The 288,358-nt window shown below is 40.8% G+C and overlaps 6 protein-coding genes across 10 annotated transcripts; 4 read left to right on the forward strand and 2 right to left on the reverse strand.

The window, feature by feature from the left end:
• Positions 1 to 12,702: 12,702 nt before the first annotated feature.
• Positions 12,703 to 45,771, reverse strand: hhip (hedgehog interacting protein). Its single transcript, XM_070828417.1, has 13 exons — positions 45,409 to 45,771; positions 41,268 to 41,460; positions 36,093 to 36,237; positions 34,359 to 34,560; positions 28,162 to 28,313; positions 26,464 to 26,637; positions 26,197 to 26,340; positions 25,844 to 25,962; positions 24,464 to 24,587; positions 23,472 to 23,617; positions 22,259 to 22,340; positions 15,543 to 15,691; positions 12,703 to 15,249 (listed from the first exon to the last, which is right to left on the reverse strand). Exons 1-13 carry the CDS (start codon positions 45,676 to 45,678, stop codon positions 15,053 to 15,055), a joined length of 2,097 nt encoding a protein of 698 aa, XP_070684518.1. The 5' UTR covers positions 45,679 to 45,771; the 3' UTR covers positions 12,703 to 15,052.
• Positions 45,772 to 82,765: 36,994 nt separating this feature from the next.
• Positions 82,766 to 101,275, forward strand: LOC139199212 (uncharacterized). Its single transcript, XM_070828246.1, has 10 exons — positions 82,766 to 82,860; positions 83,329 to 83,535; positions 83,702 to 83,779; positions 84,570 to 84,611; positions 84,747 to 84,826; positions 85,508 to 85,604; positions 85,701 to 85,790; positions 89,316 to 89,558; positions 90,017 to 90,111; positions 100,358 to 101,275. Exons 1-9 carry the CDS (start codon positions 82,827 to 82,829, stop codon positions 90,067 to 90,069), a joined length of 924 nt encoding a protein of 307 aa, XP_070684347.1. The 5' UTR covers positions 82,766 to 82,826; the 3' UTR covers positions 90,070 to 90,111; positions 100,358 to 101,275.
• A 5,787-nt stretch (positions 101,276 to 107,062) lies between these two features.
• On the forward strand, positions 107,063 to 137,074 carry frem3 (Fras1 related extracellular matrix 3). Its single transcript, XM_070828347.1, has 24 exons — positions 107,063 to 112,091; positions 113,189 to 113,278; positions 123,669 to 123,815; positions 124,723 to 124,953; positions 125,099 to 125,224; positions 125,646 to 125,897; positions 129,099 to 129,248; positions 129,339 to 129,548; positions 130,158 to 130,355; positions 130,445 to 130,609; positions 131,031 to 131,213; positions 131,338 to 131,468; positions 131,922 to 132,080; positions 132,194 to 132,497; positions 132,590 to 132,721; positions 132,988 to 133,319; positions 133,500 to 133,692; positions 133,791 to 133,895; positions 134,242 to 134,369; positions 134,455 to 134,589; positions 134,729 to 134,855; positions 134,970 to 135,157; positions 135,256 to 135,402; positions 135,495 to 137,074. The coding sequence occupies exons 1-24, from the start codon at positions 107,063 to 107,065 to the stop codon at positions 136,053 to 136,055; spliced, it is 9,423 nt and encodes a 3,140-aa protein (XP_070684448.1). The 3' UTR covers positions 136,056 to 137,074.
• A 40-nt stretch (positions 137,075 to 137,114) lies between these two features.
• Positions 137,115 to 146,105, reverse strand: smarca5 (SNF2 related chromatin remodeling ATPase 5). The gene is made up of 24 exons (XM_070855312.1): positions 145,856 to 146,105; positions 144,474 to 144,599; positions 144,215 to 144,381; positions 144,018 to 144,118; positions 143,813 to 143,913; positions 143,508 to 143,687; positions 142,864 to 143,019; positions 142,627 to 142,758; positions 142,466 to 142,534; positions 142,260 to 142,369; positions 141,919 to 142,145; positions 140,542 to 140,663; positions 140,270 to 140,422; positions 140,038 to 140,170; positions 139,801 to 139,949; positions 139,595 to 139,717; positions 139,389 to 139,496; positions 139,135 to 139,248; positions 138,897 to 139,019; positions 138,653 to 138,785; positions 138,429 to 138,547; positions 138,032 to 138,244; positions 137,810 to 137,920; positions 137,115 to 137,601 (listed from the first exon to the last, which is right to left on the reverse strand). Exons 1-24 carry the CDS (start codon positions 145,925 to 145,927, stop codon positions 137,536 to 137,538), a joined length of 3,108 nt encoding a protein of 1,035 aa, XP_070711413.1. The 5' UTR covers positions 145,928 to 146,105; the 3' UTR covers positions 137,115 to 137,535.
• Positions 145,451 to 157,156, forward strand: usp38 (ubiquitin specific peptidase 38). 2 transcript variants are annotated; one of them, XM_070855311.1, is made up of 11 exons: positions 145,451 to 145,477; positions 148,916 to 149,606; positions 150,774 to 150,909; positions 151,145 to 151,274; positions 151,519 to 151,620; positions 152,026 to 152,184; positions 152,296 to 152,489; positions 152,601 to 152,694; positions 152,857 to 152,963; positions 153,266 to 154,601; positions 155,274 to 157,156. In XM_070855311.1, the coding sequence occupies exons 2-11, from the start codon at positions 148,925 to 148,927 to the stop codon at positions 155,448 to 155,450; spliced, it is 3,117 nt and encodes a 1,038-aa protein (XP_070711412.1). In that variant the 5' UTR covers positions 145,451 to 145,477; positions 148,916 to 148,924; the 3' UTR covers positions 155,451 to 157,156. The 2 variants fall into 2 exon arrangements, with proteins under 2 accessions (XP_070711412.1, XP_070711410.1); XM_070855309.1 differs by lacking the exon at positions 145,451 to 145,477 and adding an exon at positions 147,185 to 147,322.
• A 2,170-nt stretch (positions 157,157 to 159,326) lies between these two features.
• On the forward strand, positions 159,327 to 212,954 carry gab1 (GRB2-associated binding protein 1). 4 transcript variants are annotated; one of them, XM_070856458.1, is made up of 14 exons: positions 159,327 to 159,373; positions 159,663 to 159,736; positions 159,844 to 159,998; positions 193,752 to 193,880; positions 194,467 to 194,632; positions 199,570 to 199,798; positions 200,530 to 201,215; positions 203,011 to 203,105; positions 204,195 to 204,495; positions 206,921 to 207,013; positions 208,099 to 208,192; positions 208,857 to 208,980; positions 210,842 to 210,970; positions 211,077 to 212,954. In XM_070856458.1, exons 3-14 carry the CDS (start codon positions 159,927 to 159,929, stop codon positions 211,233 to 211,235), a joined length of 2,277 nt encoding a protein of 758 aa, XP_070712559.1. In that variant the 5' UTR covers positions 159,327 to 159,373; positions 159,663 to 159,736; positions 159,844 to 159,926; the 3' UTR covers positions 211,236 to 212,954. The 4 variants fall into 4 exon arrangements, with proteins under 4 accessions (XP_070712559.1, XP_070712560.1, XP_070712562.1 ...); XM_070856460.1 differs by having other exon boundaries at positions 159,344 to 159,373; positions 159,693 to 159,736; XM_070856459.1 differs by having other exon boundaries at positions 159,330 to 159,707.
• The last annotated feature ends 75,404 nt before the right edge of the window (positions 212,955 to 288,358 follow it).

The following is a 288,358-nucleotide window of genomic DNA, read 5'->3' on the forward strand; positions in this document are numbered from 1 at the left end:
ACCCACTAATGACTTAATTTGGACTAATTGTCAGAGGTCTGCTTCCGAAATGAACACTTGTGGTTTCACCAGTGTATTTTTGCTCTTTTTGGTGTTTAATTTTTTTCACACACTGACTTGCCAAGACATATAAAGTTGTGAAAATAAGAGAAATATATGAAACGTTATACCAGCCATACAAAAGAAATTACTTTGAAAAGAAACCTACTGTGAAACTGACACATTTTTGGCCTAGTTATAGACTTTTCTATACAATTGGAAAAGAAATGGTAATATGTGGTTCACATGCCTTCTTAATGTTTTAATGATGACTTGGTGACTATGTCTGACATGGATAGCATGTTTCAAATTAGAAACTTGTCCTCTTTTCAAAACTCATCATGCTCTGCATTTCAGTGCCACGCTATTGAAACAAGGAAACGACAGAGAACAGAACTAGGAAAGTGCACTCAGTGACAAGCAGATCTCCGCAGGGCGATCCCTACTACACCTAACCATAACCTGACCTGAACCTAACCCAGCTGCGGAGGACACTGCTACAGAAAACCCCACCTGATGAGGGAACAGGATTCACAAAACACCTGTTAACACTGGCTCACTTACAGTCAAGATGGAGGTGAAGATAACAGAAAAAGAGATTAATTCATTTGTCTTTACTTCAGTGGATACTAACACATCAGGTTTGAAGTTAATCTGCAGATTCTCCAGTTCAAAACAAGACCAAACTTTTCTATGAATGTCAGTTTTAAGCCATAACAAAGGACAAAATGTGGCCTGTAGCAGACTAGTTTAAGGCTTGTTTTTAGCCGAGCTGATTGCTGGAAATTACTTTTGCTCTGAAAGTCCAAACTGAAGCAGTTATTGATCACTCGCAGCCCCGACCAGCCGGTTTAAAGGAGTGAGGAGTCAGCTGTCAGTGACGGACAGTCAATAAAATAGGTTTACTTCACGGTGGTTTAGAATCCCAAGGAAATTAACAACAAACAACAACAAAAAAAGAAGCTACATGTGTCAAATTTCTTTCAGACAAAAGCTGAGCTTGCTAATGATTTCATGATTTATAAGGCTTTGAAAATTTCTTTGGCGACTCCCTCTGGTTGTATTAAAAGATATATGTGGCTTAAAACACCACAAGACCAGCAGTTTTCACCAGAATGGTTTAATTTTTCTTCAAACGAAAACTTCATCAGAATAATTGGAAAGATGCTACAATCACAGACTACTTAAACACACAGTGAACATCATAACTTCCAAGGGAAACTTTCTAAAAGACTGCACTGGGTATTGAAACACAATGTATTTAAAAGTGCATTAAGCAATATGTTTATATGTACATTAAACTAGATTATTCAAATGATTGCTATCTTACACAACCAGTACTTTTGAGAATGAGCACCCACAGCTTTCTGTCACTTTCAGTTATCTAGACCAAACCAAAACAATGCGGCACCATATGAAACTGCGGGCAGCCGGCTGGCTTGATGTAAACTGGTAGACTGGTAGAGAAAGTTTTCTGCTATTTGACTCACAGCAAGAAATGTGCAGTATGCTGTATCTCTCATGGTATGCGTGATAAACACGCTATTCTGTATTCATGCATTCATATGCATGGTTTCAAGTGTACATGAAAAAGTATAAAAATACATCTGGTTCTAATACACATGCATGTTAACAGCATGAATGTATGTATGAGTGTACATGTAAAGCAGATAATGGCCTGTACATGTGCATCCATATATGTTTTTTTCTCTATTCCTGAGAGGAATATAGATTGAATGTTATCATAAATTATAGTCTTGTATATTTTACATCGTAGTCTTGTTTGTATCGTATGTATATCTGGTATATTGCTTATGTAAATAACAACTTGCATAACTATTTCAATATTTAAGTTCCCTGCAGGAAACATTAAAGTATGATCTAATGAATACAAATCAAAGCTGTGTATCAATTCAATTCAATTCAATTTATTTGTATAGCCCAATATCACAACAGAGTTGTCTCACAGTGATATCAACATCATCACAGTTTTCAGGGTGTTTCTCTGAGAGTGTGTGCAGAGAGCTTCATCGCCACCCAGTTATAATGGTGTTTTTGGTTAACGTTTTTACCAGGCAACACCAGGGTGATGGACAGTCTGGGGTCACAGTTCGAAGAGGGTATGCAAAGGAATCGCCCAGGTGTGAGAGGTTAAAGACTAAAGGTCAGGGATGAGATCAGCAGGCGGGACACCTGCGAGGGCCTGATGAGGACGGCTGTGGCAGGAGGACAATGTGACCGATTGGAGGGGAAAATGGTCTCACTCTATCTATCACCATGATGTTGATAAACCTTTTTTTCCCCCCTCACTCTTCCTCCAATCCCACTTGCGATTTGTCCTTCTTTCATGTGCAGGTGCATATACATGTTTACACACATTCATTCTGGCATACTGAAGAGGCATCTCAAGACTTGAGTATTGAGTCTTCTTGCTTGAGTCATCTCATTTTTCAATTTGTTGTTGATTGGGATTAATCCAAGTTGGTGAAATTATTTAAACAATCCCATCATAAATCCGTCTGTTTCAAGAAACTCCAGAAATCAAGTGATGCTGTGCCATGTGAGAAGTATTCATAACTAGAAAACCTTCAGACAAAACCAACCTGGAATCAGCTGAAATGAGTTCACTTCAGTTTGTGTAACTATAGTCAACATTTGCTGACCCCAGCTTCTCTTTATATTATTGTAAATTAAATAAGTGTAAGGTTTGAGCTGTTGGTCAGGCAACACAAACAAGGAAGGTGTCACCTTGGGCTGTTAGAAGTTTCAATGAGCATTTTTTCACTATTTTATGACAATTTCAGTGCTTGGTGATAGACAGGTGATTGAGGTCTACACCACCATGATTCAGAACACAAGAGACTGGAGCCTGCTAAATTGACTGACTGGTCCTTTATGAATCAGACTTAATGTTTGCTGATGCCCCAACAAGTTTGTTTACATCTGTTGTGTTTTTCAACACATCAGTAAAACAGGCTTGAATTTTACTTTATGATCAAACTTGTGTTTTATTTCAAAGTTCAAAGTCTCTACAATTATATATGAATATGCCCACAATAGTAGAAAATTGGAGACTTGGCATTTTATGCCTTCCTTCCTTCCCTCCTGTCTTCCTACCTTGTTTCCTTCCTTCCTTCCTAGTCTGTTTGTGTAACAACCTCTTCCTGTCACCACTTTGCCATGCTTGTTAGGCTATAGCTAAACTGGAAGCACACAGTGTACAGAGAGGCAGTGCAGCCATTAGACACAGAGCTTTGGGGAGATTAAGATGCACACAGTACACCACCACCACAGGCAGTCTCTGTACCAAAATGAGGATTAGGGCTTTGGCAATGGTAAGGCAGCACCACAGAAGAACACTTAGCCATGCAAAAGACACCAGAGCATCGCCAAAGAAAATTATTCACCATATGTGTTTTTACCTTATGTGGCAGGGATGAGAATGAATGGGCAATATTTTCTGAGAAGGATTGAGTAATATTTCTTATGCAGTTCAATATTTCACTGGGGAGAGGGGCATGTTTACTCTGTAATCCTCCATTTCTGGAATAACACTGACTTGATTTATTTATGATTCATTTTGTTGAGTGTGCTCTGATGCTGGAGTTGGAGTTATGGGGGTGCATTTGTATGATTGTGTGTGGGTTTGACTGAGAGGCCACGCACTGTTGCAATTTGTTGTGATAGCAGAGCCATAAAAAAAAAAAAAAATCAGGATTTTTTGGTCACCAAATCTTGCTCTGCCTTTTTTCATTCTACAGTAAATTTTGATCCATTAGACAAGTAAGAGAAGGTTTTTCTTTTTATCTTGATATTGACTTTTCATAATTAAGCTTCAAATTTTAAGGAAATAGTTCAACATTTTGGGAAATACACTTATTTGCTTCCTTGCAGAGAGTTTGTTCCTTGGCAGTGTTGTTACTGTACATTAAGTATAGAGCTAAAGCCAGGTGGCGATTAGCTTATCTTTGCAAGACTGGAGGCAGAGGGAAAAAAACCTAGCCTGGCTCTGTCTACTGTCATGTAAGCAGCTGAGTGACGCTGTACTGCGGCACAGAAGTGCTTTTAGCTCAATACTAAAGCCATTCTGCTAACATGCTCACAATAACAATGCTAGAATGCTCATATTCAGCAGACGTAATCAATGTTACCGTGTTCGTCGTCTTAGTTTAGCATTTTAGCACAGCCGAAGCTAATGGGAAAGTCAACTTGACAGTGTTGTCTCTATTGCATAAAGGTCAGAGGTCACTGAGAGCAACAAAGTCAAAGTCATTACAGTACATTGCTGTGGATAAATGAATGACAACATTTCACAGCAATCCATCCAATAGTCGCGGAGATATTTCACAGTAATTTTATAGTCATGTCGTCAAGATGAGGTCAACAAACTACTGTAACTACTACTACTACTACTGCAGGGTGGAGGGATATACTGTTGTTTGTTAGGAAAAAGTTACACTACATATATCACTTCCCCTGAAAACACAAATAGTAACTTTTACATTTCTGTTGGTGTACCGATGAAAGACTTGTAGAGATGTTGATAAGCATATTTTGAATGTTGGAGAGGGGCTAGCTGTTCCGTCGTGCCTCCAGGCTTTATGCTAAACTAGATTAACTCCTGGTTCAAGCTCTGTCTGCTTAAGACTCAGACATGAGAACAGTATCAGTGTTCTCATTTAACTCGCAGTAAGAATGCAAATAGCAGTAAGTGTATGTCCCAAAATGTTAAACAATTCCTGTAAATGATCAAGCAAGCAATACTGACCACTATTAATGTTTTTACAATACTTATACTCAGAATAATGATGGTGCTGAAGGAGCTGCATGTTTTAGTGTGCATTTATCTTCATGCATGTTGTGTACATACATCATTTTCTCTCTCTGGTGTGTGTAGGTGTGTGTGTGTGTGTGTGTGTGTGTGTGTGTTAGAACTTGTGCAAGACCCCAACCTCTTCGCTAGTGGTGTGATAAACTGTTTGGCCCACACAGCGCAGCAGAACGGGCCGTGCCTGTACAGATAACAAGGCGGCAGGCATCTGGCAGAGTTCACTGGCCTGGACACACAGACACGCGGACAGAGGGCTGATGCAAGCTATGGCCCCACTTCAGTCAGAGGAAACCACATCTTTGCAAGCACAAAAAAACAACTGTGCTTTACTTTCTTTTCCGTCCGCTGTTCCTATTTCTCTTTCTCGTAGGGCAGGAAAGTTCTGGAGGGAAGTCAGTGTTTAAAGAACAAATATGTACACGGATCAGAAAATACATATTGGTTACAAAGGGCTGAAAAATATTCTAGGCTGAGAGACACAGAATAGGACAGGTTTGCTCTGCTGCAGTGGTCAGGTGCCTGCGAACATCAGTGGACACTGAGAGGCAGCTTGCTGACCTTTTTTGGCTTTGCTCGGTCCCTTCGGTTGACATACACTCTGACAGAGACACACACAAATGCATACACACACTATTTGACCCTCGTGTTAGCTCTGGTGTTAGCAGTAAGGCTGCGGCGGATGTCCCTCTGTTGACACTGAATGATGTAAGCTCGAGATGAGCCCTGCAGATTAAGAGTGAAGGCAAACAAAGGGCCCTGCCAAGATGAGCCGCAGTGTATACAGATTAATATAACAATACAGCCACACGAGCGCTGCCGTAAACCATTTGCATAACTCTTTTTAATGTGTTTCGGAAAATTTCCATGCTTTGCTTTGAGGGGATACCCCCACATGGAAACTTATACCTAGGTGGTCCATTCCAGCCGACATCAGTTGTTTACCTAGCCCGGCTGAGGATCACAGGGAGGGGAAGCAGACAAAGAACGATGTGTTGTCTTTGACAGCCACACACACATTCATATGGATCATACACACACGCACAGAAATATGTGATATATGCAATGCTGCACGTGCTCTGCAAGGACCTTCATGCTACTGTACAGGAGCACATTTCACTCATGACTTTTCAAATTGGGCTGGATTTTTTTCCCCCTCAATCAGGAATGACACCACAAGAAGGAATGCTTTATGTCTCATGTGGTCACAATAAACAAACATGAGCGCTTTGCAGTTAGGAAGGATATAAAGATTGAGATTAGAGGGATTTATTCAGTAAGCAAAACTACGCAATAAGTACAAAATGAACAGATTTTGACAGGGAAGAAAAGAAAAACAGGTGATGCTCATCGAGCAAATCCAAAATATGAAGAAGCCTATCTTCCTCTGAAGTTTCAATGTCAATACAGCTGACAGACTTGATTCTTTTGTGTAATAATAGTCAAACTTTAGCAGAAGAACTCTGGGCCTTGACACCAGAAGCATAGGGCTCAGCAGCGGGGCATAACAGTGACGTTGACTGACATCATAGCAGCGAGATGAAACAGGTAGAAACAGTCATCCAGTGATTTAGCACTTCACTCCTTTAACACGGTCATACTTTTTTTTTAAAAAACGAGAATCAAAGCTGACACAGCATAAACTACAGATATCGTCGTTTTTACTCCAAACATCCTTCTTCCCTCTCAAAACCTGGTACTCACATTACCCACAATCCAACTCGACCATCAACAGATCGGTCAGATGTGTGGTTGTGCTATGCTAATCGTGGTCAGTGGCAACCTTCTCTCCAATATGCAGTAGTAACTCCCTCAGACTTATAAACAGACTTTTACAAAGTTCACCCTCAAATATTCTTCAGCTAAGATGATTATTGGGTGTATGAAATTACTGAGTAACGACTGTAAAGGCGGAGCTTTGCAGTGATGATAAAATGAAAATTGTCTTCTAGCTTCAAGTTGCTCTGAAAGCTTGTTTCGCGTTGTTTCATTTATCTGCAAGCCTGAAGCGTAATTGGTGAGATCGACCTCTGGAAGGCTGTGGAACGATGGTCACGCCAGAGGTTTATATCATCCCCAATGCATTACAGTTATGCATTTGATACATCCTTATTGGACAGCTTGGGCTGAAACTGCACAAGGTCAGGTTGTGTTTTTATTTTCCCTCTGCTCTCCAAGAGGCCTCTGTGAGACGTATGCTGAGTGAACGAGGGGAAGTGGAACTGCTAATGAATCGCAGCCTCAGTCTACTCATTAGATTTTTGCCTTTCACACTCATTTAATTGACTGAAAAATGTGTTCACATTTTTTCCAGGACCTCTGTGAGCAGAGTCATCAGGTTACTGTAAAACTTTCAGAGCTGTTCCTTTCTCTGCTGCTGTCAGCTGTCATTTCAGTGTCCCATTGATGCGACCGACCACCTCCACCCAGCGTCATCTCTCCTCTGAGCTCATCAGGAATCCCTCTACACATATCACCGATACAGATAATCGCCGTGTGGGTTCAACTTTTTCTACAGTACACATGAAATCATTTTGTTGAACTAATTAACCTTTAGAACCCGTCTTTCAAGAAAAGCCAGATCCACATGAATTCACAAATACCAGTGATAAAAATGAGGGTTTGGAGATGACATGTGAGTATTTGGAAACACAGTCACACATTTAAACACACAGCTGATGTTCTCCCTCAGAATCACCTCTTATCAGTGTTGTGTGGTATCATACATCGTGGTTACATTTTGCTTCCTCTGCAGTACAACACAACACATCACACTCCCCTCATTTTTTAACCACCACCCCTCACCCCCGTCAGTCTTACCTGTCGCCCAACACTCAGTGCTGCTCTCAGCCCTCTGTGGGGGTTTAGCATGTGTTAACATGACAGATTGAGCCCCAGTGGGAACCTTAATTGCATCATTTCATGGATGCGAGTCAGTGCTGTGGTCCGGGAGAGTAAACAAGCTCTGAATCCAGGAGCAGGAGAGGGAGGGGGAGAAGCAAGGGGAGAGGGGGAGTGATGGAATGAAGAGTGGATGGAGAGATGAGCGGAGAGGAACTGGTATAAAGAAGAGAAGAGGAAGTGCTTCAGGATGGGGGATTGGTGTAAACAACTGAGGTATTGCGATGAATTGAAGAAGTGTGAAATATGAGATAGTGGAGGTGTGAAGACGGTAAAAAAAACAAACTCTGGGCTGGTAACAAAAATGGGCAAAAATCAACAGTCTTGCATGAAACCACCCAAACCTCCATCAAGGTGGTCGGCGAGGGAGGTTTGTTTTGTTATGTGATAAGCCGAGATTTAAGTGAAGCAGAAGGAAAAGGCAGCAGCAGGCTGGTTGGAAAGTGCGTCTTCATTAGTAAGTGATCAGGGCCGGGGAATATGAGATTTCAGCTGCCTTGGCCGTAGTTCAGCAGTAGTGCTTACTGAGGCAGCCCAGAGTAAACACATGAGGTCACAGAATACACTACGCAATTAGGGGTGTGACAAAACCAGATATACAACCGGGGGATTGACATGCACACAGATGTAGACATGCACACAGAAAAAAAAAATGCAGGTACAGACTTGCTGCAACAACCACCACAAGTGTTTACACATGCCAGATCCAATATTCTCACATAAATCAATATGTTGGGATCCGGAGGGGCCGCAATTTATATTGGAAATTACAAGAGACCAGCGCCAATGTGGACAAACACAGATGTCAATGCACGACATTAATCAACGTTGCTCCCGGGCTAAGATCCTTCCCTGACAAGACATCATGACATCATCTATTAACACATGACATCAAACTCAAATGTACAACATATCTCACATGTAACCGTGACTTCCACCGCTTTGTGGCACGGTGCTGAAGTGGTAATGTACAGTTAGATCACAGTGGAAACTGTTATTCATGTGCAGGCAGAGACAAACAAGACTCGAAGGGATGTCACAATCATCGGGAGATGTTTCCAGAAAAGTGTCATGGGCGGACATGGGTGGTATCAGAAAAGTTGAGTCGTTGGAGTCAGTGGTTTGATAAAGGAGCAGTGCCAAATAAACTGGGAAGTTGAAGGGAAATTCATTCTATGGTTGGGTAGTTTCCTTGGGTACCTTAAAAGTTGATGGTCTACATTTAAAATAATGTAACTCTACCAGCTGCTGTGGAATCTAGATTATTTATATCATGTTTATAAAACTTTGAAAAGACTGTTGAGCTATTAGATCATTAAATCACATATTTAACACTGACTCCAGACTTTTCAAGTTTCCTTGTATGGTATGGTAGAATCATGTATGGCTTTTCCACTGCGTAAGCGTCCTCACTGTATCTGCACTGGCACTGCGTAATGTTTTACCTCCAGGTGCACACAGTAGTTTGTGCCTAAACCTTCACAGGGGCACCTAAATACTCACTTGATGCTTATTCTTAGAGAATGCTGCTGAGATTACAGACATGAAAAAAAGGGTGCTGATGATAATGACCAAACATGAACTAAGCAAGGTATAGTGAAAATGTAAAGTTATTGGTCATATTATGACCTCACAATCTTGCAAAAAAGATTTATATAAAAGGACCAGACATTAAAGGTTATGTTAGAATCTGTAGACACATCTGGTAAAGCTAATTTGACCACATCTTAGAATAGACACACAAAGTTTGGAGTATAAATGAGTCATTAAAGAAAATCTCCTGGTTGAATCATCAGTCCAAACGATATACAATTGAGTAGGAAAAACATCCATTTTGTAAAAAAGTAAAAAGTAAAGTAAAAATTTTTGCACAAAAACGTTTAGGTAAGAAAGATTATACTGTTGGGAAAACATGATAATACAACCGGCAGTTTAAATCAGTTAATTTGGTTTTTTCAGATTTTGGATCAATTTTAAATTATCAGATTGCAAAACCAAGGAGCTTCTCCCACTTTGCTGCTCCGTTTAGATAATCTGGCCAAAACGGAGCCTCGTCATGGAAATGATTGCACAGTCACATGTTCCACGCCACCAACCGATCTCTCACAACAGGAGCTCCATGTAAACATTTGGCTCTGCAAGACAAAGTTAAAACTTGGACATGAATGTCCAATCCGAGCTGTTGGTTTGGTTACAGCCTGCCTGATTGGCTGACAGCTCGTCTCTCTTGTCCCATCAGACATTGCTGTAGTGACGTTACAATGTTCTGAGATCTCAGTAATCAACCTGTAAAGTAAAACTGTATCATCACTGGTGGCTATGCCAAAACAACAAAAAAAAACAAGATCCAAGATTATAATAAACCTAAATTATCCTTTAAATGTTTAAAAGCCTGCTTTACAGTATGCATCCAGTATATTTGAGAAGTTAAACACTTTCATATTGGCAGACCAGACCTACACTTGTATGTATACAGTACAATAAATAGCCCATGCAACATTATATTGTTATTAACATATATATCATTTTGTATCGATTAGTTATTTCTGGCACAAGGCAGTGATGTTTCCCCAAAGAAGCTGCTATTGCATATCTCCCACAGGACGTAATAAATGACTACAGAGTAGAAACACAAGTAAACACAGCATAATGAATTGTTCACTTTTGTCTGGAGAAAAAGAATGACGTGTCTTTTTTTAATCACGAGTCTATTGTTGTTTCCTGTTTTTTTTTCTGTTTTTTCCTGTCTCCTCCTGTTACCCTATAAGTATTGCTTGTGCTGACTCTTTCACTCATGTATACAATATTATAGCATGCACTTCCAGCCATCTCAGTCCTACAAATATTTGGTATACAGGCTCCTCATGTTTATTCAAAGTACTGGGTTACACTGTTTGGGAAAGATAGCCAGACAAGGGCCCTTTGGGAAGGAAAAAGAAAGCTATTCCAAATGAAAAGTAATGATTCATGCCACAGATAGTGTATAAACTCAAATATACGCTGGACCTCGCAGCACTATTGGACAGTTCCACTTTATGCAATTTTGATTGGATCTGAACAGTGCATAGACAACTTAGTATTGCATTACTCTAAATATGGCAGTGTGAGCACTTGTGTGTATGTGTGAGTGAGACCAGAGTGAGGTGGGTGGTCTCCACTCGCTATCATTATACAACACAAAGCCTCATTGGTATTTTGAGAAGGAAATTAATATTGCCATCAGCAGTGGCTCTTGCGTGTGTGCCTCCATGCATGAACGTGTTTGTGTACTTCCGAAAAGCAGAGTGGAGAATTTCCACTTCAAATGAAGAATTTTCAGGCTGAACTTTGAGCGATGCCATGACGCTGCATGACAACATAGCAGCCATCTCGGCTCTCTCCTCACTGTCAGCTCCGCGGGCAGCTTTTCCATTCAAGCAGGAGGAAAGGGAAAACCCTGGGCCTGTGGCCACATTGGCCCCGGTTTAACTTAAACATTTTCTCAACATCCTTCTCTTTACTGTTTTTACCTGGCTGCAGGACAAACCGTCAGTGGAAATGTTGCAGCTGACTTACCAGAAATGAGACGATTCCCAGTGTGGAGCCATGACCAAGGACAGGGTTCTTATACATTAAATTACATCCTATAATAACAGATTATGACTACTCTAAAATCTTAGGTAACACTCCATTTTACAGGCCAATCATTTCTGAATAATTTCCTAATAGTTAACACTGAGCATTTCTTTCTCTTTCTCTCTAATATAGTGAGAGTATAGAGACAGACAGGAAACACAGAGAGAGAAATTAATCTATTCTACTGTGGAAAATAGTGGTTTTATTGTATGTGTCTTATGTGAAATACACTTTTCTTTTCTCTTTTTTGCTCTCTTGCTGAAAAGTTAGATGAGGAGATACCACTGTCATATCAGTATGATAAATATTAGCCTAGCAAAACAACTGGAAATGGCCTTTCTCTGTAAGTTTTAAAGGGTGTTACGCAATGGAAGATTTCCTCACTGGCAGCAACCGAAGTAAACAATCAAGATAAAACATGTTAATTAGCATTTTTTTAATTAACTATTGGACTGAGGATGTAGTTTCTCTGTTTTGTCTTTATCCTACGCTAAGCTGACTGACTCCTACCTGTAGATGTGATGGACAGAAAAGCAGAGCATTATCAATTTTGTCCTCAAACCCTCAACAAAGTGTTTCTCTCAAAATGGTGAACTATTCCTTTAAGGACTTACTGTTAATGTTAATCTAAAAGTAGAAACTGAAAATTAATCGTTTACCATGAAAACAGCAGTTTGGCAAAGCAAAGTGGCCACAAGCTTCACAAGTATCTTAGTATACTTATTCCAAAGCTTTCGATCATATTGCATGACCTTCCTCAGCAGATCTAGCCCAGCCATCATAAGCCAACATAGAAAGGTGCTTAAAATGGCTCAGATATATTGATGATATATTTGATGATATTTGTTTACAGACATCAGCTGAAACGTCATCTGGTCATCTGAATATCTGCTGGCTACACCGGAAGCCCAGAAACATCAGTCCTTCTCCCCAGAGGCTAAATCGTCATCAGAGGAGCTCTAGGATTCACATCCTGATAATTTGGAAGAAGTGATCTGGTAGGAATTGTGAAATTTGGTATCAATTAGAGGGGAAATGGATACAATTTATACACTTCCAAATACTGTAATTATTAGTGTAACCTGGAGGGACAATGCAACTGAACATGAAAAACAGCCAAGCTCACAATTCATCAAAGATATATGGAGAGTAACGATTGCAGGGATACGTGAATAATGAATAAATATTTTCTTAATTTTTTTTTCACGGAAATTTCAACTTTTTCAATATTAGTGTAGTACTGAATTACATAGGGAACTTGAATACCAAAAACGAAAGAGAGACAAATATTTCAGACATGCTATAAATTTTAATAGACATATTGATATTTCTGTAGAGAAACAAAGTTATCCCTAGTTTTATTTACAATACAGGAATAAAAAATGTCACATACAGTACAATGGTAAAAACAACATAGAGAACTTAAATAATTATTTTATTTGTGTAACTACTTAAATAATGAAAATGGTTATTCTATTCACACCACGCCGTCTCAGCAGCTACAATGCAACTTTCACATTAAGTGCTAAAAAAATTATAATTTTCCATTTTACAGCATGAATTCCATTTTGACCAGGTAGAGTTGATTTATTTCAGCAAACACAAGCGAGGCGGGAGATGAAGAACAGATACATCTTTACGGACACTGAACGCCAATCGACCGTGATACTTGGAGACTTGTTTTTCAAAATAAAAGCTGAGTAGTGAGCAAAACCGCGATTGTTTGCTTTCAAAACTGTTTAACACAATGACTGATGGTTCTGTCAAGACTCGTTTTATGGAACTGAAATGGCAAAAGATCAAATGTGGAGTTCCTAATAAGATAAGTTATTAGTTTAAGAGAATATGGGCATGCATGTGGGTGTGCTGCATCTGTGTGAACTTCAGTCTGGCACCTGAAAAGACACAACACATTAATGTGGCTCCAGACAATCCCAGTCTGTGTCGAACCGCTCTCCGACTACTTCTAAGAGTCAGATGCTCATTAGAGTGTAACGTTCAAACTTATCTCCATTAGACAGATCTTTAGGTTAATCTCAAGTCTGCTCTCCACAGATAAGATCTGCCTCTGACTGTGAACGGCTTCTACAGTGACTTGGTGGCCCGACAGGAACTTTGATCATTTCACAACAGAGGCGGACTTCTGACAGTGGTAATGAAACCACATGTCAGGGGAAAGACTTCGATGGACTCAGCCAACTGCTCTGGATTACTCCATGCAGGCACAGACATGCATTACGTTTACGCACCTCACGTGTCTTTCTTAACAGAGGAAAAAGCTGCATATGTATAAGTACAAGAACATGAAATGACATGAACTGACAAGCTTAGTGTAAAACTGCTTCCTATAAACACCATTCTCTCCCATATATTATTACGCTTAAAAAAATAAACCCTCCTCTATGATAATAGTAATGCTATAGTTTTTTTTTTTTTTTTTGCAATGCTAAGTAGTACTTAGGTAAGCTCTATTGGAAATATACATCGCTGCGCTATCTCTTCCCTTTGTAGTTTTGAGTTCAGTTTCAGTGTGTGACGCAATGAAAGGAGTTGAACCACACCTGTGATAGTATGTGTGAGTGTGTGTGTGTGTGTGTGTATGTGAAACTACTCTCATTGCGCTTCATGACAAATTCATTTTGAATAATAAAGTGAATGAAACAAAACATGAATACAGTGCATAGGAGCCAAAAACTCCGTTCAGATTGTGTGAAACTGGCTTTGACAAAATGTTCCCACTCCTTCGTTCCTGTTTCTGTGTCGGTGACAGTCCTCTGTTGTGGATCCATTCTGTGCACTGATGGCAAGAGAGTGTTGCAAAACAAAGTATACATACAGTACACTGTTATAGCTTTTTATGACAATGTACCCACAAACTAAATACGACATCATAAGCGAGACAACATGGTTCATCTCTCTTGTATTAGTGCCTTTAGAATAGTGTAGCACAAAGCAAACTGCGGTTTCTCTGTGACCCACATCGCTTATTGGCCTCTCAGCTTTTTTTATGACTGATGCAGAGGTGCAGGTGGTTCCTTCAAAGTCTGTGTGTGTGTAGACATTTATTTCTATGGGTTTTGAATGGACCATGAGAACAAAGTGGACCTTGAGCCAACGCCACTCCGTACAATTTTGAATCCTTAAAGAACCCCTGAACAATCATCTGTCTCCGGTGAAATGCCTCAAACTCCATTTTTTTTTGGGGGGGAGGGGTCTTAAGTAAGGCAACAGATCCAAAGTCTTGAGTTAATATGGTCTGATCCTGTGGAGTTCCTGTGCCTGTGGAGTCAGCTGTGTGCGAGCGTTTTCTGAACGACGGAGGAAATGTCTTTGTGGAACTTCCATAACTTGGCCATGCTAGTCAATCATCTCGCTGCTGTCTGCAGGTCTCTCTGAAACGTGAACACGGCTTGGATGCCAGGCCTGGTGCTCAAGAGCAAGTAGCTTATAGGCGAAAGAGGAAGAGTTCGGTATGGTGATGAGGATGAAAAGCAGTCTGACAGGGGTCCTGTGTGTATTTGCGTGTGTCTGTCTGAGAATGTGTGTAGGTGCCTGTGAGGGAGATTAAGAGGCCATATTAAGGACACCTCGTTAGAGTCTGCTGGTGGTGGTAGGTAGATTTGTGTCAAATGAGGATGACAGCGGGGAGCAGCCCCCCTCTGCTCACTCCTATACGATATAGCTGGTCAGGTCTAGGAGGTACGAGGTCATGTCAATGATGTGGTCCAGTATGCCGTCTTTCTCCTGGTCGTTGGGCATACCCCGCTCGCTCTTCTCACACTGGGCCCCAGAGTAGCCGCTCTTACACAGGCACTTGTTGGGCTCCATACACACTCCTCCGTTACGGCAGGCTGGTTCACATTTGGCTACGGCCACAGAGAGAAGATAACAAAACAGAGTGGTCAAAAGTCAAGTAAGAAAAAATGTAAGGACACATGAGCTGCTTTCAGTCAGACTTTAAGTCACAGAAGATCAAACTTTCTCTTTTTTTTTTTTATCATTTATAAGGCATACTGTGCATGTGCATTACTACACCTCATTTACACATCTGGAAAGGAGCAACGAATGGATGTCCACATCAGAATCAGAATCAGAATCAGAATTCTTATGATGATACTACTCTGACAGCAGCAGACACAAAAATCTAGGAGGCACTCACCAACTCGGCAGAAGGGGCCCTCCCAGCCGGGGCTGCAGCAGCACTTGCCAGTAGGAGTGCAGTGTCCATTCTTACAGTGTCTGGAACAAGCTGTCATCAGCAGCTCGGGAGGCTCCACCTGACGCTGGCACTCCTTAGGGGCATGAGGCCTGCAACAGTTGTTAGAAGGAGGGAAAGTCAATATGTGGGGGACACAAGCGACACATGGCATTACAGAAAGTAGGACTTAGTATTAATTTAATATTAAAGTGAATGTCTTAATAAAGTCACACCCTGATAAAGCAATGACACTATATAATTGTGACACAACAGCAATCACACAAATTGTTTAGAGAATATAGTTTGAAAACAATGGTTTTTGTATGTAATAGAGACATATTTTAACAAATAAATCCAACATTGAAGGCAGCAAATACAAAAAAAACTCTTTGCCTTTGAGGTCAAAAGGTTAAATCATGCCCTCATTATTTTAAATTAGGATAAACATCGTGCGTATCTTCAATAATAATGAGCCAAATTGGTTATTACCACAACCCCTGAAAAATCACAACTGTTTCTGCTGACATGTCTCAAACTCTATTTTTGGGGGGTCTTAAGTAAAGCAACAGAAACATTCACTAATAATGACTGTACTGGAAATACAGGCAAAGCTGTAAAGGTGTGTAATTATACTGTAACTTAATGATGATTTCATGTTATGAGACGAGATGTGTTTAAATTTTCAGAATCGTGCCTAGTAAGAGTACACGACTAATCAGCTCTGTATTTGTTCTGTGCTCAGCTGCTGTGCCAAGTGGAGGAAGTGGCACGGCTGTGTTACATCCAAAACAGAAATGACTTCACCAGGGTACACAGGTTGTTTGATTGGGACAGTAATGGATGGCTTCCTTCTTCTTACGCCTGCTTTTAGGCGCACTACATTAAATTAGCCTGTTTGGAGGTTTGAGCCTTTCAGTAAGAGGTCACACCCACCAACACACATCGGTTTTTATGTGCCAGATCACCACAGTTTCCACAAAGTTTCGTGCAAAATCCATTCATGACTTTTTAAAAATATCTCGCTAAACAGATAAACACAAATCAGGGACTGGGCAAAAACACTCCTGTTGGCTGGGATACACAGTAATACTATACTATGATTTGTGGCAGTGCTGCATGAAACGTGTTCTATTTAAACATCTAACTCTTCATTTTGATGTATTGCGATAGCTGTAGCCATTTGTTAACTGTAAAGCTATTTTTGAATGGAACAAGAAGGATCAACAAATCTGCCGTCAAATGTTGTGTCTATGATCTCAGATGATATTCAGACTATTTTTGTGAAGCACGTCAAGAAATTTCCTTGTCCAATGATTTTTCATTGATGTACTGGTAGCTTTTTTGTATACTGTCAATACATAGCGAGTCAGAATTTCCTGTCTAAGATGGATTTAAACTGCACAGCTGGGATAATACTCATGTCAAGTGTGGTGCTTTTATTGTTTTGACTCATGTTTTCCTTAAATACTCCCAACGTGAAAACCAAAACAACACAGAGGGTTAATGCAGGGCTCCCGCACATATAAACATGATTTGGAAAGTGCAGACACTCACAAACATCTCCACACCATATGCGTCAAGTCTCAACACCAAAGAAACATATTGTGATCATTCCATATTAAGACAAACATCCAGACACGCACATCAGCAAATGGGCTGAAACAGAATTATTTCATATCACGCTCTACAAATCTGGAAATAATACAGGGAGTGCGTAATCAAGTTCAAATGTGAAGCGTCTGTTACCGCCTGTTGCCCACTAGCCCACACATACACACATTTATCTGTGTGTGTGTTGTAAAAGACAGAGAGGGAGGAACATGGATGTGTAAACAGCTCTGTTCTGCTGAGCTAAAAAAGCTAATGAGGCATCGCAACTTGCTGGACACTGAAGGACACACACTCACACACAGGCACGGTAACTCCTGTGAGCTGATGCGTATAAGAGCACTAATAGCAGGAGTAGTGAGGTCAGTGTGTGTGAGGGTGTATACATGTAATGCTTAATCCGTGGCAGAACAGGGCTCATCAATCATGGCTAGAGAGCAAATGGTCAATCAGGAGTAGAAACCAAAACTAAATGGAGGTTATGACCAGCGTCATCATTTTGTATATCAAATCTGAAATCAGCAGTGCTTTAAACAGTATTCTACTGCGGGGAAACGTTGATCTGGTTTGTCGAGTCTCATCAGCTTTAAGTAAAAATGACTAACTGCGATGTTGTGTGATGATAATTGTATTTATTTGACTGTGCTCTGAGTGTTTACTTCCTAGTGGGAGAAATGTGTTGCAAATGTTCTGACAGACACACTGACTGATGGCAGTGCGCAGTGACAATACTGCCGCTGTGTGTGCGTTAAAGTTGCTTTAAAATTGGAGGATGGAGGGCGGGGGGGTTGATTCCCATGCTCCCATCAGCACCCAACTCCAGACTCCATCCGTGCTGGCTTTTGTTGTTGCAGGCTGCATGTAGTTAAAAAAAAGAGCGAAGGAGGGAAGCAAACAGAAAGAGAGTGAGGGAGAGAAAGAGTAAGAGTCCCTGGAGGATTGGGGGGTCTGTAGCTAACACTGTTAATAGCAGGCAGGGGTCAGCAGCGCTACTAAACAGTCTGTACGACTGCCAGGGTGGCTGTGAAAACAGCACCTGCTGGTAGCGCCACTTGACAAAGGCAGCTGGGTCAACAGCCACTGTGGGAATTTATCAACTTTGGGAGGGGTGGTGTATGTGTGAAAGCGAGGGAGTGGGAGAAAGGCGACAGTGCTCACACATGAGGTAGTTACATGGACAGAGAGGGATGATGGTGACGAGGAAAATCAGAAAGCTGCATAAAACGCAGATCACGTCATTATAAAACCGAAAGTAGTGTGGAAAGTGAGCAAAGCATGCTAGTTGTTGGAAGGATGTGGCAGAGAACGAGGAAGATTAATGCAGGTTACGACTGGCGTGTTGTGCTAAAACTGCCCTTCCTTCTGTCATTACATCAGGGGAAGCTGAACATTAACATATTTTAACACTGACATCCATTCAGGTCTGTGCCCTCACAGCGGTGTGGATGCTCTGCCTCAGATTTATTCCTGATCTGTTTGATTATTATGTTTGTCACTGTGTGCGTGTATCTATGTGTTTAGCTCGTTGGCTCGCAGGGCCTGTTTGATTGACATGAGGTATATGTGAGAAAAGGGCTGTGGAGTGGTGTACATTGTGCGCCCTAACAATGGCTTAATCAAACGGCCCAGTGTGGTCTCTTTTGCTGTTTTGTCATCCGACTCCATTGTTTGGGGGCTTCTTTTGTAGCTTCATTCCTTGTTTTAATTGTGCAAGAAATTTACTGTGTATTGTAGGAGCCAGGGCTATTCAGTGCGACTGGCAAGCAGCTTTGTCAAGAGGAGGACCACAGCAGAGATGTAGGAAGATTTAGGAGGGATAGGAAACTAAAGAAAAGGCTTCTTTCTGCAGCGTGCTGGGAGCCAGCGTACCACACGCTCACACAGGCTCACAGATGTGCATGTTCGCGTGTACCCACCACCCACACAGTTTATATCTGTACACACAAAACACAGAGACGCACACATGCAGATAAATATATCCACAAATGAGCACCTGCAGTCTGCTTCCCCTGTACATTCAGTGATTTGTGACTTCCATGGCTAATGCAGTTCATAAAGGAGGTCCCAGGACCCTTTTTGAAGTTCACTGTGTCTTTTTAAGGTCTCTGCTCACTGTAATTCAATCAGAAACCTGAACGTGTGAAAATTCTTGTATAATGCTGCTTTCCCTTCTTCTTAGTGGAGAGGGGCTGCAACAAACAGAAAGGCAAATTGCATTTTTACACCACACATAAGCGGGAGGCCTGGCTCTATATGTTACAATTAAGCTACTGCCAACGACCAACTGTAGGGCCGAGTCTGCCCAACTGCGAAGGATGGAGCGCAACATGTGCCTTTTGAAATATGATATATGATATGATGTATATACACGGAGGGGCTGAAACAAATCCCTGCCTTGTGCTGTATTATAATATCTTTGTTTGTTAGTATGTTTCTTCTCTCAAAAAGAAAGGGGTCTCTCTAGCATTATTTGTTCCTGGCATAAACATAATGCTCGCCCTGTATAAACAATTATGTTATCAAATGCAGACTCAGAGGGACTGAGAAGTAGCCAAACTTGCCCATGAATACCTCCCTACAGTACACGTGCAGAGTAAACCAAATTGAACCAAGCAACCAAATTAAAGTTTCACTCAGTTTGAGGGCTACAGCTTTGCTCAATTACTGTACGTTTAATGCCAATATAAGAGGAAAGCTTATTGAAAAGCAAAAGACAAGCATCGACAGACATAAAATCTTCAATATTATATTTTGTCTGAGGCGTGATGTCATTTACATATTTTACTCTTTTTAAATCCTATTTATATGCATCTTGTGTTTTATATCTTACCATGATGTTGATATATGCTGTACAAATAAACTTGCTTTAGATAAAATAAACATGCACGAATGCCCATTTTTAACCTCTGAGAATGATATATGGTGAACAGAATTTGAGCTTAAAGGTCTACTTACTAATGAAGAGCTTTTCACAGTCCACATAGAGACTATAGGATTGGAAATATTTCTATCCCACTGCTATACCACAAGCCCCGTCTTGCTCTGTCTCTCTCTCTCTCTCTCTGTCTCTCACTCACATACACATACACCCTCACACCACACACATTCAGCATGTTTCAAAATGCATGGTGGCCTATTTATTATTGGAGGGGTACTCCAACTGACAAACAAATACCTAGAAATGAAGTCATCTGGCCAGGACATGTTTACACAAACACTGCTGAGGGATTTTATGGCTGATGTTTCCTTGTAAGCCTTTACCGCTCTCCCTAACAGTTCCTCTTTCCCTCTCTATGTTCCCAAACACACAGTTGATCAAAACACAGCACTAGATGCTATACTGGACCACAAAAACCACCATACCCTAAAACAAACTTCTTTATGTGAGGGCTTTAAGGTCCAGATGTCCTCGCAGTATGGAAAAGAAAAAAAGGGGAGGACCACCAGACTTGATAACGTGCTGAGGTCAGACACGTTAGCTACTCCATTTACTCCCCCCTGTCACCCCCTCTCCATCCTCCCTGTAACAAGATCACAATAACGAAGCCAGAGTGTATTAGGAGTCAAGGCTCCAACACCGCAGGGTCCGCACAGACTAAACAAGTCCACTTGATGGTGGAAAGAATTGTTCTTTGGGAGAAATGCATCCAGCAGCCATGCCAGAAAACATAAATACAGAGCGAGCCACCAGGGCCCCTTTGAAACATCTGTGGTGTAATTAATTGCGCTAATGCCTGGGTGGCACTGTCGTCACCCAGGAATAATCAGCTGTGGATATGTTTCTATTGTGATTCTGAGGCATGCAAATTCTCTCTCTGTGAGTCTGTTTCGCTTGCTTTATCTGCCTCTCTTAATCAAATCTGACCCAGCCTAGAGTAATATTATTCGTTTGGGACTTTTTCTTGAGCATTCGGGATAGTCAAAGTTAGACACGACTCACTAACTGAACTAAACAGGTCAGCCTGAACCTGCAGGATCTCACTGTCTCAAGAAGATGGGTAAAGACGGTCGGTGGGCGTTCAGCTCGAAACTTGATATGTAATTGGTTTGAATTACAAAGTCTGCTTATGTTTGGAGTGATTTTCTTAGTGCCAGGGTAATATATCAGACGCAAATGCTTATACATCCCTCCTGTATCATGTGGGATAAATTCATGCTCTGTCTGCATATTTTCTCATCTTGAGTGACAAATGTTTTTCACATGTACTTAGCTTTGCACAAACAGTTTATAGATCCCTCACTATCAGAATGATTTCTAATACTGTGATGCATATGGTAGGGATTAGGAAGCAGTGACATGCACACAATTTGAATTATGAAGTTGCACTCATGCGCATGTTCCCCACACATTCCAGTTGTTTAACATCAACTAATTAAGCATTAGACGGCACGGAAAAAGACTAGATTGAACGACTCAAAGTAAAGTTCATGTGTGTGTGTGCTAGAGCGGTGCTGAACTCTGTCCACATAATGGTGAATAAAATGTGCTTGACAACAGGTGCCTTTGTGTTTTCCTTACTCTGAGTAGAATAAATCCTGCTGTCAAACGCTCTGAGAATAACCAGCAGGCAATAGTTACTAAGGTGAACACTGCCAGCTAGTCAGTGTTGCTGTTAGCAATACTTTACACTAACATTTTGAAATGCTGCGCATATTCTCCAGTTACTGCTCAGCATTTGTTTTGGCCAAGGCAGGTGGTCATGTGACAACTTGTCGAAGGGCATAAAAGGTCTGTTCACAGCGACATGTTAAGTGTGTGTGGAGTGGACATGTGTAAGTAGGGAGCACTCAAGGAGGAAAATGAGCTAGAAAAGACGTCACGGCAGTGAAATGTGCTGAACTATCGATCCATTTCATCAGTTGCATGAGTGTTGGATCTTTTATGATATATTGTATGCGGGATCATCTTAGCTGCTGGAGTCTCATTAGATGGTATTTACCCAGCTGTATGCTTCCCCAGTCTACAAACATATGATGGCTGCACGCATATGGCTCACTCAAAGCCCCTTTCCAAATGTGAAACAAACCACCCCACCTAAAAAAAAAGAAAATGTATAGCATGCTTGTACCTTTTGGGGTCTACCAGCTTGTAGAGTTTTCCACTGTGTGACTGCGCCATGCTTTTACTGCTTGCCAGTATGTAGACTTCACCTGCAAGGAAATAAAGAGGACGAAAGGAGAGGACATGAGAACGTAGCTAAAGCTTCTGCATTGCTGCACTTGCCCAAGGACTTTAAGAAAGGGTTTAATGGGACAATTGGATACTCATGACTGGGAACCAGGCGGATAATTTAATGAGGAGCAAGCCCGCAAGAAAATTCCATAAGGGGACAAATTGTAAACATGTGTCTGTGGAGCCCATACTTTGGGACACAAGCCCACCCTCTCCATGATTCTTGCACCACTTGCAAATCATGATCAAATGCAGGGGTCTTTAAATACCTCGTCAAATAATAACTCCAAGACCTGGCAAGAACTGTGATAAAACATTTCTGATGGCTGTGTGAGTGATCCACATCACGTCTTCATTTTAATCAGAAACACCAGAGCTGACAGCTAATAATTCTGTGAGTGTCTGGTCGGGGTCCAACTGGTAAAAATGTTCTGTATCATATTAGTCTGCTCACCTCAGCTCACCCTACCTTATCTTGATGCTGCAGTCCCCCAGGTAAACAGTAACACACCTATCTGCCCATGCAAAACATCACATTGTAGGTGGCCCATAAGGGCTGTGCATTAATTGCTATATGGACTATCGTTGCTATTTTATGGAAATGACAATTAATCCAGAAGGAAGTACACACTGTTTAATATCCTGTTGGGAATGTGCCATAGAGGTAGAGTAAGAGGGGTATTAGTTTCTCTGTAGTTTTTTAGTGTTACTCCTTGTTGGCTAGATGTCGCAATTTTCACAGATTTTCAATAGCGCTTTAATGCTTTACCCTGTGTTAGTGCAAAAACATTGCAAACATCTTTTAAGTAATCAAGTGGAAAATTCCACATCATGGTGTAAATATACCGTTGATAAATATACCACAAAATCACCCTAAGCCATGATTTTTCCATAGTTTTGACATCCGTCATTTGAAGTCAACAAGCCGTCAAGGGTTCATGTTGTAAAACCCCAAGGTGATTTCAGAAAATATGCTAACAAATGGCTGTCACGCATGTGGATATAGGGAGGAAGGAGGAAAGAAAAGTGAAAGAGAGCTAGATTAAAAATCTGAGAAGAGACAGAGAAGCTGCTTAACTGTGTAGTTTTCTTATCATTGCCCTACTAACCTAGTTCATCCTCTCCAAAACCCAAGATGTGTCCGACAAGCATTGAGCCACATGAACCAGCTGAGCCCAGACAAAGAGCTTTCTCCTGCCACTGTTCACCACTTGCTGATGTTGACAATGTTGACTTCTGGAGGATCCGCAGGTTACTGAGACAAAAAGAACACATAGAGTAGGTGAATGACTACAGTTAATCTCATGTAGACTGTTAGATAACACTGTGCACATTTCTTACACTTGAATATTCACTGTGCAAGTGAAAATCACAATGCAATTAATTTGCAGCAGTATCAAGAAAATTACAGTTGAGATCTGGAGACAGGGACAACTTTTACTTTTTCAAACATGGTTCATCGAACCATCTTCCATTTCCACCCTATGTCTCACATGGTGTTATTTAAGACCTCGGCTTTTAGTTTCAAAACAAACATCATGCCGGAGCCTTCGCTTAGCCACAACAATATGCCCTCAAATTGTAATGAGGCACAGAATTAAGCGACCACACATTGTTTTAAACACAGTGCCAACTCCTGATAGTGTACTCCCCCCCACTATTTACTTCCTTTGTTTACTCAAGCATCAATGTTTGACATCAGCAAAGTAGGATGAATTACAAACCAAAGAAAAGTGTGAACAGCACAGGGCAGGATGTCCAATCTCCATTTACACTGAATGGGCCGTGCCGTAGTGGTGACAGTAACATAAAACTTGTTTTCCCCCACGTGGATGGAACTTTGTGTTTACTTTGGCACATGCCGATGCCAGGAGAAAGATTTTCAGAGCTAGGACAGACTGAAGAGTCATGTTGATCTATAGAAGACTGACGATGTTTCTGATTAATCATAAATTAGGTGCACTTGAACGCCAATAGGATAAAGCCACTAAAATGTTTTTAAAATAGAGCTATCCATCATGAAGTATGCAGGGAGTCAATCAGCGTGCACAAGCTTGAGTTTCACAGTTTATTCATTCATTCAGCCATTTTTCAAACTTACCCGTTTTTATCTCCAAATACATAACTGCCATAAAGTCTTCTAGACTGGCAGCCCCTGTAGATGAAGCCCCCCACAGGTGGTGCTCCTCCGCTGGACTGCAAGTCATAGACTGAGGGCTCGTTTTCTAAGGAGGGAAAAATAAGGAAAAGGTCTGATTTAGGTGTTGCTGCCTGCTTGCATCACTGGTAGATAGTTTTCATCAAAGAGGCAATCAGCATCTTTCAATAGTTAGAATCTATTGATCTACTCAAGAAATGATTATATTGCTTGCCTATAATACTAATACATGCTATTTTGGTTGTGTTGGAAAAGATAACCATGTTTGCTTAATTTTGCCTATTAGATATAATATGATTGGTTCCTTTTAAGGAAACTCACTTCAATAGAAAAAAACAGCAAAGACAGAATCTTGATTTAAATTGGACAGCAACATACTTGACTTCTTCATCATAGACTTTAATATGTCTTTATCAAAACTGGAAGAGAATGTATTAATCTTTTATTCATAAGTATGATGTTGAGGCAATACGGCATGTTTTCTGGATTACAGTTGTCTTGGCAAAGGAAAACATGAATGGATTCGCTGCCTTTAAAAATTTATGATCCAAGACTTGGTGTGCTCATTTCCCAACTGCAATCACTTTAGAGTTTGGGTAACTGGCTAAATCAGGCATGAGGCCAGGTGAGAGGTGGTCTGTGACAAGAACTGGCACTTTGAATTTGAGTGAGAGATAAAAGGTTGAGGGATAATTTGAGGTTGCCAAAGCAACATTCACTGTGGCAAAGATAACAAGCCTAATGTAATTTGGACCAAATAAAAGTAATTTGTTTTTTGTGAGAAGAGGGCTAACCATTGTCAAGGCACTTCTGTTATTGATTACTTTCTCAATGTGAGAAAGACCCTTTTGGGTGTGTTTTCAACAATGCTAAACCATCATCTAGATGGTTACTGTTGTTGACAGCTTTAAATCTTACTTGTGGACACAATCTCACATTCCGTTGGCAAATCCACAATCCACAAGAGAGGAATCCTTCTAGATCGCATCATTTTTACGTTTAACCTTCACTGTCTCTGCACTCAACCCGGTGTGTTTTCTGAACTGGTTGCCAAAACACCATGCTCTTACAAAATGGAAGAAATTCGTAAAAACAGATGTCATTTCCAGCAGAATAAATATGAAAGGTTATCCAAGAGGTTAATGCATTTTCATTTCTTTCTCAAGACGTAATACCATCCAACAAAACTCTGGCAAAGGTTACACATTCAGTTATTTACATCATGAACGATAGTAACATTGCAAAATAATGAATTCCTCCCAAGCTTAAAATCAGTAAATATTATAAACATTTTTGGAAATTCTCATGGAAATTGTAACTCACCATAATCTTTCCCCTTAGTAATCTCCAGTATTCTTCCTGTTGATGTGTTTTTGCCACTGGCATCTGTACAGAGGATCAGGAGACTCCCATTGTCGGTCTGAAGCCGATCCACTGCACACCTTCAGTACAGAATACCAGGGATGAATACAGGAGAAACAGACACCTAAAAAACTACAATCTGGCATAAGAACAATCTATGTTTATGTAACTCTGTCCTAAAATCAGCACATCAGGATAACTGCCATGTAAGCTACTTCTTACAAAACTACGAAAAAAAACTGTGAAAGTTTGAATCAGCCTTAGTAGCTTGATTTTGATTGGTGGGTCTCTTTTGGGATCTGTCTTTCACTTACCTGCCTGGGTCATGTAATCCATGGGCAAAGATTTCAGGCGGCTGGTTGGTACTATTGAAGTATGGGTTGTTCCGCGGTATGGAATAAGGGGATGTGCAGCAGTCTGTGTCCACATCTACCCTCAGGACGGACCCTGTGAAATCACTGCATTCAAACACACAAACAAAATACACCTTCAAGATGGTAGGAGCTAGGAACGGATTCCATCTTGGGGCACACACCAGCATTTGATCATTTATGCCACAATTCTTAGACCTGTGATCTCACCTGAGTCCATCCATTTCCTCCATATCATCCAGGGTGATCATGCCATCTCCCAGAATGATGTGCAGCAGACCATCAGGGCTGAACAGAAGTTGTCCGCCTAGGTGCTTCCTGTGCAGCTCTGCCACTTCAATCAGCACCCGGACAGTCCGGGTGTCCACCTGGTTCGGGTTTTTCCTGAGAAGGAAAAATCCGTCATCGTCACTGGGTGTGAAAATGATGATTACTATACTGCAAAGTAACTAATATTTATCATGACCATGTAAAATATTTCTGTGGCTACAAGCTTCCATACATACAACATTCAAAAGAATACACTGTATTAGGGTGTTGGCACTTGGCTTTTCAATACTCCACCAGTTGGCTCTTTACTGGGGTGAAAGCCACTGAAGAAATGCTATTTGAAGTTTTGTTTTATGCAGCGCAAGACATCATTTCATAAACGATAACACACTCTGATTGCCTGATTACTTTAAAGAATAATTGTATTAGTGAGTAAAATGATACCAAGGCATGGGTAAGAAACGCTGACATGACTTACCCAACACAATCCAACATTAAATGAGCTTAAATGGTTTGTTGTCTCGAGACATTTAGTCTAAATCTAATGCATTGTCTCATTAAGGCAAAGACAGTGGGTGGAGATGTAACACAGGCTTCAAAATGTTGCACAATTTCAAGTGCAAAGTGAGGATTTGGCTTCACAGTATCAGCAACAAATATTTCATGATGTGTTATTTTGGGTAGTCCTGCAATTTAAAAAAAACAAAAAAAAACAGGTTGCCACAGAAAAAAGAGACACTTAAAACCACCATCAAATGCTTTAACTGTCATTTCTCTATTGGACCCTTAAATTAAGGACTATACACTGCAGTCACCAAGACTGCATGCCAAGACTATAATTAAGATTAGATCATTAAGTTAAACATACAACTGTGATTATGCAAATTAAAATATAACACTTAAACACATTCGTGAGAAAAGATTGTTGTCTTAATAACAGGTGATTAGGAGTGTTGCAAATGAACGCCCATCACATATTCAGCAAAGCACGCTGTGAGTTAGTTAGGTGGGACGTTTGACCTACATTCTAAATCCCCATAAGACAGAGATCCTTGATTTTTTTCCATTGCATCTTTAGAAAAATGACATTATATTCCTTTGAAGCTTCGGTATTTACTCTGGTTACCATAGTCTCTTGCATAAGTGTCAAGTCAAGGTTGTTGGATTGGAATAAGATACATTATACTGAATTCCTCCAGGGTTTTGTGATCAGGACTATTTCACAACATACAGTAGGTTTCAATGTTGTCCTGTTCTTATACGTATATCTCTTATCCCATTTAAAAAGGTTACATTTTTTTTACTAATTGGCCCGTGTGAATTATCAAGCAATAAACAGTAAAATGAGAGCGTTGGGGAGCAGATTGTGGGAATTTTCATCAAGCGTCATACATCACTACAAATTATGACTGGCCACATTGTAAACTGTCCTGTATTTTTCAGTAAGCATGCCATGAAATCTTTATAGTTAAATAAGTGGGCTTTGCATGAGGAAAAGCATGCCTATTAATCCTCAAAAGTTAATAGATAAGTCAGTTTAATGCTGTGTAGACTGTGAGGCAGCTGAGGTTTTGGTTTCTTTTCAGGCAGTGAGCAACCCATATTTAAGGTAGATTTGGCACACACTTCTCCCATTACCTCGAAACGGTGTATTCAACCACACGGAGAATGTGGTCGTGTGGTCCAATGGCCCAGCGCTCTTGGTTGGTGGTGTAGGAGACGTAGAGCTTGCCATTCTTCTTGTAATTGGGGTGGAATGCCAGGCTTAGCAGGCCCCTTTCATCTCCACCCTGCAGTCAGATGAGAAACACAAAAGATCCAGGAGTTAATTATGTCCCTCCTTGGCTTCTGCTCGGCTGTGTGGGGTTGGAATCACCCCCCTCGGTCATCTTCATCATCACCGAGACCACTACATGCAACCCCTACACACCCATCACCCCCCACCTCCTTTAATTCCTCAACCTCTCTAATCCCCCTTTTTTTTTTTATTTATCCATCACATTCCCTTTCACACCCCTGCTATTCTCCCATTCTCTTTTTTTCTACCCACGCCTGTTTCACTTCACACCTTCACCAACCTCCTTGAATATACCATTACCAACCATTATAAAGCATTTGACTCTAGATAGAGCTGCACCTCCTCTACAACCCCCCCCCGCCTTTGCCCAGTTCTCTCTGCAGCTTGGTTATGTGCGCTTGTCCACAGGGTCGGGGGCCCCTGTGACGCTGAGGCCCTCCCGGTGGCCTCCATTGTGCAGTGATTTGTGTGTGTAATCTTTGGGGGATATCCGTGAATGCTACGCTGAGTGGCTGAAAGAATTTATTAGCTCACTCACAGTTCATAGAGAGCACAAAAGTGCAGAGTGCTTCAGTCCGTGCTTTTTGCTCCCCGTCCCCTCGCTCTTTCCCGGTTTACACAAAATCCATGCAAAATTCGAGGCTTGGAGAGGGGGTGGGGGCGGGGGGCAGAGAGCTGCCAACTCCCACTGTCTTGGCAACATGTTTAGAAAACATCCAAATTGCTTGTGTAATATGTAAACCTTTGTCTCACCCCGGAGGCAGCTACATCAGTTGTCACTACCCTGGTGGTCCTCCCATCATAGTTAGCTGTAATAATCAGCTACAGCATTTCATTCCCCAGGCTAAGCAAGCCAGGTCGGCCCTTTTTTTTTTTTTTTTTTTTTTTTAACGTTGTACTCTCCCTCACTATTTCTTCTGGACAAAAGAATGAACAGAATGAACAGAATGCTAGGCTTAGGTGTGAAGAATGTTTATAAAGCGGTCCCTGTGTGATTGTATCCCTCCAAAACAGCTTGATGTCTTTTGCTTTCACTGAGAAAATTATAAGAAGCAAAAGTGAGCATCATGCGGAGAAGCCATCTTACTCATGGTTAACAAACAAGTATCACGTCTACGACTAACACAGCTGTCTCATCCTTAAGTTATCCCCTCTCAAAATAGTAAAAAAAGAAAGAGAATTGAGGAAAAAATATATCTTGGTTGGACATAAATGGCAGGCTCAGGATAGGTGCAGTGTATGTCACAAGCCAAGGAACACACATCATAAATTGGTATACTGGATATCATAGCTCTGTTTGGATTGCGCTAGACCCGGCCCAGTCAAACACAGCAGTGACACAGGCCACATGTGAATGCAAAAGAGATGACTCTTTGCAAAGGAATGTACTTGAAGTACCACTGAGCAACAACAGAAACCCACATAATAAGCCACAGGGGTTCTATCAATCTGAATATAAAGTGAAATGTTGTGAAAGTTGACAAATAAATCTCCACCCCAAAAGGCAGAGTTCCTCTGCAAAAAATTTATGAGTACTACTAAATGTCAGATTATTGAAGTCAAATAAAAAAGGAGTTATGTGGGAGTGGATGCAGCACACTATACAGCTGGATGTTAGTTGGAGCAGAAGCAACTGCACTTTGCCAAAGAATGTCAAAAAGTTTCATCTTGGGAAGAGAAATTCTCAACCCTTTACCTTGAAATGCTGGATCCATATGTTGGATTTAGGGATGCAGTGACCCACATCCTCAAAATAAACTCACCATAGGGAGTGGGTCAAAGACCACAATTCCAAAGAGGCCTAGATCCGGAGCCAAAGGGGGACCACCAAGATACACAGTGGTTAAATGGGCTGAAATATTAGCTCCCTTGCTAATGACTAGCTCCTTCAGCAGCAGGCGAGCTACAGAGCTGGCACTGGAGCCATATGAAACAAACACTGCATTACTGCAGAGCCAATCCAAGGAGATACCTTGATGAAAAGAAGACAGAGTGCAAAACCGTGGCTACTGAGCACTGATCATGGTAAAACTGCTGTCAGAGCGGCAGTACTGAGATATTCTTGGCACGGCTCAAAAAGCAATATACTGTACAAACAAGCTCATTTACAGAATGTACAAACGGCAGGTTTCACATATTGTCAGCTGCAAAATGAATTTTCAGGGGTTTAAGGTTCTACATTGTGGGTTTAAAAGCCGTAGTTAGATTTAGGGGTTTTGCTTTGCCTTGTGTAATAGTTACTAGTGTAATATTTTATCAACTTTCAGTAACGTGTACATTTTTACGCTAAATGCTTTTATGTGAATTGCTGTATTTTTGTGTCAATTCATCAATTTAGGGCTTTTGTTACCTACAGCACATACAAGTGAGGAGGAGGAATAATTTAGGGGTAAGCTGCAGGTTTCTCTTTTTTATTGCAAAAACCATTTAATTTACCTTCATAATTTCTTAACAACATATGTTCATCTTGCTAACTATAATGCTTGCCATCTCCAATAACCTTTCAGACTATATAAATGACTCTGCTGTGTCAACTTTAAACACATTCCCTCCATTTTTCCCCTGAACATCTTTGTGTTTTATGACTGCCATCATTCTTCCACAGCCAGACAGTGGGTTCTGATTGAATCTCTCATGAGGTATTATCTCTTCATTTTTCACAAACACCTGTCTCTGCATTCCTCTTTTCCCTCCAATTCTGTTCTCTGGGGCTCCGGCTTTGGCACTGTCAAAAGTGTTGGCGTCATTCCACAAAAAGCTGGGAAAGTGAGGTGCAGGGATGAAGAGCGGTTGTTCATCTCACATCTCACGGTGCATTACATGGAATGCTGGCCCTGTCTGAGTGGCGGAGGCAGCGTCACACACAACGTTACCATTTCCAATTCTGCAGGGGCAGCTGTCTTTGAGTCCTGGTGATGCACGTGTTGGCTCATGCATTGTTACCCTGAACCTTTTGATCATTTCTCACTGGCTCGTGGGCATTCCTCCACCAAAAGACATTCCACATTAGTTGATTGGAGCAAAACAATGTCTACGCCCTTCACTCAAAGACTACCTGAAACATCTACGCTCACACCTCCCTCACCTACAGACAATACACACACCTCCTATGTAGTACTCTCTTCTTTTCTCTCGTGCAATGAGAAGCAAATGGTCACTGCAACTCCTCCACCTGTTGATACATAAATCGTATGACAAGCAAAAAGCAATCCCACGAAACATTAATCCTCCTCTCAACCAAGAATAAGACACAACCCATCATCTAGGCCATAAAGTTTAGAGAATAGACAACTTTTGCCTAACTGATCTATTTGTTAACATTTCATCTTTCACGAACAGCCATCCCACTGTTTGAGGATAATTGTGAGATCAGTATGAGTTTGCCCCTGCCTTTGCTTCTAGTCTGAGTAAATAATGAAGATGAGGCCACTTATTTTAGTCTGTATGAGAGCAGCCCTGAGCCTCTGATGGCTGCTGGGAATGCAGAGCAGCTGTCAGCGGAGCAGGGACAGAAAGAATAACATGCTGTGACTTATTTGCTTTAACAGTGATATATTTTATTGCCGGCCCCCTTGCCACTGTTACAAGGGCTAATACATGTCAGTGAACTGTCAGCTCACAGATGGCTTCATTTTTAAAACTTGCTGTTACTATGACACATGCTACTCTCAAGTGTCTGCTGCCATTGTTTAAACACTGGCTGAAGCTTAGCATCAAAGTCTACAAATACAACCACCGGACACTGCAGACTGAAGTGAGGATTTATCAAACAGTATCGTTTTTGGCTTTGAGTGCATCTCCAAACAAAGCAACTTGTAAATCTTTTATGTTAGACTGCTACCCAATAATACATGTCAGCTATGAAGATAAAGTCGTGGTGCTATTGCGTCCTCAAACTCATGAGATCTGAATAACTCAAATGACCTTAATTGACTATTTACAGGCACAGACAAGAAAGCTTGATTTTGTTTCAAACTTGTCTGAAAATCATTTTGAATAATTTAATTTAGTACTGTACTAGGTACTTGTATACAGTATCTAGAATATTGAATGAATCAATGTCAATATTTTTATGAAAAATACGAACATCATCAGCTTTGTTTTGGCATTGCATTTTTTTAAGCCTCAGGAAAAAATATTGGTATTGGACTAAAAAAAAAAATGCAGCATCAGTCAGGTAAGAACGTTCAAAATCAGCTACATGCACCAGTTCTTAACCACATCCTGAAGCAGGTCTCTGTCCAATCAGGAGGCTTGTCCACAATTCACCATCATGTTAGAGGTGTGTGAATGTGAGCCAGTTGTGGAGAGACCACTGTGATGATGACATGGGTAGTGTGTGTGTATGTGGTGGGTGGTTGGTTAGTTGGGGGGGACTGGAGTATAGAGATTGAATTTCAGGAGAAGAACACCCACAGCGCAGCTAGGAGCCCACACTACCACAGCACAGTATTGTTTCTGTGCAGTTCAGCTTAATTGGCACCGGGGGGATCCATGGAAGGAGGGGGATAGGAGAGCAGAAGGAAACACAGAACATTACAATCAAAGCATGTGCATGGAGCTGATGATAAACCCGTTATCTGCCCTGTCTCCTGGGGGCCTGGGTTCCTCTCTCTGTATAAAGGCACTTCCATCCTGTTGATGCTGCCAGTAAACACCTTAGCCCTCCCCTGGTTCTGTTCACCCCGTGTGGCTGGGAGCCCGTTCTGGCAGCCAACATCACAGAATAGGACTCCTGGGGCCCGCGGGGGATCGAGCCACGTCTAATTGTCATAATGATCACTTTATCCACAACCAGTTTGGATTGAATGATGATAAGAGAGCACAGCAGAGCAGTGAGAGCATCCCGCAGGGGGCAGTTGCATATTCAATTGCAGTGCTCTGTTTGACTCCTTGTAAGCAATGGGTTTGTCAGTGGAGGAGCAGGAGGCCTGCGTGATAGATAAACTTCCTGTCTGGGAGTGTGCCCTCCAAACATCCCAGCTGCGATCTAAACAAGTTCTGAACAATTCTCAAATTCAAAATTTGAGATGCAGTAAGAATTACAGATAGAAAATGAATATCGAGGCATTCAAAATGAAGAATTGGAGTATCTTCGCAATTGAGATATCCATCAAGAATTCATAGACCTACAGTTTACGTCATATTAAAAACAATCTTTGTCTTTCTAAATCTTGCAAAATTTCTGATGTCACAAAGAAGATTTTTGAAGAACCAGCACCATATCACACACAATTCGGGTGAAAATACCTACCTACATACATAACATACACATTAAGGCTCAAAAAATATAAATGAAAAAAAGATAATTCACTGGCACCTTTATTTCTTTCTCACTGCCTTGCCTGAGTTTATTTTTCTCAGATGGGGCACAAAGCTATACATAAGTAGAACATGTTTACTTGCCCCTTCACACCAGCATATCCCTGTCATCTCTTTGTTGAAGAAAAAAAAAGGAGTGTGAACAAGGTTACAACCTGAGAGACAGTTTAACTCTCTCTCCAGTCACCATGTGGGGTACTGAGTAAATCACTATGTAAAGTATTGGGTAAGTCACCATGTGGGGATATTAGAACCCTTATAGGAACAATATGGGAGAGATTAAGAAAGCCATTAACCCATCTTGTGTGAATTAGCAGAAAATTAGCAGTGAGCACAATGTGTGCTGTATGTACAGTTAATTAGCAGATAATAGCGTAATGATTAGCTACAATCACATTTGATGAATGACTGCTTGTTTGGTGTGATTATATAATCAAATACTAATAGTGAGCAGACACTACTTTCAAGGGATTTGTCTTGGCTGGAGATGTTCCTCACACGTTTACATAGGTGCGAACAGTTGTGTCGTAAAGAATTGTGTTATGGCTCTGCCACATTACTTCCTTACTCTAGCAATGTATCAAACAATATTTCACACTTCATCAGCCAAGTTCCTTTCCTGTTTCCATCTGTGTTCAAATTACATCCATATTATTATACTGCCTCTGTAATTCCTCCAACACTGTTAACACTATGAAGGCAGGCTTGTTCCTACCTTGAGACCGTTCTGCACCAGCTTGTGGATGTCCAGGAAGGGCTCCTTGATTAGCTCGAGGTCATGGTTGAGTATCCTGACAATTCCCTCCCTCTCCAGGACAAAGAGCCGCTGGGATCCATCCCCGCAGTGCACCACGGCCACCGGCTGCCTCAGACCACTCAACACCTCCTGGACACAGTAGCAGTTGTGTTTGTGTTTCCTGGGTACAAAAGGAGATACGAAAGGTCAGAGGCCGATGGTGGCTGCATAGCAAAAATCCAGTTTATCACCATGTCTGCTTCCTGCCAACACCTCTTAGGTGTTAAAACCTTTGTGCTGTATGATTGCTTTTTGTTGTATGCATCCCTCTACAGCCATCTTAGGGCAGCAGGTGCACACTGATTTGATTCCACCTGCAGTCTCTAATCTGAGTGACAAAGTCTGACTTCATACCCCAGACACATCGGTTCTCTTAATCAAATCTTTTGCAACAAGCATGAGACTGTTGCAAACGTATGTGCTATATGTACATCTACCTGGACGCAGAATCCTACACTTATTTCTAGTTTCCTCTATGAAAGTCATCAGCAGTGTCGCAGATTACGATACCTTAAGGATGCATTGGACACAAATAATTTATTCAGAGCTGTAATATATCATACGACAATTAAATCTTCTTCCTCATCTCTACATCACTGAACTCCCTCAGAGACACCTGATGTCACCAGTCCTCTCTCTCCTTCTTTCCATCGTAATTCAAAAACACCAGCATATCAGCTCAACTGACCAAATTGCAAACATAGGGCTATGAACACTTGTGGCTTTCCTACTTGTGAACATGGCAACTTTGGTGCAGAAAGCACAGATTTTAAGTGGGATAAGAGAAGCTGGTATGGTTGGTTGCAACTGTTACTAATCTATGACCAACTAACACACCCACTGGTAATGTATAATGATGGACTACTTCTGTACCTGGCCTGTTTTCTATGTGCTCCCAGGGTGACCACCATGAAAATACCTCTGTGCTTTGTGCAAAGACATGAGCACTTGAGTTGCCTGCCTTAATTTCCAAAAGGAAAGGCCATAATGTTAGCCAATAACTGTGACTTAACTGTGGCATTCTCTCCCAGCTTGAGAGTCCTGCTCTCTGTCATTTAACCTGAGTATAACTTCTGGAGGATAAGGCAAAGACACGACAAATGAGGCCCTGACCCCAACGTTTGGAAGTTATTTGACTGAATGTTGGTTACTGCTATTCAGGTGTGCATACTGCTTGGCCTTCTTGCCTCAGGGGAAACAGAGATGAAAGGCATCCCCCCATGGACAAAAGGGCAAAGCCCTCTGTGATGTACAGACTTTTGCAATGAGGGAGGCAACCAGAATGACGCAGGATAAGCATTTTCATTATGTGAGCAAAGCTGAGCAAATGCAGTCTGGGCAAACTTTAGGATTAGAGGAAAGATGGCATAGCATTTCTGTCTGAGAGTATGGACCATGTCAAAATGGACCAGTGAATCCAGAACATGTGAGTGAGGCTGTGTCTGTTTTTATAAAAACATTAAAATCACGACTGAATATCATTAATCTGAACTCGTACGTACTGATGGAGCCTGAAAATAAAAGTTAACTTGGCTGAAACACATTTAATAAGTAGCCAAAGCTTATTCAAAATAAAAATATGTACATCTCCCATAATGTAACTCAATCCTCAGATGGAATAAAGCATGGTAAAAAAAAAATCAGGCTACAAACCTGCTGATATCTTCTATTTTCTCATCTCCCAAGTAGTTGGAATCCTGCCTTTGTGGTTGCTTTCGTTGAAAATCTGGAAAGCATAGACTGGCATCTCTCCTCCCATAGTATTGGCAGAACTCATCCACATCGGCTTGGAACAGTTCTAGCAAACACAACAGATACAGGCAAAGAAAGGGGGTCTTAGACTTACTGTAGATACTGCATGGTTAAATTACTTCCTACACTAGGCTCGTGTAGACAGTTAAACTGAGAAAATCTCAAGGATATTTTCCTAATGTTGTATCCAAGGCGCTTAACTTCTTTGTGCATTTGTCTATATTGTATGTAACTGTACTATATGTGTGTGCATGCACGAGTATGTACAAGACAGCACAAAAGAGTAGAGGAAGAGAGAAAGGATGTGATGTGCTTGTGTGATGAAGAGGGTTGGAGTTGTGCTTGATGAGCCAAACCAAATCCTGGCTAGTCTGGACTAAAATGAACAAGTGAAGAGAAACTTGGCCAAACCAAATGGATGGCAGATTAGACAGGGCTCTGCAGTGAACTATACCTCCTCCACAGAGCAAAAAAGATTGTCATCATTTTGATTCATGAAATTATGCTTATGAACCGGTCCTAACTAATTCCTATAGAAAAGATTCTTGAAACTGGCTTTCTTTGACATCCGTTCAGTAACGTGGTCAGTGTTCATAAACACTTTGAAAGACACCTATTGCAATATTAGGTGTGAATAGGGCTTTCACTTTAGGTCTTTGGCACAACAAGTATCATATATCTGCTGGCTTATGGTTCATTTGAGGGTTGGCTTGCTGTCTTGTTGTTTAGTGACATCCCAAAAGTAGTGTTCTTGAGATAAGATGCTATAGCCAGAGAAAAACAACATGTATGTTCACCCCACAATATAAGCAAGCAGTTTTAACATGATTCTGATGATGATGATGATGATGAAGATGCGAGGAAAGGAAAGCCTTGTAAATGATTGCTACAGGACTAAATTTACATTATGAAGAAACAGGCCTTTATGTTCTGCAACAAACTGCAGACAAAAAAAAACCCTAGTTGTGCAACCGTGTTGGATAAAACAAAAAAAATGTCAGCCAGTCTTGTTTCATCTGAATTAGCAACACATGCACAGAAAATAAAACTTCATATAAACAGTAACAATAAAATTTTACATCCATCTAAAATAAAGAGACACCTGTGACACACCATTGCAAAATTACAAAGCCCTGACCTTTCAACAAGTAAACTCATTCCCTCATCCAGCTGGTCTGCAGGCTCTGCGCACACAGCCTTAACACACACCAACACAAACCCAATCACACTACTAAAACACAAAACTGCATTGCACATGAGACACAGAAAGACAGAGGAACTCCCATATTTCCGTGAAGAAATCATAGCATGGAAACGATGGCAGCAAAATTTGTAGGACAGCATTTGTATTTAATTCTTGTTGTACAGACAACTTGAGAGGTACACCATGTCACAGCTCTCACTATGGCCTGTCAAAGCCAGCACATTCAATACATTTCTAAGACATAGCATTTCTTCCATTGGTTTCCCTGTTAAATGGGAGTTTTGGGGAGTTCTTCCTTAAATCGAGGGTCTAAAAAGTGTGTTCCATTTGAACTGGGAAGTAAGCATTTACAATAAGGACATTCCAACTGGAATACCCCCTGAAGTCGGATTTCCAGAAGAAGTCAGAAGACGTATTTAAGTTCCAGTATTTGTGTCTCTTAAATTAGTTGTAAAACCAGTAGTGTCCAACTTTTATCTGTGGACAAGTTGGTACCGTGTTTGCATGTGCAAAACAGCAAGTACAACATGGGTTTACCTGGAAGCTTCCATCTTGGTTTTCCAACAAACATGGTCAACTCAGGTATGACGTCGATCCCAGCTCTGACTTAGAGTTCCAAGGTAAATGCAACAGAGCATAAAGGTAAAGGATGTCATATGCTGTACAGATTGTGAAGCACCTTGAGGCAAATTTGAGATTTATGATATTTGGCTATACAAATAATATTAACCTGGCTTGACTTATTGATTGTATTCAATTAATTAGCATGTGAATTCAAAGTAAAACTGCCATGACATCATTCTATATTTCCATTTGGCCTGCTGATTTACCTTAAATGGTTCAGTGCTAGAGCAAAAAGTGATACGCATAAACATGGCAGTCACACACAGCTATGTCTCCAGCCTGTGCAGTTACAACATTATTCCCAGCATAAAGCAAAGTGTGCCGTGGGTCTCAGAAGCCCTCTGTGACCTAAAAACAATCTTGCAAATATTGTTTCCTTTAGTCAATCCCTCAGAGGACAGAGGAGAGCAAATACACCAGTGATAAAAACACAAACAGGACTCTCCCTGTCCCTCCTTTCATCTCCTTCTCCTGCCACACACCGACCGCAAGTTCTGACCGCACCAAATACTGGAGGTGATAGGATATCCCCTCAAACATCTAAACACAACATGAAGATCAAACACACACAGAAACACACACACAGCTCTGGCTATACCACCCACCCACTTGTGTCTGCAGTTATCTTAACCATGCTGGTTGGGGACCTCGGGTGCAGGGTGGGGGGATGAGTGAAGAGGGGAGGAAGATATGAGAGGAGTTCGGAGAAGGTGGGAGGCCTCCAGGCAGAAGTGAGAGTCAAGGCAGTAAATTTCTTTATGGAGAAATGGGGGCTAAGTACATGGCCTAATCAAGGGCCGGTAGGAAGTTTCATGGGAGCAGGACGACAGTTATGGATGCTGTAAAGGCTACTGTTTCATTTTAATACCTTGGGCCAGCAATTTTGAATTATCAAAAGTTAAGGACATATCATATTATCTGTTAATGTTTCTAGTGTTACTGCTTCGCATGATAAGATTTAGAGCCACAATCTAAAGTATATTTGTATTAAACATCTAAAAAGGCCAACATAATTGTTACGGCTTATGCAAACAATACATGTACCTTTTTGGGAGAGATTTCTCTCACCAATAGGATTCACTGAAACTAATCTACTTGTATTTAGTAGGGTGTGTATTTTTAAAGTTTATTGTAAGGTGTTGTAACTCCACAAGCTCTGACAATGTGTCCACCTTCATTGTACTGTGCTCAGTCACAGAAAAAAAGATTGGAAAAGAGTGTGAACCAAGTAAAAGTGAAGAGGAAGAGCAAGCAAAAAAACAGGACAGACAGAGAATGAAGAAGAGAATAAAGACAGAGAGAGAGACAGAGAGAGACAGAGAGAGAGGGAAAGACAGCACTCTGTCCATATCCCCGGCTCCCCAGCGCTAAAGTTATACTTCCATCTGGTTATCTTCCAAGGCAACCTGGGTGGCCCACCCAAAGTACTTGACATCTTGATGCACTTCAGCAGTTTTACATACACACAACCTTTGTAGAAAAATAAATGTGTCATTCGTCACCACATATGCTGATCTGCGGAGGACTGAGGAGGTGGGGTGAGTGGGGAGGAGCACGACGGTGAACGCAGGGAGGGGGGGGGGTTCTTCTCTGGATTCCTCTCTTGAGCTTTTTTGGTTTGACTCTCTGAGCCCACATGTCTGTCAGCTCGTGCGCAAGTAATGTAACTCCAGACTAGTCTTCTTCTTCTTCCCTCTTTCTGTGCTCTGTGGAGTCCCTCTAACTAACCTCAATTGTAGTTCAAGTGTTGTACAAGATATGCCAGCAGGCCATTAGATGCAGACGAGGAAGGACTCAGATGGAATGTATGTGTTTGATATTTGACTTGAGTTGCTGCATACCATGTGGGTGGGTTGCAGACAAGTGTGTTTGAAACTGTTCTCTGCTTGCAAATCTCAGCAGATCTAATCAGTTTGTGGCGACAGAGATTGGAAGAAGACTTGGCTGGAAGAGAAAAGACAGTCAAAAAGTGTTTGATCATGTTTGGTATGCACTCTGAAGGCACAGGTACCTGTGATCTTGCATCCCTTCAAAGGAAATTCTTCAGTAGACCAAATGCTTTCAGGGAGCAGATGGGTTCCTATCATTTAGCAGTACCGTATCCACAAGGAAAACTGTTGCATCAATGGGTTTTTTTTCCCCTGTTCTGTGGATTCTGCCATCTCATAGCGGAGCTCGTAGTCACAGATGACAGAGGCCAGTAAAGCAACACTTCAACTGTGTTTGGATTCATGTGAACTTACTACTTAAATGAAAACATACTGGTGGCAGAGCATGAGACACAGGTTTTGAAGTGACAGTTGATGTCTGAGGAAGGCAAGGTGCCGGGCAGTCATGTCTAGACCACAGCTAGGGTGCTTATGCATCCCGAATACAGAATCAACCCCAGGAGTTAAGTCTGGTGGGCAGTATCCTGGAACAGGTCATAAAATAGTTCATTTTTCTCCGGTCCAGTTTTCTGGTACACCAGTAATGCTGGGCTGGCTTTTGTCAGATTTTTTTTTCACATCCACCTTTGCAAATCAAATATTTTCCATTTGTGTCTCAGGAAATGCCTCAAATCTCTGTATTGTTACTACACTTGAGATCTTCAAAACTTTTTGCAAATTCATGCCGATTCAAATAAAATTGCATGATCTGAAGAAACCTAACACAGACAAGAGAACAAAACCCTCTGCACCTGGTACGATAAACATAACTAGACTGAATATTGGATATAAAAGACACAAATATTGCTCTTCTATTTGTTAGACTAAACGTGCTGGATCAGACTGCAGACTAATCAGCAAACTGGTGTTTTGTCTATGTAGGCAAGTGTGTGGCGAGTAATTTTACTGATGCATTAAAGTGCAACAGCAAAGCAAGGAGCGAGGCAGCAAGCAAGCAAACGGCTGAGACAAGCTCAGCAACAAATGGAGGTGAGGTCAGATGAGGTAAGAGCTGGATAAATAAATATTCACAGACCAGACTACTGACGCACCACTTCTTGCATAAGTCCAAAAATCTGCCAGTTCTACATGTGCAGGCTGAGTCTCAATGAGAAATGAGGCCTGCTATGAATTTTAATTCATCACAATCCCACGAGTCAGTTTCATTTCAAATGTACGCGACTGAAATGAGCAAACAGAACGTGTGCCTAGTCCAACTAAATCTATTCATGTGTATATGTTTGCTTGCACATCAGCAGGTAACCACATGGAGGCTATGATTCAAGTCGCATTCATGGTCATTATTATCTATGTAATTACCTGGTATGTGCCCCCTGCAGGTGTAATAGAACTCGCGGCAGAAGTCCTGGCAGAGCCGCGGCAGGTCTGGCTCCCTGTGTGGCATCTTATCCATGTCCAAGGAGTGGAACAACACCTGGGCATTGGGGGAGCAGCGAGCACACTTGATCTCCTCCAGGAGACGTCCACATTCGGTGTTGTTGGTGGAGAAAATCTGGAGACCACACGCAGCAAGGACCAATGATTAAAATGGTGGGTTGTTAACTTTTACTTCTTACTTCACTTTGAACAGGCAAGCCACAATATAATCTAGGAATAGCTGGACGTTCAGTGATAAAAATCATAAACATTACACCATGAAGAAGGAAAAGTTTAGATTGTGGGGTTTATTTTTACATCTTCGTTATCATAAATTCAGATACTGTTTGAGTATAGTATAGTATATAGTATATAGTTTGAGTATTTTAGTATAATTATACAAAGTAAAATGTTTCCAAATGATCCTGGTGAGTCCAAATGACCTTTTTAAGGCAAATATTAGCCCTTAAAACTTTTTCAGTGTTAGGTGTGTATGTCAGCCCATGTAATGCGTAAAATAAATGGTTTTGATTAAATGTTTAGATGGTTCCTACAATAAAAGTCAGAGAAGCCTAAGCACTTTCCAGACCTCACCAGACTTTCCCATTTAACAGCCCTAAATTAGCCCATCTCACCCCAGTTACCACACAGAGAGTCAGTGATCTCTACTTAAGTAAATGCTCTGAAGTAACAACACACTGAGATAACAGCTGTATTTTAACATCTTTCTTCCGCACGACACATGCAAAATGAGATACTCTGGCAACAAGGTGTGAGACAACACTAGAAGTCATAAACCCATTGCTCCACATGCCACATCATACATTAAACGTCAGTGTCATCGTCTAGCCTGTTTATATTCTACATGATCTGCTGCAGATCTGACATGTGGTTAGTTTGGATAGTTATGTTAGGACCGGTATTGTGCCGAGCAGTTTGCTCGCACAGCATCATCTGTAGAAAGAGGAACGAGGGAGACAGACACTTGCATAGTGTGAAAGTCTGCAGCATCTCTACTGCGATCTGCATGAACGTTCACACCATTCACACTGCAAAGACACTGAATTTTCACTGGTAATGATGGTATAGCCTCTTTTGTTGGTTTTTCCACAGAAATAATTTTTTTTAGTGTTTTTCCAATCTCATGTACACAAACTGGATTATTACAAAGCCCTCAAGTCACCTTTTAAAGCTGAAATACGGCAATGTTTTTGCATTCCTATCCTACCCTAACATTTTCTGTATTATCCAACGCTTTTTCTTTTGATACCAATTTGTTAAACACTGAGGCTGGAACACCCTGTCTGTTTGGAGAAATAAACACAGAAATCATCTCATTCACTGCCTACTTACCCAAGTTCATAAACAGTTAAAGTCAAATTACAATTCCCATGTCTGACAGATCTCAGAGCATGAAATGAATGAAGCCAAATAACAGCCTCAAAGCCTGACTTGGGGTCATTACGCAAAAGTACACAAAGAGTTAATCCAAAAGAAATTAGCAGGATTATTTACATAACAAATTAGCTGTAATAAAACAATGTAATCTGTTTTAGGTCAAGAGCAGCCCTGCTTGGGCAGCCAGGCAGGCAGGCTGGTAGTGCTTTGCTCTGTGTGAGGTCCATGTGTAAACACCAATTTAGAGATAGACAGGCACATCATTCCCACTCTGGTATCAACAAATTAGCAGTCTGTCGAAGTCAATTAGGCCAGCGGACCAAAGGCCAACATATGGATGCCTTGCACTCCGCTCTGACTGCAGAACAAACTGCAACTGAGGAAAAGACTTTCTGTTTAGAAGTTATTCAGAGCTTTGTTTACTCAACAGGTGGCAGACGCTGTGGCAAAACCTTGAGGGTCTACCTGAAAAATGTACTAACACAGTAAATCTCTCATCACAAGAGGCAGTAAAACAGACGAATTAAAGTGGGAAAATAAATTCCAGCCTAGCCTTTCCCACTATTTCCATAGCTGCACTCTAAATCCTGCTGTTGTTCTATATGTTATCTAATTGTTGACGTTTTCCTGAAAAAGGGAGCTCCAGGCTGGCTATGACCCTGTATGTGTGGTGTATTCCTCTGTCTCCGTGCCCTCTACACTCATGCCATGTAGTGTTGTGGGCATGCCTGCCCTCCTGCTCTAAATTGCCCATTGATTCTGTGTGCCATGGGCTGGCACAAGGTCCACAGAGAGTAGCATTTGTGTGCTCTCAACCATGCCCTGTGTCCATATGTTGCTGGGATGGGCTCCAATGTTGCCATCATCCAAACCAGAACAAGTGGACCTTTGTTTGTTGTCTTTTGCTGAATCTCAGCGAGTACGTTCCTCAAAAGCAGGGAGAAAATGGCAATGAGGCTCAGCTGTTGCACTTTTGCTGGGGACACGCTAAAGCAGGTCAAGAAAAGAGCCACAATCAAACAAACACAAAGCTATGATAGTGTAAGAAAATAAAATTGTCATTAGCGTATTTCCCAGGCTATTTCAGATGTTTACGTTACATTTTCTACAGCTGGCCTCACACCAAGCTGCAATGCATGGCTTCACGTGGGAGAACAGCTGTTATAGGATTACTCCTTTCTACGATAGCATCTGCACAATGGCTTTTGCCAATAAAATAGCCGGAACAAACATATTAATATACAATGCCACACTTGGAGAGAAATCACTTGTCTTTTGAGTGCAAAAAAATCAGCGAGGATCCACAAACCTCATATGGCCACAGAAATGGAGAGAGCACTGATGTAGGCAACACTAAGCTTTAACAAAACACTTGTCCTCAGGGAATAGGTGTAAGTTGGTTGGAAGGGGGATATAGTGAAGGACACACACCCTCTCAAAGGCATTAACACTTGGGACAGGGCCGATGACTGGGGGAGAGTGATGTTCTCCAGCTTCTCCCATTAGTGAAACCAACAAACACAATGGTGTTGTTGTTATTCTTTTGCCATAATCAGAAAGAGCTCCGTGTGTGGGCAGTGTAGTGGGGAGGAGGAGAAGTCGAGTTCGTCCTATTCAGTTTCCCCCCTCTTATTTGCATGACTTGAGCAAATTAAATGATGCAATATGGCTTTTTGTGGCAACACAAAGTAAGATACCACCCAGCCACTGAGTGATTCGAGGGGTGGTTTACATGAGAATGGCCCGGTGAGGATCCAACGGAATCCGCTACAAGTTTGGCGCATACAGTCGCCCCCCCCCCCCTTTCGCGGAAACTAAGCAGAGGTTCAAACCCGTAGCTTACTTGACATGTTAGCACTTATTTTATCGCCCGGTGCGTTTTATGGAAGTTTAACGTCAATGTTGGTACGTTAGGCAGACAACGTGAACGCAGAAAAACACGAATGGCTGTTAAAAGGAACGGCAAGAAAAAAAAAAGAAAATAAAATGTCGACGGGTGTGCTTTTTTAAAAAAAGGCTCCTACCTTTACGGGTAAACAGTTTAGCTAGTACCGTTACCCCTTTCTCCTGACAGTTGTAGCTAGCTAACGTAAATCGGCGAGTGATTGCCATGGTAACGCCGAAGCGTATTGGACAGATGAATTGGAGCTGAACCAGATTGTGTACAAGAAGAAAGCTGGTAAACAACATCAAAATGCGTCCTTCACGCCTGGAAATTGATTCAATTTCAGACAGGGTGGGCTCAAATGAACAGGTAAACCCTTACAGTAAAGATAAACGCTGCTATGAGAATATATAAAGACGTTAAAGGAGACTAGAAACAAAATAAAACAGTACAGACGCGCAGTACATGTCACAAATGTGGGTTTTACAAGGCGAAACTGTAGCTAATAGCTAAAAATAATAATAATAACACAGCGGTGTGGTAAGGCTACCTACCATTTTGCACCATAGACACGTTATATGTCTCTGTAGGAATGTTAAAATAAGACTTTTTCATCATCATTGCCCAGGGCAATTTCCCCCTCTGACCATCCCTAAATTCAGCTGTCGACAGGAACAGGCAGGATGACAATACACAAGGGCTGTAAATGCATCTCCTGGGGCGTTTTAGCCGTAAAAAAAAGAAGCCCCACAGTCTTTTAATTTAAAGAAAACGCATCGTGGTGGATGGACAGTAACTTACCCTGGCGTCCCTGCGGTGCAGGATCTGATAGGCGGCTCTCCTGGTGGGACAGCAGGACACACGGGGGTACAACCTGTGGCAAACCTCTCCGCTGCTGCTGCCGTCAAGCAGCACTTTTCGCTCCCTTTTCTTCAGCCGCTTGGGCAAGCTTCCGTCGTAACATCTTCTCCTCCTGGGGCTAATTTCTCCCCTCTCGCCGAATTTTGCGTCTCCACATTCCCACACGTTGACCGCGATGGCCAGGACGAGCACAAATTGCAAATGCTTCATAGTTTAAAAAATCATGAAATTAACAAAAAAAAAAAATGGTGAAAACACAACAAAACAAACCCTTTTGCTCCACCTTTTCTCAAAACAGTGGGGTTAACCTGCAATGTAATATATATATAGCCTATATATATATATGTATATATATATATATAAAAATATATATATATGTTGTTTTTTTTATTTGGGCTGTATTTCTCCAAGCAGCAGGAGCCAATTACTACAAGAAAAATGACAAATATGCTGTTTTGTCAGAGCAGGTGTCCTAAACTTGATTTCCTGCTATAAAGAAAGGAGTTTAAAAATAAATTATTGTTGCTTCTGCTTATATAGTACAACTCAGAAAAACAAAACAAAACATTAAAATAAACGCACACCAATAACACAGTTTATCCTGATGAATACAAAAAGTCAAAACCCAAAAACACCGTGAGCTGCAAAAGAGCCGTGACGTCCCCTCAGATGTAATTCCTTTAAAGCGCAGCACGGCGGATTGTGCATGCACGGGGTCAAAAAAAACATGTAAGACATAAAAGTTGTCTCTCACTAAAGTCCTCAGACCGCTCACATGTTTTCTCGTGCTCTTTCCTTCTTTTTAACCAGCGCGCGAGAAGAGGAGCGAGCACGATGACGTATGACTTCGCGGGTGCGCGCATGTGGCCACAGTCGCGTCCACGTCGAGGTAAACAGTTACCTGGTAGAGCGGAGGACGGAGGGTGGAGGCGGTGGGAGGCACACTGTCGGGCTCAATGGACCGAGAAAGTGAAGGAAATGATTGCTCAAGTCTCCTTCAGCCTGTAATATTGATGCATCGAAGTATGAGAGCTCATCTTCTAATTGGTAACTGGTAGAGGTTCAAGGGGAGCATTAACCTCTTATTATTATTCATGCAAACCTCATTCTCACAGTTGCTCAAAAACTCTACTTCACTAGCCTACATCTTTAAGGTGTTTGTACTATAGTGCTGGTTATTTCATGTTGCTTTATGCTTCTACTCCACCTCTTTATTTAAGACATTTCACACTACTCTATTATTTGACAGCTATTGTTACTCTGCAGATTCAGATTTTACAAAACACATGGTCAGATCATAAACTATGATGCCTTCTTATAGATTAAGAGTATATAAAGTAGTTAGAATTAGCTCTCAGAGAGCAAAAACATTTCTGTATTATAATAGAATGATATAATATATGATAATGTAACTCTTACACGTACCATTTGCATATTGAGTACTTTTATTTTTGATGCTTTCTGATAATATTTTTGTACTTATGTAAGATTTTGAATGCAGGACTTTTACGTGTAATGGAGTGTTTTTACATCGTGGTACTGGTACTTTTACAGGAGTAAGGAATCTGAGTACATCTCCCACTGCTATCCATATGTTGAAGTGACTTCCTGGCAATGTACATGAGCCAAGTCTTTAAAATATTTGAAAAATGATCCACACGTCTTTTTTTTTTTTTCTGTTCTCAAATAACTGAGCTTATGGGAGAGGCGTGGAGACCTCTGCGAGACACTGGCATTATGAAAATGGAGAATATTGCATTACATCACAAACTGTGTCATGGGTGTTTGACTTTGTTTCTAAATATGGTCTAAAAGGTTTATTCTGGTAGCCGCAGAAAGAAGAATTACATGTGTTAGGCAGTGGAAAATTGGCTACAATGTGAATCAATCACTATGACCCGATACCCAGCAATTTGTCGCCCTACTGTCAGGCATCTTAATTTGGCTCCTGATAAAACCGAACCAAATCCTCTTTCATTCCCCTCTTCAGAAAAGTCTCATGATAGCGATCGGAGAGGGAATGTCCAACCATGGCAATTACTGGTGAAAACAATAGCCTCCCCTTTTTTTTTTGGATACACAGAGAATCTGAAATCAGTTACATTAGTGGCACCTGTTCTTACTTGGGGGTCTCCGGCACTCACAAGAGCCCCAGCTCAGCTTATCTACAGGAATCTGGAGCGGGAGGAATCCAGGAGGGGTTGGTTTGATTGTGGGCAATTATGGAAATGACTGTGTGTGCTATGAAGCCGTGGCAGACCCTGCCAGATCTGACCCCCCACCCTCTACATTCTTTACGTTACCCAACTGGAGACATTTCAGGACCAAGTATAGCCAAAGTGCTACTGCAGTATTCTAGATGCAAAGGAGGGAAGGAACAAGACCATATGCAGAGAAGGAATCTGCGACCACCACCACCACCAATACCACCACCAACAACAACAACACTGAAGCTCCATGCAGAGAAGAAGAATATAACTGCATTGTAGAACAGCGTGGAAACATGTGGGATGCAGCTGTGGAGCAGAGAAGAGTACATCTGCTGGGAGAGATAGACCATTAGAGAGAATCACAGTTCGACAGACCGCAGCTCTAAGCTGACAGAGTCCTAGTGAGGAACAGGCTCAGAGTAGACACACACTCATGCATACACATGAAGCAATAACCAAACACCCATAGGAAGTAACTTCACTGCATTCCCTCCACATTATTCAAAAATAAATTGCTTTTATTACATTCATTGCATCACATTTCAGGTGTGGAGGATAAAATATTGACATGATATCTCTCTGATAAGATAGCACCTGCTTTGCCGTTTTATTTCTGCAAGGTCAGTGGGGAAATTCTCATGCACTCAGCGTCTGACCCTCTGAGGGGATATCCCAGAGGATGATGGTTAGGTTTGCGTGTGACCACATAAGGATCAACAACATCAGTCTGGAGCTCTGCAAGCTTTCATTGCCGCCTCCACTGTTTCCCAGACCGAGGAGATGTTGAAAGTTTCCTCTGTTCTGTCTGTCCATTCTGTTTCTGCATTGTTTGTTTCATAACTCAGTGTCGTAATCGTGAGCATACACAACAGGACTGATGACAGAACTCTGTTTGAGATTTTTCAGTTTTTCCATTCCAAGCAGGCGAAATCCACTACCTCACACCTCACAGTTCGTAAGTCCACCTAAAGCTGTACTCCAGTGTTGTCAGAGGTGGCCAACAATTCGTCTGTGGAGCTGCAAGAAAAGTAGAATTTTTATTTGACTTAATAATAATCTGTGAACACATTCAGAATAGAGAGTCTAAATTTTTTTCAGATTTCTAAATATGTCTGACGTTATCAGATTTTAACTGCTCAATTATCATGGCCCAAAGAATTCGCAATAGCAATATTTCTATGACATCTACAGAAAATTTGAAATAATATCAATAATGATACGAGTCAAAGTTATCTTTAACTGTGTTTATTGTGCATTTTGTTTCTTTTTTGGTGAATGAATTACTCTCAAAATGCAAGTGTAGGGAGGTGGAAAGACAAGTCTGTAAGCATAGTTGTATAAAAGTGCACAAAAATAGCATTTACTCTTTGAAACAACTGAAACAAAATCACTTGCGGGGAGCAGGGGACAGAGTTTGTGTGTGAGACTGTAGGCTGACAACGAACCACTCTGATATCCTGTGATTTAACGTCCACTGACCAAGTCCTTTCACACTTTTTTCCTTTTTCCATTTTTCACATTCTACATTTGTTTTTTGCTTAGTTTATCAGATTTCGAGCTGGAACAAAACACTGTCTTTGTTCATTTTTAAACATCATGATTATCATCAATACCGGTATATCATAACATCCCTAATCTCTTTGATAGACGGCCATGAAATTTGGTGCAGACATTCATGGTCATCAGAGGTTAAATCCTAATGACTTTTGTGATCTCTCGACCTTTCCTCTAGCACTGCCTGTAGGTTCACATTTGATTTACAACCTGACTTTTCATCTAGCGCCATCATCAGGCCAAAACGTACAAGTTGTTCAATACTTCAGTTTATGACTAACTGAAGAATTAATGGCATTACCATCAGCCTTGGGTGTACTTTGTGTTTAATGCTAATTAGCAAATGCTAGCATGCTAAATTAAGATGGTGAACAAGGACCTGCTTCATACTAGCATGTTAGCTTTGTCATTGACAGCATGTTGGCATGCTGATGGTAGCATTTAGCTAAAAGCACCACTGTGTCTAAAACATCATTACTAGATCAACTCTATAAATCTTTTGCAAACTTGCATTGATAAATATCACAAATGTGTTATCTGAAAGTGGTACTAGTGACAAGTACATCTGACAGTATGACTGTAGTATGTTCCTCTCTACCATACAATTTGATTACATACAATGCATACAGTGTACACACAATGTAGCATTGCAGGGTCAAAACATCCAAATTCCTCTAACACTGCAGGTCTACAGTGCTGAAATCACATTACATTACATTACCATTTTTCTCAACTCCACCACTAACATGAAATCATTAACGTCAGCCCACTGCTAACAGCCATTCAACCATGTGTGCACTTTTCTTTCATGGCTTCCATCCCTCACCTTGCAGCACACAGCAGCATTGTGTTACTCTCACACCTTATTTAATGGCCCAGCTTTGGCAATCACAAGCCCCGAGGCATACACAGCTCGGAAAGTGTTCACAATGTCATTAATAGTCCTGACAACAGCTTAATGAGCCTCTGCCATCTGTTTATGAAAGCTTCAGGGAAAAGCGAGAGAGAAACAAGAAAATCAGATCCAGTAGCGATTTCCAGCTGTGTGAGCGCGCCTGATTTCCACTTGAACATTTCTAAACACATGAGGACATTTTAAGTGTAGTGACTTATGCAGCGTCATCTACTGTGAGTCAGTGACTGAGCCTGGGCTGTCGGCCCGGTATCAACAGCCTCTAAATCACCGGCTTCAACCATCGGACCACACTACCTCGCCTTTAGCTTCCTTGCCCCTCCTTCCTCTTTACCACCCTGGAGTGTCCTTAGGCCTTGTTTGGCTAAAGTATACACATGGCATGAGTAACTGAAGCCACCCAGGACTCCCTGGCGTGGTGGCACAAGACACATTCCGGGTTGCACAAGTCAAGAAGACAAAGTGTCCTGTCATTGTTTATACGATACTCGATGCCTGATGCATACAAATACACACAAATACAATGACGCAGCTCAGGGGAGATTAATACAGCAGCACTGGGTTGCACTGCTCCATACAGGAATCAGATCAGTCATTTGCTTCGGATAGATGCCTTTCCAGATGTGTAAGCTCAGGCACTCTTTAGATTCCAACTCAGGCAGCTTAGAAGTGGTCATTCTACCTCTCAAGGGTCTCAAATCTCTCACTTCACTTTGATCATGTTTTTTCTAATCTTCAAGCCAAAGGAAGGCAGGGATTGAAGTGACCATAGCTCAGTCCTGTTAGTACTTGGCTAATTGCCTCTGTAGTCTGCTTTGAAAATGACTATTTCCATTTCCTCCCCTTTTCAGTTTCTTTGGTCCTTTCTGAACCCTATAATAGAGAATAGCACAGCCCCCCCAAAGGCAAGTAAGAGGTTAATGTGCAGATTGATGACTCTTTGTGGCCACTTGTTTGTAAATGCTTCCATCAGGGGTTAAAAGATCCCAAAGTAGTACCATGGTAGGCACTGTACATATGTGTGCAAATTGCAGATTCATTACAGTTGAGAATCACTGTGCTGCAAATGAATTTGTGGGATGAGATGGGGGCGGGCGGGTGGTCGAGTGGTGGTAAGTGTAGTCTAGTGTGGGCAGCAATGATGGTGGTCCCTGACTGTCGATGCTCTCTCCCTTCTTTCCCTCCCTTTACTCCCTCATTCCCAGTACCCCGCCGTCCTCAGCCCATCTGTTCCTGCTTGGCCTCTCAGGCTCTCCATCAGGTAGGCCTGAGCTATTGAGTGTTCCTCTCATCTCATGGCATCCAAATAAGCCAGGCAGAGGACTGTGTGTGTGCGTGTGTGTGTGTGCGTGCATGCATATGCGCACCTGCAAGCCTGTGTTTTCTTAAATGTACTGTCTTCAATGTTTGATAAATGAGCGGCCACCAATGTCGGCAGCTTGATATCAACTTGCCTTTGGGCAGATCAGCCCAAGTGAAAATATTTAGCGTAAAGAAGTACAGACAGGTAAGAAGAACAGGTGATATCCAATGGCACAATATGCTAATGGATTTTATTCTGTTGCAGATTTGCTCGTTAAGAAATTATTTTGACACTGTTTCAGATCAAAGCAGCGTCGCTCCCTTTCTAATGTCAGTAAGTTTATACCTCAAATTCTTGCCCGGTTGGTGGATATGGAAGGCATCAATTCTCACTCTAAACTTTAACATTTCATCTGAGGAGACTTGCCTGCAGTGTTGTTTTACTGCCACGTTGAACTTTTATCATTCAAACAGAAATGCAAGCAGACACACCAGCCAGATTAATCAATTCCACTCTTATTTAGATTAAGCAAATGGAAAGTATTTAATCCATTCCTTCCATTATTTGGAAAAGTAACTTTCAAGGTGGTCCTCAGCATGAGTTTGAAGGGATGATTGGTATGATAGTGCAGTGCTGGACAAATTCTCCCAGAAGTGGACATTATATGGTTTTCCCAGGACTTGTGGTCAATCGTGAAATCCCGGTTTACACAGTCTCTTTGCGTTGGGATCGTTTTACAACAGAAGGAAAATAGGCGAGTGGAACAGGCGCTCGCAAAAAGGCAGTTAGGTGTGGTGTGGAATCAGTTTTTAAGTTTTTTTCCTTTCATCGCCCCATACAAAGGTCACTGTTTGGGAACCCAGTGTGTTTTATTGTCCCAGGGAATTGTTTGAGGTCTCATTTCAGAGTAATATTTCCTCGTCTGGCCCCTTGTTCTTTTATATCAAAAAGCTGAAGTGAAAACTTCCCCTTTGTCTGGGATCTGGTTACAAAGCATGAGTCATTTTTATAATGTGCCAGCCTCTCCTGTCAGGATGTTTTTGTTCTAATCCCTTTCAGTTAGTCCAAGGTACGTCTGCTAGAAAACACTGCCCAGTTATTACAGTATACATTTTCATATTGCCACCCTAAATGTAACTCAAACTGTGGTCTCCTTTGTGTTTTGGTTCATGCTAGCCATGGAAGGTATTTGGTGGTAGCTTTGATGCAACAGCTTGAAAATTGTAATGTGCCAGATTCGCTACTGCTTTTGTTAGCCTCACTTGCTCTAAACTCACAGTGACATCAGCATGTTTTACAGATTATGTCCAGGTGTATTTCCACCTTGTCCCTGCTATTAATCTTTATGTTTCATCTAACACCTTAATAGCCACAAAGTTTCAGAATTGTTCAGCACAACTGCGTGTTAGTCAGACGGCTTTTGCCTCCTTGTGGCCTTAAGGTTCTCATTAGCCGCAGAATGAGCGCCGTGTCAGAAGGTGGTCTGCATGTTGGCTGTAGCAATGGCAGGTTTGAGTCAGTCATGCACAGGTTGCTGGGAAAAATCAAGTGAAATTAGGAAATCATGGAATGGGTTTATTGTGGGAATCTGTATTTTTTTTACTTGCAGTAATCAGATTTCTATCATACCTTCTACCACATTTTGTAGTAAAATATATTAAGTGTTATCAGTCAGTTATATGTGAGGCTTTATTGTAGGAGCATTTGGATTGATGGTGCAGGAGGAGAACATGTTCTGTAGTGAAAAGCATAAAAATGTTACTTGCTGTGCAAATGTACCAGAACTGTGTGATTACTCTGCACGTCTGTTTTAGAGTCAGTTTGTTCAGTTTTTTAAAATGTAATTATTTTGCATGCAAGGATGAACAGCTACTGCTAAGAATCTGTCTTTTCGAAGCTGCATGCTGTCACAGCAATTTGGCAGCCCTTGAAAGTTTTGTCTCTCCATTAACCCCATTACAGACTAATAAGTATAAAACTAAACAAGATTTCTTAAAGAAAGCGAAGTTAATGCAGAAATCTAACAATAACCCAGTCACAAAAATGCATGTAAACGCACTGTGTGTGATTGAGTGTTTGTGTTGTGGGCCTCGGACCTCTCTCTGCAGGGTTCATCTCAGACAGACGGGGTCACTGCCCTGTCTGCCACTGTATGCCCCCCTCCCATTCCTCAAACCCTCCATCACATTGACACTTGGACAGACAAGCTGACTCTCATATGGTCTGAAACCTGCAGATGTCCTCCTTACATGTGCGTGAACAACACACACACACACACACACACACACACTCCAGGCCTATTACCATTAAACACTCAAAAACATAAACACTGCCTCATTATGTCCATACTCCCCCCTCAGCCATTTAAAGCAGACAACAAATTAACGAAAGTCAGTGACCATAAACACAGGCTACATGTTTGTACTTTCTTGTGGGAAAGATCATTTTGTAAATAATTTTAGAAACAAAGGATAAATCAGGACAGTGTAAAACCCAAGTTTATCTTCAGCTAATTAAAGATACAGAACAGAACATTTAGGGTGCAGTCCCCACTGTGCTACTTTCCAGATGCTGATAGCAATATTGGACCACCAAGGGTTTTAAGTATACTTACATGACTTGAGATGTACAAAGACTCTGATAAAATGTTTCCCTCTGCTGCTTATTCATCCTCTCCTTGTCAGAGAAGCAGTGTTTTGTCTGTATGGTGGTGTAAACACATCTATAGGCAAAAGTTTGAATTCAATGCATGGCTATGGCCTGAAAGAGATGAATACTGCAGTCAAATAAAAAAAAAAAAACTTACTGTGTCAGTGCCCTGATACACAGAATAATCAACAGAGCTTGCTGTTAACAGCTTTCAGTGACACTGTGTCTTCAATAGAAATGAAAGAATGAACTTTTTTTCCCTTTTCTGGAAAGATCAAATTGTATGGTAGCGCTGTTGATATTTTTTTGAATATAAAATTTAGCCATGTATTGGTGAAGCTCTAGGGATTGTAATGTTCTGTTGTTAGGTTGGTCAATCCACTGAATTGGTCCAAACTTAAATATCTCAATAACCCTTGGATGGATTGCCATAAAATCTGGCCTGTCCACCGCAGGATGACCTGTAATAATTGAATTCCGTTCACCTCCTTTGCCTTGAGATGGTAAATCTTCAATACTGTCTCAAAACCTGAACAAAAAGTCCAAACTATGTCAATGGCTAGATACAGCAATAGTTAAGTTAGAAAATGTGTGGTTTTTTTTTGGTTTTGTAATTTTGGTGAACGGTCCAATTTCAGGGTCTGTTTTAAAATCCATCTGGTGCAAGCACTGTAAATAACTGGGAACCGCTATATTGTTAATGAAATGATGGCCTGCATGAGCAGGTGTTTGATGTGTTGGTGTTCAATGCTTTGTGCGAATTTGCCATAAAATGCTGACTTTTGTATTCAGCCTTTGGTAGGGGAGTATAAAGAAGGAATTGTGGTATCTTGCCAACATTAGGCCATAAATGGATTCAGTACTCCTTTGACAAAATGTCTTTGATTAGTAAGGTTGTACTGATTTTACTGGCCAAGACATCGAAGCCATACGGCATGTTTTTTATTAAGTTGCTAAATGAACTGAGCCTTTATGCTCTTGTGGTGCACTCCAGCCCACCAGAAGAGCTGTGTGAATTCTGATATCCAAGGGAGAGTTGACCAAACTCGACAAGTTCGACAATACTGGTGAGATAAACCAGCAAGGAAATTAGAGGACGGATTGATCATAAATCATTTGTGCGCCACAGTGCAACATTCAGATGCATTTCAACACTTGTTCTTCCTTGGGAAAGTGGATTTTTTCCTACTAGTCTTTCACAACCTGTGGCTTGCATGCTGTTTCAAGGAGAAGGAGACTGCCAAGTATCAGTGCGTACTCCAAATATTTGTGTGGTCAACTGGACAGTGCTGCGGTTGGATCCCATCGGTGATGTTTGAACACTCTTGAACTTGCTTCATGATTTACACTGCGCTGTTCAAGAGTTGTGCATTTATTTTGTTATCCAATGAATAATATGTGGCAGTTATACAAGGGAGGAGATGTCTTTCAGTTGCCTGTTGATTTCTGTTGTCCTGCTCTAACTGAGCAGCATGAGCATTTTGTTCACATTACAACACTTAAATAGTCAATACATTTGGATTCAATTGCTTCATAAATCTACGGATGTGCTGATCACTTTATGGATCAGTACCATTGGCGGATTGATTAGTTAAAAGCTGTAGAGATTTGGAGCTTTTAGAAGCCATCTTTTAGTGTATAATCTGTAGTGGGAAGGGAAAAATATTCCACACATGTAATTTCAGGAAGCTCCTTATTAATCCATCCCATTCATGAATTATTCTTTAGTTTTGTCATCTTATTTTCTGACGTTGTTAGACAGAGCTGCTGTACAGGTTTACGTAAGAAGAATTTATGTCTTCTGATGTGTTTGCTGTACTGGTTTCCGAACTAAATTTTTGTAAATTTTACATTCCTCATCATCCTTAAAATGATCAGTTTATTACAAAACCAATCTTTTCCTTTGTTTCACTCTAAATCTTGTGCTCACAATATATTGTCTATTTATTGATTCATATTCTGGTGACCAAAATAATATTTGGCACTGTGGGTATCCACACTCTCAGTATACACAGTATACTGTATACTAGAGCTATCATTGTCAGAACATAGCTCAGTTACTGTAAGCTGTTGATTCAACACTGCCATAGACCTCCGGTGTAGACGGAAATGTAACTTGAGAGTGTAATACAAACTTGGACATAAAAAAAACACAAAAAAAACGGAGGAAAATCATCACATTTATTGGAAATGGCATGGTCTCCAAGATCAACTGCAAAATGTTGGACACCCTTAAATCACTGTGCCTGCAGCCTCATTAGTAACCAGCAGAGGAGAGGAAGTCATATTTTAGCAAATGTTTGCATACCCAAGTGTGACAACTTCACCAGTGGCCAAACAGAGAGGTGTCATGTGTTTGTACCTGTCTTTGTTGAATGCTTAGCAACCAGCGGCTTAGTCATTTATGACTCTTGTAGATCCACATGATTAAATTATTTTCCATCATAGCACGCAGTCTGAAGGATCTCCTGCACAGTTTAAACTGCTGATGGATTGCAAAACACATTTTTTTTGTAAAGCTAGTGTGCAATCTTGGAGTAAAAAATGGTCTATTCCTGATTTTATGCCACAGTTTTGGCTAAATTATGCTTTTAAATCACCTACTTAGGTAGAGTTTCTTGTGCTGCAGCTGTGAATTATCACCGCTGCTGTGATGCGTCTCTGATGACCACTTGTCCAATGGAGCTGCTCGATGTTTCTGGCCTGGCTATCCACTTCTGTGACTGATGGTCTCATGCGCATTTGATTTGTTTTTCATGCAGAATTTTTGTTTTTGTGGTTCTATGCTGATAGTGACAGCAGAAACACACTAGAACCAGCCCAGATATTATTTATAGCACTGACTGTAAAGCTTGAAATGTATATTTTCTTTTTCTGTGGTGTCAGAATGATAGAATGATACACAGTTGGCTCAATTTGACATTTCAAGTTAACAAAATATCACACAGTGTTTTAAAGCCAAATACTATATTGACACATGGATACATAAAGGAGTCAGTGCAGTATACAGATTATGCCAATGATAATTGTTTAGCAGGTTGTTTGGACTGGCTGTGTGTCACAGTGTGGACTCCTGGCTAAATATTTACTGGGTGCTGGGGGGGTAAGAAGGCATACTTGGCCGAGCTTGAGTCTCTGGTTCAGGGGCAAGGAGACGGTGGGGGGGTGGGATGGTGAAGTCATCGCCATCGTCTGATGTCGTTAGTGAGCCAGTGACGTTCACTCCTGACCCTTTTACCATTTAGGGGGCCCTGGACTGATATGAGTGTTATTGACCCAGAGGCCATGCGTGGCATGTTTGGGGTCTGCAGAATATATCCCAAGCTTTAACCTATACAACGGAGCCAATTATAGCTGCGAAAGGCCAAACAATACAATCCATCAGTCAGGTTTCTTGGGTAAACAGGAATGGGCGGCCCATGTCGGGGTGTAAACTCTAAATCCCAGAGAAGCTAAGGGTCAGTGGAGCTGCTTGATTGTCTAATTGGGGGTTGGACACTGTGTGAGAATGTATGTGTCTGAGAAAAAGAGAGAATGAGAGATAAAAAAAAAAGACAGCATAAGGGAGACTGTGCATGTGTTTGTGTGTACATGTGTGTGTGCATCACTGCGCAAACACTATGGGTCTGGAGGCACCGAGACACCTAATGAATGCGTGTTTGTCCTTCAGACCCCACACACCTCTGTTTATTTGAACATGGGATAGTGTTCCTGAGCTGTTTTATCCTCCCTGTGTTTGCCACTTAACACGTGCACCGCAGGTTTGGCCTGTGCAGCAGTGAGCACCACTTTTTAAAAAAGAGGAAAATATCAGTCAGCCTGACAATAATGATAGACAAACAAACTGTATCTTGTAGTTTGTGGACACAGTGTGCCTCTTCATTATTGTTCTGTCTTCATTATGAAGCAGGGTGATAATCCAAACAGCTCCAGCGCAGACGGTGCCAAAGGCAATGGGCCAACGGAAGATTGGCGGTCGGTTTAGTGTCAATGATGTGGTGATGTGGGTCAGGGATAGCAGCAGCAGCGATCATTGCACAGTGGCTAAGAGCCCAGCCAGACCACCGGGGAGGAGGCCTTCACCTCTTTCCTCAGCCATCAATCACTCACATACATATAAGCAAAGATAGATACAAGCAAACACAACCAGACGCTCATCCCTACACCTCGCCATTATGTATAATTTACACTTACTTTCAGCCAGAATTACCTACAATGAAAAGATGTTGTAATTTACACTATGCTGTATATTATTCATGCCAGATCTTTGGCTCCCAGGCATTGATTGATGCAACATGTGTTATTCGTAAATGACCGATGTGTATATTTTTTTCAGTGTTCTCTTTATTTTTTTAAAGTGGACAGTCTTTTTGCTAACTTTTTCTCAAAATTGTCACGGAATGAGCCCTAAATGCCACGGTACACCCGAAACGCACTAGTTTTTGTGACATGTCAGAAGGCAAACGTGTAGGCTAACAACCACGCTCAAAGGCAAAGTGAAAGCCTGCTATCATGAAGACAGGCAATTATCTGTCAAATCGGGATAATTTGTATATACAAAAATTTGACAGGGAGTAATTCTGTGAAAAATTTAAAAGTTCAAGTCTTGCCTACTTTCTCATTTCCACACACTTATTGTCTCATAGCCAGCATCAGAAAGTTACAAAAATTTCAATGACAAAAAGTGAAAAATGAGGAGCAGGGGGTTTCAGATGCTTCCAACAAGTCCTTAAATCCTCAGGGTCAAAAAAGGCCTTAGTAAACACTGACCTTCAGTTTTACGCTCACAGATAAGGAGGTTTATGTCTCTTACAACAGGCCCGGCTCTCTCTAATGTTTGGTGCCATATCTGGCAAAATAGAGAATGATGGACACAGCTGGGCAAAGCAGAAAGTGGATGCACAATCTCTCCTGACACAAACTTAAAGTTTCGAATGCATGTTTTGATTAAAAGGACGCCTGACCAAAAAGATTAGTCTGTTTCTATACAATGCAGATTTTCTTGCTATTTTGGATTGCATGTTTAAGATATAATAAAGACTCAATCACAGTCAACTTTGGTCACAATGGCTCTATAATCTTTCTTTACAATGTTCCACTATCTTTAGAAAATATCAGGCCACAGTACAACAATAAAGTTGTATCAGACTTTTGTATCTTTGTCCCTGCTGTTTCATATTACTGTAAGGATTCTCTCAACACCAAACCTGCTCAGCATTATGTCAGGAACGGTGAAGTGTGTCTTTGACCTTTGAGACCTTGGTATATTTTCCGTGGAGGCCTGCTACTCATCTGATATTAGCTGTTTCATGCTGGTATCACAACTGACAGTTATTAACTTTTGTGGTTATCTGCATGAAATTCTTCCTGAAACTGTTGATGAGAGGAATAAGAGAAGTGTGTGAAGGTACTGAAAAATTGGTGAAATTTAAAATTTTTAGCATGGTGTCTAGCATGGTGATTCCTGATTCTAATGAGTTTTAGGATGAAAATTGACATAGGTTTGTAATAATTGCCTACGCCAAAGTTTTTAGTGTTTCTTAATTCATTTCACACACTCACACCACACACATATGGATATGCATGTACCACTACTACTTGTACTACTATTACAACTACAACTACCACACACGCACAGGCTGCCCCGACATAGCACCTCTTTAATTCACACCAGCACTTGCTATTCTTCGCTGGTGGTGTGATAGTATTCGCTGAGAGTCGTTCCTCCTGAGTCTTTCAGTTGTCTCAAACACTCTACTTCAGCGCAAGGCCTTATTGCCCACCCAAAGAGGTTATAGGGATTCTCGACTGCCCTCTCTCTCCCTAAGTGGGTGGTCCTCTGGGGTATGGCTGAGGCACAGGTGGAGCATTGTAGGGGTGCTCACAAAAATAACCCCCCTCACTCCTCACCAACATCCCCTCTCCCCACCCGTTTTTGCCCCGCCTGCTCCACGGAAAGGTGGACTAAATTTTGCAGAACCCTCCATTAGACCGTTGAGGCATTAAACACTGAAGGTGAAATGTTGACACACACAAACCTGTGTGTATATGTGTGTATCCCAGATATTCTGGGAAAAGCTGAGCAAATCAAACACTCATACACAATACAGCATTGTCTAGTCCTGTAGGAAAAAAGAGCTCTGATTTCAAACTAGCCAATGGCTTTGAAAGTGTCACCATAAGGATGTTAGTAAAAAATATAAGTCTTAATAAAGTCTTTAACGCAAAGGCTGGGGGTAACAAACTTGTGTTACATCAAAAAAATCCCCCCTCCCCAACTAAAAATATTCCCATGCTCTGGTTTTGTAAATAATTATAGTTCTGCTGAATGTGTTTTATAAAGTTTACATGGTAGGTTCAGTGCACCCTATCTGTTGTTTGGAACCCTGCAAACCACCAGCAAGATGTTGACATATGGCAGCTCTGGTGTAGTGCACAAGGCATGGATTACTTGGGACCATAATAAACAGGAGCATAAAGAGGGATCTGTGCACAGGGTTTTTCTTGAGAGGGGTGACTCTCCTCGGACCTCCTTGTCTTAATATCACTGTGTCTGTCTCCAGCTTTCTGACATACTTCAACCCTCTGGGTAGGTGGGGATGCTGGACGTAATCACATGCACTCTCATCCCATACAATCGGACCGTGTGACTTGGTTGGCAAGAGGCTGCCAGCCACCTGCTCATATGTGTTAACAGAGTGATTTATTGTTAAAGGATGATGAAGATAGACAAAAAACACATGTCTTGCTAACCTTACAAGCCCTGAAATGACAGGATATCAGCAATATAAAGGCAAGATAATGAATGAATTTTTTTCTTACCATGTCATGCAGTTGACACATAAACTCATAATAGACACATATTTGTGCAGGAATACAGCAGGTGCTCCCCACAGTGAAATTGCAATGCTGTGTGTGCACAAAGACTTGGCTGTGTGCTCCATACACCTGCACTTAGGTAAAGAGATGCCAGAATTTCTGATTCAATGAACCATTTATACCAGGTCGAGTAACATAGTAGTCTGCATGCTTTCCACCTGTACACCAATGCAGAGTGCCTTGTGCAACAAGAAAAGCTTGTTAATGTTTTGTTGAGCATCTTACGGCAGAAAAGCACTGTTAAGATTGCAAACTTTGGTCAGATTAGTAAACATGCGGTGGCAATGACGGGACAATGATGGGATTGCTGAAGAATCAGCCATGTGAGGCTGCATAACCATTATCAGAGTTCCTATCCTCTTACGTCACCCATAACTTCCTGCTCAGATCTTTGCGAGGGCCAGATGGTTACATTGGCCACTGGGGATAGCAAGAAGCCCAGAAAGACAAGTTTTACAACCTGCAATTACTGGACAGATAAACTAAACGCTCAACAAAGCAAGGCATTTCTAGATCCCTGGCTTCTAGACTTTGATAAGAAACGAGCTGCATTCCTTGGCCAATTTACTGTCTTCAAAATTGAAATACCAGTGCTAATGAACACTTCTGTAGCTTAAATGGGAGATTTTTGTCTCAGTGTAATGAAGGCAGAGCACTGTAGATATACTGTAAAGCATGCCTCAGTGATCCAACTGTGGAAGCATCAATGTGTGCTTAAAAAGCTTTGCAGAACACTGAAAGCTGTCTGATTTGTTTTGTGCTTGGTAACATGCCAATTGATGCTAAAGGGGATAGAGTTTCTCAACCAATGAGCAAGGCTTCACATATTGCTACACTCAAGAGTTCAGCCTGTTTTGTTCCACATTAACATTTCACAGAGAGATCAGGCGCCTGCCCTCTGTGCTTTACCCCAGGGAGCAAGAATCCCCCACAAACTGACACTGATACAATCTCCAGGTAATGGCTGCGTTCCTGCAAGCCAGAGGGTTTCTGAGGATATACTGTGTGTGTGTATGACTCGAGGAGTTACCCAGCACCACTGGTGTGGTCATAGGGCCAAAGTTCACTCAGAAATGTGTGGCCTGGGGTCGAGAGGTGCTATGGCCTCCGTTAACGGTGAGGGTAGAGTTTCAACCTCCGCCCTCGCCCTCTCCTCTTTCTCCAGGCTGCTCTGCCACTTACATTTCTCACCATGACACGCGTGACGACCCCCACCTTTTAGTCAGGTGACAAAGGCTCGATGGAGGTGAAGAAAGAGCAGACAACAGATTGGGACGGCAGGGTGTTAGAAACGGTATTAGTTAGGAATGGTTTGGTGGTTTGTACTTGTTGATGCGTTGAATTTAAGTTGGAGAAAGTTTGTACAAAACATCAAAGAGGATTGTTGGAAAGGTTTGTGAATGACTTTTATGCAGGAGTGGGTGTGTTGATGGTGCAATGGCGTACATACATGGTTCACGTATGTAATAACTAGTCTCTACGTTCGGAGCGAAGCAGTGGTGGAATCTAAATACAATGACTCAAATACTTTTCTAAGAATAATTATGAAGTACTTTACCCTTATACGACCATTTCATACTGCTTTGTATTTTACCCTTCACCCGACTGCTTTTATTTTATTTAACAGTTGTGGTTACCTGTTACTTTGCAGATCAAGAAAGAACATACAAAACCTGGGACCATCAGATAAAATATGCCATTGCTAAATCCCAAATTTTATTTTAGATTTGCTCAAATTTGCTCTCTCATGGCCAGCTGCATCATTGTAATGCTGCTTACATGTTAATGCATCATCAAGTGGCACTCTGCTGCTTAATGAGTTTGTTGTTACTACTTATTTAAACCTGCAGCAACTGATTTTGGCCACTTGAGCAGCACAACAAGTTGTAAACACGGCATTGGTAATTGTCACTAATGTGGGCTCGCAAACAGTTGCCTATTTCGACATCCATCAGATGCAAACACTCCTTTTAGCTCAGTTTTCTTCTCCACCAACTACTGAGGGAAATATCTGGCTCTTTAGCTAAATGCTCCACTATGTTCAATAGCTAGTCACAGATTTTTGGCTTGCCGAGTTTTTTTTTTCCTTTTCTGCCTGCTGCAACTGCAAAGCCGCAAATGGTGAGAGTGGACCAAACAGTAAAGTTGCGCACAACCACAACAGCCACAACAAGTGCCGTACAACCGAAACAATGACCTAAAAGAGGCTGAAATCCACAGATCTGAGGAGAACTGTCAAGTCAGGTGGCAACTATCTGTGGGTCTACTCTTTTCACATTAAACACAGCCATTTGATCCGTTGTTAATATAAAAACAATCATTAGTGTCGTTTTTAGTAAAAGATCTCAGAGCTCCTTCCTCCACCGCTGCAGCAAAGACATCCAGTGCTGTTGTTCTGGTGTACAAATTAACGTGGAAATGTTGCTCTGAAGTGTCCACAAACAAGACCTTTTCCCTCGCTAAAATCACAGTGACAGTTTTAGTAGTGATCTGTTCGAGTAATTTATGATATTAATTGATGCATCTCGCAAATACGGAGACACACACACACACACACACGTGCACACAACCACACACACATTCTCAGTCGGCCCTGTTTAAGTGTTCCCCAGACAGTATGTGATCCTCAGACAGGACAGTGCTTCCTCCTCTAGTAGTCAGGTCTTGTCTGAAGGATCAGTCTGGCGAGGTCATCCAGACAGAGACAGAGAGGGAGAGAGGTTCTCTCCCCTTTATGATGCTCCTGAGCCCGCTCAGAAATATGTTGTGTTATGTTTTTTCAGGCCGTCCGAACTGATGTTACTAGCAAATGTTGTTGACATCTTTTTCAGATTCTTCAGTGTTTTTTGTGCTTTCGCTCATGTTTTTTTCCCTCACTGTGCTCTGTTTCAGTCTGTCCCTTTCTGTCTGTTTAGCTATACCTGTATATCTTTCTTTTCTGTTTTATAAGATACAGACCCATTAATTCCCTGTTAATTTTACGCATTTTATTATCTCTGACATTATTTCCTGTTCTCTCTCTCAGGTTTTTTTTGTGCCTTTGCAGTTTTGCCTCCTTGCCTCTCTCTGTCTCGCTTCCTCTGTCTCTGTCTCACTGCTGGTGTTTTTCTGAAAAATAACAAGGTCTGGGGCTGTGCGTGTGCATGTGTTTTGCGCTGGCTGCATAGACTGGATGGGCTGGCTGCATTGGGCTGGCTTCTTGTGTGGTCCCCCGGCAAACTTTATGATTTATTCAGCTAAAGGCAGAGGAGCACGACCCCCAGTGACCACAGAGAGAGAGCTGCACGTGGGTTTAATGATTTCACCACAAAAATGTCTGCTATGGCTGGGCCTGCATGGAGCTCAGAGCCCCCCCACTGGCTGAATGGTGGGGTGGGAGGGGGGGGGCTTGAAAAGAGAGCTCGGCTGACTGGCCTGAGTCAATACAAACGCTTACCACTACACATCTACTTGGAGGGATTACGAGGGAAGAGGAGAACAGAAAGCTACATCCGACTGGCATGTTCCGAATGTTTTAAACAACAAATCTTCAACAAATACTGAACAATTCCTGTATGTCTGTTATTATTCTTTATCACGCATTCTGCTATTTTCCTTTCTCCACCCCAACCCCCCCTGAGTCTTATAGCCAGTGGGAGATTTCAGAGGCATTATTGAAATGTGGACACTGAGGATGATGTAACCAAGCTTTCAAGAACAGAGAGAGGGGCAGAAATAATAGGGTGGGGGGGTGGGGGGTGGACATGGTTGGGGTGGGGTGGTGGTTGGTGGGGGGAGGTATTTGGCATATTTTTCTCTGCTGGTGTCCAGGTCTGCTGGCTCAAGAGAGTGACTGCTGAGGGCTTGGATCTGGATGCTACGCTTGGTGCTGCTTCTCTCTCTGTCTGTTTGGCTACAACTCCCTAGAACGAGATGATGTCATTCACAGGGATTTGTGAACATTCTTGATAAAGAGACAAAATCACGGGGGTGAGCCTAATTACGCTGCCAGAGTGTGAACAGGTCAGGGAGCTATACCAATCCTCGTTTTGAAACAGGACAGGACTTGATTTGTCTTGCTTTTTCGATATTAAAAATTTCCTGGATCTTTTAAGGATAAGGAATCTATCAATCTGTGAACAGTAACATTTTGAGAATGCTGACTGTGCTACAAATGGGATTTATGAATGACCTTTGATAGACCTTTCCCATAGAAGACATTTTGACATACAAAAGTTGCATTAGGAAAAGCAAGGGCATAAATCGAATTAATGATGCATGCATGCATCCTAGCTAGCTACAAGGACAAATTAAAAAAACCTGCTGTGAAGGGCTCAAATAGTGATGTTGTTCAGTTCAAGTCAAAGAGTTACTGTTACTCACATACATCAAAATGGAGAGACCTTAAGGATTCAAAGTAAGTTCAGTCTGTTGCTGGCTTGAACAGTTTTGTTCAACAAAGGTGCTTATAGGGTCACTAGCTCAGCAACCATTTTCTGTCACCAATACGGGGAAACTCTGTGTCAAAACTGCATCAATTGTTTTTTGACTATTTGGGGCCAGAGGAACAATCTAAAAACACGACATCCGAAGCTTACAGTTGGTTCATCAGAGATGGTTTGCTGGAAACATGGTTAATGAGCACAAACCAAGACAATGAGCTAAAAAAGGCTAAAATAATCTCAAAAAAAGACCTGTTGTAAAGGCACATATCAGACACTACATATCAGACACCACAGACCACACAGTCAATTAGCTACAATAGCTTCCTCCATTCCTAATTCTCTGGCTCTCTGTTCCCTCAAAGTCGGTACTGTCAAGGTGAGTTTCCATTGATCAATGTCTTAACAGAATTTGCCTAAATTTGCTTTAAAGACTGCGTGTGCATGGAAGTGCTCCATTAAGTGCTTCCTGCTATGGACAGAAGCTCTCGCACGGTAGTATCACTTACATCACAGCAGGTTTTAGTCTGTGTTTGCATGGATGCCTCCAGAGCCTCTTGCATGTCTGTCAGAGGGTGAAGCCGTATCAAACTAGTCATCATTACAAGCTCATTCCGCAACCCCAGGAGGGATTACAAAACGGTCAGTGCATAGTGGGTGTGACACAGGCTTCTCCGTCAACCCCAGGCTCAGGGCTCACAGTGAGTAATGAGTCCACCCAGCAGAACCTCAGCACACGCCCAGGGCCCAAGGAAATGTATGTGCTCACCATGTCTGGTATGACAACCCCCCTCCTCGACTAGCCAGGAACAGAAACTCATATCTGCTGCTCCGTCTTTGATCCCTAACAATCCCTCCCACAAAACATATTATGTGGTTTTTGTATGGCGAGCTATGTAAGGTTTAGTGGCTTATGTCCAGTGGCATCTCATAGGTCTCCAGTAAACACACAAATGTACACATAGACACACACATACTTTGTCTCTGCCTGCCTGTCTCTCTCATTCTTCTTGATATATCTCTCTATTTTTCTATCACACACACAGTCACGCTACCAGGTCCAGACATAAATCAATATGACTCAAAATGCAAGGAAAACATTGACTCAAAACATACAGAGATGATGAAGGCATTTATTTGCTCAGCGGGGTCTGCGATGATATGTGAATGGACCATTTTGTTTGCTTAGAAAATGGAGGTGAATTAATTGATATGCAGGCAGTGTAATTTAATGTCCAGGGGTCTGTTGAACCCATTATAGTCAACTGGGGATTTCTCCTGGTGTAGCTCCTGGGGTAGCTGCTGAGCAGACCTCCATTAGTGTGTGCCATCAAGAGAAAATGCAGCAAAGGTAAGGAGGAAAGTAAGGAGTTCCACTTTTCAACTCTTTTCAATTATGAGTGGAAAATCCAGGGGAAAAAATGATGAGGGGACGAGAATCCATGCAATGAGACAGCTCTTGTTCATCCCTACTTTTTCTCTCTCACCTCTTGTCGCTCTGGTTTCCTCCTCCCTCCCTCTCGCTTCCTCTTGGTCCTTGGAAGGACTTGGTAATACTAATCGGTTCCAAGTGTGACATATCCTCACGCTCCTGCTCTCCGTCTCCCCCCTTCTTAACCCCCATCCCCTGCCACCCTGTCCTTCTTTAAGGAGCGTTTGTTTTGGGCCTTGTCACCACCATGCACTGTGTGGTTCCAGCCACGATGGTGGTGAACCGTCTCTTGCTAATTACCGCACTCCAGATGAGTCACAGAGGGAGAGAGACCGAGAGAGAGGCGTTCTCCGCTATTTTTGGCCCCTGACATCGGCCCCATAAGAGACTTTCCCCTCCGTGTCTGCCCCTCTCTGTCCCTCTGATCTCTGGACCTCCTCAACAGATGAAACGAGCACTTTGAGGAGGGCCTCAGTCACTGGACCCGCTCCTCTCGTTGCTGGCCTGGTGTGAACAGCTGCCTGTTTTGGTTTGTGTCATACACACAAACATTCATACACACAGTGTTTGGGTTTGAAGGCCTCTCTCGGCAGGTCCTCGGTGTCCTATGAATTATGACAAACGTTATTATGCTCCCTTTCACATTACTTTAGCACACGCTGCCAGAGTAGATCACCTTATTTTCCTGGAGCATGGGTCATTTGGCCACCATCCAGTGTTTGAACAGCTGTAATTACCACTCAACATTAATAATGTCACTTTGGAGAGAGAGAGATTGGCTATAGATGGAGTCTATGTTTGCGAAAAAGAATTTAGATGGTAACAGAAGATAATACATCTGAATATTCTTTGTGGTCAATTTGTTCCATTGCAGATGCTACTTTATGGAGGATATGTGGAATACTCAATTCTCAGTTCAATTTAAGTGTCATGTCAACATTAAGCTGTTGTTCACAGAATTAATTTATTGCTATAAAAAAAGTCAATATCCACAAGAAGTCATCTGACTGGTGGGAGTTCTCCATGTCTTAATGTTTATTGGTTGGAGAATAGAAAAATATCCTTAGGGAGAGAGTGCTAGCCATTACAAATTTCCATTTCTCACTGATGGAAATAAGCACATTTGTTTCATTTTTACAAAGGCACACAGGGAGTAGCAAAAACTGTACTCACACTGCTTTTAGGCCACCACAGCATGACCCAAATTAGACTTTATGTGCCACTTTGTAATTACTAGCTGCGGCCCCAATTTTACCCTTGACAAGATTTAAATGAGGACCCATTTGCTCTGGCATCGGTGGTGTAGGTAGCAAAGCAGCAGGCCGGCTGGCCGGACATGTGCTCTCAGCCAGAGCAATCTATCATTACCAGTGTAATAGGGGGAACTGACTTTTTTCTGTCTTACAATTGAGAACAAAATGAATGCTTCCATACAAAGTGATAATCACGAGTGCTTGCCAAAGGAGAGGTTTCCAGAAATCCACTACTGGTTTCTTTTTCTGTTTTTTATCCCAGTGGGTTAGGAGGGCTCATCGCTGGCTGATTCCTGTCTAATTTAGTGCTGACCTCGACAACTGCTGAGTCTCCCAAGGTCGCATAGCTGCTACTATATTTGCAGTTTTTAATGAGCATGTCAGGATGCAGTAAGCTTGTTCTGTTTCCTAATGGCTCCATTTATTTTTGTGGCTAAAATAATGTCACAACCAAGAGGAAAGCAAATGAGTTCTAGTGGTGCCAGTGGTGTGGCTCCAGGGATGTGGCTGTCGGCTAGTCGAACACTCGACCACTTTGGTCGTGACTGACTTGTTTGATTGAATTTGGTAGAGACATTATTGCTTCCAAACAGATCAGTCATAATACTTTCTAGCGCCACCATGATTTTGACATTTAGCATCTCAACAACTATTGGATGGGCGGCCATGAAATTTGGCAAATACATTCATGTTCCCCACAGGATGAACTGCTATAACTTCGCTAATTCCCTAAGTTTTCATCTGGCATCAACATACCTGCGAAACCTCCCTATGGCCCTCCCATCAGCCTCAGCTGTACTTTGTGGTAAGATCTAATTGTTGATGATGATGTTGTCATTGTGAGCATTTTAGCATGCTGTCATTAGCATTTAGCTCAACACATCACTGTGCCAAGCACAGCCTCACAGAGCCACATGCATAGCTGCAGATTTTCAATTTTGTTACTCGTATCACTTTGTTTCTCCCTCTCTCAAACCTGACTCACCTTTTTATCTTACCTGGTGTTTGGCATCCCAACCTGCCAACCAAGAGAAAGGAAAGATGTTACACTGTGTGCCACTGAATATTGTTCTTTTGAGGGGTATTGTTCAAGTAGGTTTTCACATTGACACTGGGTTTAGGTCAGCCGCTGTGTTGGAAACCACTCATTGTTGTGTGGTCTCTCTCCCATTTTCCATTGTGTGGTCAAGAGAATTGAGAGCGCCTCGTACAGTGCTCCATCCTGCCCAGTCAACAGAACAGGGGGGCCTCTCACAGCAACCAACAGTCGTTTGAAGATGAGGTTTGTGGCTAGTTTCCACCCACAACGCCAAGCTGTCTCTGATTAGACCTGGGATCTAATTTGAGAAGGGGGCTAAGAGTGGGTTCGGGGTGTGGGGGTCTGTGTGGCGCAGCCATCCTCTCCCAGAGGGCCCTCAGCTCAAGGGCTTGTGTGCTTGACTTTCTCTCAAGAAATACATCCTGATGGTAGGAATAAAAGCACAAGAAGAACATGCAGAAATAGAGATGAATGGGAGAAGCCCTACATCCTCTCTCTGCTTTCCTTTTTCCGACAAACTACAGAGGAACCCCCTGTCTTAAACTCCCAGCCATGATGTTGAGGACTATACCCCCCCACTCTGCATACATACACACACATACGCAGGCTGTCCTGGTCTCAGTAATCATGACGCTGGTCGACCCTCTGACCCAAGTGATGTATTTCTGTGCAGTGTGTCAGTTCCCTAAGTGTGTGTTCTGGCTCCAGTCTGGGTCATGCATTGTCGGGAATGTTGATGAAAAATGACAGGCCATTATTACATGCCATGGCTGTCCCCTCCTCTCCCCCCCTGCCTCACCACTGATATGGGGATACTTTTGAAGAATGCTCACTTCGAAAACCACAGTCGCTACTTAAAAAAAAAACCCCCCGCGACGTCCAACTGTTTGCTGTAAAGACCCATTTTTCAAGAATTTTACGGAATATAAATCTGACAAATTTTTGCATCCTTTTTTTTTTTTGCCCAGCTACCCTTCCTCTCAGCCTGCCTCCTTCATTTTACTCCATTAGTTTTTTATGGACTCAGGTTTCTCTGTAGAGGTCATTGTGGTGCTAATGTTCTGCAGGGTGGGGAACAAAGCGCAGGGCATGAAAAAGAAGCCCTGGTTCCTGAGGGAGGAGATCAGGCAGCTGCAGGCAGGGGGTGTAAAGGTTTAGGTTACCTGCTGGCTGCCTGAACATACTGACTCTTCTCCTCGCCGCTCAGGACCACCTGGGTAGCCGGCGCAGCACCGCGAGGAATTAGATAGTGTGGATACAAGCAGAAAGACACACACACACTCTGAAACACTAAATGACGATCACACACTGAGGTGATGAACACACACATCTCCAGCCTCCACTGACCCATATCCGCTGAGCACAACTCCCGGGGTCTCGGGTGGATGTCAAGAGGTGTGGTGGTTGTCAGTGACGGTTGACCCTGCACCAAGTTCTCTGATATCTCCTGTCACACATCACTGCCCAGGAAGCACTTTCCTTTCTCTTCTGGTCTCTACACACTTCATCATGCTGTCTGACTACAACAAGGCTCAAACCACAGACCGCTGACCCATGTGTATGCATGATCGCTTGTGCGTGTGTGTGTGTGATGAGCAGCGCTTCAGCCTTATTTGGATGTAAGGTTTGATTTTTTTCATAATGCTTATAGTTTGACATTAGTGTGTTTTACTTTGTGTGCTTAATTGCTGCAGCAGATGAAGAAAAAATTTTAGATTACGAGAAACACATGTATCAATTATACTGTACAGACACACAATAACTAACACTGAGGTTCAAAGTTCTTTCTTGCGCTTGGAAACACAAACTCCATGTGAGCCTTGACAACTGTTGTTTCCAAGGTCAAGAATGAACACAACTTTTAAGACAACAAGAGGGACCAGAAATCCTCAGTGCTCAGATGAAAGAAAAACTTTGAATATCCACCATTACCATTAAATGCAAACCTGTCTATATGCTGATGAAGATTCTGTAATATGATTGAAAGCTCCAGAACAGCTACTAAATGGACTTTTTTTGTCAACTAGATACATACATGTATGAGCAAATGTACAACTCATAAAGATATAACAAAGAAAATAACAAAGAAATATTATAGAAATAAAAGAAACCGCTTTAATTGATATTTTTGATAACATGACAATGTGAAAACATGTGGCAATGTTAACAGGTATTACTTGCATCTGCAGCTCCCCTCCAGTTAATGAACCTTTAAAGCAAGTTTCAGCTCATTGTTAAGCTGTCTGGCCCACAACTTTACTGTTTTGGTTCACTCTCACTGCTTTAATAGGATCATCTCTGGCCACAGCAGGCAGCTCTAAAAACCCACTGTACACTACCTGCTCAATGCCAAACAGCAGACAGGTACAATTAGTGACTAGCTGGTGAACATAATTGAGCATTTAGCAGCTGAAGAGCCAGATATTTCCTTTAAGTGTTAGTAGAGAACACAAAGAGTGCTAAAAGAGAGTAAATATTGAACTTTGATTCAGCTGGTGGCCAGAAACACAACTCCCATTGAATGGAAATGTTGCTCCATAATGCTAGATATTTAATACGCAACTATTTGCTTACAAGATCACAATATTACTAAAAAGTTGATAAAAATGCCAATGCTGTGTTTGCAACTCCTTCCTGCTGTCCCAAAAAAAAACAGTTATTTCAAGTTTAACAGCAGAAATATTCCTTGAAAAAGAACTACCTAGTGGTGTTCTAAAACTTAAGAAAAGGGAACTTTTTTGATACAGAGTTGTGTAATTATTTATTAGGTGGGGATGTGAATCATTTCTTTCCAACCAAATCATAATATTTAAAGTGTTTCTACACTGAGTAATGTTTCACATAATGAGCAGCTATGGCCACAATTGGTTGTAATTAAGAGGAGTACAGAAAATGAATGGAGTGGAACGCCACAGAGATGGTATCTATCCATACTGTAGTCCATATATAGCCCACGTGTACATATGAATTACTTTATTTCAGTCAGCCATAATTTCCACCCATTTAAAAGACGGAGTAGATTTTAAAAAAAGTCACAGCAAGCCGAGAATAGTACTTCTCTTAATATCTGGAAGCATTTAGATGTTGTTGTTTTTGCTCGGCAAACACTTTAAAGTGGAAAGAGTGCTGTGGTAGACCACAGGGGAATAAATATGGTTTCTGATCAGCTCGCTAATTACCTTCCACAGAGTAAATACGAGTCAAAAAAAGAGTAGGAAAAAAAACCATTGTGAGCCACCCTGGTGTAAGTGCTAGCTGTTACACACAAATGTGGTCTTCAGATGCTTTATAATCAGAAGTGGTGTGTTAGAGCACTTTATGCGGGTTACTACACTCTAGCGTTCATAATGCTGCTGCAGCTACATAACTCAGCAATATCATCACCACTCAGTCCTCCCCTCCTTGTTGACGAATGCCTTGTTTAACATAGTGAAGTTGATGCAGCCTTTTTTGGTGCTTTACACTGTATCTACATCACGGATCATGACAGCTTCTGTATGTGTGGATGTCTGTCATTGACGTTGGAGACATTCATCATTCCTACATGGTCTCGAGTTTTGTGTTTTGAGCTTAACTTTATGCTTCATGACACAACTAATGCAGCATTACATAAAGGAGGTGGTGAGAGTGTGACACTCACATAGACACTATCTATACTTCTCTGTTTGTCTGCTCACTGTCTCAGTTTCCTGCCAAACCCCTGCTAATGTTGCTCTTGACCGCAGTCCAGTTTGGAACATGTGGACTGTGGCTTGACGTGCACTTGCACACAGGTCAGGATCATGGGTCAGGATGATGATGTGCCTCTCAAGCACCTTCCTCTCTCTGTAATGTAGTGTAAACAACTTCAAGTGTATAACACTGCGCTGCTTCCTGCTGCTATGTGTGTGGCATGCTGCGTACGTCAGCTGATGAGACATAAAGTGTGTCTGTTTGCGCTGTTATAAATACATGGACTGTGAATGGAAGCAGCCAAATTACCAAGGACTGTTTTGATTTAACTGTCTCAGTGCAGTGTGGAAAATCTTTCAGAAATTGATTATGACACGAAGCTGACAATGATATGAAAATCATTTTTGGATAACTTATCATTTCTTTGAACATGGGCGCCAGGATTGAACATGTATGGCAACATGTTTCCTCTGCACATTGATTGAATCAACAAAGCACAAAAGTTCTGACAGGAAAAAAACAGTGGTTGTCAGATACAAATGAACTTCAAGCTTCGTTGGATTTCATCATTGCCTGTCACTTCTTTATATCTAAAGCATGAAAAGTTCAGTCAACTAAAAACAGTGGCCCACTTTGTTTCATGTCACGCACTAGTCTAAGTCTAAGTAAACACAATGAGTAGCAACACTTGCATTTTGCTCCTGTGTGTGGGACATTAAGCTATCGAACAAGCTAGCCCTAACAAACAAGCTCATATGTTGTCTTGACCTGGGATACTGGTATTATAAATATACAGGTGGGCTAGAAGTAAAAAAAAAAAAGTCAAATGTTTTAATAGTCCAAATTTGCGTGTAAGTTGTTAAGTTAAGTTGCACATTTTGTAAATATATTTATATCTCAAGCAATAGCAGTTTATTTAGCAATAGTAGTTTATATTTATATGTTTTTATATTTTATTCTATCCTCTTCTTTTTTCACTCTTTGGCATTCAGTGCGGATGGCAAAGTAAGATTTTCATTGGACAGGGAAACCCGTTTCTGCACTGTACACTTGACAATAAAGGCTTTGAATCTTTGAATCTTGAATCTTGAAGAAATATTTACATACAGGTAGATCAATTCTTGCATTCTTCTTGCACACCAAAGACTTAATTCCATGCGATTGGAAATACTGTCTCATTGTGCTGTTTCCTACTGAAACAGAAATGAGCATTCGAACAATAAGACCTGTGTCTGTTAAATGCCATTACGAAACTGAGGGCAAGCTTGTGAAATTGAGGCCATAGCAGGACTTTGGCATCACTTCTGCAGAGTTAACATTTGATTCTGTGAATGATCTGAATTTGATGAAAAAAATGAAAAAAGTAAAAATTAGTTCTGCTCACAACTCCTTCCAGCTGCAGATCCTGACATCATCCACAATGGCAGATGATAATTTAATGACATTGCTATAATACGACTAAGAATAAGACAACAGAAAAAACAGTATAATCAAATCTTTTTGATTTTTTTTCCTCAAATTCTTTTTCCTAAAATCTATTTTACTTCATCACATAACTTACAGATGATGTTAGAAACATGGTTCTGTTTTGAGCAAAACTCAAATTGGCACTACGTCCAACAGTATCTTTGATTTGGAGTCAGCAAAGCCTAAAAACTCACTGAAGTGTATCTGTGGCAAGACAAAGGCAAAGCAAAGAGAGAAAGTGGCAGAGAGCACGGTGCCATGACCTGGAGGTCATTGGCAGTAGATAATCTGGTATGAGAACAACTGATAGCCTGTCAGTAATGATGGGGCCTAATGCTGGAGAAGAAAAAGGAGGGGAGCCCTAGAAGAAAGAAAGAAACCGACTGAGAACTCCCCTATGTTTTTTGTCATCTGTGTGCCAAATTAGGGTGAGAGGGGAGAGGAAGGGGGGGGGGGGGGTGAGGAGAGCGAAAGAGAGAGTGCAGATGGACCACACCGGCTGACTGGTTGGACTAATGTGGACATTTTCTCTCCGGGGTCAGATATTTACTCCTAATTAGCTGGAGGAATGCGACGCATGAGAGCGGAACAGATACGTTACCGTTTTGGCCGGAATTTCCTCTCCTTCCGTGGCATGTGCTGCTTTAACCTGATTAGGTATGGCACTTATCAGAGGAGATGAAAGCACTCAGGGGATCGTGACGCATTGCTGGACACCCCTGCTTTGCTCCCACTTCACCCCCATTTCCACCACGACCCTCCCCGTGGTCCTTACTGATTGTGCTGTGTGTCGTGGTGCTAGGAAAACTGGGTACCTCATTTACAGTAAGACTGACACCGTGCCCTCAGCATGGCAATTGTTGTGGGACTGGATCAAAAGGAAGTTGTTGGGAATAAACAAGCAGGGAGACCTTCTATAAAAATGATTTTTATTGAAGGAAAATGAGATAAACAAGTTTTACAAGGTGGAGAGAGGGGCATGCTGTTGTCAGGAAGTGAGACAATTTCCAGTGTATGTGTATGCATGTGCATCAATGCAAGTACTGAACCTGGTGGCAGCAAGTCAAACCAGATTTCGTGGTTGCACTCCAGCGCAGAGTAAAGCTTGTTGCAGCGGCAGGCCTAAGTTCGTTTTAATGATGGATTAGAAGGCTTTAAATGGCAGATGAAGCTAGTTGGTATTGGCAGGCTTGGTGTGGCATAGCTTTAATCTGCTACATTTGTGGTTTTCATGAGAAAAGGGGCAATCCCGACTTTGGCACTGGGCAGGGATGTTGTTTTCCGCATTCATCGTGTCTGAAAGCCATTTGGTTTGAATTCACTCATAGGTGCTTCTCAGTGGAATACAAGCTACTGGCTTACCATGCAGATAGTTTTGGTTTTATTTTGCCAGGTTTTTAGATATTGGGCTTTATGGCACCACCCATAATTTGTTGGTGGTGTTCACAACTTGAAAAAAACAGTTTCTAAAAACTTTCAAAAAAAGCTTTCATTTTTGAAAGAAAAATAGTTCCATTGAAAACTGTTTGCAGTATTTTTTGGGGACCTGTCCGGAGTAACAGGGACACAGCTTCTGCAAACACACATTGTTGAGTTTTTAGCCATGCTAGCAGCATGGTTCTGCTTATTTGTCCATATTCTGCTTTGGTCCAGATTGAAATATTTCAATAACTACCAAGTGGATTACCTTGAAATTTAATATAGATATCTGCAGTACCCAGAACATGAATCATGACAACTTTTATGATCCTCTAACTTCATCTAGTGGCACTAGTACAGCACCAAACTTTCTACAGCTGTGTATTATGCCTGCAGCGGATGACCTAATCTAATTATTATACTTTTTGCAATGAGATTTTGAAAATAAGGAAATACTCTCACAAATAAAAAATGTTTTCAAATTAGCAAGTTTTTGACAAAAAACTAGCAAGTTTTTGACAAAAAACTTGCTAATAAAATGTATTTATTTATTTTTTTTCTACTTAAATCTCGTGAAGTAGTGGATACCACTAGTGGTGAGAAAATTGTTATTTGGTTGAACCAGTCCTTTAATGTGAGTACAGTTACTGTACTGAGTAGATATTCTTGTTTTGTAGAGAAGGCTTTTGTAGAGGCTCTTGAAACATCCATGTGGAGTGCTGAAATGTGTTACCCTTCATGTTGAGGAAGGAGCTGGTGGTCTTCCTACTGATGTGGTTCTGAATTCAGGCTAAACATATATTTTTTAGAAATCCCCAACACAAACAAAATCAATCACCAGCTGTCACACAAACCACCAGTGAAGTGGAACTCCATGATTACACACATTACTTATCAGTGTCCATACATAACCTCATTATTAAAAAAAAAAACAGAAAAAAAACAAAGGAAGATCATGAATATTCTTTCTACACTAAGTTGCGTTACAATCTGTCTTCTTTCTCCGGCAATATATTTCAGAATGGAAATGATGTCAGATTTCACTATTACTGCCATATGCCTTATGAGAGCTATCACTTCTGAATGCAAGACCTACCTCTGCTTGTAGCCAGCGGCACATCTGTGCACCTTCTGTGGTGGGCTGTGTCTGTGGTGGGCTTTGCTTTGTGTGTGTGAAGCAAGCAGATACGCATGATACACACACATATGCTCACAGACGGCCGCAGGTGGGCCCCCAATGTCATATCAAGAGCAAACGTCTTTTACTCTTTAACCAACAAACTCCATCCAGAGCATATTCCCAAACACTAATTACATGTGCCACACCTTCTGTATGTGATGTCCAAGCAGAGCCTGAGCATTATGGGTGCCTCAGAGCTGATGGCTGTGCTAATGACCTGGATGGATAAAGTGTAATGTATGTTACAGTAAATGACAATGAGGTCATACCCTCTAATTTTCATTTTGTACCCCACACAGAGCTCCCACCACTACTCTTTTTAACTCTCTCTCTCACTCACACACACACACACACACACACACACACTTGCTTGCTGATGGTCTGTATTTGCTCAGGAGTTACTGGAACAGGCCACAGTGAAGTCTGGAAGCAGAAGGACATCCAGCCTCACAGCCTCCAGGTCTCACGGTTCCACTGATTGACCTGATGAAGACCAAAGACTCCAATCACTAAGGCGATGTGTGTGTGTGTGTGTGTGTGTGTGTGTGTGTGTGTGTGTGCTCTCATACTGAGTATGTGTGTGGCCATGACTGTGTGTGTGAACATGCTTGTGTGTGTGTCAACACCTGACCACACACACTGTCTGGATGAACCGTTATCATTTGCACATTTGCACAGACTTTTGACAATACTCCAGAAATTCTGGGGCCAAAATCCGTCTTGTCCTTTCATTCTCCTTCCTGCTGTCTTCTTTTTTTAATCCCACACAAGAAGACCCACATCAATGGTATGCCTAGTGCATGTGTGTGTGTGCGTGTGTGTGTGTGTGAAGATAGATACCAGTTGGTTTTATCTGCTGGTGGCACAGTACAGATGATGGGATGCCGAAAGTGCCGGAGTCCTGTCGGTGTGCTTGTATATGAAAGCAGCTGGTTGGTAAATGTATAACGACAGTAAAAGTCTAAAATCTCCACACATCCTGCATCACTGACATTTGGGCTGCAAGTATTATTTTAATCATTTTATTCATTACTTTATTGTTCCATTTATAAAATATCAGAAAATAGTACAAAAACAAAAAATAATAATATAATAAATATAAGAGGCCATGGTAACATCTTCAATTTTTTTTGTCCAACTAAACATCTAAGGCTGCAAACTTGAACTTGATGTTTGCTATATCAACACAGTGTGATGTCTTCCAGCAAGGTGCTGCATTAGCTCATCAAATACATGCAAGCACTCACTCCTGGTAGATAACATGTGCACAGAATCTGCTCTCACAATCGTCTCTATTAAAGATAAAATTATTGCCACTGTGTTTACTTTGCAGACAGGCAAAATCCTTCTTCATAAAATGTTTTGCAGTGTTTTGGTTTCAAATTCACGGATCTATTACTCAAACTGGATTTATAAATAATTACCAGATTAATCAAGGAAATGATTAAAAGATTTAGTGGCAGTAAAAAATAATCATTGGTTGCACTAATCTCTGTATCTTCAGGCTGACACCACTGTTTACCTCCTATCTGTATCCCACGGCACTGCTGACTAACTGGAAGCCAAATTTAGACCTGTCCTTACTGCACACAAACACCTCCTCCTCTGCTCTTTATTTTTTACAGTACTGTACCAGCACTTTTCTTGGCATTTACATTGCAATTGTTGCCTGCAGGCAACACCTTTCCTCTCCTATTCCCATGCCTAATACCTATTTATATAAGAGTTTCTGATGTTTCTCCTTCCCATCAGACAAACAAGGTAATGATGCCAATACTGTAAGCCGCTTTCATTCATCAAGCACACTGGCATCAGCTGAGTGATAAATCCACTCAATAGTGTGTGGGTGGTATGGGCGGCGTTCTCTGGGTGGTCATATTTGGGAAATGTGAAGTCTAATAAAGGTGTATAATTTGGAGGGCATTTTCATCCAGTTTATACCAGATGTACGCAAAATATCCTGTGTTCAACACTAGATGCTCTATTTACAGGCATTGTATTCAGATTCCCTTTGGCAGGCAGGTTAAATTTAATGAATTTCGTTGGGAACAATTTGCAAATAAAGCTCAAAAGGTCTTCCAGTGAATTACCATTCGGAATAATATTCACTTTGTGTTACTTGAGTGCAGTAGGAAGTCAAGCTTGTGCCACAATGATTTTTGTCTTACTTGTACTCTTGTTGAAAACGCTTAGAAGACAACGCACTCATTGTTTTGCTGGAAGATTTCCTCAGGATATCAGCGTTGGTTTCACTGTACGTAACCAGCTTATGGATCAGAGAGACCCATTGAGAGGAGTGAGTGACAGAGGGCAGCAGGGAAGAAAGAAAGGAGCGAATGAGTGCTCTGGCTTCTTGACCTCTTAGCATAAGAAGTCTTCTGAGTTCAAACTCCAGTGATTACAAGCTGAGCTGGTATTTAAAGTGTCACCCCCCCACCCCCTTTGCTTCCCCTCCTCTTCTCCTCCCCCCAGCTTCACTGGAGACTCGTGTGAGCTGTGTGTGCATGTGTGACAATGTCTACGACTTCAATGTAAGAGTACATACCACATCAACCTGTGCGTGTGTGTGTATGTGTGTCTATGTAGGGGTTTAGTAGAGTAGGTGGGCAGGGTCAGGGGTTGCTTGGTGGGGTTCTGGAGCCAGTGGGCCTTCTCCATTGTTCAGGCTGGAGGAGCCAAAGGGGGGCAACGAGTATTGATGCAGAAGGTATTGCCTGCTTACGGTAGGGGGTTAGTAATAAGTGTGTGTGTATGTGTGTCCTTGTATGCGTGTATGTGGATCCTTGCTCCAGGAGGAACCCACGAGGGGCGGGAAAGGGAAAGTAATTACAGATGATATAGGACCAAAGGGAGGAAATTGATTAAAGAAAATGGGTGACCAGGAAGTAAGCAGGGATCTTTGTTTCCCCTTCAATTAAACTGAAATGTCTCAGTGGTCTCTCCCTTTGAGCTGCATATGGTGCAGCAGGACTGTGGGGAAAGAGAGCTGCGTGTGTGGGGGTTCTTTCTGGTGGTGGTGGTGGCGGGGTTTAGAGAGGTGATGTTGATGGATGGATGGACTTCCAACACTCTCTGTGGAGGCTGACACCCACGATAGCCTCCACACACTACTGTATTCACTGTATCCATCTCAATAAAGGACATTAGCTGTCTCCAGTGTGTACACTTGAGGAATTAAAGGATAGTTCCAGAGTATAACAGCTTATTTTCAAAGTTGTGTCCAACAATGAAACAATATGGTTCAAGCCTGACCTCCCATTCCTGCCATATTTGTGTGCACACATTGTTTTTCTCATTAATGCAGCATCTTTATTGTCATAATGTTCTCAGATCAGCAAATACTTTGGTGAGTACAGTGTTATCACAACAGCAATGATGCCCAAAACTAGAAATATAAGAAGTTAGTCCTAATGAGGGAAATATTTATCGCTTTATGTAAAATGTTACTCTGACATTTGCTAATTGATACATTTTTGTATGTCGCTCTACAGGACATAACATCTTAATGATAAGCTATGACAAAGTTATACATAGTTGAAACCAATTAGTGGTCTACACAGTAACAAACTAGACCAGTCTCTAAAATGCAGACTGTTAATATTGGCTGATGTGTTTTACTGTCTGTATTGTTTGTTTGGAGAGCAGTGTTGATACTGACTGGATAATCCTGATGAAATAAAGTGAACGGATTTCAGTTGAATAGAAAAAAATATATAAAATTCATGTAACATTTTAAATTTACTGTATCCTCATTCAGACTTTCAAGTTGTCTCTCTTCCTCATTGACTGTTGCTTCTCTGTTACTTTCTTGGCAAATGTGAGTATACAGTATGAATAGTTTTACAAGGCCAAGGGAGAAATAACAGTGAGGGGAGGTGGTGGTGGCGGTGGGGAGGGGGGGTGGTGGTGGTAAAGAAAGAGAAAACAGGTTGTCAGTGTGGTTGAACAGCAAAATAGCATTTTCTCCCTCGGGCTCAGCCTCCACAGATGTTTCATTCAGGCCCCATGGCAGGGCCACTCTAAAAAGTGCTCCAGTCCCGACACAATTCAGCCCCTTTGTGCGCTGAAGGAGAGAAGCTCAGCCCACTGTTTACTGCTCGTCCACCCCCCCATCCCCCCTTGTCTAACCCCCCTCCTCATGTTAGCAGGCGGAACAATTGGGGAGGGCCTTGCCCAGAGCTGGGGCGGTGTGGCAGGTCAACAGAATGGGCTGTGAATCCTGTGCCTCTGAATCCTCCGGGTGGGTGGTCCAGCTCTCTCCCCTCTCTGTGTCTCTCTCTCACACACACACACACACACACTTAGAAACACACTCTCTCCTCTCCTTTCCTCTCCTCTCCTCTTCTCTCAGTGATTAGCTCATCCACCGGACCAGGCCTGGTGCTGGTGCCTGGGCTCTGTGATGTGATGATAGGTGGCCCAGAGAGGAAGCCACCCGGGGGTCTTTCTTCAGGATTAGTGGACTCCCAGTTCCTCGTCATTGCGAGCGGGTCCCGGACAGACCCGGTAAGGCCGGTCGGCAGGAGGGGCCTGCGGTGGCCCACGTGGAGCCTGCCAGTGACTGGGTGGCAGTTAACACTAATCCTGCTGCTGATTACCACTGGCATGGGGAAATAAACAGTAATAAATGAACCTACAAGGCTGAGCACACATTCACCCTTACAGCAACTCCACCCACACAAGACAAGTAAAGCTGACACACTTGTACAACGACACACACAAACATTCAAAAAGTGTCAGCATTACAGCAACTCACACTTATATTTTCATTATACATTAATCTGCCAATGATTTTCATGATCAATCATTTCATCGTTTAGGGTTAGGGTCTATAGGGTCTATAAAATGGCAAAATGTAGTGACAAATACTTGTCATAATTTCCCAGTCCTATTCAAATGTTTTTTCTACTACAATCTAAAACTGAAAGATATTCATATATGACAAAGAAAACCATCAAATTCCCACGTCTGAGAAGCTGTAGCCAGTGAAAGTCTGGCATTTCTGCTCGATAAACGATTAATATCATTTATCTATTGGCTATGTTCTGTTGATTGACTAATCGACTCATCGTTGCTTTCTCAGTATCATCATATTGTCAATCTCTGCTTCCACACTGCAAAACAGACCATAACGTCCTCTTTGACAGTAATATAAGTGATCTTCATGATTTTTTTTTATATTTATATGTTGTTATACCCCTTGTTTTTGCATTACCTCTGTTACAGACTTTTCTGTCTCTTCTGTTGTTGTAACAAGTGAATTTCTCTGGAATGGGATAAATAAAGTCTCTCTTATCTTATCTTACCTTATTTTACAGTACACCAGACAGGAAATAAATTCAGGTACGGTTAATGTTTGTTCAACTTTCAGCAAGAAAAGAGAGCAACTGTCTTATTCCCATCTGGCGTCTTTCTCCTTAGTTACAGCGACATCTAGTGAGCATAAAATAGTACTGCCAACAACATAAACACTACCCCAAGCAATCTGTTTTGAAAGAACAACACACGACATACAACTAATAATTATAACTTAACAATTTTTAGCTGACAGGAAATAAATTGAAACTATAAACTTACAAACAAAACTCTAAGAGGTAAGGATTGGATAAAATATTTGCTCCCACAGGTGTTACAGCTGTCACTAAATGAATTAGAGAAGAGCTTTGTCAGGCATCTACTATCTCGTATTGTTCTGCAGCGAGAGGCGACTCTGAGGCAACGCGTGAGCAGCATGTTTCCTCTTACTTACAGCGTTTGAGCAACACTGTTCTTTGATGCATCCTGCTGTGGTCAGGCGTTGATCCTCTTTTTTGGTTCCTTTAGAGGCATGAAATGCTTTGAGGTGTTCAGAGAGAAAAAGCAACGTATGACAGCATCACCTTTGGGCAGAGAGATTTGATAAGACATAGTGTACATACAAGTTTTTGTAGCTTTTTCCACTTGTAGCTGCCATCAAACAAACTCAAAATGCTGTTGATTGGTCCTTCCTTCTTTATCCTGGGTAAGGCTCTTTACATTTTTATGTGTGTCATTGACATGCATCTAATTGCACTGTATTGTTGTCAGTATAAACATATTTTTTTCAGAACCTTATACTTCAAATGTTCAGTCTGAGTTCCGGTAATACACTGTAAATGATAAAAATGCAATGAAAATTCAATATAAATGATTAATTAAAACATTTTTGATTGCTAATAAACGCAAGCCTGAAGTCAGTCAAACAGGGCCACACCTTAACAGATATACTGTAAGTCGTGTAGTTTGAGGATGCAGTACTTCTTTGATTCACAGATCAGCAAATAGATTACTCTACAATGAAGTCTTTTGTGATTAGTTCTCAATTGCATATATACACAGATATAGAACAAAATAAAAACAGACAGAATAAAGTAAAAGCCTGTTAAATCTGAAAAGTTGCCATGATTTTATTTGGTCATTTTGAGTTCACCTATTGGAGCCTCTCCTGCAGGTTTGGTTTTGGCTTCTGTCACAGCACAGAACAGAACAACACAAAGCAGCCTTTCCACAACTTCAGAGGAATCTATTAACAGTACGAACCCCACTGAAACACCCTTCAGCACCTACACCAATATGACCGTCTCCACCAACATCACTAGTACCATGAGCAACATCGATACCAACAGCACCACCACACCCTCGCCAACAAAGCAGAAAGGTGAGAGCTATTATTTGAACTATTTGTTGCCTTAATGTAATGTAATAGACCCGAGTGTGTGTTGAATTCCCCAAAAACAGTTCGGTCAGAGATTTTGACCCTTGTATACTTCACTCATCGTCATACCTTCTTTGTTTATGATTTATTTATCTATATCATTGTTTAGGCAGACATACAGCTACCCCCACGCTTTCCAGAAGTACAGAACCTGCCACCGAAACTAACGACAACCTTAAGGACAAAAGTGAGTTGAGATTGTTAATGAATAAACCATATTCTACAATATTGTGTTATCTGATTAACTTGAAAATTTGATAATTTTACATTACCAAATATTGTGATACTGAGGTGGTTATTTCCTTTATACGTTTACAGTAAAATTCAAACTTCTGTGCCAGGCACATATGGTTGCATGGCCTGGAATAGGTATAACTGAAACAGAGAACCAGCTAATCATAGAAACAGAGTTCCTACCACCTGCTCTACATTTTCCTTTATTAAATCAAAAGACGGAGGAAATCTAAGAAGATCTAATCATTTTGATTTAAACTGGATCCAGTAATGAATATTATTGATAATACTTTAAAGCTGTATTAATCAATATTTTATGTAACAAATATGTTTGATAAAAAATGGATCAAAGGACTCCGTCGGTGATGTCAGACATGGTGACAGACCCACAGAGAATCATCACCAGTTCCTGCATTTTAGCATCTTTTAACTCATCATTTTTTGGTTTTACATCTTTGCTGTTTTGGTTCACTCTCGCGGCTCTCACCGACTTGTTACAGCTGTTTACTGCAGAATGCTCTGTTTGTGTTTTTCAGTTTGATTGTTGCTCCCTAGTAGTCAAAGAAATCTGTCAATGCAGCTAGTTTAATAAGTAACTGACAATGGCCCTGAGGCAGCTTTCCCTTCTGTTGTGAATAGAAGATGGCACCAGACAACTCATTAGCAGGTTTATACCGACATCCAGGGTCTTGTTCAGTGGCATTGTCTGATGTCAACTTTTTCTTATTTTGTATTTCTTACAGCCACCACCGCTAAGCCAAAGGTGCCAGAAAGCGACAACACTAGTGAGTTTAATTTAAATGTACAATGTAATTTTAAATTTTTTTGTATTTTTTAAGCATAAGCGATAGATTTTTGTAGACACTGCATAAGCACAAGCAAATGCCACCCTCTTTTTAAACATGTATCACCTCCTTCAGGCATTATCATCCTGATTGTGATCATCCTCGTGGCTGTTGGATTCGGAGTTGCCTGCTACTTGGCACGGAAGAGAGGAAGGGTAAGTGGAGTAGCCCTTTGCCTCCACTGCGGAAGAAAGAATAGTTCAATATTTGGGAATCCATGCTTATTGGCTTTTTTTTTGAAGAATCAGATGAGAAGACTGCTACCACTGTCAAGTCTGTTTTCTAAAAATGAAACTGCAGCCATTAGCCAATTGCATAGCTTAGCATAAAGAGTGGAAGCATACTCATTAACACATTATATCTTGTGTATTTAATCCATACAAAAACTAAAGTAAAGCTTGTATTTTACAGACACTTACATGCTGGACTACTACTACCACTACTACTGTTTTTACACTTATCAAACAAACAAAACTAAATGCATTCATTAGTAATTGGTGAGCTCCAGAGGTGCTGGTAGACAGATTTTGATTGATAGTGTACAAGTGGGAGACATCACAAAGTATTGCCCATTGTGTGGTGAGGTAAAGAGATAAATAACATATTGCACAGAGTGAGGTTGCTCTGAATAAATATATTGTACAGTTGGTGTCGATTATTAACTGCTGCTAACCGGCATATATGCTAACCAGCTGCTGGTGGTGGCTTCACGTTTAGCCTACAGACATGAAAAAGGCATCAACTGTCTTATTTCCCAAAATGTCAAAGCATCTCCTTAATGTTGTGGCATTAATATGTGTGTTTCCGTGTGTGTTCTGAATCCCCTCCTTCTACAGCGCTACTCGGTCGACTTCACTCCCAGACCGGATGAAGCCAACATCCCTCTCAGCAGTTTGGAGCCTGAGTTGCCTGTTGACGGTGTGTCTCAGAACGGTCGGTCCAACACACCCACATTGTACATCAGAAACAGTGTTAAGGAGAAGATGTCACATTAATAAAGAAATTCTGATCCATGTGTGCAATTTTCAGGTTTGCAAACCTTTGAAAGAACAGAACTTATCACAAGAACAGAGCCACAAGAACCAGAGGTGAAACCTGAAGTACAGGAGGAGCAGAAAGGTCAGAGCAAACTGTTTTATTGTGTTGTTGTATCAGCGGAGCTCAGACAAACAGAACAGGACATTTGTTTGAGTTGTAGCAAATCAAGTTATGAACTGAAAAGTGTTTTGGGGGCTAATTGTGTGACAATTTTCCTTCCTCTTTCTTAAGATGAGTTAGACCAAATAAAAGGAAGTATAGTTTGTGACAGATAGAAAAGGTGTTTTGCTCCACTACATGCAGTAATTTCTCAGCCTAACACAAATGTGAAATTAAAGACTGTTCACACCTCATATCCAGAAACGTCAAATATTTTATACAATTTCCATTGATTGACCAATCAATCAATCAATCTATCTATCTATCTATCTATCTATCTATCTATCTATCTATCTATCTATCTATCTATCTATCTATCTATCTATCTATCTATCTATCTATCTATCTAAAGCCACAACATGTTTACTATACACATAGTTGGTGTGAATTTTGCGCAGCAGCCTGACTCACACTTGAAAAACAACTTGTGCAAATGAATTCCGATCCGTTAAGGACATCCGAAGAAAATTTTGAAATGTCAGTGACGGAAAGTGCATGCGCAGCTGACACGTAGTGCCGCAGTACTCATATCTACCACTTGATGGAAATGGAAGCCAAGTTAACAAATGACAAACTTGTTAAGTTTGCCATAACTGCAGCTGATGCCTCATATCTCTGACAGTGGTTGCTAAGCATTTTATATGTAAAAAAATTGTGAGTGTTGTTCTGTATTATCAAAATTCTGACTAAAACATACCAAACATATATTAATGCAGCAAGTGGGAAAGTTTTAAAATCCAGATATCGGGCAACAAATTCAAGATTTTAACTTCATTGATTCACCTCATGATTTGTATATTCTGTGATATATTTTACTCAGACATTTGGTGCCACACTGTGCAATACATGCATCCTAAAAAAAAGCACAAGTGCTTATTCTTGTCGTCTTTTTTTTTTCATTTTCATTTGCCTAAGTATGAATGAAGTGTTCCTGTTTAACTCAAAGATGTCTTCCCAGGCTGAATTAGAAAGGTAAAAGGTACAGTTCATGTCTGGGCCTGCCACTCTGCCCTGGGCCACACTTTGTTTAAAAGGACAGTGCTGATGGCCACTTTGAAAAACAGATACCTTTCAAATGGTTCTCTTCCTCTCATGGGAAGGAAATAATGAAAGTTTGTCAGCAATCAGAGTCACTGGTCACTGCTCATCCAGTGCACTCAAACTCACCTGTTTTATCTAAAGTGTTCCACTTTGTGAAGTGAGCCCTGAAGAAATCAGTTAGACGTTTGGCTAATTGTGATCTCCACAGTTACAAAACCTCTGCGACAAGAATTTCCCTTTAAGCTTATCTTCTACAGGACCTACTGGAAATGTTCGAAATGTGAGATAAGACGTGAAATAGCCAGAGGTGTGTTTAATACATCAGCCATAGTGTCACCCATCTCATACCTTTGACCTCATGGAAACACTCACGCACACCCTTTGGTACACAAGTGTGACTTGTTTCCTTAAGTGACGTCAAGTATCTTTAGACTGCATAATGAGATAAGCATGAAAAGAGGTTTTATTGGAAAACAAAGAAACCGTGCAGATATTATATATAAGGTGATGTTTGGAAGCTGCACATAGTACAACATGGCTGGTCTGTGGCATTTTATGTCAGTTAGTCAACCTTTATCAGAAATGAGTACTACTTTCGAATATTTCACCAGCAGTGAGATTTGTCACTTCCTGTCACTTACTTCTTCTTTCATTTACTTTATTTAACCAGGCTCCTAGTCTGTTTGAGACAAGGGGCAACATAAAATACAAGTATTGGCATATTCAAAAACAGTCCAAATAAAAAACGTCATGTGGGTAAATACAGCAAATGTATGGTAAAGCCTCACTTTGACAGTAGGGTGATGAGATGGATGTAGTTTTGGAAAACAGCCTCAATGAAACCATTGTAGTAAAGGAATAATTCATAAATTTGAGAAAGTCATTTTGAGGCCTCGAATTAAGCATTTTCAAAATTGCTGTTTGGTTCTGGAGCCAAGTGACGCACGAGTCCCCCGCCTTTGATTGCTTAGTTCTTTTTGCAGCCAGTGGAGTCGCCCTCCACTGGCCATTAGAAAGAATGCTGGTTTAAGGCTTTTTTGCATTGGCTCCCACGTAAAAGCTATGCCCTCTTCTTTTATACAGTCCCACACAGCATCAAGAAATGTTTGGTGGATTTGGTGCGCTGGGCCTTTAAATATAAATAAGAGCACTAGAGAATAAACAAGACTACTATTGAAAAAAAACACTATAAAAACCTATGAATATAAATGTATAGCCTAGCTTATGACTGGAAGCAGAGGGAAAGCCAGCCAGCCTTGGTCTCTCCATAGTTAGAGAAATACATCTACCAACAACTGTGAAGCTCAATTAATCGATTGTGTTGTTGTTGAGATATTTTAGAGAAAGTTAAGTGGTGCAACTATTTCTTGACGTCTCAATAACAGCGAGACTCTGGGTAATAACGTCATCCAAGCTGGTGTTCAGCAAGTCTTAATTAGTAAGGGGTGCTGGTGCGCAATTTTTTTGAACTTTGGAGAGAGCCCAGCTAGCAGTTTCCCCTGCTTCGAGTCTTTGAGCTAAGGTAAAGGTCGTCTGGCTTTATCTCAGTACATAATGCACAGACATGAGAGTGGTATTAATCTTGTGCTGTAACCCTTTGAATGAAAATTATACTATTTCTTTCTAAAACACAAGTACCAACTATGGATCACATCTCTAGTCTCAGTAAACTAAAGGAGAATGCTGAGCTGACAGTCAGGTCAAGAGTCCACCTGTGATAAACGGTCTAGTCATCTGCCATAAACCAGACAGACATGATGATTCTCTGAAGATTGGAATGATGCCTGAGGAGCCATCTTACTCAGGGCAGAGTTATGTGTAGAACAACGGTCACCTTCCTCTCCCCTTCATCTCCGCTTTCCCTCCACCTCACCCTGGGTCAGATAATGATGGGGCCGCCCTACTTTCCCACAGCCTCCAACAGCTGCATGGCTGTGGCTCATTAGGAACTGGTCAGTAATCAGCCGCCTCATTACCAACATGGTGGCCCCCTCAAATGCCTTCGCCCAAGAGAGAGAAATCCCCCCCCAAGACAGTCAGAGAGGGCAAAACCACTTCAGGCTATATGAGTAGAAATACTGTTATTAAGTGGCTGCTAAATACAGAACTCAGTCTGCATTCTGCATTGTCATAGAAGTTAAAATAATGGTGAAATGTCTCAACAACATTACAAAATAAATTTATTGCAATAGTTTAACTTCCTATTAAAACTGCATGACATTAGTGTGGGGTTTTTCCACTATGTTCCAACATCACTCAACCTGTATGTTGTTTCACAGTGATTCATCCACCTATTGTTTGCACTTACAGTATATACGTCTTGCTGGATTAGAACTTGAATAGAAAAACAGTGTCAATGTTCTTTAAACCGCTGAAAAAACAATGTGCTTTTGTTGTCCTTCACAGCTGAGGCTGATAAACCTGTTGTTGATCCCAGCGCTGAGTCTGCAGCTCCGGCGCCATCCCCAGACAGCGCTGAGGACAAACCCAAAGAGGACGTCGTTGAGCAGAGTCCTCCTGCACCTGTGGAGCCGAGTGTGGAGGAGAAAACTGATGACGAAGGCGTCGTCTCCAACAAGACTTCAGTGGAATCGCTGAAGGAGACAAACGAGAACAACAGCAACAATGCTGACTTCAGTCAGATGAGAGGTTGGTATTTAAAGTTTTTGCCCTACAAAGGGTCATTCCCTGGACTATCTGAGATGTTAACTATTTCACAAACCTTTCACATAGGATGAATAGTGAGAGAGTTACTGCTTTGCTATGTTCGTATCTCAGTTCTTCCAGCAACATGTCATTTCAGCACATTTTCGGCTAAAAAAGAGATCTTACAACTAGGCAGTCATTCACTTTATATTATTATATATTATTATTATTATATTATATTCCAGGTATATTGTGTATAACGTCTTCAGTGTACTTGGAAATTCTTTGCAAAAGCACACTCTAAAGGTCAGCTTCGATTTTAGCAGTTTCAGTGGCAGAAAATTGATAGTTAATGGCATCAATGGAGTCAAATTACAGCAACTGGTTCTGGAGTTTAACATCAGGATTCACATCTCCAAGCCACCCACTGTAAACCACTTATTTCCTTTTCTTTTAAACAGATTTAAAGCCAAGCAACATCTTTTGGGACATTCCCCTCGATTGTCCGGTGTGAGACACATTGCCTCTCTGTCCCATGTCGTCCTTCAGGAACTCGGTAAGACCACAGTGGACGGGCGCTCTGCTGGAGCCGCTTCCCTGCTTCCCTTTGTCAGCAAAGGGAAAACCTGCGCTGTGTTACAGCTTCCTGTCCTGAAATAAGATATTAAAAACAGAAGACTCATTAGATCTAAAACAGATCCTGAATCATTCAATCTAAATTTATTTTATTTTTCTTTTGCTTTTGATTGCTTTTCCGATTGGTTCTTTGTAATGGAATTTCTTGTGTTAACAAAATTCTATTAATATTGTCTCCAGGTCCATTTATTTCCCAAACTAGTAATTTAGGGTGTCATTATCATTATGACTTAACCAAAAATCCACACTTGGATGACAACTGAGCAAACTCAATCTACTGATGAACACCAACAGAGAAGCTCAGTTAAGTCAAACAACTATTTCAAGGGTCAAACATAAAATTTCCTCATTGCTCATCTGTAGGTCTATATGCTCTAAATAATTGTGAAAAAAACAGTTACTCCTTCCTTTATCAAAGCAAAACAACCTCTTTTCTACCAGAATCTCTGACTATTTCTTCTGTAAACCACACTTGGCTTCATTCCTTCTCCTTCGGGTACCTTCTGCCCTATCTTCCACTGATGGATGAGATTCTTCTCCCACAAGTACTAACACGGGCCCTCTCAGTCTAATCATCATGTGCTTCAGGATGTAGGGCCCACACCTGCACCTGCGCTCCCTCTCTCTCTCCCAATCTGCCCAGAAACACTCAGGGCCGAAGCCTGAGGCCCGAGGAATTCACACTGCTCTTAACAGCTGATGATAAGCTCACATCTGAGAAGCTAACCGCTCAGATGCTTCTGTGTTAGCGGTCACGGATCATCTCCGTCCGCACAACAACACCAGCTTCAGAAATCCCAAGCATCTCCATTTCAGAAAAGGCACTCAGTTTTGGTTCTTTATCTCTAAATACCTGCTCACATAGTGGGTGAATCTTTAAAATAACTAAAAATAAAGGATGCAATAAATCTAATGAGACGTGTTCAGATTATAGTTATATTTGTTATAATATTGACTTGTCATGGTAGGGAAAGCACGGGTATTGATAAGTGTCTTATTAGGACTCGACAGAGTGGCAGTGACTCAGTATACACAACACCAGCACCCTGAAATTGAAGCAGCTAAATGGAATTCAGCCATCATTCATTTGATCATTTAAACCTGTGCTTTTCTCACTGTCAGTTTTTTTTTTTTTTTTTGCATCTAAAAAATGTGTAACATCAAACACAAGTATACTGCTCTATTGACTTCTAGCTAGTGATAATTTATGTTCTACTTGGATGCAAACCTCCTTTGGCTATCTCCAAGTCTCCAAGAGCTTCATTGTGCTTTGCTGGCAGTATACTCACATTCTAAAATTAACACTATTATTTTAGGACATAAAGTAAGTAAACATCACGAGTTTGCTTTGTTAACATTTAACCTAAACCAAGATCCTTTACTTAACCCTCACTGTGGTGCTTTTGTTGTCAAAGCCTCACCACACAAAGAAGGATGGGAACCTAATTTGTGAGCCCACCATAAACTCCAACCAACTTCGTCTACTGTGCAGTACAAAAATGTAGCACTTCATTCACTCTAAACAGCAATGTCTGTGAACGTAGTCCAGGCAGCAACCACATTTCTACTTGGGGAAAATAACAACAGCCTACTACAAAAACATAATTCATTGGCGACAGGCTTGCCGCGAGTTACTCTTGCAATTGTTACCTTGAGCTAATTTTTTTCGATGGATGGCATCTAGCCGTATTTATGTCTCATGGTATCATGTTTACTAAAGTTGGAAGAAAATCAGTGGCCTTTTCCACAAACAAATATTCAAAAGCTGAACTTTGGGGTGTGCAGAAAGGCCTTTGTTCATTTTAGTATAGTTGTTTTGGAAAGATTGATCCAAAATATGGATATGGATAATGACAAACAATGGTATTGGTTGTATGAGGTAAAAATAAAAATATATATCACAAAACATGATCTAAGGTTATGGAAAACAATATTATCTTCACCCTTTTTTTCAGTGATTTATGGTCTCTAATAATCCCTGTACTTGACAGCATGTAACATAATAGTTGTGCAAGACCTGCTGGAAAGCTGTCAAACATGCTTTAGATATGGTTTCTTTTTCAAAACAACTGTGAAAGTGAAGATGGATCATGTGTGAACGCATATTTTTTTCTGTGGAAATAACACATAGAACACATTTATACACATACATCTTTAAACACTCACCTGAGTAATTTGTCTTCTGTGAAAATGTACAACTAGTTTTACATGGTGCTCGTTGGAAATATTTGGACATATTTCAAAAAGCGGAAAATCTATTTATCTGGATTTTTTTTAGACTGAGATTTATTTGTCTGTTGTCCAGAGGTGGTGATTAAACTCACTTCCCAGACAACTGAATCATGTCCGCAGCAGTCTGTGAGAAACTGAGACATTTTGTGACTGGCAATTTGAAAAAGGGGCGAGAGGAGGAAAAAGTGAACTCTTCACTCTTTCCCACCTGGTCTGGGAAGTGACGAACAAGCTGGAAACTGAAGTTGAAAGACTGTAGCTCACCATTCTGCAGTCGTAGATAATGGATATGAGCTGACAGGTCATAAACTAAACCAGCATAATTAGACCTTGGACTTCACTGTGTTATTTTCCAGTCAGGGCTCCGCTTTTATGTTTGATGGCTAATGTTGGAGAAAACTCGCCATATCGCCCAGGATGAGCATTTCACAGCAAGGGGGAGGCAAGCGAAAGAGAGTGACAGACTGAGATTAAACTGTGTGAGACGGGGCTAATAGTTAGCTAGAAGAGGCTTGTTTTATTTGCATAGGCTCTTTTTGGAAGGGTCTGCTGGTGCTGGTTCAGAGACAGGTCATGGAGACGAAGAGGAAGCCGAAGACTGTATTTTTGTTCTTTGTGTGTGGCTGTAGGATCATAAATGAGTCCGTATACTGAGTGATTTTTCAGTGCACAGACTGAAGATATCAAAATATGATTTGACTCTTTTGCCTTCTTTTCAGGCTTCATAGTAATAGCAAAAGCCAGACTTGTCTTCGGCAATATTGCAGGTGGAAACGCAGATTTATGGTTGGCTGGATGACAATGCTGCATGTGGTGAATACAGGATCTTTATCTCAGTAATAACAGTGACGGGAAGCTTCCTGCTTGTGAGGTTTGATGTGGTTCAGATCGGCAGGTCGGCCATTACACCTGGGCAGCTTTACAGCAGGGAGGGACTGTCGGAAAACGCAGACTGACACTCCCTGAACACAACCAGAAGAAAACAGCTGGCGGAGGCTGGTCCTCCCTTTTCCTCTCTTCACTTCCTTCCACAAACCATCAAATTTTGGTCAAAAATGATGAAAACTCGCAATTGTGAAGTCGCAAAGATAGTTATTAGGCTCGCACTGTTAAAGGGCTGTGTCTGAGGTATATGCTGTACATGCAGTTTTTTTGAGGTTGAGTGTTGTGTGTCATCACTTTTTTTCTTGTGAAGATTTTGATGGCTTTCATGTCTTAACAGAAACTGTTAATCCATTATAGATGGAGAAAAATAAAGATTTTTCTTACCTACAAAGTAGAAGTACACCCAAGGTGCTGATATAGGTGCACAAGACATGTACAAGTAGTTTAAGGTGAAGAGACGCTCTTTGAAAGCACCTGGATAGTAAACAACACTACATTTGTTTCATTCAGCATTAGGAGAAAAGGATTCACAAAGGTCAAAGGTCACAGAGCAGTGGACATTGTTTTCTTGTGCAGTATTCTTCTGTATATATAAGTTAATGACGACCCTGTATTCTTTTGAAAGTAAATAAGAAGGAATTTTCAATAATTGGATAATCACTAGTGTCATATAACAAGACAAAAAGCATCACCACGTAGACGCTTGGTTCATTCTCGTCTGTGTTTTGGGATATACAGTGATACCCAGACACACCTTCTTCCAGACAAACAGTAATTCATAAAAAGATGAATTTGGTTTGGTTTATCTGTGCCAACCTACAAAGCTTTGTCAGCTGATACACATACTACTGTCTGTGCAGACTATTCAGCTCATTTTCAAGCATTTTGTGAATTAACTGTTTTTTGGGGGGAATGGCTAAATATGGCAGCAAGGTTAAATCTACATTCAGGCCACTTAAAGACTTGATTAATTCAATTAAAATTCTCATCATAGCTTATTATTCTGTCATGCATATTTTAGAAACACAACAGCAAAGACTTTGTGTGAGGATTTCCTTGGTGCGAACAGACCTAGGGGAAGTAAAAATCTGATCCAGACATACAAGTCACAGCTCTGTAAAAGTATGACGGAAATAAGGAATTCATAGATTAGAGACTTTTCATGTGCTCTCATCTACTGAAAAGTGAATTGTATGTGTGAAAGTAATAGATGATGTTAAAGCTCTTACAGAAACAGTTTCATAGTTTGAAAAAATATTCATTCTGGCTTTTTAGGAAATTAGGTTGAATCCCTGAAAATCTTTGGCAGAAACAAATCTGTTAGCAGTGCAACTTCCACATCCTGTTTGACAGATCAGTTTTACTTATTAAAGCTCAAAAATATAAGTGGAAAATGTTCACAAGTCATTCCAGGCATACAAGTGAGCATTATGGGACAAAATAAATCTGTCAGTGATGTCTGGTCTTTGACTTCTGAGGTTGCCGGTCCCTTTAACATCGTGTCAACACATTAGAAACTGTGCAACAAGCAAAATAGGGCAAGGAGATGAGCTGATTGTTTTAACAGTTTCGGTGATTTTGCTTTGAAACTGAACACTTTATGTGGTCATAATGTGCTTATGTAACCAAAGATATAAAATAAAACTCAAAACTCAATGACTCAAGCCATGCTGTGAGTCTGACAATATAAATTAGGTCAACGTGATTGTCTTTAAACTGAAACCGATGCAGAACGTTTCAGCTTGATGTCACTACACATGTGCATCAGGTTAATACTTCCCTTTGGTGTGTGTGTGTGCTTACTGTATGTGAAGCTCACGTTAGTGTCATGAATCTTCATCAAAACCAAAGGGTGTGTCCTCTTCCTCCTTCGTTTCCCTGACCTGCCGAGGTTGGTGCTGGGTTGAAGTCTTTTCCAAAGGTCGTAGGTCAGACAATCCTAATTAAAGGGTACACAGTGACTGCAGGAGAATAATGTGGCCTCAATGTCAGAGTCAACTGGCTCACATTCTTTGGCTGTCACTGAGCAAGTCCCTGCAGAATTGGAGGTCCAGCGGCTGCTGTGATGTGTAGCCCAAACCAGGTTGTATTTCAACAAAGACCGCTGCACATGACAGATCTGAAAAAAATGAAAACAACATTTGTGAGAAGCATAGAGGGAGACTTATCAGTTGGCCTAAATGTCACCTTAAAGTACAGTTTTCTGTCTCCACCATTCACCCTATTTTTTATTATGCAGCATCTAAGCATGCACTCTAAATTCAGGCTGATTTCTTCAGGTGTCAGATGTTTAGAAGGAAGGGAAAAGTGTCTTAAAATCTCACTTCAACTTTCTCTGACGCCCCGAACTGTATCATTTTATTTTAAGAGATGTCAAAGTATGCCAGGCTTCGACCTTCACTATTTACACCGTAGACATTTTACAACCACGGTGTCACATTTTCTAGATTCTTCCTTTGTACTGCAGGTCATGCTTTGGCGAGTGGCCCGCAAAAAATTTATAGGACTTAATTTAGTAGAGCATGTTTCGCTTCTTTACACCATGCTGCACGCCTCTCAACAAAGGAAAAAGAGGAGGAGGGTTACACTGTGCAAACAATTTGTAGAGAATCCAGAAATAGAGTCATGCGATATGGAGCCACATTGGGTTAGTTCAACACTTTGTGATCCACTGACCGTGTTTCAGTTCTTTCTTCTTTTTGTTTCACTTCACCCTCTGTAAAGATGAAGCTGCTGTCTAGTTGATGTTGAAGTAATGTCAACTTAGTGTAGTATAGAAATTTGTCATGATCCTCAGGCTTAGACTGATACTATGGCAGGTATTTAAACCAAATTATTGGACAAATTGATTCTGACTGAAAGATGATAAATTCATTATGATTCCATGTCTAAGCTCCAGCAGATGTAAAGCTATTTCATTAAATAAGTAAAAACTCCGACCTGCTGGTGGCATTAGAGTAAAATCAGCTCACCAGATCATTAAATCTTACCCTCTACAGACCTTAAATAAACAAGTAGAGGTGGTAGACCGACCCACTGATCAACAATGCTGTTCCTAGAGCCAGGCCGCTGCTGTGGCTGAGCACAGCATGAAAATACAACCGCTTTCATGTCTACGATGCCAGACCCCAATACAGCTGACTCTTTCAATGGCCTCCGACACCCCCAGAATGCAAACCCCATGAGGTCCACAGTTGCAGGGACAGTTTCCTCTCCTCTCCTCTCCTCTCCTCTCCTCTCCTCTCCTGCTGTCCTCTCCTGGCAGGTTTAAACATTCCTGGCCTGGCTTTGTGCAGTTGGCAGGGCTGCTGTGATCAGGAGGCTTGCTGACAGACGGATGTTCATTCACCTGCCGGTATCGCCCCCGGCATCGGCTCCACATTCCTCAGGCAGTGTCAAGCTGTCAGACTCACACCATGGCTTTATTACATCTCTGTCTCTCATCATTCACACACAGTTTACAGTGAGCTCAGGTGGAATCTCAGATGATGCTCATCGAAAGTTCCTAAAAATGTTAAACCTTTAGCTCCCTTTCATGTGAAGAGAGTTGGCGTGTGGACATATTTGATGTTGACACACTCATGTGGAAACAATGAAGAATTGTAATGAAATCTGGACCTCAATCCTGATGAGTATATTCCACTTTATTACACCAGCAGGCATTAATGAGTACAAGGTAACAGGGAGCACTGTGAAAGAATAATCCAATGCTGTTGCTCTAAATTTGCTTTTTTGGTTTTTTGCATGATGGCTGTAAAGGTTTTGCGACATAGTGACTACTCACAGGGCCAACTGCTGCTTTTTTGTTCTCCTGCTTGAAAATCATTTTATACAATAAAGAGTCACTGAAGAGGAGAAAAAGCTCTCCAAGGTTGCAAGTTTGCTAAATTAGCTTGACTGATAACGGGACCATAAGTTCACAGAGTTCATTCGAAATACATATTTGTACCATTGACTCCTATCTCATAACTTTCTGCTAGCCAGTTCTCTTTTTATACTCCAGCAGAGGAGGGTTGGATTAAAGTAGCTACGATAGCCTCCTCCATTTTGGACTCCCTGGCTCTCTGTTCCCTCAGAGGTCAGTCGTGTCAAGGCGTCATGCTGTTGGTTAATGGTGCGACAGTGCATTTGAACTTGACACATAGATTTTCTTTGTCCCTGCAAGTGAATCAATTGACCATTACGACTTCATGAGAATTAATTGATTTTGTTTCTATTTTAAATGCTGGTGTGACTGGGCCTTGACCCTGACATTAGCCCACACCAAATTAAATTTGACCTTGAACATACAGTGCTGTGAAAAAGTATTTGCCCCCTTACAGATTTCTTCTGTTTTTGCTTTTTTGTCACACTTACATGTTTCAGATCATCAAACAAGTTTTAATATCACACAAAGATGACCTGAGTAAATGCAAAAAGCAGTTTTTAAATGATGATTTGGACAAAAGCTATCCAAACCAGCCTGGCCCTATGTGAAAAAGTAATTGCCCCCTAAACCTAATAACTGGTTGTGCCACCCTTGGTGGCAACAACTGCAATCAAGCGTTTGTAATAACTGGCGATGAGTCTTTCACATCGCTGTGGGGGAATTTTGGCCCACTCAGAATTGTCTTAATTCAGCCACATTGGAGGGTTTTCGAGCATGAATAGCCTGTTTAAGGTCATGCCACAGCATCTCAATCGGATTTAAGTCCGGACTTTGACTAGGTCACTCCAAAACCTTTATTATGTTTTTTTTTAGCTATTCTGAGGTGGACTTGCTGGTGTGCTTCAGATCATTGTCCTGCTGCATAACCCAAGTGCGCTTGAGCACTACCACCACCATGTTTGACTGTCGGTATGATGTTCTTTTTCCCAAATGCTGTATTAGTTTTACGGCAGATGTAACGGGACGCACACCTTCCAAAAAGTTCCACTTTTGTCTCGTCAGTCCACAGAATATTTTCCCAAAAGTGTGGGGGGTCATCAAGATGTTTTTTGGCAAGTGTGAGATGTGCCTTTGTGTTCTTTTTGGTCAGCAGTGGTTTTCTCCTTGGAACTCTCCCATGGAGGCCATTTTTGCCCAGTGTCTTTCTTATTGTTGAATCATGGACACTGACCTTAACTGAGGCAAGTGAGGCCTGCAGTGCTTTAGATGTTGTTCGGGGTTCTTTTGTGACCTCCTGGATGAGTCGTTGATGCGCTCTTGGAGTCATTTTGGTAGGCCGGTAGTCCTGGGAAGGTTCACCACTGTTCCATGTTATCTCCATTCGTGGATAATGGCTCTCACTGTTGTTCTCTGGAGTCCCAAAGCCTTAGAAATGGCTTTTTAACCCTTTCCAGACTGATAGATGTCAATGGCTATGTTTCTTGTCTGTTCTTGAATTGCTTTAGATCGGGGCATGATGTGTTGCATTTTGAGATCTTTCAGCCTACTTCATATTGTCTATTTAAGTGATTTCTTGATTCTATAGCTCTGGCAGTAATCAGGCCTGGGTGTGGCTAGTGAAGTTGAACTCAGCTTACAAAAACGTGGTTAATCACAGTTAATTCATGATTTAACAAGGGGGGGCAATTACTTTTTCACATAGGGCCAGGTTGGTTTGGATAGCTTTTTTCCCTTAATAAATGAAATCATCATTTAAAAACTGCTTTTTGTATTTACTCAGGTTATCTTTGTGTGATATTAAAATTTGTTTGATGATCTGAAACATGTAAGTGTGACAATAAAGCAAAAACAGAAGAAATCTGTAAGGGGGCAAATACTTTTTCACAGCACTGTATTTATTAGATTTAGTTTCCTATTTCTTATTTCCTATATTTCCATGCAAGCATTTGAACCAACATTCAGATTATTTACAGCTGAGCGATGAATCTAGTTCTGCTGTGAACAACATCCCTCCACATTGTGGTTCAGGAAACATAACCTTGGAGTGATCAATCCATCAGGTTTGAAGCATTTTATTGCTCCAGTTGTTCCGACTTCTGTTTTTGTGCCCCTTGTTTGTGTCAGTAGCACCAGTAAAGACATTTGTCATACATACACAAGTTCAGTTCAGTGACCGGTAATGTAATCTTTGTCAAATGTGTGTTGTATTTCACTATCAGCAAGTGGAGATTTAAGTTAAATTAAGATTTTCACTTCAAACGCGTATTTGTTTTATCCGACAAAGGAGTTCTCGAAACTTCTTGTTCGCTTCAGATGTCAAATGAAGTAGAAGAATAAACAAAATAACTTACTTAACCTCAAAAATGGTTTTCACAAAGTGTCATTGTTTTGCCTGAATGGCATTTGTGGGTTTTCTATTTGTGGGTGACTGAGAAGGATGAACATCCTTGCATGGGATTCAGTTGAGCATTTTCTTCCACACTACTAAATCCCCCTTGGAATGCCCAGTCTTTCAGCAGCCAGGTTTCACTATAGTGGCTAACTGGTCTCCACAGATCCCTATCTATCCCTGTGGCTCAACTCAGCATAGACTAAGATCAATGTGAAGCCTTACCTGAAACCTGAGCCTCCGTAGTCACATTACTGGTCTAAAACCAAACTCCTTTATATTGGATGCAGTTCAGCTTAACTCAGGACTGAAACTGTGGGGTTTGTGGGAACAAAATACCACTTTGGATTGGAATTGAATGATTGTCAAGTAGTCCAATAGAACATTTGAAAGTAGAGGGAATTGTATTTAGGTGAAGGCTGTAATGATTAAAAAGCACAATAACAGAAAAAGCTAATTAAGAATACGTACAATACAAATATTTGGATAAATCTAAAGATTAACCCTCCCTGCCTTGCTGTCACATCGGCCTCAGGGGCAGCACTGTTTTCTGTAGCTGCTTAATGGTTAAGCATAAATCACATCAATAGATTTGGAGTAGGATTATGTCAGTTATCCTTTCCTTCAAACAGATGTTTCTCCAAAGAGGTCAAAGGTCATGGCAAAGGGCGCATAAACTTGGCCAAAGCAGAAGTTACAAGAGGAAAAAGCAGGTGATTGGAGGACACGTGACTGTGGGACAGGATACATTGTTTTCATTGTTTTCTGCCTTTTTTTTCTCCTCTCTTTCAGATTGAGGAAAAACTCATAAACTCAAGTGACCGCAGTGGAAAAGGACACTTCTCTTCATACTGTGTGAGGAATCTAGTTCACTGTTGCGTCCTTGTTGGAAACAGATTTCTTGTAACACAGCAGCTTTTTCAAAGTTAAACGTCAGCTGAGCTCAACTTTTCAAGTATTTTACTGTTAACTGAATTTGTGTGCATTACAAACATCACAATTTACTGGATTTAAAGACCAAATGTTTTTTGGTAACGTTTATTTAGCATTTTTGAGCAGTACATTCAATAAATAGTTTAGAACATACTATAATTTAGATGTAAGCTGAAGTGTTAATGTATTTTTAAACAGCTATAACTCCCCCTGTGGACACCCATAAGTGGAGGCCGCTGTATACACAGATAATGAATAGCAATACAGTAAAACACGGCTGTAATATTATAAAACGTGTCTTCATAGGATATAATTGTTGACAAATATTCTTTTCATTAATTCTATTCATGAAAAGACACTTAAAATGTCCTTATAGCTTCTTACAATACTTTATAGTGTGTTATAATCAATGAATTAACTGTGTATATACTACTTATAATTACTGAATAGGGGAAGTTACATATGGTACAAGGTTTAAGTTTGTTATTAATTATCTTGTCAATGGTTGATAAGTAATGTAAATAAATAAATACTGTTATAAAGCAGCATAAGTGTAAATACAAGCACATAAGTACATTTCTAGTGTTTTAGGAATGCATTTGTAAAATATAATAAGAATAAGAATAATATATAAATGAACAAGACAATATGGGATTGTCAGATTTGAATCAGTATTCTTGTATCAATTTAGGATGCTATTTTATTTCTGTAGCTGCATTTTGCTTTTCCATGCTGTTTTCATTCAGCAGTATTAAAGTTTCTGTTGGAAAATTGTAATGATGTGACTGAATGTTATTTGAATGTATTAAAGAAAAGTATTCTAACTTTGTTTTAAAAGGCAGTTATTTAAAGTTTGTGTGGCGCATCATCCTTAACCTGAAAGTTAAGACTGAGGAGGTTATCAAACCAAAAACATGATACTTGTTCCCTTGAAAGCAAAGAACATCCTATAACAAGCTACAATCTTCACCAATGTAAGTGCTGTAGCTTTATCCATAAACTTTATCTCCAAACGTATGAAATAAAGAGTACATGCTGGCACGATAGCGACATAATTTACAGGTTTCATTTGACCTGAGAAAATCATTACTGGGTCAATTAACATTTGTTAAGTCCACTGTACTGTATCTCTGCTGCTGCCCTGCTGACTTTCACCAACTGTTCTTTTAGATCACCCCGACTCGTTTTACTGTAAGTGCAAACATGAGCTCCAGGTGCAAACACATTTAGTTCAAAGTGACAGTGTTAAAAGATCTGAGAGGTGCCCACATTCCTGGGTCAGTAGCTGCTTTCTGATTTTGGAACCACTGTTGTCTAGAAATAGACGCGTAGTAAAGTCATTATTGGTGCTAATTAAACCCATTTATCATCTAAACAGAGGTTTAGATGATAAATGAGTCATATTTTTATGATGCTATTGGTCATACGATTTTATTTAATTCACTGTGGTTAAGATAAAACAATTATCTGTTGTTATACACACGATGAAGCACAATTAACAGCTGTGTGATGGTGGGGCTCCTCGCTGAAGCACTTGCCTAAATATATGGATCTAGATTCCTGTTTAATTTCATGAGCCACATAATATTTTTATAATTTCCATCTACAGTGATGTGTTGCCCAGTGTTTGGGTCTGTTCCAGCGACTATATCCAGCCTGTTTCCATGGGCTCTCCTTTAAAGACAAGTGATAGCACCGGCCTATATCAATCTGCCCGCAGGATGCTTTAATCCGCCATTAAGCAGATGAAATGTTGCACTGAGCCTGCGGTGCAGCAGTGATGGCAGGAGCGGATCTAAAATTTGTGCGCGCGCCCCTCAAACCTGACCGCAGTCATGGACACCCTGCACCAAATCATCCACTGCAGCAGAACACAAACCTCTTCCTCCTCGGAAATGGATCCAAATGTCTCAGGTCTCAGTGTCCTCTATTTATACGCTGTGTATATTTACAACAGGCCAGATGATTAGGATGCTAGCGCGTAGTGACTAGAATGTGGGGGCAATCTTCTTCGGCTATTCTAAGGAGACAAGGAGTTTATCAGGGGTGAGCCACCTCTCTGATGTCATAACTTGTTTTCAAAGAATCTGTCAGAGCTACTTTCCTGAGCTGTTCATCCTTTAGAGACATTTTATTTTATAACCATTGTACGATCAGGTGAAGAAGATAAGCAGCAATATGCGTCATGTATACAATCAATGCACAAGCACCATCAGATCAATCATAAATATCCCCACATCTGTCTGTAATTGAAAATATCTTTATACCTATGTGATACAAAGTAGTGGAAAGCTTTCAAAATCAGTACTTAGCTGTGGGGTATCTGAGCTCAGCCTGTGCAGACATCTAGCCCAGTGAACAATAGTTTTAAAATTGAGAAAAAATGTAAGATACTGCCTATGTTTCAAGAGGCACTAAATGTAAAGTATAATGTATAGTTGTCTTCCTGTTGCTTATGCACTTTGTACTTACTTGATGATGTTTGAAGTTTGAAAGTGTGTGAGATCTGAATTCATGTAAAGCTCACTCATGTATCTGTTTTCATTCATTGGTACTATGGATTAGCAGTTATTTCATGTGTACAGGATAACGTAAGTGAGCTGGTAACTTTGCATCGGGGTCCTGAGTCGCCCTGCAGGGGTTTTCCAAGGAATAATAACCAAATCAATATATATCATGCTGGTTATTACACAGCTGCCTACTAAAGAAATCAATGATAAGACACAAACTATTGATTTAAAAATGATTTTACTGCTTCTCCTATTAGAACTGCGCCAGAATTAACTGACCGTAGAATGGGACTAATCCAACTGACCAATCAGAATCAAGTATTCAACAAAGCCACCCAACACGGACCCCGACAGAAAGCCACCCACCTCTGAGCCTGGTTCTGTTCAAGGTTTCTTCCTGTTGAAGGGGAGTTTTTCCTGCCACTGTTGCCTAATAGAAAACCTGATGCTAGCTCATGTGGGGATTCTTGAATCCTTAATTTTGAATTCGTGAAAGATTTGGCGCTATATAGATAAAGATTGACTGACTTGCTAGATAAATAGTTGAACAATTTGCTAATAGAAGTTTGACTATATCACCTGTTCGGTTGATATGGCTTACTTGTTAGGAAACAGTTGCTTATTTACAGCAGTCCTGCACAGACATTATCATTCACTCCAAGTTGTGTTTGTATCTCCCTGATGAACCGATATTCCCTCTCTTATAGCTCTGATGTTGGTTTCTATCTGAGGTAAGTGTTCTCCAGCTAGTCGCTAATTTTGTCATCTGTTTGACGCTGAGCAGATAGCGTACAGTTGATTTTTTTACAACTTTCTCACCAAAAATGACACCATGAGAGCAGTAAGAAGGACCCTAAAACTGTGGGACAAACAGGTAAACAATGAGCTGAAAGATTCAGATGATATTTCGTCAAATCGTTTTCACACTGTCAGCTGTTACAGTGTTATTATGAAAATACTGGATAACCAACGTTCTCAAGAATCATCCCGCGGGGAACATGAGTGCCTGTACTAAATCTGATCACAATTAATCCAGAAGTTGCTGAGATATTTCAGTCAAGACCAAAATGGACGACTGACTGACCAACAACGGCATCCTTAGAGCATGGCTGAAAAGACATGCAGCCACATTACTGATGCGATGAAAACATGAAACATTAGCACAAATGTGTCATTAAAAAAGAAAAAGAAAAAAACATGTTTACTTAAGTACTTTATTTAAGTATAATATATCTTATATCTTCCTAAAAAAATCACTAAACTATGAAAATCTTCTCCCTGTGTGGCTGTTACGGATACAGAGATGGGATCCACTTTGGCTTTGTTTTCCATCTATCATGAGGTCATTACTGTCTGCTGTCATCATTAGCTACCCCCTGGATGAAGAGTTGATCCTTTGCAGCAGGGTCTGGCGTCCAACCAAGTTCTCTCTCTGTTTACCTTAGCCGCTCATCAAAGGCATGTCATGACTTCAATGTCTAAATTGCACAAAGGCAAAGTAACGGCTTAATAAATGCTATGCTGCAGCTTGAGAACAGGTGCATTAAGTAGCTGGTTTCCTCTCCTTACCAAATCATCACCTAAAGCTGGAGAAGTAGTTTAATTTCTCATGTGGTCCAGGAATTAGTATTAGCATTTACTCTATTAAAAGAGTTTTTGGATCCATGACCCAGATCTGACTTTGTGCTCCATGGTTCTTGATATTTCGCAGTGCACTTCTTCACCATGGGAAGAATGCGAGTGAAATCCAGGAGTATAAAAAGCCTGGTGTGTTTGTTTCTATAGTTACACCCTATGGTGTGTCTCCCCTTTTTATTCTTGGCTTGTCAAGTGAGGAGGGCAAGATTTATTTAGAGGATGCAATGAAAAGTGTGATGCAGAATGCCTGGATGCGTATGGCATCTCTACTATTTGTCCCACACTCAGGGGGAGGCTGCTGAGTGGTTCACAGAGTTGTCCTAAAAGCATTATCATGTTCAATAAACAGAGGAACTTTTACAGAATAACAATTTAAATTGTTATAGTTACAGCATCATAATAGACTTCATCTATTAATTTCTCAAATAAATCCTTCTAAATATTTTCTCTCAACAGATTTTCAGTCTTTGCATTCTTGTACTTTGAGAGATTGGTTGATCAAAAGCACTTTTTTCATCCCCTGACTTGATGACTTTACACCTGTATTTATCCGTGTATTAAAAATGTAACTACATATAAAATTTTTCGTGCTGTACAGTCATCTGTCAAACCTGACCGACGTCAGTGACGGAAAAAACTCTCAAAAGTTACAAATATGTTAACCACTGCAATAGAAAGAACTGTGTGAAAATGTTTGAGCAATGCACACGTATCACTTCATCGAGTGTCAGGCTCGACTCAAAAGATGATCCATAAAAGGCTACTAGGTATTTTTATCTTAACATGACCTTGTGCACCATACTGAGTACACATTCTCACATTCTCCCTGCATCCAGTGTGACCGCTTGATTTCTCCATGCTGTGCGTTGTCAGTACCACTGCAGAAAAAGCCTGTTCAGTGTATTTTCTACATAAATTTGACCTTTTCTTGCTTAAATGAAATTTCTTGTGTCACTAGAGCTATGTTTTATATTGCACACCTTTTCTTGGCAAAGAAAAGAGATATAATATTATTTCCAAGATTTGATGCTACGGGATTTATATCTCATATTAAGCGACTGCCTTTCTGCCAGTGACCAATGTGGAGTATTAAGAACCTCTACATAGGGATCTGTAGGTTTCTGAGTGCTTTCTTAAGCTTTGTTGTGCTTTTGTGTGTGTGTGTGTGTCTGTGTGTGAGACCAAACAGTGTCTATACACCTGTCCTGCCAGCTGATGTCATGTTATTGTCCCTCAGTGTGGGACTTATGGCCACTCCGGTGCCGAGGTGTCCCTCTGCCATGACCTCAGAGGCACTCTGCTCCAAGGGCAGAACACAAAAGATATTGCAGGATCATTTCACACAGGTCTGTCTATTGTCCTGTTATGCTGATGTGGATAATACACCTGCCATTTTTTTTGTCATATATAGCAAAGAGGAAAAAATAATCAATTCAACTAAAGTGCATACATTGAGAGGTGAAAGAGGTTGAGTTGTGCATTGCGGAATGATTATGCAGGGCTAGTGCCTGATTTGACCCTGACATGGAGACTTTAAGTAAGTACTGATTGCTTAATTCATTCAAATAGTTCCCAACCTTTGAGCAGTTAATCCCCTCTGAGGTAAAGTGTGACATCACACAGGTCATTGGTGACACCTCAGAGTATATAGCTGACTTCAAACTGACTTTTAACCTACTTTTCATTAGTAGAAATGCAAAGAATCCATAGTGTATCCATAAGAATTACAGTTTATTTATTTCTTTATTCAACGTAAATGCACAACATTTAAACATTAGAGGGCACCAGCTCTATGCACTAAAAAAATAATCCATCATAAAGCTTCTGTGTTGTTAAAAAGTTATGCATTAATTTTCCAAAGTAAACCTTTAATGAAATAATCATTAGAATTTTTTTATACTATACGAATACACCACTTAAACATAGCTAAATCTAAGAAACATAAGCATAAGCTGTCAGATTTGTTAAAACATTATAGAGACAGTGACAATTTATGTAATCACACAGACGTTTAGGTAAGGTTAATTTGTGCACATGGATTTTATCCTGCACTTTTTTTCAGTGAGAGAAGTGAAGAAGGGTGGGTGTTGGTTGGGGGAGCACTTTCACAGTCTTGTCCAATGGTTTTTCTTAAATTAGCCATGGGGGCAGGAGGCTCCCTCCCTGCACTGACAGAAGGAGGAGCCTGTGCCTATCACTGTCTACTGTTTCATTATTACCTGCACAGCCCAGCAGCATTCACCACACTTGTGTCTCTGTGTGGCCACATAGAGACAGAAAGAGACACAGGGACACACTCCAGGGCCCACACTATTGCAGAGAGAATTCTTTTTTGATGCTTTTTCCCCGCTCGGGACAGGAATCTGACTGCTACTGCTGACTTGTAAAATAAACTGCAAGGCAACTAGCAGTCGATATGGCTGGTCGTCTGCAAAGTTCCCCACTTTGTCAAAAGTGGGCACTTTTGAGATGCCTGCTTGTGACATTTGCTCTCAGCCTCTGTTTTGCTTCAGTAGACGCTGAGCCGTATGACCCAGCTCACCTCTATCATCACAGATCTGGACCTAACGAAGACAACATCATCATTGCTAACAATGGGATCAGGGTGCCTTTTGGGAGGTCTGTGTTTCTGGACCCTGTGAATGACCTGGTAACAGAAGCGCAGCCTGGTGACCGCTGCCACATCACAGTTTTGGACAATGACCCGCTGGCCCAGAAACCTGGAATGTTGAGCCCTAAAAAGTTCCCCTGTTCGTTTGGACCAGATGAAGTGAAATACACTCATTTTGGATCTCGGAGCCCCAGCAAAGATCGTGTGAAGCTGCAGCTTCGTTATGACTCCCAGACGGACACAGTTATCATCCCTTTCATGCTGGAAGTGGAGGTGGTTTTTCAGCAGCTTGAGATCCTCACCAGGAATATGCCCCTTAATGTTGAAAAGCTCAGTGGTGACAGCAACCCTATTGACAAAAAGGCTCTGGAGTTCTCCTTTGAGGACGGAGTCACACAGTGTAAGATCGCCACTCTGGTTGGCACTGGAGGTCTTCCCAGGTATGGCACTCTTTTGAATAACCCCTCAAATGGCCAAATGGTTGACTGTGATGAGTTTGTGAAACAGGGCATTCGCTACAAGCACACAGCTAAAACCGACTCGCCAAACAGAGACTATATTCCAATGATGGTAGAGCTGCAGGATAACGAAGGCAACACCATAATGCAAGAGCATTTCCAAATGATGGTTAGAATCAGAGAGGGTGCAGAGAATACCGCTCCTAAACCCAGCTTTGTAGCCATGATGATGATGGAGGTTGATCAGTTTGTGATGACAGCCTTAACAAGTGACATGCTGGCTGCTGAAGATGTTGAATCTGACCCAGATGATTTAATCTTCAACATTACTTCACCACTGAGCCCTCAGCAGGGATACATCATCAGCACAGATGATCAGAATCTGCCTATCACCTCTTTCTATCAGAGAGACATCAAAGATCTTAAAATAGCTTATAAGCCACCCTCAGAGGACTCAGAAGTAGAGAGGATTTTCCAGCTAGAGCTTGAAATTGTAGACACCGACGGTGCTGTGTCTGATACATTTGCTTTTATGATTGTGGTGAAGCCTATGAATACCTTGGCTCCTGTAGCGACCAAAAATACAGGGCAGCTATTGTTTGAAGGGCAGTCCCGAGCGCTCTCCAGCTCCCAGAATTTGGAGATTAGTGATGAGGATAACCTGGAAGATGTGAGAATAACTGTTGTTGATGGCTTAAAGCATGGAGACCTGACCATGCTCGGCGCTCGCAGGAAATTCTTTACACCTGCCGACCTAGACGCCGGCATTGTGGTGTACCAGCATGATGGCAGCGATACTTATAGCGACAATATTATTTTTAGAATGACTGATGGCACCAATGAAGTGGAGTTTTTGTTCCCCATCACTATTGCTCCTACTGATGATGAGCCACCTATTATCAATGCTAATACTGGCCTGGTGCTATTTAAGAATGAGGTCATGCAGATCTCTCCCTTCATCCTGAGCGCCACAGATATTGATTCAGAAGATTCCACCATTAAGTTCATCTTGGAAGCGCCCTACTCCACCGTAGGAGAACTCCTGCTCAGGCAAGTAGAGCTTCCTTCTGACCCGTCTCTCTGGAAGTTCAGCGAGACAGATGAGATGTTTGAGCAGGTGGTGACTGAATGGTTTCAGCAGGATATTTTTGATGGAAAGCTGTTCTATCGTCACATTGGACCCCACAGCACCACCACTGTTATTGATCAGTTTGTGTTCCGGGTCCAAGATGATAATGATCCCCCAAATCAATCAGGCGAACACATGTTCACCATCAAAATCCATCCTGTCGATGATCTTCCCCCAGAGCTTTTTCCGGGCACCACCCTTCACATGACAGTCCAGGAGTATGAGCTGACATACTTCAAGAAGAAATTCTTGTGTTATACTGATCTAGATTCAGATGACAGAGACCTGAAGTACACCATCATTAAGACCCCAACTGACACAGACGAGAACAATCCAGGCCCCTTAGGTGAAATCGTACTGACTGACAGGCCTGACACTATAATTACAGAGTTCACACAGGCCCAGGTTAATCACCACAAAGTAGCTTACAAGCCTCCAGACCAGGAGCTGGGCATCACTCCAAAAGTGGCTCAGTTCACATTCATTGTGGAAGACACTGCTGGTAACACAGCAGATGGTCTATTCACCATTTTCCTGCAGCCAGTTGACAACAAACCCCCATTTATTACCAACACAGGGTTCACTCTTATGGAAAGAAGTACATATGTTATAACTAAGAAAGAGCTGCATGCCACAGACACAGATACAGATGATGAAAATATCATCTTCACCGTGACCCAGATTCCTACATATGGGCAGCTGCAGTACTTGGGCATCGACATGTCAAAAGGCGAAACGTTCTTACTTGAAGACATCGCAAATGGTCGGCTGACTTACATCCATGGTGGAGAGGAATCCCTCAGTGATGTTATAAAGGTTGATGTCAGTGACGGTTTCCATGAGGTACCCATCAGCATTAAGATCACCATCGAGCCAGTTGATGACGAGATCCCGACAATCATGCTCCCAGCCGGTCTGCTCGGAGCTGCCATCGACGTCCTGGAGAACGGAGCAACGGAGATTACAAGCAATGTCATTCAGGGCCGTGATGAAGACACAGATGACCTCATGCTCACTTTCATTGTTGAAGAGCCTCCCCGACTTGGTGAAATCCTGGTTAATGGTGCTCCCTCTGAGAGATTCACCCAGGAGGACATCATTAATGGGGCCGTGGTGTACGCTCACACATCCGGTGAAATCGGACCGGTCAAAGCACACGACTCCTTCAACCTTACTCTGTCTGATATGTCAGAACAGTGGGTTGTTGGTGGCAACAAGGTCCAAGCTGTGACAGTTCACGTCACCATCCTTCCTGTTGACAGCATCCCACCTGTTGTCAGTGTTGGAGAGCAGTTTGTTGTAGTGGAAGGGGAGAAGAATGTCATTACTCTGGACCACATCCAAGCAGAGGATATCGACACTGACAATGACGATATCCTGTGCACTATCATCGTACAACCAACATCTGGTTATGTGGAGAACATCTCTCCAGCTGCGGGCTCTGAGAAATCCAGAGCAGGCACAGCCATCACTGCCTTTAGCATTAAAGACATTGCCCTTGGTCACATCTACTATGTCCAAAGCATCCACAAAGGCGTTGAACCTGTGGAAGATCGTTTCACCTTCCGCTGCTCAGATGGTATTAACTTCTCTGAACGCCACTTCTTCCCCATAGTCATCCTTCCAGCAAATGACGAGAAGCCTGAAATTTTCATCCGTGAGTTTGTGGTAATGGAGGGCATGAGTCTGGTCATTGACACACCAATTCTGAACGCAGCTGATGCTGACATCCCTGGGGATGAGCTGCACTTTGAGATCATCAAAAACCCCAAGCATGGTACAATAGTTCAGCAGCTCAGCACTGGTACCATCCCCGTTGAAAATTTTAATTTGGAACAGATCAAAGAGGCATCCAACATTGTCTATGAACACGATGACTCAGAGACCAAAGAAGACAGCTTTGAAATCAGGCTTTCAGATGGGAAACACAAAGTGGAAAAGACCGTTCTTATCATGGTTATTCCTGTTGACGATGAGACACCGAGGATGGCAATAAATGATGGCCTTGATGTTGAGATTGGAGAGACAAAAGTCATCAGCAACAGGGTTTTGAAGGCCACAGATCTTGACTCTGAAGACAAAGAGCTGACATATGTTGTGCGTTACGGCCCAGGCCAAGGCTACCTTCAGCGTATCAGCAAGTTTGGTGATGTGTTAGGTAATATTACACTTGGGATGAACTTCACACAGGAAGAAATTGACAAACAGTTAATCCAGTATGTACACACAGGCCAGGAGGGGATCCGTGACCTGCTGAAGTTTGACGTCACAGATGGCATTAATCCCCTCATTGACCGTTACTTTTACATCAACATTGGAAGCATTGACATGGTTTTTCCAGATGTTATCAACAAAGGTGTGACTCTAAAAGAGGGAGGGAAAGTAACTCTTACCACTGACCTCCTCAGCACTTCTGACATTAACAGTCCTGATGAATACCTAAGCTTTAGCATCACAAGAGCACCTAGCAGAGGCCACTTAGAGATGACTGACCACCCAGGTGTTCCCATTTCCACCTTCACCCAACTGCAGCTTGCTGGCAACAAGATCTACTACATTCACACCTCCGATGATGAGATGAAAATGGACAGCTTCGAGTTTGAGGTGACAGACGGTTACAATCCTGTCTTCCGTACGTTCAGAGTGTCCATCACTGATGTGGATAATAAGAAGCCTGTCTTGACCATAAACAAGCTGGTTTTGGAGGAGGGAGAAACCAAGCTCATCACACCATTTGAGTTGACAGCTGAGGATCGGGACACCCCAGACGGCCTGTTGCGATTCATAGTCACCCAGGTGCCAGTGCACGGACAGCTGCTTTTCAACAATACCAAACCAATCACTACCTTTTCCAAGCAGGACCTAAATGAGAACCTTATCAGCTACAAGCATGATAGCACTGAGACTAACGAAGACAGCTTTTCCTTCACAGTCACAGATGGCACTCATACTGATTTTTATGTCTTTCCTGACACCGTGTATGAGACACGCAAGCCCCAGATGATGATCATTCACATCAACACCGTGGACAATGGAGTGCCCCAGATTGTGGTTAATAAAGCTGCTGACTCACTGAAAGTCCTCCAAACAGGCCACCTCGGCTTCCTGATCACCAGCAAGGCCCTTCGATCAGAGGACCGAGACAGTGCCCAGAAAGTCCTGAAATACACTGTGTCTGAGGCTCCTCTGCACGGCTTCATCATTAACACTGCCCTGGGCAACGACAGCATCAAAACTTTCACACAAGGTAAGCCGATGTCATTCCATTTAATGTCTTTAAAAACATTAAGCTTCACTAATAAATATTTCTATTTAAATATTCTGATGTAAAAGGCAAGAGGTCAGTTATCACGCAACTCTAAAGTTCCTCTCAGTTCAAAAAAAGCATTTTAGTATTTTTCACTTGTTTTAGTTTCATGGTCGGCAACTTTACTGTTTTGGCTCATTTATACCTCTCTCCTCTCCCAGCAGGCAGCTATTTTCAGTCAAAAAGCTGTAATAAAGCTTTGATAAACCCCCTGTATGTGACCTGCTCAGCACCAAATAGCAAGCAGACAAAGATAGGAACTAGCTGGGAGACATAGTGGAACATTTAGCAGCTAAAGAGCCCGATATTTCCCCCAGGAGTTGGCAGTGTCCAACACAGAGCTACAAGGAGAGTGAATATTGGATTTAAATTGTCAGCTGTCCAGAGACATGACTCCAAATGAATGCTAATGTTGCTTTGTTTGGACGTGAAAGTAGATAACTGCTTCCTAAAATGTACCATTTCAGCTTTATTAGGTGATAATGTCAATGTTGTGTTCGCCGCAACTGGCCAAAATACATAATCATTTCTGTTTAAGGTTTATTATCACACTGACATGGAGAAAAAATGTGTCTGTCATAATAGAAGAATATGATTTATTGATTAATAAAGCAAGGTCTTTCTAATAAGCATACATGAAAGATGATAAATGTAGTCTAATAATTAGTTGTGGGTGTATATGATAAAGCAAAGATACTGTAATAAGATTCCATGCAAATATAATGAAATAATAATGGATTGTATGAATATATTAATAATATTAATAATAATGATACTAATACGACTGATATTAATAATAAGCATCATCATAGTGACAACTGAAGATTATATTTCAGTAATGGACATTTCTTACTGATGAAATACCACTTGAAACAATCCTGAATGCTTCAAGACACATGTCTCCTGTGGCCCATATCACTGTAATTGCAGCCGAAGGGTTGTAACTAAAACCTTGTAAAAGAGGCTTAGTCGTCACAGTTATCTTACCCAACGTTTTCAGCTAACACTCTATCTCTCTATATTTGTCATTCCAACAGCTGATATAGATGACATGAAGATCTGCTACGTGCTGTTGGATGGGAGCAACGCCACAAGTGACATCTTCTACTTCACAATTGAAGACAACGGTAGGAATTCTTTAATATCTCTTACCACCAAACTGGGGGCCATCACTATGGAATCATTTGCCCAAAGGCAGTCCTCAGACTTCATCCGAGTCTTTTAATGGCTGCTTAAAAATGAAACATCCTGCTCTCCGTCAATCTCCCAAGTGTTTGCATCACAAAGACTTAAGGCAGTTGGCCATGACTGACACCCAGTATAGAGCGGCCATCTCTTTTCGCCCCCACTGGAAAGAGTAGCAGGGGTCAAAGGGGACATAAGCCAAACACTGACTGTGGGTTGGTAAAAGTGAAAGAGGTGAAACTACCTCATGCTCTCAACTTTATTGTTAAGGAACAATAGGATCCTTTCCCTCAGGGTGCTTTTCTGAGTTTTCAAATGGCCCCTTTCGTCCTGTGTTTGATGTGATACTGAAATGCGTGTCACAAACACTATGTTTCAGTTTGGCCTGCAAGTGTGTCCATGGAGTCAAATACTTAAAAAGGAACAGCATTTTGTGAATTTGTATGATTGTGAGAATAATCAGAATTTCTTAATAACACATGAAATGCATTCAGTGGGATTCAGATGAGAAGATTCTGTTTGCTAGTCTCTATTTTCTATTTTAATTTACATTTCAAATTACAGCCATTCCTTTTTGTCTTTCTCATGTTCTCATTCACTCATACGTTTTGGTTTTCAGTATCCCCAAATATTTCCTTACAGTCCCCTGTCATAAGAGCCCCACTTTTAAAATATCATTAATATCTATAGGTGTAATGAAAATCCGGTGATCTTCTCATTTGAAAAGATCAGTGAACAGGTTCTTATCCCGTTCATGCTGAAGAATTCTCTTAAATGACCAGCCACGCATGGTACAGACATGATGATATACTGTATAAGCTCTGTGGCCTGTCACCTCTCACTCTTAGGTAGATTTACTCTAACAGCATCATAAATATAGCAAATGCAAAGCAACAAAATGCAACAGGTGGCCTTTGCTATTTTTGTTTCAGCTATAAAATACAAAACAAGATTTGGAAATGCAATCAATGCCGAAGGGAAAGTTTAGTCTATAATTACGCTGGATTGAGGTCCGTGTTGGCAATGATACTTCCGTCAGGACCATTGAGATGGCACGACTGGGAGGATGTGTCTTTTTGTCAGCAAAGTGAAGCCTCTTATTAGCCTCAACTGGATCCCAGTAATTAACTTTTTCCTCAGACTGTATATGAAGCAGGTGGTAATTTATTTTTAATGAGGGTCAGAAGTTCTGATTAAAACAGATAACACAGCTATAATTATTCTCTAATCTATACTGCTCACCAGTATTGTTATTAATACTTTCTTACCCTACATGTGTACATTCACTTACCTATTAATCTTCCTGAAGCAAAGGTGGTTGGTTTTTTCCGTCTTTAAGTGGAGGTTTAACCACAGGAAGCGAATGCAAGGGCTTCAATTAGCTCAACAGTCCCTTTTCTGTTTGCTTTTGTACATTGTTTAAGCTTCCAGCCAAGTCAGCTGAACCAGGTGCAGTGGTGCAAGCTGGGACATAAAACAAAACTGTGTTTCTGCATAACCACGGTTCACATGTAAAGGCCACAGACAGTGCTTCCTTTAGCTCACGCCACAACATACATGTAATTAATAGCATACACGTGTATTATTCCTCATAACAGATAAACTAGTTAAGATATGCTCACCTGCACACTCACCACGTGTACATACACACACACACACACACAAACAAATACACAGGCACATCCGGAAAAAGATCACAGAACAGATAAAAGCCATTTAAGCCAACTGGTGAATCACTAATGTGAAGTGTTGAAGAGGCGACTCCTCGGGGAAGTGGCTTTATCCTGGACATGCTGGGACTTGCAGGCTGATGGTCAGCCTATCTGCTCATAAATCTAAGTAGGTGAGCTGTTTGTGCGGGAAGAAAAACTCTGGGTCATTAGAGATTTGAACCCAAGATTAGCCCCTGAAACTGGTCTCCACCAGCACACGTTTTCCTAATCTTCAAAAGTGAATTAAATGAGTGGAATTTACTTAATTTTGAAGTTAAATGAAATATTTTGCTCGAGCACCATAAAAATGATTACAGTATTGTAGCTTTGAATTAATCCAAATAGTGGCTAATTCTTTGTCGTTCAGGATCTTTTTGGAAACGTACTCAGACTTAAATTTCATAAAGACAGAGACAAAAAAAATGAACTTAACCCCGAGTTGAGTTTAATCATTCTGTTTCCTATACTTGGCATATTTAAACCTCTTTAGCTGAGTAAGTTCTCATGTCTAACACAGCTTGAGTGTGACCTCGCTCGAGGAAATACCCCCCATTTGCACTGATATGGGCAGCTGCTTAAGGGTCTTAGCAGTCTGTAAAAGGTACCTGCCACTACATGCACTGCACTGATGCTTCTTCACAAGTCAAGAATACACACACACAAATACACACACACATTATGAAGATATGCTCAAGGAGTAGTATAACACACCTTGGCCCTACCGTATAAGGCACAAATGTTGCATGTTACATGTATATTTCTGCGACTAGATGATCTTAATCAGAGTACAGAAAGTGCTGTGTGTGTGTGTATGCGTGTGTGTGTGTGTGTGTGTGTGTGTGTGTGTGGCCAGGCACAGCTGAAGTGTGTCTCAGTAAGAGGTCAGGAGTGGACATTCAGTTTCACACCAAAAGTCTCAGTGTGGACCTGCTGGTCAGCGGTTAAATTCCAGCCTCTGAGGAGAAAGTTATTGCTGCTTTATCAAGTCAGGACACATCAAGAGGGCCTTTTTTTTTTGCTTATGATCCCTTTGCAGAAATGTGTTGGTGGTGCATAAATCATTCACATGACAGAAGGAGAAAAATGATGAATGAACCTGAGGAAGCTGCAATGTGGAATGTGTTGTTTGCTCGTACATTTGTGGGCTGTGTACAACTATATAAATTAAATCAAACACACAGTCCAACTATGCACTGGAATATTTGACTCTGTATTGATAGAAAACTTTTGCATTTAGGAAACTATTGAAATCCCCTGCTCACTATTTCATGTCATTAAATATTTAGAAAACATTACTTTAGCAGATTTTTTATCACTTATAACACTACCTCCCAGGTATTTACATCATTTTAGCAGCATTATATAATTTCTTAAAAGTCTTATACATGTGTCCCTTGTTGATCTGATGACCCACCAAGACTATTAATTCAGGAGCCAACAGTTGTGCTGTGAGGGCTGCAGAGAGAAATGAAGAAACGTTGATTAATGAGCTGAACTTGAGAACTGTTTTGCTTTTTTTTTTTTCCTGACATCTTGTCTGTGGTCATCTACTTTATCATCCAGGATGAGTGTTGGATTTTTCACTCATTAGTTAGAAAAACAAACTTAACAGTGTTATTGCGGTGTGGCAGTGACCTAAAACACAAACTGGAGTTCAACTTGAACTTCATTCTGTCGACTGGGAATTTCTATTGGAAAAGCAATAACCTGCCTGCAAGTGACCAGAAGTGGTCAGAAACTCCCTACAGCCGCTCAAAATGTAGGATACTGAGGCAATAAATTCTTGTTTTTACTTGTAGATACACAGCTCGCGTATATCTTTGTCCATCAGGCATTAGCCACAGGCAAAGAGAAGAAACCTTTGCTTACCTTTGTTGAGACGGTTTCAGGTTTCTGTTAATTTCTTAGTCTTAAGGCTAGGGTTATATATTTCTGTCACATGTTTGGAGACATTGGAGTGTATTGATCCTCAGAAACACTTACTTCCTTAGTGCAAGATAGCGTCAGATTTCACAGCAGCACTAATCAAACTCTACTGATTAACAGATGAGAAGAAAGGGAGAACAGTGCCTGTACATTCAGATGAGTGGACTTGGTCGCTATGCTTTTTCCAGTAGCAACAATATAGTCTTCCTGCTCTGGAGAGGGATCATAGACTCCAGTGGGTGAGTGTTATGTGATCATTCAGAGTTGGGAGAGGAATGCACTTCCTTGGAGACTCCAGACTCCAGAGCCACAGACAGAGCAGGGCCTGGAAGTGAAGTGGCATCCCGAGCAGACAGGTGTGTACGTGAGAGGGAATGCTCAAGGGGGATCCCCTTTCAAAGACCTTCGTCACCCCACTCCCAGCTCCGCAGACATCCTACCCAATCTCAGATAGCCCGATAACCTGCAGACTTCCAGTGCCGAGGTGCCTGCTCTGGAGGGGCACTTCCCAAGAGGGTGTAGGAATACCCAGAACCTCAATCTTAGTGTCATTGCAAATTACAGAAAAGAGTGAGAAAATGCGTATCTATAGTGAGACTCTTCTATAGTATAGTGAGTGTACTCAGCGGTACAGTGGGACTGCGTCCTGACTGACACGGCTATGTTACACCCCCACTTCCTAACTGTGTTTTGGGATCTTACATGTCACTAGTGTCAACAGTCACCAGGAGATTTACTGGCTAATGGTGCCACAGTCAGGGCCCCCTGTGACTAGAAGAAGCCGAGGCCTCTCAGTCCCCCTCCACCACACCCAATTCGTTTCTCGCTCTCCCTTCACGGTATTACTATTCTTTTTCTGTGGTGTATCAATCTTTTTTTTTTACCTCTTCTCCATTTCTTCCCCTGCTCTTTCCTCTCAGGGCTTTCCCCTACCCCTTTCAATGAACCATGGTATCACCTAGCACTCTGTCTTTCTCTCTCTTTTTGTCCTTTCTCTTCGGCCTTTGATTTATGGTGGTTGGAGGGCTGCAGGGGTGGGGAGTTATGATGTATGGCTACAGTGGTTATTCTTATCTGCTCTCATATGGCAAAGCTCTTGCTGCCCATAGCCAAGATGTCATTGAGTTACTTGCACTCCTTTCCTTGTCTTTTTCTTTTTAGCCACGGTAGCAGTGTGGCTTTAGGGATGGCAACGTTGTCCTGTTGAATTGTCCACCATTTTGGTCCAGACTGAAATATCTCAGCAACTTTTGCATGGATTTCTATTAGATCTGGTAGAGACATTCATGGTGATCCTACTGATTTTGGTGATTAAAAGACCACCACTTGTATCACCATAATGTTCACAGTTGTGGTTTTTACTGGAAAAACAGACATTCATGCCCCCCCCCCCCCCCCCCCCATCATAAAGTCATTACTTCCAGTAATATGTTTTATGGCCAAATGAGAAGAAAATGAAAGGCATTTCCATCAACATCAGCTCTTTTTCGTGTTAATTGGTGATCAGCAGATCCAAGCCTGCTTACACGCTAAACTAAGATGATGAAAATGGTGAAAATGTATACCAGCTAACATCTGCATGTCAGTGGGAGCATGTTAGCACCCTGATGTTTAGCTCAAAGCATCGCTGTGGCAAAGTACAGACGTGCCCTGTTTGGTTTAGATATTTTGTCAGATAACTATAACTTGTGCAGAGGCTGCATGATTTGACATGAGAATGTGCTGCCACGGTAAAAGATTGAACAGTGTGTGTGAAAATCCCTAGCCTTTTTGCTTCTTGCATCCTTATTCTTCACTCTATTCATACAGTAGTAGTTTAACAAAAGACAAAAGATCCGCAGTGTCACATTTGTTATGTTAATTAAGTGTTGCAAGCATATGTGTGTCACCCTGCCAAGTGTTGTAACTGAGGGTCAAAGAAGACATGGCTCCCAGGCCCTGTCAAATTATGATTTGCAACATCCTGCGGAGATCACTTCACTGTGATGTGTCGATTTACAGCATATGCTGCCGCTGTCCGGAAGGAATTATTATGGAGGGTTATTAATACATTTAATCATGCAGCATTCCTGACATGAATTCTTTAGAGCCCAGAGAGGAAGTTATAGCTTTCACTATTTGAAAAATCTCTTTCCACACTTGAAAAATCAATATAAAGAAAAAAAAGTTAGCATTCTCCTGTTTACATCTTTTCATCATTTGACATCTCCGTGATTTAATGGACCTTACTTTAAAAAAAAGAAGTGATATTTAGATACCAAGCATAACCGGCTGGAGTCAATACCCAGTATTTATATCAACAGGATGATTAATGAGGAAATGCAATAATGGCGATGCTTGTCACTTGATGAGGATATTCTTAGCAGGTTGCTCTTCCTTGCATCATGCTGGCGAACGTCACAACCTCACATTGACCTTCTTCTGCGATGATATCTCCGGCCTGACCCACTATCCCACTGCATCTATGTATGGTGCAGGCAGCGGCACTGTGTAAATATGAGCTGATGAAGAATGTGCTGTTAAAGTATGCTGATGCAGAGAGAATCTCAGGCTATAAAGTCCTACGTATGTATGTTTTGCTGAGACAGGACATTAGATACTTGAAATTCTATCAGCAGCTCTTTTGCTGAGTCATTCTGCCAGTTTTCACAGCTTTGTGTTTTCTGACATCGATGTTTTTTTGTTACATACTGCACTAAAACACCTACATATGCCGCTTTGTAGTAGGCAGCTGTGTTATTTACTACACCAAATTAAATCAAGCAGCTTTTAACAAAGGTCTAGGAGGCATCCAGTAGGTCTCGCTCACGTCCTAAAACAGGAAAACATTAACTTACGACTTTAATATTCATTGCCGGCCCTTGTCAGTGATTATCATCAATCACGTTGACGCTAATGCATTAAATGGCTGCTAACAGGGACGTTCAGGAACACGCGTGGCCAATAAAACATTTCATCCCAGCATTACTTATGATTGTCAGTTTGAAAAGCTAATGGAAATGTGAGCTGGGCCACACAGTAACTGTATGTATTGGATTTGATAGCCTGTCTAATATAATACGCCTGTCATGAAAATTGTAATACATTTATCCATTAATCATGTTTAAAATCATGTCAGAGCTGCTATTTTGACTTTATGTTTGCAGTAATTTTCCTCATGGGTCTTTAATTTGTCATTTTCTATTTTCAGCATAGTTCAGCCATTTTCTATTTGAAGCTCTCAGTTTATGTTACCCTGGGAAGTCTGGCATCTTGTTTATTTCTTGATTTGTTGAGATTCGCGCCAGCTCCATCCTCAGTGTCTGACAACACGTACGATAGACACAGGGAAGAGGAGAAAGGGAGATTCCCCTCTAGTACACTGGTGTGAACAATGTGGAGGCAGGGAGGGAGGCATGCCATGGAGGTAGATCTGGCCCACCCAGACTGTGGCCTGCTGTCCCTCTCAGTTGTCCTTCCCCTCAGCGAACAAAGCCGACACAGGGAGGAAGGGGCACATGGAGGGGGGAGGAGGTTTGTCAAGTACAGCTGTCACTCTGCTCCACATAATCTGGGAGTCTGGCGGGAAGGAAGGTTTCCCGGGACAAAGAAGGACAAAGACAGAGAGAGAGAGAGATCTTCACTTTGACACTCTTGAGCTCAACTCTTTTCTACTTCTCATTCCTCCCTCTGACTTTTTGTTTATTCGCTGGGATGGCAGAGGAATGGCAAGGGAATAAAAAGACATATATGAAACAATAAACACTGACAGTCATTCTTTTGGACAAAAGTAACCACCTTGTACAGCAAAGAAACAGCACCTGTTGACCACACAGTGTAATAAACCCACTGAGTGGACAGGTCAAGGAAAATGGCAGATGTTAGTTATTCACTGGTCTGCTCAGTCCTGTTGACTAAAATGTGGCATTCAATCAATTCTGAAGGTTATTTGCTTATAAATGAAAAAATGAAACATAAGGATTATCGTTGACCTTGGAAATAACTTGTTTTTCAAACAAAAAAGAAATGTCATGTTGACAATAAGTAAATTCATCACAAATAAACGATTAAATAACAGTTTTTTAACAGTTCATTGCCAGGGAGAATTTGTCACATGATGGCCATTTCTCACTACGTCATTTCACATATCATGTTACACCAGAGCCTCCAGCTCATATCTACATGTGTACTTTTTCTGTTTTGAACATATTGCAAGTCAGCGTCACTGTCTCAGTCAATCTGATCATGTTCATATATTCTTGACAATCTTTTTTGACTTTTACAATATTCTAACAATAGTTATGAATCTAATTTTGTATATGGGCACAAAATTAAATTAAAAACTATGACAAACAAGTGCTGCAGTATGGCATTTATCAGTCAGTCCGAGTCAGCTGAAATCCACTGTTTGTGTGTGCAGTATAGGTGCAGCTTATTCAGCACAATGCAGTCTAACAGTCTATGAAATACGAGCTGCGTTCTTGTCTCATTCATAAAAACTCCATTGTTTTACTCCTTGTAGCGATGCAGAAACCCAAAGCTGCCTGATTGCTCGACGCCAAAACAGAGGCAGCATTTTGTCTCTGCCGTGTTCATTTGATAATCCTCGATGATAGGCACTGACTAAGCTTCTCCTCATATCAGCTCCAAATAGGGCCGCCTGCCAGGGCACACTTTCTCCAGCACAAAAACGATCTGACAACTGAAGTCTGTCAAAGACTTTGTACTGTACCAGGCCTCAACAAGGAGTTTTCTGGTTTAGACGAGGGTTTGATTCCCTCTTTGTTTTACAGGTTTTCCATTTATGACAAGTAAAACAGTGTGGACTGAACAAAAGTCTTATCAGTCAAGAGTTTATATACATTTACCAGAACACAGTCACAGTTTACAAGTGTTCCTGCACAGAATGATAATATTCAATGTTTTCTAAATTTATCGTTTTATGTATCTGCTGTATAAACACCTTAAGAATTTGGGGCGAGCAAAAACAGACATGATACATGTTTCCTGTATTTTTAGCCGTGACTGTTGGAAACCTGAGCATGGAGCATGGTCTAGGGTGGCTGTGCCCACTGCGCTCCACTGCTCCATGTTGCCTGTTTAACCAATCATAGGCTGCAGTGGTGGAGATTGTGTGTCCGTCTGTGTGTGGAAGATGGTTTGACTTATTTCTCATTTTGCGGGTAATTGTGTGATGGAGTGCCATCACTGTCCCGGAAAATCCACTTGTTGCTATCAGCTCCATCTGGACATGCTCCTGCATCTTGGTGAGTGTGGTTTGCCCCTGTTGTGACGAGGCCTAGTTTGGCTTCAGTGTTGACATGTGGGTTTGAGGAAGTGGCCCCCTTCCCATACTGAATACTCACACTCAACCCCCCAGTGTTTTCATTCTCCCCAGTCACATAGCAGAAAGACTGCAGCCTCTTTCTTCCTCACTGAGGCAAAACTGAGCTCAATGCTGGTTTATTGTGTGGACAGGCATTGTTCTCTGTACGCTTTATCTAATCTACTTTGACAGGTACGATGTTCTGTTCATTTCTGAGAGAAATATCACACCAAATACAGAAATATTAGTTTTTAAAAATGTAATACTGTCTTAACAAACTGCTGGATGTTTCTCCTGACCCAATGAAGTTCCCTCGCTCCTTTAAGCAGACTTAGGTCAACAGGGCCATTGTCAGTGTGATCAGCCATGCAAGACTAAAGAGAAACAGTCCTCTCGTACGTCTCTGAGCCAGAGAAGCCCACAGGGTTTGACCCATTTCACATCAAAAGTCACCAGGCTCATCTCACTGAAGGATAAGACATTGGGGCCTTTCACTGCTGAAATTCTGATTATGTAGCAGAACCCATAACCTTAAATATCTCTGAAGCAGCCAGTATCAAATCAATGACCAAAGCTGAGCTGACAGTTTGAGGGATTACATGAGTCATGAGATAGTGTGGATTAAGGAGAGGATTGGGTCTAAAGTTGTGGATCAGTGGCAGGTGACTCTGAGCTTTAGATGATTTGTGTAAAGTGTTTGCTTCAGATGTGTGTTTCATGAGCACGGCCTGCTTCACGGATGATGAAGAGATACTAAATCAAGGCCATAAAGAGTTGAAAGTCCAAATATAAATGATTCAAGACCAATAATATGTACTGAATATGAGTTTTATAGGGATATTAGTTTAAAGAGGTTTAGCGTTTGTTTGCCAAAAACCTGACATGTGTCTTTGAGGCCACTAATGGAGCAAAGTAAAGCCTCACGACTCTGTCTGCCCTGAAAACACCCTTCTCACACTTAAAACTTCACCTCTTGCAATGAGAGAGTGGCCAAGCGTGGGCATGAGTGGGTGAGACAGATTTATAAGAGGCTATCTCATTAAAGAGCTTAGACTATGACAGAATTTTTCCATGAACAGGCCGTGTATGTTTGTACGAGCCTTATTGAGGGTTGAGAAAATGAAAGAGCGTTAGGTAGAGGAGGCAACTCTTCTTTAGGCCCAGTGAAGTGAGGTTTAGGGAAGCCCTGGTATTAAGTTATCATGTTTCCTTCCCATAATTAAAATGCCCCTTTCATTCCTTTTATCCTTGAGCCCAGAGCAGATTGCAGTTTATATGCCTCAGTGGTTCCTAACATGAACATAATAGATTGTTTCCGTATTGTGCTTTGCAAGGGAGGAGGACTCTCAAATAAAGTACTGCTGCAATAAGCTTTTTTCTGTCTTTTAGGTGGAAACAAACTAAAGCCTCAGCCATTCCGACTCAACTGGGCCTGGATCTCACTGGAGAGGGAATACTATTTAGTGGATGAGGACGCCAAGTTCCTGGAGGTGATGCTCAAACGCAGAGGCTACCTGGGGGAAACTTCCTTCGTCAGTGAGTGTTGACAGTCATTGGTTTAGCAGACGTGCTTCTCTTTGGATTTTAAACTTAATGGGTTAATTTTATGTTTTATAACTTGATATTTAATAACTACATTTATATTTTATACTATATATATCTATTTTTGGATTGTCTTTAGCGACTTTAGCCAAAGTCAGAGAGATAAAATAGATTCATTTTTGACATTTTTTCTCAGCATCAGAATTCCTGTCGAGTTTCTGTTACCTCGATATGAACTTAGATGACGATGCTGTACAACATGCCCTTATTAAAATGACAATTCAACAAAGAATTATTGCCCCTCTAACTGTTTCTTCCCACTGTATTATGTTATTTATGTGCCAATTCAAAGGCCAGCCCTGCTATAAAACATCCGCGTAACCCTTTCACTTGAAACGTGTGCAGATTTTTGTTGAGCTGTAGAATGTCTTCAGTTCATCCCAGTTGAAGTTGAAGTAAAGAAAACTTAAAATCAACATGACACCAATAAGCATGTTGTGCCCTCAGAGGCGCAAATCTGCTGTGTTCTTGTTTGAGGGGCGTCTTTCCACTCTTGTCTTCAAGACGTCTGATTGAGAGCACATACAACCTTTCCAAGTAAAGGTCACAAAGAAATGTCAACATGCAAGTGTCTGTCTCAGAGACTTATAAACAGATTTATAATAACACATTTTATCATGTACCCTTCAGTCCCTGAAGATGCAAGAGGGTTGGAAAGGAACAAGCCCGCCTATAAATAATCTTACAGATTCAGATTTTATCCTGGAATAAAGCCAAGAAATATGTTGGGGGGGGGAAAAATACGTGTTGAGCTTGAATACTGAAACATCTTTAGATCGCTGGCTTAAAATAGTGCTCTCACAACTCTCACAAATTTGAGCTGTATTTCCCTCTCCCTCAGGCATCGCCACCAAGGATGGAACAGCTGAGAAGGACAAAGATTTCCGTGGAAAATCCCAGAAGCAGGTCCAGTTCAACCCCGGCCAGACTACGGCAACCTGGAAGGTGAAGATCTTCACAGACCAGGAGTTTGAGACCTCAGAGACCTTTGAGATCCAGCTGTCAGACCCAGTCATGGCTGTGCTGGAGTTTCCTGACACCGCAACGGTCGAGATTGTGGATCCTGGAGATGGTATGAGTCTAATAATCAAGTTGTTTGAACAAAGCCTTTATGCCATAATGGCAGCTTTTTGAATTCAAGGACTTAAATGCACTTATTATTGATTGCATTTCTTATACGTTATGAATCATCATATGTGTTTTTCCTCCCAAAACAGAATCGACTGTCTTCATTCCTCAAGCAGAGTTTAAGATTGAGGAGGACATTGGAGAGCTGTTAGTACCGGTGCGGCGCTCCGGAGATGCCAGTCAGGAACTCATGGTTGTTTGTTACACTCAGCAAGGTGAGATGAACCTGTTTGTAATTACCGCCTTTTAAAAGAAGAGGTGGCAACTTTATTTACGGAAAAAGTAGCTGAATGCCAATGTTGACGAAAGGAGTGCAAAATTTCAAGATTACATGTGAATAATGAAACTTTAAATGCATGGTAATTGTGATGTAAGTAAGCACCAAGTCCATTTTTACTGTTGTCTATTTATTTCAATGTACTGAAACAGTCGCACAATTATACTTACTTCCATTTATTATTAGTTTCATCTTCTAATTTTTGCTATTTTCATCTATTACGCTACAGTAACATGCTCTCTCTGTTCCCTTTTGAGTCCTATAACATCGTGCTGGTAGCATCCCTCGCCACAGGGATAACAAAAGCTTCAACACAAAGTTTGATCTCCTCTCCTCACTCTGTTCCCATAATTCCTCAGGCACGGCCACTGGCACCATACCCAGCACTGTGCTGTCCTACTCTGACTACATCACCCGACCTGAGGACCACACCAGCGTGCTTCGTTTTGACAAGGATGAGCGAGAGAAACTCTGTCGCATCATCATCATTGATGACTCCCTGTATGAGGAGGAGGAGAGCTTCAACGTCAGCCTCAGCATGCCCATGGGCGGCCAGGTGGGCGCCAACTTCCCAGCCGCCAGGGTCACCATCTTGGCAGACAGTGATGACGGTGAGTAGAGTATTTTTTTTTATATGTTAAACTCACTAATCATTGATCACCAATCTTGTTAACTGAGCTGGGTTTGATAGATAGAGAGGAATGTTTACTGATAACAGCATTTCTGTGCAACATCTCATGCAATTTAAGAGAAGAGCTTTTATATTTGCAAAATAGTATTTTTACTTACTGACTTCTTTGACTCTGAATATTAGTGTTGCTGCACAGGTTTGGGTGTGAGCCTGATTCATAGCCTACTGCCTAAAGACAGGTGAAAAACCTGCGTTTTATTTGTAATTTTTTCTATTTTGTCTTCCTCTTTAAGTATTTTTGTTGATTTAGCCATTAGAAGCTTTGAAAAGTACCATATTGTCATTTTTCTACAAGCAAGGAGGCCAATTTCTCCAATTTCTTCCTGAAGCTGTTTCTTTCTTTGGCCATTGACTTTGATTCATCGGTTATTTATGAAAATATGAGGTCAAGGAAGAATGGCATCATGCACTGTGGTTAGAGTGGCAGGTGTGGGTGATCCTGTTACTCAGAGCCCCTTTGATGCCCCTCTTTGCCATTTTGGTATCTTCACACCATTAAGCCACCAAAGGTGCTCAGACGGCATAATGACGACAGTCGCCAAAACAAAAGCCCTGGATACTGTACTTGCCTTAATGGCTTTACAGTATTTTCAAGTCCATTACCCTTCCTGTGCCTCGGTCTAACTGCTTTGCTTACACGCTCGGCTTCATTTATCCACAATACTTTGTCTGCCTGGTTCTGTCTGTCTGGCTGCTTGAAACAAGATAACAATAGACAGGTGTTGAGAGGGAGAATGGCGGCCTCAGTGGATGTTATGCTACACTGTAGCCTGTCAGACAGATAAAAGGGCTTTAAACCTCACTGCGACCCCCGTCCTCATTGGCATTCAGGAGAGCTCAGGGGAAACAGAGGGCATCCCTTTGTCTGCAGGGACCAAAAGGCAGGTGGTGGAGAGAGAGGGACTATTGTGCAGGGAATCCAAATGAGTGGCATGTTTTCACTCTTTCCCCTGTTTGATGGTATTCAGAGCTATGTTGCCTGTATTTGTTGAACATATTAAATTTACTAGATTTAAAAGGAATGCACCTTATTTTCAAAAGCTATGAATCACAAATTTGTAATTGGTTTGATTTCATCCATCTAAGAAAATGTCTTAATTTGACGAATCATTCTCAAAAATTCGTAAAAGACCTTCTCGTCTTGTTTTACAACCAGAAATACTAGAATAATTTTGTCCTCCTCACATTCCTCCTCTATAGCTCCAACCTTTCATTTCCTGGACTTGCTCGTCGTAGTAACAGACCTGCACACGGAGCAAGCATCCCTCCCAACCAATTTGGAACAGAAGTACAATTGAACTTTATGTATAAATAATCAGCGTGCATTCCCAGACATGTGCAGAGACAAGAGAAGACTCCTCAGTGTAAACCTCTATTGTGGTTCTACTTCTTGGTGGGTCCTGAAGTACCACCCCACCATAAATCTGGTTCAGTGTGTGTGTGTGTGTGTGTGTAAAACCATCTGCCTGCCCAAGTAAACTTGTGGTTTGGACTCTCGCCCACATCGAGCCTCCATTGTTATTGTATTTGTCTGGCTCTTCCTCCCACTGATCTTTAAGGTTGCCATGTTGGCACTCATTCCCCCCCATGCAACCCCCCTTCTCATGGTACTAAATAGCTGGTTTGGAGGCTGAAAGACATTGAAAGTGTGCCAGGAATCCTTCCTTCAGCATCAGGTGTCTGTTGCGGCACCAGACAAATTCCAAATAAACCCAAGATTTGCCAAGTCTGCTCGAGCACCAATAATTGAGAGCTTCTTTATTGTGAAAACTGATGTTTTTTAGCCTATGGTCCTCAACACGTTCATCAAACACCACTAACACAAAATTAATAGACAGAATGAAATAAGTATATTTGTTCAATTGATCACATTAGCCACAATTAGCTACTGGTTGTCATACCAGACCAAATAAGGCTGTAAATTTTGAAAGGGCGCGTTTTATTGTTTATGAATTCAACTTTTTATTTATAAGAGGATGATTCCTCTTTCAAACATTACATAGTTTCACAGGTTGTTGTCACTTCTACAAGAGATGCTGATGTTTCCACCTTCAGGGCTGCACCCCTGGCAGCTTCTTTACAAACTATTTAGAAGTCATAAGTGATTTGCCAAGTGCGTATCCCACACAGTTTTAGCGTGTTAATTTATCAGGATTCATCAGGATGGATCATTGCAAACACCTTTTACTAATAACGGTCTTATTGTAACTGTGGATTTGATTGCTTATTAGAGATGACAAACTGTTGAAGGCTTATAGCTGATCCATAAAGCATTAGTAAATAATGTACTAAGCATTAATAAAGTTACTTTTACTAAATACTATGTACGCACCCTTTATAAAGGATGCTCTATTTGAACTTGAAATCATGATTTACAGTGGAGATTTCTCCATCTTTACCTTTTCTATTTTTTACCTCACAGTCGTTTATAGTCCTAAAAAGCTTTAGGCCTGAATTTGCACCTCTATCAGTTGATCTCTGAGAGCATTGGCTGGACAGAGTGTGATGAAAACACGCTTTATACAGAAGCGAGGAGAGATGAATTGACAAAGTGTTCCAGCGGTCTGAATTCTTGCCCTCTGCCTTTGCAAAGTGGATGGTTGCCTCTCTGTCTGTGCCAAACCGTCACCATACTGCTTATCAGCCGCTCTATCATCAGAAACTGGCAACATCCTTTTACTAGTGCAACACTCTGTGTGCACACACAAGCACATGCCTTATTCTTCAGGTGTATCCTCAGCCCTTTGGCGTAGAGTTCAGACAGAGCTGTCTGGATTTAGATAAGTGGGAGAGGAAGGTTGAAGGAGACAGGATAAGAGGGATGACAGCTCTCTTCCTGTGCTGAGTCAAAAATGAGGGTCAGCTATTCCTGCCAATTTGTCCATGAACCTGATTGTAAAGCTGCAAACTACGTTGTCTTGATATGCTCAGAAATTAACAACAAACGTCCAAATGTCTCAACAGACAGAACAATTCATGAAAAACAACATCCAGCTAACCAGTACAAATTGTTATGATGATAAATGTGCAGTTTTGTGTTATTATTTCAATAAAAAAAAGCACTGACCTTCAGGAATTTTGAACAGTAACACGTCTTAATTGTTCTCCTATTATTCCACAGAGCCCTCGCTGTATTTTGGGGAACCTGAGTACACTGTAGACGAGAGCTCAGGCTACGTTGAGGTGAAGGTCTGGAGGACAGGGACCGACCTGTCCAAGACGGCTACCGTCACCGTCCGCTCCAGGAAGAGCGATCCTGTCTCTGCAGAAGGTAAAACCAGCGGTTTGACAGAATCAACAGCATTAAGCGTTTAAATTTCACATCCCAGTGTGAGTTCATGGTTTCCTCTCTGTCTGGCAGCTGGACTAGACTACGTTGGCATTAGCCGCAACCTAGACTTTGCTCCTGGGGTGACGATGCAGACGTTTAGAGTGACTATCCTGGATGACCTGGGTCAGCCGGAGCTGGAGGGGCCTGAGACCTTTGACCTCGTGTTGCGGATGCCCATGAATGCTGTGCTGGGAGAGCCAAGCAAGACCACCATCACTATCAATGATACAGTCACTGACGGTGAGTGTGAAGCACACACACAAAACCTAATTATGTACAGTATGTCTAAACCTATATTAACTTTACTGTGTACTCTGTGTGAGATCATTTTTTTAAGTGAACACTGAATTATAATGATTCAGTTCTCAGAAAACACTTTATTTTTATACCCCTATTTAGTAATTTAGGCTGTTGTTAGAGGATATAAGGATGGGAATTTTCTATTGATGTATTATAATCAACATTTGTGACTATACAAAGAAACAATTATTATCAGGGTAGGTCTAAAGTATTCCAGTTAATGTCCTGGTATGGATCTTAAGTTACTTTTGTAAATGTATGAATGACAGATTAGATTTTATAGTATTTATATTATGGCTTATAGCAATTTAAGTGTATTAAACATGTATTAAGTGTTTATACAGTATGTATCTGGAAAATACAGTACATTATTAAGCACTTAAAAACGTCATTACATCTGTTTATGTGATATAGTGATATGAACCATTTAATTGTTTGTGTGCTTCACCAAGTGTTTAGTGTGTATAGTGTGTAGAACAAACTGCAGTCAGCAGTGTCACTCAAATGCAGTGAGACTCTCTTATAACAAGCTGATTACTGTCTTAACAGTGCCGAAGGTCCAGTTTAAGGAAGGAAGCTACAAGGTGGATGAGTCCGACGGGGAGGTAACAGCAATAGTGTACCGCAGTGGAGACATCAACCTCAGGTCCACGGTGCGCTGCTACACTCGCCAAGGCTCTGCACAGGTCATGATGGACTACAGTGAAAGACCCAATACTGATGCATCAGTCATCACTTTCCTACCAGGTGGGACCTCCCTCTCACTCTGTCTCCTTGTGTTCCTCCTTTGCGTATCCTGCAGCGTTAATCTGAGTGTGTTAACCATTTTCCTCCAGGTGAAACGGAGAAGCCGTGCGTGGTGAGCCTCATGGACGACTCCATCCATGAGGAGGATGAGGAGTTTCGTATCGTGCTGGGAACTCCTAAGAGCAAGTCTCCATATGGAGCCTCTATCGGGGAGCAGAAAGAAGCGCTGGTCACGGTCACAGATGAGAAAGACAGTACGTGCCATACCAACATAAAAATTATGATGTGAAATATTGAAATACTAAAAGACAAAATGTTCCCAATAATCTAAAGCATATCGATAAAACCAGTAGGATTAAAAAATGTGGAGGGTGGAAAATTAAATTGATCTTACTGCACTTAATAACTACTGCTGAGCAAAGCAATTCACTCCTAACTACCGCAGCTGAACCAGTAAGTGGAGTGTTTTCTACAACCTACAAATATAAAGCACTATGTTGCAAATAACTGCAAGTTAATTTTACGTGTATACGTGTATAAAGAAGTATTTTACTGCATCTGAAAATGTCCACAGGTAACAAAATTAATATAATAATATGTTTCCTGTTTTTGTGAAGTACTGGTGATCTATGATGCTCTGACTTATGTGTAATTCTAATTTTCTTCCTGTTTTAGAGCCCATCATCCGTTTCTCTGAGATCAAGTACAGTGTGCGTGAACCTCAGGTCAAAGGTGACTTGGCTATAGTGAAGATTCCTATCCTGCGCGTTGGAGACACCTCAAAGGTCTCAGTGGTGAGAGTGCACACCAAGGACGGCTCTGCAACCTCAGGAGAGGACTACAACCCCCTGTCAGAGGGTAAGAACCCGGTTCTGCGGCTGCACAGCGACACAGTAGCTCGCACAATGCCTCTCGATATGAACATATGTTGGAGATATTTATGTTTTTGATCATTGCTCACTTCACTGTCTCTGTGTCTAAGATGTTGTGTTCAAGGAGGGCGAGAAGGAGCACTTTGTGGAGATTGAGATCCTGTATGACGGTCAGAGGGAGATGAGAGAGGCCTTCACAGTACACATGAAGCCTGATGACAACATGGTGGCTGAAATACAGGTGACACAAAGGCCAAACAAAAAAATGTAAATCGGTGGCGAGTCCTATATGTGCACATGTACAGTGCTGCAGATCTACACACGTGAGCATGCGCCCTGTCATGTCAGCCTGTGTTAAAATAGCCAGGCAGCAGCTGGCATTGCTGTCAGCACGCCTGAACCACAGAGTCTTATAAAAAGCTTTTCCCTCTGGAATGAGATGCTGAGAGGAATATCCCAGCAGAGCCAAACAGTAGACAAACCTATAAACAGAACGGTGACATTCTGCCCATATACTCCACATCAGACATGTAACACTCATGTGACTAATTCAAAACGGTACGTACCAAAATTTGAGGAAGGTAGATTTAAATCTATTGGAGGACACTGATAGTTTATTTCTTTAATCTTTATTTTTTTTTGTCAGTTTTTAAAGTTGACAACCAGCTAACAGTGCCTTTCCTCTTCTTGCTAGATGAACAAGGCCATTGTGTACATTGAGGAAATGGACAGCGTGGCAGATGTCACCTTCCCTGCTGTGCCCCAGGTGGTCTCCCTGCTCATGTATGATGACACGGCTAAAACCAAAGACAAGCCCCACCCGCCCAACGGATACTCTGTTGTGTGTGTGACGGTGAGTATACTCCCTCTGTTGCTTTTGGGAGCCATACACACACACACACTCACACACACACCTCAGAATTTCTTACATTTTTCTGCTGCCATCTGTCTTGTCATGTGTCGCAGGCCTGCAACCCCAAGTACCACGATTTCGACAAAACCGGCTCCATCTGCTCTGCGGAGAACATCAACGACACTCTCACTCAGTATCGCTGGCTCGTCAGTGCCCCCACCGGGTCGGATGGAGTGACCAGTCCCATGAGGGAGGTCGACACTAATACTTTCTTCACCAACACGAAGTCCATCACTTTGGATTCGATCTACTTCCAGGCTGGCTCAAGGGTTCAATGTGCAGCGAGAGCGTTCAATGCCAATGGAGATGCTGGCCTGGAGCTGTCCAGCCCCATTGCTGTGATCAGCAAGGAGGAGGGTGAGTGAGGGACCTACAGGAGATGGGGGATGGATGCAAATTTATGCTTGGCATAGAGTTTGTCGCTTGAGGTGACTTTCAACTCTTTGCAGGAATGTGCCAGCCCCGTATCGCAGGCACTGTTGGAGCTGAACCGTTCTCCGCTAAGATCCGCTACACCGGCCCAGATGACCCAGACTTCCCCAACCTCATTAAACTGACTGTCACCATGCCTCACATGGATGGTAAGTAGTAAACATTTGTCGCAACCATTGTTATATAGTCATTACTGTTAAAGACATACAACATTCAGAACTTTAATACAGCATTAATAAGCTATTTTCTATGTAAAGATACAGTGGAGTAATGGTGAACTGAGAGAATGAAGTCACACTCACTCTGTGTGTGTTGTCCGAGCGGGGGAATATGGAAGATGGGGGGTTTTGGTCTGAGATCCTGCGGTAATCTAAATTAAGACCCAGAAAATGAGCAAGCTTTTCATTCTCAACAGGCATGTTGCCAGTGATCTCCACAAGACCGCTGTCCAACTTCGAGCTCACCCTGAGCCCGGACGGCACGCGCGTGGGCAACCATCGCTGCTCCAACTTGCTGGACTTCAATGAGATCCAAACGGGCCACGGCTTCATCACCGATGCAACAAAGAACCCTGAAATCATTGGCGAGACTTCACCCTACCAGTATAGCACAGTCATGCGCTCAGCCAACTCGCTGCGCTTCTATAGGAACCTCAACTTAGAGGCCTGCCTCTGGGAGTTCACCAGCTATTACGACATGTCAGAGCTGCTGAATGAATGTGGAGGCTCCATAGGCACCGACGGGCAGGTAGGACACACATAAAAAACTACAGAGAATCAAACGTTGTCAAGGCTCAGTCACACCAGCATTTACGGATCAGTGGATTCGCGCTCAGGCTTCCACTTTCTGGTGTGAGCAGGCCTTTAAACTCATACAGAGAAACTTCCTACATTATCCTTTACAATGTCTGATTTATCTACTCTTCAGGTGCTGAATCTGGTCCAGTCCTACGTCACCCTGCGTGTTCCTCTGTTTGTGTCCTACGTCTTCCACTCTCCAGTGGCTGTGGGAGGCTGGCAGCACTTTGACCTGCAGTCAGAGCTAAAACTCACCTTTGTGTACGACACAGCTATTCTGTGGCAGGACGGCATTGGCAGCCCTCCTGAGGCTGAACTACAAGGTGGGCTCTTAGAGCAGGGCTGCTCCCTGCTGGTGCTTACAGGGAAAAAAAAGGTTCATTGGTGAAGCACTGTGAAACTTTATCTTCTGTTCTCTCAGGTGCCATGTACCCAACCAGTATGCGTATAAATGAGGAGGGACGTCTGGTGGTCAACTTCAAGACAGAGGCTCGCTTCAGGGGACAGTTTGTTATGTCTCATCCAGGTGAGAGAGTGGCAACAACCCCCCCCCCCCCCCCCCCCGCCACACACACACACACACACACACACACACACACACACACACACACACACATCCCCTAAACCCACCCAATGCGGCCATTCTATACAACGACCTCCTATTGGATTGCCCTGTGGTTCACATCCTCTCTCCATCTATTTCTGGAGTTCCAAATTAAGGGGTCCTTCCTGTGTGAAAGTGCCAGAGGTCATTCCACCAAATGTCAAAATGACCCTGCAGCATTTACAGTGGCACAAACAATGTCGTAGGTCGCTCTGTAAATAAAAAGATAGACAGAAAGATTTACGCCTGCGCACACATTTGTTTTCAGGGACCAGCGTGTCATCCATGGTGATGTGTGCGGACCACCCTGGGCTGACGTTCACTCTGGCCCTGGTCAGGACTGAGCCTACTTACAACCAGCCCATGCAGCAGTGGAGTTTTGTCTCAGACTTTGCAGTGAGTCGACATGCAATCAAAACTTGCTAGGTGATCGTAAACTTCATAGATAACCCTAACGTTGTTTCCATAATGTTTCCATTAGGTGCGAGACTACTCTGGGACCTACACAGTGAAGATGATCCCCTGCATTGCATCACCCAACGGGGAGTTCAGCATCCCTCCTGTCTGCCACCCAAGAGAGCCGCTCACGTTTGACATGGACATTCGCTTCCAGCAGGTAAGCCTGGAAATCCTGACAAAGATCTCGGTATTAGGCTCTGGTTTACACGATCTCACCCTAATGGTAGATTCTCAGTGTTATTGTCGTAAAGATGGGTGTCTGTTCTGTGTATAGTAACCTTTGCTCTGTGCTCCAGGTGAGTGACCCAGTTGCGGCCGAGTTTAGCCTCAACACTCAGATGTTCCTGCTGTCCAAGAAGGAGCTTTGGTTGTCTGATGGCTCCATGGGCTTCGGAGAAGGGACTGATGCTGCTTTTTCAGACGGTACTGCACCACTGCCATCTAATGGATTTAACTAAGCATTACAGCTGAGGACCATTAACCCGTTCAAAGTCCCATGTATTCCCTCTTACCATTTCCTCTGTTTTTTTGCTTCAGGCGCTATGATTTATGGTCGTGTGATGGTGGACCCAGTGCAGAACCTGGGTGACTCCTTCTCCTGCAGCATCGAGAAAGTCTTCCTCTGCACCGGAGCAGATGGCTACGTGCCCAAATACAACCCTACTAACAAGGAGTATGGCTGCCTGGCAGATGCTCCCTCTCTGCTATACAGATTCAAGATCCTGGTAAGATGCGAAGAACCCATGGGGACGGTGTTTTAGGGTGTTGTAGACGCCAAAAGAAGTAGAGGTCAGTTCTGATTTCTGTGTCTGTTGTTCTACAGGACAAAGCCCAGCCAGAGACTCAAGCTGCAGCATTTGGTGATGTTGCTTTTAAGGCCACTTTGGCTCAAGACACACCTGGAGGTCTGCCGTTGGTCAGACAACCAGGATCAGATGGCTTCTCACTCTCCTCATCTCCACTTTTCCAGGTCTGTAGAATTACAAAAACACAGATATTCATGCACTGTACAAACACTTATATGAATATGGAACAGACTCCAACATGGTGTTTCTTCTGCAGGTGGCTGCTGGTCGAGAATGGTTCATCCACACTATTTACACAGTCCGCTCCCGAGAAAATGCCAACAGAAACATTGGCAAGCGCAGTGTGGAGTACTTGCATCACAGCATTTCCTCTGTTGAGCAGCCCGAGACCTCCAACATGGCCTCCCACCGCCACCGCCGTGCTGCCCCTGCTTTCTCCACCCCTGCTCTGACCCAGGACATCGGTATTGAAAACAACCGGGGCACCAACATCCAGCACATCGCTCTGGACCGAACAGACCGCATGGTGGTCAGCCAGCGCCAGCCGTGGTCTCCTAACCGTGAACCCATCCTGGAGCGCCCCCTGCTGGAGAGTTCTGGCAGAGAGGCAGCTGACACCTCCACCCTGCCCATGTTGGTGGGGCTCGCAGCTCTGGTCCTCCTCATCTGCCTCATCGCCACCATTGTCATTCTGCTGCTGCGGCGCAAGAAGAGAGAAAAGAAGACCCAGTTCCCTCCTTACACCACCTCCTCTTCCTCTGCCTACAGCCACGGCCCAGCGGGCATGTGGAGCAGCTCAGACAGCTCTGAGGTCTAGAGGTGGACGCCCCCCTCCACCTCAAACACCTGCCCCCTATCAAAAAGACTATGATAGTCTCCTCCATCATTGTGCCTTCAACACCCAACTCTTGTAGCACTGAATAGAGCCCAGTACAACCTGTGGACAGCACGATATGTCAGTGTTTGGGGCCTACACGCAGAGAATGCACCATAGATTTCGGAGCCTTATTGATCTCTGATAATGGTTAGTTCTTGCTATAATGTACTGTAGGTTTTCACCTATTTGCAGCCTGCTTTGAATCATGGATGTAAGTAGAAGCCACTCAAAATAATTCACCACCAAGTATTCCGCTTTATCCAATATTTGCAAATGCATGAAAATCCCCATTTAGTAAATGCAATTATTTCACAAGTAAAAGGCAACCCAGTTGTGAAAGAAAATAATTTTCTATGTTCCTCCTTAAAAAGTAATTAGTTTATTAAGTTTTTTTTATTACTGTATTTCACTGTGTTCATTGTTTTCTTTTGTGGAGAGTAAAATCGACTGAATGTTAGCTGACCTTAATGAATGACAATGTGATAAATGATTTTTAATATTGATATTTCACTGTCGTGCTTTAAAAAGCCGGCAGTATACCTGCCCACTGCTGAGTAACAAAACCAAAATGGTGTCACTGAAAGGGATTGTAAATGTCATTTTAAGCCTTTTGAGAATGCAGAAATTGACTTTTTTTTTAATCCTTTTGGTCAATTTGGTTGAATTCAGATGCAAAACCTTCTGTGTACATATTAATGTAGGACTAAGAAAAAAAGGTATTATTACACCCTGGTGAAACTTGAAAAATATGAACTTCACGTCTTTCTGGTTTGTTGATCAAGTCCTGAAAAAACAAAAAAAAAAAAACAAGTGCAGTTCTGATTATTCTTCTACAGGTGACAGTATATTTTAATGTGTCAATTGTTAGTAGACTTTTATGGCTTATTAATTTTATGTCAATTTCAAGAGTTTGGATGTATGTACACTTCAACTGCCAAATATAAATGTCCTTTTTTGAATCAGTGTCTTATTTACAAGTGCACACGCATTTTCTTTTTTAAAAAAGGGGGATGTTTATTTGTGACGTCCAAAAAGAAATTTTCTACTTCACATAGGAAGATAAAACAACAAACGTTTCCTTAAAAATAAAAAGAGTACATATTGTTTCGAGCAATGGAATGTGATACAACAAACAGGCATAAATACATTTATTTCAATTTAGTTCTAGTAAAAAATGGACTAGCAAACGAAAAACTAAACCAGCACAGCTGCAGTGTTTAGGTAAGTGACAACAAGGCAGGCTTGTAAAGGCGCACTCCCTAAAACCTAATATGACGAGATCAGTCCATCGGAGGGTGTTACACAGTACATTATCACAATCTGCAAAACAAACACAGACACTAGGACTAACGATACCGGAGCTGGCTGCCGCTCTCGAATTCTGACACTAGGTGCAGTGGATTCAGCGATGGTAACCTCTTCACAACTTGAGCTTTTTCCTGCGTCCACGACCGTCTGGGGTTCCCTCTGACTTCCGTTTCTGGGCCTGGAGGAGAAAATTATTAGGAAAGACGTCCCAAGCAGCGACATAAAACTAAATGTAGACATCAGACAAAGACCGAGCTGGGTAGCACAGAGTATCAGAGTATAAACAATACTTAACTTTAGACCATTAGAGACCATTTAGAATCTGACCAACTCAAGTAAACAAGTGCTTCCTTCCTGTCATGTAACGAGACGGATTTGTAACTTACTGAGCCGGTCTTTGGGCCCCGTTTCTTCTTCTCTGCCTTCTCCCTTTCCTCCAGCTCCATGTTCTCTCTCTCTATCAGCGTAATCAGGGTGTTACACCGCCTCTGGAGCTCCTACGCACACGCAACCAAAAAACAATTTTGATTCTTAGCCATCATTTTTAAATCATCATGCAAAGACCCCAAAAAGTACAGGAGAATTAGTGCAAAGAAGCCAGTTTTCACCATGGCGGTCCTGGATTTGAGGAACCAGTCGAAGCGGAACTGGGGTGAGTTGCGGATGCACTGACGCAGCTCGTCGTACACGCTCTCCTTGTCGAAGCCCAGCTTGTGGAGCATACAGATAAGGAAGCGGTCCTCCTCCTCTGTGTAGTTCTTGCCCTTGTTGGTGCCATAGGAGATACGGAGCTGATGGAAGGGAGCCTTGTAGCGGCCAATCTGGGCAAGGAGACAAATTGATGGAACATTCATTAATTAATCAGGAAGAGCAGAAAACGTGATGAAGAGATCATTAGAGGATCAGGGCAAGCTTTTGAATTTAAGTGTTTAACACAAGGCCTAATGAGATAACGTTAATTAGGTAGTTTAAACCAGAAATGAATAGCCAAATGGTTGACAGTACCTTTGAGTCCAGTGCTTTTTTAATGCTAATCCTTCTCTGGATCCTGGCCTCTCCTCTCTCTATCTGGGCCATGATCTTCTCGATATCCTGCAGCTCATTGCAGCGCTCCCAGAACACAGCTGGGGTGGGGGGGGCAAACACCAACAGGATTTCAGTAAACATGCAAAGAAGTCAAAAGTTTGGGTTTGCCAGCGGAATAGAGGGTTGAAAAAAAGAGGTGTTACCAGAATATTCCATGACTTCCTCTGGAGTTTTTCCCTCAACCTCTCTGGCAATGTTCTCGATATCATCTCTTCCCCACTTCTCGTTGGCTTTGATGAACTGGTTGAAGTCTCGTTTGTTCCAAATAGTAAATCCCTGCAAATAAAGTACGGTGGATCAAAAAGTGCATCGAGAAACAAAACATTTAATTCTGACTTGCAGCAGGTTAGCCATTAGTTGACTGTATTGAGCAAGAATAATCAGTACCTGCTGCAGCAGGTTCTCCTTCTCCTCCAGTTCCTCCTCTGTGAGGGCCTCGGCCTCATCGATCTTACCCTGCTCTTCTTTCTGCACCTGGGCCGAATTTGGCATGTCTGGATTACGGGGAACCTGAAGCGACACAGCCACACAAACTGAGTTAGAGACATTTCTATAACTTTGAGTTTATCAAACCAAATGTGGACAGTAAGAAAATCCACTGCTCATCTGAAAAACATCTCTGTACCTTGTATCCTATAGTCTTTCTGTAGAACAGAATTTCCTTTTCTAGAAGCTCAAACAGACGTGGAGGAAAGAACTGGAAGTCCTGCACATTTGGCTGCTTGGGAGGACGAGGAGCCTGGGAGATGGAAGCACACAAACAAATGTCATGCCATAAAGAGGATAATGTGCCATCCATCGTAAGAACGTTGTAATTACACATTCTGCTGTGTTAATGCCTGATATCCTTTGGGTGTTTGTAGAGTGATCCGTCCTTACCTTGGGTGCTTTGGGCTCACTGACTCGCAGAGCCTCTCTGAAGTAGGCATCCACAGCGTAATTGGCTTTCCTTTCTCTCTTGGGTGGCTCGATCCAGTTGGTAATGACCTGTGTGAAGACGGGACACAGGGAAAAGTTCAAGTTGTTGGAATAAGGCAATTAAAGACTGAATACTGATTGTTGTTGGTGTTTTTTTTCTTTTTTACCTTTTTCTTCTCTCTATAATCTTCTCCTTCGAATGTGTACACACTGTTGTTCTCTGTGTCCATGGTGAAGTTCCTCAGAGAGCTCTCTCCCAGTGAAGACAGCTTCTCTTTCATCTCCAAAGTCTAGCATATGACACGGCCGGTGTTAATGTTACAGCAAATCTTAAAACCTGATTGAAAAAAGCATCGTCCGTTGATTTTCTCACCTTCCTTTCACCTCTCTCCAGGATTGAATTGATGTCGTCATCTGTGATCTCGCTCTCTTTGGAAGCAAACACGTGTGTGGCGCCGTGGCGGATGATGGACAGCATCTCATCCTTGCCCAGCTTGTTCGCGCTCGGGTCCACAAGTCTTCCTGTTAAAGAAACAGAGAACGACTTAGTGGCTTGCTCAAATCTCTCATCTCCTGCTCCTCTGAGATCCACCCTGTATAAATAATATACCCTGCTGGATGACGATGGAGTCCAGGCGCAGTTTAATCTCGGCCCTCTCCACAATCCTCTCCTCTACTGTGTTTTCAGTGATGAAACGAAAGACGCGCACTTGCTTCTGCTGACCAATCCTGTGAGCTCGGTCCTGAGATGAAAACATAAAAATGGTCAAGTCCCCTGAATCTGAAGTTATAAAGCATCCACTCCCAAAGAAACGAAGGAGTGGGTACATCAGTGTACTAACCATGGCCTGAAGGTCGACTTGAGGGTTCCAGTCTGAGTCGTACAGGATCACCACATCTGCTGTAGCCAGGTTGATACCCAGTCCTCCGGCCCTGGTGCTCAACATGAAGATGAACTTAGAGCTGTTGGGCTCGTTGTATGTGTTGATGGAGATCTGAAAACACACAAAGACATTTTTCTTTTCCTGAACTCATCTCATGGTTTCCTGCGGAAAAACAGATTGTAATCAAACTCTCAAACGAAATGTTCTTATACAAGATAAGAGCACAACACCTGTCTCTCCTCGTGCGGCGTCTTGCCATCCAGGCGACAGTAGCCGTAGTTCCTCCACATGCAGTAGTCCTCCAAGATGTCCAGCATCCTGGTCATCTGACTGAAGATGAGCACACGAGAGCCTGGAGAGAAAAAGGGAAAGACGTTAGCATCAGTCAAAGAAATGTAGAAACAACCAATCCTTTCACACAGGACTTTTGAAATAACCAATTTTATATAGAGATTTTGTTTTCTGCTTGGTGAGTTGGTCGATATGCTTTTGTTCGACCAAATTCTCATTGGTTGGACAATCGCTGGTGTTTCATTAAGGAGAAAAAACCTTCTACATATATCATTTTCATGTATCTATAACACTGTGATGCTCTGATTCACCACTACTGGAGGACTGGCGCTGGATTTAAAAGAGAGCTAAAGAGGAACCGAGCAGAAGAAGAAAACGTGCGGTTCTCTTCTTAGCGTTGCAGTGGAATCATTGTCTGCGGCCCTCCCATAGATCAATCGATTGGTGGAAGAGTAGGTAGAATATCAACTGACCAGGATTTTCTTTCATTGCCTACAGCCCTGAGTACATGAATGTACTGTAGATACTACACATTACTTTCTGTCTGATTTAAACTATGGAAAAGATCATCCGAACACTCGTGTGTTTGGTTGCCATTGGGTGAATGACAGTGGACAGTACATTTACTAGAGTACCACGCTTAAGTACAATTTTAAAAAGGCTACTTGTACTTAACATAATTTTTTTCCATTTCATACTCTTCTTCCACTACATTTCAGAAGTACATAATGTACTTTTTACTCCATTACATTTGACAGCCACACAATCACATTAAGATTTTACAAAACACACGTACATATACTGAGCATGAAAAATACTGTTATAGATTCAGCCTGTGGTTCCCACCCTTTTTTGCCTTGTGACAAAAATAATAAAAATAAATGTGTGCCTATTTGGGGGCCTCCTATCACTTTATAGATGTCTATGGGTTGTATACAAGCCCATCAAATACTAATTTCCCCTCTAAGTAAAGTGCTGTGTACACATTAATGCATCAGTATTATCAATCTAATAATATACAGTAGGACTCATGGGTACCATTTTACTGTAAAACTAGAACTTTTACTTTGATACTTTAAGTACACTTACACTACACCAATGTACTTTTACATTAGTAAGACATGTACATGTAATGGAGTATTTTGAGATTGTTATCTCGGTAGTTTTACTTAGTAAGTAGGTAACCTGGGTAATTTTTCTACCACTTGAATGAATGACAAACAATGACGCTGTTCTGCAAGACAGTGTCTTAATATTCTTAATTGTACATAAATACATAAATGACTCCTGAAATGACAGCATGGCCATCTACATACCCTGGTCCTTCATCTTGGGTAGCAGCTTGTCCAGCACCGCCATCTTGCCACTGTTCACCACCAGGTGGAGGTCAGTTGTGTAGGGGGGACCCGGCTCGGCCCCGTCGAACAGGTACGGGTGGTTGCAGCATTTTCTCAGCTGCATGAGAACGTTCAGTAGACGCATTTTGTCCATCTTACCCGCCGAGTTCAGAATGTCAATGTCCTTCATTAAAATCTTTGTGTACCTGACAGGTTGAGAACATAATGTGATATCACATATTAGGGTGCAACAATTTCACGTCAGTATCCAGGTTATTTCAGGCTGTGCAGAGAAAAGAAGCTAAACCGAGGATGCTTACCACTCTCGCTGCATCTTACTCAGGCCCACGTACATCTTGATCTCTTTTTTCGGGAGCAGAGTCTTCTCTACGTCAGCTTTGATACGACGAAGCAAGAAAGGACGCAGAACCTAGACCAAAATAATGGCAGGTCAAAAGAGTGCTTTAACCCGAGTAAGCGTGGCTCACTTAGTTGGAAGTTGACACGAGGAGTATTCAGTACATACAGTGTGAAGACGTTCAACCAACTTCTGATCACCCAAGCAGTTGTTTGTGTCAAACCAGGCATCAAAGTCCTTTGGGAGAAAAAAAAATTAGTTATTAGTATTTAGCACGAGAATATAGAAGACTAGAGCCACAGTCTTGTGTCTTTCTATGGGATTCTAACCTCTGATGAGTTAAAGACGTCAGGCAGGAGGAAGTTCAGCAGAGCCCACAGTTCGTGAAGGTTGTTTTGCAGGGGAGTTCCAGTCAGCAGCAAACGGTTGGTGGTTTTAAATTCTCGCACAATTTCTGACAGCTACGGGAAAATAAAAAGGCATTTTTGCTTCATTACGCAATCTTGAAAAGTGCTAAGTGGTTACAGCATATGTAACTATCCATTTTAATTCACTGGCTGTCTGACCTTTGATTTCTCATTTTTGATCCTGTGGGCTTCGTCAATGACCAGGTATCTCCAGTTGAACTTCTTGAACACTGCCTTTTCGATGATGAGCATCTCGTAGGAAGTGACACACACATCCCACTCTCCGGGCAGCAGCACGTCTCTGATCAGGGCAGTCTGAAATTGAAGCAAAACCATTTGGCTTTTTTGTTTAGTTTTTTTCCAACCAGGAACACATAGCGTAATTTCGGTCTGAAGAGCAACCGCACAGGAAACTTGCTCAATATTTTTCTACTTCAACATTAACCTTGTGCATGCAACTATAGTGTCCTCTTGATCAATATTCCCCTTTCCTTTCCTTTTTTTTTTTTTTTTTTTAAATACAGTTTTGCTGAGATGTATATTAAATACATCCAATACTCTCTGTAACCCACAAATGTACCTAAAACTGACATCAGTTGTGTTGTCCATATCATTACACCCAAATCAGAATCGAAGTAGAAGAAGTGTAGCCAGATTGCTGGTCTTTCAACTGCATTACTCTGCTAATATGTTGTAAGGTAAGCAAATAGAAAGGATTACAGAGTGAAATATCAAATTACAGTAAATATTTCGGTTCAGTTACGTTACGTTTCAGAAAATCATAATATTCTGACACAGCCTACCCTCTCATTTCTGTCTCCGATCAGGCAGACTGCACGGAGTGAGGGCACCCATCTCTTGAACTCATTCATCCAGTTGTAGAGGGTGGACTTGGGCACCAGCACCATGTGTGGACCAGGGATGTTTCTGTAGTGCTTCATGTAACCCAGCAGGGAAATAGTCTGCAGGGTCTTCCCCAAACCCTGAGAAGCAGCAGAGTGCGTAACACATAGAGCAGTACATGTGAGTACAACAATATTGTAAGAAAATATCTGAATCTCCCCTTTAAATAAACAGGTACTAGTTCTGACTTTGAGAAAGTACAAACCATTTCATCAGCGAGAATGCCGTTGATGCCATTTTCATACAAAGAAATTAGCCAGTTCAGACCACGGACCTGATAGTCTCTCATTTTTCCTGTTTTGACATCTAGATGGGAGGAAAGAAAATTCATAATCAACTCTGCTCATCACATATATATATTTGCTATATGCTTTCCTCTCAAGCCTAAATAAAAACGGGCCATTGCTTACAGGAGGGAGAATCATCGAAGCGTGTGCAGACATTTGTAGTCTTGGCGCTCTCATTTAGAAGCTCTTCGTCTTCCTCTTGTTCTGTGCGCCGATGGCGGTTGCTGTCAAACGCAGAAAAGAAACAACATGTCATAATTACAATGGGAGTTAACTTCCAAAAAACGAAATGAATCTGAATTGTGAGGACGTGTACTCACTCTCCGGCAGACAGAAGGTTCTGTTTCTCATCTTTCTTGATGCGAGGACGTCCTGGCTTCATCTTCAGGGGAGAGGTGGGGGTCTTCTGTGCGGCTGGTTGGATGAAATGAGCAAACAACTCTGTTTGCTTCAACAGGTACTCAAATCTGTTGGTCCGGTCTGTTTGCTACAAACACAGGTGGACAGTCTTGTTAACTTATTTAACCAAGGACAGAGCACTGAGTCATGTAACGTAAGCTATAGAAATAGTGTCCTTACCACTTTCTCCTCATACCCCGGAGTGGAGTCTTTAGTTTTGGATGAGGAGGGGGAGGATGCATCTTGTCCATCAGGTCCGGCATCTGAAGAGGACTCTTTTCCAGCATCTGAAGAATCAGACTTCTCCTGAGCAGAGAGAAAATAAACAGAAAACAGTTTGTTTACAGGTTCTGAGGACGTCATTGAGGAAGTGTGAGAAAGAGAAGGACGCAGGATCATGCGCTACATCTCCCAAACTCCTCTACATGAAACCTTAAGCACACTGGGCAGCTCCTGCAGCCTGCGATAAGGAGCATTATCACACGTCTTTTGTCCCTGCTGCTATCACTACCATTCTTATTGGACCAAAACTACTGGATTGCAGATCATTCACATTACCAAACTTTCTCATGGCTGCCGTATTTGCATTATTTGACACACATCTTGTTCTTGCTGCGTTTCACGCCGTTAACACAGCTGTTTGCAGAGATAAGGCACTTCATCCACAACAATTCTATTCTTGTATTAAATGTATTTTTTGCCAATGCTTTTAACTCGTTATTGTTTTGTATGTAAGCATGTACTACATTTAGTGTCCTTCTTGCTGTTTTTCCATATGATCGTTTGTGAATAGTAGATGCTCTTAATGTAAGCATTTCAGCTTTTTAAGATTACTTATGGTTATCATTAAATTATTCGTGTATTTCTGCTGCTGCGACCTTTCAACCACCCAGTGTGGAATCAATTTGTTACATGTGATCTTGTTTTAACTGTTGACCTGCACACCTGAAAAACTTTTCAATCCAAATCAACTGCAGGCAGCGCAGCAGCAACATCATCATCATCATCATCATCATCATCATCCCTCCTCGGTTACAGAAGCCATTGCTGCACTGTCCCACTGACAACAAAAGACGCGGATGGGACAGCTGAGCGGGGTGCTGCGCTTCAATTGCTCTCACCAGGTTTTCCCAAAAAGCCGGATCTCTGTTCGAAGCTACTCGCTGAGTAAATCTGGCCTGGGGGTAAATAACACCACGCTGGGACTTTTAATGTGATGATCGATAGGTGGCTAGCGGGGCTAAGCTAGTAGTCTGAGCGCTTATGAAACAGGCTGGCCTTGTCGCTGCTCTGTGCTGTAACGCTAGCTTCAGTCCCGAGTGGATGAGACCGAGCTGCTGCTGCTGTTGTTGTCGTGTGCTAATGATAGCGCCGCCGCGGCTAGCTAACTAGCATAAACAGCCCGCATTAAACACCGACAAAGTAAAAGTTTAACAGCGCTGTTTAAGGGTGAGGTAGGTAAGTGGCGGGGGGAGTTTCAGAGTTTCGGACCCGTCCGGCGGCTCTGTGGTAGATGTACGCGGTACTGACAGCAGACAAAGCCCATTTTAAACCCATCTTACCTCCGCTCCTCCGGCTTCTTCAAGTTCAGTCTGCTCTTCCCGCTGTTCCACGCAGTTTGCGCTTTCGGACATTTTTTTAACCGAATTTCCTCTTCGATTCAGCAATATCCTCCGTTATTCGGTGGCTAATGTGATCCCGTACAGGAGCCGTAGAAGATTTTCCGAACTTTCTCGCCGTAAATGAGGACTATCCTGTTGTTTATAATGAAAGACACACCGGTTGGTCGCAGGCAGCACGTTCGCGCTAGGAAGATTGTTCTCGGGCAGCCGCGTTCACGGCGCTAACGTTACCGGTTTGTCTGAACTATCGCGAGATTTGGCTGCGCTGCCTTAAGGGGCTGTCTGAAAATTTAGAAAGCTGGTAAGAATAGATTTTCTCTTCGATTTCTTTGGTTGATTTCTGATTTATTGAGCTGATTTTAGTATAACCCTGGACCTTGATATAAATGAGAACATAAATATTGATATATAAATAACAACGTCATCACTTAAATATCGGATGGAAGGAAGGACAATGCAGGAATAGCAAAATAATCAAATATATCAATAACACAATAACATAATATCATAACAACATCCTGTCTGTAAGCCAACTGAACATCTGAGCAAGTTTTGTTACATTTTTATTCACTTTTTATATTTGCATTTCAAAGATATCTTTTCTGTACATCCACATTACAGCAGCATGGTCTCCTCATTCGTTTCCTCATAGAACAGATGTAAAAAAAAAAAAACACTGCTTTGATTATTCAAAGATGTCCCTCAATCCTCTCTACATATTCTGTAAAAACCTTTTTGGGCATTGCCCCAATGTGAATGGATTATGAATACCAAATTTGTGATTGATAGGCTGAGATTTAAATTGCCTTTACAGTGGAGGGTTATCCAGCATGGCTTTCGTAAAAAATCTGAGATAAACTTGGCCAAATAAAATATCTTGTCCATTTATACACTTATTTACATGTATACATTCATATATTAACACCCCTGGCCCACTGTACACAATGCATATTCTGCATCCATTGATGATATAAAAGCTCAGGGGACATCAAAAGAAATAGTAGTTCATTTGATAGCCAGCTTCTCCTGGTAGCTTTAAAGTGCAGATGAACGAGGAGTATTTGAATGCAGCACATCAACTGCACGTAAATGACCGAGAAGTGATCAAACATTTTAATGAGAATTTCACTACATTTAAATGTGGCGATTAAAAACGGTCAAAAACACAAATTTTAATACTCAAAATTTCAACAACTGCAAAACAGGCAATGTGAAGACGAAAGTTGTGTCTCACGCGGGTCCTACCGATACCCTTGTCCATGAGGATGACGTCGGCGGAGGGTTAATCAGCTGATTTTGAGCGAAACAAATGAACCAAAATAACACGTTTTATCTTCCAAAAGACTTTAAACATCCACCGACAACTAAGAATATTCTGGCCGGAGACGGTTGACATGCTTTATTTGGGTAAGCACAGCTCGTAAAGCGTCCGTACAGCCGCAATTCATGGCGTTATTTATGCTAAGTCAGGCAGCCCAGTGTTTCTCAGCTAACGTCGGGCCCGTTTTGGTCGCTTTGTTCGTTTTTTCGAGGTAGAGTGACGTTTGTTGCAACCGTCGCCATGGAGCCGGAGAACGGGTTCCAACGGTTCAGGTGTTCTTGGCGTTCGAACCACGTTTTCACTTCCGGACGCGAAGAGAAATCCGTTAAATTAGCGGAACAGTTAGCGTTAACAAGCTAGCCGCATGTAGCCACACAACAAGCACAGAGAGCGGTTGGTGGCTGCTGTCATGGCGAGGAACTAAATCTAAATAAATAAAACTAAATCAGGTGTAAAGAAGAATTAAATACTTATAACGCAAAGATACGTTCTTTACGGTAGATCGCCGTAGTGTTAGATTAATCAGTATGTTTGTTTGAGGAAAATAAAGGTAAAAAATACAAAAACAACACGTCACAGTTCATAATTACGTTGTTATTCATCATAGTACCATTAAAAAAAAACTCCATCAAGAAAGTAATAGATGGCGGAAATGGACTCAAATCACTTTAATATCACATCTATTTTTAGAGCTCAGATACTTGGGAAAGTAAGACGTTTTTCAAATAAATAAATAAATAAACATCTGTGTCACTTAACTTCAATGGGGCTCAGTCTATAGAAAAGTGATTACTGAGCAATAAATATACTTTGCTGTACAGCAAAGTATATTTTTACATTCGTACATTTAATTTGTCACAGTAATATTTTAAAATGTTCAGCGTGCGCAGGTTCCAGCCTCAGAAATGTCAGGATTTGCAGTTATTCAGTATTTTAAATCATTGTGAATTTATTCTAATTTGGTTGTGGATTTTCTTTACATTTTTAGTGAAATCGATTCAAATCTTTTAAGTACTGATGAAAATGATCGGTTAGCTTGCGTAGTTCCTAATTTAAGTTTAGTAATCGAAAGTTGGTGTGTTCCATCATGGTGCCCAGCATCCTATAAAAACCATGTTTTTTTTGTCTTGTGTACTGCACAGCTGCACCTAAAAACTGTAATTATGTTTGTGGAATTCAGTCGTTAAACTGTGTAAAAAGGAACTTTTTCATCTCAACAGTCACATCACAGTAAAGTCTATAAGCTTTACACTCCAGTTGCACATGTTCCATCTTTGAATGTTGAGAGCCTGTGCGCTCAATGCGTGCGGAAAGTAACTGGAATCTGATTACTGTGGCAAAAAAGACTCATGGACATAATGACTTGTCACAGTAGGGGAAGCACAGGTGTTACTAAAGACATTGACGACGACTCTTTTCTATTCAGATATTCCACTAAGTCATGAGAGTGTGACAATGAACCGACATGCACCAGGACACTGAAACAACAAAATGGAATTCAGCCATTGTTATTTTATTGTTGTATACATATGTGCTTTTCTGACTGTGACATGTTAAAATGTGTAAAAAGGTCCATCAAGAATTGGACCAGACTCTTCTTTAATTGAATTGTGCAGGCCACATTTATTATACACATTTTTTTGGTAATATGTAATTATTTCCTGAATTGCCTTCTACAGACTGTCATCATGGACAAGATTTTGGAGGGCCTCGTGAGCTCCGATCACACAGTTCCAGTGAAGAGGGCCATTGTGAAGAAGGTAGTGGAGGCAGCAGAGAAAGAGGTGACTGAGGAGCAGTGTCAGTCGCTGTTTACTCTCACCACCCGCCTCATCTTGCTGGGTGAAGATGCCTTTCAGAGGCAGATCGGCCTCCAGGTGTTGGACGCCTATGCACGTTACCACCGCCCAGAGTTTGAGCGTTTCTTCAGCAAAGACTTCGTCCTCAGTCTTCTCCAGCAGGGCTATGGCCAGCTGGACCGCAAAGACCCAGCCATTATAGACTACATTCACTGCTGCCTGCGGCTGCTCATCAGCTGCCCCACGGTGCTGGAGATCTTCGGCGTGATCCAGGTGGAGGTGTTAAGGATGGTGTGTGAACGCCCAGAGCCGGCTCTCTGCGCCCGCCTGAACACTCTGCTGTCAGACTTTGTGCAGTGCATCCCGAGGGATAAGTCTGGCATTTTGTTCTGCCAGCAGCTGGTGAGGACCATCAGTTACTTCCACTGCTTTGCCAGCCAAGAGCGGGAGCTGAGAGAGTATGTAGGTCAGGTGACGAAGGTTAGCACACTGCTGCAAAACATCTGGAAGGCTGACCCAGCTACCCTGCTTCCCTCGCTGCAGGAAGTCTTTGCCATTATCTCCTCCACAGGTGAGACTCCCTCTTTCCGGCTTTATTTCCGTCCTATGATTGAAGTTTTGAGGAATAAAAAAAAAAGTATCTTATTTAATACCTATTAGACCTGCCATTAGAGTTCATTTTGGGGACATCTGGAAAGTTATCAATACCATAAAGATTTGGGGTTTATTAATAGATTTATAGACGTCTTTCTACCAGTAATGAAAAAAGATTATTTGCCTTTGGCATCCTGCACCCATGACTTACACCCCTCACTCAACAAATGTTGGCATTAATGCCAGGGATTTTACTGCATGATTTAACAACCGGGAACTGTTACCTTGTTTCATTTTGGTTTTTCAGGGCCCTGCCAATAGCTGACTTTGATCCCTTGGCTTAGTTTTCTCATTTGTATAGGTTGGATGTTCATCCAACAATGTTCAGCATTATTAGCACACTGACTATTTTCAATTTGGAGACTGTGGATTTTATACTCTTGCTGTAGCATGGAGTAATTACCTTCAAATCCCCGTATATCACAGTACATTTTCCTCAAGGGCAAACATAGAAAGGTATTTGCTGAGAACATGTAGCTGAATTCATATTTCAGCTGAAGGCAAAGCTGCACAGTCTTTTGTTGATGGTAAATGTTAGGGATGTCCTGAGCCTGCTGTGCAGTGTTGCAAATGACTGAACAGTGAAGCGGCACAAAATAAACAAACAGCACGCAGCAGTTTCAATTGAATAGCCACTCTGATAGCATGCATCAGTGAGCGATGCGAGCAGAGACGCTTTGGGGTAAAAGGTCACTCTGCCTCTATTTCAGTGGCATTTTTCAGGTGAGCTGCGCTTCTAAAGTGCTGCTGTTGAAGTTGATTTAGACATCCCAGGTGAAAGAGTTTTCAAATACCCTGACAGGAGACAGACAAAACCACAGGGTCAACTTAAAGTATAATGTAACTAAACAGAAAACTTTTTGTTTTGTGAAACTTAGACTATTTTATATCAACAGTGCCGTCTAGGTTTTGAGGCCTAAGTTTGTGGTGGTGTTGCTCTGTATTTTATCACAAGGTGTTCTAAAATATTCACAACTGTAAAATTTGACTGGAAAGCAACACATGCACCCACTTCCTTGATACAAAAAGAAAAGGTGTGCTTGTGCAATTATTTACCTTTTCTACTCTGATCAATTATTTGCAGACCCTTCCTTTGACCCATCCATTGCTCTGGCCAGCCTGGTCCAGCACATCCCCGTCCAGATGATCACTGTGCTCATCAAGAGTCTCACCACGGACCATAATGTCAAAGACGCAAGCATGACTAAAGCACTCTGCAGGTAACCTCACACATCTAGTCACCCGACATGGATGTCTTTGAATTATTTGTAATGTATACAAATTATGATACACATATTTTACATAAATATGCTTATTCAACGCAAGTTCCCTGCATCGATACAATATATTCGCTGAGAAAATGCCTCATATTTTGGCAGTTTTTGTTACGGTAATGTTATCACATTATTTACACCCCATTTATTCTTTCTATTCTCTTCTTTCTCTCTTATTTAGGATGATTGACTGGCTTTCTTGGCCTCTGGCCCAACACGTTGATACCTGGGTCATTGCTCTACTGAAAGGACTGGCTGCAGTTCAGAAGTTCACGATCCTCATAGACGTTACTCTGCTTAAAATCGAACTGGTTTGTAGTGAGAACTCCTCGTCGCGATTTATTATGGACCTCAGGCAGACGCTAGACAGAAATTGTATGCATCTTTTAAAGCTACACAGATGTTAAACTGCGGCAATAATGAAGCTAGATTGCAGCAATTTCTTCTCAAGATATTTTACCTGGGGCAGGCGAAAAGACTCACTTGAATTATTAAAGCAATTACCCAGTTTATATAAATGTATTCATGACATAAAGATTTTTTTTAAACCCATAGGTATTCAGTCGCCTGTGGTACCCCATTGTGCGGCAGGGGGCGCTAGCTGTGCTCTCCCATATGCTGCTGAGTTTCCAGCACTCTCCTGAGGCCTTCCATTTGGTAAGTGTTCTCCTTCATCCACACAGCCCATTTCCCTCTCATACAGCCACTTTATTGGTTTTCTCATTTTCTTCTCTTCTGCCTTAAATTACTTCAAAGCTGCATAGACCTCTTTTCCCAGAACCCCAGGCTCGGCACCGCTCTCCCACTAATGATGTGTGAAGCACTTAAATGCCGAGCAATGGCCCTTGAGTTGGCCAATTTCATTAGTATCTAAAAACATGAATAGTCTCAGAAATGCTCAGTAAATGAGACCGAAACCTCTGTGGGGTTCCTGATGTGCAAGTGCCCTCTGGCTGACCGTGCTGCAGATTTGTATGATTAATATTTGCCGCACCTTCTAACGTTTTCAGCAGCACCGCGTCCTCAACATTTTTCTTTTATCTTCATCCCTCACCGTCCCAGGTTGTTCCACACGTGGTGCACCTAGTCCAATCTTTGAGGACAGATGGTCTCCCCACCAGTAAAGCTTTCTTGCTGCAGTTCACTGAGCTCATACACTGCATGATGTACCAGTACTCCGGCTTCCCTGACCTCTATGACCACATACTAGAGGCCATCAAGGTAAAAGACTGGGAGAGGCACCTCATACATAAATATTTATTCAATTTAACTTAATTTTATTTTCTAAACCTTTCAAATGTGTGCTTTATCTAATAACTTAAATCTTCACAGGATCTTCCAAAACCAGGAGAGGAGAAGATCAAGTTGGTGTTGAATCAAAGTGCCTGGACATCCCAGTCCAACTCCTTTGCCTCGGGTCTTCTGAGGCAAGCTGGGAAGTCTGAGACAGGCAAGACTGGCCTGGTCAACCTGGGGAACACCTGCTACATGAACAGCATCATCCAGACCCTCTTCATGGCCACAGAGTGAGTTATGTGTGAAATTATGCACATGCATGTCGTTTATACATATTTGCACACTGAAACATAAAAATGTCCAGTCTGAGTGTAGTTAACTGTTTGGTTTTTTTTCCTCAGTTTCAGGCGGCATGTTTTATCATTACATCTGAATGGTTCCAACACACTAATGAAAAAGCTCCAGCTGGTCTTTGCTTTCCTTGCACACACTCAGGTTAGTGTTGTCCTGTGTAATAGATATTGAAGAATATAATTACTGATGACGGCAACCATTGACTCTGTGTTGCTGTGTCTGTGTGTGTGTGTGTGTCTGTCTCTGTGTGTGTGTGTGTGTGTGTGTGTGTGTGTGTGCGTGGTGCATGTCTGTGCCCTGCAGAGGGCGGCATATGCTCCCAGAAACTTCTTGGACGTGTCTCGGCCACCATGGTTCAATGCCGGCTCTCAGCAGGACTGTTCTGAGTACCTCAGATTTCTTCTCGACAGGTACAGTCGCACTCCAAACTTATTAGATGAACCAATAGAAATGTGGTTGTGTCAGTTTAAATGATGTTGTTTTCACCCTATTTGCCAAATTAATCAAGTCAGGCAAGATGATACATTTTTGCATGGTGTGTGTGTGTGTGTTGCTGAATGCAAATTTGAATAAATGTTTTTAAAAAAACTGTACTATCAAGAACACAATACACAAAGTGTTGTCAGCAATGAGTGTGCTTGACTGGGGCTTACCAATGTCACTTGAGCTTTCTCTTTTCTAATGCGGAATTTCCCCGTCTCCTGATCTCAAGGCTACATGAAGAGGAGAAAACACTTCAGGTCCTGGAATCAGCTACGCCAAAGTTTGCCTCCCCTGTTGACAAAACCAGCAAAGACCCATCAGGTCAGACCTCTCCAGAGGAGTGTGACGCAGCGGAAACCAAACCTGAAGATGACAGTAGGACTTTGATAGAAAGGATGTTTGGTGGGAATCTGATCACAGGTATTCGCTGTATGCAGTGTAACTATATCTCTGAGAAAGAGGAGCCTTTTACAGACCTCTCTTTGGCCTTCTGTCCTTCTGCCACCTCCCAGAAGAGCCCTCCTCAACCTGAGGGACCCTCAGAGGAGCCCAAGGTTCTCTGTCAGGGATCTGTCAATGGCGGCAGCGAAATTCCTGACCCAGGCTTGGCCAAAGCCACGGCTAGTAATGTCCCTTTTGTGCAAGTAACAAATGAGACTCCCTTCTCTGTGCCTGACCTGGTGAACTATTTCCTGGCTCCAGAGATCCTGGATGAAGAGAATGCCTATTTCTGTGAGAAGTGTAGCTCCCTGCAGCGGGCAGAGAGGACCATGAAAGTGGTATCAGCACCCGAATACTTAATCCTCACCCTGCTGCGATTCTCATATGATGCCAAATGCCACGTCAGGAGGAAGATTCTGGACAATGTCACCATCCCGCCACTCATGAGACTTCCTGTGCATGCGCCTTCGATGCCTACACGGTGCTCCTCTTCTACCTCTTCTCCTCTTCAAGTGGATTCCCCTGAGAGCAGCGAGAACCTGGCCAAGAAGCTTAAACCATCTCAAAACGATGAGGAGGAAGAGGAGAAGGAGAGGATAGATGGAGTGGAGCAGATAAACACAGGAGGAGAGACATCGGTGCAGTCGGTGCCCTATGTCCTCAGCTCAGTGGTGATGCATTCTGGTATATCGTCCGAGAGCGGCCACTACTACTCTTATGGTCATAACATTAATGGCGCAGATGGAACACAGCATCAAGCCAATCGCTTTGCCCTCAAGGAGGACTTGGGAAATGGCCAAAGTGAGTGTAGCCTCTCCACTTGCTCAGCTCTCTCAGTTCCTCCCGAACAAGGAGACACACCACCTAATAGTGGCCAGGAGGCAAAGGATTGGCTGCTGTTCAATGATAGCAGAGTGACATTCTCATCCTTCCAATCGGTGCAAAACATAACTAATCGCTTCCCCAAGGACACGGCTTATGTGCTCATGTACAGAAAACAGGAGCTACCAGGGCAGCGCATAAATGGGGGACTGGTGGCAAATGGAATGAGACTGAATGCCGAGCCTCCCCTGCAGAAAGAACTACTCGATGCTATTATCAAGGACAACAAGCTGTATTTACAGGTATGTGTGGGTGACTGAAAAACATACATCTCCCACATACAGGCATTACGCTACCCATTTAAACCACCAGTCTCTATAAATTATACCAATAAACGCAAGCCGAGTGTGAAGTGATTAGCATTAGAGCAAGTGTTTAATCCGCTGCTAAGAGGTTCAGTGGATATTTTGCCTGAAACACTGGGTTTATTTTTACGCTTTGCATGCATTTGACATATAGCATAATTCCCACTAACCCCTCTGTATGTGAGGTTATTATGAAGGTGAAGAGCTGTTGAGGATTCTCTCAGGTGGAAAGAGGCTGAGGGAAAACAGACTGTGCTTATACAGATAACTAAGAGCCTGCAAAATGTAGCAGGTTTTTTTTTTTTTTTTTTTTTTTTGCTGAACTTGAAGCCAAATATGAACTGTCCTGTTATAAGACTTGAGGTGTAATTTCACGAGTCATTGAACTGTGCTGTGTTGAGTTGACTTTCCAGCGCACTTGTATAAGAGGCTGAAGTAAATCACCTCTAGAGGGTGCTGTAATAATACTAAGTGACAGCACTGATGCACCGTCGGCCACGTAGAGCTACACCAATGCTAAATGAACTCTGTGATATATCCTAGGTGTACGTGTACTCTTAAAAATAACCTAACTTGGAAGCATTTATCTCTCCTCCATGCTTCCCACAGGAACAGGAGCTCAATGCTCGGACCCAGGCTCTCCAGGCCCCTTCATCCTCCTGCTCATTCAGGCCCAACGGTTCAGATGACAATAACCCACCAGGGAGCTGTGGCCCATCTGGTGGAGGAGGAGGAGGAGGAGGAGGGGGAGGGGGCTTCAATACCATTAGTAGACTGGTCTTCTGAACAGAAAAAATGCAGCAGAAAACTTAGATGAACTGGCACAAAGGGAGTCCTGAACTGATCGTACAGGAGCCTGAACTGTCATACCATAGATATGCATATAAACTCATAAAAACAGCACTGAAATTATCTAAAACACACACACACACACACACACACAAACAAACAACACACACATCAAACATCTGCGCTGATTCAGTACTTAGCTTTGATTTTGTCAAAGTCTCACAGTTTTGACTAAAATAATCTTTATACCACTTTTTCTGTCATGATTTTGTAGTTTTTAATTTACTTAGATTGCTCTTTGGTGATTTCAGCATTGTAATCTCCCTTAAATGAAAGAAATGTGGCTAAATATAATTAGAAGTAACTTCAATAACCATCAACTTTTACATACATTGATAAATATGTAAAGAGGGTTCAGTCTAGAACATATTTATATTATCTGACTTGTCAGAGTGTTCATTATATTACCTCATTACACACTAACACATACAAACATATGCAAATACATGCATGTGCAGCACACAGTACAAAAAGCATTTGACTGTAAGATAAACTTTTTGGATTTGTTACAGTTGTGAACACACAGCTCACAACCTTTGTTTACTCTTCTGATTTGCATGCAGCTTTTCTTCACAAGCTGTGGAGTTTGATTTTCAAGATATTTGAATCTTTTCTTTTGATGTGTGCTTTTGGTGTTTTATAGGTTTCATATCTCATGCAATAAATGTACATATGACTCAAAATATCACTCTAAATAGTCATGGAATACAAAACTATATGTTGAAAATTGAATACTATATATGGGGAATTTTCAAGAAAAAGGCATTTTTTCAATATGAATATTCAAAGCTGTTCTCCCACTAATGAGTAGTGTGATTGACAGAGATCTAAATTACAAACAGCTTATTGAACATTTGACAACAGTGAACTGTTTGGCATATGTTAATGTATTCCTCTGATTTCATTAGTCAGGGAGACTTGTATTCATGCTGATTTTATGTGCCTTTTGATATTTAATGCAGATTTTTAAAGATGAAATTGACATGATAAACACGTCAGCTGTGCTGTGTCAATATTCATAATGGCTTTCCCTACAGTGAAAACAAATCGGTATTTGTTGTATTGTCTTGCTTAACCAGGCAGTTTATTTAGGGTAAAGCTATTTAAAATTAGTAGGTGAGGTGATACAAATGTTAAAACAATAATTAAGCATTAATTAAAGATAAATAGCTTGATACTCAATTAAGCGATGGCAAGACGAAGCAGCAGTTTGTTTCTAGAAACCTGAAATTAATTTCTGTGGAAATGAGCCAAACGCCAAAGTTGTAAGTGTGTTGACATGCTCAAGCGTACCTCAATGTCTGCTTCACCTTACTTGTCACATTTCCATAATTCTATGTTTCTGCTGCAGAGAATATTTTGACCACTAGGAGGCATCTCTAGTACTACATCTGGACTTGATCACCCACTGTACATAATTTATATTCATTCTTGCAGTGTACACAGACCTTGTTGTCAGCAGTGCCAGTTTTCTTCTGGGAGCCAGATCCAAGTTTGGCATTTTTCAATCAATTAAATGCTTCCAAATGAAAATGGTTAAATCTTCAATTCAGTACATTGTTGATACTGCAAACCTCAAGAATTCCACTCAAAAACAGGCTGATTTTTAGTATGTCAAAGACTTTGTTGATTAAAAAAAAATACAGAACTGTACATTGTTGTGTAATTCATCAAAACACGCACATATATCACCCTCACTCCTTTTTTTCCCCCCATTGATTGCAAAATATTTTTGCACAAATGGAAGTGAGTATAGACAAATATGGGACTGAAAACAGGAACTGGAAAATTACGTGCAATCATGTACTATTCCCACAAGCATGGGAGAAATTATAGTTTCAATGTAGCAATAGCGAATTATTTGAAAAGGTGCCATTTACTACTAATTAGCAATTGATACAGTAAAAACATTGCAGTCACACTAAAGCTTTCAAAGGGCATTTGGCGGAAAAAAAAAATCAATGACTCTCAATTATTAATCAACCAAACCATTACACTTTTCTCCTTGAGGAGAAATGTCATCTCTTGGGAATGGTGTGATATATCTCCATGTTAAATGTAATGTCCCGTTATTAATATTTACACGAGTTTTAGGTTGTTGTAGATGCATGCGCGTTAATTCTGCATGGACTGGAATTAAAGGTCTGGTCTGTTCATATAGTGGGTACAACTAAGTTATGCACTGCAACAACATTAAAGACATTTTCACAGACATAAAAGCACAGCCTCATATACCAGACATACCAATTAAATGAAACCTGAGCATCAAGAACTTGATGCACAAGCTATTTGAAGTTGTAACAATTACAGTGTAATGCTAAATATATGTTATGGAAAATAATTCATTAAGTGGGAATGGTGTATTGTGTCTACAGCCTTTAATTGCTCTCCGTTTCTTCATCAATACCGGGACTGAAAGAGCTAATGTGCCCGTACACAGGCAAAGTCATTAATCACAGACTAACATGGAACATCCTTTGGGGGAAGTGTTTACCATTACAATAGCATTCCAATAAGATTCCTCAGATACCACTGCAAATCCAGGGGAAACGCGTCTTTACCAGTGGATTAGACCAGTTATAGATGTTCTGTTGAGTCCAGTATATTGATCAGATATAGTAAACCAGATCAATATTAGACTATAAAACTACAACTGCAGTGTTGTAGTATAGTCTATATAACACTAGTGATCAATCTAGCTTAGAATAAAGTTAGAATGAACTACATAATCATTTGATGACCAAACCTTTCTAATGTATGAGTTTATAGTTTGCAACAAAGTAATTAATACACAGGATATTTGACATTATAAACACAGGGCACTCTATGCACAACTCCCTTTAAATGATGATGATGATTTATTATTACCATAGAAGATAAATGATGAAAAATAGAAATAGATATTATATAAGATATAGATATTATAGATATAATAGAAAAGTGAGTGCACAGTTCTTACTATACTGCTGATATTGCATGATTTTTATGGCGATAAATCATGGCTTGTGGATAGTGTAGTTTGGAGGTGCAATCATTTCTTGGGACCTTTCTCGTCACACTGAGGTGGGTCGTTTCTTTGTCTTTTCTACAACTGCCTGGGGCCACTTTTTGCATTCGCCCAAACGTGCATGCAGCTCTATTATATCACGTATCATCTACCAAACCGCCCCCCAGTCATTTGTTGTTTTTTTGGGGACGGAACACAAACGATTTTTGAACTACACGTCCCATGGTTGGAGCTCCACAGTTTTCCCTGCACGCCACCGCCTCCCAATTCCGTCCTCTCGGTCAGTATCAAAGCGAGCGGCGATGCAGGAATGTAACATCCGGTAGTAACTTTCAAAACAAATGCCCCGATTACAAACATTACTTTGATAGAACATGGTGGAGGCATGTGTTATACCTCGTAAACACGAATCATTACCTTGAAGAGAGATTATTTAATCCAGGAATGAAAATACATACAAACGCCGCCTCATCAATTAGCATAACTTCAGCTAACCATATTTCTGTACGTTTAAAGACATGAGCATCGATATGGTAGGACAACAAATTATTAATCAATGGCGAACGACTAAAGGATTTTGCAATTTCTTAACTTAAAATGTCCGTTTGGTTGTTAACATTGGTGCTTTAAAATGTATTTGTTACCCGTCTGACTAACTTTCAAACTTTTACTTTGAAAGCAGGGTCTCCAAACTTCCGGCGTCTTGTCCGTTAGGCCTGCTAGCTTGACGCCGCCATGTTCCAGAGGAGGGTGAGTTGAGGGAAAGACGGAGCCACCCTGTCAATCATAATTAAGGAACCATGGGAGTAAACTGGTAGGGAAGCTCGGCGGAACCACTGCGTTTACGGTGAAGGTTGGTTTAATTTGCGCAGAAACGACAACTATGCACCGGTACACTGTGGGACATTTACGTCTGGTCTCGCCAACTGGGAATCGCTCCACTTTGACGGGAATTAGCATGAAGCGTTACATATAACAACAAAAACTTAGCGACTTTCAGTTGCCTGCGCCTGTTTTTTTTTTTTTTTGCGTTCCAGTTTGAACAAAATACACAAGTCACCGTTGATATTTGTACAAAAGGCGGTGCCGCGTTGGCTTATATTAACTCCAAGCTCAGGATATACCCATTTGTTTGACTACAGCTCGTGGAAAATCTGGTCTGTGCATTTCAGAGAACTGCCGTGTCGGTGAGTCGACTTTCGAAGAAGGAGTGACGGTATTTATCGCTCTCAAAAACACAAAAATACTACAGCCCAACTTTTTATATTTCAGCTGCACCGTTTTGAGCTTTGTGGCGACGCTTTCCCCCCCTTTTCTTTTCAGGTACGAGAAGACACTCCCAAAAACAAACGAAGCCAAACAGAAATCTCCGCTCAAACTCCAGGGAGAGCGAGAAAGGAGCAGATATGAGTGGGGGAGATGTGGTGTGCTCAGGGTGGCTGAGAAAGTCTCCTCCTGAAAAAAAGTTGAGACGTTACGTAAGTGCATTTTATATCCTATCTGTTACACTGTAATAAAGTAACCTGTTACACAAAATGTGCCATCTTTCCCCCCCTGGACACTTTTCGTGTGCACGGCTGGGCGCATTTACAGGCATGCGTAGGCCTCAGCTTGTGTGCATTTCTGCACATAGGCTTTGCCTTCTTCTGAACCTGTGTGACTTCTCTGAGGGTGGCTTTAATATGAGTTAGCAGGCAGGAGGCTAATGTTTTGCTCAAGAGTACTTCAGTGGGCCACATTACTGTTGTTTTGAGTCAAACCTGAGAGCTTTTTCATTATGATAGAGCCTCCTCAGTTAGGTTAGTTTATGCCACCTCACAGCATTACCTCTGAGGATTTGCTTTTCTTTGACCAATAGCACAATATACTGATTATCCTGGGAAGTAATGTGCAGTTACAGTCAGTACTCCCTTTGTCAAAGGTGGCAAATGGTCACGCCAAGGGTTAAATGATTTACAGAACAACTGTGGAATAGATCATTCCTGAGAAAAATCCGACAGTGTTTGTAGAAAGTTGTTAAATGTCCATGATGAAGTGTTGGAGTAGTAGTTTGTCAGAGCGAATGCTACGATTATTCAGGCACAGACTTTCATGTTTATGCTACTCAGTCGCATCATGAGGACAAAACACGTCTCTTTCTCTGTTATTAATTTTCACACTAGCAGTAGATTGTCACAGTCTCATGTATGATTTGCTGTGTTGTTGGAAAAATGTTTTAAAGCAGACAACAGCGCTGATGCAAATGCAAATAACTTCAGCAGCACAAGTTAGCTGTCAAGTCTGCATGTCCCCCTTGTGGATCACTGGATATCTCTGTTATTGATATTTGAATTACAAGGCCCGCAACTTGAGAGGGGGGATGTTTTCGCAGAAACCACAGGTCCAATGAAGTGTTTGTTTTTTTTTTTTTTCTAGAAGCAATAAACCTCAAATCTAGACACAAAGGCAAGATTTTTCACAAGGCTTTATCACATTCATAACAGAATAGTGTCTGATTTGATGAGGAGGAAGTAAAAATCCTAGTTCACTACCTAAGTGTGAGTATTTGTCTTGTGTTAATGCATGTCTGCATGAGTGGTAATCACATGCAGTTTCGCAACACTGACCAGAGATTGCATCCTATTTACCATATTGTAGGAAGAATTAACCATTTATAGTGTCAGACGTCACCCTGATGTACGATATGTGGTGCTAAGAACTTAATGTTCCCATGTAACGATGTCCTCACTTATGGATCACTTGAGATTATCTCTGAAATTTAAGTGTTACAGTGCTATTATGACCCAGAATTGCTCTTTCGTAATAGAATAAACAGCAGGCCGGCGGAGGACTTAATTGTACAACAAGGGATGTGGCAACTAGCTGTACTAACTGTTTTTTGGACACAGTAGCAAAGAATAGCCAGGAGCCAATCTCACAGTATGTTATGAGGAGCACGGTGCTCTGATACTGTTTTGGTTTTTTTTTAAAGAAGGTTTTGACAGCTAACCAGCAAGCAACAATACTGTTTGTTTTTGTCTCAGGGTCTGTTATTTGAATGACCTTTTATTTCTGAGAAATTTTACACTGTGAATTAAGAGTCAGGCATTAAAGGCCAGTAAATTGAACATAGGGGCCCACATCACCACCACCCCATTACCTTTTCTGATTAGATTTTTTATTAAGTTCATCATTATTATCAGCTCACAGCATTTAGAAAATACATTTGGGTGCCATAACAAAATGTTTTATTTATGTGTAAAGAAAATTGATAATGACTGATACATCATTGACAGATTTTAAAACTCTAAAATGTCAACATCAGTGTTGGCCTGATTAATACTGTACTGGCTGGCTATTCTCTACAGCTGGCAACTACAGCTTTCTGTATCACTATTATTCGTTCTTCCATTATGAAAAGTAGAGCTAAGTTTGCCTGGTAGACACATGTTGAACGTTTATTTGTTTGAACCTTTAGTAGCTTGCCAAGAGGAGTGAATATGTAAAATATGTTATCAAATTTCCAAAAATTGTTTCCAATAAGCTATCCAGCATTTAATGAAATCTTAAAACACTGATCAACAAAAAAGTGGGTAGCTTCCAGTAAAGGGTCATAGTGGTTGATCACATGAGGCTGTGCAATTCATGGAAGTGCTGACTATCCTTTTTTTTTTTTGGCAGATGACAAATTGTTCAACTGTTGGCTATCTGGGAACATACCACCAGCTGTTTGAGTTGATGCCCAAAATAAATAAAGAAGTAGATTCTTCTCTAAAATAGAAATCATGCAACTGGTTGTGAAACATTGTGGGTTCAGGCTGGCATGGATGAGTGGCATCATTTTAGGCCTGAATCTAGGAATTGTTTTGTTATTTGAATAATCTGGTGGCTTTTTACATTCAGTGAAATCAATTTTTTTGTTATTTTAAAAAGAACATTGTCAATACATTGTTAAGAGGATGCACTTGATTTAAGTTTTAAGTTTCTTTTAACTTTACTACCGTAGATGACTCAACTTTTAATGTTGTTGGCACAATGGCTAGCTTACTTAGCCACACTGCTAACAACCCACAGCCTTTAATATAGAAGTATACACTAAAATGTTTTTGTGTTAAGCCAACATATTGTTTGGAAATTTTTGATATCAGTACCATGTATGGGCTTGAATAACAAAATCTATGTTTTTCTATACATGTAAATATCTGAGGTTGTGTGCATATCAAGTTGGGTGTGAATGCGTGTCGTGTTTGGCAATCATATGGCGGGGTCTTTAGGCAAAGTTAGGATGGCGTGTGATTACTGCTTTGATCAGCTGTAGTAAGTTGTGGTTCTGTCAGGTGATGTGCTGTCCTCAAGTCACTCGTACATAGACTGAATCAGTGGCTCACAGTAACTTCTCTTGAGACCGAGACAATTTTAGTTTACTATCTGATGAGTAAGATATCACAGACATTTTATATCAGCGCAGGACCTGATGAGAAAATGAATACGATGCTCCAGCAGCCATGGCAAGGATCTTAAGGGCACACAGTCTCCTCACACTGTTTTTCTCTCTCTCTCCATTATTTAAGTGGATTTTAGATGTATTAGAGACAAGTTAAAACTAAAGTCATTTGAACGGGCACATCAGTGTTGTTATAATATTGTCTCATTCCTGCTTTGAAGACAGGCAATAGTGGTCACAATTCTGCTAGCATTTTCTAAATTGCCATTTCACTTGTTTGTTCTACTTGATTTCTCTCTATTGAGGGTCTGTCCAAGTCATTGCATTTATTCTGAAACAAGCCGAGCACTCTGCGTTGTTAAAGTAAACTGAAATTAAAAAACAAATACAATAGAATATAACACACTACAGTAGCATGTGAACATGCCACCACCTTCAGCCCTCTTTTATCAGCCCCGTCTCCAAACTGAGCAGCGGTAGACTACAAGCCGGGGCCCCTGCTTTACCCGATTAACCACTCAGGGCAAAGTTTGCCTTGAGCCTCTGCTGCTGATTGGTGGAGCTCAAAGGTGAAAGCAGTGCATCAGACCTGTCTGTGTCTGAGAATCCCCAACAGTCATGGGCTTGAAAATGTTAATGTTGCCCCTCAATTCATTGCCAGTGAGGTAAGAGTGAGGAGACAATATTCAAAATCTCCAAATTTTGGTCACTTTAATCAGAGGTTGACCAATCAGGTGAGATTTTATTGTGATATAGTCCTACTGCTCAGCCATTATTATCTCACCTCTCTCAACCTCTAAATTACGCCACCAAATATCTCACGGTCCAAAACCCAAACATATTCAATTTACAATGGTATAAAACAGAGTGAGGCATCAAATCCTCACATTTAAGGAGCTTAAACCAGATACTTTTTTGGCATTTCCGCTAGTAAATGATCAATTGATTTCCAATTACTTTTCTGTCGCTCAGCTAATCAATTAATCAACTAATTGTTTCACCTCTAATCAACTCGTAATAAACAGAACATATGCAGTATTTGTACTATAGACTTAGTGGATAAATTCATTGTTGTAGTCTTAGTTCTCTGAGAAAGAGTCAACACTTCCTGGCCATTAATGTCTCATTGAGGGGCAGCATTAAGGTATCTAACCACAATTGCTTTTGTAAGGCTTTTCCCAGCCAGAGTTTGTCATAACTGTATCCTCTGTGGTTTTCCATTTCATTGACACTGCATTTTCCATCTGGTTCCCCTTTTCCTATTTCATTTCTCTTACCTTTCAGTCTGTGAATTTCTGTCAATTTCTGTCTACTTGTAAAAACCTTCTTCAAAGGAACAGCTCTCAGACTGGTATCTTCACAACATCGCAGTGTGTTATTAGAGGGACCAAAGGAGATGCAGGGGTGAAGATGCAGGCTGTACCCAGCACCACTATCAGAGATAATTTGCATGTCACAATACATTTCCAGATGATATCATTATGTATAGAAAGAGATCATTTGTCACTTAGAGGAAAACTGAAACAGGACTAACAGTGGCTAAGGTTGCCGGTATGTCTGTTATGGACAACAAAATTTACACTGCTGTTGAGTATTGAATATTTTTCATGATGACTTGCTCTAACAGCAAACAATTTAATTTTGTTACATCACAAAACCCACTAATTTCACAAAACCAACATATCTCATTAAAGCAAACTTTTAGTTGATATGTTGTTTCAACTAGAAGTGTACATATGTTGTTGATAAAAGTAAAATCTCCATCATCAAAGAGATGCTGTCGCCTAGAGTAATCATACTGTATAACTGAAGACATGTGGCAGAGGGTTTTGATATATTATGACAGTGTGCTGCTCTCGTTTTGTTTGTGTGCCTTTGTGTAATCATTGTCTATGGATTTAGTATCAGTGACTGTCTTTGACTCGGCCATGACTTTGGACTGGTCTGTGCAGTGTTGGAATACCGTACCACAGATGAGAGAAAGTATCTGACAACAACAGATGCCTCCCACCCTCCCACTGCCACCTCCCAACAGTGCCAGCACCAAAGCAAAGTGTCCCTACCTCTGTCTGAGACCTGTCTATCCTCACTGACCACATACTGTAGGCTGTATGCCTGCAGCTCTGCACAGGATAAGCAGCATAGATACGGCTTACATGTGGGGAGCGGTGGGCTTGGGACACACTAATGGATGGATGGTACATCCAATACACCTTAATCAAACCATACAAACCAGTCACTGTAGTCATTTTCTAGTCAATGTGGGTTCATTCTTTGTCCTCTTTTTAAGAACATACCAGCACATCAAGTCATGACAAGATGGGTTGGTTTTGTGAAAAAGTTTTATGATATGGCGAAAGTTTTCTTGAAAAGCAGAATCATCTGTTACCTAGCAAAATCACGAAAATATGCTGTACCTTGTTATAATGTGAAAAGGATCGTGTAAAAAGAAACTGAAGATTATGAACCACAGACTCATCAACACTGTCATTAGGGTTGCCCCACCAACCCAATTTTGTTCTGCAATACCCATTCGTTATAATAATATGCTTCTGTTTCATCCGACATTTACTCACCATCTTAATTCATTACAAAGAAGCATGTTAACACAATGAGTACAAATGCTTATGTTTGAATAGCTATATATGTAAAACATAGCCTAATCTTTCAGTTGATCATATTATCCACTGGCTTTTTAAATAATCTTCAGTTTATCGTCACTGTGGTAAGTATGTAAAATTACAGTGATACTGATCTTTCATTATATTGCGCAGCCCTAGTCTGGCTCAGTTCTCATCGTGTATAGCTATATGGATCATTCTAATCTGTTCAGTCCATTGGCATGTACCCACTGGGGGCAGATGAGGATTTGGTTATAAACTTCATTCAGCCCTTAATAGGGCCTCAGTGTTGGAGCTCAAGGCTTCTGGGTAGAGCGGAAGAAGGAAAATATTGAACCCTGAAGGTCCTCTCTGATGGCTGTAAAGGGAGACTGAGGCCCTACATACTCTATGCTGGTCTTGAGTCCTCTCAGCTGGGGGAAATGCATTCACAGTATACACCACTGTGGCCATAAGCCATTACTTATGTCTGTGGCTGACTGGAAACCGTTGTCATTTGCAAAGCAAATAGAAATGTGTACGCAACAAATGTGACAGCGCGGTCAAACGAAAACAAAGGCATAGCTCTTTGATTAAGTAGAGGATTCGTTAAATCTGCTTAGCAAGTGGAACAGAGAACAAATACTCACTTTCTGCTAAACCCCCTTCCCACATGCTTGAAGAAACAAACAAACAAGCAACCCGAACAGGATGCAACAGAGGGGTACTTGTGCAGCATTAGCCTCTTAGGCTAACAAAGAAATGAGTGGACCATGTCCTGGCTGCCACAACGACACAGCTCTCCATGTGGAGCGAGCAGACTACTGTTGTGTGATCTGCCACAGCTTGAAAATGGATTGCATGTGGCATTAATAATTTAATGTCCATTACAAACAAATAACCATTAAATATTAATATCTATGCTACTACAATAGTTATCCTTACAGGCCCACTTTTGTCCAGACGCAGACTATTGTCATTGTGTTATACATAGGGGTATCAGTAACATTGCAGCCAAATTGGTAACCAGAATGGTTTCAAAGTTAGGCTGTGAAGACTCACAAACATATGGTACATATCAGATTTCTCTCATTTTTCTTACTGTCTTATTCTCAAAGTGGTAATTTTTTCAGAAGAGCTTTGATTTAATGCACTCAGTTTTTTCAGTTGTTGAAATCTTTTATGATCCAAACTGGTGCTTAAGCCTTTGTTTCAAAAGACAATAGAAGTGAACATCGTCTCCATTTTCTTCTGGATATTTATAGTGCGTAGTAAGCCTGAAATTATGTCATTGCATCACAAAGGAAAACACAGCCACAAAAACAAAACAGCCAGCAGGAGCAAAGGCCTCTGAAAGTTGGCAGTACGTAGCATTTTTGTGATACATGGTAAATATCTCGCCAGTCTTTTGCAGCCTCACACAAGTGAGATTGTATTTCAAATGTTAAGTGAACACATCTCTATTTTATTCAGTTTTCTTCATTACATGTTTGTGTTAGCAACATAGTTGTTGTCATGTGGTCACCAGTTTGCTGGCACAATCTGGTTGTCTGCACCAGAACAGTACAAATTGTTTGGATAGAACAAAAGTATATCAAACTAACCTCGAGTCAAAGCCATGGCTTTTGCCTCAACGTTGCCTCACAGCAGTCACACATACTGTTTCTTTCACAGTAGATCATCTTGTGTTTGTCATGTAAACTAGATACTTTCATGCATAAGCACAGTAAACCGTTGTTTATACCAGCACACAAGCATTTACAGTTGGCTGAAACATATTTGCATGCATACTGGTACATCATAATGACACTAAAATCATATAAAATTGTTTTAGCACAGCACAAGATAATTAAATAGTGTGCTGTTGTCTATATGTGCACTTTATTCTCAATTCCCACCAATATGTTATTGAATGAATCATGTTTTTGTATCCTTCTTTAAACGTACTCTGTTGCCGTAGTGGATCACTGAGATTGTTTGGTTGAATCGGTAGGTCAAGGCTGACATGGGGCATTTTGTAAACAGATGTGTCCCTTTTTGCCTGCTGCAGCTGTTTACTGTCCTATGTGCCAAGTCCACTAGCAGCTCATGGAATAACTGTGGAGAACTGGTTCTCATAGACTTGGTTTTCCTGTTTCAAATGTTGAGAAACAGATTCTGTGTGGTGCTTTCTGTGGGAATATGAGTTGTAAAATGGTCCTTTTGTGCTATTTGTTACTGTGCCAAGTCGAACATTTTCAAGTGCAGCTATTATTAAATGCAGATGACTGAAACCTTTCAAGTATTTGGTAAAGCTAATTCTAAGCATCATTATGTGTTATTTCCATCTCTCATGATTAATCAGGACAGTTGCCATATACATTGATGTGCCATACAGTAGATTTAATTTAAAGACAGTGTTTTCTTAAATCAAAAGTTGCACATGCTTGCCTTACATTGTTTCTCATGTTTCAACTGTTCAACTAATGACACCAGGCAGTGAAGATAGTATGTGTCATAAGGTTGCCTTCTATTTCCAGAGTGTAGTTGTAGTTTTCTCTGGACATATAACGGGGCTAGTGAGACAACGTGTTTGGCTAAAGATGGTTTATATTAACCAGACAAAAAGGCTGTAGGGGTCTCAGTTCCCATCTGATTGGTGTGTATGTTGGAGGGCAAAGAAAGGACAACAGAAGTAGGACCAAATTTATGATAATGCACATACCGCGAATTCTTTCACAGCTGGGGAAACTACCTAATAAATATGTAAGCAGTGACACGCAGGCTGGGATATACCACAATGGCAATCAATAACTTTGTCATCGTTGCAGAGGAGAGTGAAGAGAGAGCAAATGGGATGAGAAAGACTAGAATGCTTCTCAAAGCAACACCATTAGGCAGCCTCCAGTGAGAGCAGCTCTCTGTTCTCTCCGTCTTTCTTTCCGTTCCCAGTGCTTCTTGGCAGACGCAGGCATCAGGAATGTGAGGTTGCTCTGTGCCGGTCTGCTGGGGTGTGAGCGCCTGGTCCTGGGCTGCTGCTGCTGCTGCTGCTGCTGCTGGCCATTCAGCTCAGGCTAGGATGGGCTGAACTGCACTGCAATGCAATGCACTGGTCGATTGTTGTTTCTGCAGCACGGGGAGGGAAGAGTAGCTGCTCCCTGGCGCCCCAGCAAGGCATGGCCGCCCCTTCCTGTGTGAGATGCTGATGGCTACCAGATGGCGGGTGAAAGAGGGGAGGAGGGGTCCCATACTCTCTCCCTCTTTTTCTCTATCTACCCTTTCTGACTTTTATCTTGTTATTTTTCTTCTTGTATTTCCTATTTTTCTCTTGCAAATCATATTTCTCATCTCTGTCTTTATCTATGCGTCTTTTACTCCTACAGCTAATTGCTCCCTTAATAAAAGAGGATATAAAGGAAAGTGATGGTGAACCTGGTTTTGCTGGCATCCAGGCTATGTACAATACTGAGTTTCTCAAGGTGTTACATACCCTGAGACACAAAAGATGCCACTATGACTCACTTGTGATCAATGACTCACTTAAGAATTGTATACTTCATGACGCACACTCTCTTATTGAAAGCCCATAAGTAACATTTTGACATTAAAAGGATGCTTAACCAATTTTCAACCAGCCTTATATCATGTGGGTGGTATATGCAAATGAACAGTGCTTAACTTTCCTTCATGTTACCTGCACCGAGAGCCCCCAGCTCAATTTTCTTTGCTCTAAGCCTGGTGGATGACGCAGATTTTTGCCTGCTTGAGGGTTGTTGTTCAAACTACAGATTGTACTTTCACGTTTTTTGTATGTCCGCCGTAGGAAAACGATTTCAGTAGTTTAGTGCCGGAATCATATACTCACGGCTACCTATATGAGCCAGGACACAGTTCAGAGGAATTGCGGCGTTTGGAGGAGGAATAGGTCGCCACAGCGGAGAGTCAAGCACCGCCAGCACATGAGAATAGTGGTGCAGTGCATTCTAGTTGTAGGTTTTCCAGCCTCTGAGCATAAGGGAATACCACAGCCCCTTTTCTCTGCTTTCTCTGGTTCAAAAATATTTGCATATACCTTTCTACTGCATATACAGCCAAGAGCAGAGGTCTTCATGTGATGCTTGATAAGCTCAAGTAAGAACTCACGAGAACTAATCTGGATGACCAGTTGACTCACTCTGAAAGCCTGCTCCTCACCAACAGGAGGCTCTCTAAACTCACTCCACATACACTCATGTGACCACTTCTTTAGCTGAGTCCCCAGGGCACGTATATGGTCACAGATGACTTAGCACACCTGCTTGATGAAATTAGCCCCATAACCTTGTTTGGAGGTTGACCTGTTGTTCTTTTGTGCAGCCTCTAATTCAACTAGTATTAAAGAGACATTAGATACGTTTCATATTAAATAGCATTTTTTGGCCAGAAGATTAACATGCTGCATTTAATCATCTTATCTCATAAAAGGATGTGGGGAGGTTGGGCCTACAGATGGAAAATAAAGCAGTTTCTTGTCACTCTAAAAATACCAGCTGCTTGTTAACGCAGGCTTACTAAGTAAGCAGGATAGCTGAATACATGTTTTCCAAGTTTTGTTCAGTAAAGTTATGGCGATAAGAAATGCCCTTAATCATTATTTCACTATCGACTGATCTGATTATTGTCCCACCAGCAGTCCCAAAACCAGAAGTTCATTATCATGGATAAGAGAGCTAGGAAATATTGACATTTGAAACAAAAATGTGAAGCTGTAGCCAATGAATGTTTGGCATTTTTGCTTAAAATTAACTTGAGCAATCAATTATCAGCATAGTTGACGATTCTTATAATAGACTATTTGATTAATGGACCACTAGCTTCAGCTCTAAAATGTCGTGTAGTGTTACCCTGTGGATTAAAAGACCTGTCAATCCGTTTGAAAGTAAATAGCTAATTGCAATTCATTGTGTTGAATTTTTGTGGTGGTGTCTTACGTCTTATTTACGTGTGGATCACAGATTGCATCTCTAAAGCCTCATTAGATTGTTCAGAATTTTAGATCACCAGTGACACTTCACGTCACAAGCTACATCCTAATTTGATGTTATCAGTGTAACCTTTCCTCAGGGCTCAGGACAAATCATGGACTCAAAAAATATTGGCTAATGTGATGTAAATGATCAAGTTGGTCTGACAAAGAGAAGCTTTTGCTGCCAGGCATCTTGTGACCTAGACCTTTAAAAACTTCCTCTTTGTGGGTTAGTCTGCTTTTCAGATGGGATTTTTTTTTCGCAGATGTCAACGGATATCAACAAGAAATGTTCCACTGTGTCAAAACTCTAGTTGTGCGCCTAAGAATGAAATAATAGATGCTAGATGTAGGGTACCAAATAATTCCCAGAGGATTGTGCGCATAATTGGACATATGTTGTGTGTTTGCAGATTCTCCAGACTAGTTTTCCAAAGAAACTTTCCCAGTGAGTATTTGCTGTATTTCCCTTCTTAGCTTGTGGCCTTGGAGAAGTTCAGTGCTTGAAAATGTTGGATGATTAGAGCGATCAGTTTTGATGGCTGCTTTTGAAGGTAGAAATATGTGGGACTGTATCTGTTCACATTTAACTCCAAAGGTTCACCTGTTACACACACACACACACACACACACACAGATGCAGCTGGCACTTAAGTTATGTGGTGCTGTGTGATCTGACCCTAGCCGCTGTGTCTGCAGCCCCTTAATATAGCCCACTGCTGTCATGGTAGTTTTCCCCCTCTTCCCTTGCTCTTTGCTGTGTGTGCACCGATCAGTGTGCATGTTTGTCCCGGCCTGAGCACAGCCTGACTTAGACAGGGGGGTGTTGGGGTGTCAGCATGGAGACTAGATGCGAAATATTGCTACTGACCTGTGTAATTTCCCAAGTTACTGTGACTCAGACAGGCCCTCAATAAAATAGATGCTGTCTGCATCTAATCATTATTTATTTCTCTTTTTATTAGGTTTTCAGACTTCTTTTAAATCAGTTTCTTTGTTTGTTTTAGAGTGGGAATCCTCAGAAGAAACAGAAATGGCCAGAGAAAGATGGATGGCTCTTTGCTGTTCACCACTGGTCCTGTTGTGGCCACTGTCCCTGATTGCATTAGAGTTACTATGGTGCTGCCTGATATCTTTGGCCTGGCCTTAAGCCAGAGGCCGTGGTTAAACTTGCACACATGTACACACACAGACACGCACACACACACGCAATGAGAGAGAGACGCACAGAGATGCAGCAGAGACCCCTGCTCTCAGAGAGCATTCGTTTCCAGCCTGATTGGAAGCTGTGAGTCTGGAGGACCTCCTCCCCTTGTCCACCTACTTTTTTGGCATTTCTCTGAACTTTCCTTGGCACTCTGCTCTTCTTTTTATGCTTATTGCGGCTGCATCTTAGAAGCCTGTGGAATACCTTGACCATCTTGGTCTCAGCTCTAAGCCCATGGCATTTGGATAACCTACTAAATCCAGTCAAAGCTCAAGGTTGGTATTTATTTCTTGACTTTAAAATAACAATTTGCAAATATTGTAAGTTAAAAGATTCTCTTTGGTTAAGAATACAGGCACCTAGTCATGTTGGTAAATGCAAGAGAAAATATAAATATAAATAATTGTAGAAAATGTGTAAATAATCCTCTGGTGTGATGTTGTGATGCATTTCTGCCTAACATCATACATAAGTTGTAAAGAGACTTTTCAAACACAAGCCTTGAATGATCAACAGGCTTATCACATTTGCAATTTTGCCTCAAGAATAGTACCTTCCTCAACATCTGTGTTACATATAGCTTAGTAATTGGTACTAGTTGTTCTCTAGTGCTGTTGAAATGCGAAAATATGCTTTTTTATTAAACTGTTCCAGTCTCAGAGACTTAAATTAGACCTTGGGCTTCTTGGTCAGTTTTTAAAACCTAGTGTTTCTTGCATGTGATTTGGTATGTGCTATGAACTTAAACTCAACTGAAACTATACATTTATATGCAACAGTCTATGTTCAAGTGTGGCTGTTTTTTTTCCCCCCTCTGAACTGTTATGTACACATTTGGCCGGATTGAGCTGTTGGACTGCGCACTTGCCAATAGGGGCTGAAAGGAGAATTGTTTAAGCCCCTCTCGTCAGCGGTCAAGGAACAGCGTGATCATGTGAACCAAGTCTGCCATGCCAAAGGAATGTGTTGAATTCTAACGATGCAGCTTTGACAAGTGCATGTGACTGTGTGCAAGAGCTTAGATTGGTGAGGGCAGAAGAAGCAAAGGCAGATATGATGGAAACCGATAGAGCAGGTGATCAAAAGAAAGAGGGCAAAGGAAAAAAAGTGTAACAGTTGTGGAGGAGCAAAGCCTGCAACATTTTTGACTGCTTGCTTATGTGGGAAAAAATATTAAAACTAAAAGACCAAACAACCAGCAGATACCGTGGGAATGTGATAAACTTGTGTTTTGGGGAGTAACACATCGTGAAGTCAGATGAGCCGGTCTTTATCTCTAGTACAGCTTTGGTTCTCATGGCTGAGAGTGGGCTGCCATCTGCACTCACAAATCGTCCTCAGAGTATGCAGATTGAATAGGGCACTGTATGAACAAGGGTAATTAAGTACATTGAGTCTGGGAATCATTTCCAGCAAAGATTCCCATTGGTTATATAAAGGGGCCATAGTAATTATGAGGTTAATGGATAAGTAAATAAAATAGGGAGTAACACTGAGTTTCTGGCAGTACGTTTCTTTTTTAGAGGAGTGGTTGAACATAAAGACAGTCAGATACTTGCTGCCTTGCAGCTGGTGCCATTTGACCATTTTTGTGACAGGAATTTCATTTGATCTTCCGGTGAAGTGGGCATTTTTTAAGCTTTTATCAATGTGTTTACAAAATGTATAGTGACTGGACAGGAGGCTTTAAGCACAATGCACACAATGGATCCACAACCCCCATTTATCCAGGCCCTAAGCTTAATGCTGTTTGCTACTCTGTAGGGTAATAGGTAATGGTTGGTGACCTGGATTTTGCCCTTGCCACCACAAGCCAATGTGAGTGCATTTTCACTGTGGTGGAGGAGCAATGACTAGGAATTACAGGAATGTGAGAAAGATGCTGAAGGAAAAGAGCTTTATTTGTGCTCTGGTGATCTTCTTTCTGATCTGTGGTGAACCTGTATTTTATTGTCTTGCTGTAGATTTGCAATCCTCATCACCAGCAGGGTTTATAGAGAGTCTTTTATTCCCCTAATAATCAGATTAAAAATCCTGTTGGATTAGAATTAGAATACCAAATTTGTTTTGAATACAAAATACCACCCTTTTCACCCCTAATGAGTGTGCAACCTGGATATACAGACCTTGTAAAGAATGAACTGGATCATTTGGAAACAAATATCAATATATGTGAAGGCATGAAATGAACCATTAATACGTAGTAGAAAAAAGTTTATCATGTTGCTGCTCACTGTGATTATTCCTTTTTTTTTTAGATTATATAGTCTTTCTTTGCATTATTGAACTCTTGAGTGAAGCTGAATGTTGTAGCTCTAGGTTTACATAGCACTTTTGTGGTTTGTAATTGACTTTTCATCACCAGTGGCTATTTTCTTGGTGGTGTGTCTTTCTCTTGCTTTGTTTGAGTGATGTTTACAAATTTTATAGCCTCTTACTTTTCTTAATCTTGGGTTACTGCAGAGAGGATATGTTCTGATAAAAGGGATGCTGACCAAGCACTCAAGATTTTCAGTTTCATTCATCCTGCTTTCTTACTTTGTAACCTGCAAACAAGACACCTCATACAATCATTTGATTTAGAATAATTGGCCTGAAATCATCAGTCAGATTGATTTCATTGATTCAGAAAAATGGCCTTATGATCGCAGCCAGTGTTACACACGGAGCATTGCACATTAATTCACATTATAGTTACTCAAACTGCTGCTGTGACACCGCAGTCTATTTCTGTGTCTTGCTGTTAGCAGAGAAAATATGAGGGACATGGCTCAAAACAAGTGGCTGAGTATTAGCTTTTTGTCTATTTCATTAAAATCATCACAAAAAACATATATTATGGAACTCCAGTTGTGTGTGTGTGTGTGTATCATTGTAGATGTCATTATTACAAAGGAAGGCTCATTTTGTGCAGTTTTGAGCTTTGTGATATAAAACAGAGGGATGTGGATAATGGTTAAAACGGTGGTAACTGTGGATCAAACTTACCCGTTGGCCTCTCTGCAGGCAACAGTACATACATTTTTCAATTAAAATTGACAAAAATTTGTTCATTGGCATTACAGCATAGACTGAAAAGGTTAGGAAATTAAACCTGTTTAGAGAAGCTGTGTGCGCGAGAGATGGTGAGTGCAGGTGAGCTGAGTACTAGTGAGTGCAAGCGGAACAAATCTCCAGGCATGCAAGCACCCACACCCACAGAAGCCAACCCACAGCTAAAGAGAGAGGAACACTTTTTAAAAACGCTGACATTGTTTTGTAATGGTCGTTGGAAAAATACTTTGCATTGTTACCTTTGCTGCCTGTATTGGTGGCTCAAAATGAATGTGTACGAGAGATTCCACACATTCTTCACCAAACATGAATCACTGTATGGGAATCACATGAACACACATGCAGCACACAACCTCTGAGGTATGCGTTCACACCACGCACATTCCCTTTCAACTGAAAGTGAAGCAGTATCATCTGAATGTGACAACAGAGAGTGGAGGTGTCTACCAGTTTCAGATGAGTAGCTGAAGAAGGAGGTGTGTCTTTAACTTAACAAGCCTCTGCATGCTCAAAAGCTCAGCTCGTAGAACAGGACGCAAAACGTGATTAATGCAAGTACTAAGAATAAGTGTATTTCTCCAGCAACTGTATTCACAGCAGCATTCATTAATTCCCTCTCTTTTGACATTCCTATTAATAGAATCATTTCAAATGTTCATGGACCGGAATAACCCGGAACCCAAATTGCACTTGAATCTTATTTCATCTCCAGTTTTGCTGAGTAACCAGGCGCCACTTTTTTGAATGCAACACCACTGGTAACACAGAAGTGAAGTGTGTGTCAGAGTCCATTTCCTTATCTCAGTGCGGCATCTCAAGCCATTTCCTAGTGGACGGAGTCAAGCAAGAGAGGGGCTAATTAGATCATGTCTAAGGCAACCTCTCACTGGCCACTAAATGTGATTTGGAATAATTTTCATTGGACTGATTGGATTAGACTGCTTCTGCTCACTGCATGGATAAGGATTAGGGCAGTCCCACACACAAAGAGTGGACTAACACAGTATTAACAAGGTACCCATTATACAGCCTTCTTTTTGTCTTACTGAATCGTAACCAAAAAGCCTTAAAATATGGAAACTACACTTTTTGTTGCTTCATCGGTGTATACTACATATGAAGAAAATTAATTTGAAGATGGCCTCATTGAACAAATAAGCCAAACACTCACACATAAACATACATGCGCCCACACAATCACCTCACAGATGCTTTTCAGGCCTGACTATGGAGAAGTCATCCATCTCACCAAGCAGTGGTCCCCCTACAGGAAGCAGTGGGACCGTCATGAGTCTGCCACTCAACCCACAACCTGCTGTAGTGTGAAACCCTCTGCTTCACTGAGAGCTGCAAGGCTGTGCCACTCCGGCTCTTATTGAAACATTAATAGTAAAAATATCTCAGAGGGACCACAATATGAATCTATATAGATTGACATTTTTGCACTGGCTGCATGTGCAGGAGTGAATCAAAAGCCGGTGCACGTTTTGGCATGTGGGCACGACTTGTTGAATAGTAGCTGATATTTTTGGTTCTGCCCACCTATCTTGGGCTGGTGCATTGTAGGTGTGCTGTAGTGTAGAAGCGCTGTGCAATGGGGGTTGCGGTGGGCAGTTGTTGCCAGGGGAGGTGGTGTGTTATTTTCAGTCCATTGTGTCTACTTCCTGCGGGTCAGGGGTTATTGGAGCAGGGTGTTGCAGACTTTACGGAGTAAAGAGGAGGGGAGGGAAGTCAGCAGGATAGGCAGGAAAGTGGTCAGACTCACTCGACAACAGTGGCTGGTCAGCAGCTTGCTTACCTTGCTTCTCTCGAAATGTTTCTCTTTTTTATCAGCGCAAAGCTTGGACTCTTCAGAACCAGGTAATGAGCCATGGATTGCATTTTAATAACCAGCGAGCTTGTCGTTTAGCATTCTGTTTTTCTATTTAGTCATTTGAATACTGTTGTTAAGAGCATTTTACAAACATCGTTGGCTTGTTTCTGTCAGCAGAGCGTTTGAGACAGACTTACCTATGAAATGATTATTCTTCAACATCAGCATGGAGATGTTTGTTTGGTGCGATGTCACACCAAAAATATGGAAGACAGGAAGTGGGTGGAAGCATGATGACTTTTGCATAACCCAAACTCCAATTTAATGCTGGTGTTGTTTTGGGCATCGGTTTGTCAAGAGCATCAATAGCTGCACCTTGATTTAGTGTTACAACACGATTAATCCTTTAGTGAATCATTGAGAAACAACTGCGATCATAAAATAACAGCCTTAAACGGAATGGATACAATGGAGTGTATGAATGACTATCCATCACAATAACAAGTGCTCCAAAGGATAGTCAGGTTTTTACAAGTATACAAAATATTTGCAATATTGCATTTAAATAAAAAAAAAAGTCACATTTGCTTGAAAGAGCAAAATTAATTCTCTGAGCATAATAACTTTTTATTCTCTCAAAACTTTTATTATGCAATCATGTCACTTTATTTTGATGGAAAGCACCAGCCTCAGTGCTGGGTTGTTGTGCCCGTATATTTTTTGGTTATTGCAATGTTCCTGCACCTGACTGTGTGCAGGTATATATTATTTCTTTATTGTCTCTCCCAAAGCCCTTTATGAGCTAGTCTACAGCTCTTATATCAGTCATATGAGTGCCACAAAATTTCCTCCACTGTGTTGCATAAAATATAAATATTACAAAATTAGAAATGTTTTAAAACTTTTATGGCCAGTGGCTGCTGTTTTCCCTCAAATTATTATTAGTAGCAGATAGCACACAGGAGGATACAGTTTTTATGGCCTATATATCACAAAATATTGTCATGGCGCACAGGTGAGGCAGGGGCAGAACAGTTGCCCATCATTGCAGACTATCACAGCTTATTCATTCTGGCAAACAGGGACAGATGTTGCCAAGGATATTTAACTGCTGTTTTAGTGCAGCTAGAATAATGCTGCTGCATCTACACTGGATATATGCAGCAGGCTTCATAGTATCATGTCAGACTAAAGAGGACCAGTCTTTCACTCACAACTTAACATCAAATAGGGATTACGACCTCCAACACAGGTCAACCATTCTGCAGAATCCCTCTCTGCTTTGTCCACTTGAAGTAAAGATGGTAACTGTTTCAGCTGAGCATTTATAGGATCCCCCTCAGTCAATTCTGAGTGTCCAAAGACAAGCTATCGCTGTCAAGTTACCCTGTTTGGGGGTCTGAATTCTGGACAACTTTTGAGACATTAGCTGTTGCAGCATTAGGTAAATGCTAATATAGAAGAGGTTCTAAAGTTAGCTCCCGACCGACCCCCAAACACAACCACAGTGACAAAAGGAGGCAAAACAGGAAATCTTTTTGCCCAGAGTGTGTGTTAGGAACAGATGACCAGGAAGATAAAAAGCGCTAACAAAGTGGAAACTTCCACTAAGGGATGTTATTTTGCCTTGTGTGTGTTTTTTCTCTCCTTTTCTCTGTTTCACAAAGCCCCATGTTTCCTGGAAAACATAGTAAGAGGTAGTTGGTTAAGTTTTGATGAAAAAGCTAATACTGTGAGCGCTGCACAGTTTCCTACATTATACGCAACTCCTGACGCTCCTGTGCTCCCTCAGTCACACATGATGTGAAGTTGTGTTAATGTTTAAACCTCCTCCTGGGAGTTAATGCTTTACCTCGTGAGCACGGTTTAAGTCTGAACCTAACCTGTCTGAAAGCTGTGTAGTAAGGCCAGGGGGTAGGTGTGTTTTTGGGAGAGGGGCTTATTGTTATTGGAGGTGGCAAATGTCAAATGTGGTTGGTGGAAAATTGTCTTTTGAAAACCAACAAGACCCACCGCAGTCAGCCACAGCGTACAACAACTGATCGGTCCTTCACTTCCTCACGCACACGTCTGTTACATCTTCCCCACCTTCTCTCTCTCTCTCCGTCTCTATGTCTTACCCTCCCTCTGTCTGTGGATACTCTAATGAATGATATGGAATGATTACTTGACTGAGAGTTCCTGTCCCCGCCCTACGAGGAAGAGTTAGTAAAACAACGACAGCACAGTTGCCTATCCAAGACACTGGAGTAAAAGCAGAACAGTGGTCCTGGGCTTTATGGAATAAGTACAAAGGACCATAGAACTGGTGGAGAATATAATACCTGCTATTGAAATCTTCGGTAAGCATCACCAGTTCCTCTGCAGATATTATTTAGTCTTTTGTGGAAAATCTGATAAACTTTTAAAAGTTTAACCCTGTTTAATTTATGTAGAATGTGCTCTGTGTATTAGATCTAATGACTGGGAGGTTGTGGTTTCTGATCTCAGCCAGAATATTTAGTTTTTGATGTAAAATAGACTGAAAGATTCTGACATTGTCTTGTTATTAGGTCACCTGTGAAAGCCCATAAATGAAGAACACCTGTTTTACGTTCAGACGGTCTGTCATGAGAATGTTGGTCTTTGTGTGCGCTGTTTGCAAAGATAGCAGTATGACTACCAAGGTCTGTGTTCTTTGGATGGTTACCGTAGATTGTTAGGGCTGGGGTCAGATGGCGCCTGGCTGGGTGAGAATTTCACAGCTGCACATGAAAGGAGCGACTGTGGGATGGTAAACTGAGGGAGAGAGTGAGCGATTGTGTAGATGATGATGAAGGGAGAGAACTGGCTTGTTTTGATCATGAGTGCTGCTTATGGATCAATACAATGCTGATGAGCATGCATATAGGATGTGAGCATGTTGATGCATCCTACACTCTCAGGAGAAGCTCTTAATGTAGACACAGCTGCCGAGCGTTGGTGTTCGAAAAAGTTTCCCTCAATTTCTGACTTAAGCATTTTGTAATATCAGAGTGTTAACACAACTGGGCATGAAGTGGACTATATTTATCGCGCACAAACAACAGGCACACTAGTACACTGTCTTTACATTACACAGCAGATGTCAGCTCACCAGTTTATTTCTAGCAGAGTAGGAATGCACAAGTGCTACCTTCATAATATATACCCAGCTGCATAAAACAACTGCTCTGCTTTTTGGTATTTGGAGCGCATTTTTTGGCCTTGTAGCCTGTACAAAGGGTGGTGGTGGCTCGCACTGCTACACCAGTATCTAGGGTTGGGTTGGTTTCTGGTTTTGCAGGTCTGGTGTAAGCTTCACCTGGATTTTATGTGGACCAACTGAACCAGCGTTTGTCATTATGAGACTTTCTGACAAATAAAAAAGTAGCCTACATCAGCAACCTTTCACAACGGCGCTGAACTAGCTCAAGAGGATTTTACCGGATAAACAAACTAACAAACAAGAAGACAAACCGACAGGATGACACTTCCTACAAGGGTTTTATCCAATAAATCCCCCCTTGTTTTATCCAATAAATCCTCTGTTGTTACCTGAATAGACTTTATATGCTGTGTACACATGACAGACGCTAACGTCTGCCCTGTTGCGTTAGCCTCTGAGGCAACCGATCAGCTGGGTGGACCAGACACCAGCTGCCTACTTCCCTTCTCTTCATGGCCCTGCTGATTGCCTCCTGTGGGCCTGACTCCTAGTTCTTTCTAAAGTTCAGCATCATTTTTTTTTGTGTGGCAAACTTTGGTGTGAAAGAAGAAAGGTTAAGTTGAATGGTTGTCAGTTGCCCTAATTGTATGGCAGCTACACTCTCATCGTAGTGAACCACTCCAGTCCGATCTTAGGCTTAACATGAAACTGGTTTGAAAATGTTTACGTCAGCCCAATCCTACCAGTGTCTGCACTGAAACCCATTAACTGGCTATCTAGTTTTGGAATAATTCAGTAATTCATTTACATTTATGTAGTTTGATATAATCATATCTTTAGGAAATTTCTGACATTGTGGTTCATACCTCTCATGAGTTAGTCTTGTGAAGAAAATACATTATTATATTAAAAAAATCATAGAATTATGATCTTGTAAAATACTAAAAAGCCATTTGACTCCATGGACATGAGTACGTTTCACCTGGTACCGTCCGTTATCTACATCAAGATAATTCTGATAATTATTGCTATATTAATTTTGTCCATGTTGTCCACCCATTCTGCGCTATGATTCAACTAGATCCAAGTAGAGCCATGAATTATGCGCAAAACTGTTTCAGGACTGAAATGACCCCAATAACACTGACAGCCACAGAACGAAGCATCATTTTCTTCAAAAATTGCTGACAGTCCTTTAAAATCCTTAACTACCTGTGTGTTTGTGCTTTCCTCATGATTCGGGTGATAATGTTTGCAAAACATACACTCAAAACATCGATAAATAAGAGCACATACAGCATTTAAGGCCTTGGAGTGTTAATGTAAGGTTAATCTTTTGCAGCCCATTAAAATGGATGTCTAGTTTCTGAGGAATTCTGTATCCTGAGCTTTGGTTCTTCTGGAAGAATTGAGACTTGAGATTCTCGCTGTTGTGTTTCTGACCTGTGTGGGAAGATGGGGCGCTTGCACACAAAGCAAGGATGTGATGTTTCAGTTTAACAAAGATTTGTTCTTGTTTTCTCTTGGAGAGGAGTGAAATGAAGAGGTTGACTGTCGCATGGGAGCAGCGCTGTGCTGTGGACACGGATGATAATTGATAAGTTCAGAACCAGCTGGGAGTCACAATTTCTGTTGTGGGTGTGTCTAAGATGGACATGTAAGGGTTCAATAGGACACACACAGGGACACCTAAGCCAGTGCTGCTGTTACTTCAGTTTTTTGCCTATCTTGGTGGTCCTATCTTTAGCTTGTTCTCACCCTATTTCTCTGTGATAATTTCCTCTGCTGTCTTCATCCACAATCCTATTATGGGTGGAAGGAGACTTTTATATTTCCTACTAAATGGTTTATCTGGACAATCTTTGTCAGTTGTTTTCCTGGATTCAGTATAACCATATACTTTAATAATGGTTTGCTGTTTCCCCACTTGTGATAAATCATTATTGGAGCATTATATTTGAATTAAACTTTAAATTAGATGTTCAAATCATGGCTGATTTGACTCGTTGATTTTATAGAATAACTGCTAATCTACACCTCTGTTGTTTAGAGCTCATGACTGATGTTTATCAGGGTTAAAAAGTAGTTAAAAGTAGTTCTGTTTATGCAGAATGGTGCAGACTGCAAAGCTCTCATGCATGTCTTAGTTTCCTTAGGGCGATGTTTTTTTTGCTGAAGAGTGTGCATTGTGTTATTACAGAACAACATAATGAAAAGCACATCAGTACCTCCACCATGTAGTTGATAAGTCACTGAAATGTTGAAATGAGTACGTCAAACCTGCAGGCTAAGATAGAATACAAAGCAGAGGACTGGATTGCAAAGTAGTGCCTCTGTATTGGGTGGAAATCTGGGTAAGAGCTTTACATTTTTACACGCACTCTGTAAGCCCTTCTTATCTCTTGACTTAAAAGCCCTCCAGTCACTGACTAGCTATCTCTGCAGCATTAGCAGAAGTGTCTGGGGTCAGTGGGCTGCCAAGGGAGAGCTTTTGTGAAACAGGCATGTAGAGGAAGCTGTCCATGCTGTGGCATCTCTGACCTTTTTTTATTGAGAGTGCAGATGGGGAACAGAATCATTAAGTCTCCACAGGAAGCAGAGGGAGGTTCACATCCAGGGAAGAGGATGGAGGCTTCAGATGCAACCCTAGAAAGAGAAATACAAGGAGAGTGATTATGAGCTCTGCACAGACCTTCGATTAGAAATGGAATTTTAGAAAGGAACATTTCACTGCAATTTAGAAAGGCAGCCCTGTCCCCTGCTAACCTGGGGACAGGGCTGCCTAAAACCATTAAGACAAGCAGCGTGAGTGTTAAGAAGAGAGTGGTTTAAGGCCCCCCTGAAATTCTGTCTTTGCATCCTTAATGTGATGTATTTCCTCTTGAAACAGGATTTCGACAAGGGCATAACACAGTGAAAGATCATTCTAAATCAATGTTATTTAGGGAGAGAAAGGCAGTTGTCAGACAGTCCAGGTAATCATTTGATGTTTATCTTGCAACAGTAATCGAGGGTCTAAGAATAGAGGGTATTATATGCTGTGCAGATTGTGAAGCCCTTTGAGAAAGATTTGGGCTATCCCTCATGTTGATCCATGCTCTTCAGTCTAAGAGCTGAGTCAGGCAGAGCCACAGCATCTCATCATTTTCTTGGTAAAACAAATCATTCCACTGTTATATACGGGGTTGCACTCCCACTTCATTTTTGTACACTTAACGCACGGCTTCTAGTCTGCACCTAGTCACACCCCCTCTGCTTTAGCAGTGGCAGTTAAGAGGGTCTGGGACGCCCTGATTACATACAACAGGAAGTAAGAGGAGGGAGAGGTCACAACCTACAGACCCTCACACACACTGCAGCACATGATAAAGCCAGAAGGGGCAAATAACAACAAAAACAACACACTTGCTTTCTCAGAAATAAGACAAGACATAGAATGAAAACGGCACCTATGGATGTACAACTTGCAAGGTAGGCTCACTGTTTTTCACCGGAGCTCTGAAAAAACTTTATCAACATTTATGGTAATATTGAATGGTCTCTTTTTTTTAAAAAATCATGTTGAGCTTTGTGGTGCATTGTCTCAGTCTTGGTGATGATGGTTGGTGTTTGAAAAAGAAAGTTGGCCATGCAAGATAACTGGAAAACTTTTACCTGAAAATCACATGCGTGTTTGTGTCTGTCTTTGGAACATTTTTACACCAGATAGGAATAATCATCATTGCAAATGTTTACTAGTTCACCAAAATCTGTTTATCAATTCTCATTTGATTTTGGTTCCAATTTCTTGACTTTAATGAAAGCAGGACATTGTATCTTTAAAAAGTCAACTCAATTTACACTGCTTAGGTTTAGTATACTTTAACTTTAAATGTGAACTAACAGGATTATTGTATGCAACAAGGAAAACTAGTACACAGTGCCTAATGTCTGAAATGGACTGAATGGAGATATTTTACGGCAGAATAAGTAGGATGAAGGTTGAAGTTGCAACTCATACAGGAAGTCTTTTGGTGAGACTGCAAATTTCTCGCAAGAGTTTGAGAGACAGCTGGAAGCTACTAGTGTTTGCCGTTTACTTCTCTTTGGAGAGTGCATACCCTGCTCACCCCAGTGTCACTTCAAATTTGAAATATTACAAAGATAAGATCACGGGTTATGTAACCTATACCTCGCCATCTTGACAAAACTAGCAGGTTATCCAGTCTTTTCACGACCCAACAAGCAGTGATTCTCTCTCCTTTGATCCCAGATTTATACTGGCAGTGCATTCTTGTTAGATGTTGTCGAGGTTCACCCTTGCGTTGGAAATTGGTGAGCATAAAAATGTTTGAAATCATTACATTATTGAGGGGTGGGGGAAACGATCATACCCCAGGTGGATGGAGAGGAGGGGCTATTCACAGACAGGTGATCATGATTACAGTGATCACTATGATGGATCAAAGGCTTAGGACAAAATCTCTGCCATGCAAATGCTGTTTAAATGATTTATTTACAGTTATCGAGCAGTTTGCTCACAGTCTTCATTTTGGCTCTTTTCATAATGACAACATATTGGAAAACATTAAATTGTACTTGTTTTTTTTACTTTACTCCCATGATGTTTGCCTCATCGTAACCCGTCTGCCTCCAGCTGGTTACCCAAAGCTGGTGCCGCGTGCACCGCTTATGACTAACCGCCTAAAATTGCAGCAATGGATCAGCATGTTTGTTAAGGTGGTGTTAATGAAAAACAGAATATTGCGCTTCCCACCTACCACGGATGTTCCTGACAGGTGGAGCACTGCTTTGCTTTATCTAACAGGACGCCATCATGCGTAACAGTGATTTCAACTGAACGGAGTGTTTACCCTGAGGTCAGAACGTGGTGGTAGAATTGGCTGACTATTAACCACTGTCCAGGATGCTGGACCTCAGGCATGTACATCTTTCATGGAAGTCCCCTCTCCTCCCAGTAGGCGGAGGGCTGATGACGTTTGCCGAACAGCCTCACTTAGCCAAAGGCCATGCACTCTTACTTGGACGTTAACTGCCCTCTCTGGCGCTCAAGGATGTAAAAATAGCTGTTTAGCAAGAATCCCAGTCATGTCTCGCTAACAAAGACTGATTTATACAAGTTGCGGCACTAAGCATAGAGGAGCTTTTGTCCCGCCGCTCCTTCTCCTTCTGCAGACCTCGTCACCAAGGCCATGAGCGCCAAAACCTCTGACGCTCTTGACACTCCTTTCTTAGAACAGCCTTTGTTCAGCATAGTCCTAGGGTCCCGATAGTGAAGCTTAGGGAAGCACTGTGGTCCACAAGATTGCGTATTTGTTTACTGCATTTGTGTCAGATTGCAGTGTCATGGAAATATTTTGTAGGTTTGTTGCCCTTCTGCGTCAGTGAATGCAAGTATTTAATATTCAGGTATTTGCTCAAATTATTCAAAATGTTACATGCACTCTGTCAAATTCATTCCTTGATTTTTGTCTCCCCCAAACCATCTGTATGTCCAAACTTGAGACATGACTGCCAGCATTCGGCAGCACAAAGGAAAAGATGGGGTGAATTTGTTTCTAGGCCTCATAAAAATTTCCATATCCTTTTATCCATATTGACATTTGAAGAAGCATTTGTTCAGGTACATGACATTCCTAAATGTTTACAACTGAAGCCAGTCTACAATTGTGAACTGAAGAAATTGCCATTATATAGCACTAAGTAATGAACTTCATGCATATTTTCCCACATGAACGCTGAGTAAGATTACAGCACCTGATGCTTCATTTACATTTTTGTCACCTCGCTTCAAGTGTCCTTATTCCCTCTAATGAGACTGCCCTGAAGAGTGCACACATAGATACTGACACGCTGGTGACTGTTATACGTTTAATTTCCTGCTTGAGCGAGATAAACTGAGTATGAAGCCGATGCAAGAGAGATTTTTTTTGTTTAACGCCATATCAGCTTGCCATAAAAGGTGCTCTGTTTTGTGTGTGTCCATAAACTGTAATATGATGGTGATTTCTGGCAAATTAAACAATAGCACATACTAATTTGTTCTGTTATCACCAAAATGTTGACCTTCTCTCCCCCGTCTTCACCCTGTGCTCATTCTGTGCCCTGTCTCTCCCTCGCTCCATCTCTTGCACTGTGTTTTTGTGAGGAACAAACAGAGAAGCTGTCCTAGTCAGGATGAGTCAGTGCAGCTGGGGTGCAGGTCATTTACCCACAGCCCACTCAGATAGGACAGATGGCCCGGCCACTCTCATGCTGCTAAGTGCTAACTATGCATCTAGAGTCCGTGAGCTAAGCTAAAGCTAACACTTAATGGGTGAACTGGAGAAAGCTCAGCTAATGCTACCAAGACAGAGATTTACTTTGGATGAGATGAATAAGGCACCAGGTAAAATTGTTGTATTTACATCCACCACGTTGTTGGGATGTTTGTTATCCTTTTGTAATGTTGCTGTTTGAGTGCCTTGTGATGCTGATTCCTCTTGAGAGTGCACAATAATGATACTTACCCCTTTCCAATCAGTTTTTGTGCTAACTAGGCAAGTCAAGTTAGCACTTAAAATGACTTTCAAGACACATAGCCAAGTCTAATACATCATGTACTTGCACTGATACACAGCACAGGCCCTTACACAGTGCTCCCTAATGTGCTACACATTTTCCTACATAAGCATTTAGCCTTGTATTGTGTGATTTGAGTGTCTTTTGTCTTCTCCCGCCTGGCAACTGCAATGCTGACAGTCACACACAGATTCTCCACCCAGAGTGTGCCAAAGTTTTAGTTTCATGTTATGGTATATACAATTTTTAGTTATTTAACTGTTTTATTGAGACATGTTGAATACACAACATGTATATGAATACACAACTTTTGGCACGGTATGGTATGCATAGAATATGGAGAATAGTTGACATTGGTCCAACACACACACATATGATAGATAATGTCCTTTTGAAATATAATATAAAGTGTGGTTGGACTCATGATGCCACACACTTAAAGCCACGCATATGTGGTTGTTTTTTTATGATTTTGAGGACTAAAACTGCACAAGACCCTCCAAACTTGGTGGATAGTCAGTTGATGAGTGGAGCGTTACTCAAAGGCAGGACAGTAGATTGGAAGTGTGTTTGCATTTTTCGGTCCAGATTTCTTGATTGTGTGCCCATTTAGCACATACCAGAGACACTGCGATCTACAAAGTCATAGGTCATAGGGTTGAGTGTAGCTTTGCCAATGCAGTACATTTGAAGCACTAAACCTTTGCTGTTTCACAGTGAGAGTGAGTCTGAGAGTTAAGATAAAGTGTTGGCAATCTATGTAATGTCCTTACAAACTGCTCCATTGAGTTTTATGTGCAAAGCAGGTGTGTGTTGGGCCTGCATTAACACCTGCTGGCACACATGAACCAGTTAAAGCACAAATGACAACACTGGTGGCAAAAGAACAGCTCACCTGTGCATGTCCTCAAGGGACAGTCTTGTGTAATGTCTCAACCGCTGCTGCTGCTGCTGCTGCAGAAATATAGAAATCCAGAGGCCCGTCTTGGTATCATTTCCTTTTAGAGATATGGAGGATGAGTTTAAGTACGCAGTTTAACAGCCTGTGATGACAGTACATTCACATTAGCAATTAGTGCACTTAAAGGCTTTTTAGGCTGCATTACGCTATCTAAACCATGAAGCACAATTAGCCTTTTAAGCGCAGTAAAAGTTGGGGAAGCTTGAGCAGCACTGGCAGGAGGGTTCACTAGCAACTAGTTTCACATATCCAGACTAATAAATTAGATCAAACTCTTGTAATAGGAGACTGATTTGGCCACACACTTTTATTTTTAGCAGCTGCAGGCTAAAGCGTAGAGCTCATTTCCGCTGCCTATTTGTTCATATCTTACTGCATTTGGGAGCCATGTCATGTCTTTCATCAACACACAGTGGTGCCGTATAGTCTCATTCATTTCTCCTCTTCTCCTAGAATGGATTTTGGCCTGGCATGGTACCAAGACAAGACTTTTCCCAGTCTGATTTGGGAATTTGCTGTGGCTCATTTCATTCTTCATAACTGGCAACAGGAACAAAACACTGAAATGTTTCACAAGCAAAAGCTACGGAGCTGTAATAGATGAGATTTGTCGAAGAATAGACAGATGGCTTTGAGGATAATATCTCTATTGATGTCGGTGTCTAAAAGAAATAATGCAACAACTATTCTAATTCACATTCACTGTACTTCTCTGTATTAGTGAAGAGATTGATAAATTTGGCAAGAAACTGACATTTTTGAGGGGTTATGTGCAGGACTATTTCTGGGCTTGCTGCTGGCTGAAGACTGCTCAGCATCCTTTATTTAAGCAAGTTAATAAGCATATTTCCCAAAAATGTCGAACTATTACTAGACATTTTGAAAGTGATTGTTTTCTGTGGATGTACTGTGTTGGAAAAAGTGACAGAACAACTGATTTTCTCTTATAATTCTTTCCTCCATAAAACTTAATATTAGCAGTGTCATTCTGGACTAAACTTTCTTCTGAGACTGTTATTGCATCTCTGTTTAATGGCCCTGTGCTTCTGATATTGTGCAGGCCTTCTGGATTGTGATCAGACATGTTTGATATGTTTATTTGTGCCCATCTATTGTGAGAACTTAGTGGCCAACCTTAAGACAGAAATTAAGCTGGATAAAATGAGACGTGCTCTGGCTGCACAGTGTATTGGTTCATTACTAGTGGGGGACTGGCGGTAAGTAAGCTTGAGTAAAAAAAGTACCAGAAGCTTTGATGATAACTTGCAACAAAACCACTGTACTTGAGGGCTTTTGAACTGGTTTGCATTAGATTCCACTGCGGTACATATGGTTGTCTCCACCCCCTGTAGATGCAGAGGTTGGTGTTGGACAATGCAGCTGATCCGTCTTCTGTCGTGTCCTTACTCCATTATTTATCACTGAAACGACATTAAACCGTCCCTCTTTGCGTTTTTCTTCTCCCTCGTTGCGCACTTTACCTACTTCTCTCCCTCACCTTTGCCTTTGTCATGCTCTAGTGATGTAGGGTCAGGAGGCCTCTGACGGCAGCGTGACTCCACTCAGTTGGCATCTCCTCTCAACCCTCCCACCCTCCCTTCCCCTGATCATCGTCTTAGTCAGACCCTCAATGCCCTCTCTGTCTGGCCCCCATGGGCTGTAGGACCTGGGTGGGCGAATAGAGGGTGTCTTCCTGTGTCCCACCCTATCAGAAGACACCACTACATTAAGAAAAAGGGGGGAGGGGGACAGAGAAGGGCTGTTGGGGACAGCTGCCATGCTAGGGGGGCCCTCCCCATTCTAGTCCAGTACCGTCCCATGCCGTCCCATTCCCAACCCTGGGGCAGTGAACACTAGACTCCAGCAAGCTGAAGTGGGCTCTGATTGTTGACTGAGCTGAATCTTTTAGAGTCTGTTGCCGTTTTAACAAAGACTGGAATGGATGCATATGTATCCTGCTGTCATTCAGTACTGCAATCTGGCTCGGACAAGTTGGGATCTAGCCATTAATTCAACGCAATACTGGCTACAATGGAATATACAAAACAAAAAGCAGGACTAGAGGCCTCATCATGTTCTTCATGAGCCTTGAGAAGAGGTATGTAAATGCTGGGCAACTACTCAGTATTTGGTAAAGGTAATCTAGTCACACTGCTCCAGTGTGTGTTTTGGCATTGGCTTCAGAGTACTCTGAAGATGAAATGACATAACTCAGACCAGACCAGCATGTTTACTCACACTTAATGGGATGTGTAGACTTTTTTTGTGATGCATCATATGTCAAATGATTCTGCTGGCATATGTTTTTAATTGTGGAAAGTAAGAGAGTGTAAGTTGGTACAGTTGATGTGTTTCTTTCAGCCCATTCATTCTCAGAGATGTTGGGTCTTGTAAGGCCATGTAAACAATTCACCAAGTTCACAATGAGAAACCCTGAAGCCTGAGAAGCCTGATTTCTTGGCCACATAAGCAGGTTTCAAACAAATCTGACACATTGGCGCACATGCATGACACTTTTCTCTAAGTGAAAATATTGCTGTGATAGCAAAAAAGAGGGATTAAAAGATTCAAAGATTCAAGAATTCAAGGAACTTTATTGTCATACCATCACACATTTACACAAGATGGTACGACGTTTCGCACTCAGGTCCCGGTTATAATCCACAATAAATAAATAATAAATAAATAAAATATAAGTACTTAAAAAAGAGCAGTATAAACATCTTAAGAAAACAAAATATAAACCACTAACTTGACACAATAAATAAAGAAACAAGCAGCCAAATTTAGCTTAGCTAAATGCGGGTGCAGAAGATGATTGATAACTTGTAGCAGTGCATCCTTGTATCCAAGATAACTAAATCCAAAGTCCAACTAAAAGTGAAACAAACATTAAAATAGATTATTCTATATAAGTCAGTGCCCTCAGGTTAACTGTAGAGTTTTAAATTCATACACATTCACACATTAGGAACCAGCTGTGTGTCTGTGTGTTCTCCAGCTGCACTGTCACTCCAAATTCTCTAACAAAAAAAAAAAGAACACTTCAGGCTGCACTGCATACCACTAATACACTTTGCCTGCATTGATTCAAAAATATGACGGGTGTTAGAGGGGAAATCCGATTACTGAACAGTTACATGTAAATGTGGGTTTTACAGTGAATTGGGTATTGCTGTGCATTTAAATATGTTCTCTAACTATGTGTCTTAACCTGATTCCTCCCACTTTGCTGATGTCTTGTGTGCATTTAAATGTAAAGTATCTGTAAGAATGTTAATGAAAAGACACCACTTACATTAGGTGAGACTAGCTGTGTCAGCCTGCCCGTCGGGGAACTAAAGAATTTTGTTACACTGCTTCTTACTCTGGGTATGTCTTTATATAGTTGTTTATTTTTATGCACGTGTCTGGTGCTGAATGGGTAGAACAATCAGCAGTACAAAACGGCACAAGTGTATATAATTGTGCATGTGGAAAGCTGTGTGAAAGCCCACAGATGGAGGAGAGATGCTCAAGCTACCGCACAGCTTGTCGTCCTAGAACTACTACTGCCTGTAACCATGCTAACATGGCTGTGCAGAAACGGTGGGTGCAGATTCTCCTCAGAGCTGCTCCTCTTTGAATGGCAAACCACTGCTTTTAAGTGTGATTGACACTGACATAGCATCCTCTCACTGTGGGATTTTGAATTTTAACTCTTGTTTGTGAGTTTCTACATTTTCAATAATTCTTATCATATTATTTATTCTCAAATATTCTGTGGTGAATACATTCTGACTGTCCCAGCAGTAAACAGCTAGTGACACATCCTCTTTTCTCTGATCTCTTTGATCATTTCCTTGATGTTCTAATTTTGGCCCATTACATATTTTGTACTTGTACTTTTTTGTGGTAGGTCATTTTATATATTTATCTTTTTTCTTCATTTTTGTTGGCTATACTTATCTTTTCTTTGTAGTATTCTTGATGAGAACTCTATCTTTTCTGTTTAATTCATGTGATTTGTACTTGACTGAATTTTTTTACATTGTACCAAATTCAGTATGTTTTTCATACAGTGTTTTTTCCATTGTAGCCCCCTTTATAGTGGCACATTTTTATGACCTCAGTATCTGACCTCTGGGTATCAGTGCCATCAAGTGCTGATCTTGGAGCAGTTTGGTTTTCAGTTGTGCAGAAACCTGCATGATGCATGTTTGAATACTGTATATATCACCTGGCAGGCTCTGTGATAATATACTCAACGAAATCAATGAAGATCTCTGAAATCAAAGCATTATAATTCCACATTGATTGGGAGGTATCAGAACCGTGTGTCTTGTGTCTGATTTCTGTCTCCAGTTTGAGTGTTTCATCCAACACCTGTGAAAGCTTTGCTCTCTGCTCTGTCTTTTTTATCTCTTAGCTGTAAGTGACCTGTTTTTTTTTTTCTTCCTCATGAATTTTAAAAGGAACTCCTACTCCATGACTGTTGAGCAGTTTTATTAAACAGGTCTCACTTTAATCAGGACACACTCACGCCTCTTTCTTCAGCAAGTACAACTTACCCAGTTGTCAACACTCTCACCCTGGGCGGGCCTGGCCTCACTGTAACCTAAGCTCTTGGTCCTTCTGTTCCCCACAGGGTAACTTGACCCAAGATTGCTTTGTCATGTGCCAGAGAGAGAGGTTCCCTCTCCACACCCACTGCCTTTGTCCGACCAACACAACGCAGACACATCAGTGTTGTTTTTGCACATTTGCTTTAGCGTTAACAGTCAAATTTGGTATTTAAGTGGGCCTGCCTCAAAGGATGTTAGGTTTAATAGGTTTAAGCCTCATTTGGACTACGTGGGTGTGTTTGTGATTATATAATGCAGTCCTTTTGAATTACATTGTGTTAAACGTGCTGCATTTGTGAGTGCAATATGTCAGTGTGGGCTGTAACTAGTATTTTGTTTTTGCGTGTTTCTCAGTGTTGTAGTGTTTTGTCCATGTGTTTCCTGCATGTCCGAGTGCCTGAAAATCCAGGGGCTTTTCAGGTCTGCTTATTTCTTCATTCTGTTTGTGGAGGGAAAGGTCTGATGCTCTTCATGCTGTCTCAGTGTGGGGCTTGGCCGGCTAACAAAGGACACCCTGTAGATGGAAAAACAGCTAGGGGATGAAAAACCCCAAGCCCTCAGCATCATTAATACGGTCAAAATCTTCCCCCAAAACAACAACAACAAAGCTTTAGTTTGCATTCCTGACACTCTGTTGGTATGCTTCCTGAACTGTCTCATCTCAGTGGTGGTTGTTTGTCTTCTGGGCCTTATCTACCTTTTCAAACTCACATTTTAACAGCACTGGGAAAGTTTCTGGTACTCAGTTTATCATCACATTTCCCCCCTCCCTTTTTTTTTTTTTTTTTTTTACTACAACACTATTTGTTTAGTGAAACGTGTACAAAGTGTCCATACACACTTGCCTTTGCTAAAGCAATGAAAGGAAGTAAATTGTATTTGGATAAATCCCTCATCTTATGGTAAAATCCAGCTATTGCTCAGACAAATCTTGCAAGAGAGATTATTTTGAGCCCTAAAACAAAACAGCCTAACTGCCATGACTCAGCAAAATCAAGAGTTCACGACCTCCATGAATCTACATTTAAATGAAACACAGCTACACACTGCTGGATGTGTTCTCTAAATAAAACTGCAAACACCATTAGGAACGGCACAGTGCCAGTGTAGTGCCAAAATTGTTCAGCCTCTGGCCTTGTATTTGTTTTTAAGGCCAGAAGGGGCATTTCTCTCTCACTGACCTCTTATCTCTTAAATAGCAACTCATGATATGACTTTTATGCATGAATCTGTATGGTTTGTTTTTACTCTGCCAGTAAAATAGCTCTGTACTTTGAGTTATGATGGCACAGGGGGATTTTGATAATGTTCCTTCAGCATGGCCACAGTAACAAATTAACTAATGTATTACATTAGCCTATATAAGAATAAGATATGTAATTTTTTTACTGAACTGTCCTTTTTATCTATGTGTACCAAGTGAAGTCATAAATCCACTTACATCTCTTTTTTTCTCTGTCCTGTCTTCTATGCTTGGCTCTTCTGTCTGCGCTGTGGTGCCTTTTTCTCACAAACAATGAAACACTTTTTAAAGAAAAGACCTAATTGCCTGTTTCTCTTTATAGATTTAGTTATTCATCCCAATCAGGGTGCTAGACCAAACTATGTGGCTTTTGTTCTGGTTTTCCCAGACACACATATTTCTGGTTGCGGGCCTCTTCCCTCTGGCTCTGAGTATTCTTCAGTGAGGGCAGTGCAGCTGGTGGAGAATGAACACACAGACACGAGCTATGCTAGGACACATCGGCTAAACTGGAAAAATAAAGCATTTGGCTAGCCTGCGGTCAGTTAGGAATGGAGCAGCCATTGTGAGAATACACATATAACCTTTGGCATCATTTCTGTGCTCACCCTGCAGGCATGGAAGAAGCGGTGGTTTGTTCTTCGCAGTGGCCGTCTGACAGGCGACCCAGACGTGTTGGAGTACTACAAGAATGACCATGCCAAGAAGCCTATCCGCGTGATTGATCTCAACTTATGTGAGCAGGTACGATTCCTCATAACTATTAACCTTGTATTGAGCTTTTGATTTTGATAATAGTAATCAAAATCATTTTTTTCCCTCCATCCCTACCTATGTGCACAGTTGTAGTGCAACTGTACTGACTGAACTGAACTACTGAAATGAAAAGTTGTCCTTGGCTCCTATAGTGGCTGATGGCTGTTTAACATACTTGGACGTAATTTCACTTTGATTAAGTGGTTTGGTTCATAAAATGTCAGAAAATAGTGAAAATGCCAGTCACGATTTTCTAAAGCCAACGTCTTTAGATAGCTCGCTAGCTTGGCCTGTGGTCCTCTGCTGCGTACCATCTCCCTCTCTCACACCTGTATTTCCCTTCACTCTTAAGCTGTCCTATCTAATGAAAAGTTAACTAATATATAATGTAGAGGATTTAATAAACTCTCACAATTGAGAAGGGAATGTTTTGCTTGAAAAATCACCTAAATGATGAATCACTTAATCAAAACTGCACGTTTTCTTCCAGTCATCTAATTGGTCAGTCAACTAATTATTTCAGCTCTACTAAACATTCATTCATGTAACCAAGACTTGTTTGTTGCCCCTTCAGGTGGACGCTGGGCTGACGTTTAACAAGAAGGACTTGGAGCACAGCTTCATATTCGACATCAAGACCATTGACCGTGTCTTCTACCTGGTGGCTGACTCCGAAGAGGAGATGAATAAGTGGGTTCGCTGCATCTGTGACATCTGTGGTTTTAACCCCACTGATGACGGTAAGGACTGGCATTTTACAGTTAAAGACACCATCAGTATTGCTTCAACCTGTTAAGGCCCAGTTTAGATCACAGGGATGGAAGTTTTACTTCACCAGGACAAATTCCTCACTCACATACCCTGCATTTTACATGTGCTATTTTACAACATATCTCAGAAAAAACTGTTTCATGCGTAAAGGATGTTATTTTATAGAACAAACCCAAATTGAGGTCAGTAGTAGTGTTAGACGTAGTGGCATACATGTGAAGACAAACAGCTTTGAAAACGTTATTCTGTTACCTTTTTCCCTGAGACTGAAGTCTCCAGACTGGAGGATATGGAAGGAGGTGACATCCATTCTCTGACAACCTCAGAGAAATCTGTCCACTGATATCACCTCCTGCTATACTGTTAGTTGAAATATTTTACATTTAGGCATTATGATGTTACCAGCACTGTGTAGCAGTTCAACTGAATTTACAGACGAACCAAAAAATACAATATTATAGACCATATTTGGCACTGTAGAGCAGTGACTGTGTACTACTACTGCTAACACAGTAGAACTGATTCTCTCGTGCACCAATGGTCTTTATTAAAAACTTTCTATAACACATGCACACAAATGAAGGAAAAGCTGAACTCAGCCACTTGAAATCAGGATGTATTTCGCACCAGCAGTGAGCAAATGTACTGCAAGAGTTGAACAATACAATATTAGCTCACAAGCCAATTACTGAACATTTGATTGGTCTCTCTTTTGATGCCACTGTTGTGCCTCTCAAATATCTGCCTCTGTTTTCTGAGAGTGAGGTGAACCAGCTGAATGTGCCAAAAGGTCTCTATTCAGCATAGTTCTCAGCAGAGGTCTAATGATCCATGTGTTGATCCATGTGTTGTGTTGAGGCTCACGTTACTCTTGTTCCCAGTACTGGATAATCAAAGCATTGTGTGCCTCTCGGTCTCACTGCCCCTCTTTTACTCTTTCCCTCTTATCTGGTTCTCATTCTCTCTCTCTCTCTCTCTCTCTCTGTGTCTCTCTCTTTCTCGTTTGCATACTCTTGTTTTCCTCTCTGTCTTTGAGCCTAATTTCAGGCTTCACTATTTGCACCTCAGTCTCAGCCTTCTATAGTTTCTCCCCATCCAAAAATTTATCAGCACTGCAGTGTGATGAGAACTGGCCTAAAAGTTGCACTAATTCATTGTCTGACATATCACGCCACTAAGACTCTTCTATGAGAAGAATATACTTTTCAAACCTGGCAACTGAGTCACTGATTATGCAGCTCCAAGGTCGTCCTCTCAGCAGTATTGTGACTTTGCCTCCACCTCTACTACATAGCTAGTGTTGCAGGGCAACCCTGATAACAACATTCATGGCACCTCCTCAACAGAATTACTGGAACTGGCTGTTAAAAACCCTGATCTGCAAGCAAACAGTAAGCCTATTCAAGGAGAAACTGGGTCTAAAAACAAAAATCCTTACAGATAGCCTTCTTCACAGTTCTTATTACAAAAGAATGTCCCTGGCTCCGTTTTGCACTCGCTCGTACTTCTCTGCATGTGAGACCCAACTCCCACTCTTCTGTCGTGTGTGGCCACGCTGGAGTGCTTCATGGCTGGGCAGATATTAGAGGAGGGAACATTAGGGCTAGGGAAGGAAGGCTTTCAGAGGTAGTGTAGGAAGTGTACATGAGTATGAGCAGAGGGGATTTTCCCTTTTCCTGTATGAATCAGCACTAAAAGCCTCAATAAATAAACGAGAAAAAGGGAAACGAAAGATAGCAAAGGAGGAGAGAGGAGCATATGATGTACTGGAAAGATAGAAATGTACTTTTAGCAGAAGAGAAAGGGGGGACCTTGTGTTAAATAAAACCATATCAGTTATAGAAGAGAGTGGGAGGAGAACTGTGAAAAGGGAGAAAAAAAAGCAGAAAGATGTGGAATGGAAACATGGATATATTTCACCAAACATACGCATCAGCCATCTTGGCCATCAGCGTAGTGCAACAATCAGCTTGAGCAGAAGGGTTTGAAAAGGACTCTGATATTTGAAAACTCAGTGTGACAAAGCAGAGACCTTGAGGAAATGCTGTCTGAGAAGGAGTGTGTGGGTTTCTGAAGGCAAACACCGTATTCAGACTCTTAGTAAACAAAGTAAGCTTTTAAATGGGTTTCATGTGCGCACGTATGTGAGCATATGAAAAGGATGAAAATACTAACTCGCAGCAATGACTGTACTGTGCTTTAACTTGACATTTGACGACGATGACGTGTTAAGGGTTGTCTTGTCACACATGTACCACACATTGCACATATATCAAATTCTTCCCTCAATCTGGACGGTGTACTGTATTTGAGAAGTATTATTTCCCCCAGGAAATCCACTGAAGTAGGAATTAAGGTTACAGGTTTGTTGGATCTGTTTTTTGTAGTTTTTTTCTTCAGAGCGAGCCTACACACATCAGCTGTTTAAGTTCGGACAGTATAGAGACGTGAAGTTGAGTCAGTGTCAGTCAAAATGCAGCTGGTGATTATGGACTGCTATACTGGAATTGGGTTGCTAGGAAACAGCTTGGGTTCAAGTTTACTCTGCCAGAGTTGACATTGGCAAACACAGCTTGCTATTTACTCTCTGTATAATATCATTAGTCGCTAACATCACCTATACTCTCAATGGGCTTTACATGTCCACAATAGGAGCAGTTCTGGCAATAGGTCCAGTAGAATGAGTCTATTATGTCCACCAGATTCAATAGAATGCATCCAGAGTAACAAGTCCAGCTGAAGAGAATAAAGGAACTGATGCTCTCCTCAGCTGGTGAATATGTACTCTGAAACCAACATTAACCTGATGCTTTACACAAAGTGAATGTCTGGCTGGCGATGACCTGATGTCAAGTCAGTTTTATTTACAGTTAAGCCAGAAATTATTCATACCCCTGGCAAATTTTGACTTAAAGTTACTTTTATTCAACCAGCAAGTTTTTTATTGATTGGAAATGACACAGGCGCCTCCCAGAAGATAATAAGACGATGTACAAGAGGCATCATTGTGGAAAAAAAATATTTCTCAGCTTTTATTTACATTTGAACAAAAAGTGGCATGTCCAAAATTATTCATACCCTTTGCAAACTGTCACAGTCAATGGGAAAATCCAAAGTTCTATACCATTCCAAATAGTCCAAGCTGTTCTAAAGCATCCTAATTACCCTGATTCATTGGGAACAGCAGCAGCGGGAACAGTTTTAATCAACTCAACAGGTGAAAAACAGCAGCTCTCTGCAGTTGGTTTGTGGACAGTCATGGCTAAGACAAAGGAGCTCACTGAGGACCTGCGGCTGCGCATTGTGGCTGCACACAAGTCAGGAAAGGCCTATAAGGCCATATCTAACTGTTTTCAAATTCCAGTGGCTACAGTGCAAAGGATTATTAAAAAATACAAGACGTTCCGCACTGTGGAAAATCTCAGAGGACGTGGTCAGAAGCCAAAAGTGACACCTGTGCTGGCCAGGAGGATAGTGAGAGAGGTGAAAAAGAATCCAAGGATCACCACCAAGGCCATCCTGGTGAATCTGGGCTCTGCTGGTGGCAACGTCTCAAGGCAGACAGTCCAACGGACACTGCACACTGCTGGGTTCCACGGACGCAGACCAAGGAGGACGCCACTTCTCCAGATAAGGCACACAAAAGCCTGCTTGGCCTTTGCAAATGCTCATCTGGACAAAGAAGAAGACTTCTGGTCTTCTGTTGATTGGTCCTCTGAAACAAAAATTTAATTGTTTGGCCACAATGATGTGTCCTTCATTTGGCGTAAAAAAGGAGAAGCCTTCAACCCTAAGAACACCATCCCCACTGTCAAACATGGTGGTGGGAACCTAATGCTTTGGGGGTGTTCTTCAGCCAATGGACCAGGGAACCTAATCACAGTAAATGGCACCATGAAAAAAGAGCAATACATCAAGATTCTCAACAACTACTTCAAGCAGTCTGCAGAGAAACTTGGCCTTGGGCACCAGTGGACATTTCAGCACGACAACGACCCAAAACACACAGCAAAAGTGGTGAAGAAATGGTTAGCGGACAAAAACATTAACGTTTTGCAGCAGCCCTGCCAGAGTCCTGACTTGAATCCAATTGAGAATCTGGAGGGAGCTAAAGATCAGGGTGATGACAATGAGACCCTCCAACCTGAAAGATTTGGAGCTCATCACTAAAGATGAATGGGCAAAAATACCAGTGAGACATGCAAAAAGCTGGTCAGCAATTATAGGAAGCGTTTGATTGCTGTAATAGCCGATAAAGGCTTTTCTATTGATTATTGAGAAGGGTATGAATAAGCTGAGAAATATTTTTTTCCACAATGATGTCTCTTGTACATCGTCTTATAATCTTCTGGGAGACGCCTGTGCCATTTCCAATCAAGAAAAAACTTGCTGGCTGAATAAAAGTAACTTTAAGTCAAAATTTGCCAGGGGTATGAATAATTTCGGGCTTAACTGTATGTAACCCAATTTCACAATGTGGGCTTTTGTGGTGCCCTGATTAATTACAGCGAAGCCTGATCAGTCATTCACTCACATCTGCTGCACTGAGTCTGACATATTTTGATGGCATCTCATATCTTAACAATTTAGTCACTAGATTAGTCTCAATCTCATTCATTGTTTGACCTTCGCTGAGCAAAATGGCTCTGCTTTTTTCATCTGAAGGTTATATCCTGAAGGCTATATTCCATAAAAATATAAATTTCCTCTGTTGGTAGTGGAGGTGATCATAATTCAGTTGCAGTGGCCCACCTCCACTATAGTCCGTTGTAGAAAACCATGCTTTGTATTTGACGCTTCAGTGCTTTGAGGCACACATTGTTTGATATACTAAAGGAGATAACACCAACAGCTGTGAGAGGAATTGACTCCAACCTTCTTTTCAACCTTCGTTTCTCTCCTCCAGAGGCAGCAAAAGCTGCTCACCAGTCAGCCATCGGAGGTCTGGTGGTGGATACCCCCCCACACCAAGCACTGGGTAACATTGTTGGTCCAGCAGCAGCAGTGCTATCCAACGTGCCCCCTCCATACCAGCCGGTCAGTGTGCGACACCTGGACTCTCAGTCAAGTTCAGAGGAGCCCCAGGATTACCTGTGGCTGGTCAACTGTGAGAGCAAAAAGCCTGAACCCAACAGGTGAGTTTGGTTGTGACAGTGCATTCTTATATTGTATGTATGACTCTCTATATACACCAAGCTTCTCTCTGTACATTTTTCAAGCCCATTTATTCTTTTTGTACATTTCATCTGTACTGCCACTCTTGTCCCTGTCTCTGCTGTGTGGTGTGTAGCTCAGTGCAGCTTCACTCTCCATTGGAGGGAGACCAGGAGTATTTGCTCCTGGAGGAGTGTGAGAGCAAGACTCTTCCTCCCCAGGCTAGTCTGTGAGTGGTCAGCCATCCAGCTGGAACTGCCTGCTTGTGTGAAGTGCTACTCATGTATTAAAAAACAAGGCAGATCAACAGAAACAAACACTTCATACATACTGCTGTATATTTATATGGCTTCTGTAGATGACTATTAGTGCTGCATTTGAAGTGTTTGAATCTTTAGCAAAATGATCTCTCAGAACAGACTGAGCTATACTTTACCTAACACTATACTGATTTTATTATTGTCTGCATGTTTAGAAATTACCTAAGATCTACCGAGTACCTCGTCCTCCACTTTGACCCCAGAGGAGATGCTAATATGGCAGGAAGTGCCAAAGATTAATGATAAAAGATGTCTGTATATATCTTTACATTACTAACTGTGGCTTGCATACAGTGCTGTGAAGGCTTACCATGACTGAGTGGACTTAGCTTCTTAGCTTCTGTTAATCAGTTGTGGATATTTAATACTGTATATGTGTATTGTCCTCTTAGAGCCCATGCTGAGTGTTCCAAGTCTACCTCGTCAGAGACAGACCTGAATGACAACCTGCCCTCACACCGCACGCCCACATCCTCCACGTCCTCAGCGAAACACACCTCGCACAATGGCTTCTTTCCACAGCACCAGGCCCCTGCCTCCGCCTCTTCCATCTACGACTCGCCTCCATCACGTGGTGCCTCGCTCTCAACTGACAGCGGCCTTTACCACCTCCCTCGCAGCTACTCCCAGGACACTGTGCTGCTCCCAAAGTCGGCCTCCTCTCCTTCGGCCCATCCGGACAGTGGGGATGGCTCTGAGCTCTACGTCTTCAACACGCCGTCTCGGAAGCCTTCAATGGAGACGCAGATGCGCAACCTTTCCATCAGTTATGATATTCCACCTACACCCGGCGCAAACTGTACCTACCAAGTGCCCCGTACTTTGTCGTCGTCGACAGGGCTAGGAGGCTCAGAGGGAGGGGGAGATGTAGTACCCCCTCCCCGACCACCCAAGCCTTCGCTCAGTTCCACCTCAGGACCCCCACCACCCCCTGCTGAGCGCTCACCTACGGACACGTACTTTGTGCCCCGCTCAGCCTCAGAGACGGACGGGAACTACTGTGTGCCTACTAGTGCTGGGAATAAGGCTTTACGCAGCAACACTATTGGCACTGTGGACTGTTCACGCCTCCGCAAAGGTTTGTGTCAGAGAGAGTTTTGTTTTTTTCTCTTTTGTTGTTGGAGTAGAGGTTTTCTTGGAATTGGAAAACTGCTTTTAAATTAGAAAGTATGATTTATGGTCTAGAATATTTAAATCTAGATATAGTGTTTAATAAGACACTTTCCTCGAGGAAACTTTGAATTTGGTGCACAGTTATATTTTTCATCAACTAGATGCATTATAAATAGCCTTATAAGGTTTTTGAACAGCACTTATGTGGGCATTTGGTACCCTTTCTGTCTCTACCCACTTTCTTTTAATGGATGATAAGACGCATCACCGGAGCTTTTGTTTCCCTATATTCACCTTTATTCTTCTATTCTGTTCACGATCCATTTAAATTGTCAAAAGCCTAACTGACTTGAACACATCAAACAGTTTTCTGTAGATGTCTTGACAATTAATGGATTTGACGTTTTAAGAATGATTAAGGAACTTGAGAATGTTTGTCCAGCAATTGAAATCATATACAGTTTTAATGCTCAGTTTGTACCTTTAAAAGCAAGAAAGATACAATTTGAATCATCTTTTAATGTCCTCACTTGTGGACAAATACATGCCTTTTGTTACATCACTGAAGATATCAGCAGAGCCTTCTTTGTTGTGCATATACTGTACTCCATCAACACTAACCTCGTGAGCATTGGTGCTGTCCTTTTAAATCTAACTACACAAGAGACACTCACATGATGTTCATAGTATTGTCGATTATAGTAGGGTTTAGAAGTCCATGTAACATAACAGCAAGTTCTATGCACCATCATCACCTCCACTGTGACAAACCATAGCCTGTGAAGATCTTCTGAATAGGCAAGAGATGCCTTTTTAGTAACAGTTGAGTAAAATCAACTAATAATCATCTAATAATGAAACTTTACCTTTTGAGATCTTGTACTGATGCTCAACAGTCTATGTAGAAAGGCTTAAAATAGATAAAGCACAACTTAACTTAAGAAGACAGAAACTTGTGGAGTAAGGATGGACATATGATATATTCTTCCACTTACTCCTCCCTCTTGTGGTGATAAATGTCATTACACAAGTATTAGTAGTAAGATAATTGATTACAAAAACTGTCTCAAACATGAGACTGTGCTGAAGGATTTATTTCTGCTTTGCATCTTGATGGCCAATAAACGCCCCTCGGGGCATCCACAACAGGTGTTAGTGGGACCAAAATGAAAATATGCTGTAAAGAACCACTGAATTGTAATAACAATCCAACTCAGGTGAGTTATTTGTTCCTTGAAAAGCACAGAATTGCATCTGACCCATTTTTTTATTTCTTAGAGCGCAATTTTTCAAAGAAATTTTTTCATTGTAATTATTCCCCTTCATCATCTTCCCCCACTTAGTCTTCCTCAGCTGACACTCTCATTTACCTTACAAGCTTTTCCTAGCATTGTTGTGGTTATTGTGGCCCTAAGTGAAATGCATTAGCGACTCCATCAGTGCTTAATGAGAATGCAAAAAAAACAACAAAAAATGATAACAAAGAGCTGAACAGTAGAGCCCTTACATATAGCTGCTGTGCTCCATCCCACTGAGTGCATACACATTTAGAAGCATAATTAGGCCTCTGTTATGTGTATCATTGGGATTATGCTACAGTGTAAATGGACCTGGAAATTTGGCATATAGCTTTGTCATGGAAGTATTCTTAATTTACTGATAAAATCATTGTCATGTGTTAAATATGTAATCTCATAAAGTTGCTGTATATGTGTGTGGTAATTATGTGTATATTTGGTAATTGTATCTGTGTTTTGCAGATTTTGGATCCCAGGACTGCTATGACATTCCTAGGTCATTCCCCTCTGACAAAAGCTGCTCATTTGACTTCAACGAAAGCTTCAACAGCTACTTTGTGAGTTTTGTTCCAAGGTTCACTGGTTTATAAGCTCATCAGTGCACTGCTGAGCTTTCAAGTATAGTAGCTGACAGTTTAAAGGGAAGTTTTTGTGTTATGACTGAGGGTGTCTTGACAGTCTTGATTGTTTACACTGTTAAGAGAGACATAATGTTGAAGTTCAGACAATACTCAGTACTCACTGCAAACACTGCATTCCCATCTCTGCCCCATGATGAAGAGTAGCATTATAGAGTAGAGATAAAAAATCCTAGGGTGGCAAGAAAAGCCATCTATATACACTGTAGCATTCTGTTTTTCTTTATTGCTGCCCAATAGGATATTGCACTACGAAATAAGCAATCCTGCCCCCAGCAGTGTAACTGGGCCGCTTCTAAATTTCTTTTTTTTCGAATGATACAAGGAAAGGGCGTACTCATAAAGAAAAACAGGCACCCCATTTCCCTCACTTTCCCTACTTATAGCATTTGTGCATGTACATAATACACAGCCAATACAGTGGCTGAAGTATTGATGGGTGACATTCAGACAAAACAGTTAAGTTATTAATTGGCTGCTGTTAGTCGTCAGGCTACTGCAGCAATGTTGGCACATAAGGTGACATTAATTCAGTTTATTTTGTATAGAACAGAGATTGATTGTTATTGTTATTATTTTTTTTCTGTCTATCTTGATTCAGATTCATCCTTATTATTCCTGCCAGCAGTTGTGAGTGTCTGTAACATTAAGGCCAGCAGTGCAGCTGGGTCACTGCTAGCCTGCGCTACCTGCTTCTGCAGCTTCTCAATTTCCTGGTGGTGTAACATTTGCTGGCTAGTATCAAAAACCACCTACATGTATGCTTTAATATTGGTAGTTTCTTTGACCTCGTCCTAGACTGATCTGCTTTTGTCATAAACAATATCCGACAAAACTGTGTTTGCAGATGACTGCTCAGTGTTTTGTCTGGTAATGGAGTGTTAGCCACCAACTATTTTGTAAAGACATTGTTGAACTCATTACGGTTCCCCTGTGACCTGAGTTTAGAGGCAGCCTCATACCAGCTGTGTCTTTTGTTTGTGAACACGTATGCTTTGTTACCCACAGAAAAACAAAGGAATGATGCCAGTGGGTAGCCAGTCCACAGAAGAGGTAGACCAGAACTATGTACCCATGAGTGCCAACTCCCCGTCACACCATCACTCAGGCAGCTTGACAGAGCCGATGCACGAACCCAACTATGTGCCCATGACCCCAAGCACCATGGAGTTCTCGTCCCTGGGAAAACAGGTCCCTCCACCTGCCCACATGGGCTTCCGCTCCAGCCCCAAGACCCCTCCTCGCAGGCCAATGCTCAGTGACTGCCAGCCCCCACCCGTGGACCGAAATCTCAAACCTGATCGCAAAGGTGAGTGCGCGAACGAGGTGTGCATGCATGTGTAGCGGTGACAGTGGCTCATCAATATTCTGTAGAGTTGTCAAGCTCTTGCTGCGGGGTTGATGTGTGCATTTATTGTTGCACTTAACGTCCTTCACTATGCTCGGTATTCACTAATGCAACAACTGACCAGGCTTTGCCTCACACGCTGCTATTCTCACACAGCTGGCTCATGGTCATAAAGCGAAAGTACAAAAATGTCATTGATTCAAACTATTCTCAAAGCAGCATTGCTCTTCGTCATGCTTAAGTTGCCATTATTAATGTGTGAAAATGTTTCCTCTCATTTTGTCTCCCTTGTTTTGTCTGGTGTGCTAATACCACCATATTCATCTGCGCCTGTCCTTGACTAGTTAATTTCACCTTTTGATGAATTAATTTAGTGCCTGCTACATCCTCTTACATCCAACACAATAAGCTCCTTGTCAAAAGCACTTTTGTCCCGAGCTCAAGAGGCCCTGTAGACCGTTTTGGAGGGGGCTGGTCCCTGTGCCATGGAGTGACCGAAGCGCGGAGTGGTCACCTCCATCCCCTTTGTTCCCGTCATCTGAATGGAGCTCATTGATGAAAGACCTAATAGCAAGGGGGAATCACAATCTAGGCAGATTGGAAGGCTGAGCAGTGGGGAAAGAGAGGAAGAGATTTGAAGGGTTTCAGGGAGACGGGGAGTCATCACAAAGGCAAACCAAAAGCCAGGGCTGTTATTGTCACCGACGAAAGTAGGACATGTTTTGCAGTTTTACATTTCACAGTAGGGAATCCTCCCATGCATGACTTGTGGTCTTGTTTTCTTGTGACCCTTGAGCAAGCCATCTCCAAATTCGGCATGCATCAACTCTGAACTAGTATGACTAAAAGTTATAAAAAGATTTTTATTTTATTACTCCAAATCTCCAGAACTAATAAAACTTGGATGCACAGTGACTCTACATTGTCATGAAAACTTGATGTTATTTTGGCTTTGGCGGCACATCAGTGGAGTGCTCCTAAATAAAATCATTAAATTTGACATGTTGAAGAGCTTGTGGTTTGCAGTGAATGCTCAGTGTAATTCATATTTAAGCCTATAGCTTAAGGCCTATGATCCAGTGGGCATAGAATAAAGTTTATGTTCTATCATTTCCAAGAAGGTATTGCCCCTTTTGTAATTTTGGCCCTGCCATCTTCACCATCTTAGGTTTTTTTTTTTGCCATCTATCACCTTTTTTCTCATTCATATTGTCCAGAAACCTTGATTTTCCCTTTTCTTTGTTGATTTAAATTTTTTTTCCTTCTCTCACTATTCGTCACAGCATCTTATTTGACTGTCTTCCCCATCTTTGTTTTTGTTTTATTAGTGTATACATCTATCATGTCTGCTTTGGCCATTTTTGGATACAGTTGAAGCATCTGCAAACCCACCTGATTTGCCTTCCTCTTCTGAAATTTTATGTGAGGCACTTTGTAATTGAGGATTTGAAAGGTGATATACAAATATAGGTTGTGAGTAAAGTTTATATCAGTCACTCAATCTTACTGCCCTATAGCACAGTTCTAGTGTGAATATTTGGTATTATATTCAGGCTGAAACCGTGGAAAAAAAAAAACGAGAGTAACATCACTTTTGAGAAGCACTGACATGAGGTATTCTTTAAACCAGAGTGTGGGTAAATACAGCTTTTAGATAAGTACAATATCACATGCTCCTTTGAATTTTTTTTTTTTTTGACACAATTCATTTCTTTATTTACCATGAGCCATGCAAAATTCGTCTGAACTAATTCAGCTCACTACCAGCTACATTTATCTTCTGTGCACTCCTCTCTCTGCTTTGGTTGTCTGAGCCGTGTACTGTGAAGGCTTTGGCATCTGCGGTCACAGCCAGCAAACAGCTTTTACTTTATTAACATTACATGTGATTCCACTGAAATGAATTATCTTACTTTGAGATTGTGGCACATTTAGGTTTTTGCTCTCTATCAGCGCTGCAGAGAAATGTTCTGCTCATTGCGTGTATGTTAAAGGAGCTACAGTATGTTCCCCCAGTCAGTAATTCACTCTGTTCTGCAGATTTGTATGTGCTCTTCTCAACATGACATGATTTCTCAGTGTACTCTAAGTGTTTATACACAGCTCATCGTGCATGCACAGCTGTGATGTCAGTCTTTGTGTGGGATGCCGTGGTGCATGGAGTGAGGTGCATGTTGGGCAGTATGGGTCTGCTGTTGTCATGACAATCATCCTCTTGATAACTGTGCTGCACAAAAAGGTGATTGGGTGTACGTGACGGTGTAGTTTTGTCGTCCAGGAGAGTCTCGTCTTTTGCTTTGCATGGCAGGGCAGTTGTAACCGTAGGGCTTAACTGTTGTAATCACCAATAAATGTATAATAAGCCAAGTCTTCTTTCACCAATCAGGTCAGAGTCCTAAAATAATAAGAGCAAAAGTTGTCGGTTTAGAGCGAACCGACTCTCAAACCGTAGGTGAATTCCCGAGGGGACGACGCAAGGGTAGGTACTCCACACTGAACTGCCATTGTGCATCTGAAAACTCTCCATTCTTTGAACTGTTCAAACTCTACTTTATCTCGACTCTTTGCATGCTGTAAGTAGTGCACTGTGGGATTTCTCCTGTTTCTTAGGCCTGTTGGTTCTATGAGAGATTAACTGTGTGCAAACCAGAATCAACCAGAATTAAACTGTACCTTAATACCTCTAGAGCTACCCAAATAGGTTTAAAAATATAACATGGGTGTCAGAGCTGCTGCGTTAATCCACTCTTATTATTTTAAATCCCAGCAGGAGGGGGATGAGTGTGCACTTCACGCATGGTGGATTTGACGTGATACAGTTTTGGAGCTCATGAACAGTCACAACATGCCTTTGAAAATATATTGTTATTACCACTTTACCTAAATACCCCCTCACTCTGATGTAACCACTTCTGTGCAGTCAACCAAATAACTTACTAACGTTTCTCTTCCCAACCATTTTTTGTGTGTTTTTGTTTCCTGTTTCACACAATGTGCTTCCAAAACACATACTCCGATGCCACAGCCATAACAGAATTACTGTCACAAAAACACTCACATGGCTCTGGAAAATGGTAGATAGCTCCTCAGGAGGAAATTGAACAATGATATCATCTAATGAAAGAAGAGGAGACTCACATAAATGACCATATCCACTCTCCTGCTCGTGTACATACAATATGCACCCGACAGTAGCTACCTTATGTTTTAGCATCAGCAATGTGCATTTATGATGAATATCTATTGTTAATGAGCTGCCATATTAGGCTCTGAAAACACAACTTTGTTTAAGATAGGTACTGCTAAATTCAGGTGACTTTTTCTTTTAAAATAAAAGCTGATAATGATGAGAAATGTTTGGGTTTTTTTAAATGTAGATTCATTGCACAGTTATTTGTTGCAGTCTTGAGCATTAGAAATTATTTCATGATTTATGAACACATAGGTTGACTAACTCCATATTATTTACATCCTTTCTGTGGGTGATCTTTGTCAGCCTCACATACATGTAGCCCAAGTACGTGTCTTAACCACTGACTGACTGGTGTGTGTACCTTGCTTCAGGAAGACCCGCTCCACTGGAGATCAAACCAGTACCAGAATGGGAGGAGCCCTGTACGCCTGTTCGCTCGCCCGTCACAAGATCATTTGCTCGGGAGTAAGTATCTAAAATGTTCTGCAGCATAGCTTTACATTTTGCTAACACCTAAGGGCCTGTTCACACTACTCTACTTTCCTTTTAGCCCTGTTTTTTTTTTTTTTTTAATTTTTTAGTCTGAAGTCATGTGGAGGAGGCCTTCTCAGAAGACGCACTGTCTTTTACCTCTTATTGGGAAGAGTGCTTTTCAAAGTTGAAGAAAAATTGTAACTTGTTTAGAGGAGCACAAGGCACAGGACAATAAAAATAAATAGCTGCAATTCATCTCCAGCAGACTAAAGCGGCTGATGTGGTTATGAAAACAATGTGCATTGTCCTACCTGCTTATTATTATTTTTTCTAAGGAAAAGGCTTATTTTGTGTGAACATTCCCTTTTGTAATGGGTACAATTAACTCAAGAAGTAGGCACTAACACTTCATGCATTACTGTAGTCACTTTCTGTGACCAAAGCAGCACTGCTCAAACAGACTGGTCTGGGATATGCTTCAGAGCTACATTTGTTGGCTTATCTGGGATGAGGTCTATTTCTGTGCTTAGTGCTGCAGGGACTCTTCTGGCTGCAGTGCTTTATAGCTGTGGCTGTTATGTCTGTTATATTATGTGCTCACCAGAGACTGTACTTGCCTGGAAGTCGGTGTGTAAACATTGTGAATGCTGCTCAGTCTCTCTAGGTTTCCAATGCCAACGAGACCCCCGTCAGTGCATAGTACGGCCTCCAGCACTGACTCCGAGGACTGTGATGACAATTATGTAGCCATGGTCTCTAATATGTCCACAGATGAACCAGTATGTAACACACACTATCTTCTGATACAAGAAGTTGCATGATTTCTATACTTCTCAAATCACAGATAATCAAAGCTACAGAATAAATGTGCTAAATGTCTAATTCGATTTTCATTGAGATGTGTTTTTTTGTGGTTGTTAAAACTATTTTATAGCATTATTATATATATATATATATATGTCAGTTTTCACAACAGATGCACCATAGATACAGTAGAGTTTATATGAGACAGACAAGTAATTGTTGTATAGACAGGATTAAAAAGTCACACTTCTAAGGCATATGTTAGTGTGGACAAATAACTGGTTGCCGCAGACGGACTCCTCGCCACTTCAACTCTTTTCTTTGCAGCTTCCTCTTGTCCTGCTGCTCTGCTTCCTTTATTCTCTATTTTTGTTCTTTTGCTTTTTCAGGTATTGTGTTCTTTAAAAAAAAAAAATGCTTGTTTTTTTCAGATCAGTACCCTGACTGTAGTTCAAAAGATCCCTTTGTGTTATTTGGGTGGAAACTGAACCAAGTTGAGATGTCATTCACCAACGCCTATGGAAACAGGCATGTTTGGCCCAGAATAATATTGGCTACATCAGCCGTACACTGATGAGATAGCATTTCTGTCTACAGGGATTCTTTCTCTTATAGTCTGGGTATCAGATTTACCATTTTCAATTTTTCTTGCTGTAAAAAAATTAACCTTTTCCAACATTTGTTTTGATGTTGCCTGCTGATGTCCTATTCTTTCATCACTCATGTTTATTTCTTTCCCCCTAGTTCCTCATTTCTCTGGCTTCATCCACTTTCTTTTTCCTGCATTTTTTTTCTTGACCATTCTGCTGTTCTCTTTTTTTTCCCTTTGTCACTACTTCCTTCTCACTCTGTGTAGAGAGGAGTCCTTCTACTGCACAGTCCCCATCACCCCTGTAAAGAGGGAGGTGGAGGAACTTGACATCATAGAGGAGGTGAGCAGGGTTGCCAGGTTAGACATGCATGGCCTGCCCTGTCAGAACACCAGAGGTTACCAGTTTCAGATGTTAGCTTTAGACCAGAAATTCAGCAAGTACATAGCACATACTGTGCTGTGCTGTTATCACTTCCCATCATCAGCTATTTAGTATGTCACCATTCTAGCTCTAATAACTCCACCCCACTTGTAGATAGAAATTAACCTATATATATATATATAGATCCTACGTGTGCCTTAGTGTTGTCACAATACCAGCATTTGACTTTTTGTATTAATACTAGAATATACTTATTCTTACAGTGTGAAGATAGCATAGCAAACTTTAATATTAACAATGACTGTAAAAAAATGGCAATGTGTGAAAATCAGAGATGGCCTCCAAAGTAATTTGTTCTTTGTTGGCCAGCTTTGAAGCAACAGGACTTTTGGCATGGCAGGTTTTGTGGATGCACCAGTTCGCTGATGTACCAAACCGTGTGTCTGGTCAGAAATGGGACCAGCAAGATGGAAAAATCTTTCTTATAATGAAATAGTGATTAATCTAAATGGCATCATAATTCAAAACTTTCTCAAGTTTTGATGACCAGTTTACATGGGCTGAGTATTGGACGCACAAATTCTGCGTCATCTATTGCAATCCTCTTTTCCAATCCATAAACCATCTGTACCTGTATGTGCACCCTCTGAATGTGGTGTTGAATGCAGTTTGGACTCACAGAACATGCTTTGTGAAAGTACCAACTTTCTGGTAAATGAAATATCAGTCAAAGCTCTCTCTTAGCAAATGTTGGTTATTGTGACAATGCTAGATTATATTAAAATATGAGCCATGTTTCACTGTGACTCTGCCTCAGTGCAACTCTTCTGTCAATAAAACCATCCTTCCTTGGCTTACGTAGAACACGAAGATTGGTGCACCCCTGACTGCAGATGGTGGGAGCAGCCCTATGGTGAAGCCAAAGGGAGATAAACAGGTGGAGTACCTGGATTTGGATCTTGACCCCGGCAAGTCTACCCCACCTAGGAAGGTAAGAATCGATCAACCCCCACATCCTGAGCCACGTGTTCACAATTTAGGGGAGGTCGTTTTACCGGAATATTAAAACTGACCTTTTGCGTGTTTATGCCCCTCAGATTAAAAGCAATGGAACTGGCATGGCAGTATCAGACGAGCGTGTTGACTACGTGGTTGTTGACCAGCAACGGACACAGGCCCTTAAGAGCACCCGGGAGGCCTGGAGCGATGGCCGCCAATCCACAGAGACAGACACCCCTTCCAAAGGACCCAAGTGACCATGGTGTCCCAAACGCCAACCCACCCTCCAAACCCCCAAACTGCCGGGCCTTTAACAGTAGTGTAGGCTGTGGTTTGTGAATTGGGACGGTCCGGCTGTCACGTTCCACCTCAGCAAGATTCTTAGTGTGCAGGGGCCAGTGGAGCTTCATAGACACTCAACTGTCTTTAGTTTACACTGCTGTCAGGCCTAGGACAGCACTGTGTGTACAGTTGTAGGAGGGGGTGTGAGCCAGGAATAAGCTGTATGCAGTATAAAAGTTGGTGGAATGACTGGACTCGTCTTCAGGATTTGACTTAAGCGGACTCACAAACTTTGAACATTCACTGCCTCCTACATCGGATCAGAGTTTTTTCGTTCTGTTGCTCACCTCGCAGTGGCCGGTGGGCTGATCCAGAGTTAACATTTCCTTAAATTATAATGCTGTTTGATGTTGTTTTGGAGTGTAAGTGAAATCACTTGATAACATGATCAGAATACTTTGTCAGTGCAACACTCTACTAGTTAGTATAGCTGGTTAACAGTGTTGATTTTTCAATTCCTCCTGTTTGAGCGGACTGAAGTTTCCACAGCCATTGTTCGCAGGTCAGTTTTACAATTCTTTACACCAAGTTCTGGCGGATGGCTGAAACTGACCTGATGACATGTGCCTAAGGTAGACTTTAAACCTGATCCCTAAGATAACCCAGTACGACAGAATATCAGAGTTTTATTACTTTTTCGTTTAATGCAAAGGCAGTTGAACTCGTTTATTTTGACATGTAACTAAGTGCTCAATTTAAGCTTTGGATTCACTCAAAGTTTAATCCACTGAACATGATTTGATTTCCATTTACCTTGTACATGGAGATGCTTCAGTCTGTTATAATGGAAGTGCAAAGACTGTACAAAAGTGTTATGTATATAAACAGGAAAAGTGTCCTTTATTTGTATGGAATATCCAGTGTGTTCGACTCGAAGGTATGTGGATTCTGCAGGGTAGAATCCTGTGCCTGTCTTCGGTGGTATCAGACTTGTGATTAATGAATGAATTACTGTGAGTTTTTCAAAGAACATGGCAGGTTTTCTATAAGTTATGCAAAGGTATCAAACTTAGGCTAGAGAGAGAGAAAATCAGGTACTCTTTATAAATGCATACTAATACAACTATCCATTTCTAATTTATTTCTCAAGTTATTTCATCAGGTGGATGTCGTGTCCACTTTTAGCTCAGTATTCTTGATTCTTATGGAGAAACATTCGCTAAAGTCTGTTAAAATGCTTAGTTTGACAAGCGGCAGTCAATTAGTGTCACAAGTTCTTTGATATTCCTCATCTCTCTCTCCTCTTAGGTTTAATTTATTTCAAATTGAACTGGCATACAGTTTTGGGAAATCGACTGCCTCATGTAGTCAACTTGATACATCTTTTATAGACAGTGAAAAAGTCCCTATGTCTGCATAGATACGTGCTTTACTAACCTGTGAACTCTCACTCAGAAGTCCCAAGCATGTGCTACCACAAGGTAAAAATCATTGCTGTACATATTTTGCCATCAATTAGATTAACATGTATCATTTGAAAAACGTGCCTACTAAGTCATCATTCTACTTCACTCTTTCCTTATTGCAGTCTCTTTGTGATATGGTCTGCAAAGCTGAAGTTGCTTTATCTTTTTTAATGAATCGACAGAAAATGTAAATTTTAAAAGTGGACTAAATAAAAATCCAGCCTCTTATGCATGCGTTGTCTTTCTTCAGTATGGTTTCCAGTATGATTGGAAAGTCAAGTTGGAAAAGAGAAGATGAAGGAATAGAAGAGGAATTAAAATAAAAGCACGATTCGGTCCTGTGCATGGTGAGTGTTGTCGTTGTCTTTCTTTTCAACCACAATCGGATTGGAAAATTGATACCATTCTGCACTTATGCAGGCTTGCTTGCATCTTTAATCCCTACCCCTCTGTCAAATTGAGGGTTTTGATGGATAGTTGAATAGTTTTTACAAGAAGGTTTTCAAGACACTTTGAGTAATTGTAGCCTGCGAGTATGATCTTATTATTATATTTACGGATCAAACAACCTTGTAACACTAATCCAATCATGGCAATGTCCATGTCTTGAATCACCTAATTTCACTCAACTGGACGGAACATAGGCACCATCTGGACATTTCTGGTCTCTCTTAAGAAACAACTTGAACTTAAGTATTCGACAGCTACACAGTAAATATTTTTTGAACATCTCAAACCAAACAAAGACAGTTTCATGAATGTGATCCATTATCTTTTTATTTTTGTACAAAGCAAGACAAATATAAAAATATAGTGTCAAGGAAAATTAGATCACTAAAAATTTAATTTGGAGACACACCATAATTATTATTTGTCTTATATATAATCATATCAACTTGTAAAACTGATAAACTGATCATGTATGTCAGATTGATAAAAGACCGTCATGGACTACTATGTCACTTCCGGTTGCCATGTTTGTTTAATTAGCAACGAGGTCTGAACTTCCTGACCAGGTGTAAAATTTCAGAAATTAAGTTACAAATTCCAGCAAGTACATTATTTTTTAATTTCGTGTTGCGCTTGTATAGAAGTTTCTGCAACTGCCTTCAAAACAGTGTAAGTGTTTTCAACTATTTTTGGCGAGTTTCGTTAGCATTGTTTAATTAGCTAGCTCATTAAGACGACACCTGTCTGTGAGATGCCTAGCGTTAGCTAACACTCCCTTCACCACTCTGTTAGCCAACATTTATACAGACGTCAGACAAAGTCAGCCCCTGTCATCATTCAGTCTTATTACACAGGTTTGGTTATTAAGATTAAAGGTCGGTATTTTATAATTAACGTCTCTAATTAGCTAATTTAACGCTAAGGAGCATCAGGTTCAGGTGGGTGACTCGACAAGCTGGCAAACAATGAACAAATTCAAGATCTTGATCTTGGAAATAGTTTCTAGGTTGACAAAATCCTCTTAACTCAAAGATTAACTAAATGTCTCCATTATGTCGGCGCACACCCTCCATCCACAGAGGAAGGCTGCAAGATGTAGTGAAAAGCCTCAGAGACACACTTTTTTTGTTTAAAAGTGTGTGAATGGATTCATAGTAAACTTTCCAGGTGCAGCAGTGTTTGTCCCTCCAGTGTAAATATATGCTGCTGCCAAAGGGATCAGTAAACTGCAGGAGTTTCCATCCACTTTTTATCCTATTGTTTATTGTTTAGCATTATTTATTTGCTTGCAAGGAGAATCTGGTGTATTGTCACCCTTGGCCTTACTTTTCCTGGTTTTTGTTTTCATTTTAAAGCATTATGTAGCTCTTTTTTTTTTTTCTTGGGAGAGATGCCCCCAAACCAAAATCTCAGAATAGCAATTTAAAGCATGAGTCACCTTGCAGGGGAGCCCAAACCTTTCAGTCCTATGCTGTCCTTGTTTTGACTCATCTGAGCACTAGATGGAGCTGTTGTTTGAAGAAGTGTGTGGCTCTCCTGTGCTCTGCATGCTTTCCATTTGCCCACACCCCTTTCAGTGCAGTCACTTCTCCTGACGTCCTCTGTCTGTGGATCTGCAGTGCTGTGGCAGCTTCAGTCACATTCGCAGTTTCCTCACCAGGATCCTTGCTGGCCAAGGTGCTTTTCTCCCGGATCGCTGCAGCGAGGCTCTGGACCATCAGGGGCCTTGGGGAAAATATGAGCTTGTAATTTAACTCGGATGTCCGTTATGTGGCAGTTTTTAACACTGTGCGAGCAAATTCAAGAGTTTTTCGCCAAACCCACAGTATCTAAAGGTCGTGGTTCGCTTTTGCAGGGACTCTTCAAGAGGTCAATTTGGTGTTAAAACATTATATACTCTTTTTGTTCTTTTTTGTTTTATTTGTTCAACCAAGGCTTAAAATGCCTCTTAGTGAGCTTCCTAAAGCACTAAATTTCAACACATTTATACTAATCAGTGTGTCACAATGTGCTGCAGTTATTTGGACGTAACATCCTTCAAATATAATAAATGTTTTTGCAAAACGCACGGTTCAAGATCAAGTTCTCAGTTGTCGTATGTGCAGCAATTTCAGTGAAGCAGTTGTCGGCAATGCATCAAAACTCAGGGTCCCTCCTACAACTCTCATAGGTGTATGTATAGAAGATTTAAAAAAAAAAAAAAAAAAGTCACCCAAGTGAAATCTAATTAGAAATGTAATAATACTCTCTTTAGAAGATAAATAGGGGTTAGCAACAGCTGTACTTAAAGGAGTTAAGTAATTATCTTTTTTTTTTTTCATATATCACAAAAAAAAAAACAGCAATCTGATGGGGGATCTGAGAGTCCTTGCATCTCTTTGAGAGTTTATGGCATGAAAATGTTCACACAAACTCAGGTGCGCATGAGAGTGCAACTATACGTGGTTTGTAGACGATATCTTTTCATTCTGCCGTGTCTGATAAGAGTCGAGAGAGCACTAATGTATAATTCCCTCAGCTGTCTAATTATCATAGATTTATAGATTCAGTACAGGCCTCTAGTTTACTCAAAAGCAACATATGGGCCGACTGGCTTCACAGTCACATTTAATCCCATAAATCTGTAATACCCCACAACACGAGACCCGCTCCATCCCACACAAGGCTGTCTTTCTTTGCACTGGCTGTATATATAACCTTTAATCTTTCAGCATATAACCTAATTAAAAGTCATACTGGGATTTTAATTGCTACTGTGACTTAGAGCAGATTGTAAACTGTTGCCATCGTATGGTTTCATGCTTTGTTGAAATGGAATTAAATTTTCACGTCACACTGTCAGACGCGCCTGATGGGATGACAAGTCAACATATGGCAGATGACAGGCTTTGACTCATTTTCTTTTTAAATTGCTGCTTTTTCAGTGTTCATGTGAGCGGCTGGTTTGCATGCTTGATGTGTGAGGAGTAGATTACTGATAATGTCGTCATCTAGGTCTCTTCCAGACTTCATTTCAGTTTGTACTTGACCATGGGGACCTGAAGAACATCTCCCAATCTGCGAACATGCTTTCAAATTCTTTTATATACAATGCTTTCTGATAGAATTATATTGCGTCTTATAGTTATGATTCACTTCTTTCTTAACTCTCCTTGCTCGAGCAACTCTCTCAGCATTAGATGAGAAACAATAACCTGCATTTAAAAGATAGCCGTCTGAGGTTATGTTTTTAGATCTTGTTAAGCATATGCAAATGTATTACAACACACACAGCATTTTATGGTTTAGTTAAAAGCTGCAAGCTGTCTTGAGAAAAATACCTCAATGACTGTCTGTGTGTCATAACGAGGGACTGTTTGAAATTAAACTTGAGCCTGCTCTGTTTGTTTACACGCATGCTTCTACCTACACAGTCGTAGCTGTGCGATGGTGCAGCCCTGGGAGCCTCTATGCAGCGTCTCTTTGGCAGTGTGTGAGTAATGGAGCAGGGAGAGAGTCTCTAGCTTCTTAACGGGGCCGGCAGAATAATTATGAGGTGAGCGGAGTGGCGGTTCCTGGGCAGCAGGCGACCTGTGAGCTTTATTGGGCCCAGCTTGTCCTGTTGGACCTGTGCCTGGACTGATGGGAGCAGTCTTGTGGGGCCAGTCACTGAGGTAACTCCTGTGTGGTTGTGGCCCAAATGTGGGTGGTAACAATAACGTAGTAGCCACGTATGACATCTCCAAACCAATTAAAGTAACTGTAGCCGTGGCTCATAACGCTACAACATGTCTGGTTAATTAACGCCATTAGTATGAGTGAAAAGTCAGCATTATAGACTTCAGTAAATTATGCAGACGCGTGTCATATTAATGGAGAACACACTACAAGTCTTGAAAATGAGCATTCCTCAGGAGACATGTTTGCCCTAGTACGCATCATTGGGCTTGCGGTGCAATTAATTGATGGGGTTGTGGCAGCTGCACGTGTCCTCCGCTGGATGCACAGCCAGAGCACAGCCCATTCCTAACATACACACACTGAGAACAAGATATCTGTGCTAAGCCAACACCAGCCGATAATGTCGGCCTTCGATGCATCCCATGTGGATAATTGTTGGCTTTTGAAGAACCGATGCAGGGTGTTGCTTTTAATGTCTTGTTTTTACACAGGCTTTAAAAGTGCAGTTCTGGGGTGAGCTGTGCAATATATATATATATATATATATATATATATATGCCTGGTTGTGTCCCAATGTGTAGTTTCATCACAAAATGAGATCACCTCAGGCTCCATTACAGACCATGTAACTGGTATTAATCGCAGTAACAATTGAATTAGTAACAGGAATGGAAATACTATTTTCTAAGTTATATCTGTAATCTTTGTTGGTGTGTTCTTTGTGTGGGTCGTATTTATTTGGAAGGCAGTTGGCATATTTTGTTGACTCCACTTTTTATCTTTGCCAATTTTCTTTTTTTTTTTTTTTTGCTGTCTGACTGTTGGTTGAACTCCACTCCAACTCACCTGTCTCTCTGTGTGAACATCCTGAATCTTGGATGTACTTCTGATCAAATGCATCTCATTACAGTACTTCCTGGCAGCCTCGTATTGAGTCATCTATAGTTCTGTTTACCGCATCTGTCGCACTCCCTCATCTTCCAATCCTGGCAGCGCGTCTGTCATTCTCTTAACCCTCAACCCACCCAGTCGACCTCTCATCTCGCCCGCACGCCATCTACGTGTCCACTTTTCTTCCTCTCAGTGCCTCTCCTGCTTCTCCTCTCTCCCCTCAGTTTCAAACCTCTAATCACATTAAGGCAGAGCCGACGCTGGACTGAATCTAAAACGACTCGCAACATAGCATCAGTGCTCAGTCAGTCCAGATACACTATTCTTTTTTTCCCCTTATTTTTTTAAAATTCTGTCCAGAAGAAATCAATTGCTCTTCCTTGTCCAGCCAGTCAGCCATACAGCAATATCCTCTTGACACGTACCTCCCCAAAGCACCATTGTAGATTTGATAAAAGTGGATAGGCGTTATGAACAATACCTGTGTTTAACAAAATCAAGTAGAGAGCAAGATGGAGATTTATTTTCTGATTTTGTGCATGATGCTATGTGAAACCTGTAAGCCAAGATGTCAAGTAGAGGCTTGTGCACATCTGCTTAAATATTCAACACTCATTTGCCCACTCTTGTCAGCGCAGGTGAGGATTGTACCGTATATGAAGAAACAAGCATGTTTTCTAGTTATGTTTCCGGTATATTTCTAGATCAAAGCGCTGCTCCTCTCCCCTGTCGGGTCCCTATCACTCAGCAATAACCTGGCCTCACCTGCCTGCCTGTGCCCCGTCTTTGACATTATACCGTGGGATCCCACATCCTGGAGACGTGCCAGAGGAGAAGAAAAAAAGTGAGTGATTTCAAAATCCTCTCTCTTTCTCCCTCGCTGCCTCATTCTCACCAAAGCTGGCTCTAATCAGATTTAGCGAGGGCTTGAGGATTGAGTTTTTGTGTGCGACTGCAATGTCATCAGCGGAGATTTGGAGCAGTAAAACCATTACTGTATTGGAAAGAGTGGTAATTGTATTTAGAAAGCAGGATTCAATGGGGAATCGTAGTTCAGCTTATGATTTGCGACATTTTCCACTCCAGTTTCACTGCATTTATTGCGCACTTGCACAGGTCCATTAACTGAGCTGATGATTATGATATTACCAAGGATAAATCTGCACAATTCTGTTGCTCCAGATACTAACTTTACACTGCATAATGAGGTACTATTAATTTTTAATAGCTTAAAGAATTTGCTTGAAGATAATGCTGAATTTATCTGTCCTGCTAATGCACCATAACACTTAGGCTAACAGTCCATCACCCCATGCACAATAGGGCTGTATGTTGCCCAACAGTTTATTATTTATGAATAGGATTCTGCTAATAGTCAGCATTGTAGGTTATCTGCTACTTAGAGATGACTCAGAGATCTCCCCTCTAGATAATAAGTTAATGTTAGTGCATACTAAGATATCAATCTTTGATTACACAGCTGTCTGAAGATGGTATGGTATTTTCTGCTTCCACAGCGCTCACTATAGGAGTCCCTCCACTCAAACGTAGATTGGCTCCTTGGGTCTGCTCTTGGATGTATCTGGATGTGTTTCTGCCTCAGTCTTCACTTTTTATTTTGCGGTGTGTCAGCTGTGCATCCGTGGAGCTGGTTGTCTTACACAGCATCCTGGAGCTCGCCAGTCTGACAGAGTGTCAGCGGGGCTTGTGTCATATTATTGTCAGGGAAAAAAAATAATAAAATCAGTCGGGGAAGATATTAAGTTATTGAAAAGCCATGTCCACAAGGCTTGTTTACTATAACCAACAAAGGAACTTGAACTGAAGGTGAAATACCGCTGTGACCGAATGTTCCCATTGGAGATTTATCATCATTGCACAGTCTCGGAGTAAATTCCGGGCTTCCTTACAGGCAAGAAGAAATTGGCATCTCATATTATTCATTTGTAAAGCTCTACTGTCGAAGCTTCCAAACTACGTTACATTTAAATCCAATAAACTGCTTAACCTTAGATATCCCCACCTAACTGGTTACAGGCACCGTGCAACTTTTTGAATAGAATGAACGGCAGGCTTACATCAAACTAGACTCTTACATTCCCTGTTAGACATTTTAAAGACTTATTACCTGACATATATTAGGATTCTTGAAACTGTTTCTTTAATTCTTTTTTTACTGTGTACGTGTGGTGTTCTGTTGTGTGTTTTTGTGACTGCAGCTTGTTCTCAGGTCCCTCTTGATATCTCACATTGATAATGTGGATGCTATGTAAGCATTTTAAGAGTGAGCAGAGTTTCACAGTATTTGATATATTCAATAATCTGCAGTCTATAATGAGTAGTGAGCAGCATTACATCGTATTACTTATTGTTATACATTATTGATCATTACTGCTGTGATTATGTAACAGCACTTTTGCGACATGGCAGTTCCAGACACCTCATCGGATAGGAGTCTCTCGAAATGTTTTTAACAGGGGCTCGCCGTTGAGGGACACTTTCCAGGAAACACAGCTGAGTTTGGCTGGTCCGCATTTTCCCAGTGAAAACAGCTATCCATCTGTGTAATAGGTCTTGTCAAAAGTTTACTGAGAATCAGCAATTCACTCGCAGACTGGGCTGTGTTTGTTATCGAAAGGAACTTCGATAAGCTGCGAGAGCCCATTGAGGCGGTGAGCAGGCTTTGATGCATCGTGATATCTGGATAGTTGTCCCCTTCTTATTCGCTTGCCATTGTCAGGACTGTAAGCTCTCCAGTGAATGGTATCTGTACACATTCTTCCTCCTCAATGCCATCTTTGGTATTTACAAATAAGCGATAATTGCAGTAATGACTTAATTATCAGCTTTAATTCATTCATTGAATAGCTTGATATCACAGTAAAGTTGCCCAGATATTCAAGTAATCTCAGTTTTGTGCTGGATTATAGTCATTCACTCACCAGTGGCATCTAAAAGAACATAGTGTCTATCACAAAGAACGTCTGAGATCTATGTTTTGAGATTTTGTTTTCACCTACAGGTTCTCATTTTTTTTTAAAAAGTAAAAAGATATAAATGTTTTAGCTTTACTGGGGCTAATGTTGTCCCTAGGCTGAACCCTGTGTATTATGTCAAAGCACTTCAGTGTGCATCAGAAGGACTGGCATTTGTTTTAGAAACATTCTTACTTTAGTTTAATTTTTAATTACTTAAATGAAGATAAACTTGTTTGCACGGTTCATTTTAAAAGTGGAGCACCACAGACAGTAACATAACCTTGCCTTTTGTGTGGCCAGTGTGCCAGCAGTGTGTATTCCTACATTTTTACAAGAAGAATAGCCAAGACTAAAATGAAAAACACCACATGTTCAAATATTTGTCTAGCTCTAGACTGCAGTCCATAGACATTCATGAAGTGGACACAAAGTTATAGCACTATTGATTTTTCCAAGCTTGAAAAAAGGTAATACAAATGTGCACCAGGGCTGGGCAATATAGCTGAAGAATTGATCACCATAAAATGTTTCATCTCGGTCATTATCGATAGTTATTGATGATTTTTAATTAACTTATTTTTAAGCAACATGAAAACAACACGTGTGTTAATTCCAGCTTGTTACAGACATTATTGCTCACTTGAAGCTAAAACCTGTTACTTCTTAAATCCAGTTTCTTTTACTTTGACTGGTGATATATTCTTATTTAACTGTTACTCAGATTATCTTTGTCGCTCTGCGCTGTCAATTGTCATTGTGGTTGAACCGTCACACACCTTTTCCATGAACAAAATAATACTTTTCATAGAAACCCAGCAGTCTGCTCCCTCATACATAACCTGAAGATCATGAAGGTTTGGAGTCGTGTTTCTCTGTGGTAACGGCACAGCAGCTACCACAGGCCCCGACACGAACGGGGTCGATCGGGCCTGATCATAACTGCTAGGAGTTTTGCACACCACAGTGTTCGGACAAAAAACAAAAACCTGCCATACCAGCAAGCTTACCCCTCCTTTTTTGTCAACAAATTCCTCACCGTCTGTTCTCCTTTTCTCACTGCAAGCTGTTTCTGTTGTTGTGCCACATGATGCAACTGAACAGTACGCCTGTTAAATGATTGGCTGTTTGCTTAACTGAACTTTAAGTATTCATTATGTGATTTCCTGGTGGTTTGCACTTAATGCGTTTAAGTCAAACTACCACACACTTTTCTTATTGCTATTGATGGGGTGTCTATCGCAGTACATATCTCCATCTCATTATCACCCAGGCCTAGTGTGCAGATTTTATTGAAGCCATATAGAATCGCTTCCTTTATACTTTGGATGTTGAAAAACCGAAAAGAAAAGATAGCTGATGCCATTTGGAGATAATTTTCCCTCATCACCATGGCACATTGAAGAGGAAAATCAGGCCTCAGTTAATAAATGATATTGACCTCCTGCTGTGCGCGGCTTACTTGTTGTGTCCGGATTTGCAAGGTGAAATTAAGAGTATACTGTTACTAGATTGGGTGGTAGGGGTAGAGATCTGCTCAAATGCATTAAAGGTATCTTGTTAAGGATTACAAATACTTGGTCATCAAATATATCAAAATACAAAACACAAAATGCTGATGTGAAAAAAGGTTTTTTGTCTGCTGTGGGGGTCTCCCGGTGTGAGAGAGAAGTACCTGCCTGTTACTGCAGTGACAGAAGAGTGCATTATGCTGTTAGTGGTCGTGAAAGTTAGAATCTCGAAGATTTTCATTGAAATAAATTAAGTCACCACTTGTCACTGAATGACATAATAGTGATTGAGCCTATGGTCCATTGATGAAGCCCCCCTGCATTTGCAGTATTCTTTAGTATTATGGACTGGGCACTGAGTCGACATTCACAGGAAAATACAAACATCACCCAGAAGTTGCTGATCGGTCAGAGAGTGTAGGTGGATCTAACGCACCGTTTCCTCCAGTCCCTGCTGAGTTGTGAGTAAACGGTTACTATGGCCAACAACCAAAGAAAAAAATCGACTACAGACGAAGAAACGTAAAGATCAAAATAGAGACAAATTCGATATTTCAGATGAAGACAGTCAAAACCGTCAGTGAGAACTGTTTGGATGTCTGCTAGAGTGAGGTCTTTAAACACAATTAAAATATATTGACAGGGTCACAAATTTTCAGATTCTGTCACAACTGTGATCAACTATATGAAAATGACCAAATTTTGTGACGAGGTGTTTATACTGACTGTCAGACCTACACACTGAAGTTAATCCAATCACAGCACTTAATAATATGGGTGCAAAAACTTTGCCAATTTGCAAATACAGATGTATTTTATTAAGAATGATGAATTAATTCACAGTAGAAATACAGTTGAGATTCCCATTCAGGTCACAGAATGCGCCGTAACACTGCCAAGTAGCTGGTGCTAATTTTGGGCCCTGAGCTCAAGCTATTCCCCTGACAGCTATTAAGAATGACCTCTAAAAAAGCTAAATCCACCTATGCTAGTAATTAATTTGGTGCTGAGTTACAGAAGTTGCTAACAATTTATCTTGCTAATTAAGTGTCCCATATGATGACTAACCTGTGACGTTAGCTGGTATGCTAATGTTACTAGCCATTAAGTGTATTAGCCATTCACATGTTTGCTAATTGCTCTTTTCTTGTATTTTGGTGTCATTCAGTAAACTTGCCTTAGCGCTCAATATCTGATCTCTTTATAGATAGATATCTTTATCGTAGGGGAAACTTGTACTAAACATCAAAACAGCTTCTTTCCTCAAATTACTGGTCAGGAAGAACACAATACAGTCGTTTACTTGCACAGCGTCTAGAGACTGGTCCGCCAACAACAGGGGAGGATCAATCAAGGGATTGTCTTATTTATCGTCATGTGTCAATGAAAAGCAGCAAATTTGATTGAGTGATTATCAAAATAGCTGCTGATTACATTTCTTCTGATCGACTGATCGTTTCAGCTCTATGTCAATGAATACATTTCTATTAATTACATTGCTGCCTGCTTGTAGGTTAAGAGAGAAAAATGTGAGTACTAAACTGGTAAACAACAGTTTGTTTTAATGGATTTTTGTAAGTGTAATGTTATTGTTTTTTGTATTGGTACTGGCCATGGAAAAACAGACAATTAACATTTATTGTCATTGGCCCTGAAATTTCAGAATAGTATTTCTTTATGTCAGTTGTGTGTGTGTGTGTGTGTGTGTGTGTGTGCATGCAGCTCCATTTACATGAGCATTTTGTCCAGGCTTCTATCCAGTATTCAGCCATTTCAGGTTATCAGAATAAGAGTGAGGGGGGGGATAGAAAACGGCTACATTAGTTTATAGTGTGCACATAAATCACATCATACAGAATTGGATGCATTCTGAAGTTATAGGCTCCCACAACAAAAGCAGTTTAACACTTGGCCAATATGAATAGCAGCGAAACATCAAGACAGGAATATGTTTAGGGATACATTTTATGTGTCCCTGGCTTGGCATGGTGAAATGCCTTTTAAAATTGGAGTCTGTCCAGTTGTCAGTGACAATGATGCTGATTTATTGGAGTAGAGGGAAGAGAAGCAGCACAGAGGCTGTGTTTCCCTCTAAAGCTTTCCATTTGGCAAATGATGCTTAGGTGTTCACTTTTCTTTGTTGACATGGGCCTGAAGCACAGCTGCATCTGCACTAACGCGAAGCGGGTAACATGACACTTTTGCCGACATGCTCTACTAATAATGTAACAGTCTTTTTAATGAATAATCACGCGGTCCTTCACAAACAGCTGAAGTGTTGGAAATGGTGTTGTACATTTGAACATTAGTGATAGGAGAGCAAGAATGAGCAAGTTATGAGCAGGTTTGAGAGAGGTGGGTGATATTCAGTTTTTGTGTTTGTTCCGTGGTCATTTCTTTGCTGAGTTTTCACCTTTGGCAAAGGAAGTTTTACTGTCTTTCAGCCGTAGAATAATAGGCTGCAATTAGCATTTAAATGCAGTTTATTCAAATGATACCTTGGCAAAAGTGCATTCATGTCTTTTTTTTTGTTAATTGTGTTTTATGAATTAATTTGGTGTTATTTGTCTGCGAAATTGTTCATTAAGGAATAAGTGAAACTCCTTTGTTTTTTTCTGAACTAAATGTTTTAATAGCCTGTTGCATAAGCACAAAAGACAAACATTAGAAAGTCTAATTGCTCTTCTCACTGCACTTTATCCACAAGAAATAGCACTGCTTATAAGCATGTTAATGTGCTTAGTGTTTTTCTCATAGGTAATAGTGTAAAGGGGCGAGTTAAAAGTCAAACCATAACTCTTAATTGGTGGCCAGGGACTTTATTTATTCAACTGAAAGAGAATCTATTAGAGTTATGCCTTCATTTATGATTTCCTGTGTTTTATGTATGCTTTCCTGTGTTTCATAAGTATATTTTTAATATTTTAGTAAGAGGGCTATGATTCCCGTGATGCTGAAGACATGGACGGAATTGCATTGCATGATAAAAATGGAATCAACCATAATACACAGAATATAGTGGAAAGTGCCAAAATGTGGATGCAGTTTATAGAAAATCAGCCGTCATAAGTGGTTTTTTTTTCAGATAGCTTAAGAAAACAATCTGTGCACCAATGTTTTGGTGTCATTTACAGGCCTCTGTGCTTTTGTTTCTCTCTGTGTTGGTGTTTCACTGAGGGACACTTGGCTCCCCCCTCCACACACACACACACACTGTCATGTCGAAGAGGCCCTTTGAGACGTTTAAGTCATTCAAGAAACTGAGGAATTTGACACTAACAGCTCAATTTAGAGCAAAGCAATATCCAAACAGGAGAGCAACTATTCTGTCGGTTTTTCCAACATATGATTGACTGGACCTGTAAAAATATGTGCGATGGGCACCTACAATGAAAATATCACATCATATACCAAGAGTAAATATATTGAATTCAAAATTGAAATGAAAAACATGGATTTCAGGAAAGAATAAACCAGAATGTGAAAAAGAATAAGATGGATTTTTTTTTGTCTCATTTTGTTGTTGCTGCTCTTTGCTGTTACTCCAGCTTTCCTGTGTTTACCTGTTTCTCTTGTGAACTGAAAAACAGTGTACATACAACATGTATCCTTGCTCTTTTGCACTCCGTTTCTTTATTTCAAATCACAAATCGGTTCTACTTTGCTTTTCTTAATCTTGGCCCAGTCCATAAATGTTCAGACTCTCAGGGCTAGATGGTGGAATAACCCCAGCTTTTAGATTTATTTCATTTTCCGTACATTGTTTTTTCAGTTGATTTTAAAGTGGTTTCTAGTTAGACTGTGTTCATATTCTGCTTACAAGGACTCCAGGTGGATTTCCCCCATTTTTATGGCTGCAACTGTTGAAAGTTTTTCATAACAAATCAGTTGGTTTGCAAAACATCTGTTTGTAAATTACAATTTGAAAACCAAATGATCTGTTTTATTTTATTGTTGTTGATTACTGCCAATTACAGACCATTATGAAAGCATGTGTTTATCTGTAATTATCTTTACTATTAAAGTAGCAATTTGGCTGATTTGAATGTTTTAGTCAAAACCTCATCGGCGTTAAGATTAAGTCTAAATATCACAGAATGTGAACACGTCCCTAGAAAACAGCTGTGAAAACAGTTGAGACGTTGGTCTCTTCAATGGAGGCTGGCTGTTATGTAGATTAAGACTGTGTCATAACAGAGGGAAGTAATAGGAATTACTAATTAAAATTTTAAAAGTAAAGTTGAAAGACTTCTTTCAGTGTTCTAAAGATATCTTTAGAGTAACAACATTCTTTCATCGAGCATCAGAAAATCTGCAAATGTAGGAGTAGTGGTAGAAATATTAAAAATAAACTAATAAATAAGATAATCAAAGTTGTATTGGAACACCAAAAAATAGCAAATACAATAAATGACTAAGATCATCATCATCATGTCAACATACATTAAATGTAACTCCGTTTACAGCATGTAGCAGAAAATGCAGCATGTATTCAGAGCACATATACAATACAGCATAACAAGTACAAATTAGTATAAAAGTAAAGTGCCATCGTCATTATCCAACATAATTATGTTGACAGCACTTTACTCAAACATTGTGTGTCTGCTTTGCTGCCACATCTGCATCCTATAACCCACAGCTTGATTTAAAAGTCTGTTTGAAAGACTATAAAAATCAATATGAAAAAAGTACGGTACATTCTCCATATGCATCAAAGGCATCATTCTGGCATCAAACTATGCATAGTTCATGGAGGAGTAAGTACAGGCTTTTGTCAAGTTTGCTTACAAGAAAGTGCTCAAGCAAACTAAAGTTGTTTGTGCATGTTATTACACAAGTCTAGTGTTTTCCCTCAGGAGATTCTTTAGCAGAGGTTGTAAGCTGCCCAGATACTGGTACAGTTCTTCTTATGATCAGTTAAGTTTGCAAGTAATGGCCTAAACAATAGCCACAGTCATGCTCAGTCATGTCAGGCATGTTTTCTTCTGAGGCATTGCCACTTTGTTGGTGCTGTTGGACCCCACACTGCCCTCTGGGACCTTCTCAGCATTTTACAGCCTCCTGCGCCAGCTCTGGCCACTGCTTCTCACAGCTCAAACCATTTAATACATTGCCTTCACGGCTGCCTCTTGCTGTCCAACCTTGTTCCGTGCCTTCACCTTCTCTACACTGACCTTTTCTGGGGGTGTTTTTTCCCTCAAAATGTCAAGCAGGGAGGGTGGTTCAGGTTGCTATGCTCCGACTGCTGCAGCCGTTCTCAGAATCTCTTGATGAAGCTCCAGTAAACAAACCAGAGAGGCTGCACAGAAGCTTTTCCCGAGCTGTTACTGGCTGTGCTGTGGTGCTGCTGTCTCTTCACGTCTGTCCTCTCTTCTTCCTTATGTGTACAGACAAATACAGAGGACGGACAGGGATGCTGACAGAAGTGACTAAGGCTTGATGTGAAGCCTCTCTTTTGTTCTAACAGGTAAGATGTAGTGCTGAGAATTATTGATGAATCAGTGCTATTGCAGTTTTTGTACACACCATAGTTTGCCATCATTTGCCAAAATGCTTAAAATATATGCAAACATGTATGCAAGCTAATTAATGCAATGTGGGGGCACTTTTGAGTGGTGTTTCATATTTCATCATTTAGTGGCTGGCTGCTGTGGTTGAGAGTCAGTAATTTAATAGATGCACAATTATATAGATTACTTGTGCATCCAGGAAGTGAAAATGATTTTTGTTTTGAAAAGTTATTAACTGCTAGACGTACGAAATGAAAAGCTTCCTAAAAGCAACATAATGTCTGTGCTGTTATAATTGGAAAATTAATGAATTGTGTGTGTTTTTTACTTGTTTAGATGTGTGAAACTAAGGTTTTAACATTGTGAATCTTTGCCTTGGTTTGTCGAGTGCAGTGCCAGTTTGCAACCCGTGCCAGTTTGGAACGGGTCGATTTCTTGGCTTCTGGTTTTGCTGCGTACAACATTGCCATGGTGTGTTTCCACCAAATGCGAAGTGAATATTTGCCTTGCATTACTCGCTCGAGTTTGCTCACCTGATCATTTGTTGTTTACTCGTGTGGGTAAACACAATGACAGGAGCTAATGCTTGTGCTGCTTGTGTTCACTGGAGCGAGTGCGTATGCTTACTTGCTTTATAGAAAAGTACAACCTGACACTAAAATCAATTAACAGACACACATTTTCAGAATTTAACATGTAATCTGACTTTCTCGTTCACTTTTCTTCAGCCCTCTCCTCTTCTGTCCGTCTCTCTGTAGCGTGGCGAGTGGTATCATTGAGCTCCAGGTGCCTGCAGACTCGAGCTGTGCTGCTTCATGTTTGATTCACTGACAGTCGGTGCTGAGATTCTCCTCGAGGATACGTTCACTGACGCCTTCTCTGCAGGAAACCAGAGCTGTCTGTCAGGCGATTTCACGCTTTCTCGCATCTATTCGCGTCTTTGCATTAACTTTGCATGCAATTCACTTGTACAAAAACTTTGCTTCGCGTTTGGTGGAAGCACACCTTTTAAGGTGGCGTGCGTCTTTAGAGTGTGTGGGCATTTAGAGTGTTTGGCCGTTCAGAGCGGGCTGATTGCTTGGCCCTCGGCAGTGCTGCCTGCAACATTGTCAAGAACAGTCGAAAACCACTGATTCGATCAACTTCACACTCAACACTGCGCTGCTTTGCGTCCTCAGCAATACACCCACCAATGGTGAAGTTTATCAGATAAACTGTTCTCGCCATGTGCACACACATCTGTGGTAGAGAGGCCGCCATCTTGGAGAGGTGATATTTGCGGTCGCCATATTGGGAATATCAATCTGTCAATGTCAATGACATCGTCAATATTTCACATCCAGACAACTTAACACTTGACACATTGACACTGCTCTGGATCCCCTGCCATACACTTGCTAAATGTGTAGTAGATCAGACGAATGGTTAGCGAGAACGGCGAAGACAGACAGAGACCACTTATTTTATAGTTAGATATAGCTGAGGAAAAACACTATGAATTTCAAGTTGAGTGAAGCTGAAAATTCATGTAGCTTCTGTAAATGTGCGAGTTTACATACTATAAACGTGTTTATTTGTGCATTTGCTCAAGTCCATATGTATGCGTTACTGTGCAATCTTTGTGTGCATTTAACAGATGAAAGGTAAGTGTAAGAATTTCTTTTTTTATTTCTTTTTTGTTTGCTAATCACAAACCTTGGTACACAAGCCAAGGCTGCACATTTCAAGCATATTTGATGCAATCTGCTGTAGTTTCAAAGCCTCTTCTCTGTAAACAGATTGAGTGTAATTTGTTTAGTCATTTCAGCCAATATGTTCTAACTGCCAACCTGCTTTCCACTGAACATCCAAAAGCACTCAAGGAAAGAGCCATAGTTATTATTTTAATTATTGTTGCACCACCATACACGCATGCACACAAGCTCGACTAATCCACTCAAACATTCACACATTTACAATATCCTTTAAATAGACTACAGTCTGAAGTCAATTGGGCCATGTGACTTTGACTGAAGCTAGAATAGCTTAGAGCTCAGGTTCAAGTCACCCTTGACATACATGCTCTAAGTGCAGAGGAGGCTATCTGAGGTGAGTAAACCCAAGCGTTAGTACAGTTGCACAATTGCTATCCAATTTAGAGCCCCTGCTTTTTAAGTCTAGTCCGCCCAAACGCCTGTCTGGCTGAGATGAACTGCTCCTTCTAGATGAGATAAAGCACACTCAGTGTTCTCCAGTAAGATAGATGGCCACATTTGCATGCCGGGCTGTCAGTTTCACCGCTGCCAAGCCTCCTTCTTCTTTAATTTCTTTTTAGGCTGTCCTTCTTTCTGCATTTTCCAATGTCTGGCTCTCAAAAGGGACGACTACATAAATTAGTAGTAGTTAGGGAATGCCATGATGTCTGATGTATTATTCACAGTTGACTGACAGTGGTTCTTAATTTTTTCTGCTTTAAATGTGACTGTAGTGGATAAAGTGGCCGAGTAGCCCGAGCAAATAAAACAATGGATTGTGGCTAATGAATAGGCCACGATAGTAGGTTTTCCAGGCAGTTAAGCCAGAGGTTCATTCTGACAGAAATTACATATGCCAATATGTAATTTCTGTCATCTTCATCATGTTCAGGCCTAATTACTGGAAATGAGATTCATGATTATTACAAATAGAATAGTTATATTAATGATGTCTGAATATAATGTACTATATGTATTGTCACTTTTAAATTTGAGGTTTATGGTGGACAAATAGTACATGCTATGTGCAGTGTGTAACATACTACGCAAATTGCTGTGTGTGTGTGTGTATATGTATGTGTGTGTATATATATATATATATATATATATATATATATATATATATAGTGTGTGTGAGTGTAGATTAATATATAAATGAATAAGCTTTAAATGCACAGCAGTACATAGGACAGATAAACAGTGTTAGTGACAAGGTCAAGTTGTACACTGTGGGAACAATTATCAGAAAAAGGATAACTGCAACAATGTCACTCTACAACACAGATCTGCTCTTCTGCAGAATGGAGAAGAGATGCAAAGCCCTACAGTCTTAACTATTCTTACTGTATGCAATCTTATTCCATAGTGATTTGTTTTTCATGGGTAACCTGACCAAGATGGGCAGCAACAACACTAAGAATCACAAAACAGATAACACTAAACATGCCACAAAATCAAAATGAAGTAGAAATGTCATCCTAAAACTATAAATACAATTTCCAATAAGATCATATAAGGGAATAACATCATTATATATCTGACAATGTTCAAAAGGCTTTTTTACCCCACAGCAAAACTGAAACGTCAGTGTGTTACTGAAATCTACAAACATACAGCTGGTGGACAGAACTTTAAACAGTAATTACAGGTGTGTGTGTGTGTAAGCGTGTGTGTAAGCTCATACATATGGAGGCATATAGAGGGAGTGTTTAGTTTTTACTCTGATTTTGTTGTACTGTAGTTGAGTGGCAAACTAACCATCAAAACAAGGTCTTCTAGGGAAAAGATTAACTACCTTATATCTGTTACTGTTAAATCTAATTTAACTACCAACTTTCAACTCTGATGTTTACAATCTATTTAAGTTCAAACTGTTTTTAATGTTTTTGTAACTTTTCCTGAACTCGGTTTCTGCAGTAAATGGAGCACTCTGTCACTGATGAGTTTGGGAGCCAGAGGGAAATATTTATGATGGAATTAGATTATTCTTTTTCCCCCCACAAACTTGAAAATTGAAGTTGCTGCATGAATTTGTCAGAGAGGAAATGACAAGTGACTTTCAACATCTGTGACAGCCATCTGTGGCACTCCAAAGGTACCCTTTTCTGTTCGTTCTCCATATGTTTTGGCTCTTATGAGATGAGTCGTTGGAGTCTGAATGCAAGTCGTGTGTTGTAATGGAAACCTAACGACGTCCCCTGAGCTCTCAGCCCACACTGACAATGACTAACAGACAGTTTCTGTTGATCACAGACTGAAGTCCCATTGGAGAGTACTGCCTACTCCTACTCATGAATACTCAAAAGCTGTAATGCAGAGAACCACAAGAACTGGTTCTCTGGTTCATAAACCTCTAGGTGTATCTGGGAGGAATGGTTAAAAATAGCTTAGGTATGAGTCAGAAAAAGTGCTTTATGGTAAATTTACATATCCAGTGTCAATTAATGTCTATTATAGTGGCAAGAAATCTTAGGGTTAAGCCGTTCAGCCAATAAATGAACCATGTATACAATACAAAACTCTTGCCACAGCAATAAGTTAAAGTCTGTGCAAAGCAATAATATATGTGATGGACATCGATGAAGCTGGTTAACTCATGCTACAAGGAGAAGTCTCAATGCTTCCTATGTCCAATGCTAGAGGCTTTATTGTTCCACAGAGGAGAACAGGGAGATAAAACTGCCAGATGCCACCTCAATTCTGAAGGTTGCTTCCTGTGAGCTGTGAAGTCTTTTAACCCCTGCTAGAAGTGCCGAAATCACTACATGCCCAAGTGTGGTCATTCTACAACTAACACAGATATGTGACTAGTCTGTTGGATCTATCACTGATTTCTAAACAAGGAACTATGACCATCCACACTACCTCAGATTATGTTCTGTGGATCTCCAGGTCACCATCAGCTAATTTTCCTCTCAGAGTTGTGATATGTCTGGAGCACAGTACGGCTCTCACCTGCACCTGACCTTGTTAACCCTGCGAACGGAGCTTCACTCCTTATCCGGTTGGCACCAGCAAACCTAAGAAATCAGACGGCCAAACTGTGCTACAAAGATAAAGACATGGCTTCTTTAACTTAAGGTTTAACATTTAGCTTGAAGGCAATCCCTTGACCTATATGTGACCTGGGGAACCTCCAGTGTCTAGAGTCTAAAGAAAAAAGAAAACAAAAATCCTTGACAATAAGTGCTCTGTTTGTAACACCAGAAAAATATGTTATGAACCACCCAGCCATATTTGAATGATTTAAAAAAAAAATCACCAAGTATATCAAATTAGGTTTCAAAATCGTGAAAGAATAAGCAGCGTTTTCTACTCTAAACACTGGTGGTGTGTCTGCTGAAGGCTCTGAGGCCACATCTAATCATGGGAAAAGGTGTAGCCTTCAAACTATCACTATGACCCGAAAAATGGACCCCTTCTCTTGCATCTTTATTGGACGTGCACAGCCACACATTTTAGAGCCACCAGAGCCAGAATTCAGTTCAGACACTGGAAGGACACTGTCACCGTTGTTCCTCTCTCTGCCTTTTTTTTCCTTCAATTTAAGTTTGCAATATGTATCAAGACATACTTTTTCCAGATTCAGTTCATAGTATAGTAGTGTAATATGTTCAGACACAGATCAGACTTAGCAGGATCATGTTTTTAGTTTCGTTGCATATTATCAAATATATAGATGCAAGAACCCCCAACATTATTGATGATATTTAGACTACACTAAATTAGAATTGAACACTTGGTGCATTGTCAGTTTCTTTTAACTACACATACATGCAGGTCTTCTGACTGCTTTGTGTGGTTGACTGAATGTCATCATTGCAACTGAGCAACAGAATATCATTTAAACTGTTCAGATAACTTAACATTATATAGAATGAACAACTCAAATGGTTGTCAGTGTCTTTAGTCACAGAGTGTAGTTCACAAACTGCTTGTACAGGTGCAGCTGCGCAGGAGTCAGGGCGATAGCAACAGGATGATGAGTCTCTGCTACAAACAACTTAAATGTAAAGAAAAACAAATGTGTCTTCTGCAGTTATCATTAAAAGTATGAAAACACAACCAGTAGAGTACTAGATTTCTCTCTTCTTCTAATACATATTCCAACAGGTACTCCAACACAGTGCATGACTCTTCATTCAGGCCTTGAGCCTGTCTGCCTGAACCCCCACTCCCTGCAGAATGACTTGAACACATACAGTACCAGGCAGACCACGGCCCACTGGAGATTAAGGACAGAGCTGTGTAAGTTTGACAATAAAATCAATTGTACTGATGTGGAATCTGTAGAAATTACATTTGTGTTGATCATATGGTATGTCTTTGAAAAAACTAGTAAAGTTAAAGACCCAAGTCACACTGCAATTATTTTAGTGATGATTATTAATGTATACACGAATCCATGTCCCAGATGCTTCCACTTAATCAATCATAATCATTTAACACCATGTTAACAACGCTAAGGCGCTAAGCAGTACATACATAAGGTAGTATAAAAGACTCACAAGTAAATATAATTCATCACATTCAAAAGCCTATTAATGCAGATAAATAACAACCGCTGATAATGTCTTGGTGATTTAACACGTTTATTTTTACGGGTTACCCTCCTGCTGTTATTAAAAGAGAAGATGCATTATTGTATTATCTAATTCAGAGTGCTGGTCTCTTCTATCTATTGCCAATATTAAAGCATGTGTTAAGTTGTCCTCTTGATCTCAAGAAAATTCTCACTCGCATATGTCATGTGGACCGTATTGCGTGCATGCACCTGAAGCCCATGTGGTTGGTTAGATCGTGCAGCATTAAAAAGCCAAACAATTGTTTTTTTGAAAAATGCTTAAATCACAGTGTCATTTTGAATTCGATGAATTCTTCAGCCCATCTAGGAAAACACGACCATGTTGTCATATGTTCTTGTGTTGTGCTCTGTAACCATCAGGATGAAAATGGGGAGTACACAGAAGAAAGAAGTCTTGTGTCCAAGGCTTCTGTTAATCAGTTTTTAAGTAATCACTTGGTTGTAGGTGTTTCACAACATCCCAAAGTATGAGGAGGCCATGTTTTCTTTCATACTGTGGAATCAGATATTTGGTAGGAAGGGCTCAGCTTTTTTGAACATGCTTGTTCATTAGCACATTCTCCAGCTTGTAAGTGGCCTTTATTGCTAGGGGAAAGAGAGGGGAAAATATTTCAAAAGATTGTGAGTGCATGGCGGCTGAGAGTATATTGCAGGATTCTAATTAAATCACGTAATTGTTATTGAATAGTGTACCAGGCTTTGGCCACTTGTTTTTGTCAGTGGAACGCTAAGAGTGTTTTTTTAATGGACATGCTCATTGTGGATGTGGTTGAGAAGATATGCCCACACTGCGTCCACCTTCTTGGTGAGTCCTGAAAACGGTTTGAAAAGATATAATAGATCTTTTCTTCTACAGTGGGTGCTAATTTTGCACAGGATGAGCGGTGCTATAAATAATCAATAAACTACATAACTGCCACACATCATAAAACTGGTCAATGGTTTCTGTTCCCTGATAAACTTTTGAACCTGGGTGTACTGGTCTGTCACTAGGGAAGCCACTTTGACACCAGATCTCTCAAGAAATTCCAGACCCCAGATGATCCCTTTCTTTTCCAATACGGACAGTGCTTCCCACTTCATTGGTCTGCGGTTCATACAGAAATCAAATTTACAAACTTCAAAACTCGAAAATCTAATTACTTAAAATGCCCTAAGAGTTTCCCTGTTACAGTCTTTGCTAATATAATAAATGATATACACTTGGACACAACTTGGTCCCTAGTAAAATAATTGCACTGGCACAATCAGGAAACTCATTTATTCTTACTTCCATCAAGGAGGAAATATTTTTGCCCTGTCTGTCTGTGCACAAGATATCTCAAAAAGTACTGAATGAATTTACATGAAACAGAAATTTAGCAATGTTGGTCCTGAGCCAGGAAAGTGTTCATTAAATGTTCACACTAATTGGCCAAAAGATATAATGAGAAACACAGTTGTGACTATATAAAACAGGTCACCATTCACCTCAGTGCAATTTTTGGTTAACTGATGTCTTTAGGGGGATTACACATGGAAGTGCCATAAAAGAATATCTCAGGAGCAACATTGAATGAAATGACATATAGATCACTCTTTCATAACATGGTTGTCGCAGGTTTCGTGATCTAAAATAAAATGAATGGAGGTGAATGGCTGGTCTGCTGATTGACTTTCATAACAAAGCAATGAGAAGAGAAAATAACTCCTTCATGGGACATGTTTTGTTGTAGCCACTGAGATAATTGACACAGATTGACATCTATTGCACTTCCACATCTTATCCCCCTCATGAAAGCTGTTAACCAAAGAGGCGAATACCGGCTGAAGGTCTCCTCTCTACTGAGCACATTTTCTTGTTTTTATAACCTCTTTACAAGCTTGATATCAACTATTTTGCTTGTGCTGAAATCAGTTATGGAGTATGAGCCATACTTAGCACAATGGCAAGGACCGTCTTATATCACCACCAAGAGATACAGTTTCCCTCTCTTTTACTCCTTCAAGCATGTTGGTCAGGTATGATCACCATGTACAGTGGGGCAAAAAAGTATTTAGTCAGCCAATTGTGCAAGTTCTCCCACTTAAAGAGATGAGAGAGAATTTTCATCATAGGTACACTTCAACTATGAGAGACAAAATGAGAAAAAAAAAATCCAGAAAATCACATTGTCTGATTTTTAAGGAATTTATTTGCAAATTATGGTGGAAAATAAGTATTTGGTCAATAACAAAAGTTCATCTCAGTACTTTGTTATATACCCTTTGTTGGCAATGACAGAGGTCAAATGTTTTCTGTAAGTCTTCACAAGGTTTTCACACACTGTTCCTGGTATTTTGGCCCATTCCTCCATGCAGATCTCCTCTAGAGCAGTGATGTTTTGGGGCTGTCGCTGGGCAACACGGACTTTCAACTCCCTCCAAAGATTTTCTATGGGGTTGAGATCTGGAGACTGGCTAGGCCACTCCAGGACCTTGAAATGCTTCTTACGAAGCCACTCCTTCGTTGCCTGGGCGGTGTGTTTGGGATCAGTGTCATGCTGAAAGACCCAGCCACGTTTCATCTTCAATGCCCTTGCTGATGGAAGGAGGTTTTCACTCAAAATCTCACGATACACGGCCCCATTCATTCTTTCCTTTACACGGATCAGTCGTCCTGGTCCCTTTGCAGAAAAACAGCCCCAAAGCATGATGTTTCCACCCCCATGCTTCACAGTAGGTATGGTGTTCTTTGGATGCAACTCAGCATTCTTTCTCCTCCAAACACGACAAGTTGAGTTTTTACCAAAAAGTTCTGTTTTGGTTTCATCTGACCATATGACATTCTCCCAATCCTCTTCTGGATCATCCAAATGCTCTCTAGCAAACTTCAGACGGGCCTGTGTATTGTACTGGCTTGAGCAGGGGGGACACGTCTGGCACTGCAGGATTTGAGTCCCTGGCGGCGTAGTGTGTTACTGATGGTAGCCTTTGTTACTTTGGTCCCAGCTCTCTGCGGGTCATTCACTAGGTCCCCCCGTGTGGTTCTGGGATTTTTGCTCACCGTTCTTGTGATCATTTTGACCACATGGGGTGAGATCTTGCGTGGAGCCCCAGATTGAGGGAGATTATCAGTGGTCTTGTATGTCTTCCATTTTCTAATAATTGCTCCCACAGTTGATTTCTTCACACCAAGCTGCTTACCTATTGCAGATTCAGTCTTCCCAGCCTGGTGCAGGTCTACAATTTTGTTTCTGGTGTCCTTTGACAGCTCTTTGGTCTTGGTCATCTTTTTAAGTGGGAGAACTTGCACAATTGGTGGCTGACTAAATACTTTTTTGCCCCACTGTATGTGGCACATGAGACTGATGAGACTCATATTTCCGCAAATATTAGCTGGGGCTTTTATTTTCCTCAACTGCAAAGAGTAAGCATTCATTTGGATTAAATTTGAATACGAACCGTCTGCAAGGTTTTGTTAACCTCAGGGCTAAACTTATTGGTAAAACACATAGATCCCTCTGAAAAATGATACAAAATTATCAGTGACCCCTCACGTTTTCTATGACAACTTTAAGCTGTTACCGTCAGGTTGGTATTTCAGATTGCCTGTATGTCAAACAAATACAAGGATGTTTGTTTTCATTCAAGAAGCCATTCGACAGCCACAGTACAAGGAAGGGTCAACCTATGTCATACTGATAAATGACACTTTGATCTCTTATTTTTACTTGTATATTTACTTTTTTAACATAATATGCCTTGTGGTGTTTGATGCTCTTGGTCAGTTATGGATTGGCCACTGATAATAATTCTTGTGTATGCTGTTCTAACATATTTGTCATATTCCTATTTCTATATTGTATTTTGTGTGTGTAAATGAATTGCTCATGTGTGCTTGTTTGCACACCTGCCGCCTCAAACTTTCCCTCGTGGGACAAAAAAAGTATTTTGAACTTGAGCTTTAAGGAAGCTTGTACTAACGGCAGGTCTTAATATGTCAAACACCAAACTTCCTTACAAGAGACTGGGGATCATGTCCCGTGTGAAGCCAAATTTAGGACTTTATTTGACATGAACCCAAACTATCGTCTTTTCCTAAAAACCTATCCACATAATTAGGGTGCCAAACCAAACTGACATAATGTTAACCACTTAATTATTATAATTAATAATCTAATAATTAAATATTAATTTAGTAAGATTTTAAAAACAGAAACCTGTGGGAGGAAGAACAGTTTTTTAGATTTTATCAGGTTTTTTATTTTTTTTGTTAAGATTCTGTGTAGTTGACATCGGCTAAAAGGTGCAGATTCCCTGACGGAGAGCGGCCCAGAAGTGGTTTGACTCTTCAATTCTCTGGTGTATAAGCAACTCTGGTGGAGGCACTTCTGGGTCACAGAAAGGAATGTTCCTTTTACAAAAGTGTGTACCTTGCAGACTCTTCAGCAGATTTTAAAAAGCTCAAGGAGGCACTCCTCCTACACCAAGTACTTCACCATACCCTGCGGTGTCTTGGTTGGTGCTCTGTTGACAAAGAAAACCACAGGCAACAAGAAATGCAGATAAAAGTGCGTTAGTTTCAATTTCTCACACTTACAGTGAAATAATATGACGTAGAATTCTTACATCAGCATATAAATGCATCAGATCAAATAATGTTGAGGAATAGATTGTTCCTATTAAAGATCTATAACGAGCAGAGTTAACTTACTGCTCATCGGTGGTGTCATCCAATTCAGGCATGTTGGGGAGGTAGGTGGAGCCATTAGATCTGTAAAGTTGGAATTGATTCCAGATTCCAGAAAAGATGGAAACTCAAAGAGAGGATGCTTTGTTAGTCAGCTGTCAGCTCGCACTGCTTCCAACTTAAGTGGAGTTAAAAAACAGAGTGGATAGAAGCTGGGATGTGATGCTAACACTTCCATTTGCTTGTGTAGTTTGGGAACCTGGGAATTACGACATGCTGACAGGTCATTATGGAATTTTTGCTCAATGATGACTAAAATAAACTACCTACCCCAGCTTTAAGCTAGCCTGGGCCATTTAAATTGATTTGTTTTTCCAAATGCTGGACTTGAATGCCAGACATGTTATCCAGCCTTCACCACCTTCATCACAAAAAATACAGAGAAAACCCCGTTATGACTCCTGGTACATGTAACTTGGATTTGAGTTTGTGGTATGGTTTGCGAGTAGCGCTAGCCCTCCAGGGAGAGATGGGGCATGGGAAAATGTTGAGAGATTAGCCTTACATTGAAACAGCTGCAAAACCACTCATTATTCATTCTTCTTCCTGTCAATGTGAGGTATTACTGTCTCTTCCAGTCTTGACATGCTCGTACCAATCCACAAGGGGCCTTTCGTTTAACTGCTGTTCCCTCCACTGTGCAGTTAAATGGCTCATTAGTAAGGCTAAGGTGTCATGTACTGAAGGACAAATGTATTGGCTCTGCTGCTTTACCTGTGCTGTCATATACACAAAGAATGTAGAGCAGAGATTACTGCTGTCTGTGTAGCTCCGAAAGCCAGTTGGCACTGAAACCAGGGAAGTGATGCATTGAAGAAGTTTTAAGTTTGAATTCTATTGTGACATTAGTTAAATAATTGTACTTAATGATGTCACAGGTATCGTGCTGGATTAATCTTGCTTGAATCCTGCATAAACATTCAGCGTCCATCCCCCCAAAAGTTTTTTTTCAAGGTCAGCCAGAGACACTGTACATATATAGACCATATATATAGATAAGCACACGTTATGACCTTGGTTGTTCTACATATACCCAACTTAATGATGCATTTGTCTCACTTGTACTGAATTATCCTACAGGGATATTTAGCTTTAAAGAACTTAAAATTGCAGACTCTCCAGAATACAGAATTGAACTTACTAATGTTTTCTGGTGTTCATCAGTTTGCCTCTGTACTGGCAATTCAGTGAGACATGGGCTGAGCACCAGGCTCAGTACAACAGAAAAGTTAAAGGAAACGACTGTGGAATCACATGATCAAAATAGCAAAGGATAGGATAAACAAGGTGTTTATTTGGACAAAGTTGCTTTTACGTAATATTCGAGAAGGCCAATATGTTTTATCTACAAGAATAATGTGTGTGTGTGTACAGTTGACTGTGGCAGGACACCACAGCCTATGTAACTAATGGGAAACAATGAGTACATTGAAAAACGCTAAATGACGTATGGTCCTGAATCATGTTACAACTTGTTTAAATAGAAGTCAAAGATCTTAAGGTGTGCAGTCATCTGTTGAGATTGGCAGATTCGAATGCTGTATGTTTAGGAGGACAACTGATTGTGTGCACAAGATGTGTGATCTGTCCACTCTTTTTCATTTCCATTTTCATTCTGTATTGTACAGAAATAACAAGAATAAAGTTCTACATTTTTAAAGGCAAATTTGAATGGAATGGCTAAACTAAACCACAAATTTGAGTGGTTTTTGATCTTTATTTGATTTAACTTTGGCCTCCTCTGTGGTTTTAAGTTAGCAAAGACAGACTATTTAATATAGTAGTATTTCATTTATTATTTCTACAGTAAGTTTTTTCTGAATTTTATATTTTACATATTTTTATATATTATTATAGTTTTATATTTTTGTGTTTCTTGATTATGTGCCAGTATATCTAGGCAAATTCCTTTTAATGTGAAAACTTGCCTGGCAATAAACCTGATTCTGATTTGGTCTGAAAGTATTTCTCTGAAAACATCCTGGATCTGGCTTTTTCTTCATTTGTGGCGCCTCGTAAGCTAGTGGGTGTTATTGTGGCACATTTGCATGACACAGTAATAAAAAACCCCATTCATCAATTTTGGTTTTGAATATGAATTCATATTCACACTTATGAAAAGTAAAACAGATAAAAAAGGTTTTACCTAACAGCTAATAAACTCACTACATCAGCTTTGTTTTTGGGTGCCAGCAGTTCCATAAACAGAAATGTGTGGGAATGTATTTATGATTGAAATTCTGTCAGGTACAGCACTATCACTGAATGGATCTGCAATGCAAAACACTTTCATTGGCATGTTTGTCTTTGAAAATGGGAAGTTGTTGCAAAACTTTGCACATCGTCCTTTCCCCCCACTCCTTTTCCCATCCCATTATTTCTCTCTCTCTTTCTCTCTCTCTCTCACTCTTGTCTGTGTACATCCGACCTCTCTCATCCTGTCGTTCTTTGCTATCAGTTTAGAGGAAGAAATAGATTGTCTCCTCGCTTCCGTAATCAATTTGTGTCAGCACACCAGGTTTCTCTCTTGAAGTGCCAATGCAGGGAGAACACTTGGTATTCACGAAATGAAATAATGGGCCACCATAAAGTCTGTAGAGAGCTGCTGTCTGTTTCACTTATGTTTAGGGAGATCTCCACTCGATAATTCTTGATAGCATCTTCTGTAGTGGCACTGGCGCTCCTGTGTGACTTCCCCATCTTACACCCCAGTTTTCAACCCCCAATGTTTCAGGTGGTCTGTCAACAGTAAACAATTGGCAGCGAGTAATACACAGAGGTGCTTTCTAATACAATTGGGCTATATTAAGCATCCTTTTTTCTTTCGTATTACACCATTACTAGTTGAGGTGTTTTGATAATCTGTGTTTTTTCCCATGGTTCAGTATAAAAGCATTAGAAGAATTTCCTTCTCAGCAGTTAACTACCATCACAACAGCCTCTATGTCCCCCGATATTTCCTCTCATTTTTAACAAACCACCACATGCTGTGATATTTCTGAGCACTCTAAATATAGCAGTTTTTCATTTTTTACCCTAAGGCAGAAAACAGCATCTAGGTAGACACATAGCCGTACATTCACTTAGTCATTGAAATTCATGAGGACAGGGCTAAAAAACAAGGCTAATTTTTCAAGAGCAGGTTCACAAGCGCCAGGCCATTTGTAAAACCTGTTCAGATGAATACACATGAAATAAATGTTAACTCTGCTGACAGGCCATTAATAAAAGGCCTTACTGTTTGATTTAGAGGCAAGGCGAGGTTATGTACCAAGGGAGGTGGGAAAGCTCTAAGTGGGCACAGGAAGGGGAAGCCTTATCTTGGGCTAACTGATGTCTTTTGGGGTCCTTGAGTCCCTCCGGTTGATTTGGACTTCTCTTTATCATGATTGGTACACGCCAGGCGGATTAGCCAGCCAATCCTAGAACAGTGAAACAATGCTCTTCTGGTGACATTCGGATCGATTATATCCCCAAATGACTTAAGATGTACGAGATCTGGATGGCAGAGGACTAAATTAGATTAGCTGTGAGAGTTAAACCGAGTGGCCAGATGAGGCGGTGGTGGTTGTTCTTGCCATTATACAGTCTCTCGTATCTTGAAGAACAATTTAACTGGTGGATGGTTCTGATGATAAGTAGCACTTTATATTGTAGAGCCACTGATGATTGACCTATTTCACAGAGGACATTTGGACTTTCCTCAACCTTAACCAAGTGCTTTAATGTACCCTAATCATGCTAAGATTGCCAGAGAAAATGAGGGGCAGATATTGTAAATAAAATAAGGCTGTAGTCACGAATAAATTCGCTGCCCGGGACTAAAAAAAAAAAAAAAGCTATTCAGGGAGATGGGGTTTGACGGGCCGGACAATTATTCTACTGCTACACTAATTCATTTACTGCACTGTCAGCACATACGTTTTCTTCTTCTGCTCTCTCATATTGATCACTCCCTTCATTGCAGTGTCAGTCCTCCACTAGTGGTGAATTACAGTGTTGCAGCATATAGCATAATTGCATGAAAATAATGGATTAAGAAAGCAACTCCATTAATACAACCAATGTGATTTTAAAACGATAAGTCAGACAAGAGCATATTAACCAACCAATCAAACAACTGACCAGAAGGTGATAGCCCTAAAATAAACGTGATGATTGGAAAGTCTGTTAAATGTATTTTTGTTGGCAGCAAACATTTCTCTGCTTTGATTAATATATTTATTTATTTAAACAAGCTGCAAACACAACATTGATATTTCCTGATTTTGATTGACCTGACAAATGTACATTAAATATTCAGTCTCGTTTTTGCGCTGTTTTGGTCTCCTCCCCCTCTTGTTGGAAATATCTGGCTCTTTTGCTGTGAAATGCTCCACTATGTTCACCAGCTAGTCACTAATTTTGTCTGTTTATTTCCTTTGTAATAATTCTCTATGGGTTGTGACCTTCACATGCACATACTGTTGTTATCCTCCCAATTGTTAATAGAAATATTGATTAGAGCAGCTTTAATGTTAGCATTTTGTCAATATGTCAGTAAAAACAATAATTCAAGCAGCATTACTTTCCTCCACAATGATAATAACTAACTTCTTTTTAGGGGTGGATTTCAACTCTAACTTTTTATTTACAGTGAGTGATACGTTAAAAGGTCTGAAGGCTAAAAGCAAAAATAATCAAGAAGAAAAAATATTATCAATTTAGAAGAGCCTGTGGTGGTGCCTGCAATCAGCAGGTCTCAAACATAGGCTACTGAGGCAGTGTTGATGCTTGGAGCTGTTAGTTTACTAAGCAGTGAAAAAGGCTGATGTTTACCTTTTACTGCCCCCAAACACTGCTGTGTGTAACCTGCTGTGTCTACTGTTTCCCCACCAACCTGAAAAACCCAGTGTGCAAAATTGCCCATCTGCTGGTCTGCTGGCATGTAGTGCAGCCCAGTATGTGAGATTAGAAGATCAAGGGGGCGCATGTCTTTCCTCACACCGCCTGCGAGCTAAGGTTGTGTGTGCATCCTGAGTGTGTGGTAGGTTACTGTGAAAACGTTTGATAATTTGCCAAGAGGTTCATTGAAGCAAATATGCAACAAAATGAGTGAAACACAATACAGATTTTTTGAATTAAAATGAAACACATACTTAGTGAGAGCTATGCTACAATTTATAATGACCCTCCGTTTACCATGTTATTTCAGAGTAAACATCATGTAAATAGCAGACCATGAAATTAATCTTTAACATTACTGTACATACCCTGAAGCAATGAGCAGTGGGGGTGAAATAATGTGATGTACCACATTTCCATAAAGAGAGAGGTGGGAGGCAACTAAGAATTTAGTTTTGGGGTGGGGGGGTGAAGATAAGTTCAAAGCCATGTGGAATGTGCATAGCAATCCATTACACTGTCATGGTGGGGAAGAGATTGCAGGCCCATTCTCACCAGGGGAATGTGCCAATTATTAGATAATGTTCAGAACACGCCGTCATGGATTAAAGCTTTGCAAAAGTCAGGATGCTCTTCAAATGAAGATGGTCTGATTAACATATACTCAGCTTTTCCTACTACCATATGAAGTTTGAGGTTGAGCGGAGGATTTCAGGCCTCTCCTAAGCTTTGTTAGCAAATTCTGTGCAAGAAATGCAACGTCAAAATCATAATTTCTATATTTCCTTAGTGCCTTTTGTCATGCATTAGGACAAATCTACACGAGATATATAAACAACATTAAATACAAATAAAAGTATATTTTTAGTCAAGCTAAAAATTTTCTTTATTTTGATGAATGAGAACTAAATTACAATCTGACCAACTGTGCCAATTAATAGATTAATCAAACAGCAGAACATTGAGTGACAACTATTTTGAGAATTCATTATTAATTTAATATATTCATCAAGTAAAAAAGGAAAATATTAAGGTTAAAGCCCTCTGGGGCGTCTGTGTTTTGTTCCGGCTGCGTTGCAGCTGCCGGAGCTGATTGTGCCGACTAGTCAATGCTTTAAGCCCTACCGTGAGTGCCATGCTGTGTCCCAGAAGCAGCTCGGCGCTCCGGTCTGCTAAAGATGTGTGCCTAGTCTATTTCCGACGCCTGCTGTGGTCAGGCCGCATCAAGCAGCACAGAGCAGATGAGGCAGGCAGGAAGTCAGACAAACAAACTGCAAAGAGAATCCGGTTAGTTTTCAAAACAAAAGCCCATTCAACAATTTTACATTTCAGTAATATTCTACCACAGTTAATATAACTTGAATAGCTTTGGGTTTCTGACAGTTGGAAATAATTTGAAGAAATTGTAATGGTTATTTTTGATCACCGTCTAACCTTCCGTTGACTGTGTGATTAATCGCAGAATAATTGTCAGATTAATCATTAATGAAAGTTATTGCTAGTTGCTCTGGTTTATAGACACTGATCTAATTATAAATGAATGAAGCATCCCATTTTGCAGATACATGAATATCAGAAAAATTGTATATTGATCGACTAAAAGCAATAAGTGGCATCATGCTAGATTGATCATTAATATGACTTTTACAGTGACACGTAAATTTTGCAGTCTTGTTTGCTGCATCTTCATAAATGTGATCTGTGTCACATAACGTGGAGTTTGTTGCTCCTCAAGGAAATTGCAGCTTTCAAAGCAGTGAGGCACATCTGTTAATCAGCAACCTTCTGTCACATTTTTATACAATTTTAAAACCAACCAACCAAGAGCTCGCTATCACCATTAGCATTAGTTATTAATGAATGCATTTAAACTACTTTGTCATTTTGGTTCTTACACTTTGATACCACTAATGAACTATTAATCACATAGTACATTTCTAGTAGTTAAGACTGATGTGGTAAAGACTGAGCTGGTCTTCCCCCTGTGTGCTATGTTTGTTTATTAGTCATATAGTTTTGGACGAGGCATAATCTTAAGTTCCTTGGGGCTGTTTGGATTTATTGTTTTGTTTTTTGTGATAATATTAGTGACTGGTATTGAATTTCTGTTAGTAATGCTTGAATCATTGCACTCAGCAGGAACAGCAATTGGAATGTGTTTTACTGCATTTGCAACCATATTTTCATTTGCATAAATGTTCTGCTGGCATGTCATGTGGTGAAAGGACCATCACTTGACATTTTCAATAAACTTAGCTCTTAATCACAACTAAGCCACGGGAGTAAATATAAAACAGATGTGTCACAACGACAGTAAATTATGTAAGAACTGTTAGATTGTAAATCCTACACATAGCACTTGAAATACGCATGTAAATAAACTGTAGCCAATGGATTTTAGTTAGTTTTGTTTTCACAGGGTTGAAGCAAGCTCTTTTTGTTGGTCTATTACATCTTATTAATTGATTAATCATTCACTGTAAATCTGTAAAAGACCAAAGTAATGACAGATGTGTATCAAAACACCTTCACCTTTTGTCGCTAATAAACGCCAGTCAGTGGAAAAAACTTTTTTTCAACCCTTTGAGAGGCAGTGATATGAAGGGCTTCACTCCCCTTTTGGCTTTCAGAAAAATGGAGAGAAAAAGAGAAAAACAGCCAGCATTACTGTGCCTTAAATCTTATCTCCTGTAAAGTTAAAGGCCTCTTCTATTTTTCATCATTGCCTCCAATAAGCAAACCAATCATCTGACACCTGCATCACACACTGATAAAAAAAAAAAAAAAAAGGGAGCAATCTGCTGTACCCATATCACAGAGACTGATGCAACTATTTTTAGAGACTTTTCTGTATGAGAAAGATACCCTCTTTTTTTTGGTGGGGAGACTTTTTTATTTTTTGATTTGAGAATTCTGAGTCAAGCTTTGGTGGAAAAGAGATAAAAATGGACTAAGATTGTAAACTTGGGTTGCAGCCTTCTGAGATCACACACCATGGGTCCACCCAGGGCGATTGTTGATTCTGTTGCTGCAGGGACTCTCCTTTCACCACAATACTGTCAGGCTCCCATAAAAATGCCATTCTGCTAAATGAGATGCATTAGCCTGGTGGGGAACATACTCTTCATCAGCTCCCTTTAAACAGGAGTGATTAACACATCTTCTTTAATAGTGCTTAGAGGAGGGGCTGCTTTCATTTTGGCCTGCAGTCAATTAGACTCTTGGGAGACAATCTGTCATTATCTTTAAGCAGTAAATGGTGACCATAATGGCAATATTTCACAGTTCTTAAAAAGAAAATGTTTTAAAGACTTTTGATGAGTTCTTGGTGTTAAAGCATCAAATACAATGCTATATTGCATGCTTTCTAAAATGCTGCAATAACTAAAGATTATTCCTATTCACCATTGAACAGGATTAATAGGATTCATCCTCTGAGAACCATGAATATCTGTATCAAATGTCATGCAAATTCATCCAAAAGTTGTCAAAACGTTTCACTAAAAACTAAAATATTTAGCTCGAGGTCAGCAGGCTTCATTCTCAGGGGACCTTGAATCAAATTTTATGACTTATTGACTGTCCAGTAATTGTTGATGACTAAAGCGACCGACTGGCCAGCTGACTGGCTGATTGATCATCATTTTTATTGCTGGACCCATTGTACTTGCTTGATTAAAATTCTGAACTTGAATCTAGATGATAGTTATCTCAAATCATAGAAACAGTTGCTACATTTCAGTTTTAAATGGGAATATATGTCAATTTTTTTTTTCAAGACAAATGGGTGACTGGATCGTTTACAAAAATACATGGTTATAGAATTTGGGAGGATAGACTGCTCTTAATGATGCTCTCCAAAGACACAAAGAAGGCAAAAAAAATTCTGTTAGGAGTGCGTAAAATCTTCAAAACAATAATAAATGATTTATGCTTCGGCCCTGAATAAGCATCATGCAGATACAGTAGGAAATCCCTGAACAATGGAGAAAAACCCCAAGATGGCCATTGCAGTAGTGTACATAGTGTGATCTGAACTGTTCACTCAGCCAGCTTGCTCTCCACATCTTTAAATGAGCATTTTAACACCTTTTGTAGTATACCCTGGAATTATCCTGTCACTGTAAATGTACAGAGAGAGAAGCAGCAGGGGTGAAGCAATTGTTCTTGAATGCTATTGGGCTCTTTTCATTTGAGGCATCATGCCTGTTGGACCTATACCTCCTCACTAAACAAAAATCGGGAAATAAGGGGAAGCAAAACTTTAAATATTAAGAAAATTTACCTAACAAATACAGTCATGTTTCAGTTGGAAGCCCAGGTGATTGATTAATCTGGTTTTCCAAGTTCTATCAGATGCAAACCGTATACAGTGTGATCAGCTACATTTTGATTAAAGTATATATTCATTGGGAAATCCTATGCTCCACTAAAACAACCTGGCCTGTGTGCAAACATGATGAACTAATGCATTTAATTGAGGTGACAGCCAGCAGCACGTCAGCATCTTATAATGGCCCCCAAGGACAACCGTGCTTCAAGAAGAAACAAATATTCAGGCAAATGCGCTCCAAATCCATAAACTGTGCAATTATCAAAACGCATACAAGAGCAAAGGCACAAACAGTAAAAAAAAAGTGCCTACAAATCCTTACTGGAAATATCAAAACACTGCAAATATCAAAACACATGCATAAGGGGAAGGCAGATCTGACAATCAAAATGTGTCACGGATGGGGGAGTTCAGGCAGCAAGGGAGGGACCAAAATGCAGACAACAGAGGCAGCAGGATGATTTTTCAGTTATTCAATGATCAAAATGGCTTATTGGCAGGTACAGCTCCAGGTTGCAGGATACAGAATTACTGGCTTGAAAACAGGACATGATCAGAATTGCAGCTTTGACAAATTGAAGAAAAAACAACAGAAGTGAACAAGTCTATGAAGTGAAGTCTGGTTAGGGAATGAGGTGCAGATGATGAGATGGGCTGGGAAGTTTAGCTAACTGCATGCTGATGACAAGTGAGAACAGGTGTGTGGATATGTGGGACAGTTGGGTGATGAAAGGAACAAAAGTGAGGGCATCTGCTGTATAGGAACAGAATGGCAGAGGAGAGCAGGGGCTGTAGACAGGAACACAGAGAAAGTGCAGATTGTGACAGAAATTGTGCTGACAGAGAGATGTTACAGATAGAATAAAACAAAACAAAAAAAAAACCTAGCTAAATGAAGTGATGCGTTAAAGGTTCCCCAGGTCGCCAGGGGGACTGATGGTATGAAAGAGCTCAACGAGTTTGACTTAGCATCTGAAAGAAATAGATGTGCATGAATGTTTCAAGAGAGCCATAATAGGTGTAGTATATAGAAACTGCAAATAGATTCAAGTAACAATCTTAATATCAACCTAAAAAAAAACCCAAGCCTGAGGACTTGTGGAAAAAAAGGAGAAAACTTAGAAGTGAAAATATCAAAGAGTTATTCCCCATTTTCAAACAGCGTGGGATGCAATGGGAGCTGTAGTTGGAAAAATAGCATTACAAAAATGGTCACTAAGTCTTCACAGTAACTAATAACTACTTCTGTACTGTATGTATTTTCAATGCCATAATGCTGTTATATCCACCATTGAAATGATTAAAGTTGAACAGAATATGACACTGTCGAGCTGAGCCTGATGTGCTGCGTCCGACATCAAACCGAGATCACTGTATCAAACACGATAGAAGAATGGAACAAAAAGATTCAATTAACAGGTGGAATTTGATTTTAAACTCAAGGCATTTTTCCAAAAATGAACATTTTGAGAAAACACATGTATATTTTGAAACCTTAAATGTGAAATTATTCACTGGTGAACTGAAGCTGCAGCATAGCAATAATTTGCTGTCAAAGTGCTGGCATTTTTTGGATGTGCCATCTCAAGCATATTACAAAGTATATGGCTATACCTGTGGAGTCACATTGCTTTGTCACTTTCAGCTAAATTGCCATTACTGTGAAATTTTGTAGATTGATGTTTTTTGTAGATTGCTGATTGTGTGTGTTTACAATGTTTGTGTGTGTTTATGCTGGTGGCATCACTACCCAAATTTAGAAGGTATCCTGTCATGATGATCTACAATGGCAGTTATAAACACTGCATCCTTTAGGGGCTGCTAGCAGTTTTACTTTTATAACACAATACAAAAGTGTTTTTATGAAATATGAATTATGAAATATATATATATATATATATATGTATATATATATATATATGTGTGTGTGTGTATATATATATGTGTGTGTATATATGTATATGTATATATATATACACACACACATGTATATATGTATATATATATATATGTGTGTGTGTGTGTGTGTGTGTGTGTATATATATATATGTATATATGTATGTGTATATATATGTATGTGTATATATATATGTGTGTGTGTGTATGTATGTATGTATGTATGTATGTATGTATGTATGTATGTATATAAACATGTAAACCGTAAGTATAAAGCAAAGTTTATGTTGTCCAAAATCGAAATAGTTGAGTATGAATGTGCTCATTAAATTTCATGCCAATGTGGCAACTACATTTTAATATTTCTTGTGTACTTGTGTAGTTTAGCCTGATGGTGTTGCTAGGGCAAAAAGACAAGTGTGTTAACTAAAATGTGAGAATTAAACTTCTGTTGTTGTTGTTAGTAGTGCAAATAATTTAGTGAAAGTCCAGTAATTGGTTTTTGAGATGTCTTGTACTGGACCAAAAGTTAGAAAAGGAGAAAGTTTGACCTGATGACCACAAGATGGAAGGTCAGGGGGCTCGAGATAATAATTATGTTCTTGGGACCATGAATATTCAAATTAGATTTCATGGCAATCTGGTCATTAATTGTGGATGTATTTTTTTCTAGACTGTACTAGTGGACAGATGGGCTGACTGACCAATATCTCTATCTTTGGCCTCTAACTGGGCAAATATGCAAAAGATGTCTTTGGAAAATTGGATAGATGGATGTGAAATTATATATTTGTGTCCTTGCAAACACAGTTGTTTGTTGTGATCATTATTGACAAGTTGTGAATGACTGTCATTGACAAGTTATGAATAAATGTTAACAAGGTCTTAACAGTTATTAATTTAAGATTTAAATCATTCAGTCTACTCTAATTGTGCATCAGCAGTATATACCATAAAGAACAATTAGACAAACAAGCAAATAGACAAACCACATAGTCCAGCATTTTAGAATACCCCAAAAATCCTCTAAATATATTTCAGTACCACAAGGAGATTGAGATAAAAAAAAAAAAACATCCTGCAGAGAGGAGGAGAGGGGGGGGGGGTGAGACAGCATTATGTATTAACTGACTGCATAGTGTGCCCGATATAGAAGACAGCTCATTGGAAAATGTGGACACATCGCTGTCTTCTCTCAACAACACTTTAAAACCAGTCCAGTAGACCAGGCGACTAACAAATACAGATGTTATTCTGGGCTCTTGCAAAACTCTGGTGATTTGACTTTAATTGCAATGATTTATAAGTGAGCTCACAGACTGAGTCACCTCAAAAGTACTCTGCTACTTGCAAAAGAATTACACAGCAATATTGTAGAGACAGGAGAGTTGCCCTAACTCACTATGGAGCTATTCATTTGAACAGTGTTATTCCTTTGTTTTTTTGACTGGGCTAAACCCTTTCTTTTGTTGTTATCACGACATTAAGCAGTAATGTTTGGACTATATGCCTCAACAGAGTAGGGTAATGCAGCGTAACCCTTCTCTCAACTCCCATTTCCATTTAAAATAAGGCTCTGGTGAGTTTTTTTGTATTGTTTTGGGTTTTTTGTGAATATTTTTTTGTTGTTGAATGAATATCCAATTGTAGCTATTGGATATCCCATAACAATATAGAAGCCAGATCTCATATTGACTTTTACTGCAGGCACACATACCACAGGGTGTCGTACCACATTGTGATATGTGATAGTACTGATATAAATTGTAAAACGACAATTTGCGATATGAAGAAGTTAATGGTATTGTGATGTGGTATTCACACTATGGCTGTGTACAGCAGCGACACACATGGCTGAAAGTGAATGTAATATTGCTGCTGGCTCTACTGTGGTGGAGTTGGTGTAAAAAATGGAACAACTGCAGTCGTGTGGAAGTGGTTTGAGAACATGAGTCTTGACAGAAAAAGCAGAGGCACCACATATAACATACTCTGTCTAGTAACTATTTTGCTCATGAGAAAAGTTGCATCAAGATCTAATTAGAGCAGTAATCTAATTGCTTAAATTCTGAAATTATGTTCTAATTATTGTTCGGCAAAATTATTAAAAGTTAAAATGGTTAACGTTCACTGATATTAGTGAATATTGTGTGTAAATCTAAAAACATTCTTTAAAGACTTACGTGGGTATATTATTGTTTCGATCAGAAAAATTAAGTTTTGTCATTAAGGCTTGTATATCGAGATATTATTTTTACTGGAAATTAACCATGGAGTTGATATGCATTGACAAGTGTGTGCCTTGATGGTTTTTTTGCTTGTTATCCTATTGTACAGTGGTACCACCGAATACTCAGTGTGGGAGTCTTCTTTTATTTCTATCTGTCAGTTGCTTTTGTATTTGACACTCACAGTCTGCATCTTTTATGTGTATGCTCACATGCACAGAAGCGCACCACGCACTTATCTTTTCATTCTTAATGTTTTGGAGTGTTTGGGTAACATGATTGTTTTCATCCCAGACTCATATTAGTTTCTGTTGATGCCACTGCTTAGCTTCCTGGTTCTAAATCTTCCTGTAATATCTCTGTAATGCTTGTGCCCCAAAGCTAGATTATAAACCTCTGCAGAGAATCACTGCAGCTGTGAGGGCTTATCATTCATAGGCTTGACATGGAAGAGTAACCTGTCCCATGTCTGTGCTGTGATGGATCCACATGTGTAGCATTAGTGTGCTTTCAAATTATTCAATTTAGTAACTGCCACTTCACCTGTCACTTATGATTTGTACAGATTTTACAGACACGCATGAGACACACAGAGCATACTTATCTCAAACTCTACAGCACATTTCACACTGGTTTCTTATAATTTAATGTCATCACCATAAATTTGCACGTTTAGAGGTTTTTGTAGCTGCAGCCTCTGTTCCATGTGCTGAAAATGCCCATCAAAACTTTTATAGGGGCTTTTTATTGAGGATTTTAGAAAGTAATAAGAAAGCTTTGTTTTTATAACCTGAAAATTTCTAAGTAAATCCACAAAACCAATAGTTCATAACCAGAATAAGTATCTTTTTTATGCAATGTTTTAAGAGGTGTGGCTGCATAAATAACTGAGCATAATGACATTGTGAATTATAGAGAAAGTGATGGAATTTTTAAAAAGGTACATGTTTATTTAAAAAATGAAATTTCAAACTTTAACAGAACACCATACAGCGTGCTGCTTGTGCTCAGAGCCACATACTTAAGTTTCTGTTGTCCATGATAGTCTCCCAAGGGATGTTTGTCTTGATGTGGGCCCTTGAAGTGTGAAAGAGAACCACAGGCCATCAGCAAGTACACTCTAGTTGCCACCCACACAACATCAAGTTTTGGGCTGACAACAGGCTTGCAAGGAAGAAAAACTCATGGGAGAGAATTTTAGCATCAGTGCCTTAAGCTCCATAATGTCAGATGTAGTCCTATATTGTGTGTGTGTGTGTGTGTTGAGTTTGTGAAAAGAAATGTGACAATGCAGCAGACTTATAGTGGACAGTAAGAGAGTTTGGTCAAGTCTGTTTTGATGAAATGGATAAAATTAAATGGGAATTGTTGTGATGAGTTAATCTGCATAAATGGCATAACTAAAATGTAACCTTTTTGCCATTATGTCTTCACCCCGCACCCCGCTTCATTCTGCTTTATTGGAAGCAGATGCCGGTTATTGAGATCTGACTTAGGAGTTATGTAGGGCTGATTCCAAATCACAATAGGTTGTACTGGGTTGGGTAAGATCCCTTTGTATAGCTGGGGGACTTGAAGTCTCTGTGTCAATATGTCTAATACCCCAGTGGATCCAAGTTGGAACCCTGTCAGCACTGAGTGTATGATCTGTTATCATCATGGCTGGAGAAAAATGAATGTTTTGACACAAGATAGAGTATGTGATCTGTAGAGTGCTGGAAAAAATTACATTTATTGCTACTCTTTTCAATCATGACTGCCCATTAATTGGTGTTGCATCATGCAGCTGCCACTACTGATGTTCTCTCTATTTTGGTCTGTTCAGTTTGACTGCGTTTTGAATTGGGTCTGTTTGGACTGAGTCTAAATGTCTGAAGTTCCCTGTATGACTGGGTGTCTTAAAATATCCATCCACATTGGATTAGTTTGACCAATTAGATTTGAGTATGTGGTTCTGTTTTGGATCAGGTCCAAAATTTTGGACCTCTACTCTATTCATTTCATGCTTGGGACACATCTGCCAAAACCACTTACACAAATACATCCTGGAAAAAGGTCTTTTCGGACGTGGAGGCATGATAGATACTTTGAGTTTCATTGGCGTCCCATTAAGGTCAAGTACTACATTAATAGATTAACAGAACCATACCCATCTTACTGTGCCCACCAGCACTTGATGATGTCTGGGTTCATCTGGGTGCGAAACCCAAAGATCCAGTCTGCCCCTCCCTTGGGAAATCCTGGCGCCTGGTCTGTAGAGGCAAATCTAGTGCACTGTGCCCACCTCACGCCGCTTCTCTCATCCTTACACAGGCCTGTCAAACAGATTTGACATCCCCGACATATCTCGGTTCCCCACCCTGGCTTGGCGCTTCAACCACCCCTCATCTTCACCGCCTGTCTCCCTATCTCCTCTACCCTCATCTGGGCCAGGACAGGCTGCCACATGCACTCGCTGTCTGTCCACTGGCGCCTGCACAGCCTCTTCCCCCTTCAAGAAAACCTGAGGTTCAAATTGTCAGTTATGATTCAACCACTGCAGTTTTATTCTCCTGCCAATTTTACCACACGGCCGCAGTATGAATCGGGTTGCAGGTCCCAATCCATTTCCATTGGTCTTCAGATTGGTCACAGTCTTGCAACCAAGGCATCACCAACTGCCGCTCGTCCATCAATTAAAAGACAATTAAGAATTACTTAAAAGTTCTTACATACAGTGGCACGGATCCTGACAGAAAGCCGCCCACCTCTGAGCCGGGTTATGTCTGAGGTGTCTTCCTGTCAAAGAGGAGTTTTTTCTTGCCATTGTCGCCTGATGCTTGCTCATGTGAAGATTCTTGAACTCTTAGTTTTGAATTCTTGAATCGTTGGGTCTCTCTTAACGAAAGAGTCTGGTCTTAACCTGCTCTTTTTATGGAAAGTGTCTTGAGATAACATTTGTTATGAATTGGTGCCATATAGATAAAGGTTGATTGACCTGTCTTTTTTTCTGGCCTTATCTCAAGAAGGCCATTCATGCTTTTAATTCCTCTTGGCTTGACTACTGTAACTTGTTGTGAGTAGGCTTAAGCGAAAAAACAATCAGAGCCCCCCCCCCCGGCGTCTTAGATCCTTGGGCAGGTCTCTGCTGGCTGTTCCAGCTCAAGATTAAAGGTGACTGGACTTTTACAGCCAGGGCCCCACAGCCCCCGAGCATCACAGAGTCCGTGACATCTTTTAAATCACTTTTTTTCTTTTAAAAAAATAAAAACTTTGACTGGCACCACTGTTTTATTTCCAATGTGTCTTATTGGTTTTATTATTACTGTAACTAACTATCTCTATTATTGCATATTTTATTCTTTCATTATGTTTTCATCTCGAGGGTCTGATTTGATTCACCTCATGTCCTGGACTGTTTCTATTCCTGTTTTAACCATGTTAAGCGGTTTGTAACTTTGTTTTTGAAAAGTACTGTATAAAATTTTATATTTTAATTATTATTTAAAACGGAGTTCCATCATATATTACTTTGGCTCCCTCTCCATTTCTTCATGTCACTCTCTGTAGTTTGCTCTTTCCTTTTCTGTGATGACTGCAGACTCCTACTGTAGGGATGGTGAGGAAGTTTTCCCACCAGTTAACATCGGTGTTACTGAATACACTGGATATTTTACAAGAAAAGCTGGTCTTATAACAGATCTTTACATCTTTCTGTTAAATCCAAAATATTCCCAACCCTCCACCATCATTCTGTTGGTCAACTCTACTTTCTGTCATCGTGAATTAAGTGACTGTGTTGTTTGGGGGACAGTTCATAAATGTAACATCCGTTGTCCGACTAAGTGTCGATAACAAGCTTTTTTTTTTATTTGATGAACATGGACACTGATATGTGAAAATTAACTAAATGGGTCATTTCTAAAACAAAAAAAAGAGGTGGAAGCGGTGGGCAAGTAATCGATGTATGCCCGAACACCTTGTAACAATGGTAACACCACCTTTCACTGCAAGTCTACTACACAGACTGGCCCACCTGTTATCACAGTCAGGCATCTGAAACATGTTGTTTTTCAAAAACTCCTATCTTTGACTTTCTCAGCAAGGATTAATTAATTTTGTCCCCTGATACTGCTCCAGGCCTCCTCACCACTCTCTTCCTGGCCACACAGGACCCCCCCCCCATGGAGCCTTTTGTAGTTCCAATGTTGAGTCTCTGTTTCCCGCAGTGGCCTCGGGCGTAGTACGTTGGAGGCATGTTTCCGGGAGAACGTGGGATAGTGTATTGCAGTTGCTTCATCACATCCATATGCCTGTCCTCACCTTGATGCATGGCACCCAGTGGGCTTTTAACCTCCTTTTCAACTCACTAGGAGGTCTGCACCACTGACATGTCTAACTCAGTGGAAATGACTCTTCAAGGGCTGAGAAGGCCCGTAGAGATGATGACACTTTCTTTCATGAGAAATTCCCCCGTCAGTGTGACAGACAGTCAGTCAGAGAGCAAAGCAGGGCTACGGTCTGAAACACTCTGAGCTGTCACCTTCAAAAGAGAGCTGTTGAATTCTTGAGGGTTCAACCAAAACTATACTGACCACCCAGACTTGAAAGGAAAGACCAAGATGAGCTATGTTAAGATTATTTCCGTTTTCAGCATTAAAACATTGAGTTATTCAAGTGCAAAATCGCAGTATTTAGTTATGTTCGTTTTTATCACCATTTTACATCTTCATTGATGTTCTAAAATTAAAAGAAAGGACATCTAAGGTGCCTATTCTTGTTATTTATAGATATTTGATTTGAAAAGAAGACTGCAGTTTTTTGCTTTGCCAGTTTCAACAAAAACTGAACGTTATAACCTTTGTGACAAAAGGATTTATTGCAGGACTGTTGTATTAGGGTGTATTAGTGTTATCGAGTTGTACCTAGTTAACTGGCAATTACTGCATTTAAGTATACAATATCTTTTACCTCTTCCCCATTCTCCATACACCTACATATATCATTCCTCATTCACTTCCCCTGTTATCAAGCTGATAAGCATACATCGATCCTCAACCACACAAGTGTCCTATCAGTCCCCTCCACATATTCATACCACCATCACGCCCCTCTACCTCAACTCTGCCACTTAATTATTTCAGAAAAGCAATATTACTCAGGGGCTAATACTTTTATAGAAATAACAAGTCACCCCACAAAATATGGTGTACTAAATTGAAAAGATCATTCCGCAAATATTCCTAAGAAATAAAAATAGTATAATTAGTCTGATAGCTGTAGACTCCCTGTGATGGCCCTTAAGGTAAGTCTATGTGGGATCAGTCTACCACTGCTTCTAACTGTATTGACCATCTGTCTGTGCATTCTACAGTCCCAATGCACTGCTTGAGTTCAAAGTAGCCAGGAGAATTTGGAACAGTTAGACCACCTGTAATACTGTAATATTTTTTAGGTTTTCTATCAGAAGGACTGGTCCACCTGAAAAGACGGAGGTTGTTGTGTTGCTGGTTCTACTGCTCATGCACAATACTTATAGGAGCCATTTCTGACAATGATTACTATTTTTTTCTACTTATTGTGAGTATAATTTACAAGAAAACGTACAACGAAATGGAGGAATTTAGCCTATTTGGCCTAAGCTCTTCCAACGTATATATTTCTTAAAATGAGATCAAAGAACTCTGGGGAAAAGGTTCCTTATACCACTGAACCCACCAGAAACAATAAATACAAACAGCTCTCACAAACCTCTAACCCAACATAAACATGCACACAGGCCAAATGTACACTTAACCTGCCCCAGCAAAAGAGCCAGTTAAATAAGTTGCTTGCTGTAGTGAAACAAGCTAAAGTCATATACGTCAGCTCATCATCAATCTCTGCAAAAGCCTGATAAGGACCCATTCATTTCAGTCAGGTGTGTTGGAGCAGGGAAACATCTAAAACATGCAGGGGAGTGGGCCTCCAGGACCAGGTGTGGGAAACACTGCTTTAAAAGATTCCTGTTCGGAGATCTCCTCCTGGAAATGCGTTCTTAAATCTTTAAAAAAAAAAAAAAAAAAGACTGGGGGGTAGTGGGATTTATTGAAACAGGTAGAGCAATTTGGGTAATGTCTTCATTTTCACCAATTAAATGGTGTTAAAGTCAATCTTTTAAGTGATTCTATTACAGATTCCACAGTAGGATTATAGTCTGTCAGAATCAGATCATTATTCAGGAGTAATTTTAATTCCCAAATAGGTGAATCCCTCTTTAAGAGCTGAAAATGGAGTTTGTATTCTAGGTTGCTGCTGCTCTTATTCATTTAGAGTATTGATGTTTTAATCATATTTATTTTGTAGTATGAAAATTCCCCAGCACTCCTGATTAAGTTGACCAGAGATGGCACTGAATACTAAAGGTTTGATTGTCCATGTAAGTGGCATTCGATGGTCTGAGTTACCCACTGAGGTACCTGATATAGATGGAGAAACACAAATAGCCATAGTAAATGCCTCCATTGCTAACACATGTCTCCAACGCTTAAAATAAATACTTCCACTCAGCTTGGTCTAAGGCTTTCCCTGCGTCTAAGGGCAACAATGCTTTGTTTGGTGACCCTCGTAAAGGATATTTAGTACCCTTCTAACATTATTAGCCTTTCCTGTTTTTAGCAGCAGAGTGATTGGTGCTCCTCTGAGACATGGTGACAGGTCTTCCTTTTTGTAATACTCCAATAGCATATTAAAGAATGGTTGTATCAGCTTATCTTTAAATTGGTTATAAATCTCTTTAGGAGGCCAGTCTGGACCAGCCACCTATATCAAAAGATATATGAGCTGAGCTCAACATATATAAATTAGGATCTCAATAGTGCCTTCGGCTTCCTCCCACAGTCCAAAGACATGCAGGTTAGGTTAATTAGTGACTCTAAATTGCCTGTATGTGTGAGCGTGAGTGGTTGGCTGGCAACCAGTCCAGGGGGTATCCTCCCCAAAGCTGGGATTGGCTCAGGTCCCTGATTTCGTTCTTACATTCACTGTGTGATAAGGGAAAAAAACAATAATTGGAACCTTTAACCAAAGAGTTATTTTTACAGTGTGACTTAATTAGTACTATCTCTTGTGCAGGTCATTATAGAAAATACATCATAGTTGTATATTTAATTACAGTACTAAGATGTGGTGATATTCAGTTAATCACTGACCACAGAAATTCAATAGGAACTATCAAGCGGCTTATTTGACAGTTTGCACTCCTTTTGTTAAAGCTACCTTTGGATGTGTAGTTTTAAAGCAACATTGTGCTTCAGCAATATTCCACCCTAGGTTGTGTGTGCACTAGTTGCATGCATAAGCCCTGATAATATTCTGTTACCTGAATTTCTTTAAGTACAGCCACATTTAGGTAAAGCAACTGCTGGAAAGGACCTAGCTAGCCACTTCATGAAGGAGAAAAATCAGTGAACCTGGAAACTCTATCGCCCACTGTCTGAAAAGCCCATTATTCTCAGTACAAAACTCCTTATTACCATGCAGCATTCATAACGTCAAGTGCTCTCACAATAATAGTTTTGCAAATGTTGTCAATATTATTTTCCATCTGCAATTGATTGAAGTGTAATTTGAGCGGATACACCAGACATTTCGTTTGCAATATGCATAAATGTGGTGCAGTATTTAGCGTACTGTGCACATTTAATGCAGTGGCGAAAGAATGTGTGGGCCGATTCCTAGTCCTGTCTGCTCTCTTTGTAATTATCAATTAGACTTTATTTCCCTGGAGAACAATAAGTCACTCCCACAGTGTGTGGTGGAAGACACTGATCCAGCTGCTCTGTGTGAACAAAGCATTGCCTCAATTCTATTGCTGTATTGTGACACTCAGTGTGAGGAAACATGAGTAGCTCATGTGCTATATGTCATGTTTATACAGTCAGTTTAAAAACCAAGAAGTGGAATTATATCATGTATATATATGCATATAAAGTTTGCAATCAGTAAAATCTAAACATGATACAGTATGTAGGGATGAATTGATTCCAAACATTTTCTTCTGTTTTGCCTGATCAACCCTGTTCTAGAAATAGGTTGTATATTGTACATTAGGGATGCAAACCTCCATCACTGAGGCCAGTGTGATAAGCATCTTAATGCATTGCTAGCAATCCGATACATTAAAGATAAATATGAAGCAAGTACCAATGCAAGACCATATGATCTTTGATTGCGATGCAGTGTGATTCCACCCGATTTGATTCAACACAATGGCATTGAACACAATATGATGTGATTGATGCAATGCAAAAGAATACAGTTCAATTTAGTACAGAGTGTTTTATTTTATTTATGTGGTTCTTAAGCAAAAAGCTTGTCACAAAAAGTAACATTTTTACTTCACAAGCTTCAACTAAGAAAGCATCTCATTTGTGCTGTTTCTTTTTGACCTCTAAAAAACACTTGGTTCTTTAACTATTATTGGGAGTATTCTGATGGGGCTGGTTGACGCAAATGCACAACATGACTTTAATCATGAATCACCTAATTTAGAAAACATTTGTGTACATTAAAATATCTGAGACCTTAATCTTTGATCTGCTACTTGTCAGAAGGTTCTAACATAAATTACACCAGAGAAATAAGAGAAAATTCAACCTACCTCGGTCACAGTCAACATGTTGGCGAAAATAACAGAAAAAGGGATTTATTCATGTTGTGTCATGCCCAGCATTAGTGGATCATAATATATCAAACATGGAATAAATCTGCAGATGCTGTTGGTGATAATGAATCAGATTCTACTCATGCTAAGATGTTAGTAACAATTCATCTTGAGTTCATCCCAAAATTGTATCAGGGACACACTTTTTTAATTGGGACAATCACATCATGAACTGATATGCAGGGGCACTGATGCGAATTGGATGACCTATGATTGAAATGCTTGTACAACTACAATCAGACAGCTAAGGTTAATTAGATGACGCATGATATATGGTTTGCCCTGACCCCTCTATAGTTCCTCATCTTTTGTCCCATTATTCATACTTTTCACAGGCCTCAGTCCCATTAAGATGACTGAGACCCCCTTCTCTGGTTTGAAGGGGTCCCTAAGGCACATGAAGCTCAAACTCATCACTTTCTTTTGAGTGAAAAAAGTCTGGATACATTGTCTCTGTCAACTATCAACAAAGGGTTTTGCTCTTTCAGAGCATAGTAGACAGGCACTTTTGAAAAATGATACAGCTAAAACAATAAAATAATTCTTCAGGTCCACAGTGGTACCAATCTGATTGATATACCCTTTATCTGGTGATACATGATCTACTTGAAAAAATAGTGTTAAGAGTGTTTTCTCGTTTATTCCCCTCTTTTAGCAGTTTCTGGCATCCTCGTGGATGAATAAAAACCCCAAACCTTGCAGGAAACAGGAGTTGCTGGTCTGCCGCTGCCTCAATCAATTAGTTTGCTTGTGTTTTTGACTGTTTTTGACACTGAAATCAATTTTGCTGCCAATTATGTAGAGGTGCAATCTATTGGTGGGTCTGCATGATCCAGTAAAACTGGAGGATCTGTGTGTTAAAGTACCTTTCTACTTAAATATGCCTACAGGAAGACATAAAATAAAAATATATATTATGCGTTTACAATATACACCAGGATAATAAAACCTTTCATTTTGTGCTGTTGGGAAGTTTCTGACAAAGCATCCTGACATTACTCCCGCTCAAACATTATTAAAATTTTTGTTATGCATATTATATGTTTGGGTTACAGAAGTGCTTGGTAGCCAATTGCCCCTGTGTTCCTAAAGGCTGCTGAATGTTAGATTCAATTTAACTTTGAAGGCCATTTCATATCTGCCATCCCTCAGCACAAAACCTAACATATCCTTTTGGTCGTTTTGACTCACTGTTGTCTACAGCTGTTAACTCTCGGTGACTGAGTCATCTGTTGTCTCAGCTGGCAAATGCTGCTGCTCAGTGAAAGCAGCAGCAGCCTCAGCAAGTGCCTTGTTTTGTTGCATTTCCTCAGTGGTGGCTCATGTAAGCTCTCTTTGACTTGACAATGTAATTCTCCAGTGACACTGTGATTAAAAAGTGGCTCTCAACATCAATAGCCAGAGTTGTCACTGGTTTCCTCTGGGTAGCAAGAAGGAAATGAAGGTCCTATTGTAGTTCTCCCATGTCTGCTGATGTCAGAATATCAGTGTCAGTGGATGGCAGAGATACAGTAAACATGAGAGCAGCAATCCAAAAGAAACATTGAGTGTGCTTGGAACTTGATAGAATACCAATTTGCTTTCCAACTAATATAATGCATGGAAATGAGGTTGAGAGTTGAAGCGCTCCTGTAACAAAGAAATATACTTTCTTTACAGCCACTTCGCTAGACACAAAAATAGGACCACTCTAACTCTGCACTGATTAATCCTTAATTGTGGTCTTCTTTTATCCATGTCTGTCAGGTGCAGCTCGTCAGCTGCACTGAAATGAATACATTTTGATAGAAGTCAAAGTTTGTCGACAAGAACTAGACAAAGATAGCAAGAGAAGCAGGAGACCTCATCTTGATGCAGGGGGCTCATACCTGCAGCAACTGTCTCTTTGATGATCAGAGGTGGATATGGTTATGGGACTCACTGAGCTTCTCTCCGACCTACTTGTAATAGTGTTGTAAAGTGTGTGTGTTAGGTAGATGTCCTAGGGTACCACGATTGAAGTTGGGACTAGTGCTACAAAAGAGGGTTGAGTGAGAAATCCTTTAGTCATAGTAAAATGATACAAAGAGGCCAAATGAGAGACAATGGTGCAAAGTCTCTGATATTAGGGATGTGCATTTCAAGCAAAAATATTATTTGATATTCACTGTGAACTCATTTTTGTTCCTATCTAGTAATTTTTGACAATATTGCTGAAACACGCACTATGTATGACAGAATTACATGCTTGAATTACATGTTTGGATTAAAGCGAACTTTGAGTCGATAGCTGCCCACAGCATCTTCTGATCATCCATCTACACCAGGCGCTGCATAGGATGGTATGATCACCCCAGGAGGAGAGGAGAGAGGCGGGATAAGAGCTAAGCTAGCCCAGCTTGTAACCAAGGCTGCTTCTGGCTAATGAGTGGACGGCATGCAACTCAAGCTGGCTGAGCAACGAGAAATCAGAGACTGTTTGTGCTCACATCTTTACAGAGACATGGCTTCATTTCAACGCCCCTGATCAAGCCACTGCTCTTTAAGGGTGTACTACCCGGCGCTCGTAAAACCAAGGGAAAATGTATTTTTTTAGATATATATTAAGACAAAACAATAGTCACATAATCTATTCAATATTCTATAATTTAATGACTATTCAAAAATTCACAAATCATCGCTCACCCCTAATTGAAATGTATTTCAGCCTCCATTATAGACCACCAAACAGAGATATGAATTCAATATGTGCCCGACGAGACTTATGGCAGCTGGTAGGATCAGGAGTGTTACCATATGTAAGGTCCTCTCAGCTAATGTTTACAATTACAGTGGTAGCAAATTGGAGATTGGCGGCCAGTTTGCATATCAAACGATGCTGAGGAGGAACTCTTTGGCTTTGGTGCGCTGGGATGTGTTTACCCAGCAAACAAGTTTAATTGGGAAAATAATTTTCCAGCTGTTGTGGATTTGAGGCAGAGGGTGTGTGTGTATATATTTGTGTGTGCATTTACAGTATTCAGTGCGAGGCTCCCTAAATAATTAAAATCAGCCAAGGGGAAATTAATGGACCTAGGTTGTTACGGGGCTCCATCATGATAAGACCACCAACCACACAGCCTCTATAACAGACCTGTCAGGATTCAATGCATGTGACAGTTGCCATTCTGTGCCCGACCACTAATTGATCCTCATAGAGATTGCCTGCAGAGAGAGCTTCTCACAAAGTGCAGGAACTGGAGAAGTATTGACAAAATGTTGGGGAGACTCAGATGGAAGTACACATGCTATTGAGCAAGAGAGGCTTCCTTGGAGGCAATCTTGAGTCTGGATCAATGTTATGGTATGGGATGAAATCAATGAGATGCAGCCTGAAGCTCCCCAACTGCCTCTGTTCATAAGAAGGTGTAGGTTTAACATGTCTGCCCCATTTGTGGATAGGCATTGAATAGTAAACTACTACCAGCCATGATGCCTATCGTCGTTGTGTGTGTGTGTGTGTGTGTGTGTGACAGAGATAGAAAGGGAGAGTTACCAAGAAAGAAATTGCTAAAGACATTTGCTACAAGAGAGCTTGAAAAGGGCATTAAAAGTTACAGTATGTAACAGTATCTTCAAATTCAATATAAAGGTGCCCTGCAAGTGTCTGTGACATTTTGTTTTTCAATACTTAAGCAGACCACTCACACTGACTTGGATAGCAACAGCTATGTATTTCCCAAATCCCCCTGTCCAGTATAACAAACTTCCAGGCGCTTCCTTTCCCCTTCCTCTTCCCTTCTCATCTTTTCTCCCCTTGAGTTTCCCTGTGGCGGAGGAGTCATTAGGAAGTGGGCAGATGCACTTTGTCAAAGGGGCCACACAATCCCCTGGCCTTCAGGCTGAGCTGGACCTGCACAGTCTTGTTCTGGGAAAGCAAGGGTAGAACAATGGATGAAACAAGGTGAAAGGGAGGGAGACGGAGATGGGAAAGTGGAAGGTGAGGAATAGATATCGCCGGTAGGAAATATTGGTGATGGAACAAAAAACTGCAAAGGACATAGAGGGATAGATGTGTGCAGTCCAAACTATTATTCGTGTGGTGCTTCTGTAATTTGCCTCGTCTATAATTTGAGGAGAGCAGCTTGAGTTTGCATTATAAATGGTAGTTACAGATAACCTTTGCCTTTATTAAAAAGTAATTATCCTACTCTTCTTATCTTAGATATTGTTATCCATTAGAGAAATTTAATTAAAACAAATGTACAGTTCGCGAATGCTTTGGCTCAATATTTTCCAATACCTGCTTTGTGCACTGTGAATTTTGATTATCAGCACTTTGGAAGAAGCCATAGAAGCACGATAGAAACTGCATGAGGTGGTGCAGAAACACTGTCTCCGACCCCAAAGGAAAAGTTTCAATCGCACATACAGTAGAACGACTCGCCTGCTTCTGTATCACTGCCAGTTGTCAGAGCAATCAAGCACCCAGCTGGACTATCATTTGGTGCCACTGAGGTGGTTTCAAAAGTAATAGGATTTCTTGCCCTCCAGAGACAGACTAGTCCTCCTGTGTGTGTTTGACCAAGAGGAATGGAGAGGCATGAGGAAAGGAAGTCCAGGACAATGTGGTGCTTTCTGCTGATTGAAAACAAACTCATTGTTTCCCCTCAGGTGGAAACATAGTTTTACTTCTAAAAACGGTTTTATGGCTTTTCTTTTTTATTTTCTGTTTCAATCTAATTTTCTCCCAGCTGACATTTTTTTGTTACATTGATAAGAAGGGTTACAAGAGCAAGAGCAAAAGTATTACAGGTGCTACTACGGCAGTGTCGTCTATGTCCTTTTCTTAATCTATTTCATTTGTGCATGAACACACAACTAAAGGACCTCTTAACATTGTTTCAATTTACGTATCTAGTTTTAAGCAAACACACACACACACACACACACACACAGATCAGCATGCTCTTGACTTGTACAATACAAATAGATTGTGTTTTCATGCTTTAGAGAAATGCAATTGATTAGCACCATATTGCATGATAAAAGCCAGCCTAACTGACTTCTATTGCAAAATTGCTGCTCAATGGAAGGCTTGCTCTGCCACAAAGCAACAGCAACAGTGTGATGTGGTGAATGTGACCTTCATGCTGAGAGTAAAATTATGCCTTTTTTTAAGCATGTTTGCCACTAAGGCTGCATCCTATAGGCACATACCCTTGTGCAATGCATTGCCATTTTTTTGCAAATTTGTGCCTATGAAGTCCAATCCACATTTAGAGTGAATGGGGAATAATAACCAATAAGCTTGAGTTATGTGATAATTTACAGTTATACATGAGTTCTGTATGAGTTTGAGAATAGGGAAAATACTATTTTAATGAAAACACAAATTCTTTGCTCAGAAAATCCCCCTGATAGATGCAGCTTCTTGATAAAGTATGTTGTATGATGGGATTTAAAACTGCATTGTACAAAACTACTATGCCAGCAAGGTTTCTGCCACGAATGTCTGTTCAGCAGACATGGCAAGCTCTGCATTCATCCCCACTTTGTCATCAAACTTCTATTTTGTTATTTACTTTACTTCGTATTTTGTTATTGTTTGATTGTGAGACCCCTACTGACAGAAATTACATACTGTATATTACAATTGCTTGATGATGGTGTAAATAGTTGCATCACTACACTGTACACTATAAAATGTAATTGATCACCTTACTTAAAATAATGACCTTAATAGTGACGTTAAGTCATTTCTGATTGCTACTAAATTTAACTTTGTTAAGACAATTTTCTGGTGAGGAAAGTAATTAAACCCATCTTAAATAGCCTTTATGTCAAGGTATGAGTGAGGAGGAACCATTCGCAAAAGTCGGCGAAGCTTCCCAGCATGCTCTGATTTGTCTGTGCACATTAGTATGTGTTAAGTGTGTTGTAAATCATCACAGATACTTGGTACACGGCCATTAATGTTACTGTTCTTCACAATATTCACACTTCACACAGCAGAGTGAAGTTACGTGCATGGTGCATTTTGCATGACAATGGCAAACCTGCTGTGACCTAAGCTTAAATAATGTTAGCCCCAGGCCTCTGACTGAAGTCCAGGACCCCTGTGGCTTAGCAAGGATAACTTTATTTTATGCTTAGTACTTAAGGATAACGCTTCTTTAATGAATACTGCTATTTAACAACTTTAAATTAATAATCTACTAGGAAATTTCGAAGGAAATTGGTTTCCTGATTTCTTTTAAGTAAAGTGAACTGATTGAAATGTACATGGCCTTTCCGGTATGATGTAGCACACTTACTTTAGATCATCTGATGTTGTTTTATTTCAGACAACATGGTGTGCATCCACTCTAATATTCTGTGGCAATATCTGTCATCTGTCAGTTTCTGTCAGTGTCATGCAAGTTAAATAATGAAGACTTTGTGAACTCAGTATAATTCAGCATTGCTCCTAGAAAGGGTCATGGATTGGTCATGTATGTTGTTGAATGTTTGAACAGTGGTGGCTGACTGCATGTGAAATGTAGTGGTATGTGTAAGGATCACATCTCAGTGTCCCCAAGGTGGTGGAACTCACTCACTGTGAAGCAGCTCATTGATCCTGAACTTAGATCTAAAAGTCATAGTTGAGCTGCTTCTTCTGTGCATCGACAGGAGCCAGTAGAGATGGGCAGACACCTCTTGTGGATGCCCATTGGGAGGTATACTGAGAGGTATAAATGTGACATGCTGGAGTGGACAATATTTAGCTGGCTGTGGAACTGGAGATAGCTGGAGGGAGAAAAGTGGGCAAGCAGTGCAGGCCGAGAGTTTTTTTTTTTTTTTTATCTTGCTTCAGGGATTGGGAATGTGTCTATCAAAAGCAAACGTGCTCTAAATCACATTGTCAGATTGGCTTATTGGGGATCCTCTGCTTAGCTTACCTACACTTTACATGTCTCAGTTCCTGTAAAAAGCTCAGTCTGTTCTCAAAGTCTGTTCCCACTCGTTGAACTGCGAATTTCAGTGGCTTTCACCTGGCCTGTAATTCAAATTTCTACAACCAAAAGATTCAAGATGCTTTTTTACCTGCAGTATTCACATTGTTGAGTTAGAGTCTGACATGCACTTTATTACAGTTGCATAGTTTTAATCACCATCATATATGACACTGTTACAGTGTCAAACAGAAGGTGGATTAATTAGTGAATCAACATCAACAGCAATTTTGATAATTGGTTAGTTATATAAGTCATTTATCAAGAAAAACAATGGTCTATTTTTAAGGAATTGGCTGGTTTAAAATCATTTTAAATTTCACATCCATGGGTTTTGTCAGACAAAACAAACAATCTTAAGGCATCACATTGGGCTCTGTAAGATCATAATTGTAATTTCTTGATATTGTAGATATTACTCATTTATGAATTTAAAAAATAAATGTAAGTTTAACCTATAGTCAAAATAATTTTAAGTTTCCCTAGGATTTTTACTGCCAAGAACAATAAAATGTACTTTGACCTTGTCCAACTCTGAACTGGATGTGACAAAAGATTCATGGATAGGTGGCTGGTACACTAGCTGAAAAGTCTCACACCTAATTATAGACTTGTCATTGTGTGCTGCAGCAAGCTAGTGAATGCAACAGTGCTGATCGTTGCTCTCTTGAGAGAGTCCCTCTCCATTTCCTGCTTGGATGCACAGCAGGTAGAACAGATGAAGCTTTAGGAGGTGAAGGGGTAAAAGAGGACAAGACGCAGACGAACGATTGCTATTTTTTTGCTCAGTTCACAATTCAATTCATTCAATTACCAGTATGTTCTGGTCTCAGTTGTAAATTCACCAAGGTGTTAGTCCAGGTGACAGACTCTCATCCTTGAGATCCCTCAAGATCAGGATGGCTGGGTAGAAATGATTTATTATCACCTAGCCCTTTTGTCACCTCCATAACTCATGAAATGCTGCAAAATCTTAAATATGATTATCCTCCATTGAGGTTTGCCATTACCACACCGACACCAACTGGTCACCATGGTGCTGCGATTACATCAGTTCCTGGTAACTCACTCATGCCCCAGCAGATTCATGCTCCATTAGGAAAGCCCGAACTGCAGGCAACACAAGCACCTTTGTGCCTCAGTATTATTTTACTGAGAGCACTCCACAACTGTCTTGGGTTCATAGCCCACCTGTCCTTTCAAAAAACAATAATGAATAAGTGGATTGTGAAATTTGATGCCTGTTGCTCTTGTAATTGCATATGTCCTACACTGAAATGAGTCTTCCTCTCCATACACCATATTTCCACTGGTGGTGTGTCAATTTACATTCATTATAGACAGTGGAATCTTCAACCTGATATGTTTTGTCGCAGTCAGTTTTAAGTAGAGGTTGCAGATAAAATGAACAGGCAATGCTATTAGGAAATTCACTGTCTCTTTTGTATGTTGCATACTCATAACAGGTTTTTTAGCAGGATATTGGCATCCACTGGAAACTGTTAAATGAAGCGAAAAAAATTTTATGGGACTTGACAAATGTGAGTTTCTAAAGCTAATTTCACAATGCAACAGTATGCAACTATTTATTTATTTTTATATATATGTATACAGTGCTTAACAAATTTATCAGACCACCTGTCATAAAAACGAGAAAACACAAATATTTTAGAAGTCTGTCAAAAACTTGTTTCAAATTAAACATTGTATTATTATTTATTAGGCAATTAACAAACTGGAACAACTAAATTGTCCTCATTCACATATTTTAACCAAAAATCTTAATATTTAGTTTGACCTCCTTTGGCCCAGATTGTTTTCATGTACTTTTCGATCATCTCTTTTGTTATTGAGTTCCAAATAGTTCCTAGTTGTTCCCGGAGACTTGCTTTGGATTAAATTTGTGTGTGATCTATTTTTTAATTCAATAAATCCCAGATCTGTTCGATAGGATTCAAGTCTGGACTTTGACTTGGCCAGTCCATCAGTTCCACTACTCCAGATTCCTTTTACATCATTTTGATTAAAGAGCTTGCACATACTGGTGGGTTAACCATTACAGAAATTCAAAAAATATTTTGGTTATCGGCAATACTGTTAATTTAGGGCAGGGGAGGCAAACACCTTATACTGGGTGGTGGTCTACTAAATTTGTTAAGCACTGTATATAGGTTTTTTTTTTGCTTTAGCTAAAATGGAATGCTTGCTTATAAACTGTGATAGGACATTTAGGAATCCAAATGTAGAGAACCACTTCTTTCATCTTAGTCTCTCTCCTCATGATATTAGAGAAAATAGGCTTCATTACAGGAATGGTTACCAGAAACGGACTGACTCATTACTGGATAACCACCTACTAATTTTGACATTAATTTATCTATGTAGTGGGCGTGCACGCATGCAACTTCTGTTGCAGTCTGTACAAATAACTACCCCTACAACCTTCTTCTTGACCTTTAATATAAAACATCTTACGTCCTGCTAACATTTAAGTCAGCCACTACGAAGAGTCTAACCAATGTCATTACTAAAATGAAATCATCCTCCTGTTCACTGCACATTCTTTCAAATCACTTTAAAGAAATATTTAATTCAGTTTCTCCATTTGTCTTAGCCATTCTCAATTCCTCACTTTTATCTGGTTAAGTGCCTGATTATTTTAAATCCGTTACATTTTAAACACTTTTCAAAAAGCCATCACTTGATTCATCCGTTTTGAATAACTTCTGCCCAAAATCTAGAATTGCCTTCTTGGCCTAAGGACTTGGAAACAATAGTTTCTGTGCAGCTCATCAACCATATGAATGGAAAAGTGGCTCTAAATTTCAGTCAGATTTTAGGGCAGGTCAGGTAGCACTGAGACGGCATTTCTTAGAGTTCTTAGTGATATTCTTTTAGCAGCTGACAAAGGCCAAACATCTGTGTTACTGCTTTTGGATCTTACCGCAGGATTTGCTACAGTTGACCTTGTGGTTTTAATTGAATATCTTGAACATTGGGTTGGCATATCAGATGCTGTTTTAGTTTGGTTTTATTCCCAAATTTCTAACAGGAAATTCTGTGTGACAATTGGAGATTTTATGTCCTCTCCCTCACATTTTTCCAATGTGTGCCTCGAGGCTCAGTCCCTGGTCCTTTACTGTTACTCCATTTATATGGTACTTCTCGGTCAAATCAACATCAAGTACATCAGTTTCATTATGCAGATGAAGGCATGAAGGTGTGACAGTACAGAACATTAAACATGACAAAGAATTTCTCTACCACCCTATCTGTCCAGTGGGTAGTTTGGAAATTCTCTTGAGCAGGTTTATACCAGATATCAGTCAGAGATCCACTGGTTACCTACCATCCTGGATTGCAGTGATTACAGTCTCTATATGTTAATCAAAGGCTGAGCCCAACAATACATAAGCTATCCATTGACTCAAACTCTTTGTATTTTGTATTCTAGAGTCCATTTCAGGACCTCTTGAGGGTTACAGGTAATGAAACCCAGTAGGGGAATTATTGTATGCTCCACAGCATGATATGTTGCAGTTTCTGTACTGAGTGAAAGGAAATGATAGGTATAAATATAACTGCAGTTCCTTAAAAGGAGATGAGGGGAACAACAATGGCTGGCCCAGTTCATGGCTCTTGAGAGGTTTTGGTAAAATACAGAGCAGAAATAAGGTGAATACTGTGTACTTGACATAAATATGTCCACAGGGGAGGGCAAGGCCTCCCATAACATACAAAGCACTTACTGATCCGACAGGCACAAGTGCAGAAACTGGGTCTGCAAAGTGCTTCTACCCCCACAGGCTGACCCCTCTTCATCAAGCCTTGGTTGTGTTCACAACCTATTGATCATCCAAATCCTAGAGATATTCAGTCATGAAATTTTCATTTGTTCATGAAAAAAGGGGAAGAAAACAGGATTTGCGTCTTACTTACAATAAAAACACACACAGGTAAACAAACAGACATTACAACACATGCTGGGGCCTTTAAGTGCATTGTGTATCCCTGAAGTGGTGTTCCCCTTCTTCAAATGGAAAGAAGGGGGAAAAAAAATTCAGACTGAGATGACAGCACAAGAAGTATTCATGAATGTAAAAACAGAAATTATATTGCATAGAAGTAAAGACAGGCAACTTGGTTTAAAATTATATTTGGGTCATTCAAAAGCCCATGACCTGGTTGAGATCACGTGATTTCAGTAACACTTTGAATTAAATCTATTCATAGGAAGTGTAGCTGTAGTAGAATACAATATATTTGCTGTCATTATGCTTGGTCAAAAGCACATATGGTGCAAACTAAATCTTTGTGACATGAGAACAGGTCCTGTTTAAGTTTTACACCCTTTTGTAAATGCTGTTTTAGTCAGTTCAATTTCATATAAATACTTCAAACGGGAAAAATAACTCACTGTATTTTTTTACTGTAGCTATATAAACATGTGGCTGTAGGTATGAATGGTTGCCAGCCAACAGAGAGTCATCAGTATGCGCTGCATTGTGCAGAGCAAAAGCTGTGGAGGCAAGCCACATCTTTTATAGATATCAGGGACTGGCTGCCAAATTGTCCCAGTGGTCCACTGTTCCGGCTGTGTTAGGTTCCTCACCTAATATCACTGAGCTATTTCTTACATGGGACAATGGATCTCCCAGGACTGCAGTAACATTATAAGTGTAGGTGTTCTCCCCCAGGTTAATTTAATCCAAGGTGCCACTTATGGTGATTCTGCAACTCTGGCAAAAGGATGTCAGTGTCCTTAAGGGAGAAGCTTTTGTGGCAGATCAGCTCAGATCTGTTCACCAAATCACAAAATTGTTTTAGCATTTTTGCTTTGAAGGTGAGGGACAGTGGATAATGTGATGTGCCATGAATGATACACGCCTCAAACAAAATCAGGGATAATGTACTCATTTCAATCCCACCCTGTTTCTAACCGTTCCACAGCCTCTGGCCATAACATTGCCAACTTGTGCACCTACTTCATGCATCACTCAGTCTTGCTTTGTGCAGTAGGCCAGTTTTGTCCCCCAAAACCACCCATTGTTCACAACATTTTACTTGCTTTTCATGTGCAAATCTTGACTGAGGGGTATTTCTTACACACTATTGTGCTATTCAGATGGTGACACCCTAATTTTAGGCCAGTCAGAAATAAAAAATACATTTTCCATCACCTTGTATCTCTGGCTGTATTGTTCTGCTATACATTGTTATGCACCAACCATATCTAAAAAATGTTAAGCATCTTTTTATGTCACAGTTTATGGCATAGAGATTATAGGAAAGAGACGACTGTTGCTGCATGGGGACATTATGAGTGGATGGAAAACATGCATGTTGGCAAACATCTTTATGCTAAAGTGACTCAGACACTTACGTTACCAGCTCCAGTGATGCACTTCTATTGCTGCTTCTACAGTTTTATACTGAACTAGTTCTTATTAGTATGCTAGCCTCATCATTTGGTTGATGGGGCAGCAGGGCAGATAAGACACAACCTGTGGACAGAAGCGACAATGCCATGGACTGTGATGCTTCTTAAGCCTGAGCATGTGAGATCCTAAAGTCATAACCAAACAGGCTTACTTTCTCTTCTGATTCTAGTCATCATCCATTTCTGAGAAAATAAGGCTGCAAATCTGACACTCTTCAACTCAACAAAATTAGCCAAGTGGTTCCATTTTCGAATACGAACTCTAGTTCTTTTGTTTGCTCTGCTCAGCTATTAATTGTAGGAATCATGCCTGGACATAAATCAATATATGTGAGCAAACGACTGTGATTTTGTTCCCTTATTTAGGCCCCTTTCCCCTTGTTTCTTAATGCTAATAACCCAGACCAGCTGCAACTGTGACTGAGGCTACTGTATGTACAGTGGGGCAAAAAAGTATTTAGTCAGCCACCAATTGTGCAAGTTCTCCCACTTAAAAAGATGAGAGAGGCCTGTAATTTTCATCATAGGTACACTTCAACTATGAGAGACAGAATGGGGGGAAAGAATCCAGGAAATCACATTGTAGGATTTTTAATGAATTAATTGGTAAATTCCTCGGTAAAATAAGTATTTGGTCACCTACAAACAAGCAAGATTTCTGGCTCTCACAGACCTGTAACTTCTTCTTTAAGAGGCTCCTCTCTCCTCCACTCGTTACCTGTATTAATGGCACCTGTTTGAACTCGTTATCAGTATAAAAGACACCTGTCCACAACCTCAAACAGTCACACTCCAAACTCCACTATGGCCAAGACCAAAGAGCTGTCAAAGGACACCAGAAACAAAATTGTAGACCTGCACCAGGCTGGGAAGACTGAATCTGCGATAGGTAAGCAGCTTGGTGTGAAGAAATCAACTGTGGGAGCAATTATTAGAAAATGGAAGACATACAAGACCACTGATAATCTCCCTCGATCTGGGGCTCCATGCAAGATCTCCCCCTGTGGGGTCAAAATGATCACAAGAACGGTGAGCAAAACTCCCAGAACCACACGGGGGGACCTAGTGAATGACCTGCAGAGAGCTGGGACCAAAGTAACAAAGGCTACCATCAGTAACACACTACGCTGCCAGGGACTCAAATCCTGCAGTACCAGACGTGTCCCCCTGCTTAAGCCAGTACATGTCCAGGCCCGTCTGAAGTTTGCTAGAGAGCATTTGGATGATCCAGAAGAGGATTGGGAGAATGTCATATGGTCAGATGAAACCAAAATAGAACCTTTTGGTAAAAACTCAACTTGTCGTGTTTGGAGGAGAAAGAATGCTGAGTTGCATCCAAAGAACACCATACCTACTGTGAAGCATGGGGGTGGAAACATCATGCTTTGGGGCTGTTTTTCTGCAAAGGGACCAGGACGACTGATCCGTGTAAAGGAAAGAATGATTGGGGCCATGTATCGTGAGATTTTGAGTGAAAACCTCCTTCCATCAGCAAGGGCATTGAAGATGAAACGTGGCTGGGTCTTTCAGCATGACAATGATCCCAAACACACCGCCCGGGCAACGAAGGAGTGGCTTCGTAAGAAGCATTTCAAGGTCCTGGAGTGGCCTAGCCAGTCACCAGATCTCAACCCCATAGAAAATCTTTGGAGGGAGTTGAAAGTCCGTGTTGCCCAGCGACAGCCCCAAAACATCACTGCACTAGAGGAGATCTGCATGGAGGAATGGGCCAAAATACCAGCAACAGTGTGTGAAAACCTTGTGAAGACTTACAGAAAACATTTGACCTCTGTCATTGCCAACAAAGGGTATATAACAAAGTATTGAGATGAACTTTTGTTATTGACCAAATACTTATTTTCCACCATAATTTGCAAATAAATTCTTTAAAAATGTGATTTTCTGGAATTTTTTTCCTCATTTTGTCTCTCATAGTTGAGGTATACCTATGGTGAAAATTACAGGCCTCTCTTATCTCTTTAAATGGGAGAACTTGCACAATTGGTGGCTGACTAAATACTTTTTTACCCCACTGTATGTGGTCTCCAACCTTTTCAGATAAAGAAATACATTTTTTTCCCACTGGTCAAACACAATAGCAGGTGATTTCAGTGGCTCCCCTCTGATTAAATGTATGCTAATGATTAATAGCAGCTGGTGTATTGTTAAATTGGAAATTTCTCCCTGCAAGATTTCAAGTGGTAAAAGAAAAGTAAAATCTCACAGTTTCTTACATACTGTAGGCAATCAAGCCTTCAGGAGGCTTAAGTTGCTTCACAATAAAAAGCCTTGCACCTGGCAGCACTGGGCTGTGCTGTCTGCGACTACTTTGTGAGTCCCCAAAGAAAAAATAAATCTAAAATCATGCATGTAATATCTTGTTTTCACACAGAGGCATGCTCGTGCTCAAACACTGATGCTTGAAAACCCATACTGCTTCATAGACAAATTGTAAGCACACACATACACATACACGCTGTCCCTCTGGCCATACTCTCCATCACTCGGAGTTATGGTAGCTCCGTTGTGCCTTCCGGAGCAGCCACAGACTCATCCCCATAGACCTGTCGTACATGGTTCAGTGCCTCATTTTCAATTGTTCCTCAGACCCTCATAAATCACTCTCGATTGTGTGTGTGTGTGTGTGTGTGTGTGTGTGTGTGTCCACATGTTGTGATCTCTGCCGGCTGTTCACACATTAGCAGTGTGGACTTGGAATACTTGACCCCCAAGCATGCACCTGCCATGTTGCTCTTCATTTGCGCCTTTCAGCCTGTTCACTGTTAACGGCTGAATTATGTGAACCTTTTAAGAGAGTTGATTTTTCTCTCACATTTTCCCTTCATGGTGAATTCCTGAGATCTATTTGCTCATCTTCATTCATAAATCTCCAGCCTCATAAATTTTCAGCCTTTTCTGCCATTTCTGCTTTTCCACAACGTTGACAAGCCCTCTTCCTTTGTATTTTGTTACAGAGGAACAGTTATTCGACTGTCATGTCAGTTACCTTTTTAGTAGTGTTATACTATCTAGTGCTATTCTTCAATCTGTAATTTCAATAATGTCCAGTTCTTACATATTCAGCAGACCAGTTGCAACGATCCTGGAGAATATGATCTACATTTATTCCACATTTATTCTCTTCTTTAATTCAATATTTGCCCTCAGCAGCATTTGGGCTTCTTATTTAAGGTATTTGCTGCAATGGTTGCTGCTATGTAGTGAATTTCAACTTTGTCTCACAAATACCTGTCAAATGACTGTTCTCAACATATTCCACACATATTTAACTTAATTCCTCTGACATTCACTCTGCTCAGATACCACTCAGGTTGGGCGGCTGTGGCTCAGAGGTAGAATGTCCATCAGTCGGAAGGTCGGCTGTTCGCTCCTCAGCTCCTCAGCATGTCGAAGTGTCCTTGGGCAACACACTGAACCCCAACTTTCCCCTGAAGCATTTCTTCAGTGTGTGTCTCCCCTAACTTAGATTCCTCCTGTGTGAATGGGGATGTAATGTAAGTAGTTGAACAGACTAGAAAGGCGTTATACTAGTACAGACCATTTACTATTTTACCATTTCAGGATTCTTCTTCTTCTCAGGTCTTGTATAGCTGGTTTGTATCAAATAGAGCAAAATATGATTAAACAAATGCAAAATCCAAACCTGTCCGGATACAACTTCAGAAATTACCTCTTTAACAGGTTTAAATCAGCATTGTGGTTTCTTGTGTGTAGTGAAATATAATATGAAACATGACATGAAGTTAAAAGTGTTCATGTATGAATTAATTCATTTAAAAGCAATTTACAGTCTGCTGCCTGTATGTGAATAACAAAATTAGGGGAGTTGCTGTGCTGTGTTAGTAACATTATATCCCCAGCAGTGGAGAGCTCTACTAGCTCAGGGAAAAGCCAGTGTTGTACGAGACATTGAGCAGACGTAGGGTTTTTGATGTGAAACAGACTGAGCACAGAGTTACTTTACCCTCAGAACTGGTTTAAGGTGTTTAATGCTCCAGTCTCGTTTCTTACTGCTGATCTCGAAAATGTAATAATGTAGGAAGTTTTCAGTAGCTTGTCTCTCACGTTTGTCTCGTTAATGAGTTAAGTTAATGATTTTGTCACCATGTCAAAAAAATGCTTGCTTGTGTGCGCTGTAGATTGTCCCTGCACTACACTGCCTTCACAGATGAGCTCTGCTCAAGTTATTGACTAACAATAATAAAATCTATTTTCGACATTTGTGAATTGATTCAGAATTGTAGGAGATGAGAATTGAGATTCATATGTGAATCCATTTTTTTCTCCAGCCTAAATGTTCACCCCTGTCACTTGAAATGATTTTTCATATTCCTTGAACTTAAATCTGTGAAATCACACCAATTCCCACCTCAAGACCTAGTAACAATTATTATTTAAATTTAAGCCCGTCTCACACACCGTCTAGTCCGGAAATGTTCGGGAACAATTCCTGCATGGGGCCACGTGTGAATAGGAGCAGGAATCCATATTCAGGGAAATCTGCACTGCCTATTCCCCACCTCAAGACTTAAATACCTAGTAACATTTCAGAGAAAATACTGTGTAGTGATTGAAAGCAGTAATATTGCAGGGACAAGCATGTGAAGGGGTTCATTCGTCTGATGAAAGGTGCTTTCACGTGGAGCGAGAGAACCAATCACAAGACTCTGCTGATGACGTATAATCCGCAGCTTGGTTACGGTTTTCCAGCAAATGCTTTTGTTGGTGATTTGATAGCTAACAAGCAATAAAAAAGCTGTGTAGTCCCACTATGAGAATAGGGCAGAGTGTTTGTACATAGTGAGCGTGAGGGAACAGAAGCAAAAAGTGTAGCGGAGAAGTTAGCAATTTAGCAGTAAATGCAGTTAATATTATGGTTGTCAACACAGATTGCAGCATCTCAAGACAAAGGTGCAGGTCTCATGTTGTACTGCCCTTGCAGCGCATTCTCTTGTGTAAAGCTAGACAGCCAGTTAACAGTGAGAATTCCTCCAATAAACACACAACGCTTGACTTTTCCACTGTTAAGTCGTACTTATAATGTTATGAGTTATAATGAGATATGAACACATATTGGTACATAAACATTAGCATATACAGTATTATAAATGTAACTGTGTACACAACAAGTATATACTGTACCGTGCTACATGAAAACACAGCTAAATCCTCACACAGTTTCAAGTCACCGTGATAAGAGCATAGTGTAAATCACTAGCCGTGCCTGAAAGGTTGTCCCAGTAATTTACTGTGTGAGCTATGTGAGGAAGAGGCTTAAGTGTACTTTGTTAATTAGAGAAACATAAGATGAAAGAAACTTAATAAAACATATAAACTACTGCGTAAATGCTCTTATCAATCTTAACTAATATATGTATATATATATCTATCTTAAAATAAAGCCACAAATCCATATCTTTGTGGTTGAGTATAACTGTCGAAACAAGATATATTTGCTGCTTTCTTTGACTGACTTGATAAACATTGATGTAATTATAAAATATCTCTTATCCAGCTTTTTTCAACTAATTCCCTTTTAAATCCCACCAGCTACACTGTCATGCAAGAATCAAATGTCATTTCAGCTCTCAGTGCGTTGGTGGGTCTTCATCTATAAATTACTCTAATCTGATTACAACAATCAGAACTTTATCCTTTGAGCGAAGAAATTTAGGTTTTTTGAGACACAAGGAGGCGAAATGTGTCATCTCCAAACTTGGCTTGAAAATAAAGAGCAGAGAGGGTGGCAGGCAGCAGAAGTACACCGACTATACAGGGATAATCCCTCATCTGTCTTAATATGGAGATGCCGTGCGTTTGCTACTGGACTGCACAATTTCTGTCACAGGGAAAAGAAAAGCAGTGAAAATGATGTGTGGTCAGGTGACTTGGTTGCAGCTGGTCCTGTCTATCTTCAGGTTGGAGAGGGATAATAACAAGGGAGATTGCTGCCAGCAGGCAGTGTTCCTCAGAGCGAATCTGCTCACTCTGTGGCAGCAATGATACACAGTCATAGTGTATGTTGTCTTCCTGCTGTGGCGTGATGAGAAATAATGCAATGCTTTTTGCAACTGTATCCCAGGATGCTGTGTTTCAATAAGCCTAATAACTCAAGTCAGTAAGGATTCTCCCACCCAGGGAGAGTGTGTAGGTTTTCATGTGGAGCACAGAAGGGCACGCTGGGGCAGTATTAGACTGGTTGTATTGAACAAATCTGCAGGGAAGGTCACAGACAGGGCAAGCTTAGGAAGCAGCAGATGTACGGTGCTTCCCTAAGACCCTGTTTTCCTACGTCCTCTGCAACAAACCCCTCGAAGTAGGGCTGAATTTTGCAGGTTGAGACTGTGAGCCAAGTGATTGATTGTCAGGTTGAAATCACATTTTTTAACAGTCAAATGGCCATCAATCATTGCCTGTCCTGCTGGGAGGGTATTCTACATTGAAGACAGTCGCTCTTTTGCTGACTCTCTCTCTCACACACACACTCACACTGTCTTCTACATACTTTGCTGTCCTGCGGTAAAACGTCAATTGTGAAATAGCTCAAATGTTTACCGCATATCACACACGCATGCACAGTGTAGGATGGACTAATAGAACATACTGCTTGATGTTGAGAGTGTGACGGGGGCCTTGTTCAGACCAACTCACACATAGTTTTGGCACATGTAGAATGACCACATTTGGTCAAGAGGTAATTTTGGCACACCTAACAGCGTTATATCGACTGATCACATGAGGTGTCCTTGAGAACTGAAGGGGCATCAAGCAGTGTTCACACTGAGTGCTGTTGTCTCTGTTTTCATCATCCAAGCATCAATGAGCATTGCTGTGTAAGATATCAAGGTCTCCAGCAAGCTTTTCCTCAGAGACAGAGCTAAACAAAGATTTCCTTCACAGAGAGGGCAAAAGAAAAACTTTGATAGACAAGTTAACAGAACAGCAGCTTGAGTCCTGTGCAGGTTCACTCAAACTTGAAACACACATTTAAAAATGCTGTATTTCTATTGGCAGAAATCATTGAACACAGCATATAGAAAAATGATATAGGGCTCTATATATGTGAGGACCTCAAGATTTTTATTATGGCACTATACTTCCCTATTGATTAAATAACATTTATTTGAGTTACAGTGTAACGTGCTCTAAATCCTTGAGTGAAATTACTCAGAGCGATGTGTCCGCTGTGATATAAAATCAATACTCGGTGGAGGAACAGAACTACTGGAGTTAATAGTACCATTTTTTAATTCAAATTATAAAGCTCTAAACACATTGTCTTCATTAAATTCGTATGCACCTTTTTGAGTTATGACTTTGATTCCTGTTTGATGCAACAGACAAGATACCTAGTTGGGGCACAAAGACGCCTCACATATTTCCATTCCAACTGCTTTGCACTGGAGCAAGAACTATCTGTGTAAGAGGAATAAAAATGTCTGCCCTGCATTGGAATCAGTCGTCTTCAAAGGCAACAAAGAATATTTCAGGAGCCCCCTGGCTGGCTGTTATAGCTCAGAAACAGACGATGGTACGCTGTGTGTGACCATGCATTTTTGTGCTTCTGCACTTGTGTGCAGTATTTACAATATTTAACAAGGGTTTTAAATAATTAAAACCCATAAATGGTAAACTAATGGCTCCTGCGGTTAACTGGATTCCATCATGATGAGACAATAAACCCTGACAATAATTCATTCTACTGTTTTTATTGTTGTTTGTGTTCAGAGATGCAGAAATTCTGAGCATGTGACAGTTATTTACAGAATGAGGTTGGGCACACCGGTCCAAATCAAAAGTGGCCTTCTGCATTTTTGATGAATTCAGGCTTCTTATCAAACCTCTTCTCTTTCTCTACAGCTTGCGCTGGCCGTCTCTCTTTGAGATGATCAGATTTGTGCTGTGCCCTCCGATACCCGAAAGTGCCAGTCACATCCTGGTTGCCCTTCATCCAGTGGGCTACTCACTTCTTGCTGCTTGAGCTGGGTTTCTTTTGGGACCTCTGGCTATCCATTTATGGCCCCTATCAGCCTCACACACGTGCAAGTGCAATATTGACTTGCCCTGAGCCCTGATAACATCTCCATTTAATCCACAACCGCCTAGTCTGAGAGAGGGTTTAGTAAATGAGGGAGAGAGAAAGTAGATGCTGACACATCTCTCCTCACTCTTCTCCCTTGTATCATTAATGTGTCTATGCTACATTAGTAGTCTCTGAACATGGCTGGTTTAAGTGAACTCAGAATCAGTTGAGAGCCTCCGTGAGCCTACAAAAAGCTACGGCTAAGGGGCAGAAGACGATGTATGAAAAACCTGGATGTGGGGTAGTTTGAAGAGCTTACAAGGGTGACTTTGAGTCAGTCTTTAAGACATCCTGGGAAAACCATTTAGCAACTCAGGAGGGGGAGGCATCATATTGATCATTTTAATTCAATAATTATTTTCTGACAGGATTCTTTTTTACTGGTGAAATAGCTTGACAAAAGACAAGTGGCATAGAAGATAGACAAAGCACACATAATGGACATATATACAGAAGACAACACAAGAGTTATGATGAGTACGGTGTGTATGGACAAAGTGTGCGTGTGAGAATCCGAATGCCTGCGTAGGAGGAGTCAGCGATGTGCATCTGCTATGTGGGCTCCTGGAAAGGATGATAGGTTGGCATGTGAAGCTAGGAGTGTGGTAAGACGATGGATTTAATGTTATAATAACAATAAATACATAGTGTAGCAACAATATCATAATAGTAAAATGATATGATAATATAAAAATAATACAAAAACGTTACCCCGATCATTGCCATATCCAATACCATATAATGTGAAAATGACGATTATATTAAATGGCAATCGTATAGATACAGCGATGAGGACTGGAGCCAGACAGGGGCACCAACCTGGTCAACCACCAGTAGAGGCCCCAGCGGGGGATGGATGATTATTTTGATCCAAGACTGTGCAATCTCCAGCCTTCCTTGCACATACATATTATTAGGCGAAAATAGTATGACTAATTAAGGCCAGCAATGATGCCCACTGACATGAAATTAGCCAGTGTAAATGTGAGAATTTTTCATTGTCATACTAGTAAAAAATTGACAGTTTTGGAGGAAAAAAATCATCTATGTTTTTGTACAACTTGCAAAGGCTGAAAGTGAAACCTCTGTGTACTAATTCATCATTTATAACTTAATCAACAAACTTGCACTCCATGATTTCTTGCATGTTCCATTATCCAAAGCATATTGTGAGCATATTTTAAGCTTCATTTTTAGTGAGGCACAAATGCCAACTAGACTCACCGCAGCAGAAACAAATGCGTCTCCCCATTAAGAGAGATGCTGTGCGCATTTACGCAGGAGTCACAGCAGCGTAACTTCATTGATTATTTAAATCTCCAGACATGCCATCAGGCTCTAATGTTAATTAATATTCTGTGTTCTTCTACACATCTAAAAAGGTCACAAACACAGTCCTGGTTCATATAGTGAAATTGTTTGGAGTGAAGCAGCTCTCCTCTATCAGCGCTGTCTAAAAAAATTTTACTTCAGGGGCTGTCAAGGGTATAATGGCAGTTTTTAGTTTTGCAGCTTAAATGTCCCACAGTATTTGCTGCAGTGACATTAATGCACACATGGACACATTTAAAATTACTGAAAGCAGCCTCTCTAATCTATATATACATCAAGACAACATAAAACAAAGAAATCACCTGGAAAATAATAAATTCAGGTTGATGACAGGTAAGTGATTTATTATCTATTTGATTTTTTTTATTATTTATTTGGATGACTTCATTGCAGATCTCTGCATCACTAGCATACACACTCTTCTTGTTACACACACACAGGGACACACAGCAGTTCATGTTACACCCAAAACGCATCTATGATTGATTATGAGACTAAATACAAGCTACAAGCTGCACAAGTTACTTTTTGCCCAGATTGTGCTCCGTTCAATGAAAGTGGAGTGGACATGCCCTAATTACATTTGATTGAGATTGAATGTGTGTGTCTATATAGTTCCTCTGAGATCAAAACATGGCTGAATTCAAGTTGTTGGGAGTTACCAGTGCAGTGTACAGATCTTTTGTTTGGTTTCTGCCCATAGTTTTTTGGTTTTTGTTTGTTTTTTCATTGTTCCAGCACTTGTAAAATATTTCTGGATGTGCATAATTGCACCATTTTTGCTTGTTTACTTTCGCCTTTAACCTGGATTTGTTTATAGGAATTTAGTAATACCTCTTACGAATTCAGTGCTACATGTCATCAGTGAAAAGTGATCACCCTAAATCATTGCTATGGCTTGCTGAACTGACAGCACCAGCTCCTTTGTGAAAACAAATGCCATAATGAACGCTGGTGATTGCCACATTTATAAGTCTGATGTATGCAGATTATGGTCAGACTGCTTTGCGATATTTGTTACGACCTTGTGCCTCTACTCCATTTGAATATAAATCCAAACAACTGGCATTATGCAGTACAAGGATGAAAAACCCCGCTGCTGTTGACTACACAGCAAAACAGGAAAAGCTGAAGACCCTTTTTCTCATGCAGTTGTCTATGGAAGTTTTATGAATAATGCAGTGCGAATGGGAGGTGGAGAGAGGATGCCAGTTTGAGCTTTAAACATTTGACATCTGAGTGAACATGGACTGACTGTAGATCTCTGTTTTGACAAACACATCCTTCACTTGACTGTGCTTGTCAGCCTGGCAGAGAGCCTGCCAGTTTTAATTTCAACTTGCCAATGTAGAATGAAAAATTGCATACTATCAACATAGTACATAATGGTGCTTAGTTTGCAGTGTGACGACATTTTAACTGTAATGCCAATTTAAGGGTAGAGTGAGCTTGATGAATGTGTTTTATTTATGGTACAGGTATGCTGTAGACACTGTGCCAGCAGGAAGAGATTAGTTGTCAATTTTTATCTGCAATAATATAAAATTGAATTATTTGTCTTCAAAGTTTTAAGTTCACTTTGTGCTGAGTTCACACTTAAAGATTGTAGCCTACTGCTGACGAAAGCCTCAGATCACAGGTAAATCAGGGCTCACTTCCTCGAGCGACGATCACGACGTGTGAACTGTCAGAGGACCCTTGCAGACGCCTGAAAGATGTCAAGCAGGCTAAATATCGAGATAGAATCTGGGAGAGGAGGAGCTGAGAAGGAGAGATCGAAAAGCATTGAGCGGGAAACGGGAACCCATATTGTTTTGTTTTTCTTCCTTGTTTTTTTTGTCATCACCTGTTTCACTTAGCTCGTGGGTTTTGAGTTTGGAGACCAGGCAGACTTGTCGGGGATTCCCAACATTTTCAATACAAAACAGAAAGTTGTGTAGTGTGAACAGTATAGCGATCTAACACTGTAGGTCGCGTAGGTGCCATTAGTGCCAGTATCTAACAATGTCATTCTTAAATTATGATTCACTAAAAATAGATTATCTGGGTAGTTCTTACTTTTTCCTGTGCTCATGTGTTTTAACCCAGCACTTGCAGAGCACCACTGGATGTGTGTGCACTCTTGAGCAGACTTCCAGATCATTTTAAAGTGAGCCACACTCTGTATCTGGACTGCTGTGCAGTTTTAACCATCGGCGCTGGAAGCCCTGCAGCTTCTCAGATTAGGAATTCGTCTCACTTGCCTGATAATTACATGCTGATTTTAACGGTTGTTTTTGAAGAGCCAGCCATTCTTAATGAAGCCAAAGCCAATGCCTTAAAGCTTTCAATTGCAGTTCAATCCCTCCTCACTTAACACATTTGCTTCCTTAATTAAAATTCAGATCACTAATACTGTATACTGAGGTTTTCTTTTTTTTGCCTTTTTTTTAATGCAGCTACCTTGTAAATCTTACAAGTGGATATACTGTTTGTCTGGTAGGCTCTATCATTGTATCAGGGGAGAATGTCATCAAATTGTTGGATTTATTTATAAACAAACTCATAATTACAGCAAATACGTGGCATATAATTGATGAATAATTCTACTTGTATTCTTATGGTGGTGCCTGTATGTTTTGTGAAAGTCTCTCCATAGTGCCACACAGAACATTAGGGCTCCTACTATCGATGATTCTTTCTTTGTTTATTTTGACAATCATCAAGTAATTTGACAAATAAATTAATAATAGACTAAGTATGATGAGAAAAGTTGGCTAAAAAGAAGGACTATTAAGAATTCATTAAAGAGTTGTTACTTGTTTACAACTGCAATTTACATTAGTGGTAGAAAGTCATTTGTATATACACAATGATGTAAAGATAAATCAACAAAGCTTTCAAGAGGAGAGTTCTTTCTAAAAAAAAAAAAGGAAATATATATATACACACACCTGTGATGGGTCTAGTCTTAGGTACACTTTTTGAGAGAGTTTTGGGAGAAAGACCTTGGATAATAAGTTGTTGAAAGTTTTGAAACCAAGAAAGTTGTAGGAAAGAAACTGGAATCAGATTGTGGCTTGTGTTTGTCAGCTCATCTGACGGGAAGCCTTGTGTGGCCTAATAAAAGGAAACTAAAAATAAATAAAAAAAACAACCTAATTTAGTATGTTCAGGTTCATTCAGGTAAGACTGATAGATGTTGATGTTAACTGATGGCGATGTATTGCATGCCACGTGCATCTAATGAAAATATATTCTGGTTAAATTTCTAAAAATAATCTACAAAGTGTTTTATAGCCAGTAAGTACTAAACAGTTCAAGGGAGCAGCAGTTAAAACAGCAGGGAAACAGAACTGTGAAACCCATCAAAGAACAGTTACAGAAAAGGAACAATAAAACAGCTGCATATAATAATACAACTTTGGAGATGGCAATATAAAGCTTGTGTGAAGAATAATAAAATAGTATAACTAAATTAGTACATAAGCCAACTAAAAAGTCAATAAAAACATGTTTGTAGAAGTATGTTTGTCATAACCTGTACCATATAAGAGTAGTAGGCCAAACACATTCTAGTTTGTGCATCTCTATTATTTATACCATCCTGCTGGCACAATAGATCTGTAGTCCTGGTTGTGTAGCTGAACTGTCTAGCCTTAGACTTAACCCCTGTGGCTATGTCAGCATCAAGAGCACATGTGGGAATAGCGTGCTAATCTGCAAACAAAAGTCATTTCTGGTGATTTCATTATGCATACGGTATAATAATTAAATAGTACATTTGTTGATTAGTACATTCAGTTCAAATTAATTCATTGGTTATATTCAACTTCAACTGATTAAATGTTTGTTGCATGAGTCCCATCTATATTACTTGCTTGTCATGGATCCCAACTGCCCAACAGGAGGTCCAAGCCACCACGTACAATACGGAGGGGGCTCCACAAACAACCCATATTGTCAATATTTGTCAATTAGAACAATGGTCAGTAGGAGGAGCCTCATGGGGTAGAAACTCTGCGGGGACCTCACTGTTGGAACAGAAGGCTCAGTCACCTCAGGAGCAGACCTGCTGGAAGCTTGCTGCCAGCAGCCAAACAGCCATGAGCCTTGCCTGGGGTTTTGTTTTTGTTGACTGATGGATTTCCCTGTGTTCTTTTGAAAAGTTTTTATAAGTTTGTTTATTTATGTATTTATTTATATTCAATCTGACCAAAACCAGTCTAAACTGCTCGTCTGTCTGGAGTTAACTACAAGTAAAGACAAACTATACACACTGAGACTACTCCAGCCTCCGTGCGGTCTACCTCCACCACTCAGCCAACCCTTTACAAGGCCCTTGGAAAAGACGCAAGACAAGATTTACCAACTTAATAACTGTTTTACAGCTGTCTGGATCTGACCACAAATGCCTTTTCTTCCTTTTACTTCATCTGGGCTTGGTAGTTGTAAGAAGAACTGGGTTTTTTTTTGTGTTTTTGTGTTCTTGTGAATAATGATATGCCACCAAGTACATGGAGACATGGGCTTGGATCAAAAGAAGAGACTGCTTTGTACGTCAACATTAAAATATTGAAATCATTTAAACATGTTGAATTGGCCATTTAGGGAGGCATAATTTGGAGGTTGGAATCCAGAGGTTTTGGTAAGCCAGTGTTGAGTCTGCATTTAGACAAATTAGAGGAATGGGACTTTTGCTCCAATTCTAATGAACAAAAGAATCAGTAATTAACATTTATGGGAAAGTAACAATTTTGTTTTAAAGGTGGGTATTATAACCTACAATGTAATTTTGCTTGATACATGGCCAGGTTAATGTTTTTGCTGTTGGTCCTCTATTGTGGGTGGTTTAGTCGTTCAAAGTCCTTAAGAAATTTAGAATTCATTTAATGAAACCAAACCAAAAACCACTTAACATGCAGCATCTGGCAAGCAATGATCTGAACGTATTGATTTTTATTTTTATTGAGTGTATGTGGGATTGCTTGTGTTCTTTGTAATGACTAAATGTGTCACCAAGTGCAACAGTGTGGCTCATTGATGTCTTTTTAATAGTTATTGGACGACAATGACTCTGAAGAATAAGCTACAGTATTTGAGGCTTTGGTCTCATGGCCAATACTTGCTAGTAGGATCAATCCTATAGCTGGTTTTTGGTCTTCTTATGGGATTTGTGGACAATAATGAAAATATAGAATATCGTCAGCCTTATCCTTTCCATATGCCAGTTTATTACATAGGGATTGTGGCATTATGGGTGTGAAATTAGCTGCGATTACAGTAGATGGATGGAGAAATAGATGGATGGATAGATTATCTGCTTTGTGACTTTCCAGTTTAGAAGTACTTGGGCTTAATTCCTCTTGACAGTTGTACAAATAGTGCAGTCTGCGGAAATGATGTAGAGCGGCAAAAAGAATAGTTGCAATCTACAGAGCCTGTATCATGTACTGTGGTGCCACTGAATGCTGTGAATTATTTTCCTAAAGAACCCCTTGTTGTTAAGGTAGCGTTGTAATTCATCCCACTGCTGTGAATTACGGTTAACTTAAACAGCTCCCCAAAACTTTTAAGCGTTGTCCATCCATGTATCCCAGTAGTTACGATTGTTACATAGCTACTTGTTCTCCATTTGGACCGGAGGCACCTTTTTAAAATGATTTGATGCCCTCAGGCAGCTATTCCCTCCCTCATCCAGTTTCATCTACTCTTCTCTTCTGCCAGGTTGGCAAGTAATAATAAGAAGGCAGCTCCAAAATACACTGCTG

Source organism: Pempheris klunzingeri, chromosome 3, assembly GCF_042242105.1.
Source record: "Pempheris klunzingeri isolate RE-2024b chromosome 3, fPemKlu1.hap1, whole genome shotgun sequence".
NCBI lineage: Eukaryota > Metazoa > Chordata > Actinopteri > Acropomatiformes > Pempheridae > Pempheris > Pempheris klunzingeri.

Coding starts and splice junctions, on each gene's coding strand:
- hhip (XM_070828417.1), bottom strand. CDS start 45,678: ATGAAGCATTTGCAATTTGTGCTCGTCCTGGCCATCGCGGTCAACGTG. Junction 25,963..26,196: donor GGATTACATGACCCAGGCAG/GTAAGTGAAAGA, acceptor TCTGTACTGAAG/GTGTGCAGTGGATCGGCTTC. Junction 22,341..23,471: donor TTTTGGAGAGGATGAACTAG/GTTAGTAGGGCA, acceptor ATTTCCTTGCAG/GTGAAGTCTACATACTGGCA.
- usp38 (XM_070855311.1), top strand. CDS start 148,925: ATGGACAAGATTTTGGAGGGCCTCGTGAGCTCCGATCACACAGTTCCA. Junction 152,185..152,295: donor ACATACTAGAGGCCATCAAG/GTAAAAGACTGG, acceptor AAATCTTCACAG/GATCTTCCAAAACCAGGAGA. Junction 152,695..152,856: donor CTTTCCTTGCACACACTCAG/GTTAGTGTTGTC, acceptor TGTGCCCTGCAG/AGGGCGGCATATGCTCCCAG.
- LOC139199212 (XM_070828246.1), top strand. CDS start 82,827: ATGCTGTTGATTGGTCCTTCCTTCTTTATCCTGG. Junction 83,536..83,701: donor CTCGCCAACAAAGCAGAAAG/GTGAGAGCTATT, acceptor ATCATTGTTTAG/GCAGACATACAGCTACCCCC. Junction 85,605..85,700: donor TGACGGTGTGTCTCAGAACG/GTCGGTCCAACA, acceptor TGCAATTTTCAG/GTTTGCAAACCTTTGAAAGA.
- smarca5 (XM_070855312.1), bottom strand. CDS start 145,927: ATGTCCGAAAGCGCAAACTGCGTGGAACAGCGGGAAGAGCAGACTGAA. Junction 144,119..144,214: donor AACCTTCTGTCTGCCGGAGA/GTGAGTACACGT, acceptor TGCGTTTGACAG/CAACCGCCATCGGCGCACAG. Junction 138,786..138,896: donor AGGAGAACCTGCTGCAGCAG/GTACTGATTATT, acceptor CTTTATTTGCAG/GGATTTACTATTTGGAACAA.
- frem3 (XM_070828347.1), top strand. CDS start 107,063: ATGGCTGGTCGTCTGCAAAGTTCCCCACTTTGTCAAAAGTGGGCACTT. Junction 123,816..124,722: donor GGGGGAAACTTCCTTCGTCA/GTGAGTGTTGAC, acceptor CCTCTCCCTCAG/GCATCGCCACCAAGGATGGA. Junction 135,158..135,255: donor TATACAGATTCAAGATCCTG/GTAAGATGCGAA, acceptor GTTGTTCTACAG/GACAAAGCCCAGCCAGAGAC.
- gab1 (XM_070856458.1), top strand. CDS start 159,927: ATGAGTGGGGGAGATGTGGTGTGCTCAGGGTGGCTGAGAAAGTCTCCT. Junction 194,633..199,569: donor TTTTAACCCCACTGATGACG/GTAAGGACTGGC, acceptor TCTCTCCTCCAG/AGGCAGCAAAAGCTGCTCAC. Junction 208,981..210,841: donor ATATGTCCACAGATGAACCA/GTATGTAACACA, acceptor TGGCTTACGTAG/AACACGAAGATTGGTGCACC.